Source organism: Heptranchias perlo, chromosome 2, assembly GCF_035084215.1.
Source record: "Heptranchias perlo isolate sHepPer1 chromosome 2, sHepPer1.hap1, whole genome shotgun sequence".
Lineage (NCBI taxonomy): Eukaryota > Metazoa > Chordata > Chondrichthyes > Hexanchiformes > Hexanchidae > Heptranchias > Heptranchias perlo.
The window spans coordinates 91,562,800-91,847,806 of record NC_090326.1 but is presented as its reverse complement, the minus strand read 5'-3'; the positions used below and the strand labels follow the sequence as shown (position 1 = coordinate 91,847,806).

The window sequence follows — 285,007 nt, the reverse complement described above, 5'->3', positions numbered from 1 at the left end:
TTTTAAAATTAATTTAGGTTACTTGACGTTTTGACTTGTTGCTTCAAAGCCTAAAGTGAACGAAGAAAAGGAGTGCAATCAGTTGGGCTGACATCACATTGATCCAAAAATTGATGCTGTTCTCTGTGTAAATGGGGCCAACAGTATAATTTTTGAAGGGGATTTTCATGGTTAAAAATACCCTTATGGGTGCTTTTTTTAAGCAATGTTCTAAGTAGCTTCAGCATGAAGTTACTTAGAACATTTAAACTTGTGGAAAATCCATTTACATATACATTGTTTCAAATGCAATTTTGTATGGTAGAATGCCATACTGTAACTTTTCAGTGTGCAGCATTTTTTCATTGGGCCCAAAATCCAGCTCCAATATGGTCTATCAGTACACATTATGGACATTTTTTAATGAAAACCGACCTCCATGATTTACTGTTTGTTTTACATTGGGCCCAAAGCCCAGGTGTGCAGTATATGCAGTACATGTGAAAAATTATTGTAGGTGAACAGGAAGATGCAGCTGTGATCAGAGATTGTATGCAGTGTGTGTGTGTGTGTGTGTGTCTGTCTGTTACCTTTTGTAATGAGTGTGCTTGATGTTTTGATCAAAGCCATTTTATGCATTTAAGAGTCTATTTTTGTGTGCTCTAAAATTTAGGACATTTTTATATATTAAACATGTATGGTGGAGGAGTCCATTTGTGGTGGAATTTCACTGGTTTCAGTGTTGATGTAATGAATTCCCTTTGTCAGCAATCAGCCTTTTCTCTTGCAGCTGATGGGTTATGCATCTAGCTTCACTGCCAGAGTGATGATCACTGATGCCTCTTTGTTATAGAACCGCTCCCAATATAGGACTCCATAATTGTGACAATTCCATCGGTGCCAAGTCTGCCCCATTTATATAGTGGAACACATTTAGCAGTTGTGGCCAGAATGATCTTTGAGATTTGGTGTAGATTCATGCATGCCATCCCTGGTGAAAGTATGGGTCAGCTGCTAACTTACTTTTGCTAGAGCCAAGTGCTGCAAGTGGGACCATTTAGATTTGCTGCAGGTGAGATTTTGCTGTCTGATACCCAGTGAAGTCCTTCTCAACCAGGTTTTGGTGCCTTCAACAGCACTACCAGAGGTATCCAAGTTTCAGGGTTGCTTTTGGCAACTGAAGCAAGCTTATAATTTAAACTTGACTTGATCTCTACAGATGCAGGTGATGCTGTTTAACAGCTAGTTTTCTGCTGGAATGAACAAGAACATAGTATACTCTGGAGCAATGTTCTAGATGGGTTTTTCTTTTTCAGGGCTTTACATGATTAATAAGTAGGGTCTATGGATTTTTTTTTAAGGTCCTGGAGGCATTAGTAAATGGGTTTGTTGTGGATGACCTAAATCAGTTTACTAAATTATGAAACCCCAACTTCCTACAAATTTAGAATATTGTTATGTGAACCCACATGTTTGATTTTGGTTCTTAGCAGAACGTAAGTAAAAATGTCATCTAAATGCATAAAATGCACTAGATCCCAATTGTGTTAGAATCAGTAATTTTAGCCCTTTTGGGTCTAGCATTCTTTGAAATTTATACGTCTTTTCAATCTTATTTTTAATACTCACATCTGTAACAATAAAAGATATATTGCTTTTGTCAGTCTCTTGTAAGTTGCTGATGAAATTGGTCATTGCCTTGAATTTGTTTTGCATTTATACAATCCCTTCAGTGATTATACATTCTTTATAATGAACCTTTCTGTGTATCACTTTAAATGTTTTGATTTGAATAAAATGAAGCGTTTCATGGAAATGTATCACTTAATGCTTTTACCCTTTTAAAAGAACCAAGTGAAAATAAAGATGCTTCTAAAATTTTTTCCACTTGCAGTGAACAACATAGTTTTCATTTTAAATAGCCTTTGGTATGTCTTGTTCCTGCTCTATTTCCAATGTTTTTAATATGGCTATGAAATACACTGTAATCTGGGCCACAGTCCTTCTGGTTGGTGGGGAGAGTTTGTAATTGACAAACTCTCGTTCAGCAAAAAATATTAGCCAATATGTTTTTCTGTGTGTTATTTACAGAAGTATTTCCCAAGTTTTGATTTTTGTTTTAGTAATATCTTGCTATTGACATCCATGGGGATGGGGAAGAATAGCAGAGGAAAAATTGTGCCATTTTAGATTTAGTAAATTGTAACATTCACAAAGTGTTCTCGACTGGTAAATTTATGTGGTCACAGCAGCTCCTGTTGAAAATAACAAGAGGGTGCTCCACCTACACATTTACTACTTGTATCAGATGGTTATCCAATGACCCGAGGCAGTTGCAATAAACTGGCAATTCCCAGTCCCTCCTCTGTTCTGTCCAATGCCAAGTACAAAGATCTCATGAATATTTTTGCCTCTAAGACTGAGACCATCTATATAACTGTCTCTGCCACTACTTCCTCTCTTACCCATTCAAGCCATCATCCTGTATCACTATGCAGTTTCTTTATTTTGCCATCTCCAAGCTCATCTCCTCCATGTGGTAAAGATAATTGTCCTGAGGGGTGGGGGCGAAATTGGTTTTGGACGGTAGTGCAAAACGAGCACTAGCGAATCGGCAGCTCATTTTACACACCGCCTGACTGACTTTTACATGCCACCCGCTTGCCTTCAATGGAAAACAGGCTACCGATTTCCTATCCTCTGTTTCGCGCTACTGCCCAAGACTCCTTTTAGCCTCCGCACCCCCTTTCAAGAAACCGTACTATCATTAGGAATGCAATACTTCTGAAAGAGGACTGGAAGTATGTCTCATGCAAAAAGGTCAGCTTGTGGGATACCTTTGCAACCATGGTTGATAACCTTGCTCTGGCAACCAAGAACAGCAGAGCAGAATATGTACAATGAAGCACTTGATACAAAAAGAATCTTAGTTGTTCTTATTCTTCCCTCACTCGTAAAAGTGTTTGCTTGATAGACCGTTTAGTAGTCTAGTTGAAATGACTGATTTAGTACCTACCGTAGGACCGATTCTTGTCTTCAGATACAAGTCCATTCTAATTTAGTTTGCATTGTTTGAAGACCTGCCTGAATATCAAGTCCTAGTAGCTGGCCTAGGCTCATTGGTATAATTATTCACAACTTGAGCTGCAAACTTAGATGGATCTAGGGCTGACAACACTGGTAGGACAGAAAAATTGTATGGAAGTCAAATTTAAAGGGAGTGTCATGAAGAAAAAAATTGAGAGCTTCTGGAGAACTTTAAAAGGTATCTCAACCCATCAGCAGCCTTTGTCAAGGCTTAATGGATGGAGAATTAAGAAGTGGATGGCCAAGATGAAGGTACAGAGTCTGTACATAAGTGATAAAGTTCTGGCACCCAATTTTTTTTTTTGTGGCTACTCAATTCAAAGTGGTACTGTATGGACTGCTTGTGAGGACAGTTGCCTCTTGCCTGCAAAAGGATGCAGCTAAGTTTCAGGCCACAGCTGACCAATACAGTCCATACGCACATGCAAGCCTTTTGCTTTATAGTAGCTGGAGGCGATAAGGCATCAAATACTCTTTATTTACATAAATACCTGGTTGCTCTTCGAGACGGTGTGGACACGATGGGCCAAATGGCCCCCTTTGGTGCTGTATCTTTTCTATGGTTCTAAATGACTCAACTCCGTGTCTGCCCCTTTGCTAATCCAGACCTTGAGAGGGCAGCTTCCCATGGTCATTCCCAGGTGGGTTTTCCAGGACCTGCAGAAATGGTTGGTGCATCTTGGCAGGTGCAGGCAACACTGGCTCCTGATCACTGTGACATGCCTTATTTCATGAAGTACCATGTAAAGTATTATATGCTGTGATTGGGATGCTTCAGAAGAACCATGCAGCAGTAGAGTAGCCTGGCATTCTCATCTCAGGGATGCCACTGGGTCTGGTGGAGCATTCTCCTTTGGCAAGATGAAGCTCCACAACACATCTGTTGAAGTGAGGTATGTTGCCTCCCTGCAGTTGCTTTTGCCGGCGGATGAACCCAGAGAACCTCTCTGGCAACCTAATCTATCTGACGTGCCTCCACAGCTCCTCCCCTTTCTTCAAACATGTCAGTGCCAAGGATAGCTATTGATCAACCCACTGGTGCCAATAAATGGAGTCCATGGCAATAAATAAATAATGACAACTGGCATAAAGACTCATAGAAACCCAAGTGCCAACAAATTAGAAGGACTTGTGTTTGAAAATCTGTGGACCTTTTTAAAGGCCCTCCTACTTGTAGGTCCAGTAGATGGCTCCATCCTGCCAGATTTCCAGGGACATGTCTATAGCATTCAGGAAATGGTGTGACGCCCTTCCCCCTACCCTTTTACTTAGGATAATGAGGCTCAAACATACTTCAAACAGGAGCTGTATCCACCTACCAAATCCTCTCTCCCTGCCCTGGAAAGTTGGGTAGCCCCAGAAACCGGCACAGTGGGTGGGACCAAATTCCGCTCCATTTCCTGATCATCACCATCTAGTGAGATGGTGGTGATCAGGAAATGGAGAAGACACTTGTTTTGAACTTCTAATCTGTTATCAACCGAACTTAATAACGAACACTACACCTCTCCTGAGACCAGAACAAAAAAACAGTAAGTACAAAAGGGTGACAGTGTGCAGTGCTCCATAGACCACTGTGACAGGTATTGTGCTAGTGATTTTCAACAGTTATTAATCTCAACTGTGCCATTGTCAGGGTGCTGAACAAAGACCAAGCATTTTTCCCACAAAGGAGAAAGGGAAAATCTGAGAGTTCCCGTTGTTTTTCTTACATACCTCCCAATAGCCAGTGTAGACAGATGCCTAGCAGCTTGTTGCCTCTGCCAGCAATGGTCAGGATGTGGGGAGACTACGAAGCAGGACTGGGGAAGAAAATAAGGCCCTGAAATTACGTTTTTTTTTATAAAGAAAATGATAGTTCCTGAGTCCTGCTGGTTTATAGTATACTTCAGGACCTTAAGAGTAGTATGATCAAATAGTTATAGCACAGAAGGAGGCCTTTCAGCCCATTGAGCCGGTGCCAGCTCTTTGTAAGAGTAGCTTTTAAGGAATTTGATAACCCAGCAGATTTTATTAAAGTAACTACCTTACCATATCCCTTTTTAAGTTGCTGCTGTTTGACAAATGGAAAGTAAGAAGTTAGGTTAATATGAGTAAAAGTTACTGAAAGGAACACAGTTAATTGCTGTTGACACTACTTAAACAAGAACATCACTCCAGTGTCGGAGGGAAGTGGAGTACTTTGTGTAAAGTGCCCCCACACATGTGTTTGCTCCTTCTCCCTTCAAACTCCTGGTTGTTTTAAATGAATCCCATATGAAATAAACAACTTCTTTATAGCAAATTAGCATTTTCTGAGAGCAGATGGTGTCAGAAGGTACCTCCTGGGGATGTTTAATATGAAGACGACGTGTTTAGAGAGGAAATTCCTATGTGGGAAACGTCCCAAGAGAATTCTGAACAACATGTGCTGAAAGTAATGCTAGTTTATATTTTTTTCTTCTACAGAAACATGGCGATTACTGCACCTACTTCCCACATCTTGCCTTTCAAATACTGTGGCCAAAATTGGGTTGAAATAAACCTTCACTGTGGTGTTGCATGCTGCTACAATGTGTTGCACTGTTGTGCCATTTAGACTTGTGCTTCTTTCATGCAGTAAACAAACTGATGTGATATCTTAACTTGGCATCCTCCTTTTTGTCTACTGCTGCTCAAATACAATACCTGATGCCAAAACATTATCTGAAACTAAGGAACAACTTGGAATGCTGTTCTAATAGGGATAGAATTGGTTAATAGTCTGATCGACAAGAATATGTAGGACTTTTATTTTTAAAGCCGCGGCTGGATAGGTACTTAGTCCACTGTTTCTAATCTCACCAGATCATTGCTGAGCATGAGGGTGGAGGCAACTAGTAAAAGTGAGACACTTTCAACAATGATGAATGGGTAATTCAACCCATAGCGCACTTGCTAGTTTCAGGGTGGTGTTAGCAGACACCTAGGCAGGCATGAACTGCCTGTCCTCAAGTACTGAAAAAGGGCGTGTGATGTGAGAAGCCTAAAGAGAATGAGGAGACAAAAAAATGGAGAGGAAGAAAGCAACTAATAGAGAACTTGGGATCAATCCAATACTCCTGGAGCTTTGGTCTCCCATTCTGTTGTAATGCACACTTTGAAAGATATTTGAATTAAGAAAGCAACAACAACCAGTTGTACTTACAAAATTTCCTTTAACCTAAAATGTTCCAACAGCTTAAAAGATGAAAATAATCAGACACTGAACGGTGGTGGGAGAAGGTTTAGAGTGGTACCTGAAGCTACAATTGAGAGGTAGGTTAAAGAAGGGAGAGAGATAGCAAGGTGAAGGAGGTTTAGGGAGAACATTCCAGACAGCTGAAGGATCTATGGCAAAAGCAGAGTGGAGGTGGGAGGAATACAAAGGAAGCTGGAGTCAGAAGAGTGGAGGAAACGTGCAGGAGCATTGGTCTGAAGAAGGTTGCAGAGGTCAGGTGGGATGAGGTCATTAGATATTTTTAGATGAGGACAAGGGTTTTGAAATTGATGCATTGGATTATACAGAACCAGTGAATGTTGACGAGGACAGGGATAATAGGGTATTCGGAATTAGTGCGGGTTATGATATGTGTGGTGGAGTTTTGGATAAGTTGCAATTTCTGAAGAGCAGATCTCAGGAGGCTGATGAGAGGAATGTTGGAGTAATCGAGTCTGGAGGTGACAAAGTATGGTTAAGTGTTTCAGCAGGGGTGGATGCAGGTAATGTTGGGGAGTTAGAATTAGTCGTGGTGGTGGCTATGATGTGTGGGTTGAAGCTCGGCTGGGGGTCAAATAGAACATTGAGGATGTGCACTCTCAGATTCAGCCTAAGCAAGCTGCATGGGAGAATGGTAGAGTTAGGGGATATGGTATGGAGTTTTTGATGGGAGCTGGACAGGAATGCAGTAGTGTCCCTATACATGTTTTGCTTTCTTTTATCCTTTTCCTGCTCCCTTGTGCTTAAATGAACAATACATATATTAAATAGCTTCTTTATAGCCACTGGCTAACCTGCATTTTCTGAGAGCAGATGGAGTCAGAAGGTTCCTATTGGGATGCTTAATATGAAGACTAAGTGATAAGCGAGGGGGTTCCTGTGAGAGAAGTGTCCACAGAGAATTCTGAACCAGTGCCACTCCCAAAATCCAAGCAATAGGCTTTTATCCAGAACAACACTGTTTTATATTTATTTCTTTGCTACAGAAACCATTTCAAAGCTGGCATATTTTCATGTTTTCTTTCTTAAAGAAAACCATTTTATAAATTATGAATTGAAAAGTCAAATGCACCTATCTCATTTTCCTTCAGTCTAAGCTTTCATGCTTGTTCATTTTCCACCTCAAATCTAATTTTAGTTTATAACAGTGTAAGAAAGCTGTAAAATCTCTAGATAAATAATGTTGTACTTTAAAGAATTATTAGAAAAATCTGTGCATATAGTTAATCAGCTGTCAATTATTTTTGCTTTAGAACATTGCATGGTTTTGTATTCTGCATTTTCTTGAAAACATGGAACAATAGAACAAAGGAGAGTGATACCTGCTCTGCCTGCAGAAAGCTGTTGCCACTTTAAGTTGTGCTTGCGTTCAAATACTGCACCAAAAAGTCTCCTCTCCCCACAAGCAAATTATTCCTGGTCTGCCATACAATATGTAAATGAGCTAAACTTGAGAATTCTGACAAGACAGTGGTAGTATTTTTGCCTCATAGTCATAAGGTTGTAGGTCTCAGCCCCACCCCAGGACTTCAGCACATACATTTAGTCTAACACTTCAGTGCCGCACTGAAGGAGTGCAGTTTTGTCAGAAGTGCTTTCTTTTCAATGCGATATTAAACTGAGGTGCCATCTGTCTGTTCAGATGGACATAAAAGTTCCCATGGCACAATTCAAAGAAGAGCAAGGAAGTTCCCTTGGTGTCTTGGCTAAGATTTATCTGAGAGACCATGCAGACACTGCGACAACGGATGAACGGACACCGCGCAACAATCGCCAGACAGGAGGGTTCCCTCCCAGTCGGGGAACACTTTAGCAGTCAAGAACATTCAGCCACCGATCTTCGGGTAAGCATTCTCCAAGGTGGCCTTCGAGACACGACAACGCAAAATCGTCGAGCAGAAATTGATAGCCAAGTTCCGCACCCATGAGGACGGCCTCAACCGGGATCTTGGGTTCATGTCACGCTACACGTAACCCCACCAGCAGGAAAAAAAAAGTTATCTGTTTTTAATGCAACTGGACATTCTCTCTCTCTCTCTCTCTATCTGCCTTTCGGGTCTCTCTCTCTCTTTGTCTGTGTAATTTGACCCATTGTGTATTCAGTATACTGGGACGTACTGTTTTCCATGGCTAACCTGTCTAAACACCAACGACACCTTTGATTCCCAGCCTAATATAAGATATGTGATTTGAGAACCTCTTATTCACTCGCTCACCTGACGAAGGAGATAATCTCCGAAAGTTTGTGATTTTCAAATAAAACTGTTGGACTATAACCTGGTGTTGTAAGATTCCTTACGTTTGTCCACCCCAGTCCATCACCGGCATCTCCACATCAAGATTTATCCTGCAACACCACCAAACGGATTATCTGGTCATTTACCTCATTACTGTTTGTGCGACTTTGCAGTGTGCAAATTAGTTGTCACGTTTGCCTACATAACAACCGTGAATACATGTCAAAAAAGTAATTCATTGGCTTTAAAGTAATTTAGGACATCTTGGTGATGTGAAAAGTTTTAAAATAAATTCAACCTCTTTTAGACATGAGGAAATAAAGGGATGATCATAGAAAGGTGCCGGCCAAAAAAGAGCTATCCAGATTAATCCCACTTTCCAGCACTTGGTCCATAGTCCTGTAGGTTACGGCACTTCAAGTGCATACCCAAGTACTTTTTGAATGAGTTGAGGTTTTCTGCCTCTACCACCCTTTCAGGCAGTGAGTTCCAGACCCCCAACACCCTCTGGGTGAAAAAAAATCTCCTCATCTCCCCTTTAATCCTTCTACTAATTATTTTAAATCTATGCCCCCTGGTCACTGACCCCTCTGCTAAGGGAAATAGGTCCTCCCTATCCACTCTATCTAGTCCTGTCATAATTTCATATATCTCAATTAAATCTCCCCTCAGCCTCCTTTGTTCCAAAAAAAACATCCCCAGTCTATCCAATCTTTTCTCATAGCTAAAATTCTCCAGCCCTGGCAACATCCTCGTAAATCTCCTCTGTACCCTCTCTAGTGCAATCACATCTTTCCTGTAATGTGGTGACCAGAACTGTGTGCAGTACTCAAACTGTGGCCTAACCAATGTTTTATACAGTTCTAGCATAATGTCCCTGCTCTTATATTCTATGCCTCGGCTAATAAAGGAAATTATCCCATATGCCTTTTTAACCACCTTGTCTACCTGTCCTGCTACTTTCAGGGATCTGTGGACATGCACTCCAAGGTCCCCTTGTTCCTCTACACCTCTCAGTATCCTCCCATTTATTGTGTATTCCCTTGCCTTGTTTGCCCTCCCCAAATGTATTACTTCATACTTCTCTGGATTGAATTCCATTTGCCACTTTTCTGCCCACCTGACCAGTCCATTGATATCTTCCTGCAGTCTACAGCTTTCCTCCTCACTATCAACCACATGGCCAATTCTTGTGTCATCTGCAAACTTCTTGATCAAGCCCCCCACATTCAAGTCCAAATCATTAATATATACCACAAAAAGCAAGGGACCTAGTACTGAGCCTTGCGGGACCCCACTGGAAACAGCTTTCCAGTCACAAAAACATGATCTGAATTAAGTTTTGTAATACAGTTCACTCCTCATAATTTGAACTTAATTTGAATTATCTGACAGTTTGAATTTTTTAGCATTAAATTACCATTTTGCTGTGTTATTTATGTTGCTTAACTCAAATTATTGAATAATCCTTGAATTTTTGTGCCCTTTGATGCTCTGACTCTGGCCTCATGCATTCCCTCCCTTTGCTTCATCATTGGTGGGAGAGTCTTCAGCTGCCTTAGCACTGCTCTTCAGAACTCCTTCCCTAAACCCTGTTTCTCTCTCTCTCTCTTTTCCCCCCCCCACTTGAAAATATGGCCTTTAATGGGTTTTTAATCATGTTTTCAGTCACCTCTCCTAATTGTCCCTTAATGGCTCCATTCCTTTACCTTTTCTTTCCACCCCGTTGTAAAATATTTTGGGACATTTTCCACGCTAAAAGTGCAGATTGTGAAGTTGTAGTAGAGAATATTGGTAAAATAAGGTGGCAATCTCACAAATTTTTTTTATCCATTCGTGGGATGTGGGCGTCGCTGGCAAGGCCAGCATTTATTACCCATCTCTAATTGCCCTTGAGAAGGTGGTGGTGAGCCACCTTCTTGAACTGCTGCAGTCCATGTGGTGATGGTTCTCCCACAGTGCTGTTAGGTAGGGAGTTCCAGGATTTTGACCCAGCGACGATGAAGGAACGGCGATATATTTCCAAGTCGGGATGGTTTGTGACTTGGAGGGGAACATGCAGGTGATGGTGTTCCCATGTGCCTGCTGCCCTTGTCTTTCTAGGTGGTAGAGGTCGCGGGTTTGGGAGGTGCTGTCGAAGAAGCCTTGGCGAGTTGCTGCAGTGCATCCTGTAGATGGTATACACTGCAGCCACAGTGCGCCGGTGGTGAAGGGAGTGAATGTTTAAGGTGGTGGATGGGGTGCCAATCAAGCGGGCTGTTTTGTCCTGGATGGTGTTGAACTTCTTGAGTGTTGTTGGAGCTGCACTCTTCCAGGCAAGTGGAGAGTATTCCATCACACTCCTGACTTGTGCCTTGTGCCTTGTAGATGGTGGAAAGGCTACGGGGAGTCAGGAGGTGAGTCACTTGCTGCAGAATACCCAGCCTCTGACCTGCACTTGTAGCCACAGTATTTATGTGGCTGTTCCAGTTTAGTTTCTAGTCAATGGTGACCCCCAGGATGTTGATGGTAGGGGATTCGGCAATGGTAATGCCGTTGAATGTTAAGGAGAGGTGGTTAGACTCTCTCTTGTTGGAGATGGTCATTGCCTGGCACTTGTCTGGCATGAATGTTACTTGCCACTTATGAGCCCAAGCCTGGATGTTGTCCAGGTCTTGCTGCACATGGGCACGGATTGCTTCATTATCTGAGGGGTTGCAAATGGAACTGAACACTGCAATCATCAGCGAACGTCCCCATTTCTGACCTTGTGAAGGCAGAAGGTTATTGATGAAGCAGCTGAAGATGGTCGGGCCTAGGACCCTGCCCTGACGAATTCCTGCAGCAATGTCCTGGGGCTGAGATGATTGGCCTCCAACGACCATTACTATCTTCCCTTGTGCTAAGTATGATTGTAGCCATTGGAGCATTTTCCCCCTGATTCCCATTGACTTCAATTTTACTCGGGCTCCTTGGTGCCACTCTCGATTAAATGCTGCCTTGATTTTAAGGGCAGTCACGCTCACCTCACCTCTGGAATTCAGCTCTTTTGTCCATGTTTGGACCAAGGCTGTAATGAGGTCTGGAGCCGAGTGATCCTGGAGGAACCCAAACTGATCATCGGTGATCAGGTTATTGGTGAGCAAGTGCCGCTTGATAGCACTGTCGACAACACCTTCCATCACTTTGCTGATGATTGAGAGTAGACTGGTGGGGCGGTAATTGGCCGGATTGGATTTGTCCTGCTTTTTGTGCACAGGATATACCTGGGCAATTTTCCACATTGTCGGGTAGATGCCAGTGTTGTAGCTGCACTGGAACAGCTTGGCTAGAGCCATAGCTAGTTCTGGAGTACAATTCTTCAGCACTACAGCCGGGATGTTGTTGGGACCCATAGCCTTTGCTGTATCCAGTGCACTCAGCCATTTCTTGATATCACGTGGAGTGAATCGAATTGGCTGAAGACTACTGGCTTCTGTGATGGTGGGGATCTCGGGAGGAGGCCGAGATGGATCATCCAATTGGCACTTCTGGCTGAAGATGGTTGGAAATGCATCAGCCTTGTCTTTTGCACTCACGTGCTGGGCTCTGGCATCCTTGTGGATTGGGATGTTCATGGAGCCTCCTCCTCCCGTTAGTTGTTTAATTGTCCACCACCATTCACGACTGGATGTGACAGGACTGCAGAGCTTTGATCTGATCCATTGAGGGTCACTTAACTATGTCAATAGCATGTTGTTTCCACTGTTTAGCATGCTTGCAGTCCTGCGTTGTAGCCTTGCCAGGTTGGCACTTCCATTTTTAGGTTTGCCTGGTGCTGCTCCTGGCATGCTCTTCTACACTCCTCATTGAACATGGGTTTAACAGAGCACAACCAAAAAATGTAATTTACAAATGAAAAAAAAAGTGTGAATAGATTGACTTCTTAACCCGAAGGGATTGCTACTGGTATGAATCAGCCAAATGTAGGCAAATGAAATAGTGCTGTTCCCTTAGTATGTGGTAGCAATGGGAGTTTGAAATGCAGAGCCAGAAGATAAGAAGGAAACAGGGGCCCAAAGTGAAACAACAAACACTCGCACCAGATATTAAGGGATTAGAAAGAAGAGGGAAGAAAGTCTTAAATAAGTCAGGAATTGACAATAACTGATGGCCAGCAAAGGGGAGGGGAGTTGAGAACAAGCACTTTTAATAACCAATTATAAATGCTTCCTATTGATCACCCAGGACAACATTTTTTTAAAAATTACTATGGAAGTTAGGCATTCAGTTTCTTTTCCTTTCTCCTTCAGTAGCCCAAGGCACTGTTTAAACTCTCCTGGCAATAACTTACCAACTCCCATTCCTTTGAAGTACTCCAAAATTATCCTACTTTTTCCCTTAAGGGCTTCAATTGTATCAAACATGTAAATCTATTTTCCACATTTACCATGTTCATTGCAAATAAGTCATTTTGAGCTTATTGCACCAGTTGTTAAAAAGGGAGGCAGAGTATATTAGATTAATTTCATGAACCTGGAGCCATTCTCCCAACAGGGGCACAGTCCTTAATCTGACATGACAGTCAGTGTGGAAATGGCTCTCACACGCACTCAAACAAAACAGGCAGTCAATGCGAGTGAATTACAGTCTTTGAATTCCCAAGAGCTAACTACCTTCTGGACAGCATACCATGTCACAGCAATTGTACATTTCATACCGTGTTCCAAGTAGATGTGAAGTAAGGTCTTTGCTTCAGAAGGAATCCTCCAGCAGCAGTCTCATCTGGTCTTAATCAAATCAATAAGGAAAAATTGCAAATCTGAAAGAAACCGCAAATGCTGAAAAAACACATCAGCTCCTGGAAAGAGAAAAGAAAAACTGCTTACTGGACAACCAGTCCATTCGCCTTCAGTCTGGTGAAGGATATATACCATTTTCTCTTTACAGATGCTGCCTAACCTGTTGTGTATTTCCAGCATTTTCTATTCTTTCATCAATCTATTGGTCTTTCTATTGAGCCGCTTGCAGGTCATTGAACCTATTAACTTCCTCTCTGTGACTTGTATATCTGTTGATTCTCTTTTCCCCCTCCCCATTTCTCTTTTTTCCCAACCTTTCAATAGTTCTTATCATTCACACATTAAACATGGGGATTTGGATGAAGTACTGGCGGTACTTTAACACCTGTACCGACTGTATCTCAGTGTGGACCATAGCCTTCAGAAGTTGAAGGGTTCTATTTTGAACTGAACCAAAGCTGAAGCTTGGGAAGGGGTAGGTCAGCAGAAATAATCAGTCACCAACTGATTTTACCACCTTCGTGGTAATTCTCTGTACTTGAGATAAATGCTGTATTTGTGTTGCAGCAACCAGTCTGAGACTGACAGCTGCAGTCTCGGTTCCAGCCAGGCAGTACCCAATTAACGTTACTTGGCTGTAAGTCCAATTCTTCTGTTCTGGCTAGGTGTCCAATTTTGTTTGATAATCGCTGCTGTGAAGTGCGTTTAACGTTTTACTATGTTAAAGGCTCTATATAAATGCAAGTTGTTGTCCTCTGCACCTGTGTGGTTGCATGTTCCTCACCCAATGGTTTAAATGTGAATGTTTGTAGAGCACGGGCAGTAGTGCCCATACTCTGTAAACATTTAAATTAACTACAGATTTGATATGAAAAAAGTACCCAAGAGGTCCAAGGGATCTCTGAGCACTTTTTAAACCAGATTTGACCTGTGCTGGAATTGCACTCCATGTCAAACTCAAATGGTGTGAGACTGCCTCCTCACAGTGAGTCTCACCACAATTCCCTCAAAACTCAAGTTGGGTCTTGACTCTAGATTTACACGGCAACCTTAGTGTCATTGTGAAGTGGAAATCACGACACTTTAAGTTACTGTGTACGTGCACCCAAGTCACCAGAAGCTCGTCTTGCCCCTGTCACAGTAAAGGATTTCAGCTCACAGGCACAATCAGATCCTGAACCAACAATTCTCAGTACGTACTCAGACAATAGATCCAGTAGTGCCTAACCTCAGTATTTAAATCCTCCTATTTTTTTTTTCCTCACCCATTTTCTCCCATCCTTTCAATCTCTCCTGCAGACGTTTACTCCTTGCTTTGTTATGGTTCCACTGGTCACTGCTTGGTACCTCACCGAAATGCCCGTTATTATGTGTGAGCTTTGATGGTGAGTATTGGTAGGCTCTTCAACCTAAAGGACAACAAAGCCCAGACTAAACATGTTCTCTCCTGATGTCCACACGTGTTCTCTTCCAGTATGGGTTGCTGGATAGTGATCAGGACTGGAAACTTGGCTGATTTTCCTATTACTATTCCATGGTTCTAAAAGCAATTCTAGCATTCACTGCAACTGCAGCTGGGGTTAGCTAACCAAGCATTGACTGGAAATTAATCGTGGGATCTTCCTGTTCTTTGTGACTAAGCTATTATTTAGATGAATTGGCTGAACTATCAGGGGAACTTTAAGCTCTCATTTTTTTGGAAAACAAATTGCAGACAAATGGTCAACAATGAGTTGAATGCAGTGAAATCTCAGAGATGACATTTTTGTTATGATTTTGTACTATCACTATCTTAAGTACTGTATATGAAACTTGACTCACATTCAGACATAATTATAACTTCTGGTGTATTGCATTTTCTTAATATGTAATCCAAGCAAAAACCAAATTTATGTAACATGACGTGGAGGAAGCGGTTAAACAAAGCCAGGTGTGCAGAGAGGATCAAACGAAATCTTTGATCCTACGTCTGCAGATGAAGTAGTCAGACTCTGCCCTTCTAACTTTGATAAGTATTCCAAGTTTCTTTATAGCTGTGATAAAGTTATTTTATTTTCTGCTTTAAACCTGTCTGAAAACCTGTTCCTTGTGTCATGCTTCACTTAGACTTAGTTCATGACTCTACAAAAGACTTTAGCTGAAACACACCTCTCAGGATTGCAGGGTGAAATTATTCTTTGTCAGTAGCGCGAGATGGGCAATAGTGAATCAGCAGCCCGTTTTACACCGGGCCCAGTTTTCCTCTCCATTGACTTCAATGTGCTTTTCATTTTTGTAACGAGTCCTTTTTAATGGCACCTTCTCAACTGCCTTCTGAAAATATCTACAACATCCACCACATTTCCTTCATCTATGCACTCTGTAATTTCATCAAGAAGTGCAATCAAATCTGTCAGGCAAATCCATGTTGGTGTTAGTCCATGTTCACTAATTTTATCCTATAATGTGGGCCCTAAAAGCTTATTCACAATAAGAATATGAGAAATCGGAGCAGGAGTAGGCCATATGTCCCTATTAGCCTGCTCCACCATTCAATCAGGTCATGGCTGATCTTCGCCTTCAACACCACTTTCCTGCCTGATCCCTATAATCCCCTGCTTTCCTAGAGTCCAAAAATCTATCTATCTCAGCCTTGAATATATTCAATGACTCAGCAGCCACAGACCTCTGGGGTAAAGAATTCCAAAGATTCACAACCACTGCGTGAAGAAATTCCTCCATCTCAGTCTTGAATGGCCGACCCCTTATCCTGCGACTATGCCCCCTAGTTCTAGACTCTCTAACCAGGGGAAATAATCTCTCAGCGTCTACCCTGTCGTGCCCCCTCAATCTTATATGTTTCAATGAGATCACCTCTCATTCTTCTAAACTCCAGAGAGTATAAACCCATTCTGCTCAACCCCTCTTCATAGGTCAACCCTCTCACCCCAGGAATTAATCTAGTGAACCTTTGTTGCACTGCCTCCAAGGCAAGTATATCCATCCTTAGATAATGAGACCAAAACTGTACGCAGTACTCCAGATAAGGTCTCACTAAAACCCTGTACAATTGTAGTAAGACTGCCTTACTCTTGCACTCCAACCCCCTTGCAATAAAGGCCAACATGCCATTTGCTCTCCTAATTGGCTGCTGTACCTGCATACTAACTTTTTGTGTTTCTTGTACGAGGACACCCAAGTCTCTCTGAACACCAATATTTAATAGTTTCTCACCATTTCCTGATTTCCCCATTATAATTTCCCCTGTCTCAGACTCTTACATCTGTTTTTATATTGTTTGCTAGTTTATTTTCATATTCTATTTTATTCCTTTTTATCAATTTTTTTTGGTCATCCTTTGTTGGTTTCTAAAACTCTCCCAATCCATAAGCTTAATCCTCTTCTTGGCAACATTATAGGCCTCTTCTTTCAATCTAATACTCCCCCTTAACTTGTTTAGTTAGCCACAGGTGGATCACTTTTCCTGTGGAGTTTTTATTTCTCAATGGAATATATACTTGTTGAGAATCTTGAAATATTTCTTTAAATGTCTCCCATTGCTTTTCAATTGTCAAACCCTTTAATTTAATTTCCCAATTTACCTTTGCTAACTCGCCCCTCATTTCTATGTAATTGGCTTTATTTGAGTTTAATACTCTAGTTTCTGACTTAAGTACGTTACTTTCAAACTCAACGTGAAATTCTATCATATTATAATCACTCTGCCCCAGAGGTTCTTTTACTGTGAGATTACTAATTAACCCTATCTCATTAAATAATACAAGATCTAAAATAGCCTGTTCCCTGGTTGATTACATAACGTATTGCTCTAGGAAACCATCTCGAATACATTCCATGAACTCTTCTTCCAAACTACCTTTGCCAATTTGATTTGCCCGGTCTATGTGCAGATTAAAGTCCCCCATGATGACTGCATTACCTTTGTTACAAGCTCCCATTAGTTCATGATTACTACTCTATCCAACGGTGTTGCTACTATTAGGGGCCACAATGGAGATACGACTAATTGTTCTATAATTGCCAGGCTTATGGTTCTTCAATTTTTTTGAAAAAGGCACATTTGCCACTCTCCAATGATTATTATGGTTGGTGCATCTGTTAGATTTTCTGCCCAAACTCCTTCTGGGAATTCTGGGCAGCATACTTGGTGACTATTCTATTTTTAGTAGAAATCAATCAAGATCTAAGGCTTGTGATGATACAGCGCTAGAGCAAATGATAGAATGTCAATCTGTACCTGGAATTACCTGCATAACCGTCATATTTTCACTGATACTATCGGTAGGAAATTTCAAACAGAGGTGGGGTGAGAGGTGAGTCATTCCAATCCACTGTGTGTACCTCTCAGTGCTGGCCAGTGATGTAGGAAGCTGCTGGGAGCAGGATAGGAAGTTATACTCCTGTCATGATGCAGCACACTGTGGACAGGATTTTACTTTTTGTAACTGCATCAGCATGGATGCCTGAGTCGCTGTTCTATTTATTGGCCAAAACCTAGAAAAAGTACACCAGCCCTCATTCCTGCTTATGACTCATTACTGTAAAGGGATCAGGGCATAGGGATTACATTCGGGTTACATTCAGGTAAGCTTCATGGAACCAGTAATGCTTGCGCTGCCCCATAGAATGAAAATGCTATTGCAGCACAAACATTTTAGAAGTCTTTGAATAGCATTTATCCTAATGCTGCTCTCTCGGTTTCTAACAAATACAATTTGATTGTTTTACAAAATTATCTGAAGTAAAGCTGGAGGACAGATTTCAAAGTTTTATTCAGGCAAAATTTATATAATAGTCATTTTTTAAACAGACAGGCACTGTGTGTGTTTGTGAGAGAGAGGAAAAGTGACTCTACTGGTGCACAGCTGTTAAAGCTTGTTGTTGGTTTCCAATTATAAATATAAATTTCAGAAAGCATATTAAGCTGAAATAAAAATATAGGAACAGGAGTAGGCCTTTCAGGCCCTTGAGCCCTTTCTGATATTCAATTAGATCATGGCTGATCAGTATCACAATTAGATCACCTCTCAAACTTCAACACTCATAGAACCAACAACAAGCTTTAACAGCTGTGCACCAGTAAAGTCACTTTTCCTCTCTCTCACAAACACACACAGTGCCTGTCTGTTTAAATACATAGAATCTTGCAGCACAGAAGAAGGCCAGTTGGCCCATCATGGCTGTGCCAGCTCTTTGAAAGAGCTATCCGATTAGTCCCATACTTTCCCTATAGACCTACAATTTTTTTTCTGTAATAACTGTATTCTTTCATCTCTGATGTCATCCTAGAAGGCTAAGAGATCCCCACTGAGATTCAGCAGCCAGCCTCTTCGCTTACTCCTGCTTTGGGAGAACACCAAGAAGTAACACTAGGTTAGGCTCTACAGCACACAAATCATACCAAGGGGAAGTCTGGAGTAAAAAACTTCTGTCACACGTACTACTCACTTTTAGAGAATTCAATCTAGTTGTCATTTATTTTAACTGCATCCTTGGGGTTTTCTCAGAATGGTATAGTAGAAGACTTTAGCAGATGAAAAGAATGGGAATGATGGTAGGTGATTTAGCACACTCAACTGATGGTAGTTGAGTTACCCAATGTTGGGTAAGGTGTGCTTGGTCACTAATATGGTGCAGAGATGCAGAGGATGAGTGATGCACTTTGGTAAAGGTCTCATCTACGAGAGCTTGCAATACCACTTTAGCTGCCTGCAGAGGTGGTTCATCAGGAATCTTTTAGCACCTCGTCCTCATCTTGCTTTACTCTTGAGTGTTGCCCTCATCCACCTGTTCCATGGCTACACCTCTTTGGATGGCAAAGTTGTGCAGCGTACAACACACAATAATGATCTTGGATACATTGGCAAGACATTCCTTGATCTGTCCAGGCACCTGATAGGCTGGTGTTGTTTGTTCCGTGATGATCCTTGTGGCTGTATGAGTCTTTTTGTATTTGCGTTGTGCTACTGTTTGTGGCTACCTCAGAGGAGCCAGGGCCCAAGAGGGTGAACTCGGTTTCCAGGAGCCAATCTTGCATTCTTCTTTGTGGTTCAAATAATCCTGGCATTGTGTACGGTATTAAAATGAAGGCATAATCACTGTTGCCCAGGCATTCACTTGCATAATCCTATTTTAATGGTCACAGATGACCTGCATATTGATCAAGTAGAAACTCTTGCAGTTCATAAAGGCAAAAGAATTGTATGGGCTACATGGGTGATACCCTGGATTTTTGAGAATCCTGCTGTCTGAAAATACAGTGCCCTCTTATTTTGTGTCTGGTTGTCCACAAGGAGAATAATGAAACTGTTCGCCACAATGAACATTGCATCAGTCACCTACTTAACACATCTGTGAATTACAGATAGAGTAATACTGTTGATGTGCCCTGTAGCAATTTGGAATGAACTAGGGGCATAAAACTTTAGGGCTGGGAGCTTGACAGTCACTGATAATGCTGTCACAACTTTGTTACTGCCTCTCGAATGCAGTGTATCCTACTAGGTAATTTTCTTCTAACTTGTCAAGGCAAATGTTCCTCTACCTGTAAATTGGGTCATATCTGAAGTATAATCTTACCTGCCTGGTATGCTTTCTTTCCTCCTCTTCTTCCTCCAAATGACATAAAAATAATGAGATTCCCATTAGAATGCCCATATTGTTAATTATAAATGGTACAACTAAACATTTCTACCAATATTCTTCTCTCAAAACCTAGAAAAATAACCTCGCACAAAAAGAGCATTGAGAATACCCTGTGCCATAAATCTGCACTTAAATTCCAATTTCAAATTACAGCACTTAGAAATCATGTACTATTAGTAAACCTGTGCACCTCTGTTCTGATTCAACACCAGGATTTTAAAAAAATAACTCACACAACCAGTTGGGTTCCCCTGCTTGGCTGCATCAGTGAGCTTATTTTGAGGCTGTTACCGCCCATTAACGCTGGGCGATGGAAGGGAAAATTGACACCAGTATCTTCAGGAGAAAAGGGAAGGAGAGAAAATTAACAAGAGAAAGTTGGGGAAAAAAAACACAAAACAAGCACAATTATTAGTATCAGTGTATGTGGCTTCTCTCTGGGAATATTTAGTGTACAGCTTAGAGATTCGGTAATGTCTGGATATTAGTTTGGAGTTTGATTTCCAAAAAAAGCAAATTTTTAAAAGCAGCTTGAGTTTTAAAATTTAGAGACTGCCCTTAACACTAGTAAGTGCTGCATCAATGCTGCAATTTAACAATTTATTTTTATTCGTTCATGGGATGTGGCGTCGCTGGCAAGGTCAGCATTTATTGCCCATCCCTAATTGCCCTTGAGAAGGTGGTGGTGAGCCGCCTTCTTGAACCGCTGCAGTCCGTGTGGTGAAGGTTCTCCCACAGTGCTGTTAGGAAGGGAGTTCCAGGATTTTGACCCAGTGACGATGAAGGAACGGCGATATATTTCCAAGTCGGGATGGTGTGTGACTTGGAGGGGAACGTGCAGGTGGTGTTGTTCCCATGTGCCTGCTGCCCTTGTCCTTCTAGGAGGTAGAGGTCGCAGGTTTGGGAGGTGCTGTCAAAGAAGCCTTGGCGAGTTGCTGCAGTGCATCCTGTGGATTGTCCACACTGCAGCCACGGTGCGCCGGTGGTGAAGGGAGTGAATGTTTAGGGTGGTGGATGGGGTGCCAATCAAGCAGGCTGCTTTGTCCTGGATGGTGTTGAGCTTTTTGAGTGTTATTGGAGCTGCACTCGTCCAGCCAAGTGGAGAGTATTCCATCACACTCCTGACTTGTGCCTTGTAGATGGTGGAAAGGCTTTGGGGAGTCAGGAGATGAGTCACTTGCCACGGAATACCCTGCCCCTGACCTGCTCTTGTAGTCACAGTAATTAATTGGTTAGGTCCAGGCTAGAAGAGTTAGAGACCTAGAAATTCAGGTTGCCGGTGGCGGGGGGTCATTAGCCGGGGGATGGGTGGCCCGGTCAAGGGGATCGATTGCTGGGTGGGGTGTAGATTGTTGGCAAGGGCGGTATCAGTAGCCAGGTTGAGGGGATTAGTAGCCTGGGGGGGGAGGGGCGCAATTGGTGGCCAGGTCATCGTCGGTAGCTGGATCGGGGGGATCGATAACCAGGGGGTGGGGGGTGATTGGTGTTCAGGGGGCTATCATCATAATGTGTATAATTGTAAAACACGAAAAACCATGAATGGTGAAAACCTGAAATAAAAGCAGAATACCTTGACTTACATAGCAGTCCACCAACAGCTGAGAAGGGAAAATACAGGTTAATATTTTGAGTTGGTTCCTGCATTAGAATTTTTAATTTTTGTTCCTCTAAAACTCTCAGGGACTAATGATCCCTCCAACCCCCCACAATCCCAGAATCTCACTCCAAATCAGTGCTTGGGCCTCAGCTATTTACAATCTATATTAATGGCAATGACTCCTGGGATGAGTGACTTTAGTTACATGGATGGACTGGAGAAACTGGGGTTGTTCTCCTTGGAACAGAGACGGTTGAGAGGAGATTTGATCGAGGTGTTCAAAATCATGAAGGGTCTAGACAGAGTAGATAGAGAGAAACTGTTTCCATTGGCGGAAGGATCAATAACCAGAGGGGATAGATTTAAGGTGATTGGCAAAAGAACCAAAGGTGACATGAGGAAAAAGTTTTTTACACAGTGAGTGATTAGGATCTGGAATGCACTGCCCGAGGGGATGGTGGAGGCAGATTCAATCATGACCTTCAAAAGGGAACTGGATAAGTACTTGAAAGGAATAATTTTGCAGGGCTACATGGAAAGGGCGAGGGAGTGGGACTAGCTGGATTGCTCTTGCATAGAGCCTGTGCGGACTCGACGGGCCGAATGGCCTCCTTCCTCGCTGTAACCTTTCTATAATTTTATGACTTAGATGAAGGGACCGAGTGTAACGTATCCAAGTTTGCTGACGATACAAAGCTAGGTGGGAAAATAAGCTGTGAGAGCGGAATTGATTAAAGTGGACTGGGAAAATAGATTAAAGGGTAAGACGGTACATGAGCAGTGGTGTTCATTTAGGGAGTTATTTTACAACTTTCAAAATAAATATATTCCACTGAGGAAAAAAGGGTGTAAAAGAAATGACAGCCATCCGTGGCTAAGTAAAGAAATCAAGGATAGTATCCGACTAAAAACAAGGACATATAAGGTAGCCAAACTTAGTGGGAGGATAGAAGATTGGGAATTCTTCAAAAGACAGCAAAAAGTAACTAAAGGATTGATTAAGAAAGGGAAGTTAGATTATGAAAAGAAATTAGCAAAAAATATAAAAACAGATAGCAAGAGTTTCTATAGTTATATAAAAAGAAAAAGGGTGGCTAAGGCAAACATAGGTCCCTTAGAGGATGAGACCGGGAAATTAATGGTGGGAAACATGGAGATGGCAAAAATGCTGAACAAATATTTTGTTTCAGTCTTTACAGTAGAGGACACTAAGAATATCCCAACACTGGACAAACAGGGGACTCTCGGGGGGGAGGAGCTAAATACGATTAAAATCACTCAGGAGATGGTACTCAGTAAAATAATGGGACTCAAGGCGGATAAATCCCCTGGACCTGATGGCTTCCATCCTAGGGTCTTGAGGGAAGTGACTCAGGAGAGGTCCCGGCAGATTGGAAAACTGCTAATGTAACACCGTTATTTAAAAAGGGTAGTAGGCAGAAGGCTGGAAATTATAGGCCAGTTAGCTTAACATCTGTGGTGGGTAAAATTTTGGAGTCTATTATTAAGGAGACAGTAACGGAACATTTAGATAAGCATAATTTAATAGGACAAAGTCAGCATGGCTTTATGAAGGGGAAGTCATGTCTGACAAATTTGCTTGAGTTCTTCGAGGATATAACGTATAGGGTGGATAAAGGGGAACCAGTGGACATAGTGTATTTAGACTTCCAGAAGGCATTCGACAAGGTGCCACATAAAAGATTATTACTTAAGATAAAAAATCACGGGATTGGGGGTAATATTCTGGCATGGGTGGAGGATTGGTTATCGAACAGGAAGCAGAGAGTTGGGATAAATGGTTCATTTTCGGACTGGCAACCAGTAACCAGTGGTGTTCCACAGGGGTCGGTGCTGGGTCCCCAACTCTTTACAATCTATATTAACGATTTGGAGGAGGGGACCGAGTGCAACATATCAAAATTTGCAGATGATACAAAGATGGGAGGGAAAGTAGAGAGTGAGGAGGACATAAAAAACCTGCAAGGGGATATAGACAGGCTGGGTGAGTGGGCGGAGATTTGGCAGATGCAATATAATATTGGAAAATGTGAGGTTATGCACTTTGGCAGGAAAAATCAGAGAGCAAGTTATTTTCTTAATGGCGAGAGACTGGAAAGTACTGCAGTACAAAGGGATCTGGGGGTCCTAGTGCAAGAAAATCAAAAAGTTGGTATGCAGGTGCAGCAGGTGATCAAGAAAGCCAACGGAATGTTGGCTTTTATTGCTAGGGGGATAGAATATAAAAACAGGGAGGTATTGCTGCAGTTATATAAGGTATTGGTGAGACCGCACCTGGAATACTGCATACAGTTTTGGTCTCCATACTTAAGAAAAGACATACTTGCTCTCGAGGCAGTACAAAGAAGGTTCACTCGGTTAATCCCGGGGATGAGGGGGTGGACATATGAGGAGAGGTTGAGTAGATTGGGACTCTACTCATTGGAGTTCAGAAGAATGAGAGGCGATCTTATTGAAACATATAAGATTGTGAAGGGTCTTGATCGGGTGGATGCAGTAAGGATGTTCCCAAAGATGGGTGAAACTAGAACTAGGGGGCATAATCTTAGAATAAGGGGCTGCTCTTTCAAAACTGAGATGAGGAGAAACTTCTTCACTCAGAGGGTGGTAGGTCTGTGGAATTTGCTGCCCCAGGAAGCTGTGGAAGCTACATCATTAGATAAATTTAAAACAGAAATAGACAGTTTCCTAGAAGTAAAGGGAATTAGGGGTTATGGGGAGCGGGCAGGAAATTGGACATGAAGCTGAGTTCGGATCGGTCAATGCCCTGTGGGTGGCGGAGAGGGCCCAGGGGCTATGTGGCCGGGTCCTGCTCCGACTTCTTGTGTTCTTTAGATTTGTGGTTGGGATCAGATCAGCCATGATCTTATTGAATGGCGGAGCAGGCTCGAGAGGCCGATTGGCCTACTCCTGCTCCAATTTCTTATGTTCTTATGTTCTTATGTTAAAGCGTCTGCAAAGGGATATCGACAGGTTAAGTGAGTGGGCAAAAAGGTGGCAGATGGATTATAAAGTGGGGAAATGTGAGGTTTATTTATTTTGGTAGGAAAATCAGAAAAATGCAAGTTTTTTAAGTGGTGAGAATCCATTAAATGTTGGTGTTCAGGGGCTTAGGTGTCCATGTACACGAAACACAGAATGTTAACATGCAGGTATAGCAAGCAATTAGGAAGGCTAATGGTATGTTGGCCTTTATTGCAAGGGGGTTGGAGTACAAGAGTAAGGGAGTCTTGCTGCAATTGTACAGGGCTTTGGTGAGACCTCACCTGGAGTACAGTGCAAAATTTTGGTCTCCTTAGGCTAGGGAAGGATATACTTGCCTTAGAGGCAGTGCAACAAAGGTTCACTAGATTGATTCCTGGGACGAGAGGGTTGTTCTATGAGGAAAGATTGGGTAAAATGGGTCTATACTCTCTGGAGTTTAGAAGAATGAGAGGTGATCTCAATGAAACATGTAAGATTCTAAGATGGCTTGACAGGGTAGGTGCTGAGTGGATGTTTTCTCTGGCTGGAGGGTCTAGAACTAGGGAACATAGTCTCAGGATAAGGGGTTGGACATTTAGGACTGAGATGAGGAGGAATTTCTTCACTCAAAGAGTAGTGAATATTTGGAATTCTCTACCCCAAAGGGCTGTGGATGCTGAATCATTGAGTATATTCCAGGCTGAGATCGATAGATTTTTGGCCTCTAGGGGAATCAAGAGATATGGGGATCAGGCAGGAAAATGAAGTTGAGGTTGAAAATTAGCCATGATCTGATTGAATGGTGGAGCAGGCTCGAGGGGCCATCTGGCCTACACCTGCTCCTATTTCTTATATACTTATGCACAAATAAGATGCTCGTTAGATCTGTTGACTATCAAGGGTATGAATTTCCATGGGGAGTTTTCGGGGTTCCCGAGGCATGTCAGTCGAAGTTACAGTGGACGAGTGGAAATTCACCCCCCCCCACCCCAAGTCTTGTGAACATAGATGCTTCCTCCTCCTCTTTGTGGCAGATGCTGCATGGATGATTTTATTGTGAATGTGTTTTTTTACAATCAGCACTTCTGTACTTAAGCATTAAGACTGCTGGAATTTGTCATGAAGACAGTAACTGCGTCCCCCCACCGCCCGCCCGTCATCCTACACTCTTGTTGCTTCATTTGGAATCTAGTAGAACTAGATTTTCTGCACAGTGAGTGGAAACATTTGGCTGCGTCTAGGGATATCTGTCAACCATTAATGACAGCTGGAAAATCACCATCGCCAATAGATTTACCTCCCTCCCCACCCCCAGAAATTTAATCTCTATTCAATTGATTGAATCAATAACATTGATAGGAAAATGTAAGCCCAGGTATGCCCATTAAATCATGATTGCTCTGTTCTAAAATTCTTATAACAATCTCAAGCCATCTGCAACACACTCATTGTAATTCAACTTTAATCAAAAGTATGCAATTAAAAAAACAAATCTGACAAGACCTAAATTATAGATGTCAGGAATCATGATCTAATGTGATCCATGAAAGCAGCCACACCCCATCTACATTGCTGTCATAGAATGAGACAACACAGGAGGCTATTTGGCCCATCTGTCAACTTTTTATTTATCACTAAGTACACCACTATATATTTAAAATGTCTGCAGACTGCATTGTGAGTTTCTCCTTATCTTAGTTTCTGAGGTTAGAATGTATCCTTCTCATTAGAGCAAAGGGCGAACACATGAAAGATTTTACTGAAACCTGCATACATAATGGAAGAATGCCAAACACATTAGTTTCTCACTAATTTATTAAAATAATGTATGTATAACATCATATTACACATGACCTAAAATCACACATTGGTAGAAGAAGATAAATTTCACCTTTTAATTAGCCGTACTTTTAAACTAACTATCCTAATTGTGTAAACATTTTAAAAATGGGCGAAGACTGAGGTGTTCTTAATATTGAGCGATTTAATCATTTATATTTTAATCATATTTTGGGGCTGCGATTGGACCTTCTGAATATTTAAAAAGTGTGACAAGCAAGATTTAGGAATCAATCAAGTGGGTTCAATTTCACCTCTATTAGTTTGTGCACCTCTGGGTTGGGCAGACTTAGCCATTTAGTTGGATTGATGACTAAAATTTGGACAACACTGTGCTATATTTTATTCCATCTGAAGGAGGGGCAGAGAGAAAGAAGATAAATATAGTGTAAACCTACACTTTGAAGCTTGCTTCTAGTTCCTTCTTAGCATTCGGTACAATGACATGCCTGATCTTGCAAACCAAATTCTGATCAACATGCATTTTTTTTATTCATTCATAGGATGTGGGCGTCACTGGCAAGGCCAGCGTTTGTTGTCCAGCCCTAATTGCCCTTGAGAGGGTGGTGAAGGCCTTCTTGAAGCACATTTGTAGTGGGATTGTACAACTGAGTGGCTTGCTAGGCCATTTCAGAGGGCAGTTAAGAATCAACCACATTGCTGTGGGTCTGGAGCCAGACCGGGTAAGGACGGCAGGTTTCCTTCCCTAAAGGGCATTAGTGAACCAGATGGGTTTTTATGACTGTCCAGTAGTTTCATGGTCACCATTAACTTTTTTATTCCAGATTTTATTTAATTAACTGAATTTAAATTCCCCAGCTGCTGTGGTAGGAACCTGAACTCATGTCTCCGGATTATTAGTCTAGGCCTTTGGATTACTAGTCCAGTAAAATAACCACTATGCCACCGTATCCACTTGAGATGGGTACGGTACCACCATTGGGACTAGCTTAGTGGTATAAACTGGGCGATATGGACATGTTGGGCCGAAGGGCCTGTTTCCATGTTGTAACTTCTATGATTCTATTTAGTTGGTCCTTGTGGGACTGTGTGGTGGTCATTCACACTGAGGACACCATCCAACGTATTGTGTGGCACTAACACCGTGCTAAATGGGATAGATTCAGAATAGATCTAGCAGCTCAAAACTGGGCATCCATGAGGCGCTGTGGACCATCAGCAGCGACAGAATTGTATTCCAGCACAATCTGTAACCTCATGGCCCGGCATATTCCTCACTCTACCATTACCAACAAGCCAGGGGATCAACCCTGGTTCAATAAGGAATGTAGAAGAGCATGCCAGGAGCAGCACCAGGCATACCTAAAAATGCCAACCTGGTGAAGCTACAACACAGGAATACATGCATGCTAAAAAGTGGAAGCAACATGCTATAGACAGAGCTAAGCGATTCCACAACCAACGGATCAGATCAAAGCTCTGCAGTCCTGCCACATCCAGTCGTGAATGGTGGTGGACAATTAAACAACTAACGGGAAGAGGAGGCTCTGTCAAACTCCCCATCCTTAATGATGGCAGGGTCCAGAATGTGAGTGCAAAAGACAAGGCAGAAGCGTTTGCAACCATCTTCAGAAGTGCTGAGTGGATGATCCATCTCCGCTTCCTCCCGATATCCCCCCCATCACAGAAGCCAGTCTTCAACCAATTCGATTCACTCCACGTGATATCAAGAAACGGCTGAGTGCACTGGATACAACAAAGGCTATGGGCCCCAACAACATCGTGGCTGCGGTGCTGAAGACTTGTGCTCCAGAACTAGTCGCACCTCCAGCTAAACTGTTCCAGTACAACTACAACACTGACATCTACCCGACAATGTGGAAAATTGCCCAGGTATGTCCTGTCCTCAAATCCAATCTGGCCAATTACCGCCCCATCAGTCTACTCTCAATCATCAGCAAAGTGATGGAAGGTGTCGTCGACAGTGCTATCAAGCGGCATTTACTCACCAATAACCTGTTCACCGATGCTCAGTTTGGGTTCCGCCAGGACCACTCGGCTCCAGACCTCATTACAGCCTTGGTTCAAACATGGACAAAGGAGCTGAATTCCAGAGGTAAGGTGAGAGTGACTGCCCTTGATATCAAGGCAGCATTTGACTGAGTGTGGCACCAAGGAGCCCTAATAAAATTGAAGTCAATGGGAATCAGGGGGAAACCTTTCCACTGGCTGGAGTCATACCTAGCACAAAGGAAGATGATAGTGGTTGTTGGAGGACCAATCATCTCAGCCCCAGGACATTGCTGCGGAAGTTCCTCGGGGCAGTGTCCGAGACCCAAACATCTTCAGCTGCTTCATCAATGACCTTCCCTCCATCATAAGGTCAGAAATGGGGATGTTCGCTGATGATTGCAGTGTTCAGTTCCATTCGCAACCCCTCAGATAATGAAGCAGTCCATGCCCGCATGCAGCAAGACCTGGACAACATCCAGACTTGGGCTCATAAGTGGCAAGTAACATTCGCGCCAGACAAGTGCCAGGCAATGACCATGTCCAACAAGAGAGAGTCTAACCACCTCCCCTTGACATTCAACGGCATTACCATCGCCGAATCCCCCACCATCAACATCCTGGGGGTCACCATTGACCAGCAACTTAACTGGACCAGCCATATAAATACTGTGGCTACAAGAGCAGGTCAGAGGCTGGGTATTCTGCGGCGAGTGACTCACCGCCTGACTCCCCAAAGCCTTTCCACCATCTACAAGGCACAAGTCAGGAGTGTGATGGAATACTCTCCACTTGCCTGGATGAGTGCAGCTCCAACAACACTCAAGAAGTTCGACACCATCCAGGACAAAGCAGCCGCTTGATTGGCACCCCATCCGCCACCCTAAACATTCACTCCCTTCACCACCGGCGCACTGTGGCTGCAGTGTGCACCATCCACAGGATGCACTGCAGCAACTCGCCAAGGCTTCTTTGACAGCACCTCCCAAACCCGCGACCTCTACCACCTAGAAGGACAAGAGCAGCAGGCACATGGGAACAACACCACCTGCACGTTCCCCTCCAAGTCACACACCATCCCGACTTGGAAATATATCGCCATTTGGAAATATATCATCGTCGCTGGGTCAAAATCCTGGAACACCCTACCTAACAGCACTGTGGGAGAACCTTCACCACATGGACTGCACTGGTTCAAGAAGGCGGCTCACCACCACCTTCTCAAGGGTAATTAGGGATGGGCAATAAATGTTGGCCTTGCCAGCGACGCCCACATCCCATGAACGAATAAAAAAAATGTTTTTTCATGTAGAATTCACCTCCTCTCTGAGAATTTAACTTAATGCACAAAGTTGTTTCTTTTCTCCAGTTACAAAGTAAGGTAAAATTGAAATTCAGGACCTATAGGATTCATTGATTTGAACAGCATAAAAGTGCATCCACCGTAATCAAATGGCCATGAAACAAATTGCATTCATATATGCCTTTCGAAAAAAAATTCTCAAGGTGATTCACTGAGGAAACAAGGAGTAGGCACTGGGGGGAGGGGCAAATTTTCTTTAGGGACGGAGTTCTGGACTTCCTCTCTACCTGGCCCAGCCCCGACTGATTTTCCTGGGTTCGGGCTAATTACTTACGATTGTCAGGTTCCTCGCAGGATTCCCAACGTCAAGAGGGAGCGTGCATGTGCAAAGGCGGATAGTCCTGGAGGTGCTGCAGTGTGGCTGATCTGGCGAGGGACCTTAAGGCGGAAGTGCCCCGAAGATAGAGGAGATGTTCCACTGGACGCTTCGGCTGAGCACAAGGCCTTCACCAGGTGAATGTTGAGACTGGAGGAAGAGGAGGCTGATACAAGACCCATTTCCTTCGTGGGAGCACCTTAGGGCTATTTCATTTTACACCTCTCCCAATTTTCTTTTCCATAGGGTTTATTGGATGCCGAGTCCAAAATGCTGTTGGTGCTCAGAGTCTACACACACATTTTGTAGATCAGACTCATTAAAGGCCCAGCATTTATTCAAATTGGGGGCAAGTCTCATGGAATACATGAGCTGTACTTAAATTGCTCAGCACCTGTTTGCAATGGGCACTTGAGAAAGCCCTGCAGTAAAGTTTACAGGGGGCAATCCCTTGTTGAAAAAGCTTCTGCCCAGTATCCTCCAATGCCCAATCAGCACATTGGGAATTTCTTGTGGAGGCTATTGTTGGGCCCAAAAACTAACTGCTGGCATCTGAAAACCCACCATATGATCTTGCCATTCTCCCATTGCACCCATATGTTAAAAGCTGATGTCACTTTGTTGGGACACAGGAGCTCACAGCATCTGAGGAGCATCTGGCTCTGCACCAAGATCACACCATCTGCACCAGGATCATATTATTTGCATCATGGCCTACATTTGAATTCAGTTTCTGTATTTACCAAGGAAGAAGATGCTGCCAAATCCACAGTAAAAGAGGAGATAGTTGAGATACTGGATGGCTAAAAATTGATAGAGGAGGTACTAGAAAGGCTGGCTGTACTTAAAGTAGATAAATCACCAGGTCCAGATGGGATGCATCCTAGGTTGCTGAGGGAAGGGTGGAAATTGCAGAGGTGCTGGCCATAATCTTCCAATCATCCTTAGATACGGGGGTGGTGCCAGAGGACTGGAGAATTGCAAATGTTGCACCTTTGTTCAAAAAACGGTGTAAGGATAAACCCAGCAACTACAGGCCAGTCAGTTTAACCTCGGTGGTGGGGAAACTTTTAGAAACGATAATCCAGGACAAAATTAACAGTCACTTGGACAAGTGTGGATTAATTAAGGAAAGCCAGCATGGATTTGTTAAAGGCAAATCGTGTTTAACTAACTTGATTGAGTTTTTTGATGAAGTAACAGAGAGGGTTGATGTGGTGTATATGGATTCCAAAAGATGTTTGATAAAGTGCCACATAATAGGCTTGTCAGCAAAGTTGAAGCCCATGGAATAAAAGGGGCAGGGGCAGCATGGATACAAAATTGGCTAAGTGACAGGAAACAGAGAGTAGTGGTGAACAGTTGTTTTTCGGACTGGAGGATGGTATACAGTGGTGTTCCCTAGGGGTCGGTGCTGGGACCACTGCTTTTCTTGATATATATTAATGACTTGGACTTGGGTGTACAGGGCACAATTTCAAAATTTGCAGATGACACAAAACTTGAAAAGACAGTGAATAGTGAGGAGGATAGTGATAGACTTCAAGAGGACATAGACAGGCTGATGGAATGGGCGGACACATGGCAGATGAAATTTAAAGCAGAGAATTGCGAAGTGATACATTTTGGTAGGAAGAACGAGGACAGGCAATATAAACTAAAGGGTACAATTCGAAAGGAGTTGCAGAAACAGAGAGACCTGGAAGTATAAATGCACATTGAAAGTGGCAGGACAGGTTGAGAAATCAGTTAAAAAAGCATACAGGATCCTGGGCTTTATAAATAGAGGCATAGAGTACAAAAGTAAGGAAGTTATGATGACCCTTTATAAAACACTGGTTCGGCCACAACTGGAATATTGTGTCCAATTCTGGGCACCACACTTTAGGAAGGATGTAAAGGCCTTAGAGAGGGTGCAGAAAAGATTTACTAGAATGGTTCCAGAGATAAAGGACTTCAGTTACGTGGACAGACTGGAGAAGCTGGGGTTGTTCTCCTTAAAGCAGAGAAGGTTGAGAGGAGATTTGATAGAGGTATTCAAAATCATGAGGGGTCTAGACAGAGCAGATAGAGAGAAACTGTTCCCATTGGCGGAAGGGTCAAGAACCAGAGGACACAGATTTAAGGTGATTGGCAAAAGAACCAAAGGCAACATGAGGAAAAACTTTTTTACACAGCGAGTGGTTATGATCTGGAATGTGCTGACTGAGAGGGTGGTGGGGGCAGATTCAATCGTGGCTTTCAAAAGGGAACTGGATAAATACTTGAAGAGAAAATATTTGTAGAGCTATGGGGAAAGGGCGGGGCAATGGGATTAGCTGGATTGCTCTTGCAGAATGGCCTCCTTCTGTGCTGTATCCATTCTACGATTCTAGGAGACATTAAATCATCACAGACCAAACTGGCAGGATAGGCCCGCCCCACTGAGTGAGATTGTCATTTTGGAGGTGACTTAAAAATCAACAGTGAAGATTTTTCTGGGTCTGCGTTCAGTCTCACTGAATCAACTGGCTGCAGGGAATATTGGAAAATCGGGTGCACTCATATTTCCCAATATTCACCACAACCAGGCAATCCACTGTGACTGGGTGCAGAGCCAGGAAAATCTCTATTTTGTGATGTGTGCCCACTCGTGACTATGTTGATACTGCCCAACCTTATTTCACTTAGGATCAGTGGAGAAGTGTTTCATCTCATCAATCAGGACTGGATTTAAACCCTGTGCTAGAGGTGAAAGGCCAAAGTCTAACCCACTGTACCATCCAGTCACATTTATAAATTACCTTGGGACGAGACAAATACATTTAGGCTTACTTTATTAGTAGTTTTTATTTATTACAAAAGAGTATCAGTGAGATTATAAATTCACATTTAACTGTTGTACTGGGAGGTAGTACAGCAACAAAAGTTAACCAACCATAAAAATATTGATAATGCTGCATTTTACACAGCACATGGTTTGTGTTTGACAAAATGTTGCCTTTGTCTGCATCTGGCACCTCACCCAGTTACTTCACAATATACAGCTGTAAAAGCAAACGTAACCTAGCAATCAGGAATGGAGCTAGGATAACATTAAACAATCATCGCAGAATAAAATACTTGTACACTGCAAATTGTTAAACAGAAATCATTTTCATCTATCGAGTATGCTTTAAAGAAGTTGGATCTGGTTGCTTAGCAATACTGAACATTCCAGCTTACTTTTATTCCCCACTATCACTTATTTTTGCTAGTATAGCAGTTCCTCACTGTTATCTAACAAAGACAACTTCAAGAGTCAAAAGTAACAAAAATAATGTTTCACAAAATCTGCTAGGTTTGTATGAAGTTTGTATAAAGACAGTTGAAATAAAAATCCAGTCTATCAGAATCTTTGTACTTGTACCTGGACCTAGACCTGAGTTCTAAACCAACATGAGGCTAAAGAAAATGAACGTCTCGAAGGGTTTGTGCGGAGCAGTGGTTGTGTTTCCTTTTGATGGCTAAAAGGATGAACGGCAGTGTATGTAATAAAAAAGATAAAACTCCAGGTTATGTTATGACACGTGGAAAAAAGTGTAAAAAATCAGTCTGGATTTAACTGTGGTGGACATAAGAATTGTGAAGCAGGATTTCAGTTGTGCATGCAAATTATCAGGGCAGCTTTTTGTGCTGAATGAAGGAAGAATTATGTAAAGCAGTTATCGGGCAGGTTTTGTCAGTCTGGCCACAAGAAGGGTTTATTAACAGACCCTGAGAATTAGCAAATAAACCATGATATCTGACCTTGTCATTACTCATTCTTCATTAACACAGAAGTTAAATGTAGCACCTTTTTTGGTGCACCACTTGAACTTGTATTCCTTCCATATGGCAGTGTTCAATTTTAATAGTTAAGTATTCTGGCACAACCAGGCTGTAGAAAAGATTGGACTGATTAGAATTTTCACATTTACTGCTACTGAAATGTTGGTCTGCAGTGTACCCATATTCAGGTTCAAAAGTCATAATCATAATTGTCACTTTAATGGTCTTTATTGGTAATTATTTATCACTTTCTTGAAATAAAGGGTCATATAAATTAATTCAGACTCAATAAAGTAAAATATTAATACTTTAAAATATATATTAACCTAGAATAATAATTTTTGATGTTACAATAACTTGCACACTGCTTTAAATTAAGATTCAGTCTCCAAAGGAGGAAAAAATAGGGGGGAAAAGGTACATAATACACAGACACTACAAATTCACTATCATTAACACAGATACTCAAACATCACACGGTTAGTGACACACATTATCCAATCTCACACAATCATTAACAAGGACACACAAACATCACACTGTTAGTAACACAGATGACTCCAATCTTACATTGTCATTAACCCAGGAGTTCTGACCTCATACCAACCTTAATACAGAAGGGTAGATTTTCCCAGTACTCGCTATCCACAATTTTCGGACCTGCACTGGACACATCGCTGGAGGCAAGGACTTGGAAAATCTACTTTAGACAATCCAATCAAACACAGATATTAGCACAGATATTCTAAGCTCACACAACCATAACACAGATACTTCAACATCACATCAGCATTATCACTGACACGCCAACCTCACACTATCATTAACAGGAACACTTGAACCTTGCACTGACACTAACACAGACATTCCAGCCTTACAATGACATCAACAGAGACAACAACCATTTACTGGACTTTTAAAAAATGGCACTTTAATCCAAGAGGGTACATTTTGGATTTTAAAGCCTGTACGTTTTGCTAAATTAATCTAGATGACTGGTTGGATCCATACATACTATTTTAAAGATTTCTGTTTAAAATTAGCACTTACAAACCACAACATAAACAGAATAGCAGACAATAATCTATTATTCTTTTTCTTGGCAGTGAAAATGTTGTAACAATGCGTTGAAATGCAGTAGTCCAAAATAAATATTTTGTTCAGAAAAAAGGTTTTCTGCAATTTATCATCAAATTTAACTTTTTTATATATAAAAAATCAAAGTGAGAGGTTTAAACGTTGGGTTTAATTATTGGCTTAGAATTTAAAAAAAACATTTTAAAAGTAGCAGACACCCATTGGTATAATGACGGTAATTTTGGCGGTGTATGTTGGCTGCATGCAGCTCGTGATTTTCCGACCCACTGGTCAGAAAATTGTGGGCAGCGTGTGCCCGCATTTCTGATACTCACTTCCGATGGACGAGGCCCCCAGCAGCAGTGTGGACTCATGAAATTACCCCATTATATGTGCAGCACAGTGATCAGAAAAGGATTTCAAGTTTTAAAATTATTTATAGTGAAAGGTGTTTGAATACCATAAAAGTCATTGTGTGTGGTTTTGCCCATTGGGAGCACAGATCGAGAGTTCAGGTGCAGAAATCAGACAGCTTCACAGGATTTTACATCCGTCCATTTTAATGGATATCAATTTCTGTGGGGCCCACTGACCTCCATGTCTGAATTCCCAATGAACGCTCCTGACGGGCAGAGCTCTGCGCCAGGAATGCAAATTTGCCTTTATACTCACCAATTTCCTGTGGCTTTGCTCCAGGTGAAGTGGAGTTAGAGGTCGGGCAATAATTGGATCAATGTGTGCTGACATAATTCAGTCCCCATTTTAAGGTCATACATTCTGTCCTTATTTTTATATTACCATTATAAATTCCAAGGACCACATTTGCAATGAAAACTGCCTATGTAAAGTTATTGTGTTGGGACCACAGCACCCCAGTCTGGGTTGGGGTGGGGGGTGGTGGTCTAATTGCAGCATAAATTTACGTAGGCAATTTCCATTATAAATGTGGATATAGGAACTTATAATGGAAAAAGTTGACAGGATGTGCACGCACATAACCTTTTTAATATCCAGATATATGCAAGCTGTAGGTGTGTGTGACATTTTATTAAAGTGCCTCTTCACACAAGTTTTAAAATGATTTTAATTGTACCTTTACATTTTTTTTTAACTGACCCATGGATCCAAGTAAGTGAGAAATTTTCTGTGACAGTTTTATAGAAAAGTTTTAAGATCTTGAATGAACGCAGCAGAATAGATGCAGATCCCACTGTTTACTTCATGGCATTTATGAACAGTTGATCCTTCCAAACCTTATGAATGATTAATGGATGATGTCTCTTGCAAGCCACTCTCTGTTTATAAGTCGAAATGGGAATGGTGCTGTTGGTAACATGATTACATCACATCTTCACTGATCACATGTGCCGTTATTAAGTTCTATTTATTTTAGGTTTAATGGAAACTGAGATAAAACAGTGAAAGCCATGTTGAAAGGGTTGGCATGCAGCAGATGTAGCGTCTTTTACAGTATGAATAAACCACAACTTCCAAAATAGTTATTCGACAGCAGATCTTTTGAAGCAGCCTGTTCCAGTAGCTGAGTCTGCCAGAAAACTCTCTTTTCCTCTCTACCCCGAAGGCAAAAACCCTCCCTACAAACTGTTTTTACCTTGAGCCTTGTCAATGTATTGTAAACCAGTTAGAGCACAGACTTGCAATACAGTTTGAAACTTTAATGATTCAATAGAGAATACAAAGAATTTAAGTTGATTTACCCAATATTACTACTGTCTAATGGTTAGTGAGTCACTCTTTGGCACTTTGAATGCATTTCAGATGGAAATCCTTGTTAGAAAGCAAATTTTTGTGTTAATTTCAGATCCTGCAAAGCATTGAACAAAAATTATATTGCAATTTTCAAGAAGATTGAAACAGCATTAAGTGCTAAGGTGTCCTTTTGTGTTAAGCTGAATATTAGTGTGCATTACTCAGCAGGATAATTGCACAGAATCTCATTTATTAAGAATGTTAAAACAGTACTGGAAACACATTATTCAGTTGCTGAATTATAACATTGATATACTCATGAAATGTGCTCACTGCAAATAGACTCTTTGGCACAAGCGCAACAAATCCAAGTATTGTGGCTGATTTCTAAAGCTGCCAAAACAGAATTGTTAAAAAAAAAACATGGAAAAATACAATAACTCTGGTAAAATGCATTTGCTGGAATGTTATTTCTTTGTCAGCTTACATTTGGATTGTATTTTACAGCAAAATCTTCTAAGGAATTTCTTCTTTTCACGAAGTTGCTTATGCACAATATTAACTGTACTCAGCGTTTGAAAGGAGCCACCAAGAGATGTGCCGGCTCCATTTCTAGTCCTGGACCACATTAATTACCTGGGCTAGAAAATAGCAGCACTCGTGGGTCTGAAGAGGTGCAGCATACGATACATCACTTTACCAACTAAGGCACCCGGGGAGCTGGATTGTTAATTTTAACCAGTCATAACTTTTGAATATCTGTAGCATTATTGGTCCATTGTTTTTGTTCAGTGTCAAACAGTGCAGCCCATGGAAACGACAGTCAGTGCAGAACTGGGAGTTCTCAGTGGCTTATAAATCTCTTTGGATTTATTTTGACAAGGTACTTTTTTGTATCCTGTCATTTCCAAAAATATAAATCTGTTAACTTTCCAATATGTCATTTGACTTCTCGTCTCCCAAACATTGGATCATTAGTTTATCATTAATCATTAGTTATAGTATTTGTCTTTTCAAACAGGATGGACGGGTTGCACCTCAACAGGGCTGGGACCAATGTCCTTGCGGGGAGGTTAACTAATGCTGTGAGGGAGGGCTTAAGCTATTTTGGCAGGGGGATGGGCAGCTTGACGAAGCATTAGAGAGGAGAAACAAGGTGCGCAGAGGACTGGGAGAGACAATCAACACTAGAATAAAGAGTAGTTCAGTAATAAGAGGGATCAGACAGGGGGGAAACACGAGGCAGACTAGGATGGGTTTGGAATGCATGTGCGTAAATGCACGGAGCATGGTGAATAAGGTTGGTGAGCTGCAGGCACAAATTGCCAAATAGGATTATGATATAGTGGCAATAACGGAGACCTGGCTCAAACAAGGGGAGGATTGGGAACTTAATATTCCTGGCTACAAGGTATTCAGGAAAGATAGGGAAGATTAAAAAAGGAGGGGGTTGGCAGTATTGATCAAATGTACTGTTACAGCACTGGAAAGGGATGATGTACTTGAGGGTTCAAAGACAGAATCTATTTGGTTGAATTAAGGAACAATAGAGGAGCTATTAAGCTGCTGGGTGTCTACTGTAGGCCACCAAATAGTGGGAAGGAGATAGAGCAGCAAATTAGCAGGCAAATTTAAGAAAGATGCAAGAACTATAGAGTCGTGATGATGGGAGATTTATATTACCCTAATATAGACTGGGAAAATAACAGTGTTAAGGGCAAAGAGGGGGAGGAAACTTCTTGATCAGTATGTTTCCAGCCCAACGACGAAGGAAGCAGTGCTGGATCTGGTTCTGGGGAATGAAGTGGGGCAAGTGGAGCATGTTTCAGTGGGGGAGCATTTGGGAAATAGTGATCACAATATCATTAGGTTTTGAGTAGTTCTGAAAAAGTGCAAGGAACAATCGAATGTGAAAATACGCAACTGGAGGAGGGCTAATTTCAGTGAGTTGAAAGGGGATCTGGCCCAGGTGGATTGGAATCAAAGATTGGCAGGTAAAACAGTAAATGAGCAATGGGAGGCTGTCAAAGAGGAGAAAGTTTGGGTACAGACTAGACACAAAGGAGAAAGGTAGGGTATCCAAAACTAGAGCTCCCTGGATGACTAACGATACAGAGATTAAAATAAAACAGAAAAAGGAGGCTTATGATAAATGTCAGGCTCATAATACAGTGGAGAACCAAGCTGAATACAGAAAGTACAGAGGAGAACTGATAAAGGAAATAAGAGGGGCAAAGAGAGTGTTTGAGAATAGATTAGTGGGTAACATAAAAGGGAACCCAAAAGTCTTTTATAAACATATAAATAGTAAAAGGGTAGTCAAAGGAAGGGTGGGGCTGATCAGGGTCCAAAAAGGCAATCTTCTTGTGGAAGCAAAAGGGCATGACTGAGATACTAAATGAGTACTTTGCATCTGTCTTCACTAAAGAAGAGGATGCTGCCAAAGTCACCATAAAGGAGGAGGTAGTAGAGAAATTGGACAGGATAAAAATAGATAAAGTGGAGGTATTTAAAAGATTGGCTGCGCTCAAAGTAAAAAATCATGTCTGACAAATTTATTAGAGTTCTTTGAGAAAGTAACGGGCAGCGTGGATAAAGGGGAACCAATGGATGCAGTATATTTGGATTTACAAAAGGCATTCGATAAGGTGCCACATAAAAGATTACTGCACAAGATAAGAGCTCATGGTGTTGGGGGTAATATACTGGCAGGGATAGAGGATTGGCTAACTAACAGAAAACAGTCAGGATAAAAGGGTCATTTTAAAAATGGCAATCTGTAACTAGTGGGGTGCTGCAGGGCTCAGTGCTTGGGCCTCAACTATTTACAATATATATAACAATGACTTGGATGAAGGAACAGAGTGTCTTGTGGCCAAATTTGCTGATAATACAAAGATAGGTGGAAAGGCAAGTTGCGATGAGGACACAAAGCGTCCGCAAAGGGATATTGACAGGTTAAGCGAATGGGCAAAAATTTGGCAGTTGGAATATAATGAGGGAAAATGTGAAGTCATCCACTTTGGGAGGAAAAATAAAAAAGCAAAATATTATTTGAATGGAGAAATACTACAAAATGCTGTGGTACAGTGGGATCTGGGTGTCCTCGTACATGAAACACATAAAGTCAACATACAGGTGCAGCAGGTCATCCGGAAGGCAAACAGAATATTGGCCTTTATTTCTAGGGAGATGGAGTATAAAAGCAGGGAAGTCATGCTACAACTGTACAGCGTGCTGGTGAGACCACACCTGGAGTACTGCATATAGTTCTAATGCCCTTATTTAAGGAAGGACATACTTGCATTGGAGACAGTTCAGAGAAGGTTCACCAGCTTGATTCCTAGGTAAAGAAGTGTTGTCCTATGAGGAAAGATTGAACAGGTTGGGTCTATACTCATTGGAGTTTTAGAAGAATGAGAAGAGATCTTATTGAAACATACAAGATTCTGAGGGGACTCGATAGAGTAGATGCTGAGAGGATGTTAACCCTCATGGTGGAATCTAAAACTAGGGGGCATAGTCTCAGAATAAGGGGTCGCCCGTTTAAGACGGAAATGAGAAGGAATTTCTTCTCCCAGAGGGTTGTGAATCTTTGGAATTCTTTACTCCAAAAAGCTGTGGAGGCTGAGTCATTGAATGCATTCAAGGCTGAGTTAGACAAATTTTTGATCAGCGAAGGAGTTAAAGGATATGGGGAAAGGGCGGGAAAGTGGAGTTGAGGTAAAAATCAGATCAGCCATGATCTCATTAAATGGCGGAGCAGGCTCGAGGGGCCGAATGGCCTACTCCTGCTCCTATCTCTTATGGTCTTATGGAAAAGTCACCTGATCCAGATGGGATGCATCCTAGGTTACTGAGGGAAGTAAGGGTAGAAATTGCAGAGGCTCTGGCCACAATCTTCCAATCCTCCTTAGATATGGTGGCAGTGTCAGGGGACTGAAGGATTGCAAATATTACACCCCTGTTCAAAAGAGGCGCGAGGGATAAACACGGCAACTGTAGGCCAGTCAGCATAACATCGGTGGTGGGGAAACTTTTAGAGACAATAATCTGGGACAAAATAAATTGGCACTTGGAAAAATATGGGCTAATTAATGATAGTCAGCATGGGCTTGTTGAAGACAAATCATGTTTGACTAACTTGATTGAGTTCTTTGATGAAGTAACAGAGAGGGTTGATAAAGGTAGTGCAGTTGATGTTTTATATTTGGACTTTCAAAAGGCATTCGATAAAGCACCACATAATAGACTTGTTAGCATAATTGAAGCCCATGTGATTAACGGGGCAGTGGCAGCATGGATATGAAATTGGCTAAGACAGAAAGCAGAGAGTAGTGGTGAGTGGTTGTTTTTCTGACTGGAGGGAGGTATACAGTTGTGTACCCCAGAGTTTGGTATTAGGACCACTGCTCTTTTTGATACATATTAATGATCTGGAATTGGGTATAAAGGGCATAATTTCAAATTTGCAAATGACACAAAACTTGGAAAAGTAGTAAACAGTGAGGAGGATAGTAACAGACTTCAGGAGGACAAGACAGACTGGTGAAATGGGTAGACACATGGCAGGTGAAATTTAACGCAGAGAAGTGTGAAGTGACGTATTTTGGTAGGAAGAATGAGGAGAGGCAATACAAAACTAAATGGTACAATCTTACAAGGGGTGCAGGAACAGAGAGACATGGGGGTGTACGTACACAAATCTTTGAAGGTGGCAGGACAAGTTGAAAAGGCTGTTAAAAAAGCATATGGGATCCTTGGCTTTATAAACAGAGGCATGGAAGTTACCCTAAACCTTTATAAATCACTGGTTAGGCCCCAGCTGGAGTATTGTGTTCACATCTGGGCACCACACTTTAGGAAGGATGTCAAGGCCTTAGAGAGGGTGCAGAAGAGATTTACTCGAATGGCACCAAGGATGTGGGACTTCAGTTATGTGGTGAGACAAGAGAAGCTGGGGTTGTTCTCCTTAGAGCAGAGAAGGTTAAGAGGAGATTTGTAGTGGTGTTCAAAATTATGAAAGGTTTTGATAGAATAAATAAGGAGAAACTGTTTCCAGTGGCAGAAGGGTCAGTAACCAGAGGACACAGATTTAAAGTAATTGGCAAAAGAACCAGAGGTGAGATGAGGAGAATCTTTTTTACACAGTGAGTTGTTATGATCTGGAATGCACTGCCTGAAAGGGTGGTGGAAGCAGATTCTATAATAACTTTCAAAAGGAAATTGGATAAATACTTCAAGAGGAAAAATTTGCAGGGCAATGGGAAAGGGCAGGGGAATGGGACTAATTGGATAGTTCTTTCAAAGAGCCGGCATAGGCATGATGGGCCGAATGGCCTCCTTCTGTGCTGTATCGTTCTATGATTCTGTTTGAAGATCCTGTTCACCCATAAGGTTAAAGGTTAACTATGTACTTCTGGAAGAAAAGAAATAATTTATATTTATATAGCACCTTATCATGTCTCTCAGAAATGTCCCAAAGTGCTTCACAAAGGATGAAATACATTATGCAGTTCCTGGTGTTATGTGGGTAAAAACAACAGCCATTTGCATGCAGCAATGCCCACAAGTAGCAATGACTGAACGGCCAGTTAAACATTTTTGGGGTGATGTAGGTTGAAGGAGGAATATTGGCCAGGACACTGGGAAAACTCCCTATTCGTCTTTGAATAATACCATAGGATCTTTAACATCCACCTGTACCAGCACTGTCTAATTTTTATCTGCATTCTCAGTACTGCACTGATGTGTAAAATTAATGCTCAATTATATGCTCAAACCCTGGTATTGGACATGTGTCCACCTGCTAACTTGGAGACAAGAATGCTACCAACTGAGTCAAGATGACAATTAGAAAAAGAACTGCAGTTCATTGTCAGGAAGATCTTCAGACAGAGTGATCAACACATAGAACAGGTCTCTGGGTAGGACAGTGAAGTTAAAAAACCTGGAGTGATTTAAGGAACATACAAAAATGATGGACAGGAAAAGACCCACTGGTCCATCTAACCTGTCCCATATAGTTATGGCACCCTGTGCATTACGATACAGATACTCCCTATCCACCTGCAGCTGAGTACTCTGATGGAAGGAGAAAGAACTGTTAGCAGGTGGACACATGTTCAACACCAGGGTTTGAGCATATAATTTAGATTGACACATCAGTGCAGTACTGAGAATGCGTTAGATAAAAATTAAACAGTGCTGGTACAGGTGGGTGTTAAAGATCCTATGGTATTATTCAAAGAAAAGTACAGAGTTTTCCCAGTGTCCTGGCCAATATTCCTCCTTCAGGAATTTCCTCAGTGTTTCCCCCGTTCGGCCTTTGTAACTTGCTGTGTATCCAGGGTTTCTGCTGAAGTGACAGTGGCTGATTGGGAAAAACCCTGAGGAAATTCCCAGCAAGTATTTTTTTCTGGATGGATTCGTTAGGATGGGTCGAATGGCCTCCCTCACCTATGTCTACCTTGTGAACTAATTATATTAGGGATGATTCCACAATCTGGCGGTCCCCATGGAGAGTAGTGCTCACAGGGAAACTTCAGGAACACAACCTGTGATTTTCTGCCCACTAAAATTAACGATCAGAAAATCATGGACTGCGCGCCTGTGATTTCTCAAGATGCTGCACACATGGAGGCACCAATCTCAGAATCACTCTGATTGTACTACTTTCAATTTCTTTATTAAAATATTTTATAGAATCATTGAATGTTGCAGTACAGAAGCAGGCCCATCAAGTCTACATGGTGTTTTCCTCCTCATTGGTCCAACCAGCCTAATTCCACTCTCCTGCTCACTCCTCATATCCCCTAACATTTCTCTTTTTAAAGCAACTATCTAATTCTCCTTTAATAGAATTTATGGACTCAATTTTAAGAACAGGCCACTTACTGGAAATTCAGATACATGCACGATTTTAATAGAAACAGGAGCAGACCATTCAGCTCCTGGAACCTGTTCTGCCATTCAATTAGGTCATGGCTGATCTGTATCTTAACTCCATTTACCCGCCTTCGTTCCATATCTCCTGACACCCTTACCTAATAAAAATTTATCGATCTCAGTCTTGAAAATTTTAATTAACCTAGCATCTACAGCCTTTTGGGAGAGCAAGCTCCAGATTTCCACTGCCCTTTGTGTGAAACAGTGCTTCCTGATTTCACTCCTAAATGGTCTAGATCTAATTTTAAGATTATGTCCTCTTGTTCTGGATTCCCCCACCAGAGGAAATAATTTCTCTGTATCTACCCTATTGAATCCCTTTATCATTTTAAACATCTTGATTAGATCACCCCCTCAACCCTCCAAACTCAAGGGAACACAAACCAAGTTTATGCAACCTGTCCTTATTGTTTAACCCTTTAAGCCTTCATGTCATTCTATTGAATCTGCACTGTACCCTTTCTAAGGTCAATATATCTTTCCTGTGCCCAAAAATGAACGCAGAACTCCAGATGGGATCTGTTCAAAGCTCTGTACAACTGAAGCATCACTTCCTCACTTTTGAATTCAACTATTAATTTCTATAATCAGGATGAAAAATTATAATTATGAAGAGAGACTTGAGATACTGGCACTATTTCCACTGGAACAGGCTAAGAGGAAATTTAATAGAGGTTTTTTAAAATTATGAAAGGTTTTGATAGGGTGAATAGGGAAAGACTATTTCCTCTGGTTGATGAGTCAGTGAGAAAAGGATATCAATTTAAATTGTCAGTAAGAAAGAGGGGCAAGTTTAGGAGAAATCTCTTTACGGAGCGGGTTGTTGGAGCATAGAATTGTTTGGTGCAGGGCGTGGTTGAGGTAAAAACCATTGCATTGTTAAGGGAAAAATTGAATAAATATTTGAAGCACAGGAAGATACAGAGCTATGGGAAGAGAACGGGGCAGTGGGATTAGTTACGGATTGCTCTGAAAAAGAGCTGGCACAGACATGATGGACTAAGTGACCTTCTTCTATGCTGTGAGCTTCAATGGTTCTAAATATTTGGAAAACGATGTGCAGTGCACACAAAATTTCCAACACACACTATTGGTGCGCAAGACTCCCCACCAGTAGCATTAAGTTGAAAAATTACTCCATGGTTTCATGTTTTAAAAATGTTGAGGAATATGGATAACCAGGTTATTTAACTTGGACAGAGTGAGGAATTAAAGGACATAAATATTAAATGAACAAGCCTCAAGGAAGAATTACAACCAGATAATTTTGCCATTTAGAGTTGTGGATAAATTCTGAGACAAAGCGATTAATGTTGTGTTCATTAAAACCTTTTAACAAGAACTGGGCAAATATTTGGCTAAGGATTTGACTGAAGGCCGAAGGTTAAAGGATAGAGAAAATCGATGCAGAACAGGATAGTTACTGAGCTACTAGGAGGATGGAAGTATCATGTTAAGGAAGGCAACTTGCCTGAGATATATATTGTAGGATGCAATATTAATTAAGCATTTTGGACTTTTGCTTGATTTGTCTTTCTTCAGGAGATTAAATGGGTTGGGTAGATTACATGATAGGATATATTGTACACTGTGGCTAAAGTGGGCCATTGTGGTATGGCATCCAACTCTTAACCACTTTGCCTGACTCTGTTCTACCTGAGTTTCTGATGTGCTGATTCTTTCTACATTCATCTACATCTTCGGCTTTTCTCCCTCCGTGTCCAGCTATATATTTGGTTTCTCTCTTAAGAGTCAGCTTTAGGTATCCATGAAATCTGCATTTATACTAGGTAATGAGCACCACCAGGTAATGGTATGAGGATGTGGCAGGTCTGTGGCAGGAAGGATTTTCAAAAGGACAAAATAATCAGTGTTAATTCAGACCAAATGAAAGGTTCATTCCTTGGAAATGAATTACTCCCTCAAATGTCGTTGATTCTAAAGGAACGCAAATAATTTTACTAGTAATAGTGACAGAAGTCATCTTCACAAACATATTAACAGCAACACTACTCATAACAACCAGAGGAACTCTTACCCCAGTTAGTAAGAATCAATAACTATTTACTAATTAGAAAATTAATCAGCATACATCGATCATTATTGACTTATTGATCTCCCACAATATGGGACTTGGCGGGAATACAAAAATTTATCAATTTCCTGGGTTAATACTGAATGAGAAACAAAAGGGGCAATTTTAACTCTGCAGAAACTGGGCAGGCGGACAGTTAAAGTCACCCATGGGACCTACCTGCTGAGGTCCAGCTCTCTTCCCGCAGGTTCTTATTTTAACCTGCTTTTCTGAATGCTTGGCAAAAGCACCCGCCGGAGACCGGTGAGGTCCTTCTTTAAATATGCAGATCAGGCTCTGATGATGTCATCAGGGCCTGACCACTATTTTCACTCAGGCCTGCGCGGGGAAGCCGATGTGCCCAACCTATTGGAAAAGAAAACGCTAAGTCTTCTTACATTTTTTTTACTTTCCTTGGGCCAGGAGGAGCAAGAATGCTCTGTCAAAACCATGATCACAAAGTCAGTAAAGACTGAGATTATTAGCAAAGTGTTAGAAACAAAGGGCCCTTATTTGCTATAACTTCTCTTGAAGCAGAATCATCACCAGATGTACCCTCCGGTGTGGGCCTGACAATACACTAAAAATCTACAAACTCAGGCTGGTTACTGGATCCTATAACTTGTCTTGCTGGAGACTCCCAAAATCCTAAGGCGGACACTGGGCTCAAGTTTAACTCTGGGTGGGCGGGCGGGAGGGGGGGCAAATGCAAAAGGCACTCGCTGGAGAACATTTGAGACCTGGTCTATTTTAAGTCCCGGACCTCATTGACTTACCACCAGTCCACCTCCTGCCACTTCCTGTCTGGAACATGTCCATCGCCGTCCACCAACATGAGGGTTGACGTGGGGAAGGGAGTTCCAGGATGGTCTCATGGGAGGGAAGGAGGCTGCGACTTTCTTTGTGGGGCTACTTCTACCCCACAAAGAAAGTTGGAAAACTTGCCTGTTTGGGCCGCTTCACCTTCCAGGCAGGTCCCAACTCTTTTTAGCCTGGCAGGAATGTCAGGGAGTTCCCTGCTCAGGCCTCAGCTAAAATTGCAGTGGGGCCTGATGATTTATCAGACCCTGATCTGCATATTTAAAGAAGGACCCAGTTGACTTTGGGCGGGTGGCTTTGTCGCCCATCCAGAAGCCTGAGTAAAAATCACTTTGGCAGGATCCGGGCGGCTTTCCGATGGGTAGGTAACCTGAGGCATTTTAACTGTCCACCCGCCTGATCTGCTGGGTGGGTAAGGTTAAAATTGCCCACTTTATCTCTCCCCACACCATGTGCTTTTCTCCCTGTTCACTCAATATGCAAGTGATGATGATCTAACAGGACTAGACAGACTAGATGCAGGGAGGATATTCCCAATGGCTGGGGAGTCCAGAACCAGGGGTCACAGTCTCAGGATACGGGGTCTGCCATTTAGAACCGAGATTAGGAGAAATTTCTTCACTCAGAGGGTGGTGAACCTGTGGAATTCTCTACCACAGAAGGCAGTGGAGGCCAAGTCATTAGATGTATTCAAGAAGGAGATAGATATATTTCTTAATGCTAAAGGGATCAAGGGATATGGGGAAAAAGCGGGAACTGAGTTAGACGATCAACCATGATCATTTTGAATGGCAGAGCAGGCCCGAAGGGCCGAATGGCCTACTCTTGATCCTATTTTCTATGTTTCTATGAATGGCTAATTACATCATTATATCACCTTGTGCATGTATTATGAAAAACTGTAAATGCTTTGACTAAAGTATTTTAAAACTGTTGAAAAAAAAGAATTGAACTGCAACACAAGATATGTCTGGTTTATCACAAACCTTCCTCAAGCGTCTGATGTGGCTCAGTATTGGACAAGTATGATCCAGGAACTGAACCTCCCCATAAAACCCATCACCCAGAACTGAGGGTACAACTATCAGGAAAGACTGAACAGACTGGGGCTCTTTTCTCTAGAAAAGAGAAGACTGAGCGGTGACCTAATAGAGGTCTTTAAAATTATGAAGGGGTTTGATAGGGTAGACGTAGAGAAGATGTTTCCACTTGTGGGGGGAGTCTAAAACTAGGGGTCTTAAATATTCGATAGTCTCGAATGAATCAATAATGAATTCAGAAGTGACTTCTTTACTCAGAGGGTGGTTAGAATGTGGAACTCGCTACCACATGGAGTGGTTGAGGCGACTAGCATAAATGCATTTGAGGGGAAGTTAGATAAGTACATGAGGGAGAAAGGAGTAGAAGGATATGCTGATAGGGTGAGAAGAAGTAAGGGGAGAAGAGGCTCGTGTGGAGCATAAACACCGGCATGGACCTGTTGGGCCAAACTGCTTGTTACTGTGCAGTAAAATTCTATGTAATTCTTTGTAACCTGGTGATAGTGCCCAATGGAAACTGCAAATTACCAGGAGATCTATGGAATAATGTGGGGCAATTTTACCCATTGGACTTTGGGTAGGAGGAAATTCCATTCACAATGTCTTCCCCCTCAAGTAAAGGTTGATCCTGCTGGGCTGGGAGGGCACAATAAATCATAATACTTATTTGTATGACCTTCATTGTATTTGGATGAAAGATTTATCAGATTTTTTTTACACCAATGGCATGAGGAATGGATTAGGTTGTGACAAATGGTTTTTACTAATTACTGTTCATTTTTGAATTCAATTTTCTTTCAGTTTTGAATTTCTCACTGACTGTAATCATTTCCCGAGGACACTGTTCTTTATAGTTCATTAAGATCTACTACACAGAACCACAAAACATGGATTCAGCTGCAATTCATGGGAATGTTTTGTAACCCGGGATAATGTTGACGTTTCTCCAGGAGACAAAGATTCTTCTCAGCGCACTCACAAATTAATCCTTTGTTCCTGTAAAATTGCTGCTCACTTCTGTAACAAAAAAGCAAAGAAAATTAATATTGGTATAGAAGCCAGAATCAATAGTCCGATCTGAAGGAACAGATACATGGAGTTAACTCTTCCTTTTTTCAGTGGGGGTTTGACCCAGGCCCAACCCTGATTGGATTTGTTTCTAAAACAGCAAAAAGCTGCAGATGCGGGATAACTTAAACAAAAACAGAGACCTGAATTTAAACTGGGGAGGGGCCACGTCCGGGATGGGAAGGGGTGTGGGCAGGAAAGAAACCCCCACACAGGGATCTCAGCGTGAGGCCTGGACCGTTTTAACTCCGCTTCATTTAATTAATCCAAGATAATCTTCCTACCGAAAGCAGCAGGAGTGACGTCAGGGAAGGAGCAGAAATCGGGTCCTTAGGATGCCGGGGACCCAAGGGAACAGTCCTCGGTACAAAGTTAGTGCTGGGCAAGGGCTTTGACAGCCAAGGCTGGCATCGAGAGGGAGATGCAAAGGCTGGGGCTGGGGAGGCCCAATGACTTCTTGCGGGGCCTGAGGAGTGCACTCCTGCTCCTCCTGGCCCACAAGGATTTCACAGAAAAGTGATTTTTTAAAACTTGCCTTGCTTGCTTCTGGCCAATCTGCTGCATCCTGCCAGATTTCTCTGGTGGGTTTGATACCAGGCAGGCCCCCCCCTGAAAATCACGTTGTGGCACCAAAGACGTCATCAGGCAGCGATTTAAAAATTTAAATTATGCCCTCGCTTGCCTGCAGCGGGAGCCTCGGCCCACTTCAAAGTCGGTGAAGATAAGGTGCTGCTGGGCAGGAACGGTCTGACCTCAGGCCTGATCTTAATCCTGCCCACACATCATTCTCGCTGGGTGAGGGGGCTCAAAATCAAGGCCAGAAAGTTCTGGAAACACTAATTGGGTCAGGCAGCACACGTACAATCATAGAATCGTACAGCACGAAGGAGGCCATTCGGCCCATCGTGTATGTGCCGGCTCTTTGAAAGAGCCGTTCAATTTAGTCCCACACCCCAGCTTTTTCTCCATAACCCTGCAAATTAGTCCTCTTCAAGTACATGTCCAATTGCCTTTTGAAAGTTCCTTTGGCATCTGCTTCCATCACCCTTTCAGGTAGTGCGTTCCAGATCTTAACAACACGCTGCATGAAAAAATTTCTCTTCATTACCCCTCTTGTTCTTTTGCCAATTATTTTAAATCTACGACCTCTGATTACTGACCCACTTGCCAGAGGAAACAGTTTCTCCCTACTTGCTTTATCAAAACCCCTCATAATTTTAAACACCTCTATTAAATCTCCCCTTAACCTTCTCTGCTGTAAGGAGAATCCCAGTTTCTCCAATCTCTTCACATAACTGAAGTCCCTCATCCCTGGTATCATCCTGGTAAACCTCCCCTGTCCTGACATTCTTCCTAAAATATGGTGCCCAGAATTGAACAAAACACTCCAGCTGAGGCCTCACCAGTGATTTGAACAGGTTTAGCATGACTTCCTTGTTTTTGTATTTGATGCTTCTATTTACAAATGTAAACAATTTTACAACACCAAGTTATAGTCCAACGATTTTATTTGAAATTTACAAGCTTTCGGAGGCTTCCTCCTTCCTCAGGTAAATGTCCTTTACCTGAGGAAGGAGGAAGCCTCCGAAAGCTTGTAAATTTCAAATAAAATCGTTGGACTATAACTTGGTGTTGTAAAATTGTTTACAATTGTCAACCCCAGTCCATCACCGGCATCTCCACACCTATTTACAAAGCCAAGTATCCCATGCGCTTTCTTAACCGCCTTATCAACTTGCCCTGCCACCTTCAAAGATTTGTGAATATGCACCCCAGGTCCCTCTGCTCTTGTACCCCCCTCAAAATAATATCTTTTAGATTTTACTGCCTCTCCATGTTGTTCCTCCCAATATGCATCACGTCACACTTATCCGCATTAAATTGTATCTGTCATGAGTCTGCCCATTTTACCAGGTGTAAACAATTTTACAACACCAAGTTATAGTCCAGCAATTTTATTTTAAATTCACAAGCTTTCGGAGGCTTCCTCCTTCGTCAGGTAAATGTTGACCTGACGAAGGAGGAAGCCTCCGAAAGCTTGTGAATTTAAAATAAAATTGCTGGACTATAACTTGGTGTTGTAAAAACATTTTACCAGGATAAGATAATACTATAAGAGAATAAAAGAATAAGAGAATAAGAGAATATAAGAGCTCCTGAACATTTACCTGAGGAAGGAGGAAGTCTCCGAAAGCTTGTGAATTTAAAATAAAATTGCTGGACTATAACTTGGTGTTGTAAAATTGTTTACAAGAATAAAAGTAGCTAGCTTATACTAAAAAGTGCCCAGCGTACAAAGGGTCAAATAGAAGAATGGAATTTTAAAAATACAAGAACTGTCAGTTCTGCCTGGTGATAAGAGATCTCTATTGATCAGTGAACAGATGTAATTCATTGAGACGGTCAGTCTGTATGAAGCAATTATCAGCAATAAGTGTCCTGTACAAAGTAATTGTCAAATCAAAGAAGTCAAAACATCTCCCTGCCTAGCCATTGACTTTCTATTGTATAGATGCAAATGTCACTCAAGACTATCTGTTTGTCTGGGAAAGTATAAGATAAGAAGTTTTGACCAGTTCTGTCTTATCAAACAAGGGAAACAAAGATAATCCCATTAATGGTTGAATTACTTTAAGAGCCTTTGACCTTGTTACTTGATAAATAACAAACAAAGATCAATCAAGTGTATGGGAGGATATTCACATCTAATTGGGGCAGACAAGGACACAGCAATCTTTGTAAGAAACAAGCTGTTTAAACCCAAATTGAGAAAAGACACTCAGTCTGTGCCTTTTAGATGAGTTTCAGCAAATGCAAGAGTGGGTGTATCCAACAAAAGTATAATGAAAAGTATAAATCAAAAATCACAAAAGATCTAAGCACAGCAAAGAACGAGATCTACCGTGCTGCGCTGTTGTCCAGACCGGATACTACCAACATTGTATTCTGTTATTATCGCTTAAGTACTGTGCGTATTGATGATTCTGCTGATATTATAAGAAAGCCTTGTTATACCCAATTGGGCCTGCCAAGCGAATTATTGGAACGGTAACCTGGGGCTGAGTGCCACAAAAAGGGGACCATATCTCAACACCAGTCTGTCTATGACCTCTTGAAGTCTGCTACTATCCTCCTCACTATTTACTACGCTGCCAAGTTTTGTATCATCTGTGAACTTCAAAATTGTACTCCCTATACCCAATTCCAGGTCATTTATATATAACAAGAAAAGCAATGGTCCGAATACCAACCCGTGGGAGACCCCACTGTGTACTTCTCTCCAGTCAGAAAAACATCCGTTCACCACTACTCTCTGCCTCCTATCCCTTAGCCAATTACGTACCCAAGTTACCACCATCCCTTTACTCCGATGCTATTTTCCGAATAAGGCTGGAACATTAACTTCATCCTCTTCTTTTGTGAAGGCAGATGTAAAGTATTCATTCAGTACCTCAGTCATGCCCTCTGCCTCCACAAGAAGGTTTCCTTTTTTTGTCCCTAATCGGTTCCATCATTCCTTTAACTATCCTTTTACTTTTTATATGTTTATAAAAGATTTTTGGGTTCCTTTTTATGTTACCTGCTAATCTTTTCTCATCTTCTCTCTTTGCTCTTATATCCTTTTTCAATTCCCCCTGCACTCTATTCTGCCTGGTTTTCTACTGTATTCTGCACCTGACATTTGTCATGAACCTCCTTTTTCTTTTTTATTTTAACCTCTATTTCATATGTCATCCGGGAAGCTCTAGCTTTGGATACTCTATCTTTCCTCCTTATGGGAATATGCTTGATTTGTACCCAAACTTCCTCTGCCTTGAAGACCTGCCATTGCTCATTTACTGTTTTCTTGGCCAATCTTTATTTCCAGTCCACCTGTGCTAGATCCCTTCTCAAATCACTGAAATTGACTCTCTTCCAGTTGGGCATTTTCACCTTTGATCTTTTTTTGTCCCTTTCCATAACTACTTTAAACCTAATTATATTATGATCACTATTACCCAGATGTTCTCCCTCCGAAACACCCTCCACTTGCCCTACTTCATTCCCCAGAACTAGATCCAACACTGCTTCCTTCCTTGTTGGGCTAGAAACATACTGATTAAGAAAGTTCTCCTGTACACATTTTAGGAATTCTTCACCCTCCTTGCTCTTTACATTGTTTTCTTCCCAGTCTATATTAGGATATTTGAAGTCCCCTACTATCACTGCTCTATTATTTTTACATTTCTCTGAAATTTGCCAACAGATTTGCTCCTCTATCTCCTTCTCATTGTGGGTCTATAGTAAACACCCAGCAATGTAACAGCTCCTTTTCTGTTCCTTAACTCTAATCATATAGATCCAGTCTTTGAGCCCTCTAGTATATGGTCCCTCTGTAGAGCCGTAATATTATCCTTGATCAATACCACCACCCCCCCACCCCTTGTTTTTCTCCTTCCCTATTCCTCCTGAATACATTGTAGCCGGGAATGTTTAGTTCCCATTCCTGCCCATGTTTAAGCCAAGTCTCTGTTATAGCCACTATATCATAACCCCATGTGGTAACTTGTGCCTGCAGCTCATTAACCTTATTTGTAACACTCCTCGCATTAACAGACATGCATTCCCACACCATGCTAGTCAGCTTTGCTCTTTTCTTCCATGTAATTCCTGTTCTTTCCACACTATTGTTTACTCAGCTGCTGTTTGCCCTCCTACTTTTCTATGCACCTTGCTCACCTCTCTGCTGTTACATCCTGGTTCGCCATCACCTGACAAATTATGGGGAGGGGAACCAGGATGTAGCTGAAATGTTTACCTGCCTGTTCTCTCCACAGATGTTGCCTAACCTACAGACTGCTTTCTTTGTTTTTCTGATTTGAATTCCTTTCTCAGTTGTAACAGGAATAAGCAAAGCCAGATTTAAATCTGTTGTTCACCGAAACCTGACTTTCAGGTTAAATAATTGTTGACACAGCTGCAGGTATTCATAGAATCATAGAAAAGTTACAGCACGGAAGGAGGCCATTTGGCCCATCGAGTCCACGCCGGCTCTATGCAAGAGCGATCCAGCTAGTCCCACTCCCCCGCCCTTTCCCCGTAGCCCTGCAAATTTTTTCCTTTCAAGTTCCCTTTTGAAGGCCATGATTGACTCTACCTCGACCACCAACCCTCGGGCAGTGCATTCCAGATCACAACCACTCGCTGTGTAAAACAGTTTTTCCTCATGTCATCTTTGGTTCTTTTGCCAATCACCTTAAATCTGTGTCCTCTGGTTCTTGACCCTTCCGCCAATGGGAACAGTTTCTCTCTATCGCAACCGTCTCTGTTCCAAGGAGAACAACCCCAGCTTCTCCAGTATATCCACGTAACTGAAATCCTTCATCCCTGGAATCATTCTAGTAAATCTCTTCTGCACCCTCTCTAAGGCCTTCACATCTTTCCTAAAGTGCGGTGCCCAGAACTGGACACAATACTCCAGTTCTGGCTGAACCAGTGTTTTATAAAGGTTCATCATGATTTCCATACTTTTGTACTCTATGCCTCTATTTATAAAGCCCAGGATCCTGTGTGCTTTTTTAACTGCTTTCTCAACCTGCCCTTCCACCTTCAACGATTTGTGCACATATACCCCCAGGTCTCTCTGTTCCTGTACCCGCTTTAGAATTGTGCCCTCTACTTTATATTGCCTCTCCTCGTTCTTCCTTCCGAAATGTATCACTTTGCATTTTTCTGCATTGAATTTCATCTGCCACGTGTCCACCCATGCCACCAGCCTGTCTATATCCTCTTGAAGTCTATCACTATCCTCCTCACTGTTTACTACCCTTCCATGTTTTGTGTCATCTGCAAATTTGGAAATTGTGGCCTGTACACCCAAGTCCAAGTCATTAATATATATCAAGAAAAGCCGTGGTCCCAACACTGACCCCTGGGGAACACCACTGTACACCTCCCTCCAGTCTGAAAAACAACCATTTACCACTACTCTGTTTCCTGTCCCTTAGCCAATTCTGTATCCATGTTGCTACTGCCCCCTTTATTCCATAGGCCGCAATCTTGATGATAAGCCTACCGTGTGGCACTTTATCAAACGCCTTTTGGAAGTCCATATACACATCAATTGCATTGCCCCCATCTACCCTCTCTGTTACTTCATCAAAAAACTCTATCAGGTTAGTTAAATACGATTTGCCTTTAACAAATCCGTGCTGGCTTTCCCTAATCAATCCACACTCATCCAAGTGACTGTTAATTCTGTCCTGGATTATCGTTTCTAAAAGTTTCCCCACCACTGAGGTTAAATTGACTGGCCTATAGTTGCTGGGTTTATCCTTACACCCTTTTTTGAACAACAGTGTAACATCTGCAATTCTCCAGTCCTCTGGAACCGCCCCCATATCTATGGTTGTTTGGAAGATTATGGCCAATTTCCACCCTTACTTCCCTCAGCAACCTAGGATGCATCCCTTCCGGACCAGGTGACTTACCTACTTTAAGTACAGCCAGCCTTTCAAGTACCTCAATGAATTTTTAGCCCATCCAGTATCTCAACTATATCTTCCTTTACTGAGACTCTGGCAGCATCTTCTTCCTTGGTAAATCCAGATGCAAAGTACTCATTTAGTACCTTGGCCATCCCCTCTGCTCCATGGGTAGATCTCCTTTATGGTCCCTAATCGGCCCCACCCCTCCTCTTACAACCCATTTACTGTTTACATGCCTGTAGAAGATTTTTGGATTCCCTTTTATGTTGGCCGCCAGTCTATTCTCATACTCTCTCTTTACCCCTCTTATTTCCTTTTTCATTTCCCCTCTGATTTTTCCATATTCTGCCTGGCTCTCACTTGTGTTATCAACCTGACATCTGTCATATGGCCCTTTTTTCCGTTTCATCTTACTCACTATCTCTTTTTTCATCCAGGAAGCTTTGGCTTTAGTTGCCCTACCTTTCTGCCCCTTGGGAATGTGCCAAGACTGTACCCAAACCATCTTCTCCTTCAAGGCCACCTACTGTTCAATTACAGTTTTGCCTGCCAATCTTTGATTCCAATTTACCCGGGCCAGATCTGTTTTCATCCCATTTTTTTTTATTCGTTCATGGGACGTGGGCGTCGCTGGCAATGCCAGCATTTATTGCCCATCCCTAATTGCCCTTGAGAAGGTGGTGGTGAGCTGCCTTCTTGAACCGCTGCAGTCCGTGCGGTGAAGGTTCTCCCACAGTGCTATTACGCAGTGAGTTCCAGGATTTTGATCCAGTGACGATGAAGGAACGGTGATATATTTCCAAGTCGGGATGGTGTGTGACTTGGAGGGGAACGTGCAGGTGGTGTTGTTCCCATGTGCCTGCTGCCCTTGTCCTTCTAGGTGATAGAGGTCGCGGGTTTGGGAGGTGCTGTCGAAAAAGCCTTGGTGAGTTGCTGCAGTGCATCCTGTGGATGGTGCACACTGCAGCCACGGTGCGTCAGTGGTGAAGGGAGTGAATGTTTAGGGTGGTGGATGGAGTGCCAATCAAGCGGGCTGCTTTGTCCTGGATGGTGTCGAACTTCTTGAGTGTTGTTGGAGCTGCACTCATCCAGGCAAGTGGAGAGTATTCCATCACACTCCTGACTTGTGCCTTGTAGATGGTGGAAAGGCTTTGGGGAGTCAGGAGGTGAGTCACTCGCCGTAGAATACCCAGCCTCTGACCTGCTCTTGTATCGGCAGTATTTATGTGGCTGGTCCAGTTAAGTTTCTGATCAACGGTGACCCCCAGGATGTTGATGGTGGGGGTTTCGGCGATGGTTATGCCGTTGAATGTCAAGGGGAGGCGGTTAGACTCTCTCTTGTTGGAGATGGTCATTGCCTGCCATTTTTCTGGCCCTCCTCCAATTGAGTATTTTTACTTTAGAGTGGTCCGTGTCCTTTTCCATAGCTATTCTAAACCTTTTGATACTATGATCGCTGTTCCCTAAATGCTCCCCCAGTGACACTTGTTCCACGTAACCCACCTCATTTCCTCGAACCAAGTCCAGCAATGCCGCTTTCCTCATTGGGCCAGAAACGTACTGGTTAAGAAAGTTATCTTGAACGCATTTCAAAAAATCCTCCCCCTCTTTGCCCCTTACTATTACTATCTCAGTCTATATTAGGATAGTTGAAGTTTCCAGTTATCACTACTCTATAGCTTTTGCACCTCTCTATAATTTCCCTGCAAATTTGCTCCTCTATAGCCTTCCCACCAGTTGGTGGCCTATAGAATACACCCAGTAGTGTAATGGCACCTCTTTTATTTCTTAACTCTAAAAAAATAGATTCTGTCCTTGACCTCTCCAGGACATCCTCTCTCTCCAGTACTGCAATATTGTCCTTAATCAATACTGCCACCCTCCCCTCCTTTCTTTCCTTCCCTATCTTTCATGAACACCTTGTATCCAGGAATATTTAGTACCCAATCCTGCCCTTTTTATATTCCCATGTGCCTATTTGCAGCGACAGCTCACCAACCTTGTTAACCACGCTTCGTGCGTTTACACACATGCACTGTAAACCAGTCTTAGACTTTCTTGTGCTCTCTCTTAGTCTGATCCCACCTAATACTGTATACTGTACTATTACTTGCTCTAGTGCTATCTTTCTCCCCCGATCCTATGTGCCCCTTGTTTCTCCTTTCCAATGCTACATCCTGGTGCCCAACCCCCTGCCAAATTAGTTTAACCCCCCCCACCCCAGCAGTAGCGAACCTTCCCGCGAGGACATTGGTCCCAGCTCCGTTGAGGTGAAACCCGTCCGGTCTGTACAGGTCACACCTTCCCCATAAATTGACCCAATACCCCAGGAATCTAAAGCCCTCCCTCCTGCACCATCTCTCCAGCCACACATTCATCTGCTCTATCCTCCTATTTCTATATTCACCAGTGCGTGGCACCGGGAGTAATCCGGAGATTACTACCTTTGAGGTCCTGCTTCTTAATCTCTTTCCTAACTCCTGAAAATCTGCCTGCAGGACCTCATCCCTCTTTCTACCTATGTCGTTGGTACTGATTTGGACACAACCTCTGGTTGTTCACCCTCCCCCCACAGAATGTTCAGCAGCCGCTCGGTGATATCCTTGACCCTGGCACCAGGGAGGCAGCACACCATCCTGGAATCACGTCTGCAGCCGCAGACATGCCTGTCTGTTCCCCTAACTATAGAATCCCCTGTCGCTATTGCTCTCCTGACCTTTCTCCTCCCGCTGCCCCCCCCCCCCCCCCCCCGTACAGCTGAGCCACCCATGGTGCTGTGGACTTAGATATTGTATGTATAGAAAGGGCAGGAACACAATTCCACCTCAGTTAGTTAATTGGCATTTCTTTTGGTGAGGGTTCGTTTGGGGTTTGCATAAAGAAATATTGTTTGCACAGTATTCATACACTGGGTAAACTGGCTGAAAGTGCACTCTGATGTATCTGTGATAAGTGCAAAAAAATGATTATGTGGTACAGTTTGCCTCGCACAGTCGATAGATTGATTCCCCTGACTATGCGTCACCCGCATCTGCCCCACCTCAGCTCATCTGCTGCTGACATCCTCATCTGCGCTTTTTGTCACCTCCAGGCTCAACTACTCCAATGTTTTCCAGGCCGGCCTCCCATCCTCCATTTTCTATATACTTTGGCTCATCCAAAACTCTGCTGCCCCTTGACCCTACTGAAGTTCGTGGGATCAGAGGGAGCAGCATTCAGCAATGGATTTTCAGCAGTGTGGGTTTGCACCTGCGCCGCTCACCTGCCAAGGACCTCAAAAACACCAGTGTCGTCTGGACCGGGGGACTGGGGAAATGTTGGATCTCCCCAGGAAAGCAATAGTTGGTGCCCCTATGTCAGGGGATGCTTAAACATTTTATATATAAAAAAATTCTGTCCTGATCTTTGGGGGATCCAGGTCGTCATCAGGGCCTGGGTCCCCCAAAGAGCAGGACTGAATTTTTTACCACCCCCCCCACCCCAGTGGCATCTACTTGCGTCCTTCTGGTGGCCAGTGTGCCACATGTTATTCAGTGTAGTGGCCTAAAAACATACTCTGGGTCCCCCTGAGACCGTGGAAGTGGGCATTCACAGCATAAGAGTCCTCACCATCAGTGGTCTTGGCTTCACACCCCCCAAAAGAAAGCTACTGAAAACAGACGTGTGAGGCATTGAACTGGAATATCTGGAACACTTGCAGAGTTTCCAGCCATTCCACTGAAGTTACAGCGACAATCCGCTAGAACAGTTTAATAAATTCGGGGCCTTTGTGTTTAAATCCTTTCCCTATCTTTGAAACCTCCTCCAGGTGCTATGACCCCTCCTGAATTCTCCGTTCCTCTGTTGTCCATTATTCTGTGAAAACTAAGTAACCGGCCTTTACTTTATATATTTATTCCTTTACCTCTGCCCGAATCCTATCCCAAACCTCTATCCTTTCACACTTTCCAGGCACCCAGTCCGCCAACTCCTCCAATTTAAAATTCTCATCCTTGTATTTAAATTCCTCCATAGCCTTGTCCCTCTCTATTTCTATAAACTCCACCAGCCCTACAGTATCCCCACCCCCAAAACTTTCTGTTTCATTGACTCCAGCCTCTTATGTATTTCCCCCTTCCTTTGCCCCATCATTGGCACATGTGCCTTCATTTGTCTAGGCCTCATGCTCTGGAATTTCCTTCCTAAACCTCTCTGCTTCTCCATCTTTCTCTCCTCCTTTAAGACCCTCCTTAAAACTCATCTCTTTGACGACCCTACCTGACCTCTCTTTCTTCAGCTCAGGATGTGTTTTTCCTTAAGCCTCTGTGAAGTGCCTTAGGATGTATTTCTACATTAATGGTGCAATATAAATGCAAGTTGTTGTTGTATTGAATGAAAACAGAATCAGGCGTGTACGCCCCATCAGATTAATCACCCGGCTACATTCACTTGGCATTGGTGAATATAAGAACATAAGAAATAGGAGCAGGAGTAGGCCTTACGGCCCCTCGAGCCTGCTCCGCCATTCAATCTGATCATGGATGATCTTCAACCTCAACTCCACTTTCCCGCCCGATCCCCATATCCCTTGATTCCCCTAGAGTCCAAAAATCTATCTATCTCAGCCTTGAATATATTCAATGACTCAGCATCCACAGCCCTCTGGGGTAGAGAATTCCAAAGATTCACAACCCTCTGAGTGAAGAAATTCCTCCTCATCTCAGTCTTAAATGGCCGACCCTTTATCCTGCGACTATGCCCTCTAGTTCTAGACTCTCCAGCCGGGGAAACAGCCTCTCAGCATTTACCCTGTCAAACCCCTTCAGAATCTTATTTGTTTCAATTAGATCACCTCTCATTCTTCTAAACTCCAGGGAGTATAGGCCCATTCTACTCAATCTCTCCTCATAGGAAAACCCTCTCATCCCAGGAATTAATCTAGCGAACCTTTGTTGCACCGCCTCTAAGATAAGCATATCCTTCCTTAGATAAGGAGTTAGATAAACTGTCTACAGTACTTCAGGTGAGGTCTCACCAAAGCCCTGTACAATTGTAGTAAGACTTCCTTATTCTTGTACTCCAACCCCCTTGCAATAAAGGCCAACATGCCATTTGCCTTCCTAATTGCTTGCTGTACCTGTATGCTAACTTTTTGTGTTTCTTGTACGAGGACACCCAAGTCTCTCTGAACACCAACATTTAATAGTTTCTCACCATTTAAAAAATATTCTGTTTTTCTATTCTTCCTACCAAAGTGAATAACCTCACATTTCCCCACATTATACTCCATCTGCCACCTTCTTGCCCACTCACTTAACTTGTCTATATCCCTTTGCAGACTCCTTGTGTCCTCCTCACAGCTTACTTTCCCACCTAGCTTTGTACTGTCAGCAAACTTGAAGTATTCCTAGCACAGTACTATTTTTTTCTAAACATCACTAGGGAAAGCGATGGTATTTGAGGTTCTGCCGTGAAGGGTGTTCCTATGTTAGGTTAGGACCACCCAAACATTAATTTTGCTATGGGCCTCCCCTGAAGCACTGGTTGCAAATGGCTGCAGAGTGCCTGGATTGCTGCTCATATCCTCAAGCCACATTATAGGGCTTGCCCCGAATTTAAAGAAATGCTGGGGCTTTACTCAGCCCTGTGCACAGACTTGAAATACCTACAGCTCTTGGGACCTGTACTGTGGGGTGTTGAGCACTTTGGCTGTTGAAGCATTGAAGTGATGTTGAATACGAAAGGCCTTGGACCAAAAAGATATGTTATTGGACTAGTAATCCAGAGGCCCAGACTAATATTCCGGAGTTATGAGTTCAAATCCTGCCATGGCAGCTGGGGAATTTAAATTCAAATAATTAAATAAAATCTGGAATTAAAATACTAATATCAGTAATGGTGGTCATAAAACTAAACTTCTGGATTGTTGTCAAAACCCATCTGGTTCATTAATGCCCTTTAGGGAAGGAAACCTGCTGTCCTTACCTAGTCTAGCCTATATATGACTCCAGACCCACAGCAATGTGGTTGATTCTTAATTGCCCTCTGAAATGGCCTAGCAAGCCACTCAGTTGTACAATCTTGCTAAAAAAAAGTCCTAAGAATAAAACCGGACGGACCACTAGGCACCGGACACGACAAAGGCAAACCAAGCCCAGTCAACCCTGTAAAGTCCTCCTCATGAACATCTGGGGACTTGTGCCAAAATTGGGAGAGCTGTCCCACAGGCAAGTCAAGCAACAGCCTGACATAGCCATACTTACAGAATCATACCTTTCAGCCAACATCCCAGACTCTTCCATCACCATCCCTGGGTATGTCCTGTCCCACTGGCAGGACAGATCCATCAGAGGTGGCGGTACAGTGGTATACAGTCAGGAGGGAGTGGCCCTGGGAGTCCTCAACATTGACTCCGGACCTCATGAAATCTCATGGCATCAGGTCAAACATGGGTAAGGAAACATCCTGCTGATTACCACCTACAACCCTCCATCAGCTGATGAATCAGTCCTCCTCCATGTTGAACACCACTTGGAGGAAGCACTAAGGGTAGCAAGGGCACAGAATGTACTCTGGGTGGGGGACTTCAATGTCCATCACCAAGAGTGGCTCGGTAGCACTACTACTGGCCGAGTCCTGAAGGACATAGCTGCCAGACTGGGCCTGTGGCAGCTGGTGAGCGAACCAACACGAGGGAAAAACTTACTTGACCTCGTCCTCACCAATCTACGTGTTGCAAATGCATCTGTCCATGACAGTATTGGTAGAAGTGACCACCACACAGTCCTCGTGGAGACGAAGTCCCATCTTCGCACTGAGGACACCATCCAACGTGTTGTGTGGCACTATCACCGTGCTAAATGGAATAGATTCAGAACAGATCTAGCAGCTCAAAACTGGGCATCCATGAGGCGCTGTGGGCCGTCAGCAGCAGCAGAATTGTATTCCAGCACAATCTGTAACCTCATGGCCCGGCATATTCCTCACTCTAGCATTACCAACAAGCCAGGGGATTAACCCTGGTTCAATGAGGAGTGTAGAAGAGCATGCCAGGAGCAGCACCAGGCGTACCTCAAAATGAGGTGCCAACCTGGTGAAGCTACAACTCAGGACGACATGCATGCTAAACAGTGGAAGCAACATGCTATAGACAGAGCTAAGCGATGCCACAACCAACGGATCAGTTCAAAGCTCAGCAGTCCTGCCACATCCAGTCGTGAATGGTGGGGGACAATTAAACAACTAACGGAAGGAGGTTGTTCTGTAAACATCTCCATCCTCGATGATGGCGGAGTCCAGCACGTGAGTGCAAAAGACAAGGCAGAAGCGTTTGCAACCATCTTCAGCCAGGAGTGCTGAGTGGATGATCCATCTCGGCCTCCTCCCGATATCCCCACCATCACAGAAGCCAGTCGACAGCCAATTCGATTCACTCCACGTGATATCAAGAAATGGCTGAGTGCACTGGATTCAGCAAAGGGAATGGGCCCCGACAACATCGCGGCTGTAGTGCTGAAGACTTGTGCTCCAGAACTAGCTGCGCCTCCAGCCAAGCTGTTCTAGTACAGCTACAACACTGGCATCTACCCGACAATGTGGAAAATTGCAGTGTGTACCATCCACAGGATGCACTGCAGCAACTCGCCAAGGCTTCTTCGACAGCACCTCCCAAACCCGCGACCTCTACCACCTAGAACGACAAGAGCAGCAGGTACATGGGAACAACACCACCTGCACATTCCCCTCCAAGTCACACACCATACCGACTTGGAAATATATCGCCGTTCCTTCATCATCGCTGGGTCAAAATCCTGGAACTCCCTTCCTAACAGCACTGTGGGAGAACCTTCACCACACGGACTGCAGCGGTTCAAGAAAGCGGCTCACCACCACCTTCTCAAGGGCAATTAGGGATGGGCAATAAATGCTGGTCTCGCCAGCGACGCCCACATCCCATGAACGAATAAAAGAAAGGTATGTCCTGTCCACAAAAAGCAGGACAAATCCAATCCGGCCAATTACCGTCCCATCAGTCTACTCTCAATCATCAGCAAAGTGATGGAAGGTGTCGTTGACAGTGCTATCAAACGGCACCTGCTCACCGATGCTCAGTTTGGGTTCCACCAGGACCACTCGGCTCCAGACCTCATTACAGCCTTGGTCCAAACATGGACAAAAGAGCTGAATTCCAGAGGTGAGGTGAGAGTGACTGCCCATGACATCAAGGCAGCATTTGACCGAGTGTGGCACCAAGGAGCCCTAGTAAAATTGAAGTCAATGGGAATCAGGGGGAAAACTGTCCAGTGGCTGGAGTCATACCTAGCAAAAAGGAAGATGGTAGTGGTTGTTGGAGGCCAATCATTTCAGCCCCAGGACATTGCTGCAGGAGTTCCTCAGGGCAGTGTCCTAGGCCCATCCATCTTCAGCTGCTTCATCAATGACCTTCCCTCCATCATAAGGTCAGAAATGGGGATGTTCGCTGATGATTGCACATTGTTCAGTTCCATTCGCAGCCCCTCAGATAATGAAGCAGTCAGAGCCCGCATGCAGCAAGACCTAGACAACATCCAGGTTTGGGCTGACAAGTGCCAAGCAATGACTATCTCCAACAAGAGAGTGTCTAACCACCTCCCCTTGACATTCAACGGCATTACCATCACCGAATCCCCCACCATCAACATCCTGGAGGTCACCATTAACCAGAAACTTAACTGGACCAGCCATATAAATACTGTGGCTACAAGAGCAGGTCAGAGGCTGGGTATTCAGCGGCGAGTGACTCACCTCCTGACTCCCCAAAGCCTTTCCACCATCTACAAGGCACAAGTCAGGAGTGTGATGGAATACTCTCCACTTGCCTGGATGAGTGCAACTCCAACAACACTCAAGAAGCTCGACACCATCCAGGACAAAGCAGCCCGCTTGATTGGCACCCCATCCACCACCCTAAATATTCACTCCTTTCACCAGCAGTGCACTGTGGCTGCAGTGTGTACCATCCACAGGATGCACTGCAGCAACTCGCCAAGGCTTCTTCCACAGCACCTCCCAAACCCGCGACTTCTACCACTTAGAAGGACAAGAGCAGCAGGTACATGGGAACAACACCACCTGCACGTTCCCTTCCAAGTCACACGCCATCCCGACTTGGAAATATATCGCCGTTCCTTCATCGTCGCTGGGTCAAAATCCTGGAACTCCCTTCCTAACAGCACTTTGGGAGAACCTTTACCACACGGACTGCAGAGGTTCAAGAAGGCGGCTCACCACCACCTTCTCAAGGGCAATTAGGGATGGGCAATAAATGCTGGTCTTGCCAGCGAGGCCCACATCCCATGCACGAATAAAATGAAAAGCAAAATCAGAATGCTGGGAAATTAGGCCATTGTCATGTCATGCAAAGGATCATGGACTTGTATAGCACTTACTGGCGGGATGTTGTTTCACTGAGACAGTAGGTTGGACTGTGATTTAAACCACATTTTCAGTTTATAATGGCCAAAGGCTAAGTTGACTAGATAATCACAATGGGATATGGTAAGGTATATAAACAGCACTAAGAAGAAGCACAGGAGTGTTCAGGGAAGAAGAAGAAGAACTCGGATGAACACGTCGACTACCAGGGAACGACTCTCAAGACCGGGCTTGATCAACCTGACGTCTTGAGCTCTACTCCCCAGATAAGGCTGTATGATCGCTTTGTCTGGTAAACTGTCAATGAAATTGTTAAGTAAAGTTTATTTTAAAATAATATCCTCTTTGTCTGTGGATGGTCACTAACCATCGAGTCAAATCCAAAAATCAAAATTCTTACATTGCTGAGTAGGTCTTGGGTCTCTGCGCCCAATAATTCAAGACATCTGCCTTGATTAAGGTACCGGACAGTGCCCAGTGCGCTTAGAACTATGCTGCAGTCCTCTCAAGACAGGAGGGGCAGAAAATTAGAGAGAATTTAAAAAAGAAATCTTTAACACCCACATTGTGTGCCAGAAGAAAAAATACTTTAAAAAAAACTTAAGCAACTCCATGACAATGGCTATTTCTTTAAATTGCTCCTCATATAGGCAGCTAGCAGTAAAGGGCTAAAATATATTGCAAAGCAGCACAGTAACATTAGGATCTAATGAAAGCTTCAGGCCTTTGCACTGTTACCAGCATATGGAAGTTGTAGGCGCTGAGGTTACGCAGTGGGACATTATTATTTTAAATGGATGAATGCCTTTGCTAAAATACAGGAGAGAAATTTCAGATGAATGTGTTAGCTAATGGCCACTGCGTAATTTCAGGGCCATAATGATCAATGTCACCTATAAATGCGACTCACCTTCTTAAACTGTAAGCATTTGACGTGGCATTCATCCTGATTCTGAAAGCGGTTCTTGTTCCCCTCACAGCCTCCATACCAAAACTGCGCACAGGAATTAGCTGCGCTATCATAGTACCATTTAATAACGTAATTCCTGCATGATCCCTGATCAAGTGGTTCGTCGCAGGCTGGATCTGGAATCCAAGATCAGAATATTGTTAGTAATGGGCAAAGCACACCTCAGTATTGTAGCACTGTGCCACATCATCTACACAAGATATGATCCTGTTCAAAGTTAATTTCTCTCCCCCCTTGTGGACTACCTGCAACAAGCAATCTCCAACCCCCCACCTTTAGTGGACTACCTGCAACAAGTAATCTCCAACCCCCCTCCCCCCGCTTTAGTGGACTACCTGCAACAAGCAATCTCCAACCACCCCCCCGCCTTTAGTGAACTACCTGCAACAAGCAATCTCCAACCACCCCCCCGCCTTTAGTGAACTACCTGCAACAAGCAATCTCCTACCACCCCCCCGCCTTTAGTGGACTACCTGCAACAAGCAATCTCCAACCACCCCCCCGCCTTTAGTGGACTACCTGCAACAAGCAATCTCCAACCACCCCCCCACCTTTAGTGAACTACCTGCAACAAGCAATCTCCAACCACCCCCCCGCCTTTAGTGAACTACCTGCAACAAGCAATCTCCAACACCCCCCCACCTTTAGTGGACTACCTGCAACAAGCAATCTCCAACCACCCCCCCCGCCTTTAGTGAACTACCTGCAACAAGCAATCTCCAACCACCCCCCCACCTTTAGTGAACTACCTGCAACAAGCAATCTCCAACCACCCCCCCACCTTTAGTGAACTACCTGCAACAAGCAATCTCCAACCACCCCCCCACCTTTAGTGAACTACCTGCAACAAGCAATCTCCAACCACCCCCCCACCTTTAGTGAACTACCTGCAACAAGCAATCTCCAACCACCCCCCCCGCCTTTAGTGAACTACCTGCAACAAGCAATCTCCAACCACCCCCCCACCTTTAGTGAACTACCTGCAACAAGCAATCTCCAACCACCCCCCCACCTTTAGTGAACTACCTGCAACAAGCAATCTCCAACCACCCCCCCACCTTTAGTGGACTACCTGCAACAAGCAATCTCCAACCACCCCCCCACCTTTAGTGAACTACCTGCAACAAGCAATCTCCAACACCCCCCCACCTTTAGTGGACTACCTGCAACAAGCAATCTCCAACCACCCCCCCACCTTTAGTGAACTACCTGCAACAAGCAATCTCCAACCACCCCCCCACCTTTAGTGAACTACCTGCAACAAGCAATCTCCAACCACCCCCCCACCTTTAGTGAACTACCTGCAACAAGCAATCTCCAACCACCCCCCCACCTTTAGTGAACTACCTGCAACAAGCAATCTCCAACCACCCCCCCACCTTTAGTGAACTACCTGCAACAAGCAATCTCCAACCACCCCCCCACCTTTAGTGAACTACCTGCAACAAGCAATCTCCAACCACCCCCCCACCTTTAGTGAACTACCTGCAACAAGCAATCTCCAACCACCCCCCCGCCTTTAGTGAACTACCTGCAACAAGCAATCTCCAACCCCCCCCCACCTTTAGTGAACTACCTGCAACAAGCAATCTCCAACCCCCCCCCACCCCCCTTTAGTGGACTACCTGCAATAAGCAATCTCCAACACCCCCCCCCTCTTTAGTGGACTACCCACAACAAGCAATCTCCAACCCCCCCCCCCCCCCCCCACTTAGTGGACTACCCACAACAAGCAATCTCCAACCCCCCCCCCCCCCACTTAGTGGACTACCCACAACAAGCAATCTCCAACCCCCCCCCACTTAGTGGACTACCCACAACAAGCAATCTCCAACCCCCTAGTGGACTACCTGGAAAAGGCTAGGGAATTCACCTAACAAACGCACATCACCCTGACACTGGAAAACCGGCTAGGGTTAGAGGAGCATCCCTGTAGCAGGTAGGAGTGTCACCTCACTGAGGAAGCGGCAGGATTTGGCTATAGCGGAAAATCCAGGCCCGAAAGTCGAACAGTTTTATTATCATGTCTGCAAACACTTTGTCAATTTTTTTTAAATCTTTAATTTTGTTTTTTAGGTTCTCTCATTAATATTCTGTGCAGGACTTGGAAGAAAAGAACTGATAAACCTGGTCATGGTAGGTTTTTATGAGACCAGAAAATAAAGGTCTATGTTTTGTGCCGTGAATCTGCTAAAGGCGATACCACTTGGCTGACATCATCCCGGTTTGTCTGCTCCATATAATAGAAGTTCACAGGTGTCCTAAATGCAAACACTAAGATGTAATTTGTTGTCAGAGAAAGCAGCCTGCTTTGCACCATGGTGCTCAGAAACTCTCACCAAGTCCCTAATTGCCTATTCTGAAGAGTGAGATGAGATTACGTAGGAGTACATGAACATAGGAACAGGAGTAGGCCATTCAGCCCCTCGAACCTATTCTGCCATTCAATTAGATCATGGCTGATCTGTATCTGAACTCCATCTCCCCGCCTTGGTTCCGTAACTCTTAATACCTTTGCCTAACAAAAATTCGTCAATCTTAAATCAATTAGATTCAGACTCCAATTAGAATTTACAGGTCTCAAGTAATTTCTAAACTTTTTTGTGATGTCTTGAGCTGCAATTTATTTTCAGTTCTTAACGTGCTGTTAAAATTAATACTGTACAACAAAAGCGAGTGCTTACAATTTATCTCTTCTCTCTACCGCCACCTGCTGCTGGGGAAAGGGTTGAGCCAATCTTCAAAATGGTATGTCTGCAGCACCAATGACCTGTCATTCTTACTTTTCCCTTTCAGTGGTGGGTGCTATCTCCAGCTAGGATACAGTCAGTTAGATATGTTGATATGTTAATAGATAAGTGTACTATGTGATGTGCTGCTAAGCCATTCAGACCAAGGTTCGATCCACGGTCTGTGTTTAATTAGCTGATCTCAGCTATAATTGGCCTGAATGCCCCAGAACGAGGAGCGAAAAACCAGCCACAGTATCTGCGACTGATCATGGCCATTGATTTACGGTTTTCATGTAAAAGCACAGAGGATTGCAGAATGTGATTCCCAAAACACCAGTAAGGATCCAGGAATCCATGCTTTTTCCAGATTTTGATGCGTTCAGTCAATGTAAATTGATGGCCCTGCTGATGAGCTGTGCTGACAATTGTAAACAATTTTACAACACCAAGTTATAGTCCAACAAATTTATTTTTAATTCCACAAGCTTTCGGAGGCTTCCTCCTTCGTCAGGTGAACGGTATCCATACCATTCACCTGACGAAGGAGGAAGCCTCCGAAAGCTTGTGGAATTAAAAATAAATTTGTTGGACTATAACTTGGTGTTGTAAAATTGTTTACAATTGTCAACCCCAGTCCATCACTGGCATCTCCACATCAGAGCTGTGCTGAGGCATTGGATGAGGACAAGATTGGCCTAAGCTGGGATGTTCAATGACTGAACAACCTGCTGACACTGTCTTAAGCTTACGTATGAAGAATGGCTCCTTGGACAAGGTATTGGAGGTACCTGAGGAAAGAAAACTAAAAGGAAGTTTTTAAAAAATAAATAATTGTATGTTAGAAATACATTTTACAAAGTACCAGATTTGTGTGGATAAACACATGAGAGGTGTGTCCTGCACAGTAAACACTTTACTGAAAGCTATATTTTGAGTACCTTTGTGAATTTCCTCTTTCAGTATCTGTGGTGGAGTGAATACAGGGATAAAGACTGTTGGCTGAACAGTGTCATCTTTGAAAACACTTGGCTTTCCCCATATTCTTTGGTCACCAGGTCCAGGTCTTACTTCAGGCCTTCCTACAGGTGTATGACCTGGTAGTCCTGGTAGGGGAGCTGATCCTTTTTGCCTTGTAAATACATCTTCACTGCCACCATTTGATTCTATTCTATTCCCATTTCTTCCCGGAGAACCGCGCTATAAAGGAGAAAAAAAGGATTCACATAAAATGTTATACAATTGAAGGGATTACTGACACTCTTCCAATGTGTGATGGCAACATTTAATCAATTGGAATTAGCACAGGTGATTCTGACAACTGAATATGCAGAAGGGATGGAGAGAGACCAGCTTTTAAACTTAATTTCTGGGAATAAAAGAAGTGGAAGATGTTGGAAAGAGTGAGTTTCACCAACACATTGGTTTTAAAACATTATACATCAGTATTTATAGTTTAAACATAAAAGGTCCAAAAGTCCAAGATTTTTTTTGATAAAAGTGGCGTAGTTCTGGCATAACAAACTGAAATTAGGGCCCCGATTTTTATGGGGGGGGTGTGGGGGGGGAGAGGTGATGGTGTGCGCGATTCCGGCAGTGATCGGCACACCTGGGAACAATGGAGACGTTGAGGCCTGGCCGATTTTAACAGTCGGGCCTCATTTCCAGAAATTTTGTCAGACTCCCGCCTGAACCTGACAAATCCACTATCTGGCTGGCGGGCAGGAGAGGGAATTTGGGCAGCAGGAGACCGCTGCATGGGACCCGTGGGAACGGTCCCTGGCAGTTAGGTAAGTTGTGGGGGAGGGAGGGGCAAGCCCAGATCAATTAAAGCCCAATGTTTCTTTGCAAGGCCTGGAGCAGCACTCCTGCTCCTCCGGGCCTCAAAGAAACCTAGATTTTTCTTAAAAGAACATACCTGCCTGGGTCTCTTCTGGCCCACGATCCAGCCCCCAACAGATCTGGCCTGATGAGGAGGCCGTCTCTGCCCCCAACAGATCTGGCCTGATGAGGAGACTGTCTCTGCTCCCGACAGGTCTGGCCTGATGAGGAGGCCGTCTCTGCTCCCGACAGGTCTGGCCTGATGTGGAGACCGTCACTGCTCCCGACAGGTCTGGCCTGATGAGGAGGCCGTCACTGCTCCCGACAGGTCTGGCCTGATGAGGAGGCCGTCTCTGCTCCCGACAGGTCTGGCCTGATGAGGAGACCGTCACTGCTCCCGACAGGTCTGGCCTGATGAGGAGACCGTCTCTGCTCCCGACAGGTCTGGCCTGATGTGGAGACCGTCACTGTTCCCCTGTTCAGGCCTCAGCCTAAAATTACAGTCGGGTCCTGATGATGTCATCGGGACCTGATCTGTATATTTAAAGCAGAATTCCGCTGCCTTCCTGCGGATGTCTTGCTTGATTGCTCAAATGAGCAGGTTAATACTGGGACCTGGCGGGAAGGCAGTGGGATCACAGGGGATAAGTATGCCCTTATGTTAACTGCCCCCCTCGTCCTAGTTTTTGCCAGGTGTGGTGGGGGGGGCGGGGGAGTTAAAATCGGGCCTTGGAGTGTAAGTCAGATATGTCAGAGTTGCACCTGCTCTAAAATATACAGTAAATACCAGTAAAACCAAGTGTTGACAGAGGATGTGTCTGCCCCCAAAGTGCTGCATGTTCACAAATGACAGGATGATGAGGGCAAAACCTGCTGTCCCAAAATTTCCATCACTTACGTCAGATTTGCACCTGACTTAAGTTAAACTTGTAGAAGAGGGGTGAGTTACCTGCATGAGCTTGTTAAACCAGGAAGTGGTTGAATTGATAGGCTTTGAATGACCACAGACTTTGTCTGAAATATCAATTTTGACTGACTTGATCAGTGAAAATCTTTTCTCAGCTGTGCTACTAAGAAAGGTTTCGAAATCTGCCTTTCCGTAGCTTCAGGCAAGGAAATCTTTTTGTTCCCCCCATTCTGTCATGGAGTCTCCATCATGTGGTTCACCATGGGCATTCCCATATATGTCCTTATAATGGAGACAGAGCAGGTGCAGGAGGAAGAGGAAATGAGAGAGGTACATATGACAAGGCTGCACCAAAGGAGAAGACCAACTAGGAGGTACTCTTCCACCAGAGCACGCCACTCCCTCAATAATGTCTCAGCAGGGGTCTAATTAAGGAAGCAATGGTTCATAGAAGGAACTCTGGGGGTGATTTTCAGCGTTCGCCTGTATCGAGCAGTGGGCAGTGGGCGGAGCAATTGCACTGCCTGCCTGAAACCAGTGGTGTGAGGCCCGAACCATTTTCAAGTTTGGGCCTCCTCTGCATTGGGTGGGCAAGCTGCTGAGTGCCCAAGGAGAACTGTCGGGCAGCTCGTTGATATGAGAGGCAGGAAATCCGGTGGCTCCATTGTGGAGCCGAGTTGGAAAAAAACTGCAGAAGGGGATGAGGGGGAGGCAGACCCGGTGGGCCCAGTGAGTGGCTGGCAGTGGGTCACGATACTTTTTATGGGGCCAGAAGGAGCATTCTCGTACCTCCTGCACCCACAAAAATACAGAGAAAAACTTTTAGTGGCCGTTTTGTGAGCAGCTTTCAGTGATCCTGAAAACTGTGCTTGAAAATCTCATTGGGAGGGCAATTTTGTTTTTAAATTTTCAATTCCCGGCCAATCCGTTTTTCAGCACAAATGGGGTAGGAGGCAGTTGAAAACAACCCCTTCGGTCTCCTGTTACAAACTGACCTCCAAACATCCTCTCAAACACAAAACCAAACAAAGAACAGATATACCTTGGAACACTGGACTTCATTTCACAAAGTGGTTTTACTGTGCACATACAGCACCTGCTTCGTATTACCACTGCTCCCCTCTGTTCTTAAACCTATCCTGGTCCTGTGCCCTTGTATCATAAGATGGCTCTTGTTGAGGGGCTTTTGAAGTCTGGGAGGACACTGCAGCTGTGTGGGCCGCCTGGTCCTGTATCCTGCCACCAAGATACAGGCAATCTGAGGGGGCTGGCAGGAAAGGTCATATGAGCTGTCACCAGCAGAGAGAGGACAGCATTATGACGGCTGATTCTAGCCACACCACTTGTGCTGGATCATGGATCTGAGTGCTGACTGATCAGTGGGAGGACAGACCTGATGGGATCAGTTTGATCCTGAAGACCCCGAGAGATAACATGCCAAATCTCTCAGACGCTGGTTGCCGTTGTTCTCTATAAACTGTCCCCTAAGATCTGAAATCCAATGGTCAAAGCAGCCACTTTGGATGCACTGACTGTTCTGGAGGCCTCTTTGTCAAGCAGACAGATGGCAGATGTTCCTGGTGCAGCCACTGACTCTAGATAGTGCTACATTTTGTTGAATCCTTCTTGGATATTGGCACTGAGGATGGCATTGGATTCTGCCATTTGTCTCAGGTCCTCCAGGACGGTCCTTACTGCCTCCGTGTGAGCATGATGCTATTCCAGCATCTTTCTTTTTAGTGCAGGATCCCAGAGATCTGAATCCGCAAGCTCTGGAGCCAGGGGCTGACTTGTGCAGAGCCTCCGCTCCCAACTGTCAGGTCCCACTTTGACCTCTGACCTCTCTGACACCCTTGTGTCAGCCTTGACTCAGTGGTCGCACTCTCGCCTTTGAGTCAGAAGGTCGTGGCTTCAAGTCCCACTCCAGAGACCTGAGCACATAATGCAGGCTGACACTCCAGTGCAGAATTGAGGGAGTTCTGCACACTCAGAGGTGCCGTCTTTCGGATGAGACTTTAAATCGAGGCCCCATCTGTAAATATCCACCTGATATCAAGAAATGGCTGAATGCACTGGATACAGCAAAGGCTATGGGTCCCGACAACATCCCGGCTGAAGCGATAATGATCTGTGCTCCAGAACTAGCTGTGCTTCCAGCCAAGCTGTTCCAGTACAGTTACAACACTGACATCTACCTGACAATGTGGAAAATTGCCTAGGTATGTCTGTCCACAAAAAGCAGGACAAATTCAAACCAGGCCAATTCCCGTCCTATCGGCCTACTCTCAATCATCAGCAAAGTGATGGAAGGAGTCGTCAACAGTGCTATCAAGCAGCACTTATTCACTAACAACCTGCTCACCGATGCTCAGTTTAGAATCCACCAGGGCAGTTCAGCTCCAGACCTCATTACAACCTTGATCCAAACATGGAAAGAGCTAAATTCCAGAGGTGAGGTGAGAGTGACGGCCCTTGACTTCAAGGCAGCATTTGACCGAGTGTGGCACCAAGGAGCCCTAGCAAAATTGAAGTCAATGGGAATCAAGGGGAAAACTCTCCAGCGGCTGGAGTCATACTTTCCACAAAGGAAGATGCTTGCAGTTGTTGGAGGTCAATCACCGCAGCCCCTGGACATCGCTGCATGAGTTGCTCAGGGTCAACTGTCTTCAGCTACTTCAATGACCTTCCCTCCATCATAAGGTCAGAAGTGGGGATGTTCGCTGATGATTGCACAGTGTTCAGCTCCATTCACAACCCCTCAGATAATGAAGCAGTCCGTGCCCACATGCAGCAAGACCTGGGCAACATCCAGGCTTGGGCTGATAAGTGACGAGTAACATTCGCGCCAGACAAGTGCTAGGCAATGACCATCTTCAACAAGAGAGAGTTTAACCACCTCCCCTTGACATTCAATGGCCTTACAATTGCCAAATCCCCCACCATCAACATGGTCACCATTGACCAGAAACTAAACAGGACCAGCCACATAAATACTGTGGCTACAAGAGCAGGTCAGAGGCTGGGTATTTTGCAAGAGTGATTAAATGGCAAAAGGGATGATGGTGCAAGGCAAAAGGAGGTGATAATGCGACAAGTAAAGAAACAAAAGATGGGTTACAACAGAGTAGCAGAGGGGGACGGAAGCATGGAAAATTTGGCAAACAGAAGATCCCGTGGCCCTGGAATGTTGCGGAAGAAAAGCAGGTAGACCCCAGGGGTGCGGACCACCCCGTCGGCCGTGTACCGATGGTGGATTCCCACCCTAAGCACCAGCCTGCACCTCCACCACTCCCAGTGACTCTACTGCAACCACCCTCCATTACCAGCACCTGCTGTCTGAGAGAGAATGGGAATGGTGGTTCATCTCTTTTGTTGTTTAATCACTCCTGCCCTCCACCCTATAACAGACCTCTCCCTTTTGTTCTTTTCCTGCCCCCTTTTCCCTGTCTCTGTACTTGCTTAAAAGCTGTTCATCTCTAGCATCGATTGTGCCGCTGATGTCCTTGCTCTCTCTCCCCAGCCCCCATCGTGGGACGGAGCCTTCAGCCTCTAGTGACTGCTGGGAACTGTGGCCACGGGTCCCTGGCTGCAGCATTCTACAGCTTGGTTGCGCTCCCACCCACCGGCCAGGCTGCCAATCTGGCCGGCTGTCGGGCGGGAGTCTGCAGAAGATTATTTAAATGAGGCCTTACTGTTAAGATCGGCAGGGCCTCCAAGTCCCCGATCTTGCTGGGTTCTTCCCACGCTCCCACGCTCCCCCGCACCCTCCCCGTGTCCCTGTTAATATCAGGGCCATCAACTCTGTTTCTCTCTCCGCAGATGCTGCCTGACCTGCTGAGTGCTTCCAGCATTTTCTGTTTGTGTTTCAGGTTTCCAGCATCCACGGTATTTTGCTTTTGTGTTCTTGTAAGATCATCACCATATAGAACAACCAACCAAATGCTAAAAAATATTTACCATTCCTTTTTACTCACCTTTACTGTTTCTAATTCATGTTCATCCACTGTGTTGATGTATATGGTGTCACGGTCTGGTGTCTGATGAACTGTATCAATAGCCGGTGGCACACCAGGGGGTAGTATGGAGCTAGGAATTGAACTGAACAGTGGATCGTTCTCAGGTTCACAGATTTTGCTGAACAATTTACTTTTAAGTGCTGAAATGGGACAATCACATATTAAAAAATCTTCCTGTAACATCAAAAGTTCAACTCTCTTAAATGCCAACATATTCTGACATGTCATCACACCTACTTCTAAACAAGGAAAAGAGTTTTCTAAGACATTCTCTATCCGATTTGGGAGCACAAACGTTTTATTTTTTAATGAGCTTTTTGTTTCTTCGTTTTTCATTTCTCTCTTGATATGCTACCCACTCTCTTGGCTCACAGTTAGGGTGGGAGATCTGTTCTTGGACCTTTGTCAAGATCCCGTGAAACCAGCTGCTAGGAAGTTTGTGAGCGCAGCCTGGGGTAACTCTCCCACCAGTTTTTCCACATTCACTATTGGAAGCATTTGGCTTTCAGACAACAGTAAGATTTGCAGAGTTACCATGACGATACAGCTTCTTCCATCACACTTGCATATGCATTACTTTCAGATGTGCTGATTTGGATGGCGTTAGTTGCCTTGTTGCTTTATCATAAACCTAATTGTAAGATCATTTTGGAGGCTACTGTTCATGTAACTATAATGGTGTAGAAATAATAGGCCCCATTTATGGCGAGGGACAAGTGTGCAGACGGTGGGGGGGTGGGGGAAACAAGCGCTAGGCTTCCCCTGGTTCGGCCATGTGAGGCCCGGGCCATTTTAATTCCCAGCCCTCATTTGAATACAAGAGGCCTGACTCCCGCCCGAACCTGGCGTCAATGATGTTAGGCCGGCCAGTGGGAGTCGAGCGAGAACAGCAGGTGGATGAGGTTGGGGACCCACAGGAACGGTCCCCGGCAATCAGGTAAGTGGTGTGCGGGGGTGGCGGGGGAAGGATAGGTGATTGCGGTCGGTGGGAAGGAGGCCTGGGGCTTAGGTTTCTGTGGGGCTCAGAGGAGCACTCCTGCTCCTCCTGGTCCACAAAAGAACCTTTTTAAAAAAATTACCTTTTCAGCCATCTTCTGGGTCTGCTGCTGCTTCGTGCCCAGTGTTCCTGGTGAGGCTGGCACCAGAATGATGTCATCAGTCCCTGACTTTTGAATTTCAATGAGGCCCTCGCCTGCCTTGCGCAAGGGCCTTGTTGGCCAGCCAGAATGCGCCTGTTAAAATGGCATGTGCTGTGAGGCCAGCGAGAAACGGGCGAGTTGGTTTAACCCCCTGCATGACCCATTCTTGTTTGGTGCAAATGGTAAAAATTAGAGCTAATATTATCATGGTCTCATTTACATGCTTTTTATTATTAAAAAGTTGGAAATTAAAATAAATTCCTTCACAAATGTCATTTTTATTTAAGAACTCCATTCCATATATACTTACTTGGAAGAGTCATAAAGTCATTAATCAGATAGACATGTTCCTCATCAGGGTCAGACGCAATCAAATTCATTTCCGTCTTGAAACTTGAGTAGAAAGGATCACTGATGTTAACTATCCCTATTACAAACACTTCTGTGTGTGCTGCATGGGCTTCCATCACCGCTGTATCCAGATGAGTCGGATCTCTCTTGTCAGTCTGTCCATCGGTTATCACTATTGCCACTTTGTGCACATCTTTTCTAGCCGACTTGAAAACCTGGTTTGCCATCTTCATGGCAGTGCCAGTGTAGGTGCCTTCTCCTAAGTATGGCATGTCTTGAATCGCTGTCTTGACCTTCTCCGGAGTTGCACCTTGCCATAAGTGAACGATTATGTGCGCTTCAAGGCTGTAAAGTATTACACCAATCCGGGTGTCTTCATTGCTACCACTAACTCGATCAATCAGGGCATTGACAAACTCTTTAACAATTTCAAAGTTTTCTGGCCCAACACTTTCAGAACTGTCAATCACAAATACCAGTTCAAGTGGCTTTTCTTTGCATTTCTTTCCACATCCTAAAATGAGAGAATTAAATATCAACTATTTAGACATACAGTGAAAAACATAAGAAGCAGCAAAAAAAACTATAGGCTACAATTGAAGGAGTAATTCCATGCTCCCATTGGGGACGTCTTGCTTACAGGAAGCGTAGGTCAGAGATAAGGATACAATTTTGTGGCCGTGATTCTTCTATCCACGCTCCCTGCTGGCACGGCTCCCTGCTGTGAACATGAGATCGCGAAATTACCCCTTTACTAATGGCGATATTATCAAATGAACACGTAATGCATTTGTATGACATTCTTCTGTTCAACAACAACAACAACATCTTGCATTTATGCAGCACCTTTAATGTAGTAAAACGTCACAAGACGCTTCACAGGAGTGTTATCAAACAAAATTTGACACCAAGTCACGTAAGGATATGTTAGGATAGATGACCAAAGGCTTGGTCAAAGAGGTCTTAAAGGAGGAGAAAGCAGTAGAGAGGATGAGAGGTTTAGGGAGGAAATTTCAGAGCTTAGGGCCTAGGCAGCTGAAGGCACAGCCGCCAATGGTGGAGCGATTAAAATCGGGGACGCGCAAGAGGCCAGAATTGGAGGAGCACAGAGATCTCAGTGGGTTGTAGGGCTGGAGAAGGTTACAGAGATAGGGAAGGGTAAGGCCATGGAAGGATTTGAAAGCAAGGTTGAGAACTTTAAAATCGAGGCATTGCCAGAGCGGGAGCCAATGTAGGTCAACAAGCATAGGGGTGATGGGTGAACGGGACTTGGTATGAGTTAGGATACGGGCAGCAGAGTTTTGCATCAACTTAAGTTTATGGAGGGTGCAAGGTGGGAGGCCGGCCAGGAGAGCATTGGAATAATTGAGTCTAGATGTAACAAAGGCATGGATGAGGGTTTCAGCAGCAGATGAGCTGAGGCAGGGGCGGAGACGGGCGACATTACGGAGGTGGCAGTAGCCAGTCTTGGTGAAAGATATGGGATCGGAAGCTCATCTCAGGATCAAATAGGACGCCAAGGTTGCAAACAGTCTGATTCAGTCGCAGATAGTAGCCAGGAAGAGGGATGGAGTCGGTGGCTAGGAAACGGAGTTTGTGGCAGGGAGACCAAAGCCAATGGTTTCGGTCTTCCCAATATTTAATTGGAGGAAATTTCTGCTCATCCAATACTGGATGTTGGACAAGCAGTGTGACAAGTCAGATGCAGTGGAGGGTCGATAGAGGTGGTTGTGAGGTAGAGCTGGGTATTGTCAGCATACATCTGGAACCTGATGTTTTTTCAAATGATGTCGCCGAGAGGCAGCATTTAGATGATAAATAGGAGGGGGCCAAGGGTAGATTCTTGGGGGACTCCAGAGGTAACGTTGCGAGAATGGGAATAGAAGCCACTAATTTAATGGAAGCATTAAGCTGTTTAGTCCAGTTTATCATTCATGTTAAATACACAGAGAAATAGGAGAGTTTAACATTTACTTTAGCAAAAGTAGAAAACACGGCCAGAAATAACACATGGAGTGGGAGTGCTTTAGATTTGGGGCTAAAGAAAAGTATCTAATCTATGAAATTATTGCATTAATCATTACAGACAGGGCTTTGATTTGCTGGAAAATCTACGTTTGGAACTGGTTCCAGGCTACCACTATCCACTTTTAAATAATGTGCGTTCTACTTTCAGAATGGACAGAAAGTAAAGTATTCAACTAAAAAGAATCATAAGAATTTAGAATCAGATATAATAGTTAGAAATAAAACCAAAGCCCTAATTTCCTGGAAATGCCAGTGATCTAACGTCCAAAAACATCTTTCTGTCTTAAAAAAATGTGCCACAGTATTGGATTTTGAATTACTAAATATGTTTACTGATGGTTCTTCTCCTAAATAAATAAGAAAAATGAATTAAGGACAAGAAAAGAACACTACATCAACTTGTAAACAATTCATCATTTTTGATTGTGAGTTCCAGCTTTCTGAACCCTTTTGGACCCTATTACAATGAGCTGTACTTACATGCTGTGCAAAAACATTTAATCAGAAAATATGTTGCTACATTCTGGTTGGCTGCCCTTTATGAAGGCAATAACTGATGTATGAAAGGGTGCATGGGTAATAGTGAAGGGTGATTGTAAGCTAACCAGCTGAAGGTCTAGTTCTACTGCATATTTTGCTTCAGTGAAGTTGGAGAACTGATGCCACACTGCATTTTGGAAAGTGGTGTGAAACTATCTTGAGGAGCTCTGTGCATACATTTAATCATGTGTGAACAGAACATTACTTGCCTGCCCAGGTAGCCAGCAGTATCACTCAAACTAACGTCAACATTGTAAACGGCCAATGACATAGCTTCTCAAACGTCCCAATTTAATCAGGATGCCCTAACATTGTAGATCAATTTCAATCCTATCCGACTTTCCAGACTTTGGATTGGTATTTCTGAATTTTAAAATGGCACACCTATGTTCTACCAAATGGCTTTATTTTGTGTTAGCCACATTTCATTGAGGCTTGGTGCTAAAATGGGAGAGTTAGGTCACCAGAGGAATGTATTTTTTTATGTCCGAAGGTGTTTGCCCTATAATGTAACCTTTATATTATGTGTCTGCCTTTGATGGTAAGAAGACAACTAGCGACAATTCTGCAGCATAAATGACTTAACCCTCTCAGTGAAATCCTTCTGAAATGAGGGTTCTACTCGCTGGCTCTGAGGATGCACATCCAGTTTAGAAGCAGCTCTACAGGTTTGAATGTCTCTTCTCAATCTCTTCTGAATGTGACATCACCTGGAGTCCAAGACACTAACAATTTTGAAGAATTTTGAAGGTCAGTTTAATTAAGTAGAAAATGAGAATAATTGTTTAAAAAGTACCTGTTGCATCATATTGTGTCAATTTACACATTTGAACTCACCACAGATCGTTCTGATCAACTTGATTATTTCCTCCCTCTAAAGACAAGATGGGAACAATGAAATTATCTTTATGCACTTTGAGGTCAAACAGTAGGTAAACTCTGTCTTCTAAACGAGACAAAATTAGCTCATGTCAGATGGTACAGTTGTTCAATCTTCGTGCAAACCCATAGAAATAAAATTGAGCACCACCTGTATCTGTCCACCAACAAATTGCTGCAGAAAACCCTCCGCTTTTCACAGACCGAAAATCTAATTTATTTTGAGCATGATGCATTGCGGGTATCAAGATGATTAAATAATTGCCAATAATGCCTTCAGCTCACTTGAGAAGATGTACTTTTAAAAATAAAATATTTTTTTGTGAATATAATCATTATGGGGAGGGGGGAGGGGGTGAAGTTCCACAGGGTTCTCCCGATCTTCCACCATAACTTTGGCGGAAATCCTGGAGAAAGGCATAAATGGCCATTTATGCCTTTTCTCCGGGTTTCTGTCGCTCTTCTGCTAAAGTTACAGTGGGAGATCGGGTGAACCCTGTGGAAATTTAGGGCCAATTAATATAATGGAAAGAGAACTAACTCCCTTAGCACTGTGTGTGCACTCACAACAAGGATCATAATTATGGTATTCCCCTAAATAAATCTGTGAGTAAAATAATTGTTTTGTTTCGATGGATACTTACAGTGAAACCGGGTTGACCTTTCTCTCCATGCTTTCCCTACAGTTTTAGAAAGTACAAGACATTAATTTCAGTAATATTAATATTATAATCTTTTTTGACTAAATCATATTAGACAATCATCATCATTTTGTATAAAAATAAATATCTTACTGGTTCGCCTTTAGCACCAGCGATTCCTTCATCACCTTTGTCTCCTTTCTTCCCGCGTTCACTTTTATATCCACGATCACCCTATATGAAGTAAAATATTAAAATCAAATAGAATTTCAACCCAAATGAGATGGAATCTTTTGATTAATATCTAATGCACAAATGCAATAATGAAAACTGGAATTCTGACAAAAAGTCCCACCTAATCTTTAACCTTATTCTTTCAGGTGCTGACTTACCTGTTGTACATTTCCAGGGTTTTCTATTTTATTACAGATTTGCAGCATTTGCATTTTATTTGATCTCTACAAACACAATATTTGAAGCTTTAAATTGCCCAACTAGTCATGGATTCTTAGGCATATTATATGGGCTAATTCCACAATCTGCGCTCCCAGCAAGGAACTGCGGCTATGCCAATGGCAGTAGAGGATCATGGAATTCACTTTATGCAGTACTCTTGAAGCTATCTCTCTTCCCAAAATAATTACAAAAACTACACAAGCTTTATAGAGCATTCAATAGGGCTAGGGCAAGCAAAAAGGCACTTCAGCAAGGATAAACTAGAAGATAAAGCTTTGGAAGATCTGGGCTGAGCAGCAGTCTGTTCTCTGCTTTGCCTTTGGTGGTTGTTCTGAATTTTCGAAGTGTTCTTGGAGCAAGAGTGGAGGCCCAAGGCTGAGGTTGGGAAAGCAGCACTGAGCAACACTTAAGCCAGGCAAGTGGAAGGCCCAGCATCAAGGCCAGGGAAACAGGTGGCCTGTTGGGTGTAGGTTTGATATAGAAAGGGCTGTGTATAGGGAGGTGGGTATGGGTGGAAGAAATAGGTCGGTGCCATCCAGGGAAGTCCATGGGTACTGGCGAAAACTGAGTCTGCTGAGCTGAGCAGGAAAAAAAACCACGGTGAGTGAAGAGGTCGGACATCGAGTGGGATAGTGAGCACTGAGTCACGGTAATCACGTAACTGATAACACTAATGTGGCACCCACAGACCAATCATATCACTGGAAGAATAATGGCAGTATGGTTCACGTGACTATCATGGCACAATGAGATCGCTAGAAGATGACTTGGATTAAATAGACCAAACAGATAGGAAGAAGAGGACTGGATGCAATGTTTTTAATTATATCACTGCGACATGAAATATTTTGCTACCACTATTATTGCTACAGTTGGTATCCATTATGTTATTTTTAAATGCTAACATTACTTTTAGATGATAGGTGCTTTCAATGTAATCCTTCCTCATCTATGTAAGTTAAAAGGTTGTTTCTGAAGTCCCTTCCTAATAGAAAATACTTTAACATTGTAATTTCTTCTTTTCTGTGGACATCCACACTTTTGAGGCTCCAGAGTCACCAGGTGACATCAGCTAAGAGTTCCTTCAATAAATAGCTCCACAGTGAATGGAAAGAATACAGGTCTTAATTCCTCCTAGTTCTATATCTTGCTTTGCCAACATTAAGCAAATAACTCCCTACATTTACTCAAAATTATAAACCTTCAGGGAGCATGAAGAAGTAATCTTTAAGAAGAGTTTTTTTTAAAACCTCCATAGATAAAGAGAGCACCTCATATTTAAAGTTGTCCCTCTGCATTTACTTTCTGCTTTAAAGGAATTTAAAAGTATATATTAGTAAAGAACGATATAGATTTAGATAATGTATTTTATGACCTCAGGATGTCTCAAAGCACTTTGCAGCCAATGAGGTACTTTTAAATTGTAGTTACTGTTGTAATGTAGGAAACAAGGCAGCCAATTTGCACACAGTAAGGTCACACAAACAAAAATGAGATAAATGACTTGATAATCTGTTTAAATGACGTTGGTTGAGGGATAAATATTGGCCAGGATACCAAGAGGACTCCACTGCTCTTCTTCAAATAGTGCCATGGGATCTTTCACATCCATCGATGGATGGGCAAGAAGGTGGCAGATGGAGTATAATGTGGGGAAATGTGAGGTTATTCACATAAGAACATAAGAACGTAAGAAAAAGGAGCAGGAGTAGGCTATCTGGCCCCTCGAGCCTGCTCTGCCATTCAACAAGATCATGATTGATCTTCTACCTCAACACCATTTTCCTGCACCATCCCCATATCCCTTGATGCCTTTAATATCTAGAAATCTATCGATCTCTGTTTTGAATGTACTCAATGACTGAGCCTCCACAGCCCTCTGGGGTAGAGAATTCCAAAGATTCACCACCCTCTGAGTGAAGAAATTTCTCCTCATCTCAGTCCTAAATGGCCCATTCCTTATTCTGAGACTGTGACCCCTGGTTCTGGACTCCCCAGCCAGGGGAAACATCCTCCCTGCATCTACCCTGTCGAACCCTGTAAGAATTTTGTATGTTTCAATGAGATCACCTCTCCTTCTTCTAAACTCTCGAGAATACAGGCCTTGTCTACGCAATCTCTCCTCATATGACAATCCCGCCATCCCAGGAATCAGTCTGGTGAACTTTCATTGCACTCCCTCTATGGCAAGTATATCCTTTAGAATCATAGAAGTTTACAACATGGAAACAGGCCCTTCGGCCCAACATGTCCATGTCGCCCAGTTTATACCACTAAGCTAGTCCCAGTTGCCTGCACTTGGCCCATATCCCTCTATACCCATCTTACCCATGTAAATGTCCAAATGCTTTTTAAAAGACAAAATTGTACCCGCCTCTACTACTGCCTCTGGCAGCTCGTTCCAGACACTCACCACCCTTTGAGTGAAAAAATTGCCCCTCTGGACCCTTTTGTATCTCTCCCCTCTCACCTTAAATCTATGCCCCCTCGTTATAGACTCCCCTACCTTTGGGAAAAGATTTTGACTATCTACCTTATCTATGCCCCTCATTATTTTATAGACTTCTATAAGATCACCCCTAAACCTCCTACTCTCCAGGGAAAAAAGTCTCAGTCTATCCAAACTCTCCCTATAAGTCAAACCATCAAGTCCCGGTAGCATCCTAGTAAATCTTCTCTGCACTCTTTCTAGTTTAATAATATCCTTTCTATAATAGGGTGACCAGAACTGTACACAGTATTCCAAGTGTGGCCTTACTAATGTCTAGTACAACTTCAACAAGACATCCCAACTCCTGTATTCAATGTTCTGACCAATGAAACCAAGCATGCTGAATGCCTTCTTCACCACCCTATCCACCTGTGACTCCACTTTCAAGGAGCTATGAACCTGTACTCTTAGATCTCTTTGTTCTATAACTCTCCCCAACGCCCTACCATTAACGGAGTAGGTCCTGGCCCGATTCGATCTCCCAAAATGCATCACCTCACATTTATCTAAATTAAACTCCATCTGCCATTCATCGGCCCACTGGCCCAATTTATCAAGATCCCGTTGCAATCCTAGATAACCTTCTTCGCTGTCCACAATGCCACCAATCTTGGTGTCATCTGCAAACTTACTAACCATGCCTCCTAAATTCTCATCCAAATCATTAATATAAATAACAAATAACAGCGGACCCAGCACCGATCCCTGAGGCACACCGCTGGTCACAGGCCTCCGGTTTGAAAAACAACCCTCTACAACCACCCTCTGTCTTCTGCCGTCAATCCAATTTTGTATCCAATTGGCTACCTCACCTTGGATCCCGTGAGATCTAACCTTATGTAACAACCTACCATGCGGTACCTTGTCAAAGGCTTTGCTAAAGTCCATGTAGACCACGTCTACTGCACAGCCCTCATCTATCTTCTTGGTTACCCCTTCAAAAAACTCAATCAAATTTGTGAGACATGATTTTCCTCTCACAAAACCATGCTGACTGTTCCTAATCAGTCCCTGCCTCTCCAAATCCCGTAGATCCTGTCTCTCAGAAAACCCTCAAACAACTTACCCACTACAGATGTCAGGCTCACCGGTCTGTAGTTCCCAGGCTTTTCCCTGCCAACCTTCTTAAACAAAGGCACAACATTTGCTACCCTCCAATCTTCAGGCACCTCACCTGTAGCTGTTGATGATTCAAATATCTCTGCTAGGGGACCCGCAATTTCCTCCCTAACCTCCCATAACGTCCTGGGATACATTTCATCAGGTCCTGGAGATTTATCTACCTTGATGCGTGTTAAGACTTCCAGCACCTCCCTCTCTGTAATATGTACACTCTTCAAGACATCACTATTTATTTCCTCAAGTTCCCTAACATCCATGCCTTTCTCAACCGTAAATACCGATGCGATACCTTTCTTAGGTAAGGTGACCAAAATTGTGCACAATACTCCAGGTGCGGTCTCACCAAGGTCCTATATAATTGTAGTAAGACATCTTTACTCCTGTACTCAAATCCTCTTGTAATAAAGGCCAACATACAATTTGCCTTCCTAATTGCTTGCTGTACCTGCATGTTAGCTTTCAGTGACTCATGTACAAGGTCATCCAGGTCCCTTTGAACATCAACATTTCCCAATCTCTCACCATTTAAAAAATACTCTGAATTTCTGTTTTTCCTACCAAAGTGGATAACTTCACATTTTTCCACATTATATTCCATCTGCCATGTTCTTGCCCACTCACTTAGCCTGTCTATATTCCCTTGAAGCCTCTTTGCATCCTCCTCACAACTCACATTACCACCTAGTTTTGTGTCATCAGCAAACTTGGAAATATTACATTTGGTCCCCTCATCCAAATCATTGATATAGATTGTGAATAGCGGGGGCCCACTAGTCACAGTCTGCCAACCTGAAAAAGACCCATTTATTCCTACTCTCTGTTTTCTGTCTGTTAACCAATTCTCAATCCATGCCAGTATATTACCCCAATTCCGTGTGCTCTAACTTTGTTCACCAACCTCCTGTGTGGGACCTTATCGAAAGCCTTCTGAAAATCCAAATATACCACATCCACTGGTTCCTCCTTATCTATTCTACTAGTTACATTCTCAAAGAACTCCAATAGGTTCATCAAACATGATTTCCCTTTCATAAATCCATGTTTACTCTGCCAAATCCTTTATTATTTTCTAAGTGTCCTGTTATCACTAGTATCTTCTGTGAGGACAGATACAAAGTATTTGTTTAATTTCTCTGCCATTTCCTTATTCCCCATTATATATTCTCCCGTCTCTGTCTGTAAGGGACCCATTTTGCCTTTGCCAGCCTTTTCCATTTTCCATACCTATAGAAACTTTTACAGTCCGTTTTTATGTTTCTCATTAGTTTACTCTCATAGTCTATTTTCCCTTTCTTTATCAATTTCTTGGTCCTCCTTTGCTGAATTCTAAAATGCTCCCAATACTCAGGCGAACTGCTTTTTCTGGCAACTTTACATGCCTCTTTCTTTGATTTAATACTATTTTTAATTTCTCTTGTTAGCCACGGTGGGACCACTTTTCCTGTTGGGTTTTTGTGCCTTAAAGGAATATATATTTGTTGCAAATTATGTATTAATTCTTTAAATGCTAGCCATTGCCAGTCTACTGTCATAACTTTTAATGTAATTCCCCAATCAACCACAGCCAACTTGCGCCTCATACCTTCGCAGTTTCCTTTGTTTAGATTTAAGACCCTAGTTTCAGATTGAACTTTCAAACTTAATGAAGAATTCTATCATATTATGGTCACTTTAATAGGAAGAATAGAAAAACAGAATATTTTTTAAATGATGAGAAACTATTAAATGTTGGTGTTCAGAGAGACCTGGGTGTCCTTGTACAATAAACACAAAAAGTTAGCATGCAGGTAGAGCAAGCAATTAGGAAAGCAAATGGAATGTTGGCCTTTACTGCAAGGGGGTTTGAGTACAAAAGTAACAAAGTCTTACTACAATTGTACAGGGCTTTGGTGAGACCTCATCTGGAGTACTGTGTACTGTTTTGGTCTCCTTATCTAAGGAAGGATATACTTGCCTTAGAGGCAGTGCAGTGAAGGGTCACTAGATTAATTGCTGGGATGAGAGGGTTGTCCTATGAGGCGAGGTTGAGTAGAATGGGCCTAAACTCTCTGGAGTTTAGAAGAATGAGAGGTGATCTCATTGAAACATATAAGATTATGAGGGGGCTTGACAGGGTAAATGCTAAGAGGTTTTTTCCTATGGCTGGAGAGTCTAGAACTAGGGGGCATAGTCGCGGGATAAGAGGTCGGCCATTTAAGACTGAGATGAGGAGGAATTTCTTCACTCAAAGGGTTGTGAATCTTTGGAATTCCCTACCCCAGAGGGCTGTGGATGCTGAGTCGTTGAATATATTTAACTGCACAGCCCTCTGGGGTAGAGAATTCCAAAGATTCACAACCCTCTGAGTGAAGAAATTCCTCCTCATCTCAGTCTTAAGGCTGTGATAGACAGATTTCTGGACTCTAGGGGAATCAAGGTTTATGGGGATCGGGCAGGAAAGTGGAGTTGAGGTCGATCAGCCATGATCTGATTGAATGGCGGAACAGGCTTGAGGGGCCGTGTGACCTACTCCTGCTCCTATTTCTTATGTTCTTATATTCTTATCAAAGAGGGCAGACAGTTTAACTGAAGTAACAGCCTAGATTATGTGATCAAAGTCACTGGAGTGGGGCTTGAAACCATAACCTTCTGACTCAGTGATGAGAGCATTACCACTGAGCCAAAGCTGACACCTAAGTATGTGGTAACAATGCTCGCTGAAATATTAGAGCGAGCACCAAGGACCATGGATGTTACAGTGTTACTTTTTCATTTGCTCATTTTGCAAACTGGCATAAGGTTTGTTTACATATTATAAATATTAGATCTTGAAAAGGCAAATAATTTATGACTCAGAAGCTATTAACATTTCAGATAATTCACATTCTGAGAGTGACAGTTAATTATTATATACCTTTTGTCCTGGTATACCTTCCCCTGCTGGCCCTCTGGGACCCATCAAGCCTGGAGATCCTGGTACTCCCTGCAGAAGAACCAATTAATTAATTATGGATTGTCAAAATGATGTTGAAATCCACCAATTTTTTATTTTTTAAATGAAACATGCCAATCTTTATATTTCATTGATTTGAAAACATCTTCTATTAAACTGGTCTACTCATGTAAAGGACCTCTAGTGTTTCTTCACACCGGAGAGTGCACTAAATAATCTTTTACATTGTAGTTTGATTATAAAATACACAGTCTCTCTAGTTATATCTTAACTCCTATAAAGATAGAAAAATAAGTTGAGTTAAGGTCACAATTCTCCTCATATAATAACACCCCTCCCCATTTTTCTAATACTACTTCCCCCCGCCCCACCCCATCACTGTATGAAGTTTGTAAAGCAGTCCCTTTAGATTGTTAGCTCTCAATATAAGTTTAGCCTCTCCATGCTGTAATCTAACTGAATAATCAATACCATAATATGTCAGTATGGAAGGAGATATATTGGGATTGGATGAGGGATCAGGAAGGAAAGTCATGTTGGTTACTTGCTCAGCTATATTACCTTTGGTCCTTGTATGCCAACTCCTTGCGATCCTTTTGGTCCAGGCATACCCATTCTTCCAACAGCACCCTTCATAAATTAGAAACAGACAGTACAGTCAATCAAATAATATAATTCCATGGCTTACATGAGATTTTCTGGTCACCTTTGATGTAGTACATCTTAAACTCTAGACCTATGAGTTGTTACATTGCTCTTTTAGCTATGAAGATAAAGGCTCTAATTCAGCAATTAATACGTTGCCTGTCTCTGCTCCTACTTAACCCTACTGCCACTGAAACCTTTATCCATGTTTTTGTCACCTTTACACCCAATTTCTCCAAAGTCCTTCTTGGTGACCTCTCATCTGCCGTCCTCCATAAATTTCAACTGGCTTAAAACTCAGCTGCCTATATTCTGTCCCTGAACTAAGTCCAGCTTGTCCATCACTCCTGTCCACATTGACTTCCATTGAGTCCCTGTCCTCCAGTGCATTGAATTAAAAATACTAATCCTTGTCTTCAAATCCCACCTAAGGCTTGCCCCTCCCTATCTCTGCAATTTTCTTCAGCCTTATTTCCCTTCCTACAACCTTCAATCCTCTGACTCTGGCCTTTTGTGCTTTGCGTGCTTCCTTTGCCCCACCATTAGTGGTAGAACCTTCATCTGCCTCAGTCCTACTCTCGGGAGCTCCCCCCACTAAACCCCTTCAGCTAAAACCTACTCAAAAATCATCTTTCCAATCAGACTTTTGGCAACCTCCTAACTCTCACACCATGCCTTGGCATTTGTTCCTTTATTCCTTTATCTACTATTTTATCTCCTTATCCCCTCCCTGTGACATTTTCTACATTAATGCAAGTATCTTACAATGAAAAAGTAGTATGCATTTGCATTTTTATTGTAAGATATGCAAGACCTTTATATTAACTGTATATTATACTATGAGCTGATTAATTATGTCCAATGCACATTACTGTAAACATTGTTTTAGGAATGCTCTAACCGAATAACAGAGTTATAACTGTTCAAATTTGTCGCTGGCATATTTTGGTAATCAGTACTAACCTTTGGACCTGAATATCCTATTCCTGAAGTACCAACTGGCCCTGGCGGTCCTGGAAGGCCAGAATCTCCCTGAGAAAGATGTTCAAACATTAATACTATTATGTAAGGACCAGTAATGCATCAGAAATATAGGCATGGATTTCAATGAATGTCTGTAACAGGTCAATCTTATCCATTTTTCTTCAGCTCAGTTAAATAAAACTTTCTGAAAGATGTGCAATACTTTTAAGCATTATTTCCATCTGGGCATTATGGCCTAGAAATTCCCCAGGGACGTGATCCTGACAGTTATGCCAGGATTGCACCAACCAGTGACTTCTGCAACTAACCCCACAAAAGATTGTGGGTTAAAGGAAGAGGAGCCACAAGGAGCAGGCCTTTGGTGGGGTGAGGGTTGCTTCTGTGACTCAGACCATCCATAGATGACAACAAAACTGCTGGCTGAATCTTGGTGGCCCAGCAGAGGTATCTGTTATTCCCACCCCCCGCCCCCATCATGAAAAGTAGAAGACCCTTCTCCCAGTGGAACCCTGTGTCAAGGGGCAGCTTGAAAAAAAAACTCTGCCTAATCTGCAGGGGTTCAGTCCCTGATCCCAGCCTGGACCCCAGATGGGCTCCACTTCTGTCAGGTGTCAAGAAGATACAACTGGTATGTCCAGGCCAGCTGAATCCCGTCTATGTGCTGCAGCGTGGAAACTCTTAATGTTGGGGTCCCTACCAGTGGCCCTGCTCTCTTACATCAATGACTTTGTAGGAGAGGGCAGAGACCCTATCCCATATGGCCAATCAGAAACTACATTGCAAGGCTAGGACCAGGCGTACTCGGGTCCTGGCAGAGTTTGCAGCCATTTCGGCAGGCTCCCACTGAAGTTAAGGAGTGATTCCGCTGGAGCATCCAAGAAATTTTGGCTCCTGTATACTTTGAAGAACTTCATACCTAGATAAGACAAATTACAAGAAACACTTTATAGCACACAAGGTGTTTGGGGAACGAAGAAGCAAGAAGTCCCAGCATCTCCGGGGATCAGACCTATATATTTATGTTTTGGCAAGCCATAGCATGGCTCCATAACGTATGTCCAAAAATAACCACCTCAGAGAAGGTTAGATTGTGAAGCTGTGAAATGTTTATCCCTGCTTGACTGCTGAAACTATTCATCCTGCAATATATGCTAGAGGGACTGTGGCCAAGTTGGGAGTCTTGTAAACATTTTCTGTTTGATTCACACCCTACTCGGTGGCCACTGCAAAGTGAATTCTCACCATAACACAGATGAATTCAACCCATTACACTGCCTTCTACATCTGCTAGTGGATATACCTTTGAATCCGGGTGGAAATTACTTGCTATTATATGCTGTACAGAGTTGTGTACCAACTGTGTGACTCCAGGTTGCATTGCCAATTAGATCTGATTGATTTTATAGGTGTGTACAATAGCCATATTGGAATAAAATACATATTCCTGCATCTTCATCGGGACAGATTTCTCCAGACTTGAGCCTCAGTGCCCAGTGAGAGTGAATTTGTGTCTCCCCTGTGAGTGCACTATGGGGGTAGTTTTGACTTTGGGTGATAGTGCAAAACGGGCGATATCAATTCAGCTGCCCGTTATAGATCAGGAGTGATGTATAACTGGCGACCGAATCAATATTGCCCGTTTTACACTATTGCACAAAGTCAAAATAACCCCCTGCAATAATGGCTCATCAGCCCCTCTCTGTATATATTTTCTCATCCTCCAGCCAGGGACTTTATTCACTGATGTATTTTTGATATGCCATTTTGTTTTAATTCTATCTTGACGTTAATACCCTTATGTTTAGTGTACCGAGTAAAGTGTGCATTTCTGCAAGTGTGCTAAAAAAAGTGAAAAAAACCTCTCATTTAACAAACAGTGACTGCATTCAGAGGAAATTAAATGCCAAAATCTCAAAAGGTTTTGACCGTTAAGGTTCTATGGGCAAGGCTAATCCTTTCACACCCATGTGCATTTCCAACAATGATCAGCTGGCTGTTTTTCTTCCCTAGCTCATTGATGCTGAGGCCATTTGTAGCACACCAAATACTATCCCAGTTTTGGTCAGCCAGCCTAGCTAGAAAGTTGGAAGCCTTCCTCATCTACATGGTCATTACCACATCACACAGTGCACCCACCCACTGAGGCATCTAAAGAACTGACTAACAGAAAAAATGATCAGTGGGTCTAAATATAAAAGCCATGCAAGTGCTAATAATATCACTTCAGGTTAAAGACTTTCAGAAATGGAACAATCGTCCACTCTCTTTCTTTTAAAGCAATAACAGCTTCTAAGAAAATTACAGTTCGCTAGTCTCAATCCAGTTTCTGATGTGCATGAAGTCCATGGCATGAAACTTTAATATCACTCATTTGAGAATCTTGCTTTAAAAGGCCACATGGAAAATGAGAAAATCACATAAATGTGCTCTTTTGATATTTCATCACATTACCTAGTCTACTAAAAGCAATCTAGTTACATCTTGTGATACCTGGCTGGGAAAGGAAAGTGTTTAACTGTTGTCACTTGGTGCGAACTGGAAAATGTTAAATGTTCATCTATCAACTTGATAAGCACAAATGTAGGATTACCTTTGATCCAGGAAATCCTTTGCCATCTTCCCCTGGGTCACCATGTGGGCCTGGCAGTCCTTGCATACCCTAAAATAACATTATAAAAATACTTTTGTACTCTAAGAGGGGTTAAAAGATTTTACATAAATAAATCATTATGTGACGATTATATGTGACAGCTGTAGAAATCTAGATTGTTAAAATATTGTCTAACTGGTAATTTAAGCAAGAGGCCCGGGAACAGTATCACACATTAAAGGTTGCTTTTAATCCAAATAGTAAACATTTCAGCATTTCCAACAGTTAACTGAGGATACTGCTGAAAACCATTCCTGGACTAGTGTATTAATATCTGTAGGTTAATAAGTGCCTTTTTATAGCACCACTTCGTCTTTCTCACTGCTGAGGAATAATAATAACATTTAGTAGGTTTTCTAAGCAACAACAATATTTTTCAGTCAGCAGTTTGCATTCCAACGGTGTGAAAGCACATGCTCAATGTAAATACTGTATCTACCAGTGGAGGCCCTTAGCTAATTTCCAATCAGAAATAGCTTGTCTGGGTATCTTCAATTTTGCAAATAGTTTTCTGTATGTCTAAGAGTAAGAATACAGCAAAACGTATGGAAACAATATTTACCCAGTTATATTATAATATTTGCAACTTCTTTCCTTAAGGTGCCCTGGTCCCACCTCCATTTACCACCCTTCCTCTCCTGCTAGGAGCATCTGAGCCACCCTCCATGGTCACTATCGATGCTTCTCTAGAGTTTGTAATCAACAAACAGGATACGGACTCTACCAGCTATTATTCCCTGTATTTCCTCCAGATTTGTTTCTCTCACTTTCTATCTTTTTTTTATTCGTTCATGGGATGTGGGTGTCGCTGGCAAGGTCAGCATTTATTGCCCATCCAGAATTGCCCTTGAGAAGGTGGTGGTGAGCCGCCACCTTGAACCACTGCAGTCCGTGTGGTAAAGGTTCTCCCACAGTGCTGTTAGGTAGGAAGTTCCAGGATTTTGACCCAGTGGCAGTGAAGGAACATGCAGGTGGTGTTGTTCCCATATGCCTGCTGTCCTTCTAGGTGGTAGAGGTCGCGGGTTTGGGATGTGCTGTCGAAGAAGCCTTGGCGGGTTGCTGCAGTGCATCCTGTGGATGGTACATACTGTAGTCACGGTGCGCCGTTGGTGAAGGGAGTGAATGTTTAAGGTGGTGGATGGGGTACCAATCAAGTGGGCTGCTTTGTCCTGGATGGTGTCGAGCTTCCTGAGTGTTGCTGTAGCTTATTGTCTCCTGTTTCTTTCTCCTTTTGATTGTTAGTATTTATTTTTCCAATTTTTTCTCTCCAAATTCATTTCTTCCCTTCTTGAAGGCATTGGCTCCCTCACTAGAGTATGCTGCAATGGCTGCCAGTATTCCTCTGATACCTCGCCCAGGGTGGGGGGGCATTATTTTTATGAACTGGCTTTCTAACAGGGGACGACATCACAGTCAAGCCCAATCCTGGTGTCACATTTCCAGTGGAGATCTCTGGTTATTGATCAGCAGCAGACATTCTGGCCAGTTTTATCCTCAGTAATGCAGGTGGCACTGAGGTCCATTGTAGCACTCCTACATCAACTTTGGTTGAGATCAGCTGACTCAGTATAGACCAGGATTGAACCATGCCAAGGTGGGACCATCCTGGATTTTATGGCTCTAAGCAATTGGGACAACTCCTGTTTCCTTTTCACTCTCCTTCTCTCATTGTTTCCCTTCTCATTCCTCGTATTTTTACTCTTTCATTGTTTCCCACTTCCTTCTGTTCTTTGTACAACATTTTCCTCATTCTGTCTTTCCATCTGCCTGGTCTCCTCTCTGGTAAGTCAACTGGCTGCACCCAAGAGTGTCAATAGCTACACTGTCTGCTACATGTAGGAGGAACCAATAGTTATTTTAAAATATCCATGATGTATTTACCATCATCATTGTAGGATTGTGCATCAGAGAATCCTGGAAGCACTAATAGAATTTCTTAACTTCTTTGATGTTCTTATTGGTTATTTTTATGGTGAGTGGGAAAGTGAGATGTAAATCTTATAGGTGAGTAAGGTTTGTCAGTTTTCTTTGCTAAAGGTATTGCGATAATTTCTTTTTTATATTTGGGATTTCTGTAAGAGGAAGCTTAGGCAACTTTCTTAAAGACTTATTCCAAAACTACTTAAGCAGATTTCCAAAAGGTGTATGTATGAAAGTAACATGGGCTAACTTTTCTCCCAAATTTTTCATCCCTTTGAAGAAATATCTTGCTTTCAGTCAGCACCATTTTCAAACCTATACATCCAACCCGTCCATCACTGGCGTACCATGACTGCAGTGCGTGCTATCTACAGGATGCACTGCAGCAACTCGCCAAGGCTTCTTCAGCAGCACCTCCCAAATTTGCGACTTCCACCACTCAGAAAGACAAGGGCAGCAGGTGCATGGGAACACCATCACCTCCACGTTCCCCTCCAAGTCACACACCATCCTGACTTGGATATCATAGTATCAAAGTAGTACCATAGTATGGTACACCACAGGAGGAGGCCATTTGGCCCATCACGCCTGTGCCTGCGCTTTGAAAGAGCTATCCAATTAGTCCCACTCCCCTGTTCTTTCCCCATAGTCCTGTTAATTTTTTCCCTTCAAGTATTTATCCAACCCCCTTTTGAAAGTTACCATTGAATCTGTTTCCACTACCCTTTCAGGCAGTGCATTCCAGATCATAACAACTTACTGTTTAAAAAAATGTTTCCTCATGTTGCCTCTTGCTATTTTGACAATCACCTTGGGCTCGATGTTACCAGGGCTGCGGGTTCGCGGCAGGGGGGCCACGTGCCAGGCAAAATCAGTCTGCCCCCCGCGCGATCGCAGCCTAATTGGATCCACTTACCTGTTTTCCGGGTTCCCCACTGCTGATCTGCGCGGCGGGCGGACTGCGCATGCGCAGTAAGATCTGTCAGCCGGAGGAGCTCTATTTAAATGGGCAGTCCTCCACTGACAGATGCTGCAACAAATAGCAAAAATTACAGCATGGAGCAGCCCAGGGGGAAGGCTGCTCCCAGTTTAATGATGCCTCAATCCAGGTATCATTAGATGGGGTGAGGCGGAGGGGGAGGACAGAGATCTTACCCCTGGCGGGCGGGAGGAAGCGGCCTGCCTCTGCCACCAGGAAGGCCTGGCTCAAGGTGGCAGAGGAGGTCACCTGCACCACCAACATATTGCGCACCTGCATACAATGCAGGAGGCGCTGCAATGACCTCAGTAGGTCAGCCAAAGTGAATACACTTACTCATTCCCCTACACTCCATCTGCCACATCACCGCCCCCACCCCACATCTCCGCCCCCAACCCCACATCTCTGCCCCCAACCCCACATCTCTGCCCCCAACCCCACATCTCCTTCTGCACTGCCAACACTACTCTGTCTCATCACCCCTCACACCCACTCAAAGCTCATCCTCATCTTACCTGCACTTACTCACCTCGCCAGTACTCATCCCGCCACTACCACTCAACCCAATCCTCATACAATCTCATGGCTCTATCTCATACTCACCCTCTCATGCATCTCTTTCACGGTCAGCCTCACTCAACCTGCCACTACCTGTGCTGCAGCCACAGGGCATGCATCACATATGTGCAGTAGGCAGCGTAAGGCAAATGTGTTGTGAGCATGAAGGGGTTGCACAAGGGTGTTTGAGGGTTTGTCATGGTTTTTACTTCTATTTAATTTCTGACCAACTCACATCACATATTATATTGGCACCACTACTGTCACGTTTTTGCAATAATGCCCGTTCCTGAGGATCACAATGAAGACCCACACCTGATGCCACCCATTGTGTCATTGTAAAGTGGGTGTATGTGTATTTGCAGGGCTCTTTTGTGCAGACGACTGAGAGACGTCGGCGATGTCCCCGGTGGCACCCTGGAAGGATGCGGAGGAGAAGTTGTTGAGGGCAGTGGTGATGTTGACAGTGACAGGTAAGAAGATGGTGCTCGGGCCAGCCGGGAGCAGCTCGGCGTGAAGGAGGCTGCAGATATCCCGACCACATGTCGAGTGACTCTGAGCCTCCGTGTGCACTGCTGCTCAGAGAGGTCCAGGAAGCTGAGCCTCGGTCTGTGGACCCTGTGGCGAGGGTAGTGCCCCCTGCGACGCATCTCTCTCTACAGTTGCCCTCCCTCCTGCTGTGCAGGTGGATGTGTCACAGCACTGTGTTGTGGAGCTCCACGTGTCAGAGGTGGACAGCGTGGCTGGTGAGGCTGGTGATGCTGTTCGCCCTCCGAGGAGGTCATGACTGCAGCTACGGCGGCCCCCATCTGGAAGATGTACATCTGAGGGGGTCCGCAAGGTAGGTAAATGTGTCTGGACACCGGGGTAAGTGTACAAGTTGGTGAATTTGATTGTCAGGAGGAGGGTGGTGGAGGCCAAACTTTGTCCCAAGTGACAGAGTGGCCTCCTGCAATGAGTGAGGGTCTCCCCCCCCCCCCACCTGTCAAATGGACCTTTGCAGCTGCCACAGGCTGATAGCTGCAACACGTCCATTTCAACTGGGACTGTTTCCCCCAGTATGGGAAACAGTCCCAGTTGTTTCTAAAATCCCACCCCTCCTGACATATTCCCTTAATCAGGTCTGTTAATGACCTGAAATACCTAGGTAAATAGTCTCAAGTGGCACCCCGCCGGCTTTAATTGCCTGCGGGAGTCCCACATGCGGGGGCTGCGTGCGCACGTCGGCGCGTCTGTGGGGAACCCGGAAGTGGGCGGGTTGGAGCCGGGCTCCCGACCCGCTCCGGGATTCCCTGATTTTCGGAGCCCCCCCGCCAGGAACGCACCCGATAGCGGGTGCTAAAATGGAGGCCCTTAAATCTGTGTCCTCTGGTTACCAACCCTTCTGCCACTGGAAACAGTTTTTCCTTATTTACTCTATCAAAAACGTTCATAATTTTGAAAACCTATATCAAATCTCCCCTTAACCTCCTCTGCACCCTCTCTAAGGCCTTGACATCCTTCCTAAAGTGTGGTGCCCAGAATTGAACACAATACTCCAGCTGGGACCTAGCCAGTGTTTTAGGTTTAGCGTAACTTCCTTGCTTTTGTACTCTATGCCTCTATTTATAAAGCCCAGGATCCCATATGCTTTTTTAATGGCCTTCTCGATGTTTGTTCTTCATCGCTGGATCAAAATCCTGGAATTCCCTATCTAACAACATCGTGGGAGCACCTTCACCACACAGAATGCAACGGTTCAAGAAGTAGGCCCACGACCACCACCTTCTCAATAGCAATTGGGGATGGGCAATAAATGCCAACTTTACCAGCGATGCCACATCCCAAGAATTATTTAAAAACCACTGCAGTCCTAAACTCAGCACAGGAACAACTTGCATTCTCTTCTTTTTTGGCATATTTGCAAACTTCCTTCATTTAATTACAGATTCACATCAAATATAGATACAAACAGGAAAACAGAAATGCCTATTAACCTACAGAGCTTTTCACTGCAATTTTCTTGTCCACTTTGGGTGGCCACCTAGAATTTTATTGAATTTGTGCATATTTCAAAATTGCTGCTAAAATTCTCTGAGAAAACACACAATCAGATTATTTCCCTTGAAAGCCTCAGTGGCCATTTTAATCGCAGTGTTGTTTCATTCCAGGTCTATCTACCCAATTTTCTTACTCATTGTCTGCTGTGCCGAACCTCCTCAGAACTGGAAGAGTGGCATGACCAGTGACATCAGCACCGGCTAACTGGGTGCATATATCGAAAAATCATGGTTTGCAATCCATTGAGCAGAAAGTTCATCTGCAATTTCCCAAAATGGATTCTTGATAGGCATGACCCAGCTGTGTTTTACAAGTTGTCTGTTTGTGACCACTCTGCAAAGGTTAAAGAAAATGTTACATTAAAGCCACTGCTTGCCTGAGGGCCAGGATAACCATCTCCTTTAGGTCCAACTGGTCCAGGTAATCCAGCAACTCCTTGACATCCCTAAAAAAGATTAAATGAATAGCAGGTATCATTCAAAAATTGCAAAATAATCATTCAGACAAACTTTCATGATTCATTCTGAAGACTATTAAGAAATCTAAAAACGAATGGCCACTAAAATCTTGCAAACATTTGCTTATATATTTATTGGAGGAAATGATACAGCCAACAAACACGACAATACAAAGGCTGTGGAACACCTCACGTTACAGTTGCTGAGCTCAGTCACCGAATGATTAGCCACGGGTCTTCCCTAACTTCCATGATAAGGGTCTTGCATTTATCCTCGGCTAAAAGGCCATCACATCATGTCCTGCATTTCGTGACCTTTACTCTTTGTTTTACATTAACATGCACCAGATCGGAATTGGGGCTACAACACTGAAACACTGATTCTCAGACCAGCTTTCGCTTCAAGCACAGCTTCCTGCTGGGAGTGTGGGTTCGGTAAATTTACCTTTATGTGTCACCAGTGATTTGCAAATATTATCTCTTCGTTCTTATAATTTACTATGGGGGGGGGATTTTAATTCCTCCCACTCAGCAGGAATGAACGGGCGAGCAGTTAATATTGGGCGGCTCCATTTCCCTCTCCGTTCCAGGCAATTTTGGATTTTAACGCTACTGCTTTGCCATGGATGAGGTGCCCGCCAGACTCAGGTGAGTGCCTCATGAATTAATACAAATCAGACTCCCATGACGTCAGTGGGAGCCCGATCGCATTTTAACCTGGGCCTGAGCGGGGAAGCCGCCGTGGCTTTCCCACCGTGGTAAAACCAGGCCAGCAGCTGTCGGGAGGACCAACAGGCTCTCCAAGATAAGTTAAAAACGTTCTTTTGTGGAATGAGGACGAGCAGGAATGCACCTCCAGGCCCCACAATGAATCTGCAGACTCCTCTGCCCTGAACTCCTCACCCTTCCCTCCCGTGAGACACTCCTGAAATCCCCTCCCTGTGATTTAATCTGCTTGATGGCGAGACTTCCTTTGGTGAAGGCCGAACTTCCATTCTCACCCGTCAGCCAGCTGCCGCTTTCTGCCCGTTTAGGGTGGGCAACTGACCGTGGCATGCAGATGAAGCCCGGGAGTTACAATACCCCTCAAACTAAGCTCTGTGAGTGTGTTTTGCACTTGCCCTGCTCTCTGCCCGCCCGAAACCTACTGGGGGTTAAAATCTACCCCTGTAATTCAAAATGTATCACCAGAGTTGGTTTTGAGAAGTAAAGCTTAAATCAAATATAAAGGATATGTAATTTTCAGGACCAATAATTAATGCGACTACTTCAATTACCTTGGGTCCTATTGTTCCAACTCCTGGGTCACCAATAGGACCTTGTGGCCCTGGTGGCCCTCGGTCACCCTGCAACGAAAACATTGTATATGATGTTAGTTTTGCAATAATTTTCAAATGAAGTAGCTTGCTACTGATCTGATGTCTTTATTTATATAATCAAAAGGCATATTTCTCTGGTTAGCTCCAATAGCCATGCATCAATGGGTAAATGTTTCAATTGCTGCAGGTGAGATTGGAAATCCTCAAACATCAAAAAAAACTGATTATGAAGTGTGGAAACAATATTGGCACATTTTCAAGAACACCATATCCAACAAGAATATATTATTAAATTCATTATATTCACACTTAAAATATTTCACTATATTTGCAAATTGTATTAGTCCCGCAAAATATTTTTAATCACTGTCATTATTTTAAATAGAATTACTTTAGCATTGCCAATGAACAGGCCGGCTTTATGGTGAGCTGCTTTTGCAATGATTGATCATGCCAGCAGCAACAATAAAAGTGACTGTGTCGCCACCAGTTGGCAGATTAACTGTTCAGTCAACTGCTTGTGTGAAACCTGATCTTGCCTGCTGAAACAATGGAGGAGACAAAAGGAATGCAGTGTGGATGATTCAATAAATCTGCAATGTTTTATTTTGATTCATTGAATCAATGCTCTGATGCATTATGTTATGGCAGCATGAAAATTTATTTGTGGGTTCAAGCCAAGGCTAAAGGCAGAACCTGCCTTCATTTGGCACCTTTCATATCCTCAGGATGGCCCAAAGAACTTCACAGTGAATTAATTACTTTTGAAGTAGAGTCACAATTTTTATGTAGGCAAACAAAGCAGCCAATTTGCGCACAGCAAGTTTCCATAAACAGTTAGCTCATTTGGTAGCACTCTTGCCTCTGCATCAGGAGGTTGTGAGGTCAAGCACTACTTATCAATCTGAGCACATAAATTAGTTTGACACTTCAGTGCAATATTGAGGATTCCTGCATTGTCAGAAGTGCCGTCTTTCAGATGATACGTCTGTCTGCTCGGGTGGATGTCAAAGAACTCATGGCACTTTTTCAAAGGTGAGCAGAGAATCTCCTGGTACAATGGTCAACATCCATCCTTCAGCCAACACCAATAAAACAGATTATCTGTCCATTCATCCCACTGCTGTTTGTGGGACCTTACAGTACACAAATTGGCTGCTGCATTTGCTTACATAACAATAGTGACTACTCTTCAAAAGTAATTTATTGGCTGTAAAGTGTTGTGTGAGGACATGAAAGGTGCTAGATAAATGCATGTTCTTTCTTTTTTTTACCTATTTAACGGTATTTGCTGCATCAAAAAGTATTGTCGGGTACCATGGAGATGAGTATGAAGTCAAAGTTCAAACCACATCCACAATTCACTTTTGAGTTGGATGATTTTTTCCAAACAAATTTAGCATCCACATGCCAAGGAATATAAGGACATATATTCCTCAGTTCATTAATTTTAGTAAAAAAGAAATGTCACTGTTGGGACAAGGGAAAGCCAGAAATCTCAATATTGTGGTGAGAAGCGATCTGGAAGTTTGAACGAGTGAATAAAAGAATCCCTTGCCGACAATTGTTGCTATACAGTTTGTGACATTATACATTGGTATGGATTTCTTTAATGTTTTAATGGTTTAACCTTGATCTGCAGTGGCAGAATAGCACATAGTATGATGATATGATACATAATACATATTAGTAGAATTGTATTCAGATTGTTGCTAGGTGACAAGAATATAATCATTTGCTGTGGAATTTTTACATAATACTCATGACACAATGTGACACAACATAATAATGTTTCTCCTACAGTTCACGCAACCTCCCTTTTTAAGACTTGGGTGACCTGATCACATTGTCATGTGGGAGGTGTCTCAACATGACCACTCTGACACTATATTGGGCCTGACTACAGACTCCTGGTGCTACAGTTAATTTTTTTCAGTGTCAGTTTTGAACAAAAAACCTCCAGTAATGTTTGACTCTTTTCCCTCAGCTGTTCATCTGTTGGTTTCTCTGCTTACTTTCTTAGTTTCAGTAACACTATTGTCCACCAGTTTTAGGTTGTTACTTCTTGATTATTCACAAAATAAACATTTTTTTTGTTTTTCACAAACTCTGAGGAATATTTATGTTTCCCACAATAAGTCTGCCATAACTTGCCAAAATAAGTTCAGGACTGTGCTCTCGAATTTCAAATATTATGAGCAATGTTCCTGACCCTTTTGCACATGCTAGAGATTAATACCACTCTTTCCAACATTTTACAGCAGGTCACAATGAGTGCCAAGTTCAACAATTCTTGTTATTACGCACACGCTGGGACTGTCTGAGATGGTTACAGTGGATGATCTAACAAAAAATGGACAAAAAGCTACAGTCACACCTAGGTCCAATCCGCACTGCCCTTTTAGTTACTCTGGTCTGGTACTGACTGGTACTAATGCGATTGGGGCCAGTAAGCCAAAGAAGCAGTTGAAACATAAAAGACACCAAAGTACTTCCGACTCACCTAGCAGGCACCCGCTAAATCTTGACGAGCACTGTAAAAAGGATAACGGGTATTTTCTATTCTTGATGCCTCTCCTGTCTCTGCACTGCTCCAGTTTTACAATCTCAGCACTGACCCTTTCACGATCTATGCAGCTTTCTCCTGTTATCACCACCTAGTTTTCAGCATCTGTACTAAGTGCTACCAATATTTTTTGTCCCATTAGTTTTCCCTTTGGGAATCTCGCTTTTGATAGAACCCTTGATAGAACACTTTGGTACTGTCAGGAGAAGCTTCAGTACTGGAGAAGCAACGTACATGAATTCAGAGAGACGGTATGTCATTTTCAGAGTCTGCCAGCAAGTCTATTATTTAATCAAGGTGGCCCCTATTGAACATACAGCAGTAAGCTGCTGTTCTTGTGGCAGTTCCTCTCCTTCCACCTCTTGGGCAAATAAAACTCAGATACAAGTTCCATCTTTCACTAATATTGTGCAGTGTCACATTATACCTGCCCTTGTGGATTCTCTGCAGTCAATATAAAATGTTCAGCTCTCATAGCTACTCTTATAAAGACTAGGAGATAACCCTTTGGAAGTCTACCTAAAAAGCAGCCTGAGTCGCTGGATTTAATTTTAAATAAAAGTAAATTTGTTGACTTCTTCAATAAAAAGATTGGTAATTCTCTTGCCTGTTTTTGTCCACACTAAACTTACCTTTGAGTAATTTTGACCCAATTGGTAATACTCTCACATCTGGATCATATTGTGGGTTCATGATCCACACCAGGACCTCAGTGCATGATCTTAGACTAGTGCTTCAGTGCTGCATTGTCAGAGGTGCTGTCCTTTGGGTGAGGCTTTAAACTGAGATGATGTCTAAAAAGCTGTAATGGGAATGTGTCAGGGGTGGTATTCTGGGAGGATGGGATCAAAATCGACTGAGGGGCCTTCTTCATCTGAACCTATCAAATCTCATCTTAATTCTTTCATGAAATGTCCGTCTGGCAGAAAAACAGAAAATGCTGAAAATATATAACTGGTTTGTCAGCATCATGAAAGAAGAGCTAAGTTAATGTTTCAGGTATACGTATTTGTTCTGACAGCCCTACTGTGTATTTCCAGCATTTTGTTTGCCTATTTCAGATTTCCAGTATTTGCAGTTTTGTTTTAATTTCTGCCTTAATCAGTCTAGTATTGGCCAAGGTCATCCAGTTACATAACCTTTCCAACCCTGTTATACTGAACCAGCCCAGAAAAATGCCTGAGTGGCACAGCGTGTGAACACAATAGCACCAGAAGCATCTGAGTCTGGAATTGAGCAATTGCCCCAAAAGGTCTTCCTTTGAGAAGCTCATCATGCTTCATTCCTTATGAGCCAATGCTCAAGGACTTATGGGAGGGGCAGGTTAGTGAGTTGTAGGAGGGAGCACTTGGTGAAGTAGCACATGAATGAAGAGGCGCAAGTGCAAGTGGAACTGGACGAGCCATAGCCTGGTGATCAGCGGGTCAGTTCGTGGGTTCCAGTAGCTGCTGAGGCCGGGATCAGACCTCACAGTTTGATAAGTAGGTATCAGCATTTCATGTGACCAATAGAGACTGTACTAAGTAGCACACATCTGTGCAGTGTTGCATGACAGCCTGACTGAGTTTGCCAACTACCCCCAAGAGTGTGGTTATTCCAGGGCTCTTGTAGCAGAGCCTCTCCTTGATCATGATCCTAAGCTCAGGCACAGTTTTGATCATGTATACTCTGACGTGGCTCCAGAGACGTTGGGCTCCAATCCACAGCAGTCCATCTCATCTGTTTTCAGTCAAGTACACAAAGCTCTCTGACTGGTTCTTCTGATTTGGAGGTATTTGTCTGATTGATAACTGTGTATACTTAATGAAAATGGCTGAGAACTAAAGAGCATGGGCTGGATTTTCCTTTTAGGGGTGGTGTAACAGTAGGGCAGGTATTCTCCAAACCCCTCAGACTCCACCCCAACCCCAACCCATTTTCCTGGGTTGTGGGTCATTTACAATGCATGGTGGGCCCCTGGTGGGATTCTCGCCACCAAGAAGGAGCCTGCTAGGGCAACAGAGAGAAATCAGCTGGTGCTGCAGTTGGATGAGAGGATGTAAATCAAGGTCAAAATGGGGAGGCAGTAGTAGGCCTCAGTACCCCATTTTCCCAATGTTTCCATTGCAATCCCACCTGATTTTGGGCAGGATCATATAGGAAAATCCCTCATCATGTGTTTTGAATCTCTGCTGACTTTAATAACAAAGGCTATATGGTGGTCAGAATTAGAAATAACTCACTCTCAACCCACCAAAATGTTTTATAAGGAGATTCAGACAAAAAAAGAGCACTAGAAACCAGAACAACCGGCTTCTTAGAGGGTTGTGTTCTTTTTAGTTAAGTACCCTAAATTTACTCTGAACTGATCAAATACTGATCCTATATTGTTTTGCTTTGACTATATCTTGCTCCATGTGACTATAACAGCCAAGAAGTCATTTAGAACTGAAAAATTATAATGTTAGACACCAGGAATGCAGCCATTGTACTGTACTGAAAATCTATTACTCAGTATGAACCATAGATGATGTTCTGCCTGAAGTAGTGAAAGTAAAACAGTTGTGGATGCAAAAGAATAGATTTTGGCAATTAGTATTCGATGAAGAGGTAAGTCTTCTGACTATCTTTTGAACATTATTTAGAAGATACAGATAGTTGCACATACCTGTCAAAATCTCTTCAAAAATGCATAAAAGAGATTGTGCACATCTGGGCAGGGTGTGAATCACAAGCTGCGAGTTCAGAATATGATGGGGCAGAAATTGCTTCAAAAAGAACAGTGAGCTCAACAGCGCCCTCCGTAATTAGTGGCGAAATCGAGGAGCAAGTTCCGCCGTTCACACATGCACAGTGAAACGCAGAAATCTGGAACTTGCTCCCCCTGGTTTGCTGGTGATATAACAGCTTCGAATTAAAGGGATGTTGTCAGCTGCAATCAGTGAAAAAGCACCAATTATTGAAAAAGCATCAACTTGCTCATCTGCCCAGCTAGAAAGTAACTAATTACGCCACAAAACAGGTACGCTTATAAATACCAGGTCTAAACTAAGTTTCAATAGTAAGTCTTAATGATTGTCAAACAACTAAAAACTAACATTTAAAAATATGGAATCTCATTAGTCTTTTTTTAAATCGTTTTTGGTCATTAACATTTTTTTTTAAATTAAATTTTTAAAAACTTTTCCCTTCTGTCTCTTTTATTTAATTCGATTTATTTCTTATCATTTTTTTTTTTGCTGTCTATACTGTTTTTACAATAATTTTAATGTTGTACATTTCACTGCCTGGATTTAACGTTCCAAGCCTGCAGAGAGAGTTTCTCAGCTTGTCAAAAATGCTGCAATCTGATTGGTCGAGGGGAGAGTGTGAGCACTGTTGGTTTGCTGCTCCGAGCAATTTCTGGGCCGATATGTTTAATTTAAAACTAAAGGACATTCTACCAAACATCACATCAACATTGGAGATTTTAACTATTCCCACCCCCCACCAGTGCTACCAGAGTCTGTACATCCCTCCCCAAACTATGGGAAAGTCCCAGAGGCCCTGGTGTGCTGCCAGACCCCAGATGGAAAAAATCATGGGCTAAGTGTGCATGATTTACTGATATGCACTCCAGATGGGTAAGGCTCCAAGCCAGGACCACACTAGCAGAAAATTTGCCTAAAATTTTTGTCCAAAAACAATATTGTGTACAGGCTTGTGTGGAGCATAAACACCAGCATTGACCAGTTGGGCCAAATGGCCTGTTTCTGTGCTGTAAATTCTATGTAATGTTATGTATTATCACAGGACTTCATTTTATAACACATTACACACTATTGGATATAACACACCAGTGTGCTACATGGTACAAGCTAGTTATAAAACAGAGTGTTCTCTAACTCACTGTGAGCAATGCCACGGAAGTTCCATATTATATAATATGTTGTATGTTGCATAATGAAATTCTCCTCTTATTATAAAACAATATATTCTTGGCTTTGTCTATAAATCCCTCCATGTCCACACTCCATTTAACCTCTGCAACCTTTTCCAGCTTTATGTCCGAACTCACATATCATGCTTTTTTGTATCTGCCCTACTAATCGTCCCCTCTCTCTGCTCCACCATCAGTAACAGATCCAACGCCTATCATGACCCTGCATGATCCAAAATCATTTCCCTACATTCCAACAGCGATTATATATCAAAAATACTTTATTGGCTGTAAAGCACTTTGGGACGTCCTGAGGTCATGGAAGGCACTATATAAATGAAAGCTCTTTCCTTCTTTCTTTAAATCCCTCCACCTTGCTACTGCTCTTCTCACCTTCAAAAGCCTCCTCAAAACCTACCTCTGATCCCTTCTTTGATTGCCTTCAGTCATCCCGCCCTAACTGTTAATTCCTGCTCAGTGGCCAATGTGCCCCTTTGTGAAGGGCAGTGGTATTTATAAATGGAGCCCGGGCCTCATGTTGCCAGCTTCACCCTTGCCGCTCGCCCCGAGCTATAATCAGGGCTAAAGCCTTGCGTTGATAATACATCAGTTTGATCCTTGATAGCCTAGTGAGGAGAATACGTGGTGATCTGCCTGTGCAGTATGCAATTATACTGCCACTTTTGTGTGAAGGTAAAATGTTTCGAGTCCACATCAACATGGAAGTGAGTTTGCACCAATTACTGTATGACTCCAATCCAGCGTAAAGCTCTATTTTAAAAGTGCCCAGGCAGTCCACTGAGTGAGTCTCCTGGGGACTTTATAAATATATTTTTCCATTTTTTAATGTTATGAGAAACACTGCTCCCAGGAAATGGAATTCTGAGCATAACCTGGGCATAATGTTAAGTTTAGATTTAGGCCATTTAGGGGTAAAATCAGGAAGCATTTTTTCACACAAAGGGTAGTGGAAATCTGGAACTAGCTCCCCCAAAAGGCTGTGGATGCTGGGTCAATTGAAATTTTCAAGACTGAGAGCGATATATTTTTAAGTTAGGGTATCAAGGGATATGGAACAATGGCAGATAAATGGAGTTGAGGTACAGATCAGCCATTACAAAGAATGTACAGCACAGAAATAGGCCATTTAGCCTAACAGGTCCATGCCGGTGTTTTTGCTCCTTGTGAGCCTCTTCTCACCCTTCTTCATCTAACCCTATCAACATATCCTTCTATTCCCTTCTCCCTCATGTACTTATCTAGCTTCCCCTTAAATGCATCTATGCTAGTCGCCTTAACTACTCCTTGTGATATCGAGTTCCACATTCTAACCACTCTCTGGTTGAAGAAGCCCATTTTGTAGGCACTACGTGGACACCGAAGTCCCGAAAATGGCGTCCGAAATGTGCGCACACACTTCCAACTTGAAGTGTGGAGTACGCCATCTTGGTAAAGGGGTTTGCGTGCGCGCACCTAACGACTGCCAGCAGCATGTAGAGTAGGGCGATTATGACACGAATCAGTGTGCAACGCTGATTTGACGCAACCGGTGAAATTTTAGAACTCCACACTCCAGCCAATGCCCTGTCTTAACCCCGCACAGCTGAACAGGACTTAAACAGCATGACCGAACCCCCCCACCAGCATTATTTAAAAGGATCATGAAGAAGTTACAGGTTAGTTGCTGGATTATTTATTCTGGCTGGTGCAATTGTATGTGTTTTTGGACATTTCCAATATTGGATAAAATTTCAATATTCTATAGAGAGTGGTCTGGCTGGTCTTGCAGTACTTTTAGTGGCATTTATGGGCAGCATTTTAGCACCCGCTATCGGGTGAGTTCCTGGCGGGGGGGGCCCCGAAAATCGTGAAATCCCGGAGTGGGACCGGAGCCTGCCTCGAACCCGCGCACTTCCGGGTTCCCCGCTGATGCGCCGGCGTGCGCGCGCAGCCCCCGCTGGTGGGAATCCCGCAGGCAATTAAAGCCAGCGGGATGCCACTTGAAAGTATTTATTTGGCTTGTTCAGGTCATTAACAGACCTGATTAAGGGAGTATATGAGGAGGGGTGGGATTTTAGAGCAAACTGGGACTGTTTCCCACACTGGGGGAAACACTCCCAGTTCAAATGGACCTGTTGCAGCCATCAGCCTGTGGCAGCTGCAAAGGTCCAAGCTGCAAAGGTCCATTTGACAGGTTGTGGGGGGGGGGGGGGGGGGGAAGACCCTCACTCATTGCAGGAGGCCACTCTGTCACTTGGGACAAAGTTTGGCCTCCACCACCCTCCTCCTGACAATCAAAGTCACCAACTTGCACACTTACCCCGGGGTCCGGAGACATGTACCTACCTTGCGGACCCTCTCAGATGTACATCTTCTGGATGGGGGCCGCCGTAGCTGCAGTCATGACCTCCTCGGAGGGCGAACAGCATCACCAGCCTCGCCATCCACGCCGTCCACCTCTGACACGTGGAGCTCCACAACAGAGTGCTGTGACACATCCACCTGTACAGCAGGAGGGAGGGCTACCGCAGAGAGAGATGCGTCGCAGAGGGCACTACCCTCGCCACAGGGTCCACAGACCGAGGCTCAGCTTCCTGGACCTCTCTGAGCAGCAGTGCACACGGAGGCTCAGAGTCACTCGACATGTAGTCGTGGACATCTGCAGCCTCCTTCACGCCGAGCTGCTCCTGGCTGGCCCGAGCACCATCTTCTTACCTGTCGCTGTCAAAGTCACCACTGACCTCAACAACCTCTCCTCCGCATCCTTCCAGGGTGCCACTGGGGACATCGCCGACGTCTCTCAGCCGTCTGCACAAAAGAGCCCTGCAAATACACCTACACCCACTCTGCAGTGACACAATGGGTGGCATCAGTTGTGGGTCTTCATAGTGATCCTCAGGAAAGGGCATTATTGCACAGACCAGACAAGATTCGCGAAGACGTGGCAGTAGTGGTGCCAATATAATATGTAATGTGAGTTGTTCTGAAATTCAATATAAGTAACAACCATAACAAACCCTCAAACACCCTTGTGCATCCCCTTCATGCTCACAACACGTTTGCCTCACGCTGCCTACTGCACATATCTGATGCATGCCCTGTGGCTGCAGCACAGGTAGTGGCAGGTTGAGTGCGGCTGACCGTGAAAGAGATGCATGAGAGGGTGAGTATGAGATAGAGCCATGAGATTGTATGAGGATTGGGTTGAGTGGTAGTGGCGGGATGAGTACTGGCGAGGTGAGTAGGTGCAGGTACGATCAGGATGAGGTTTGAGTGGGTGTGAGGGGTGATGTGACAGAGTTGTGTTGGCAGTGCAGATGGAGATGTGGGGTGGGGGCAGTGATGTGGCAGACGGAGTACAGGGGAAAGACTACGTGTACTCACTTTGGCTGACCTACTGAGGTCATTGGAGCGCCTCCTGCACTGTATGCAGGTGGGCGATATGTTGGTGGTGCAGGTGACCTCCTCTGCCACCTCGAGCCAGGCCTTCCTGGTGGCAGAGGCAGGCCGCTTCCTCCTGCCCGCCGGGAGGAAGATCTCTGTCCTCCCCCTCACCCTCACCCCATGTATTGATACCTGGAGTGAGGCATCATTAAACTGGGAGCAGCCTTCCCCCTGGGCTGCTCCATGCTGTGATTTTTTTCTGTTTGTTGCAGCATCTGTCAGTGGAGGACTGCCCCTTTAAATAGAGCTCCTCCAGCTGACAGATCGTACTGCGCATGCGCAGTCCGCCTGACGCGCAGATCAGCAGTGGGGAACCCGGAGGGGAAGGTAAGTGGATCCAATTAGTGGATTGGATGCTACGATCGCGCGGGAAGCTGACTAATTTCACCGGGCGCGGATAGCCCCCCCCCCCCGCCGAGAACCCGCAGCCCTGCTAACATCGGGCCCATAGTGCTGAAAAAAGTAGCTTCCGTGCATGGGTGGCCTGCTAGGGCTTCCACTGGGAATTGAATATAACTGGGAGAATGAAGAGAGGCCACGCAGAGCAGGACAAGCTGAAGAGAAGCGGGAGGAGGAGGAGCAGGGCACTCAGCAGGAGGCCATATCCAAGGAGGGGTCTTCAGGGACCAATTCTCTTACCTCAACTTCAGCAACGACCAGTGCATCCGATGTCTGCGGTTGACTAAAGAGGTCATCACAAGATTTGTCAATGCTGCAGCCACAACTGCAGCCTCAAAGCAGGGCAAGGACAGCATTACCTGTGACTGTCACGACGCTTAATTTTTACGGCTCTGATTCCTTTCAGGCTACTGCTGGAGGTATAAGCAACATTTCGCAGTTTGCAGTGCACTGCAGTATATGGGATGTTACTGAGGCTCAGTACGCACTGAGAAACAGATTCATCTCATTCCCTCTTGCCAGGGACAAGCAGGTGGAGTGAGCAAGAAGGCTTGCTCGCATTGCAGGCTTCCCCACGATGCAGGGAGCCATTGAGTGCATGCATGTTGCCTTGCGTGCTCCATATCTGAATTCTGCCTTGTTCATGAAAAGGGATTCCACTCCCTCAATGTGCAGCTGGTGTGTGACTACAGGCAGTGCATCATGCAGGTCAATGCCCGCTATCCTGGCAGCAGTCATGATTCCTTCATCTTGTGGCAGTCCTCTGTTCCACCTGTATTTCAACCAGCACGGCAAGTCAAAGGCTGGCTACTGGGTGACAAGGGTTATCCCCTCATGAAATGGCTCATGACTCCGGTCAGGAATGCACACACACATGCACAGCAGGCCTCCAACGAAAGCTATATGCTGCCACATGGAATATCATTGAGCACACCATAGGCATCCTCAAGCAACGCTTCCGCTGCCAGGACCACTCTGGAGGAGCCCTGCAGTACTCAGCTGAGCAGGTAACAAGATTTGTCGTTGCATGCTGCATAACCTCGCCATTATGAGGGAACAGCTCTAGCCACTGCTTATCAGGCGAGAACCTGAGCCAGAGGAAGAGGCAGAGGAGGAGGAGGAGGAAGAGGAAGAGATGGAGTAGGAAGTGGAGGAGGTGAAGGAGGAAGTGCAATAGGAAGTGGAGAAAGAGGCAGGGAGGTTACAAGGTAGACAGGCCCTGTCTGCCAAGGCATTGCATGATCAGATTATTAATGAGCGATACCAGTAACCTCCCCATTCACCAACATTCCCACATTCCTTACCTTTCCTCTCTCACATGACATCAAATTGTCCTCCTTATGATTACACCTTGCTTCCTCCCTCAGCTTAGAATCATAGAATCATCAAATGGTTACAGCACAGAGGAGGCCATTCAGCCCGTTGAGCCTGTGCCGGCTCTCTACAAGAGCAATCCAACTAGTTCCACTCCCCCACCCTTTCCCCATAACCCTGCAAATGTTTTCCCTTCAAGTACTTATCCAGTTCCCTTTTGAAAGCCATGATTGAATCTGCCTCCACCACCCCCTCGGGCAGTGCATTCCAGATCATAACCACTCACTGTGTAAAAAAGTTTTTCCTCATGTCACCTTTGGTTCTTTTGCCAATCACCTTAAATCTCTGGTTCTTGACCCTTCCGCCAATGGGAACAGTTTTTCTCTATCTACTCCATCTAGACCCTTCATGATTTTGAACACCTCTATCAAATCTCCTCTCAATCTTCTCTGCTCTAAGGAGAACAACCCTAGCTTCTCTAGTCTATCCATGTAACTGAAGTCCTCCATCCCTGGAACCATTCTAGTAAATCTTTTCTGCACCGTCTCTAAGTCTTCACATCCTTCCTAAAGTGCAGTGCCCAGAATTGGACACAATACTCCAGTTGTGGCCGAACCAGTGTTTTAAAAAGGGTTGAATCATTTTATAAAGGATAGAATCAGCTTATTGCGGAAATAAAAGCCACCACCAAATGCAAATTCAAATCCACATTTATAAATTAACACATGAAATTATGCAAACAAAATGAGACTATTCACCCTTGTGCATTCCCTTAGTGCCTGTCGTTCATGCGCCTTTACCTATCCTAGTGCTCCTATGAGGTGCATTCCCAGTGGCTGGAGCATAGGTGGTGGAAGGCTGCTGATCTTCAAATGAGGAGAGTGCAGATGGCCTTGGAGGGCGACCTCGAGCAGCTCTGGGCCGAGACGGCCCAGCTTCAGACTGCACCATCACAGCGTGGGCTGCAGCAGCCTGGTCTGGCTGGCTGACATGCAACAGCAAGGGCACTGGTGGAGTGGCAGGGGTGGGAGCAGGAATGCTGTCCTCCTGAGAGAGGACAGCAGGTCCGACTGCCATGGCACCACTGCCACTCTTCCGGGGCAGCGCCTCAGCATTCCTACTGTGATGCCCTGGAAACCCCTTTCAACAGTGGCACCCAGGGCCACGACAGCAGCAGTCTGAGCTTCTAAGATAGCAGTCAGACCTTTGATGGCAGATATTTGTGCTGCAATAGAAGCTGTGACATCGGTCATCAGACGCTGCATCACGGTGGGTTCCACGGGTGCGCTGATGGAGGTGACCACCCATTCCATGTGAAAAAGAATGGGCTCCAAGTTCTGCGCAAATCCCTGTGCCAAGTTAGAGCTGGACTCCTCCATGCTCCTTGACATTGGCGCAGGCTTTCTGGCAGGCTTTCCAGTGCACCACGCATTTGGTTATGTACGCCCATCAGCCGTCTTCTGTAGTCTGGCCCATCAAAGTCCTGATCTGACTCCTCTGCAGCAGAAATAATGTGCGACCTTGCCCTCTGGCGAGCTGACACCTGCGGTATACTTTCCCCCTACCCTGGCTCCTGTGCACTTGTGCCCAGTGTCTCACCACGTGCAGACCCCTCCTCTATCCTACCCTCTAAACTACGCGCAGTGTCAGTCTCTGAGCTGGTGGCTGCGAGTGTAGATTGAGTGACGGTGTGTCTTCATCATCACCATCATCTTCCTCTGCCTCCTGTGACTGGGCAGGTTCCAATTCTTGAGTACCTGAAATGACAAAGGGACAAGGTTTGAGTTGTAGTGAGGGGAGAGGAGAAAGTAAGAAGTGCGTGCTTACACCATCTGCAGCACACGAGTCAGAAAAGATTGTGGGATGAGGGATACGTGGGAAGTGAAAAGGAGGATTAGGTATGCAGTGACCCTCATCGTCGATACCTCCAGCACTGCCAGTGGCCACGGCCTCAGCGATGGCCCTTCCAATGATGGTGAACACTGTTTCCTCCATGGGAATTAGGATGTGTAAGTGTGCCTGTCCTCCTCCAGTTCTTTCCTGCTGCCTACTGTTATGCATCACCTTGACCTGCAAGAAAGAGGGAAGTGTGTCGGTGATGTAGCTGTCATTGTTGAATAGCTGCCAATGTGTGTGACCTGTGAATTGTGGGTGTGTGGCTTGCAACAGTGGTAATGTTTGAGGATGAGATAAAGCATCTGATTTGAAGGGTTGAGTACAGATTGAAAGAGATTGTTGCTAGGTGGGAGATGGGGGTGTAGTGCATTGAGCAGTGGATGAGGCTAGTGGTACAGCTGGTATGATATGCCACTTGAGACATGGACTCACTCACCTCGGCTACCCGTGTACAATCATTGAACTTCTTCCTGCATTGCATCCATGTTCGTGGTGTTATGCTTCTGGCATTGACCTCGTCCGTTACTTCCTCCCACTGCTTCTTGAGCATATGTCTGGAGGGCCTCTTGACCCCCTGTAGATATAGGACGGCCTGCCTTCTGTCCACCTCTTGCACCAAGGCCTCTAGTGCATCATCAGGGAACTGTGGCACAAGCTCTTTTGCAGGCGTAGCCATTCTTCCAAGTATCACAAACCAGGAATCAATTCTCACACGACTCCCACCACTTCCTGCAGCCACAATGCACCTCCCCTTTAAGAGCTTCAGGCTGCCTTTAAGTAGCGCTAGCCACTCGCGATATTTGAGCTGCTTGCTAATGTGTGCAGCCAATCAACAGTGCAGGTAGCACTGGCTGCACGCAGCTATCATTCAAATCAGCAAGCAGCACGAATGTTACATGCTGCCTTCAGCCCAACGAACAGGCGTGGGTTAATAGCAGACCGTGATCATAGCGCCCGTTTCTGGGGGTTATCCAATTTAACCTCCTTATTCTCCAAGGAGTATGTGGCCTCTTTATTATTCCTACCAAAATGTACCACCTTACACTTATCTATATTGAAATTCATTTGCCAATTACACGCCCGTTCTGCAAGTTTATTAATGTCTTCCTGTATTTTGTCGCAGTCCTCCTCAGTATCAACTAGACCCTCCATGATCTAATTGAATGGAGGAACTGACTCAAGGGGTTAAATGGCCTACTCCGATTCTTGTGTTCCTATGCAACCAAGCATATATATTCAGAGCGCCACTGTCGTTAAGCTCAGTGCAAGACAGTCAGCAGTATAACTCGAGTCTCCTGACTGAGAACCTCACTCTATTGGTACTAGTCTCAGATTGGCAGCCTTAGTACAACTGTACCCTGGGTTGAAGATTATTACCTACGTACCATATTATGGTTGAAATTGCTCCATAACTTTACAGAGGCTTGACTTAAATTAATTAATGGAAGAACTGCCACCATTTTGATTTGCCCATCACCGCCTTCATATTTGAACTTCGGATTTCAACTTAAGAAAACTTATATGGTAATTTTCCAAATACCCTCTTAGTACCACAGTCCTCAAAACTGAACTTGGAGTTTGAATTAATCACGATTAGATTAAAAGATATGCCGGTTGATAAGCAATAGCGAACATTTAAAGAAATATTTCATAATTCTCAACAAACATACATTCCATTGAGAAATAAAAACTCCATGGGAAAAGTGATCCATCTATGGCAAACGAAAGAAGTTAAGGATAGTATTAGATTAAAAGAAGGGGCTTATAATGTTGCCAAGAAGAGTAGTAAGCCTGAGGATTGGAAGAGTTTTAGAAACCAGCAAAGAATGACCAAAAAATTGATAAAGACGGAGAAAATAGAATATGAGAGTAAGCTAGCAAGAAATATAAGAACAGATTATAACAGCTTCTGCAAGTATTTAAAAAGGAAGAGAGTAGCGAAAGTAAATGTGGGTCCCTTAGAGGCTGAGACAGGAGAAATTATAATGGGAATAATGAAATGGCACAGACGTTAAACAAATATTTTGTATGTCTTCACAGTAGAAGACACAAAAAACATACCAGAAATAGTTAGGAGCTAAGGGTCTATTGAGAGTTAGGAACTTAAAGTAATTAATATTAGTAAAGAGAAAGTACTGAAGAAATTAATGGGACTAAAAGCCGACAAATCCCCTGGACCTGTTGGCCTGCATCCTAGGGTTCTAAAAGAGGCGGCTGCAGAGATAGTGGATGCATTGGTTGTGATCTTCCAAAATTCCCTAGGTTCGAGAATCGTCTCAGTGGATTGGAAGGTAGCAAATGTAACACCGCTATTCAAGAAAGGAGGGAGAGAGAAATCAGGAAACTACAGGCCAGTTAGCCTGACATCAGTTGTCGGTAAAATGCTGGAATCCATCATTAAGGAAGTGGTAACAGGGCACTTAGAAAATCATAATATGATTAGGCAGAGTCAACATGGTTTTATGAAAGGGAAATCGTGTTTGATAAATCTATTAGAGTTTTTTGAGGGTGTAACTAGCAGGGTAGATAAAGGGGAACCAGTGGATGTCGTATATTTGGATTTTCACAAGGTATTCAATAAGGTGCCATTCAAAAGGTTGTTACACAAGATAAGGGCTCATGGGGTTGGGGGTAATATATTAGCATGGATAGAGGATTGATTAACGGACAGAAAACAGAGAGTAGGGATAAACGGGTCATTTTCAGGTTGGCAGGCTGTAACGAGTGGGGTGCCGCAAGGATCAGTGCTTGGGCCTCAGCTATTTACAATCTATATTAATGATTTAGATGAAGGGACCGAGTGTAATGTATCCAAGTTTGCTGATGATACAAAGCTATGTGGGAAAGTAAGTTGTGTGGAGGACACAAAGAGTCTGCAAAGGGATATAGACAGGTTAAGTCATAGATTTTCTTTTACCTTTGGCCCTGGAAACCCAATTCCTGTTGGCCCTGGAAAACCAACTTCACCACGTATCCCAGGCTCCCCCTGAAATTAGAAAAAATAACTTAATTATAGTGTTCCTCAACATTTGCATTGGTTGATATTATAAGACAGATTCATAAACCTGCCACTGAATACTTCTCAACATTATATACTTGAAATATATTCATTTTCCAGCAATATATCAACATTTATTTTGAATTGCTCTGTCCCTGTCAAAATGTGACTTTGTGTAATGCACATTTTCTCCTCTTTCAATTAATCCAACACCAATGACAGAAGCTTAATAATTCTGATGCCCTGAAAAAACTAATTTGCCCCATTTATCAGATCATCTCAATGGTGCAGAATGCAACAGAACTGATATCAATAATATGGAAATAATTGCTGTCTGAAGAAAAGCCTTCTAATATATTTGTGCCTTTATTCCCCTTAAATTTTTTTCAGAGAATCTGTCTCCCTGTAATGCCCCCCACCCTCCTATTCCATGAGTTACCCAGCTCCAGTGGTCAAGAAGACAGATGGGTAATCTACTTCCAGACTTCAGTCTGCATTATCCTTGAGCTGGATACTAATCCAATAACACCTATACCTCTAATTTTCCTTCACCACCATGGGGATGTAGCTGGTTTCTCTTTCATGTGTCCCCCCACCCGGCTCCCCCCCACCCACCAAGCAAGCAGTTTGGGTCCCCTTATATTGTCGTAAGATCATTTACACCTAAACTGCGGGTTCTTATGTTTAAATGTACAGATTTTTCTGTAATTTTACATTTTGAAATATATCATGTCTATTTGAGTAACAGACAAATGGTCTACTAGGCTTTAGACGATACTGATTTTTCTGCAGCCTGAAAAATGGAGCTACAATACATCATTTCAGATATAGACTTTGATGAACACTGGTCTTCCATGTTTATTGTTTTTCAGTATTAACTGTTTCTTCACTTCCATAATAAACTATTGTGACTGTAACAAAGGGAAAGGTGACTCAGAATTTCCATGAGGGTTTTTCTGATCTCCTGGGGTAGATCAGCGGAACCCCAGAGCAATGGCTGAAAACCACAGTTTTAGCTGGTTCTCCTGCAGTTCTGCTAATCTCCAGCTGAAATTATGGCAGGAGATCAGGAGTACCTCCAAGGAAATGCAAGGCCCATATCTTGTAGATGCCGCAAAAAAAATAGCTGACCAGGAGTTGAATTAAATGCATATAGGAAATTAGGAATTGTTAAATAAGAAAAGAACAAGGTCCATCTAGTTCGCCTTCTACCATCCTGGTAGTTGCATAATACAATGATAATGGAGTTATTCACTAATCATAGCAATCAATCTCTATCAATTGAACTGTACAGAGTATTGTATGTGCGGTCGCATCAATGATTTATAAAGTGGCAGAATTACCCTGCTATTTCAGCTCAATGTTAACCTTTTAATACATCCCAACATCTGATTTGCTTTACTCAGTGCCACTGAGCATTGTTGTGATAGCTTCAATTTATTGTCAATCAGGACCCCCAGACCTCTTTCATTTTCCACGCACATTGTTTTCCTTCCATTGAAGTGATAGTCACTTCCTGGATTTTTTGTCCTCATGTGAAGAACTTTGCATTTCTCTACGTTGAATTTAATCTGCCACCTGTCTGCTCAATTCCCAAGTATATTCAAATCCTCCTGTAACTTATCCTGTTCAGCTTGGAGTCTATCACCTTCATTAGCATTAGCTTTGCATCAGCTGCAAATTTAGCCACTGTGCTTGTGACCCCTATCTCCAGATCATTTATAAAAATATTAATTAAAGAAATCTCAAAACCCCTGTGAGACCTCACTGGTAACATTCTCACAGGCTGATGACAAACACTGTACCAACAACCTCTGGGTTCCAACGGGCAACCAATCACTCACCCATTGTAAAATATTTCCACTGATTCCCACTTTCTTTATTTTCAGTACTAACCTTTCCAGAGGGACTGTATCAAAGACCTTACTGAAATCCTAGTACACCACATTAACTGCCTTACTTCTATCAAGCTCCTCTGTCACACGCTCAAAGAAAACCAGTAAGTTGGATTGACAAGACCTCCCCTTCTTGAACCCATATTGGCTATATTTTTGGAAATTTAATTTCTACCCAGCTGCTCCTTGATCTTATCTATAATAAGGGTCTCCATAACTTTACTCAAATGGATGTCAAATTCACACTGGTCTGTAGTTTCCTGAGTCACTTTTGCTACTTTAAAAAAAAATGAGTAACATCTGCCTTTTTTCCAGTCTCCAGTATTCACTGATTTATGGAAGTTTTGTGCCAGAGTTCCTGCAAGTTCTCCCTTATTTCCTTAAGAATCATCATATGCATCTCATCTGGCTGCTGAGATTTATTCACCTTAGGTTTGCAGAGCTGATTGGTAATCGTGCTAGTAGTAATGTGAATAGTATCACAGGTTTTTTTTTTATTCGTTCATGGGATGTGGGCGTCGCTGGCAACACCAGCATTTATTGCCCATCCCTAATTGCCCTTGAGAAGGTGGTGGTGAGTCGCCTTCTTGAACCGCTGCAGTCCATGTGGTGAAGGTTCTCCCACAGTGCTGTTAGGAAGGGAGTTCCAGGATTTTGGCCCAGCGACGATGAAGGAATGGCGATATATTTCCAAGTCAGGATGGTGTGTGACTTGGAGGGGAACGTGCAGGTGGTGTTGTTCCCATGTGCCTGCTGCCCTTGTCCTTCTAGGTAGTAGAAATTGTGGGTTTGGGAGGTGCTGCCAAAGAAGCCTTGGCGAGTTGCTGCAGTGCATCCTGTGGATGGTACACACTACAGCCACGGTGCGCCGGTGGTGGAGGGAGTGAATGTTTAAGATGGTGGATGGGGTGCCAATCAAGCGGGCTGCTTTGTCCTGGGTGGTGTCGAGCTTCTTGAGTGTTGTTGGAGCTGCACTCATCCAGGCAAGTGGAGAGTATTCCATCACGCTCCTGACTTGTGCCTTGTAGATGGTAGAAAGGTTTTGGGGAGTCAGGAGGTGAATCAGTCGCCGCAGAATACCCAGTCTCTGATCTGCTCTTGTAGCCATAGTATTTATGTGGCAGGTCCAGCTAAGTTTCTGGCTTACCTCTGCAACACCCTCTAGTTCCCTATCCAGAACAAATAAGTTACCTGTCTCCTTTGGTAAAAATTGGGGCAAAAAACTTATTTAGCACTTTGGCAGCCTGTGTAGCATCAGTTGAGATGCGCTCACCCAATCCCATTTTCAGTAGCCCCGCTCTATCCCTTGTTTTTCTTTTTCGCCTAACTGAAAAACCTTCTCCCTAAGTTTCCATAGTGAAATGCACCAATTCCTCTATGGAAGTTGCAGGCAAGATCCCTGCTTCTGCCAATACCATTCTTAAACTGTAAGGAGTCGCACAATACCAGGTTATAGTCCAACAGCTTTATTTGAAATCACAAGCTTTCGGAGCTTTGCTCCTTTGTCAGGTGAAGGAGCAAAGCTCCGAAAGCTAGTGATTTCAAATAAAGCTGTTGGACTATAACTGGTGTTGTGCGACTCCTTACATTTGTCCACCCCAGTCCATCACCGGCATCTCCACATCATTCTTAAACTGTTGCTAGAAGGTAAGCAAAGTTAAGTGTTCCTCGGATTTCTCCTCCCTGCCTTGTCTGAAGTGCCCAACCACCTCTCAGCAACTAATCAGCACTACAATGAACGCTGTAATCAAAGCATTAACAGGCAGCAGGAACTGCTAGGGAAGTGAGGCAAAATAAAGAAAGGGTATTTTTCTGCTTTTCCACTCCGGGGACAGGGTATTGTATGACCGTTATGTAATCAAACCGTTTTTTTGAATGCCTGGATGCAAAATGGGTTACTGGTGCGTACAATCCTCCACAACCAATATTCTGATATATTAGAGTTTTTTGAGGATGTAAGTAGAAGGGTAGATAAAGGGGGACCAGTGGATGTAGTATATTTGGACTTTCAAAAGGCATTTGATAAGGTGCCACACAAAAGGCTGTTACACAAGATAAGGGCTCATGGGGTTGGGGGTAATATATTAGCCTGGATTGAGGATTGGTCAACGCCAGAAAACAGAGAGTAGGAATAAACGGGTCATTTTCAGGTTGGTAGGCTGTAACTGGTGGGGTGCCACAAGGATCAGTGCTTGGACCTCAGCTATTTACAATCTATATTAAGGGACCGAGTGTAATGTATCCAAGTTTGCTGACCATACAAAGCTAGGTGGGAAAGAATGTGCAAGGCTACGGGGATAGGGCGGGGGAGTGGGACTAGCTGGATTGCTCATGCATAAAGCTGGCGCGGACTCGATGGGCCGAATGGCCTCCTTCTGTGCTGTAATATTCTATGATTCTATGCTCCGAGTGTTCTGCACTGGGAACAGAAAATGACCTCTTATGTTCTATGTCCAGTCTTGGAAATTATGCGAAAATAGTGGTCCTATAAAAATGTATTCTTACATAATTTTTGAAATTAGAGATGAACCTGTAATCATGCAATCGGGCTATTATCCAACTTTGCGCTCTCAGTGGGGAGCCTAGCCCACCGGGCCATATGTGGGAAATTCTGGCAAATTTTGCAAATGATTTTCCAGCTACTTAAATTAATGACTGGAATATTACTCCTAAAGGGGCTGTTTTAACATAAAGTTAAAATACTATTTAAAAATAGAATTTAACATGGTTAGTTTTATGATATGCTCCTGGCATCAGAATGTTATTTCATAGACACATAGAATCATTGAATGATACAGAACTGAAGGAGGCCATTTGGTCCATTTTGCCTGTGCTGGCTCTTTGAAAGAGCTATCCAATTAGTCCCATTCCCCTGCTCTTTCTCCATAGCCCTACATTTCTTTCTCTTTCAAGTATTTATCCAATTCTCTTTTGTAAGTTACTATTGAATCTGCTTCCACCACCCTTTCAGGCAGTGGATTCCAGATCATAACAACTCACTGCATAAAAAAATTCTTCTCATCGCGCCTCTGGTTCTTTTGCCAATTACCTTAAAAAATGTTTGTTTTTCAAAAAGTTAAGGATAAGGCCAATGTAAAGAAACTTACCTTAGGTCCGACTGGTCCAGTTGGTCCAGGATGTCCAAAAAACCCAGTGGCTCCCCTTTTACCAGGCTCACCCTGGAAAACAGCAAGAAAATCCCAGATTAATAAACTATTCCAGTTACAAACAAATACACTCACACACCACCTCACCTGAAAGCAGCAGAAGCAGTTCTTTACATTGTTGTCACCCCAAACTGAAATGTACTTTGGATAATCCTCTCACACTTTATCCCTCATGCGTTGTTTTTATATTAGTTTAGTAACGTGCGGGGATAATCCTGCTCTCACCCACATCCCTCATGCAGCTGGCTATAACCCCAAAGTGAACTTGCCAGATTCGCTAAAGCCAGCTGATAGGAAGACCCAAATCCAGGAAATGTACTTTGGGGATGCCACTGGCTGTGCAAGATGCATGAGACAGGAGCCGATAGCCTAAGCACCTTACTAAACCCAATATAAAAACAGTTCCAACACGTCTTGCAGTTCGTGCATGGGCTCTCAAATGTACCTGAAGAACTATCAAGTCCCAATCATTTGGAGTGAAACTCATTCATTTTGGTCTATAAATGTAACTATCAGTATATCTCACTCCATATAGTTAAATAGAGTTTGGAGTCTATTACTCTTTTCAATCACGAATCTCACTCCTAACATTTCCCTGATGCTGACTATTTTGTAGCGAGTAGAGAAAATTATATCTGATCAGTACATGGCTCAAGTTTTTGTAAATATTCCATTTATTTGATCTTGTTAGATACAAAACGAACACATTTGCAAGATTAGAACAATGAAGGGAAAAAATGAGAATGAATAAATGAATCCATATAGTAAAGGAGAGAAATTTAATAAAATAAATCTGTGATTATTCAGGCTGCAGCTCCCATATAGAATCATAGAATCATAGAAGTTACAACATGGAAACAGGCCCTTCGGCCCAACATGTCCATGTCGCCCAGTTTATACCACTAAGCTAGTCCCAATTGCCTGCACTTGGCCCATATCCCTCGATACCCATCTTCCCCATGTAACTGTCCAAATGCTTTTTAAAAGACAAAATTGTACCCGCCTCTACTACTGCCTCTGGCAGCTCGTTCCAGACACTCACCACCCTTTGAGTGAAAAAATTGCCCCTCTGGATCCTTTTGTATCTCTCCCCTCTCACCTTAAATCTATGTCCCCTCGTTATAGACTCCCCTACCTTTGGGAAAAGATTTTGACTATCGACCTTATCTATGCCCCTCATTATTTTATAGACTTCTATAAGATCACCCCTTAACCTCCTACTCTCCAGGGAATAAAGTCCCAGTCTGTCTAACCTCTCTATGTAAGTCAAACCATCAAGTCCCGGTAGCATCCTAGTAAATCTTTTCTGCACTCTTTCTAGTTTAATAATATCCTTTCTATAATAGGGTGACCAGAACTGTACACAGTACTCCAAGTGTGGCCTCACCAATGCCCTGTACAACTTCAACAAGACATCCCAACTCCTGCATTCAATGTTCTGACCAATGAAACCAAGCATGCTGAATGCCTTCTTCACCACCCTATCCACCTGTGACTCCACTTTCAAGGAGCTATGAATCTGTACTCCTAGATCTCTTTGTTCTATAACTCTCCCCAACGCCCTACCATTAACGGAGTAGGTCCTGGCCCGATTCGATCTACCAAAATGCATCACCTCACATTTATCTAAATTAAACTCCATCTGCCATTCATCGGCCCACTGGCCCAATTTATCAAGATCCCGTTGCAATCCTAGATAACCTTCTTCACTGTCCACAATGCCACCAATCTTGGTGTCATCTGCAAACTTACTAACCATGCCTCCTAAATTCTCATCCAAATCATTAATATAAATAACAAATAACAGCGGATGCTCAAACCAATCTATAGGACAGCTATCAAACTGTACATTATGGCCGTTCCACAACGAAGCATCAATTCAAATACTGAGAAAAAGCAAAAAAATGCTGACATTTTTCTCTTTTCGGGATTGGTGGACCTACAGCAGGTTTCATCACTTTATGTTTCCATTTCAGACTTCCTGCATCGACAAGTTTTTTTCCAACTAGTCCCTTTTTCCTTATGTGGGCCTCTCCCATGCCTTTTCACATTCTTAGCTATTTGCACTTCTGTCCTTTTAGTGTCTTTTCACTGCCTCACTGAAATGATCTTTTATATCATCTAACAGTTCCCTGCTTGTCTAATATGTAATTTGTAGGTCATTAAACCCTTGAATTTCCTCTCTGTGTCTAGGGTCTGTCCCTTGCCCGTCTTCCCTTTCCCCCCAAACCTACTAAATTGCTTGCTTATTTTTTAGTTTTCTGTTCTGTTGAAGGGTTATACCCAAAACATTAACCCATCCTTTCTCTTCACGGATGCTGATGGACCTGCTGTATATTTCTAGCATTTTCTGTTTATGTTTCAGATCTCCAGCATTTGCAGTTACTTTTTCTTTTTATTGGAGAGTGCAGCTAAGGAAATGAGGCAAAGTAAAGGGAACCGAGATTCAGCTGATGTAAAGAGATGGACCAGACCAAGTGATGTTTTTCTTGGGGAAGTAAACAATATCATCACCAGTCACTAGCTTCCAGAGCAGAAGGCAGCAGTAGGTGAACTTGACATCGAGTTTCAAAACAAGTGCTCCTTAACTGTGTGGTACAAAGATAATTGAGCAGTTATGTAATCATTGATTAACATATAAAGACAGTAGGGACAATTTTTCTCTGCTTCGCATGGGTGATATTATTTTCCTTTGTGTTGGCTTTGTACTTTGTGTTTCCAATCCTGGAAGTCAGGCAGAGTGCTTGTGCCTGCTTCAGGTGCACGCTGCCGTCCAGGTGGAGGGGAGGGAGGAAAATCAATCCAAATGTTTTAAATATTATCAAGACTGAATGTGCAACTGAAAATAGCTCATTTCATATTTTGCTTTAGTACTGATTTCTGCTGTAAGATCCTTTGTATGTAAAATAAATCAATTGTGCCTTACTTCTTAGAGTAAATGTTATGAATTTTATTCCTGGCGCAGAGTTTTACCTGCCTGGAGCATATATTGGGAAATTAGGCATGTGGCCAAATTCCCAATATGTGCTTCCAATAGGCAAAGCTTTGTACCAGGAATGCAAATTCCTAAAATTGACCCTCCAGTTACTGGCTTTAAAAGCAATGAAGAGTGGAGGATACTTAGCTAAAAAGTCATGTTCCATAGCAAATCTCAAAAATACATAGATCTTTTCCCGGTTGGGAGGCCAGCCATCATATGGCAAGTTTTTCAAAATAAAAAGATATGTATATGTGTGTATACATAGCCACTTTAGGCTATTGGAAATGTTCTTATACAAAAGCTATTTTAATGGAATGGTTAACCCATTTTAAACACAAGCACATAAAGTGTTCATCTGATTTCAATAATTTCTAGGCTATAGTTTCATTTAATTATATACAAAGCTATATTTTTGCATGAATATTCAAGTGCAAGGTTATTGTAGGGTCATATTCTGCAGTGTTCCTTAGATTATTTTAAATGGGGAGCAAGGGATGGCATTACTCAGCACTAAATGTTCTTGCCCATTTTTATCGGTGAAGTTTTGGTGTGTGATCTTACCAGAAATCACATCAACACACAATTTACATATATTACATCCAAAACTTTGCACTGCAGAGAAATGCATGAAATTTCAAAATTGTGCACCTGGAGAGTAGGAGGTTAAGGGGTGATCTTATAGAAGTCTATAAAATAATGAGGGGCATAGATAAGGTCGATAGTCAAAATCTTTTCCCAAAGGTAGAGGAGTCTATAACGAGGGGGCATAGATTTAAGGTGAGAGGGGAGAGATACAAAAGGGTCCAGAGGGGCAATTTTTTTCACTCAAAGGGTGGTGAGTGTCTGGAACGAGCTGCCAGAGGCAGTAGTAGAGGCGGGTACAATTTTGTCTTTTAAAAAGCATTTGGACAGTTACATGGGTAAGATGGGTATAGAGGGATATGGGCCAAGTGCAGGCAATTGGGACTAGCTTAGTGGTATAAACTGGGCGACATGGACATGTTGGGCCGAAGGGCCTGTTTCCATGTTGTAACTTCTATGATTCTATGATTCTATCACAATCCTTTGGTAAATAGCATCAGCATTATACCAGCACAAAGTCAAAATAATAAAGCCCAGCTATTACTGTTGCCAATATTAGCAGATTGATGCTCAATGTGTTCTTATGGCATTCATTTGTGTGCCATTTTAATGAAACACTTGCATTTAAATATCATCTTTCACAACCTCAAGACATCCCAAAGTGCTTCACAGCCAATGAATTACTTTTGAAGTGTAGTCACTGTTGTTATGCAGGCAAATGCAACAGCCAATTTGCACACAGCAAGATCCTGCTAATAGTGATGAGATAAATGACTAGTTAATCTGTTTTTGGTAGTGTTGGTTGAGGGATAAACGTTGGCCTGAACACCAGAAAAACCCTCTGCTCTCTTCCAAAAAGTGCCATGCGATCTTCCACATCCACCTTAACAAACAGACAAGGCTTGGTTTTAACATCTTCTGACAGTACAGCAGTGACGTATCAATCGAGGTTATATGCTCAAGTCCTAGACTGGGGCTGGATGCTGCCTAATTTTGGGTGGGGTAGCAGCAGAGAACGAAGGAGAATTTGGGCAGCGAAGCCTGCTGCCCAACCTGTACATCCCTCCCACCATCCTCTCCTGGAATGCCTCTGGCCTTTCCTTCGCCATCCGCTGCCATATGCAAAAGGTGGCAGGGGCACAGGGCCCTGTTCTCTAGTGGATTTCCCTCCCATTGCCTGTATAACTTCCTGGGGCTGCCATGGAAAAAGCAACAGTATGTCCCAGGAAGCGGTAGTAGTAGACCTGAGGTGACTCAGAGGTGTTATGGAGCAGTTCCTGCAGATTGGAGGGTGGCAAATGTAACCCCACTATTTAAAAAAGGACAGAGAGAGAAAACAGGGAACTACAGACCGGTTAGCCTAACATCAGTAGTAGGGAAAATGCTAGAGTCTATTATAAAGGACGTGATAACAGGACACTTAGAAAATATCAATGGGATTAGACAAAGTCAACACGGATTTATGAAAGGGAAATCATGTTTGACAAACCTACTGGAGTTTTTTGAGGATGTAACTGGTAGAATAGATAAGGGAGAACCAGTGGATGTGGTTTATTTGGATTTTCAGAAGGCCTTCAATAAAGTCCCACATAAGAGGTTAGTGTGCAAAATTAAAGCACGTGGGATTGGGGGTAATATACTGGCATGGATTGAAAATTGGTTAACAGACAGGAAACAGAGAGTAGGAATAAATGGGTCTTTTTCGGGGTGGCAGGCAGTGACTACTGGGGTACCGCAGGGATCAGTGCTTGGGCCCCAGCTATTCAGAATATATATCAATGATTTGGAAGAGGGAACCAAATGTAATATTTCCAAGTTTGCTGACTACACAAAACTAGGTGGGATCATGAGTTGTGAGGAGGATGCAAAGAGGCTTCAAGGTGATTTAGACAAGTTGAGTGAGTGGGCAAATACATGGCAGATGCAGTATAATGTGGATAAATGTGAAGTTATCCACTTCGGAAGGAAAAAATAAAGGCAGAGTATTATTTAAATGGTGATAGATTGGGAAATGTTGATGTACAAAGGGACCTGGATGTCCTTGTACACCAGTCACTGAAAGCAAATATGCAGTTGCAGCAAGCAGTTAGGAAGGCAAATGGTATGTTGGCCATCATTGCAAGAGGATTTGAGTACAGGAGATTCAGCGATGCCTCACTTCAGTTGCTACTGGCCGGGGTGAGGAGGAGGAGGGAACTATTTTACCTGGCCAACAGGAGGAAGTGCCCTGCCTCTGCGACCAAGAAGGCCTGGCTCGAGGTGGCAGAGGAGGTCACCAGCAGCAGCAACATCTCCTGCACCTGGATCCAGTGCAGGAAGCGTTTCAATGACCTAACTAGGTCAGCAAAAGTGAGTACACTTACTGATTCTCCTGCATTCCGTGTCGCACATCACCCCCCCTCCCCCAACTCATTCTGCACTGCCAAGACTACTTCATCACATCACTCCTCACACCCACTTAACGCTCATGCTCAACTTACCTTCCCTTCATGAGTACTTCCTCACCTCCCCATTCGTGACCCCACCACTACCACTCACCCCAATCCTCATCCAATGTTATGTCTCTATCTCATACTCACCCTCTGATGCACCTCTTTCATGGTCAGCCTCACCCAAACCAATGCATTCATCGGCCGACCACTTCACCATCACTCACTCACACATCTATACTTTGTCCCCTTCTAGAAGAGAGCACAAAATGCACGCGAGAGGGCGAGGAGGGCCTCCAAAAGTAGCGGTCCTCACAGACGCAGAGGAGGAGGCCCTGGAGATCAGCCGCACCCTTGAGAGCCTGTCCGTCGGGGACGCCGAGACTGGCACCCCACTAATGCCTGGTGACACAACTTTAACATTCATCACACACAACATGAACGGATGTTAACAATGATTGGCATGTTGAACACCTCAATATGCTCATCGCAACATGACACATCTGTGATGATGCTTAATATTGCCTTCTGTTCTCTTACTGGCCCTTCAAAGACCGCAGTGACGGCAGCGGACGATTCCTCAGGGGACCTGCCTCTGAGGGCACACTGTCACATCTTAGCGAGTCATCCACCACCGCAGAGACTCACACCTCGGTGGGTCCTAGTAGTCAGTTAGTTGGGTTGGCACCTGGTGAGTCACCACACACAAGTGAGCACGAGCAGACACTGGTGACAGGGACAGCTATGGAGAGTTTGCGTTGGTGGGCGCACTCCTCTCCAGGCTCTGCTCAGCTGGACACAGACGCTGAACCCTGAGGGCCATCCATTAAAAGGAGAATGATCGAGAAACGGCGGCACATTTGCGAGGTGCTAGAACTGGTGCCACACACACTCTCCACAATAGCGCAGAGGATAGAGGAGTCCAACTTCTGCATTAGTGGAATGGTGGCACAGGTACGGGAGGAAATCTCTGTCATATTGTCACAGGGACGTGAGCAACAGACTGAGATAGTGTCACATGTAACTGCTGAAATCTCTGAGACAGTGTCGCAGGTAACTGCGGAAATGTCTGAGATAGTGCAACAGGTAAGTGCGGCAATGTCTGCGATGGAGAGAAGGCTAACCTCCGTTGAGCTTCAAGCACGGCTCACAAATGAGTCCATTTAGGTCCTGGCAATGGCCATTCGGACTCAGGGTGAACAACATTCTGCCGCCTTAAACAGGAAGACAGAAACTTTACAACTGGGCTTCCAAAGCATCACACATGTCCTTGAAACTGTTCTCCAGCAGAGTAGTAGAAGTGACGTGGGCCTGGCCCAGGAGAGGGATGATGGTGAAAGGGGACGTGGAAGTGGGGACACCACTCAAAGTGCTCCCACGTCTCACCCATTCTCCCCTCTCAACCCGCAATGCTGCCTCCTCTCCAGATGGCCGAGTCAGCCCCTGCACAGGTGCAGGTGGAGCAATCTTTGGAGGGGCCCTCACAGGCTCCAAAACCCAGAGGGCGTAGGTCCAAAGCATCTAAGCAGTCCGGTCATGAACGTGAGCAACCTGCCACTACCTCTGCTGCAGCCACAGGGGATGCACTTCGTAGAAGCGGTAGGAAGAGAAAGGCTTGGTGATCACGAAGAGTATGTACAAGGATGTCTGACAGATGGTCACGTTTTTCATTTATATTTGGTTTCTGTTAAAGTCACATTAAATGTTATCATTCTCACCACTGCTGCCACGTCTTGCCCATTCTTGACTGGCTTTTGTGATAGTGCCCTTTCATGTGCTTCACCATGAACGGTGACACTTGATGCCACCCAGTGGGTCACTTTACAGTAAATGTATGTGTAGTTGCAGGACTGTTTTGTGCAGGGAGTGGGGGAAGGCTGGTGTTGGGTTCTGCTCTTTCCAGGTGGTGTGAGGACTGGACTCTTCTCACTTTCTGATCTTATGAAAAGCGTTCACATATGAGTGACTCCATGGCCTTGTGAGCATCCAGGTGGGCCGCTGCTCTGCCCATGGGTTCGGCCTCCTCCTCCTTCTGCTGCTCAATGTGGATGGCAGATGTGGATGGTGAATGAGGGGATGTTGCCTCCTCAAACGGTACCCCTCTCTGTTGCGCCATGACACAACACACTAGTATAATGCGACCCACTCTCACTGGTGTGTATTGAAGTGCTCCCCCAGAATGATCGAGGCACCAAAACCGCATCTTCAGCAGCCCTATCACATGTTCAATTATAGACCTGGTGGTGATGTGGCTGTCGTGGTATTGACGCTGTTGCTCGCTGATGGGGTTCCTCAGAAGTTATCATGTGTGCAGGGGGTAACCCTTGTCCCCAAGGAATCAGCCCTTAAGGGTGTTCAGTGCATGGAAGAGGACTGGGATGTTGGATTCCCTCAGAATGAACAAATCGTGGCAGCTGCCAGGGAATCTGGCGCACACGTGAAGAAATCTTTTGCGGTGGTCACAAACGAGCTGAGTGTTGATGGAGTGATGCCCCTTTCTGTTGATGAACAGTCCTGTCTTGTGTGGAGGTGTTCGGATTGCTATATGGGTGCAATCAATTGCAGCCTGTACACGTGGGAAGCCAGCCACAGATTGGAAACCCACTGCCCTCTCTGTCTGGTTAAGGTCGTCCATGGGGAAGTTGACGTATTGCGAGGATCTGTGAAACAAGCCTTATGCACTTGCGTGCAGACGACTGAGAGACCCCGGCGATGTCACCGGTGGCACCCTGGAATGATCCGGAGGCGAAGATGTTGAGGGCAGTGGTGACTTTAACAGCGACGGGTAATGAGATGCCGCCAGGCTCAGCCGGGAGCAGCTCGGCATGAATGAGGCTGCAGAGGTCTGCGACCAACTGGTGACTCATTCTCAGTCTCCATATGCGCTGCTCCTCAGAGAGGTCCAGGAAGCTGTACCTCAGTCTGTAGACCCTCTGACGAGGGTAGTGCTTCCTACGACATCTGTTGTTGTCCTCTCTACTCTTGTGCAGGTGCCTGTGGCACAGCACTGTGATGTGGAGTTCCAAGTGGCTTAAGTGCACGCCGTGCCTGGCAAGGATGGTGATGTTGCTCGTCCTCGGATATAGTGGTGAATGCAGGCATTACGCCCCCCCCCCATCCTGGTGGTGTCGGTTTGAGGGGGTCCAAAAAGTTGGTAAATATGTGTAAACAGAACAATTCTGAGAGGAAACCAAGAATTTTCAGTCTAAACTTGAAGATCTCCCAGCCAATAGTTTGTCTGAGAGAACTGAGTGCCCTGCTACAATAACTCACCTTTTATCCCCATCTGTCAAACAGGGATTTAAATGTCCAAATGGCTGCCGGCTGAAACACGACTCCTTCACCATGGCATGTTTCACAGAGCACGGGAAACACGCTGAGGCAGCGTTGAAATCGCTTGCCAGCATAATTAATTACATTCATGTACATTTCAAGTATTTTCAGTCCTTGAATTGTTAGTTCAAATATCGTCCAGCCTGCTTTAATTGCCGGCGGGACTTCCGGGTTTGGGAACGGCACACGCATTCAGATGACTCTGGGTCGTGCACATTCTTCAACGTGTTGGAACCGGGATTTCTGCCCACTCCAAAAAACCACGATTTTCTTTGCCCCCCAACCCCCAACGCACCCAGACTTTCATTTTAAAATTGAGAGAGAACGGAATCCTTTAATGCACAAATAGATATGAGGCTTACCTGTTTTCCTGGATCTCCTTTAATGCCAAACCCCGGTGGACCAGGTAGCCCTGGATCTCCCAGTTCACCCTAACAAAATAAAATAAAAATTTACCCTATTTAATAATCATGAAATAAGACACATCAGAACTAAAAGTAGCTTGGAGAAAAATTGTACTGCCCTTTAACAGTTGCAGTGAGAACAGCTTTACGTCTCGTACCGTGTGTGTATTTAGTCTAAGCTGCCTTGTATTAGGACATGGCAAAAGTCAATGCTATTTTGCAGGGTACTGATCACATTAAGCACTTTACTTTTGGGGAGTAATTTAATTTTGCTGACATATGAGTTTTGAGAAAAGTATTACAAGAGAAAGAGCATCAAGCAGCACACAATAATACATTTTCTGAAATGTGGCATTAAGATTGAACTAAACTGTTCAGCATTAAGCAATTAGTGTTTTGGGAGAGTTGGTGATGGAATTCCCCAGACATCTATCTTGTAATGGTTTTCTCCCTCTAAAATGTTGCTCAATATACAACAGCTTCTGCTTTCTGTTCTGTTCTTTCTTTCTTAATAAACAGATAATAAAAATCAAAGTACAGAAAAAGACACATAAAAAACATGGATATTTATATAATGAAATGTATATGCTGCATCTCATAGATAGAAATAAAAAGAAAAATGAAATAAATAAATTAATATATATGGAAATATAATGGAAAATTCAAATGGTGGTCATCATCCAAGAACAAATAATTCCCCCACCCAAGGGGTAACATACTATATCCCTTCAATAAGCACTCAAGCCACACCTGCTTTTTGCAAATCAAAATAAGTTCAAAAAATATATTAAATTTATAAAATCAATGAACTGTTTTGGGGTAAGTTACTTAACCTGGAGGGATAGCCTGGAACATATAATTAAACGACTACATAAATGAAGAATGATTTCCATTTTCAAATTAAACAATGAGCATTTTTTGGCTAATAAGAGACAAGGACAGATACAAATAGGGAGAGAGAGAGAGCGAGAGAAACTTATACACATGGACAGAGAGCAAGAGTGAGGGAAGAGAGTAACAGTTACACACAGGGACACAGTGAGAGAACCGCTGAGGCATGCAGTGCAAATCGGAGATTCAGGTGGATGCTGCCCACATTTTCTAAAGATGTAAGAGGGAGGAGGATCCCCACACTGGAATCTGATTGCCACAGAGCAGCACTAAGTATTTTCAGATCAGGTAAGATACAGATTAGATATAGTGAGGAGCTTTGTCTGTGATGTGGCCCCATTTCAACCTCAAAAGAGCCTTCCCCACCACAAGGAAACAATGTGTGCATTTCCATTTTCCACACTATGTGTCCTCTCCAAGGAGTATTTTATCAGATTGCTGCCAAATTAGAGGGCAGTGTAGTGCAATGAACCCATATCCACTAGAAAGAACGCTGAAGCTCATTTCCTTTAGAGGTCTTAACAGCTGAGAAAACTATCATTCACTTTTTCTGGGTTTGATTCAAACCCAAGTGTCATATGTGAAAGGACAATGTTCTCACGTATGGTGCTTCTTGGTCCCGCAAAAGTCAATTTAAGGAAAATGTACTACCACCAAACGTAAGGTTACTAAACAGAATTCACCTTTAATATTTAGTATGAAGAATTAATTTTACCATTTCATCTTGTCATTTAAGGCTTTCATTTTGCTTCTTTGAATAAGAGGGAATGTTAACCATGAGTCATACAAAACACTATGCCATACATAAAAAAAAACAAAGGTTTTATTCTTTCCACATGTATACTGCACCACAACAACTCCAATCCAAGCAACCTTCCTGTTGCTAAGTCTACAACTTTTTTGTGTGGGGTGGAGGAGTCTGGAAACATACATGCAGGATGTAGAAGAAAAGCCTTTAAAGACAAATCTATAAACATATGTTCTAAAGTAAACATCCGTAAGCCATGTGCACTAAAACTGAGAGTTAGATGATACTGAATGAAAGCTGTGTTCCAAATCCTGCTTAACAATAACAGTGGATAACGACACTGAGCCATACACAGCTGGTAAAGAGCCAACTTCGGTCCCTGGTCCTGCTAGAGCTTGGCAGTGGTGGCAGGTGTGGGAGGACTCATACAGACACTGCAATCACTTGGCTAAAAGGCTGCCAGCATCTATGGAACCCTACACCAGCATGAATCATTAGCTTCAGGAAAAGAGGGGAGAAAACAGAGAAAAAAGCAAAAGAAGCATAAATGTTTACGGTACCTTTGCTCCGTTTAATCCAGAATCACCAGGGATTCCAGGAGTTCCTGCTGTTCCTGACACTCCTGGATCACCCTGAAAAAAGCAATAGTGGTGCAACTTAAAATATGAGTTCAAGGTCACATATATTTTCTGCAATATACAGATTTAAAGACAGAAAAGACTATAGTCTAGAAATTCTGGGAGGGGGGGGGAAATTAGATAATACCTACTATTGGGCGCGGGTAGCGTGATCCGCTATTAACCCACACCCAATGGCCCCTGTGCAGGCAGGACAAGAAATTTGTCCGGCCTCAGTACTCACCTTCAAGCAGAATTGAAATCCAGGCCTTACACGTCAATTCAAGTAAATGTGCACTTTCCACCAGCAGGGGGAGCCCCAATCTCTTAAAGGGAGGATGTCACTTAAAATCTCTTAAAAAGTTGCCAGTACCTGTTATTTGCTAAAAATAACAGTCTGCTGTCTGCACAGAGTCTAACGGAGATCAGACATAGCACACATAAAACACAGATGTAGGTTCCGTCCCTATGTTTACAAACTGATGAGTTCTGTTAAAACATTGAATAAAGGTTGTGCACTACTAAATCCCACATCCTCCAATCCGAATGCCCAACCTCACCAATCTGCCGATCTGAGTTGGTACCATGCCTGCGAGAGTGCGTGCACCAAGGTTCTCTGCTGATGAACTAGAGGCCTTGGTGCAAGTGGTGGCCGGAAGGGGGGGCATCCTATATCCAGGGTGGGGGGGGGGGTGCAGGAGGCCCTCCAGGCATATGCCCAAAAGGCAGTGGGAGGCAACGGGGGACGAAGTCAATGCCAGGGGCACAGCACCACGAACATGGATGCAGTGCAGGAAGAAGTTCAATGCTTTGACATGAGTGGTCAAGGTGAGTGAGGTCAACCGTCAAGTGGTGTCTCCTACAACTGCACCACTAGCCGCATCCACTGCTCCATGCACTACACCCCCCATCCCCCACATACCAATAAACTCTTTCCATCAGTACTCAACTCTTCCAATCAGATGCTTCCTCTCACCCTTACACATTATCACTGTTGCAAGCCACCCACCCACAACTCACAGGCCACACATACTGGCAGCTATTCAACCATGACAGGCACATCACCCAGACATCTTGCAGGAGAAGGTGATGCATAACAGGAGGCAGCAAGTGGCAGTGGCATTTAGCCCCTCAAGCCTGTTCCGCCATTCAATTAGATCACGGTTGATCTGTGACCTAACTCCATATACCCGTCTTAGCCCCATATCCCTTAATGCCATTGGTTCACAGAAATCTATCAATCTCAGATTTAGAATTCAGTTGCCGTTTTGCAGAAGAACGTTCCAACTTCTACCACCCTTTGTGTCCCCGCTTCCTAGTATTCAAGTCTAGGAGAACTTCAAAAACAGTTACAAATGCATTAGCAGCCAGAAGCAATAATCCAGCCACTAACCTGTAAATCCTGCATGGTCCCTTTAAATAGGGCTGGTGGGGGATCCTCTCGACACTCTAAGACTTGTTCAGATGGTCATGGTTAAGACTGTGCATTGAGTTGAGCGTTAAGTCCCAAAGTGGAGTCATAGAGTCATAGAGTCATAGAGTTATACAGCACGGATAGAGGCCCTTCGGCCCATCGTGTCCGCGCCGGCCATCAGCCCTGTCTACTCTAATCCCATATTCCAGCATTTATAGAGTCTATCACTTTAAATCAGCATTGTACGCTGATTGTATCTATTTTCTCCTTACTGTACCTGCTGCTGACGTTCAGTACTTGCGCATGTATTAGTACCTATACCAAGATGGTGTCTGTGCACGTCACGCTGGAAACGTGCATGCGCAGCCAAGACGCCATCTTGGCACTTCGGGAGGCCGCGTAGCGCCGAAACAACAGGCGCTACGCAGACCAATTTCTTGCCCTCTGTGTGTGATATTAGCAGGTGAACAATTAACACATCCATATGACATTCCTCTAACCACTATCAGGCTAATAACTCATAGCTAAAATGCAGTCCTGTGGAAAGTCAGTCTTCCACATTAGATCCATCAATTTCTACTGTAAAGAGGTCACCTTCCCAGATGAAAAAAAATTCAAATTCTTGAAGACATTTGTCAGGGTAAGTGAATGCTGCACTTATCTTTTGACAGTGCACTGCAATGACAGGCCTGCAACACACTCAGGGGTTCCCCTCAACCAGCTGTGTACTCACATGGATGCTTCCTTATCTGTACACATTCCTTTGCTTTTCTACCAGTAGTACAATGTCAAACAGTTTCATCCTTGGCATATCATTCTTTTTCCTTGCAAACCTTTCACCACTGTCACTGATGGAGGATGGTATCAACATGTTCTTGCACTCATCTTCTGGGCGGCACGGTAGCTAATTGCCCAGCTATGGCCGAGCTCAAGAAACTGTCAGCATTCATCAATGTCCTATGCCGTCAAGTTAAAGAAGCCCATATTAGAGGTGAGAGGCTGAAAACTGGAGGATGGTGCCAAATCTGAAGACGTTAACTCGACTTGAGGAACTGACCCTTGGCATAGTGGGCACTGTGGTCCATGTTGGAGAGGGGCACGTAGAAGTGGAACCAGAATCTACAGATTAGTGCCCATTCTTCCATCTGTTTCTTTTTCTAAGGAATTAGGCCTTGACTCAGGTAGTTTGCTGAAAGGCAATTTACCTGCCATCACTACATCATATCAGTGGTGCATGAAATATGCTCCATGCAGTGTGCTGCCAGTTCAAAGATATGCTTTTTGTCCCATTGTATTTACATCGGACATCAAGAGAAGCAGCAGCTCACAGGGCCAAAGAAAGGGGAGGGTCCATTCACTTTGCACTACACTGCGTCTCTCACTCCATGTTTCGAAAACATTAGTCTAGGAATATCCACTCCAGAAGAGAGATAGAATTTGAGTAGGGAGCACCAGGTGAAACAAACGACACCAGTGAAGAGCGCTGAATGCAGGAGGCAGCAGAGGGGCAGCCGGAAGTATCTCCAATTGCTGCCATCCAGGACATAGGAACATAGGAACAGGAGTAGGCCATTCATCCCCTCGAGCCTGTTCCGCCATTCAATTAGATTATGGCTGATCTGCATCTTAACTCCATTTATCAGCCTTGGTTCTGTATCTCTTAATACCCTTTCCTAACAAAAATCTATTAATCTCAGTTTTGAAATTTTCAATTGATCTAGCCTAAACAACGTTTTAGGGAGTGAGTTCCAGATTTCCACTTCCTTTTGTGTGAAGAAGTGCTTTCTGACATCACCTCTGAACGCCCTAGCTCTAATTTTAAGGTTATGCCCCCTTATTCTGGACTCCCCCACCAGAGGAAATAGTTTCTCTTTATCTACCCTATCAAATCCTTTAATCATTTTAAACACCTCAATTAGATCACCCCTTAATCTGTTATAGTCGAGGGAATACAAGCCTAGTCTATGCAACCTTGCCTCATAATTTAACCAGGATCTGCATGTAAAAGAAAGCTGTTTTCTGAACACCACTGAGTGTGAGCAAAGAACCCTGGATAATAAAAGGTTTAACAAATACTTTGTTATGATAGTAACGCCCCTTTAAATGGAGAAGCCCATGTTGCAGTTGAAAGATTTGGTCAATTTCAGCTGTAAAATTAGAGCAACTCCCACAACAATCAGGCATATTTGCAGCAAAAATAACCAATTATCTCACACATTTCTTGATAACATTGGGTTTGTTCTTAAATATATCATAAAAATGTAAATGGCCACTAAGGTGTAAACAGATTAGAATATACTTACTTTCGGACCTGGAGATCCTCTTTCCCCTAATCCTCTTGGACCTCTTTCTCCAGGAAATCCTCGGTCTCCCTATCATTTAATATTTTTAAATTTTATAGTTACTGAATTGTAATGCAGTGCATTTTAAACTGTGACTCATTTTAACCCTTTAATGCACTTAGCTGAAAAGCTACCAGATAATAGAGAAAATTACAATTTTATAATCAGCTCTTTATAATTCCTGAAATTGTTAACTTCAAACAATAGAGCTAAATTACTCAGCAAAGTATTGCTGCTCTCAGCTACGACTCTCTGAATGGAAGTAGGCTCAGTGCTGTGGAGGAGCAGAGGGATTTGGGGGTACACGTTCACAGGACATTAAGGTTGTAAAAAAAGCTATTAGAATTCTAAGTTTTATCTCAAGAAGTATAAAATATAAAAGTCAAGAGGTAATAATGCGTCTATATAAAACATTAATAAGACCTCAGTTAGAGTACTGTGTGCAGTATTGGATTCCACACTATAGAATGGATATTGAGGGTTTGGAGAAGGGTACAATACAGATTCACTAGGAGTTGCCTGATATGAGGAAATATAAATACAAAGAAAGAGGTGAAGGCAATATGATGGAAATGATTAAAATGATGTAAAGATGGGATAGGGTAGATAGAAGCAGACTGTTTCCAATAGTTGAGGGGTTAAGATGAGGGGCCATGGATACAAGATTAAATGTAAGAGATTTAGAACAGAGGACAGGAGAAACCTCTTCACAAAGACAGTTGTGAGGATATGGAATTCACTTCCATAGTTAATGTTTGAGGCAGCAACTATGTCAACATTCAAGATTAGATTGAATAGGTGAATGAAGGAACAGGGGTTGAAGGGATATGGGTGGGTAAATGTGATCAGAACTATTTGCTCGTGTAAGAGCTAAATGGCGACATGGGCTGGTTGGGCCAAATGGTCTGATTCCGTGTTGTAACTTCCATGCATTTCTATGTATTACATCTCATTAATATATTACGTCTCATTAATGTAGGCTCTTGGAGATTTGCTAGCCTCAATATCTGATAGGTACAATTAGCTTTAACTTCATCTTTGCTAATCTGACAATTGTAATATGGGACAATAACAGTTAGGTTAACAGCGAACATAAAATCAGTTGTTGAGAGGTGCAAAAAAAACTTAACAGCATGCTAACACCACTGGAACTTTGGAACTTGACCTCTGTATAAATTAGAGTGGCTTCCAGTGATACTTGAGAGCCTCTGAACAGAGAAGATTTAGATAATTCGCAAGATGGTCACGCCAGAAATAGAACAGTAACTGACTGGCAATATCATAAATGTTCTGCTTCTGAGAATGACCCTTATTATATGCCCCTGCAGCACTTGAACTGGTGGGGTGGGGGGGTGGGATTGTGGTGGAGTTCACATTCTGCGCTATTCAAAAAGCACGCATCCATGCTTCTCATGTTGGGGATCGTCCCATCCATGTAAATAAAAGAATGTAATTTAACTTTGTACCTTTTCACCAGTTAAACCTTCTCCTGTTGGACCTCTTGGCCCAGGTGGTCCTAAAAGGCCTTGGTCACCCTATAAAAAAACAAAATGCAAAAATCTTTAGAATTTCAGTGCGTTGTTAATTATTGGGCTGGAAATTGATTTAAAAAGAATGGTGAGCTCAACAGCGCTCACCGTTGTTAGTGGCCAAATGAAAGAGCAAGTTCCGACGTTCGCACATGTGCAGACAAACGCAGAAATCAGGAACTTGCTCTTCCTGGTTCGCCGGCGATCTGACAGGCTCAGCATAAAGAGATATCACCGGCTGCAATCAGCAGGATCAATGGACCAGCACCAGCTTGCTCTTCTGCCCAGCTGGAAACTAACTAATATCGCTATAAAACAAGTATACTTAAATATACCAGGTCTAATCTAAGTTTTAACAGCACGATAAGTCTTAATGACTGACAAACAATTAAAAATTAACTTTTAAAAATGTGGAGTCTCATTACTCCTTATTTTAATAATTTTGGTCATTAAAATTTTTTTTAAATTTAGAAATAACAGTGAGATTTACTTACAAGTAGAGTAACACACAAAAGCAATACAACACAGCAAGTTACTGAAAGTACAATATTTAAATCAGTAAAGATAGAATCAATCTACAAGGGGTTGAAATATCCTTGTTAAAATTTATTTTGTGCATATTGAATAAACAACAGGGCCCTATAATTCTGATCAGGGCCCAGATGTAAGTGGGGTGGAAAGTGGAGCAGAATCTGGTTCTGCTGGGATTCCACCCAGTTTATGCCATTACTAGAAATTCTGGTGGAGGAGTGTGAGCAAATCTTTCACCTACACACCCCCCCACCCACCCCCACCACATCACGGGCATCCCCTCCTCTCCCCCCCCCTCCCCCCCTCTCCCCTCACTCCCCGGCCTGACCGACCGCCGCTATCTGCCTCTGGCTACCGCTACCTGCCTCCGGCCACTGCTACCTCCCCCACTCCCCAGCCCGAGGCATGAACGCCCATCTTTGCTTACTTACTTGAGGGCCGCTGCGATGGCAGCAGCGGCCCAATCTTCAATAATGATTCGCTGACAGCTCTGCGTAGCTCATCGGCTCTATGGAAATGAAGCCCGAGGCCCAATATCAGGGGTGCCTTGGGCCTCACCATTCAGGTGCAGGGATAGCACCATGTGCCCAGGCTATCCTGGGAATTCAACCCAGTATACCCTCAGCTGGCTTCAGCAGAAGTCACAACAGCTGAGGCCCCAGGAAAGGCCCCAAAACTCTTCCAGCAAAAGGGGATCGATTACCTTTAGAAAATACTCCCAATAGCTCCCTGATGAACTGAAGAGTTCAACAGATAAATTTTCATTGGCCCCTTACGGGCCTCCTGAACTCCACTGGAGTGCCGTGGTGCTGCTGTGATTTTGTTGTAAACGGATCTGGGCAGTCGCCGCTGATGCGCCCTTAATACCATGGTGCGCCCACCCCTAGTATGCAAATGACCCTGTCCTTGTTGTTTGGGGCAGGATCTGGGCACACCTCCTCTGGCACAGTGGGCCCCCAATTGGAACTTTGATCCCCAGGATTTTTGGATGAAACAGACTTCTTTTGCAGATATTCATGATGCAAAGATGTACATAGTTAATATGGATACCCAATCCTCAGAGTTCAGAGTATTGATTTTCATAACCTTTGCCCAGGAGTAACCACCCATCACCTGCACGCAAAGGTCAGGAATAAGGGATCAGAGATAAGATTCAACGGCCTAGAATAATTTATTTAAATTAGGGTCCTGCAGGATTTGTTTTCAATTTTCAAATGCCCCAGTGCTTAGCTTGCTATGTACTGAGCTCACACAACACAACGTGGCATGAACCAGCAGGAAGGTCCCATACTTACCTGAATGTAGAGTCAGGAGGAACAGGAGTGCCCGGCAACCAATCGCCTCTACCACCCCCCCATCTCCCCCCGGCCACCGATTCCCCCCTCTCTCCTCCCTTCCCCCCTCCCCCCTCAACCCTACTTTCCCATCTACTTACTATAACCTATGACTCCCTTGTTAATCAGGAATCTATCTAACTCAGCCTTAAAAATATTCAATGACCCTGCCTCCACCGCTCTCTGGGGAAGGGAGTTCCACAGACTCACAACCCTCAGAGAAAAAAATTCTCCTCATCTCCGTCTTAAATGGGAGACCCCTTATTTTTAAACTGTGGCCTCTAGTTCTAGTCTCTCCCACATGGGGAAACATCCTCTCAGCATCTACCCCTTCAAGTCCCCTCAGGATCTTATATGTTTCAATAAGATCACCTCTCATTCTTCTAAACTCCAATGTATACAGGCCCAACTTGTCCAACCTTTGCTCATAAGATAACCCCCTCATCCCAGGAATCAGTCGAGTGAACCTTCTCTAAACTGCCTCTAAAGCAATTATGTCCTTTCTTAAATAAGGAGACCAAAACTGCACACAGTATTCTAGATGTGGTCTCACCAATGCCCTGTACAACTGGAGCAAAACATCTCTACTTTTATATTCCATTCCCCTTGCAATAAATGACAACATTCCATTTGCCTTCCTAATCACTTGCTGTACCTGCATACTAACTTTTTTCTGATTCATGTACTAGGACACCCAGATCCCTCTGTACCTCAGAGTTCTGCAATCTCTCTCCATTTAAATAATATACTGCTTTTCTATTCCTCCTGCCAAAGTGGACAAGTTCACATTTTCCCAAATATTACTCCATCTGCCAAATTTTTGCCCACTCACTTAACCTATCAATATCCCTTTGCAGCCTCCTTATGTCCTCTTCACAACTTACTTTCCTATCTACCTTTGTGTCACCAGCAAATTTAACAACCATACATTCAGTCCCTTCATCCAAGTCATTGATATAGATTGTAAATAATTGAGGCCACAACACTGATCCCTGTGGCACTCCACTCGTTACATCTTGCCAACCTGAAAATTACTCCTGTTATGATCTCATACACTAAATGGCAAGTGATGTGAGAACTGCTTAGCTGGTGTTGCATTGCCCGTATTTGCCTGTCGGATAAGCTGCTTAATATAGCGACTGAATATCACTGATAATGTGTCCTCAGAATAAAATGACTCCCTAAGTGCTTTAAAATATAAACAGCCAGTAAACTGGCGAAGAGCACCACCAGGGGCGACCAAGGTGGGAGGCAGACTGCACGTGGCGAGTACAGGAGCCCAGGACTGAGGGAGCAGGCTGTACCAGGGAGCTTGGGGGGGATGAGGACGAAAACACACACGATCCAGAAGCGGGGAGCTTGGGGCGGAGAAGGTAGGCCCTGCCGGAAAAATTAGGAGAAATTAGGAAAAATGAGTTGTTTAACAAGTAAACAGCCAGTAAACCAATGAAAAACAGCCAGCAAGCCCAAGAGTGACTGAAGAGGCAAGCCATGCTGGTGAGGACAGGCAGCGTGGGGGAAATGGGCATCGAGAAATAGTTAGTAGGCCGACCTTTCTAGGAAGCGGAGGCATTCCCTAAATGGACCTGGGAAGGAGCAGCACCATCTAAAGTCGAGAAGAATGGACCTGAGAGACACAGTTTAGGCCACATCAGCACCACCTAGTGTCAGGAGGATTGAAAGGTAAGCATACATACCATACATTAAATAATACTCAGGCTTTGCACCAAGGCATGACCACAGGTGTGAACAATGCATGACCCCATGCATTACAAAATCATGACAAAGGAAGTAAATATGGCAAACAGGAAGTACACACTAGGTGCAAGACTTTTCACATATTATACATAAATAGTTGGTTAGTGTTACTTTACCTTTTCGCCTTGCAAACCAATTCCTGTGATGCCTATAGGTCCTGATGGTCCTGGAGGCCCAATATCACCCTGCCGAAATTGGAATGTAAAACTGTCTTCAAACAAGTTCAAAAATGGACAGATTTCCAAGTATTGCTTTTCAAAAAATAGATTGAGTGATGTCACCACAATAAAGACAAGCATGAACCATTAAGGGTCTGTTTGAACCTTTTCTGCAAGTTTTCCTTCTTTCATCCATCAGTGGGAAATTATTGCTTTATGTTTGGATTCTTCATTTTTTTTTATCAGTTAATTGTGTAACATAACTTGGAACCTCCACAGTTTCTCCCTCTTGATTTGCTGGATTTGAGATTTTACAGATAGGCTAAAGGATTATTTTTCTGAAAGTATGCCTTTGGTGAAGACCCTCATGCATATCAGGCAATCATGGGTAGATTCCCCATGATATTCCATCCATTAAAATTATCCTTTGAGAATGATGTTTATTGCTAATTTCAAGTCGATGTGAAATGATTTTGGATGTGCATTTACAGAAAAATGGCAGTATATCCCAGGATATTACCATGCACATTATACCCTCCAGGTATATCAGTGGTACTGACCCATAAAGCTGCCCTTTGAAAAGAGCAGGAGCAGGAGTGCTCCTCCAGGCCCCACAAGGGAAATTGTGGACTCCCCTGCCCTGGACGTCCCACTTCCCTCCTGCGAGAAACTTCTGAAACCTCCCTCCATGCAGCTTACCCGCTTGCCAGCAAGCATTCCTTTGGTGCCAGCCAGCAGACTCTGGCCTCCAAACTTTCGCTCCTACCTGCTGGCCAGCTGCCACTTTCCACCTGTTTTGGGTGGGCAACTGACTGGCAGCATGGAGATGAGGCCTGGGAATTAAAATACCCCGGGGCCTTAAACTTAGGCCCACAAGTGTGTTTTGCACTCACCCGCCCCCTGCCTGTCTGAAACCCGCTGGGGGTTAAAATATAAAATAGCAAACTATTTAAACATGAAAAGTGAGTCCTATTCTGTCCTCTCAAACTTCCAGCAGCTATTGCTGAATAGTGATATGGGCAGGGAGTCTTGGTCAAATATTTCCTTCCCTAGCACAACGGTGTTGAGACCAATCACAGTACTCCTTTTGCCCTGGCTGAGATTGAATAAGTAGTGGATTTGATTTGTGGCCTTCCTGATCCAAATGACTCAGTATGACACCCATGTTAATATATGACATGTTAACCCACTGAGCCACCTTGAGAACTCTTATTAGATTTGTAACAAAATTGAAAAGAAAAGATTGACAAATTATTTCTACCTTGACACCTTTAATTCCAGTTCCGGTAGGTCCTCGAGAACCTTTAAGTCCGATATAGCCTATGTCACCCTATAAAAGCAAAGTATGTGCAGAATCATTAAATATACCAATAAGATTTAGGCTCAAGCAGAAACTGTGCAATACTATCTCTTAAATGTTCATAAAGGTTTTATTCTTGCTTGACTATAGGGTTGCCAACCCTCCAGGGTTGTCCTGGACAACCAAGATTAATCTCCTGGACACTGCTGTGAGCAATCCAGGAGAAACATCATAGGGACATTAAAAAAATGTATTATTTTGATTTTCTTTGAATACTTTCATTTATTAGTTATGAAAATATTGGAAATGAGAAAAAAAGCCTGTTTGATTGGACAGGACAGTTGGAGGTAGGAGCTCATCTGATGAAACCTCCAGGAATATGCCCAACCAGTGATGGCAACCCTACCCAACTATGAGATAGTGCAAAATGCTGTGGTATAGAACAGATCACTCTGAATGTCCCTCACTATAATCCAGCAGATAAGCATAACCATCCCAGACTAGTTGGCGCCCAACTTTTCACACATTGTTGCCAATCCTGGAGAGTCACAGCAACTATGAGGTGGCATTATTGTCTGATTAGCCAGTCAATTTTAGATTCAGGTTGATCTAAAAGATCCCATGGTAATATTTTGAAGAAGAGCAAAGAATTCTCCTAGTGTCCTGGTCAACATTGCTCCCTCAACCCAACACTACCAAACAGATCAACCACTTACATATCTCATTGGTGTTTGACGGACCTTACATATGCAAACTGGCTGTTGCGTTTGCCGACATAACAACAGTGACTACACTGCAAAAGTCATTCACTGGCCCTAAAGCATTTTGGTACACTATGAAGATGTGAAAGGTGCTAGTGCAAATAGTGCCAATAAGTGCAGATTTGTTCTTTCTTTCTTTCTTTCTTTCGAAAAATACAGTTTTCCATAATCAGATAAGCAGAGGTCTGAATGTTTGATTGCTGTGTAATGACTTTAGAATATAACTTTAAACAAAGTTGCTCACAACTGGACTTTGATCGCGGTGCCTTTCCACACTGCCCCAAGATGTTTTCAGTAAATCTAAGCTAGTAACTAATGACCTGAAATATTCCAATTACATTGATTCCTACATACAGTAAACACTAACTGACTCTCAATGTCACATTGTTTAGGACACCAGGTTCAATTTCTTGTGTCTGACTAACCTAGCATTCATACACATTGCTGACAATTATTACATAATCCACAGTTCCTGAAATGTAAGAGGATGTAAAAGATTTTTCTTGCCAAATTGTACTTGCATTCTTAAATTCTTACTCCTGATTGTTAAACAATAATGAGGTTAAACAGTGCAACAATACTTTAATATTAAAGCCCTTAAAATAAAAAGAGAAATAGAATACATTGTAAAATCTCAGGCAAATCTATTATTGCATTTCAGTAGATTTTCCTGAGATCTTGGAAGTGACGGTAATCGGCCCCAGATCTGCCTAAAATTAAATAGATTCTCAGTGGAAGAGAAATGAAGGATCAATAATTACTAAGAAACAAAACAGGAAAGAGGAAAAATAATGGAGAAAGCAAACAGCTGCATGGAATGGTTGAAAATCCTGGATTGTATCCAATGAAAAGGAATTTGCTTTTCCAAGTAAACAAAGATTTATTATTTGGAACTTCTGTGTTTCCAATTAGGATCGCATATATGCCATTAATTTATTTTGCAGCTTCAGGAACATCCATTTATAAACATGATTTCCTGTCTTGTAGGCAAGATTTATTTTTGCCTTTACATGCATGAAACAACAGAGGTCAGCGAGTTTATTTTGTATGTTAGTTTTATCTCTCTACAAGTCCTCCCAAGCTTTACACTTCACCTGGTTAAAAGCACAGAGCCAATTACTACAGAGCACAAGAGAGTGATCAGCGAGATTCTAGAAGAATGTGATTACAATTTCACTAGAGATACCAAACAGAAAAAAAATCATAAATGCATTGATGATACACACAGCAAACAGAGGAATTCTTATCCACCCTTCCTCATCCAACTTTCCCTGTCCCATGGTGGAGGGTTACCTGGTCTTTTGCTGTTTTCCCTGCATTAAAGCAGCTGAGATCACAAATTCAGCAGATTGGGGTGTGGCAAAATGGATTTTTGCTAGTGCTGCATTTTTAACTTGTATTAATAAAGTCAGCATGTAAGGGGTTAAAACAGGATCTTACAGGGCATCTCTCAAAGGAAAACAAATTGGTTCAGTTCCAGACAAGCCGGCTGGGGATAATAGAAAGGGAGAGGAGGAGGTGTGGGCTGGTGCTTGGGGTGGGGATCCACCATTGATACATGGCCGGTGGGATGGTCTGCACCCCAGGGGTCTACCCACCTTTCTCCGCCACATTCCCGGGCCATGGGGGCCTTAAGCAAGCAGTTAGGGAGGCAAATGGTATGTTGTCCTTCATTGCAAGAGGATTTGAGTACAGGAGCAAGGATGTCTTACTACAGTTATACAGGGCCTTGGTGAGACCACACCTGGAGTATTGTATGCAATTTTGGTCTCCTTACCTAAGAAAGGATATTCTTGCCATAGAGGGAATGCAGCAAAGGTTCACCAGACTGATTCCTGGGATGGCAGGACTGTCGTATGAGGAGAGATTGGGTCGACTCAGCCTGTATTCACTCGAGTTTAGAAGAATGAGTGGGGATCTCATTCAAACATATAAAATTCTGACAGGGCTAGACAGACTGGATGCAGCGAGGATGTTTCCCCTGGCTGGGGGGTCCAGAACGAGGGGTCACAGTCTCAGGATACGAGGTAGGACATTTAGGACTGAGATGAGAGAAATTTATTCACTCAGAGGGTGGTGAACCTGTGGAATTCTCTACCACAGAAGGCTGTGGAGGCCTGAATACATTTAAGAAGGAGCTAGATAGATTTCTAGACACAAAAGGCATCAAGGGGTTTGGGGAGCGAGCAGGAATATGGTATTGAGATAGAGGATCAGCCATGATCATATTGAATGGCGGAGCAGGCTTGAAGGGCCGAATAGCCTACTCCTGCTCCTATTTTCTATATTTCTGCTCTTTGCCAGATTTTCCATGCTGCCCTCCCCCTCTGCTATTCTGCTGTAACCAATTACATCTCCTCTGGACCCATCTTTTAGTTGTTCCATTACTGTCCCCTTTTGCCTTGCACCATCATCCTTTTTGTCATTTAATCACTGCTGCCTTACAACTATCACAGACCTTCCCTTTTATTATTTCCTCCCCTCCCCCTCTTCTTTGCCTGGCTCCGAACTTGCTTAAAAATTGTTCAATCTCTAACTTCTTCCTGTTCTGACAAAAGATCATTGACCTGAAACATTAACTCTGTTTTTCTCTCCACAGATGCTGCCTGACCTGCTGAGTATTTCCAGCATTTTCTGTTGTCAATTGGGCAGAACAATTGCATTTAATGACAAGCATCTTAGGTCGCCATTCTCTGAGATTGGCTTTATTCAGTATTGAGGAATAGCTTTTTGTTTTAATTAAATCATGGGAGGTGTATCATTTGCTGCCTTTGTTTCAGGATCTGTGGGGGTGTTCACAAGCTCCCTGGCACAGACCAAAGGATAAACTCTAGCCTGGAGTAGTGACTTTGATCGATAGATGTTTCTGAAACCTTAAATTCCGTTCCTTAGCCACCGACTCCATCCCTCTTCCTGGCCACTGTCTGAGGCTGAACCAGACTGTTCGCAACCTTGGTGTCCTATTTGATCCTGAGAAGAGCTTCTGACCACATATCCGCTCCATCACCAGGACCACCTACTTTCATCTAAGTAACATTGCCTGTCTCCGCCCCTGCCTCAGCTCATCCATGCCTTTGTTACCTCTAGACTTGTCAATTCCAATGTTCTCCTGGCCGGCCTCCCATCTTCCACCCTCCATAAACTTGAGTTCATCCAAAACTCTGCTGCCCATATCCTAACTCGCACCGAGTCCCGTTCACCCATCACCCCTGTGCTCGCTGACCTACACTGGCTCCTGGTCCAGGAACGTCTCAATTTTAAAATTCTCATCCTTGTTTTCAAATCCCTCCATGGCCTCGCCCCTCCCTATCTCTGTGACCTCCTCCAGCCCTACAACCCTCCGAGATCTCTGCGCTCCTCCAATTATTGCCTCTTGCGCATCCCCGATTTTAATCGCTTCACCAATGGCGGCCGTGCCTTCAGCTGCCTAGACCCTAAGCTCTGGAATTCCCTCCCTAAACCTCTCCACCTCTCTACCTCTCACTCCTCCTTTCAAATTTTGTTTGAAAATTGTTCCTGTGAAATGCCTTGGGACGTTTTACTATGTTAAAGGTGCTATATAAATGCAAGTAGTTGTTATTGTCGTTGTTGATTGGCTGGAGCTCTCTGTGGTTGACAATTTGTGGTCAGAGACTCCCTTTTACAGGATTATATTGACAGGCCACAGGGAGTCTTCTGAAAGCAGACAATATTTGAAATTCACATCCACCACCTGTAAGGTTGAATTTAATAAGTTAGTATTGGCCTAGCCAGTGAGGTAGACTAGTGTGAGTTAGCAGTAACTGGGCTTCCGCTTAAAGGTCCATTTCTGGAAACAAAGCAAGATGCTTTATATATTGAGGAATGTAGGGAAATACCTACATCTCACTTTGTTAAACTGTGTACTTTTCATTGACCTATCTTATGTTACTAAAACCACTTATTGGTTCAAAGCCTGTGTTTCAATTTGGTAAGAGTGCATGAAAGAAATCTTCCCCTGGAGTGACCTATTTATGAAATTAAATTCTGAGCCTCAAGAAACATCTTCATTTCAAATTCATCATATTGAGTTTGCAATGTTCACAAACTAAATTCAGTGCATGCAACTAAAGGAGCAGTCTCACCAGAGCTATATCTTGTATTGGCGGCCTAACATGGTGGGTAAGGCACTTTTTGACTACATAAACATTATATTCCAGTTTAGAAATACAGGCAAATTGGGTTATTTTCATCCACTGTAACTATAAAGTGCCAAGATTTATTGGTGGGGGGGGGATGGAATTTCAAAGCCCTACGACAGCCGGGAGAGCGGCTGGTGGGGGGGGTGTTAATATTGCAAAAATCCAAAACCCGCCCCCAGCCTACCTCCAATGTACCCGCTTCCGGTTTTAACCGAGGCGGGTTGGGAGGCAGTCAACTAACCTGCTGTCCAGAGATGAGTCTGTGATTTAAATATTTTAATGAGGCTTTTAGATTTAATGCTTGTGGAGCAGATTTTCCAGGGCTCAGGAAACCCGGCAGCTGGAGGGAGGTTGGGAATGGCCAGGTCCAGCAGGTAAGTGCCATTCCAGCACTGCTTGTGGGCCAGGAAGAGCAGGAGTGCTTCCCCATGGCCAAATTCCCACCCCACGATCCGATCTCCCCCCCGATCCACGATCTCCCCTTGACATCCGATCTCCTCCTGACCCCCGATCTCCCCCTGACTTCGGATGTCCCTCCAACCCCCGATCTCCCCGAGACCTCTGGCCTCCCCGCCCAACTACCAGCCAGTCTCTCAATCTGGCTGACTGACGGACGGCCGGGAAATGGAGACAAAAAATTTAAATGAGGTCCTACTGTTAAATTTAACTTGACCTCCAGGTTACATGGTCTTCCGTGTTTCCCGGCCGCAATGACCCCCACCCCTCACTCCTTCCCCGCCTCCATGTAATTATCGGGAACATTGAATTCGTAAATAATTTGCATTTTTCTATCAGCTGTGAATGCCATGTTGTGTAAACACATTGGGAAAGATTTTCCGCTTTGTGCTTTGCGTAACAAAATCAGAAGCCAGTTCGTCATCAAGTGGTTTATGATTTAATTACACATATTGCACAGTGAAAATCTTCCCCATTGTTCTGTGTTTCTTCTTTGAGGTTGCGGGTAGGTGTTGTTTCTGTGTGGTTAGGCACCTGTACATCATTCACACTTTTCTGCATTAAATTTCATCTGCAATGTGTCTGCCCATTTCATCAGTCTGTCTATGTTCTCCTGAAGTCTATTAATATCCTCCTCACTGTTCACTACATTTCTGGGTTTTGTGTCATCTGCAAACATTGAAATTATACCCTGTATACCCAAGTCCAGGGTATTAATATCAATCAAAAAGAGCAGTGGTCCTAATGCCGACAATTGGGGGACACTACTGTATACTTCCCTCCAGTCTGAAAAACAAGTGTTCTTTTTTTATTATTCATTCATGGGATGTGGGCATTGTTGGCAAGGCCAGCATTTATTGCCCATCCCTAATTGCCCTCGAGAAGGTGGTGGTGAGCCACCTTCTTGAACCGCTGCAGTCCATGTGGTAAAGGTTCTCCCACAGTGCTGTTAAGGAGTTCCAGGATTTTGACCCAGTGATGATGAAGGAACGGTGATATATTTCCACGTGGGGATGGTGTGTGACTTGGAGGGGAACGTGCAGGTGGTGTTGTTCCCATTTGCCTGCTGCCCTTGTCCTTCTAGGTGGTAGAGGTCGCAGGTTTGGGAGGTGCTGTCGAAGAAGCCTTGGCGAGTTGCTGCAGTGCATCCTGTGGATGGTACACACTGCAGCCATGGTGCACCAGTGGTGAAGGGAGTGAATGTTTAGAATGGTGGATGGGGTGCCAAACAAACGGGCTGCTTTGTCCTGGATGGTGTCGAGCTTCTTGAGTGTTGCACTCATCCACTCATCCAAGTCAGGAGAGTATTCCATCACACTCCTGACTTGTGCCTTGTAGATGGTGGAAAGGCTTTGGGGAGTCAGGAGGTGAGTCACTTGCCGCAGAATACCCAGCCTCTGACCTGCTCTTGTAGCCACAGTATTTATGTGGCTGGTCCAGTTAAGTTTCTGGTCAATGATGACCCCCAGGATGTTGATGGTGGGGGATTCGGTGATGGTAATGCCGTTGAATGTCAAGGGGAGGTGGTTAGACTCTCTCTTGTTGGAGATGGTCATTGCTTGGCACTTGTCTGGAGCGAATGTAACTTGCCACTTATCAGCCCAAGCCTGGACGTTGTCCAGGTCTTGTTGCATGCGGGCACGGACTGCTTCATTATCTGAGGGGTTGCGAATGGAACTTAACACTGTGCAATCATCAGCAAACATCCCCATTTCTGACCTTATGAAGGAGGGAAGGTCATTGATGAAGCAGATGAAGATGGTTGGGCTGAGGACACTGCCCTGAGGAACTCCTGCAGCAATGTCCTGGGGCTGAGATGATTGGCCTCCAACAACCACTACCATCTTTCGTTGTGCTCGGTATGACTCCAGCCACTGGAGAGTTTTCCCCCTGACTCCCACTGACTTCAATTTTACTCGGGCTCCTTGGTGCCACACTCGGTCAAATGCTGCCTTGATGTCAAGTTAGCTGAGCAGTTACTCTCACCTCACCTCTGGAATTCATCTCTTTTGTCCATGTTTGGACCAAGACAGTAATGAGGTCTGGAGCCGTGTGGTCCTCGCGGAACCCAAACTGAGCATCGGTGAGCAGGTTATTGGCGAGTAAGTGCCACTTGATAGCACTGTCGACGACACCTTCCATCACTTTGCCGATGACAGTAATTGGCCGGATTGGATTTGTCCTGCTTTTTGTGGACAGGACATACCTGGGCAATTTTCCACATTGTCGGGTAGATCCTAGTGTTGTAGCTGTACTGGAACAGTTTGGCTAGAGGTGCGGCTAGTTCTGGAGCACAAGTCTTCAGCACTACAGCCAGGATGTTGGCGGGGCCCATAGCCTTTGTTGTATCCAGTGCACTCAGCCGTTCTTTGATTTTTTTTTAAATTCATTCATGGGATGTTGGCATCACTGGCGAGGCCAGCATTTATTGCCCATCCCTAATTGCCCTTGAGAAGGTGGTGGTGAGCCGCCTTCTTGAACCGCTGCAGTCCGTGTGGTGAAGGTTCTCCCACAGTGCTGTTAGGTAGGGAGTTCCAGGATTTTGACCCAGCGACGATGAAGGAACAGCGATATATTTTACCAAGTCGGGATGGTGTGTGACTTGGAGGGGAATGTGCAGGTGGTGTTGTTCCCATGTACCTGCTGCCCCTGTCCTTCTAGGTGGTTGACGTCGCGGGTTTGGGAGGTGCTGTCGAAGAAGGCTTGGTGAGTTGCTGCAGTGCATCCTGTGGATGGTACATACTGCAGCCACAGTGCGCCGGTGGTGAAGGGAGTGCATATTTAGGGTGGTGGATGGGGTGCCAATCAACCAATATCACGTGGAGTGAATCGAATTTGCTGAAAACTGGCTTCTGTGATGGTCGGGATATCGGGAGGATGCCAAGATGGATGATCTACTCGGCACTTCTGGCTGAAGATGGTTGCAATAGCTTCAGCCTTGTCTTTTGCACTCCCGTGTTGGACTCTGCCATCATTGAGGATGGGGATGTTTACAGAGCCTCCTCCTCCCGTTAGTTGTTTAACTGTCCACCACCATTCACGACTGGATATGGCAGGACTGCAAAGCTTTGATCTGATCCGTTGGTTGTGGAATCCCTTAGCTCTGTCTATAGCATGTTGCTTCCGCTGTTTAGCATGCATGTAGTCCTGTGTTGTAGCTTCACCAGGTTGATACCTCATTTTTAGGTATGCTTGGTGCTGCTCCTGGCATGCTCTTCTACACTCCTCATTGAACCAGGGTTGATCCCCTGGCTTGTTGGTAATGGTAGAGTGAGGAATATGCCGGGCCATGAGGTTACAGATTGTGCTGGAATACAATTCTGCTGCTGCTGATGGCCCACAGCGCCTCATGGATGCCCAGTTTTGAGTAGCTAGATCTGTTCTGAATCTATCCCATTTAGCATGGTGGTAGTGCCACACAACACGTTGGATGGTGTCCTCGGTGTGAAGATGGGACTTCGTCTCCACAAGGACTGTGCGGTGGTCACTCCTATCAATACTGTCATGGACAGATGCATTTGCGACAAGTAGATTGGTGAGGACAAGGTCAAGTAGGTTTTTCCCTCGTGTTGGTTCGCTCAACACCTGCTGCAGGCCCAGTCTGGCAGCTATGTCCTTAAGGACTCGGCCAGCTCGGTCAGCAGTGATGCTACCGAGCCACTCTTGATGATGGACATTGAAGTCCCCCACCCAGAGTACATTCTGTGCTCTTGCTACCCTCAGTGTTTCCTCCAAATGCTGCTCAACATGGAGGAGAACTGATTCATCACTATTCTCTACTTTCTGTCTCTTAGCCAATATTGTATCAATGCTGCCACTGCCCCTTTATGCTCCTTATGTAACTCAGGTCAAAATTCACTCAAAAAAAATCTCCTACCACCAAATCTTCCTCATATCGTCTCAAGGCATAAAAAGGGCTTCACTGATGGAACACCTCAAATACTTCCCAATAATACTTCATAAATTATCAGCTTTTCTTGTATATTATCACTTACCCAATAGAGAAAAATCCTCCTGTGACTGGAACGCCCACAAATGTGATAAAACCAGACCCCATAAATCACATCCAATTAACCTTTTAATTATTTCAACAGGTAGTTAAACTTTTTAGATTTTTGTTTGTTTTATTCATACTCAGGGTGTGGGCACCGCTGGCAAGGCCGCCATTTATTGCCCATCCCTCGTTGCCCTGATACAACTGAGTAACTTTTTGGGTCACTTCAGAGTCAACCACAGTGGGTAGGACTGGAATCACATATAGTCCAGACCAGGTAAGGAGAGCTGGCATTTCCCCTAAAGCACATTGGAAAACCAATTGGTCTTGTATGACAATCCAACAGCGTTATGGTTACTCTTACTGATACCAGCTTTGTCTTATAGTGACAGCTAACATGTTGGGTAAAGCGCTTTTTAACTACATTAACATTACATTCCAATTTAATAATACAGACAAATGGACTATTTTCATCCACTGTGACTAGTGTCCAGATTTATAATACATTGAGATTAGTAAATGTTTTTGCTCTTGTTAAACTTTAGTATTTTAATGTTTCGCATTCAATGCTGTGTAAAAGTTAACGTTCACTCTTTCTCAGTATCTAATATTTACTCACTATCTAACATTCATTTTAGGAAATTTCTGGTGATTTTTTTTCCAATTTTCTCATCTTCTTCTACTTGGAGTGTCTCCTCCTTGGGTACAATTCGAAGAGCACTGGCAATATCTCAACTAAATATCCATTCTTCACATGTGAGCCTAAACAATGAGTGTTGGTAGCCTATTTGACAATATAAGATATTACAGACAAGCTAAGTTCTGCTTTCAACTGACATCCACAAATAAGCACTTTCCTGTAACTGGATAATAAACAGGAACAGGAATAGGAAACCTGACCAACACCATTCCTCCTCAGCCCGCCTAAGTTTAATGCTCCAGCTGAGATTGATTAACTTAAGCTTTAAAGCCAGGCTCTTCCTGATCTACATGGCTCAATATAATGCCATTCAGTGTACCTGGTCACCAACCAGGGTACTTTAAGTGACTTTAAGAAAAATTAATTTCTTACCTTTGGACCCGGAGCACCTTGTCCTGTTTGGCCTTTTTCACCCTTTACTCCATGATCTCCTCTAGGACCCTATGATGTAGGGGAAAAGTTAAAAGAGATGTAACAAGTCCCGTGTTACCAGTTGCAGTAATATTGCCGCCATCTTTGTTCAATATTCTTCTCTCCGAAATTGAAAGAATTAAACAGACAATGTTGTTGCAACGGGAGTATTTTCATCCACATCTTGTGAAACATTTCACACTTACTGAGCTTTAACCACAGGATAACATTTTAATAAAGTTTAACATGCCAGAATTTGTGTCCATTTCTAATTTATAAAGTTCTGAGCTCCACGGAAGCCTAAAAACATCAAATTTAGGAACGAATAAAAATTTGGGATGTAGCTGGTCACTTTAAGGTGTTCATTGCCAATATTTACTTTTCTAGTGAAAGAAATTCAAAGCTATTTGGAACTGCATTCAAACAATGTTTTGACTTGCTTCAGCTGAAAATAATTAACATGTCCACCATTCATTCATTTAGAGATATTCACAAATGTGCATCTTGCTACTGGGCTAATACTAATATCTTCTGAATTATGTAACACTCTAGGAACAATTTTTAAAAATAATAATTATATAAGGCAGTCCATTGGAGAAGTTTATGTGGACATAATTTTAAATCTGCACTGTATTTGACTTGTCCAATAGTTGAATAGATCGCTTTACATAGATTGTGGTTTATTGCAGGATTATTTTTATATCTGAAATTCAGAAGGTACAGGCCATTTGCAAATTATTTCCCATTAGTGAAACGCTGCTCTGCTTATTCTACATGTAAAATAGATTTTTTTTGAGTAAATATCTACCCTAAGTGGTCATGGAGCCTTCTAAATTTTAACAATTAATACATTATTAACATTATGATATTAAAAGGTTTAAAATCTTAAATCAATCATTTCAAATATTTTTCAATAAGGTAAGTACAGATGAGGGAGGCCATTCGGCCCTTCTAGCTCATCCTTCCATAGAAACCTATGATCCCTCATCACAGAATCTAACTGCTTCTTGAATTATTCCAGAGTTTATGCCTCCAGTATCCCATCTAGAAGACCATTACAGGTCACTCCTTGCATGAAGAAGTGTCCTGAAATTGCCTTTTGCCAGTTTATACCTATGTCCCTTTGTCCTACATTTGTGGATTAACTTGAAATAATGCTACAGAGTAATTCTTTCTATTCTAATTAGATCTTATATACCTCTTTAAGGTTTACTCTCATTCGCCTCTTTCAAAGCTGAAGAGTCTAAATTTTTCTAACCTTCATAACTCAATCCTCTGATATCAGGGATCAGCTTCTGGCCCTTCTTTGCCTCGGTGCAGGGACATGGATGTTTCCCTTGTGCCTCAGTGATGAGAACTGAATGCAGTGGTCAAGTAGCAGGCTAATCAGAGCACTATACAACTTCAGCATGAGGTCCTCAGAACTAAATTCTGCTCATTCATAGCTATTGGGCAGAAAGTCTATTCCCTACTTTACTGATTTGTCAATAGCTCGTCTTTCTGTTTGCTTTGTTTATTCCTGATGTACAATGACAATGTACAACATGGTCAATGTTGAGCATACTGTCATTCCCAGAGCTCTTTCATCCTCTCGCAACTAGTTTGAGGTTAAGGGCAGATTTGATAGAGGTGTTCAAAATCATGAACAGTTTTGATAGAATAAATAAGGGGAAACCATTTCCAGTGGCAGAAGGGTCGGTAACCAGAGGACACAGATTTAAGGTGATCGGCAAAAGAGCCAGAGGTGACACAAGGAAACATTTTTTATGCAGCGAGTTGTAACGATCTGGAATGCACTGCCTGAAAGGGTGGGGGATGCAGATTCAATGGTAACTTTCAAAAGGAAGTTGGATAAATACTTGAAGAGAAAAAATTTACAGGGCTATGGAGAAAGAACAGGGGAATGGGACTGATCAGATACTTGTTCAAAGAGCCGGCACAGGCATGATGGGCCGAATGGCCTCCTCCTGTGCTGTACCTACTATGATACTATGAATGTCAGCCATTGTTTTTGCACCTTTTTAAGTCTACAACTTATGGCAGCATTTGGTGGAATAATTCATAGCTTTAGTTATATAATTTAAATTGTAGATTCAGGATTTTAATCTTCTTATCAATAAATTTAAAAATAGTTGAAGAAATATTGTTTAAAATCCCAATATCTCAGTGATTTCAAGTAAACAGGTTAACACTAATACAATTAGATAGCTTTAATTTCCAAGAAACAAAACATTAATTTACAAATGTGATGGATCATTCTATTTTAATTTCAATAAAATAATAGTTCACTAAGTGAAAATATTAATAGTAAAAACAGATTCCAGATACCAATCAAAGTTTCAAAAAAGAATTAAAATGAATTATAAAGCTGCTTGCCTCTGCAAGTATGAAGGAACTTCACAGACTAATCACAAATTTAATGGACCACATTTAGCATGCATAAGCATCTGTAGGATTAAGTACTGATGTATTCTAATACTCGCTGGAATTATAGAATGCATTAGGATGGTTTTTCTAACACGCCTATCATATCTCCTGACAAGGGTGCAGTGCCAGTTCCTGGCAACAAATCTGGGTATGCAGCTTCACTAACCAGGGGGTTACTTAAACTGTATCACCAAATTCACAGACGTAGGCACAGAATAAGTGAGCAGCAACTTTGTGACCGTAGCCAAGTCTCGAAGAACAGCTGTTCTGCCTGTTCGTTCATCATGATGAGATTTTGGCATTCTACACTTAATCTTATGCAATAGGATGCAACATTTTCTTTTATTAAATTAAATGTTACTGACTACTGTGAAGTACATGTTTTTGTAACACATACAGTAGAAGGTACTTTGTGGTGTGAGGCCCTATAGAGGATGTATTAAGATTTCTGGATATTATTTTAAATGAATTTTTTTTGGCACTGATTATGGAGTAATTTCTATTTCATTACTTCAGTCTTAAGCACAACCAACTCAAGATTAAATACAGAACAAAGGTCCTTTAAGTCTGCTTCAATCCCAAATGAACACCCTCTAAAGCATTTCTGTGGCACTTTACCATTTCCCACATCCACTATCTTGTGGTCTCTCTGAGTGAGATGCCAATGTATGCCAATTTGTATCGACGTGGTTTTAGACAGGGAAGATCCTGTCTGATCAATTTCATTGATTTCTTTGAGGAGATGACAACCTAAGTTAATGGTGGTAAACCCTATGACATTACGTACTTATACTTTCAAAAGGTATTTGACAAGGTTCCACGTGAAAGATTACTAGTTAAAATTCAAAGCTTGTGGCAGAGAATCCATATCCATTAACAGTATTAAGAATATTTTTCTAACCTCCCCTTCAATTCTTCTTGTTATCATTTTAAGTTTGTGCCCGCTCGTTACCATCGCGCTGACCAGTGTAAACAATCTATCACTATTTACCTTATCATAGCTTGAAGGCATAGATCAGATCTAGTGAAAAAAGTGCTAATCTCTCAAATTTCTTTGCATAACTATATCCCTTCAGCCCTGGTAAGCTTGCATTGAATCTACACTGCACCTTTTCTGTTGCTTATATATGTCAAAAACAGATTATTTGCAACAGATACATTTAGTGGATAAGTCAGGAGTATAAACCAGCACATAGTTTGTGAATGAACAAAACAATACACTATTACTAATACTTTTACCATTACATGGACCAGTAATAATGATTAGTATTGTTGACCATAATGAACCCAAACAAAATGATTCACAGCAAGGCACTAGGAATTTAAATATAGACAGATGTTCCCTATGATCGTGGGTTTTCAAACTTTTCTATGTGGGGGATTGCATAGAAATACAGACACAGCTAGACTCCTGTTCTAACTTCTAAAAAATAAGCAGAGATTTTCTCTCTGTCGGGACTGCCACCAGGAGTGTGGGGAAGGATTTCCATCTTGATCCTGGTAAATCTCCTGGGAAAAGCCTCATTTGAATATTTTTGGCAGACTTCAGCAGTACGGCTCCCTGAGCTCGGCATTCTCACAACTGAGGGGGAGACGTGGGGCGTGTGGGGTGAGAGGGGGGGTGTCAGGGGGAAATTGGCTGGTGCTTCAAGAATTGACTGCCTGCAGCAGTTTGAAGGGACAGGCTGCCTTTCCAACTGGGACCATGTTGTTTGCTCCACAGTTAGTTAATCAACAAATACAGAATAGTACAGGAAATAGAATTCTCAAGACACTATGCTCGCAGCACGTGATATACTCAGCGCCAAATGACAGAAGTGCGATGACCTTGTGGCCCCTCCTGGCATCCTTCACAGACTTGCGAGGAAATCAGTAGCCCCAGTTTGAAAATCTGTGCTCTTGGTTGAGAAAACACCACTCATATATTTGAATTCATAATGAAACCATTACAGCCTTTGGGTGTTTCTTTGACTATATAATTTAGTTTGAACTGCTGCCTAATAGGCCGGTTTCTTTTAATCCAATTATACAAATTTATGGCTGGTTTATTATTGCGCAAGAAAAAAAACAATACTTATTCCCTTGCAATATCCATTAAAAGCCTAAACCTTCTAAACCTTTCAATTTATTCACAGCTTTTATTCTTGCTTTGTATCTGCATTATCACAAGGAGGGAATTTGGTCAGTTCCAGGATTCCTACCCCTGTGATTACTTAGATTTCCTGTGCATCTCTGAGCACAGAAATATTTTCCGTATTTTGGAACATGGTATAATTCAAATTCTACTTTCTTCAAAATAAACTGAAGAATATAACAGTGCTAAGGCTTCAATTTACCTTTTTCAATAGTTATAAATACCAATGGAAAAATTATTTTGAGCTGCACAAAATTAGCATAGTTCCCATAATCTAGAGATTAAAAGAAATATTCCTAGCTACACAGGAGCAGATAATTGGACCAAACTCTCCTCAGTAGTAATTACTGTCATATCAATTAATTCCTTCAGAAAGGATTTGGACAAATAACTGGGTTAGGAAAAGGACTGAACATTCCAGTATAATTATAGACATAAATGATTAAATACTATTTAGAATACTGTGGTGTAGATTTTCAACTTGCTGCTCGGGCATAAAACTGGCATTCCAGATCGACTGAAATCAATAGAAATGAAAGCCAGGCCATTCTCTGTAACGGGCGACCAATCTGCAATGCCAGATTTATGCCTGGGAGGCAAGTTGAAAATCTACCCCAATGGTTCAAGTCATGTTGGGACCATTAGGGTATCATCTGTGGAACCAGTCATGGGGGGGGCGGTGGGAGATTTCCTTAGAGCTTCTTCTACTGCACCGAACTTTCACCAAAGTTACGACAGCACATCAGGAGAAGTTCCAAGGAAAGTCACCCCTGTGGTTAAGTATTGTAAATTATAATATTAAATTGATAACCTAGCATTTACATGTATTGCCTTTGAAGGCAAGAAAAAAATCATTTTATCTTCTTGGAGATTGTGGGGCAGAAATTCATCTAACAGTGGATGCCTCAATCAAGTGTCCTGTGGCCGGCCCAAAATTGGGCCTCATTAACATTTTATGTATGATCTGCTGGTGTCTGTCGGACCTCCACAGGCAGTTCACACATTTGAAAAGCACGAATATCAGGTCGCTTGCCTCACTGGCAGCGGGCCCGAAAGTAAATCCCAGGATGCAGATTGGACCGTAAGTGAGGTAAGTGAAGAAGATGTGCGACCAGGATGGAGAGTGGAACGGGGAAGAGGCTTGGAAATCGGGTTGTGAAGTGGCAGTGGCTGTCGGGGCGATAGTGGCGATCAGGGTTGGGGGGGCTGGAAATGGCTGCGATTGTTGGTGATTGGAGAGGGGGGATTGGCAGCAATTGGTGGCGATTGGAGGGACCAACGGCAATCGGTGGGGGGGTCGGTTTCGATCAGGGGAGGAGCAGAGGCAATTGGGAAGGGGAAGGGGAATCTGTGTTGATCATGATGATTGGTGGGGTGGGGGGAGGTGTCTGGCAGCAGCCCCCATTCTTTGAATGTGGGGTCATGAGGAGCTCTCCTGCTGCTCCCGGCTCCACATACAGGTAAGTATATTTTTAAAACTTCCTTGTAGGTTGTGGCCTTTAAGGCCCACCTGTTAGGCCGCATGTAAACCTGGGTTTCCTTAGTGCAGCCTACTCCAGAGTCGGCTTCCTCAGGGCAAACCAATCTTGCTGTGGGGATCTCAAACATGTATTAATTAGGCCCCTTATTCGCAAATGCAAAGTGCCTGACGCCTGTTTCAAGTGTGGGCACTGCACTCTGATTTTTTGGCCTGTACCAAAATGATGGGCGAGCACCTCCAGCTCATAATGAGCATGCGCATCCTGCCCGCCATATTGGAGGCTTTGAAGGCCAAATTTCTAAGCCGATGTTCTCACACACTATGCAGTTTCCAAGAAGGATGGACTAGAATCTTCATTTCAGAAAAACCTATTTTATTGCCAAGTGAGATGGAAAGTCTAAACCATTTTTACAGCTGTGAGAAATGTTAAAGTACTTCAGAGAATCTGATGATAGGAAGCATAAATGTTCTTAAACTTTGCAAGAGAAAACAGGAAAGTGTGGGAGACATTAAGTTTTTGTACACTTTGATGAGTCAATAGTGCCTGATAAAGGAAAATACATTTGGTAAAGTAAGTGCCCCTTTCATATTCCCTCTTCTTTCCATTCTTCCTGTTCTACTAAACTCTTGCAAAAGGCTTCAAATTTATTTTTGATAAAATGGAAAATGCATTACAAGTGACATTTGGCACCTTTTTAAATTTAGATTTCCTAATTTTTTCATTTCTTATTAAACTGTAGAAATAGGGGGTAGAAATCTGTTGGCACCTGGTTTCAGGCGTGAAGGCGGTGATGTGGTCACAACGCGCGCCCGAACCAGGAGGCCCAAGGCTGGCCCAAAATTGGGCATCAGGCTTTATCTAATTAATCTGAGCCAGCTGTCGGTGCCTGCCGCGGCTCGTAAGCAGCTTACTGATTGTAACCAGATGGATTGCGGGTCACTTGCGTAGGTTTTCATCTTCCTGGGCGGTGATCAGACGAAGCAGATCGTCTACCCGTTATAGAACCCGCCTGATTTTCATTTAATTGATTTCAACAGAGTAAAAATCAGGTGGGATCATTAATAAGGAGGGGGGGTGGGCGATCCGCTCTGGTGGATTACCGCCAGGCTGTGAGGACAAAAATCTATCCCAACATTCTTCATACCCACACTTGTTACCCCTGAACCTTTTCCAACTGCTTGGCAATTGGTGCCACCCTTTTACCAATTCCCTGCAAGGAAGTCTACAGAGGTGCCCGGACTGCTGCTTGGAATGCTGCCGCCATCCCGGCAATGATACAACACCACAAACTCATTCACAGGGGACAGAACCTTTAAAGTAATGTAAAGACCACTGATATGCAAATGACAGCTTCTGACAGGCATAAATTAAATTACAAACTTATCATAAGTCATCTGAAGGTGCTCAGATAAAAATCTTGACATATTTCCTGTAAAAAAATAAAGATCTGCCTCTCCCATGGGGCTTTAACTGTACAGGCTTCTCTAATGCTGCTCCTGCCTTTAAGGCTTGAATTGCTCCCGAGCTTCTTGTCCCTATGCACAACAGAATGCCTTCAGCAGTGTCTGATGCCCAATCTCTCCAAGTTAATGGCAGCCAGCAGGAAATCGTGAAGCTACAGTGCTTTTTGGGGCACGACACAGTTCTCGTGCACTGCACCCACATTGCTGTTGCACTGTTAAATAAAAATTAGCACCCGCTGGTGGTCAGGAGAGGTACTTACACGAGAGTTTCCTGGGTCAGCTCATTTGCATATCCATTGGAGTAGTCAATGGTGTAAATCCAATTTAAAGGGATGTGAGTTAACAGAGCACATGGAAACTGAAGTGCAGCCTTTAAAATGACCGTTCAGCCTGCACACTTCACCAAGGGACAATCAGGTAAGGAAGGGGCAATGCTCGTCTTACCCACTTGATTCTCAGATAACTTCACTGCATGTCTCATTAATCTTTTCATCATACTTTTCAAGAATGTCTACAGCAGGACCCTCTGGAGCAAGCAGTCAAACAAGGCAGTAGGGCACAGCACCAAGGCACAGAAAAAGGACACTGAATTTTTCTGACTCAGACCTCCAAAGCCTCCTTAAGAAAATTGAAGTCAGAAGACACATGCTCTTGTGTGTCTGTGCCAGCAAGCCAGCCAGAAATATCACTTGTGCCACCTGAAGAGAGGTGGCATTGGCACTGAGTGCCAATTCCCACAGCCCCAGGACAGCAGGCCAGTGTCAAAAAAATTCAGTGACCTCACCAGGGCAGGCAAGGTAACACGCTAGACACTCTTCCTTTTTTTCCTTGCCCACCCTAGACACTAGCACAATGTTCACCTTCTTAAAGGAACACTTGCACAACTAACCCACCACAATGCACTCTGGTAAAGGGGGCTTGAACTTGGGATCGTGCACTTGCTTCGTCACTCCCAGGCACCAGAAAAAAGGGAATGATTAGACAATGTTAGTGAGGATGTGGCACTGGGTGACGCACAGAGCACAAGGGAGACGGAGGACTGAGAAGTGGGTGAGGATGTGCCACCACCCCAGCGGAGGCTGAGGAGAAGGCTGTCTTTTGGCTTAGGAGTTGAGGGTCCCATAACTCATGGGTACTTGTCTGAAAAGAAGGATGTTTGAGGAACATTGTACCTACATGGAGGTTTTGAGGTCAATCTCGGAGGGTGTGCAGCAACTGACAGGTGTGATTCTCAAATCGACAGTTCCGCTTTGCAGTTACATCTCGAAAGCTTTGTCTTCATTGCAGGAACCAATGGAGTGAGTGACAGCCTCTTTGGAATTTTCGGTAGATCCCCAGCTAAGAAGCAGCCAAGGATCAGTCAGTGCCTCCACCTCCACAGAAGCACAGACTGCAGTTCTGGTGGCAATAGGGGAGAGAATGGATTGCAGCATGCATTGCTGCTCCCAGACTGTGGTGACGGCTGCCTCTCGGATAATTAATGAACTTTTTTCCATTTACAAATGTCTACATTTAACAGCACATCTCCAATCCAGCAAATAAAATGTTTAAAACATTTTTATTTAATGTCTGCAATCCTCAGCGGAAAAGTGTCTTTGTACTTCTCATGCCCCATCTTTCTATATCCATAAGACTTGAAGTTCATTATTTTCACCCAGTTAATAAATTTAATGATAAGTGAGAAAAGCTGAACAGTGACATAAAACAGGCTAAATTATTATGTGAAAGAAAACAAGAAAAGTTTCCTTGTTTTGGAGTTTGTAATAATAGGTAGGTTGTGATATAAAGTAGGTTGATGATTAGATGATTTCACTATGCTTTAAAAATAACAAAGTTGCTTACAGGTAATCCAGGTTCTCCAATCCCAGCAGGACCAGAGGGACCATGTCCGCCTTGTGAACCTTTTTCACCCTAAGGACATAAAGCCATTTCATTCAGTTAGTGTTATTTTTCGTCAGGTGTTGAAATACATTAGAAAAATTCATAGATACATTTACAAGAAATAAATGAGTTACTTGTCTGATGATTTCCCTAAATTCTTTAAAACACGGGCTAGAAATTGGGCAGTGTAGCTCCTGTTGTTTCAGCACTATGCGGCCTCCCGAAATTCCAAAATGGAGTCTGGGATGTGCACGCACGCTTCTAGCGCTACGTGTGCCGGACGCCATCTTGTTAAAGGGTTCCGCACATGCGCAGATAACAAACGCCAGCAGCATGTAAAGTAGGGAGAATAGGGAGAATATGTGTTAGATCAGTGTGCAAAGCTGATTTAAAGTGATAGACACCATTTTGGGACTTAACACTCCACTCAATGCAAAGTCTTAACCACGAGCACCTGAACATGTCTTAGACGGGCTGAAGGACCACCTCACCAGCGCTATTTAAAGGGAACATGAAGGATTTACAGGTTATTAGATGGATAATTTTGGCTGCTGATGCATTTGTACCTGTTTTTGGAGGTCTCCTATACTTGAATACTAGAATGAGGGGACATAACCTAACATGTAGAGCCAGGACTTGCAGGAGTGAAGTTAGAAAACGTTTCTAGAAGGCAAAGGTTGGTAGAAGTTTGGAACGCTCTTCTGCAAACGGCAGTTTATGCTAGCTCAATTGTTAATTTTAAATCTGAGATTGATGGATTTCTGTGAACCAAAGGTATTAAGGGATATGGGGCTAAGGCCTATGGAGTAGGTCACAGATCAACCATGGTTTCATTGAATGGAGGAACGGGCTCGAGGGGCTAAATACCACTGCCACTTGCTGCCTCCCGTTATGCGTCACCTTCTCCTGCAAGAAAGCGGGACACGTGTTGGTGAGTATCCTGCAGGATGTCTGGGTGATGTACCTGTCATGGTTGAATAGCTGCCAGTCTGTGTGACCAGTGAGTTGTGGGTGTGTGGCTTGCAACAGTGATAATGTGTGAGTGTGAGAGGAAGCATCTGATTGGAAGACTTAAGTGCTGATTGAAAGAGTTTGTTGGTAGGTGGGTGATTGGGGATGTAGCGCGTGGAACAGTGGATGCGGCTAGTGGTGCAGTTGGCAGGAGATGCCACTTAACAATTGGCCTCACTAATCGTGACCACTCGTGTCGAATCATTGAACCTCATCCATGTTCATGGTGCTATGCGCCTGGCATTGACTGGGTCCCCAACTGCCTCCCACTGCTTCTTAAGCATACGTCTGGAGGGCCTCTTGCACCGCTCCCCCCCCCCCCACTTGCGGATATAGGATGCCCCTGCTTCTGTCCACCTCTTGCACCAAGGCCTCCAGTGCATCAACAGAGAACCTTGGTGCACGCACTCTCACAGGCCTGGTACCAACTCGGACCGGCAGAGTGGTGAGGTCTGGCATGCAGATTGGAGGATGTGGGATTTAGTAGTGTGCAACCTTTATTCAATGTTTCAACATAACTCAACAGTTTGTAAACATAGGGATGGGAACTGCAGCTGTGTTTTATGTATGCGATGTCTAATCTTTGTTCAGACTCAGTGCGGATCCGTATTTTTTTTTTGCAAAAAAGAGGTGCAGCCTGCCTTTAAGAGATGCGAGCAAATCATGCGCTATATGGGCCCCCCTGGCTGGTGAGAAGTGCAAACCTGGTGCAAGGCCTGATTGCTGCGCTTCGATGAGGTAAGTGATCAGGCAGCACGAATGTCTCGTGCATTGGAACCACCGGGCGCAGGTTAATCGCACACCACGATGCCTGCTCTCGGATTTGGGCCACATTCAATTTAACCCCCTCCATGTTCAAAAGGTACACAAAGAAATTTGTTTTATTACATCTTTATCAACAGAAGAAAGTCTGTACTCAGTGGAAGATTAATGGAATGTGGTATCATCATCTAAACAATGGAGTAAATTTTCGTTTTCACCAAATGAGCAGTAATCTGAGCGGATGGCCCGCTCATTATAGAACCCGTCTGATTTTCATTCCACTGAAAAGGAACAGCCAGATATAAACAGTATAAGCACATGATGTATATATTTTCAATTATGTGTACAGTTTAGGCATTCTACTTTCAAAAGCACATTGATACGCTGGAGATGGTTCAGAGAAGAGTGACTGAGACCTAGGGTTCTATGTAATGAAGAAAGACCCACAGAGATGAACTTCACCTTTTTAGAATGATGAAAGCTAAAGATAATGAAGGTGTACGGGATGTATTTAATTTTTAACGAGAGGATGGAAAAAAGAATTCCTGTCCATCACTGAGACCTCTTAATCCTACTCCCACAACATCGCCTGCCCCTCTACCATGCTTTTGTGACCTCGAGACTCAATCTTTTTTTTTATTCGTTCATGGGATGTGGGCATCGCTGGCAAGGCCAGCATTTATTGCCCATCCCTAATTGCCCTTGAGAAGGTGGTGGTGAGCCGCCTTCTTGAACCGCTGCAGTCCGTGTGGTGAAGGTTCTCCCACAGTGCTGTTAGGAAGAGAGTTCCAGGATTTTGACCCAGCGACGATGAAGGAACGGCGATATATTTCCAAATCGGGATGGTGTATGACTTGGAGGGGAACGTGCAGGTGGTGTTGTTCCAATGTGCCTGCTGATCTTGTCCTTCTAGGTAGTAGAGGTCACGGGTTTGGGAGGTGCTGTCGAAGAAGCCTTGGCGAGTTGCTGCAGTGCATCCTGTAGATGGTACACACTGCAGCCACTGTGGGCCAGTAGTGAAGGGAGTGAATGTTTAGGGAGGTGGATGGGGTGCCAATCAAGCGGGCTGCTTTGTCCTGGATGGTGTCGAGCTTCTTGAGTGTTGATGGAGCTGCACTCATCCAAGCAAATAGAGAGTATTCCATCACACTCCTGACTTGTGCCTTGTAGATGGTGGAAAGGCTTTGGGGAGTCAGGAGGTGAGTCACTCGCCGCTGAATACCCAGCCTCTGACCTGCTCTTGTAGCCACAGTATTTATGTGGCTGGTCCAGTTAAGTTTCTGGTCAATGGTGACCCCCAGGATGTTGATGGTGGGGGATTCGGTGATGGTAATGCCGTTGAATGTCAAGGGGAGGTGGTTGGACTCTCTCTTGTTGGAGATGGTCATTGCCTGGCAATTGTCCGGCGTGAATGTTAATTACCATTTATCAGCCCAAGCCTGGATGTTGTCCAGGTCTTGCTGCATGCGGGCACGGACTGCTTCATTATTTGAGGGGTTGCGAATGGAACTAAATACTGTGCAATCACCAGTGAACATCTCCATTTCTGACCTTATGATGGAGGAAAGGTCATTGATGAAACAGCTGAAGATGGTTAGCCCTGGGACACTGCCCTGAGGAACTCCTGCAGCAATGTCCTGGGGCTGAGATGATTGGCCTCCAACAACCACTACCATCTTCCTTTGTGCTAGGTATGACTCCAGCCACTGGAGAGTTTTCCCCCTGATTCCCATTGACTTCAATTTTACTAGGGCTCCTTGGTGCCACACTCGGTCAAATGCTGCCTTGATATCAAGGGCAATGACTCTCACCTCACCTCTGGAATTCAGCTCTTTTGTCCATGTTTGGACCAAGGCTGTAATGAGGTCTGGAGCCGAGTGGTCCTGGCAGAACCCAAACTGAGCATCAGTGAGCAGGTTATTGGTGAGTAAGTGCCGCTTGATAGCACTGTCGACCACTTTGCTGATGATTGAGAGTAGACTGATGGGGCGGTAATTGGCCGGATTGGATTTGTCCTGCTTCTTGTGAACAGGACATACCTGGGCAATTTTCCACATTGTCGGGTAGATGCCAGTGTTGTAGCTGTACTGGAACAGTTTGGTTAGAGGCGTGGCTAGTTCTGGAGCTCAAGTCTTCAGCATTACAGCCGGGATGTTGTCAGGGTCCATAGCCTTTGCTTTATCCAGTGCACTCAGCCATTTCTTGATATCATGTGGAGTGAATCGAATTGGCTGAAGACTGGCTTCTGTGATGGTGGGGATATCGGAGGAGGCCGAGGTGGATCATCCACTCGGCACTTCTGGCTGAAGATGGTTGCAAACGCTTTAGCCTTGTCTTTTGCACTCACGTACTGGACTCTGCCATCGTTGAGGATGGGGATGTTTGCAGAGCCTCCTCCTCCCGTTAGTTGTTTAATTGTCCACCACCATTCACGACTAGATGTGGCAGAACTGCAGAGCTTTGATCTGATCCGTTGGATGTGGAATCGCTTAGCTCTGTCTATAGCATGTTGCTTCCACTGTTTAGCATGCATGTAGTCCTGAGTTGTAGCTTCACCAGGTTGGTACTTCCTTTTTAGGTACAGCCTGGTGCTGCTCCTGGCATGCTCTTCTCCACTCCTCATTTAACCAGGGTTGATCCCCTGGCTTGTTGGTAATGGTAGAGTGAGGAATATGCCAGGCCATAAGGTTACAGATTGTGCTGGAACACAATTCTGCTGCTGCTGATGGCCCACAGTGCCTCATGGATGCCCAGTTTTGAGCTGATAGATCTGTTCTCAATCTATCCCATTTAGCACGGTGATAGTGCCACACAACACGTTGGATGGTGTCCTCAGTGCGAAGACGGGACTTACATCTCCATGAGGACTGTGTGGTGGTCACTCCTACCAATACTGGCATGGACAGATTCATCTGCGACAGGTAGATTGGTGAGGTCGAGGCCAAATAGGTTTATTCCCTTGTATTGGTTCCCTCACCACCTGCCACAGGCCCAGTAGGACTCGGCCAGCTCGGTCAGTGGTGGTGCTACCAAGCCACTCTTGATGATGGACATTGAAGTCCCCCACCCAGAGTACATTCTGTGCCCTTGCTACCCTCAGTGCTTCCTCCAAGTGGCGCTCAACATGGAGGAGGACTGATTCATCAGCTGAGGGAGGACGGTGGTAATCAGCAGGAGGCTTCCTTCCCCATGTTTGATCTGAAGCCATGAGATTTCATGGGGTCCGGAATCAATGTTGAGGCCTCCCATGGGCCTCCCACTCCTGACTGTATATCACTGTACCGCCACCTCTGGTCAGTCTGTCCTGTCGGTGGGACAGGACATACCCAGGGATGGTGATGGAAGAATCTGGGACGTTGGCTGAAAGGTATGATTCTGTGAGTATGGCTATGTCTGGCTGTTGCTTGACTAGTCTGTGGGAACAGCTCTCCCAATTTTTGGCACAAGTCTCCAGATGTTAGTGAGGAGGACTTTGCAGGGTCGACTGGGCTTGGTTTCCCTTTGTCATGTCCGGTGCCTAGTGGTCCGTTCAGCTTTATTCTTATTATGACTTTTTTTTGGCGAGATTGTACAATGAGCGGCTTGCTTAGCCATTTTAGAGGGCAATTTAGAATCAACCACATTGCTGTTGGTCTGGAGTCGCATATAGGCCAGACCAGGTAAGGACGGCAGGTTTCCTTCCCTGAACCAGATGGGTTTTTAACGACAATCCGATAGTTTCATGGCCACCATTACTGATACTCGTTTTTTTAATTCCAGATTTTATTTAATTAATTGAATTTAAATTCCCCAGCTGCCGTGGCGGGATTTGAACTCATAACTCTGGATCATTAGTCCAGGTCTCTGGATTATTAGTCCAGTAACATAACCACTATGCTACCATACCCAGCAATTATATCATTGCTTTACTTGCCAGCCTTCCATTCTCCACCCTCCATAAACTCCAACTTGTCCAAAAACCAGTAGCCCAAATCCTGTCCCTCACTAAGTCGCACTTGTCAATTACTCCAGTTCTTGCTGACCTACATTGATACCCAGTCCCCTAACACATAAAATTTAACATTCTTGGTCCTCATCTTCAAATCCCTCCATAGCTTTGCTCCAACCTATCTCTGCAATCTCCTCCAGCCTTGTATCCCTCCCGTCCTCTGATTCTGGCCTTTTGTGTCGCTCCTTCCCTTTGCCACACCTCTAGTGGTAGAGCCTTCAGCCTCATTGATATTACTCTCTGGAACTCCTTCTCCTCCACCTCTCCACTTCTCTATCCACTTTTGAAAACCAGCTCAAAATCCAGCTTTTCAAAACCATGCTTTCAGCATCTGTTCCCCTATCAACCTCCATTGTGAAACATTTTGGGATTTTATTTTACATTAAAGGTGCTGTTGTTGTGCTAAGCGAGCACAACCAGATTTGGTTGGAAGAGAGTGGGCTTTCCACTGAAGTACCAGAGTCCCAATATTCCAAAAAGTAGACCAAGGGTAAGGTGGTTTTTTGGTATGGCACAATAGCCTATGAATTTCTATATTTGCCTCGTGTAGCACAAGTTTCTGATTATATGCTGAAATTTTGCACAAACAGGGAATGAAAATGCTGGATTTCTAAGTAAATCTGAGCAATAACAAATTACATGCCACATGCATTTTCACTTTAAGTAGAAACAAAATGCTGCTTATTACCTTTGGGCCAGGGTATCCAATCCCGGGGTCTCCTGTTGGACCATGTAAACCAGTAAGGCCACGTTCACCCTTCAGAAAAAAAATTGCAATTGATGAATAAAAGGATGTGACAATGTAATAGATCATGACTCTATCTTATAGGTAAAACTGATGACTAGAAATCTCTGCACATTTATCCCATGGGAAATCTCACAGTGCGGAGATAACTTTGCCTGTGGGATAAATTGAGCACAGGCAGGAATTTCTAGCCATAAACTGTTAACAGTCAGCTTGAATCACCAGCAAATGTCCTCTCTGCTGTCACAAGACTTGTGCTTGAGATGGGGTCCTGAACATCAGCAAGGTTGAAGTTTAAATATAAATATTTGAGATGATTTAAAACACAATAAAGAGGTGGAGGACATGAGGAAGGCTGCACATGAGCAATAATGTCATGAACGTTACACAACAGTCAGTCACTGGTTAGAGATATGAAGCCCAAATTGCTCAGGGATTCTCCTGCCGTAACTCTGGCAAGAACCCTCAAAGAACTACAGAGACCCAGATGCACTTGGTTGCTCCATTTCCAAGTGTTTCTGACTGGTCTCATAAAGGGAAAAATGACCACCCACCCTACAAAGGCAAATTTTTATCAGGGAGCAGCATCGGGGCAGCGACTCCCTATGCTGGGAGCTCCCACTGCGGCTCAGTCGGCACCCGGTATACTGAATGTGTTGAGGCATACTGACAACCAGATGGTTGAAAGTGGGACAACCAGTCGGGTCCATGCCAGGGAAGTGGCCAGGAACATGGAAGAAATGGCACAATTTTTTTTTTAAAAGCACATCAGCCCCCTTACACAGGGGCCAGGGCTGGAGGGGGCTACCTGGACAACCCCCTCCAATGGAGGGTAGGAGCTCTTGTTTCCGGTCGCATTGGAGAGCCGGGCACCAATGATGAACCAGTGGTGGCGGTTGCAGCTAATGGTATATTTTCCTCTGACAGCTAATGTGAGCAAAAAAATACAGTGCAAGTATAAAATTGGGCCCCTTGTTTTATACATGTCACCACCTTTTTGATCATATTATTGTCCATAGTTAAATATACCCAAAAGTCATACTTCATTCATTGCTGCTTGTGGGATATTGCTGGTGCAGGGTGGCTGCCATGTTTGCCTATGTAACAACAGTCACTGCACTGTAACAATAATGGCCCAGGATTTGCTGTAGCGGGGAAACCAACGGTGCCTGTCGTTAGTTAGACTTGCCCTTGCCCGTTTAATCTCGATGATATTTTGCACCACAAGTTGCTGGAAGTGCGAGATGGAAATGGCGTGGCACCCTCTACAGGGCATCTGGGACCTGTGTGAACAGGGCAAACAATCGTGTATCTCCTTAACCAATCAGGTTGAAGGATTGTGAAATTGACAGTGCAAGGACTGAGAAGGAAGTGTAAATTAGAGTGGGTGAATTCAATGTCAAATCAGGTGCAGAAAGAGAAATAAAGAGAGGGAAAGAAAGATTGGATTAAGAGAGAATGAAGAGACAGAAAGGAAAAGTAAAAAAAAATTATTTACATATTTAAAAAAATTTCCAACAACAATTAAAACCTGATGGAATGAGACTCCACACTTGTAATAGTTAATTTTCAGTGCCAGGGAGTTTGACTGGCAGCAATTAACACTTATCACGTCATGACTTAACTTTCTGTGGCGAGTTTATTTTGTTTCTACCACGCAAATACAGGAACATCATTCCGTTCAATGCATTTCAATGGTGAGTTGGACAACGAAATGCTGTTTTCGCAAAGCTAATGACGGAGCAGTGCATCTCGGACTGCAACTTTTGGATTTCCATGTTTGACCGTGTAACTGAACTTGCCTGAATTTGCTGCAGCTTTTGCGCATAAATAATAGCGAGCGTCATTAGCCTCACTGTTATTTTGACAGCAAATTATGGGCCATAAACTCCGTGTGAAGTGTTCTTAAATAGGTAAATGCCAGTAATTCCATTTCCTGCCTAATTATTCCATGAGAAGAAGCTCCAATCTCCAATTGTGGACCAAGGATTATCATACCCGTCCACTGAATGAAGATTCCACAGAATCAGCACTGCCTGCCCAAGTATGATCTACATTCAGAAGTAAAATCACACAAGGCAGACTATGTAGTACAACTGTACTTATCGCTGGAAAATGCAGCATAATCATGTAATTCTTTTTTGAAAATGCTGTGATTTTTTATTGCTGAGCTCTGACACTGCAGCTCTTATTCTGGTCTTAGATAATTTGGTATAGAACATTTTCCCCAGATTCTTATGCAGTCTGTTAGTTGCATTTATAGTCATTCATTACTCTGACTATAAATAGTTCAGTCAAGAAAAGCTGCATTCTCTATCCAAATGGTTGCTTGTCAGGATGCACAACTGAATAAGAGACAAACAGCAGTACAGAAGCCAACTCAGAAAATATGAGCCAGAGCAGGGGTGTATAAAACTCACTACCACCAGGCACATATTTGTATTCTGTACTGAGATAACTTCCAGAATTTGTGAAATCAGTTAGTTAGCTTCCATCAACAATGAAATGGGAAGAATTTTTCTTTCTCTTTGCCTCAAATGACAGATACATCTTTGACCTGAGGTTAATTTTTGCTGTTGTGTCAAAAGTTTCCTATGCCATTAAGTGATTTCTGTAGCCTGCAGTTCCATCACCTTATCGTTGAGCTGCTCTTTTCTGAACCTCTACTAATGTTTCTGACCTCTAAAACAGTGTGTACCATCCACAGGATGCACTGCAGCAACTTGCCAAGGCTTCTTCGACAGCACCTCCCAAACCCGTGACCTCTACCACCTAGAAGGACAAGGGCAGCAGGCACATGGGAACAACACCACCTGCATGTTCCCCTCCAAGTCACACACCATCCCGACTTGGAAATATATCGCCGTTCCTTCATTGTCGCTGGGTCAAAATCCTGGAACTCCTTACCTAATAGCACTATGGGAGAACCTTCACCACACGGACTGCAGCGGTCCAAGACGGCGGCTCACCACCACCTTCTCAAGGGCAATTAGGGATGGGCAATAAATGCTGGCCTTGCCAGCGACGCCCACATCCCATGAACAAATCTTTTAAAAATGAGTCCATGTAGGCCATGACAACAGTCATGTGGAATCTGGATGCCAACATGTCTGCTGCCTTAAACAGGCAGACAGATACTTTAGCCATGGTCTTACAACGCGTCACATCTGCTCACCAACCTGCTGGTCAGCAGAGTAGTGGGAGTGATGTTGTGCCAGCCTGGGAGAAGGATGATGTCGAAAAGGGACATGGAAGTGGGGACTCTGCAGGGCAGGGATCTGAGCAACCTGCCAATACCTCTGCTGAAGCCACAGGGGATGCACCATGTAGAAGCGGTAGGAAGACAAAGGCTAAGCAATCGTAATTCAGGGTGTTTGACGAGCTGTCATGTTAATTTATATTTTTTTTGTTATGGCACATTAAATTTAATCATCATCATCACCACTGCCAAGTCTTGGTCATTATTGAGTTCCTTTTGTGAATTCACCCTTTCATGTGTTTCATCATGAATGCTAAGACATTATGCCACCCATTGGGCCTGTGTGCAATGGGTATATGCATGGTTAAAGGACTGTTTTGTGCAAAGGTGGGGAGGGGGGTTGGTGATGGGGGTTGTTCCAGGCAGCCTGTGTATTTCAAAGTCTTCAATTTGCACATCTCATTATGAGAACCTGTAAGAGATGAGGGCATCCCTGGCATCACGGGCTGCTCTGGCGATGAGTTCCCATCTTCATTTTCCTCCTCCTCAGATGTACTGTGGAATAGATCCATTGCAGCCTCCATCCTGACCTTGTCAGTTTGAGGGACGCCAAATTGTCAGTAAATTTGTCTGAATGAGTCTCAGTCTCAACAAAGAAATCTCAATCTAAACACAAAGAACTCCCAGCCAAACATTTGTCTGAGAGAACTGAGTGCCCAGCTGCACTACCTCACCTTTTATTTAGATGTGTCAATCACAAGTTTAAAGGGCTAATGAGCTTCAGCTGCAACTCACCTCCATTTCAATGGCATATTGCAGAAGCCACGGGAAACACGTTCAGGAGTAGCTGACTCCGTTTCTGTTGCAGAATCCACAAAAGGTTGAGTACCTAAAGTGTTTCAACTACCTGAATTGGCCCCTTAAATATCAACCCGCCAGCTTTAAGTGGGGACGGGGTTCACAGGTTTCTGTTGTGCGAGCTCATCCTAACGTGCCTGGGTTAAACCCGGAAGTGGGCAAGTTGGAGCCGGGATGCTGCCCTGCACCAAAAAGCTGCTTATTTAGCCTCCCACTCACCCCCAACCCATCCATTCTTGGCGGTTAAAATTACCCCCCTGAGGTCTGTAGGGGGGCAATCTGCCAGTCATACCTTAGAATGAGGCACCAATCAAATGAAGCTACAGCACAGGAATGACTGCAGGTTAAACACCAAAAGCAGCAGGCTATAGACAGAGCAAAGCAGTCCCACAACCAACAAATGGCAGCTTCCAATATACTGGTGAGACTCATACACCATATGTTGCAACAGCAGAATGTGTTGCATCATCAATAAGAAACCACAGAAATGTTTATTTAGTGCCAATTTGTGCAGAGCAAGCTCCCACAAACAGCAATGTGATAATGACCAAATAATTTGGGGAGTATTATGGCAAGTTTTCTGCTCTGAATTTAAACCCAGTAGAAATTGAGTTATGATTCAAACTCAGGTCCCAGCGAAAGGAAGGTGAAAGGAAGGCCTACTATAATCCCATTCATCCAAAATCCACCCTCAATCCTTCCATTCTCTCCAATTACCATCCTATCTCCAACCTTTTTTAATCTCTAAAGTTCTCAAATGCATCACTGCCTGGTAACACTCCCACCTTTCCCTTTCCAAAACATTCCAAATTGGTTCCCTTCCAACCCACAGCACAGGCTGATCAACATCACAAGTGACATCCTGTGTGATTATGTGCATGATTTGCTGCTTCTCCTCGTCCTCCTCAACATCTCTGCTGCCTTCTACACCACTGACCACTGCATCCTGCTCGAACAGTGCACCTCCATGGTTAAATTGAGAGGTGTTAAACCTTGGTCTACTGCTTAACCCTAAGCTCCATTTCATTCCTTACATCAACCCATTATCAAGGCCACTTTCTTACACCTGCAAACATCACCCAGCTCTGTCTCTACCATCCCCCCGCCTCACCTCCAAATCTACCTCCCTCCCTCTGCTACCTCTTTTCCTCTGCTGCCGAATCACTAATTCCTACCTTTATCACTAGAGGTTTGACTTCTCCAATATTCCTCCCCATCTCCACCCTTTGCAAACTACAACTCATTCATTCCTTTCGCTCTTGGCCTCGTTCATGTCTACTGCCTTCCCGTGCCCAAGCAAATTGATTTTGAGATTCTTGTTTGCATCTTTAAATCCTTCCATGGCCTGGCCCCACCCTACCTCAGTGATCTCCTCCATCTATACATTATTGCTTACACACCACTTTTCTTTGACTCTGGCTTACTCCTCACTTCCCACTTCCTCCACAGTCACTATGTCCCTGCCCTCTGAACTTTCCTCCTGACTTTTGTCATGTCACCTCCTCCCTGCTTTCAAAAGCCCCTTAAAAACCCTTCTCTCATGCTTTCTCCCCCTGAACCTTTGTGTCCTCCTATTGATGCTGCTTGGTGTACATTTATGTCCTTTGCCCTGTAAAGTACTATAAGCCGTCTTTTTATAAGAGAAGATCACTACACAAATGTACGGTGGTGGTGTTATTATCTCCCTGGAACACAGAACTTTGATATACTCATATAAATACAACCACGGAGGTTCAGTGACAGGACTGAGGTATTGCAAAATTTAAGAAAAAAGTCCAGGTGCAGATTGTGAATTCCAAGAGTAAATTCCACGAATTACAATGAATTCCCAAAATGATACAGAAGTACTAGTTCCCTATAAATCCTCCTGATGTCCTGGCACTCAAATACTCCATCATGTGTGTTTAATTTTTTTCAATACATCACCAGCTCCTTTTGATAAATATACAACATAAAGGAAAATGAAGGTTTCCCCTCCTAAAACACCAGCTTCTTCGAAAAGCTCTGCATTGCTTAGTTTTTTTAATTGAGGGGGATTCTTGTTTGTTTTTTTAAGGTATTTCCCCTTTTTACTTGGGTATCTTTCTTCCCACAACATTCCAAGCTAAGAAGGTAGAAAGGTGACCGACTCTCAGGACCATGGATGTCAATCTGTCTCTTCTCATCCTGTGCTGCAGTGCATTAGGGCCACCAGCTCAGCCCATGGAAGCTGCACATCTTTTGCCAAGTACAATACTGAACAATACTGATCTATAGAATTTCCATACACCGTTGTTTTCTACTCTCACCCTGATCTAGAATATTTCATTAACTGCTTCAAATTTCCACCCATTCCTCACCTTTACATGATCCATCTCTGACTCTTCCCTTCCTTCTTGGATTTCTCTCTTGTTCCATCTCCAGGCAGGGGTTTGCCACCGAAATCTGTTACAAGCCCACTGACTCTAATTCTTCCTACCACACTTCCTGTAAGAACTCCATTCCTTTCTTTCCATCTCCATCGCATCTGCTCTGATAATGCTACCTTCCACACCAGATCTTCTGAAACATCTTCTTTTCCCTCAGCCAAGGATTTCCCTCCGCTGTAGTAGACAGGACCCTTGTCTGGATCCATGATGAATACATGGTCCCACCACCAAACAGATCTTCCCCGTCCCCTCGCCTTTCCTGTCTACTTTCTGAAAGGACTGTTCCCTCCACGATATCCTGGTTCCCTCTTCCACCGCCCTATCACCTGCTCTCCTTCTCCTGGCAATTTCCCATGCGAGTGCAGGAGATTCAACACCTGTCCATTCACCTCCTCCCATGCTACTGTCCAGGGTCCAAGCACTCCTTTTGTGTAGAAACATGGGGGGACTTTTACTTCACCCACGACTGGCAGGAGGGGTTTGGGAGGTGGGTTAAATCAGCAAATATGCAAAACCTGCCTTCAACCTGCCGCGAACGCGCCTCCTTCTGTTTTAACTGCAGCGAGTTTGGGGGCGTCTGAATAACCCGCTCTGGAGAGGTGGGTCCGTCATTATAATATGCTAATGATACTCCGTTCCTGAGATTTGGGAAGTCATTTGAATTTAGTACTGGTGGGCCGGGTTTCCCTGGACTCGAAAAACTCAGCAGCTAAAGGGAGGCGGGAGCAGCCGGATCCAGCAGGTAAGTGTTTTTCCAGCATTGCTTGTGGGCCAGGAGGAGCAGGAGTGCTTCCCCCGGCCTCTCAAGCAAATCTTCTGCTGCGATTGGCTGATCACCCCACCTAAAAACCTGTGATGTTTCCCTGGCCCCCCTACCTCCTGATTGTTAGTCCAGCCCCCCAACCCCTGACCCCCCATGAAGCCACTGGCTTTCCTTTCCGGCAACCGGCCAGTCTGTAAATCTGGCCAACTGCCAGGCGGGAAACGGAGTAAAAAAATGATAATGCGGTCCTGCTGTTAAATTTGGCAGGACTTCCGCGTTCCAGGGACTTCCAGGTGCCCTCCCCCTCCCCCCCCCACCCCCCCCCCCCCCGCAAACATGCTCCCCTGCGTCTTCCCCACCTCTCCATAAATTTCAGGGCCATAGAAACAAAGGAACAGGAGTCGGCCATTCAGCTCCTCGAATCTATTCCACCATTCAATTAGATCATGGTTGATCTGTACCTCAATTCCATTTACCCATCTCTGTTCCATAACCCTTGGTACCCATTACCTAACAAAAATCTATCTAATTGAGTCTTTAAAGCTGCAATTGACCCAGCATACACAGCCTTTTGGGGAAGCAAGTTCCAGATTTCCGCTACCATTTGCTAAATATTAACTGAAAATCTTAATAACTAACGACTCCACATCGAAAGATACATAACAAAAACAACAACTTGCATTGTCCTGAGGAACTTTACCCGGGGAATGGAAAATAAGATAAATAGATAAAGGAACAGATGCAAAGCAATGGAGGGAAAGTTAAGAGAAGTGACCAAAAGATTGGCCAAAAAGGTGGTTTTGAGAAGATTCCTAAAGGTGAAAGAGAATTGGAGAGGTAGAGAAGTTTAGAGAAGGCATTCCAGACAGTACAGCCAAGGTAGCTGAAGCCTTTGTCACAAATGGTGGGGCAAATGAACGGCAGGATGCACAAATGCTAGGATCGGAGAACCAAAGGATGAGGGAGGGGATATAAGGCTGAAGGGGCTGCAGAGATAGGGCGGGCTGAGGACATGAAGGGATACGAAGATGAGGATGAATTTGGGGGCAGGGAGCTAAGGTAGTTTAGTAAATGATGGGGTTGATGGACGATCGGGACTCAGTGTGAGAGCAGGAGAAGGGCAGGTGAGGTTTGGACAAGTTAAAGTTTATGGTGAGTAGAGGATGAGGGCCTACAAGGATAATGTTGGAGAAATTGAATCAAGCGGTGACAAAAATGTGGATTAGGGTTTCAGCAGCAGTGGGGATGAGGTAGGAGTGGAGGCGGGCAATGTTTCTGAAGTGGAAGTAAGCAATCCTGGTGACAGATAGGATGTGGAGTTTGAAGTTCAGCTCTGGATTAAATACGGCACAAGGTTTTACGTGTTCTTATTCAGCCTGAGTGAGTGCCTGGGGAGAGGGATGGCATCAGTGATAAGGAAGCGGAGATTATGTCGGGGCCGAAAATGCTAGTGTTCCCGGTGTTCAGTTGGAGGGAATTTTGATTCATCCATGACTTGATGTTGGACAGACTGTCTGACAGCACACGTGTGGTCATGGGGTCGAAGGAAGTGGTAGAGAAATAGAGTTGGGTGTTATCAGCATAGATATGGAAGTTGATCCCATGCCTGTGGATGATGTCACCAAGGGATAGCATGTAGATGAGGAAGAGGAGGGGACCTAGGATAGATCCTTGGAGGTCTTTGGATATAACAGTATTGGAGCGGAAAGTGAAGTCACTGTTGGAGATGCAGTAGCTGAATTCGGACTTCAGTGGAAAGTAAAATCGGGCGGGGTGTAAAGCAGACAGCTGATCCAATCCTGTCAGTGTCCCACTGGATAGGTTAGGTTAAAATTACCCCTGTGGTGAGTGGCTTACACTTTAGAAATTTCATAAAGCCCACACAAAAAAGAATACTGTCCAATTCAAAACTAGAAACATGGCAATCCTATCCCTTGGGAGAGATCTTTGTTACTATACATATATAGCAATCAGATGAAAATAAATCTTTGCACTGTTTTCATAAATACTTTTAGGAAGATTAGATTGTTCCTGTCCATTTCAAACTGAAGCTTTCATGTGAAACATGTTTCACCGTACTAATTGCCCCTTGGACTACATGGAAAACTGACATGGATAAAATTTGCTCTGTACTGTCAGCCATGGCTCAGTAGTAGCACTCTCACGTCTGAGTCAGAAGGTTGTGGGTTCAAGTCCCATTCCAGAGATTTAAGCACAAAATCTAGGCTGACACTGCAGTGCAGTACTAAGAGAGTGCTGCACTGTCAGGGGTGTCGTCTTTCGAATCATAGAATCATAGAAAGGTTACAGCAGGGAAGGAGGCCATTTGGCCCATCAAGTCCATGCCAGCTCTATGCAAGAGCAATCCAGCTAGTCCCAACTCCCCCGCCCTTTCCCTGTAGCCCTGCAAATTTTTTACTTTCAAGTACTTATCCAGTTCCCCTTTGAAGGCCATGATTGAATCTGCCTCCACCACCTCCTCAGGCAGTGCATTCCAGAGCACAACCACTCGCTGTGTAAAAAAGGTTTTTCCTCATGTCACCTTTGGTTCTTTTGCCAATCACCTTAAATCTATGTCCTCTAGTTCTTGACCCTTCCGCCAATGGGAATAGTTTCTCTCTATCTACTCTGTCTAGACCCTTCATGATTTTGAATACCTCTATCAAATCTCCTCTCAACCATCTCTGTTCCAAGGAGAACAACCCCACCTTCTCCATTCTATCCACGTTACTAAAGTCCCTCATCCCTGGAATCATTCCAGTAATTAAACTACGCTCTCAGGTGGACGTAAAAGATCCCATGGCACTATTTCGAAGAAGAGCAGGGGAGTTATCCCCAGTGTTCTGGCCAATATTTATTCCTCAACCAACACCACTAAAAAATTGATTCGTTGGTCATTATAACATTGCTGTTTGTGGGACCTTGCTGTGCGCAAAGTAAAGTGGAAAAAATATATTAGAGGAAGAAGAAATCAGACAAAAAGGAAGAAACAGAGATAAATAGAAATACTGAAAGAATTGAATGACTATCACCCACAGGCCTGCTTTGATCTGTATGTTGTTTACACAAAAGTCAACTGTCTTCTGTCAGTTAGTACATGTCCAATGAATTCAGCTGCTTGTTTAGAAGAAATCACAGTTGCTTTATCGATCAATAGCAATAAGAACTTTCCATCATGGCCCCCGGCCTAACTGCTGCAGTGACAGCATGGCTCCCAAGACAAGGTAAATATGGATCAGGAAGGCCATGCCATCCATTTTAGACTATCCATCCATAAAGGTCCTATAGCTCCCTCCATTGCAACATCCAAGTGTTTCTAAAATAATTCCAGGGTTTTCACCTCCACTACTCTATCAAAAGGTCCTTTCCAAACTGAGGGCAGACAGGAAGAAAGAGTCTTCAGTGAAGAAGGGTGGTAGACAAGAAGGATCATGTACCATGTGACTCTGCATCATCAGTGATTTCAACTTCCTCCCTCTCTCACCCTCTCTCAACCTTCATCTCAATCAATCCATCTCCATATCAACTTACACACACACACACACACACACACACACACCAACCTTCTCATCACACATGGTCTTCAGACCTCCAGGGTTTCTCCCCAATTAACAAAACAAAGACTTGAAAGACTTGCATTTTTATAGCGCATTTCATGACCTCAGGACGTCCCAAAGCGCTTTACAGTCAATGAAGTACTTCTAAAGTGTAGTCACTATTGTAATGTAGGAAACGCAGCAGTCTATTTGCACACAGCAAAGATCTCACAAACAGCAATGTGATAATGACCAGATAATCTGTTTTAGTGATGTTGGTCGAGGGATAAATATTGGCCAGGACACCGGAGAGAACTCCTCTGCTCTTCTTCAAACTCATAGAATCATGGAATGATACAGCACAGAAGGAGGCCATTCGGCCCATCATGCCTGTGCCGGATCTTTGAAAGAGCCATCCAATTAGTCCCACTCCCCTGCTCCCTCCCCATAGCCCTGCAAATTTTTCCTCTTCAAGTGTCATGGGATCTTTTACATCCACCCGAGAGGGCAGACGGGGCCTCGGTTTAACATCTCATCTGAAAGACAGCACCTCCAACAGTGCAGCACTCCCTCAGTACTGCACTGGATTGTCAGCCTAGGTTTTGTGCTCAAGTCTCTGGAGTGGGAATTGAACCTACAACCTTCTGACTCAAAGGCCAGAGTGCCACTACTGATTATGGCTTAGGCCAGAAATTCCTGGGGTGGAGGGGGCGGATCTTGGGTCTTGGCTGGAGTGAAACCTCTGTCTGCCAACTGCTGGTGTCCCTAACCCAGAGTAAATCCCAAAGTCAGTGCTGTTTAAATGTTAACCACAGATACCTGCACCACTTTTGTTGCACTGGGGCACCTGCCTATCAGGGGTGGGGTGGAGGAGGAATTTCACTATGACGTCTTGCTGTGGTGTCAGCCAGGGAGGGAGGAAGTTGAAATCACTGATGATGCATTTTCCTTATTTGCATGTCATCGTAATACACTATTTGTAGGCAGATTATCATGGACCTGCCTCTGAACCTATCAAGATTTCCAACAAGGTCAAAAAAGGGTAGAGCACTGGTGGATCTGGGTTCAACCCCAAAATCTGCCTCCCCCACAGGAAGCTCACCACTCAGCTGCCATTTCTATCCCCAGAATGCCTGAAAAAGAATTTCAGGCATTCTTTCTCCTGCATATTGTTCTGCTGCCCCAGACCCTTTCCATGCTACCTTTTGCCACTGGAAAAGGCTCCCGCCTGTTCCATCACGATTGCACATTCCAAACCCTCCCAACTCTGGTATTCTACCCACAATCACATTGACACCTCCATAGATCTCCCTTGCAGTGGTCTCATCATCACCTTTGACATCCTCCTCTCCATTAGATCCTGGATATACTTCCATTCCCACTTTTCTCCCTGACACCAGAGCAACCTCTACTGTTTCAAATATATGTGCTGCAAGTTTGAATACACATGGAGAGCAGCTGGCCTAATTACCCAATAGCAAATATGGTTCAACCACCTTAAGCTCTGTTATTGCTCCTTTTTCATGTTCGAATCTTCAAACTATTCCAAGATCAGCCTGGAACGCAACAAGAGCTTCAGATTCTTCTACAATCCAAACCATCTGCTGTGACATCTCTCCACTTCAACCTCCATCCTTACCTCACACACCAAATGCAAGGAGCTCATGGACTTCTTCATGCCCAAAATCAAGACTGTCCACTGCCTTTGCCTCATCCCTCCTCTTGCCTATGCTCTTGACTCCAAGCCCATCCCCAAGCTTTCTTTACAACCAAGCCCCTTGGTCCCGTATTCTAGTTTCTCCTCCATCCTATGCCAACCCTCATTAAACTCACCTTATCCATGAAGCCCAAGACCTGCTACCTGAATGTCCTCTGCCAGTGTCAGTTAAATAGTTAGAAAGTGTACTTTTTGTTAGCTGCTGAAAGAAAGAATGTATTTTGTTACAAAGGATTTGAAAATGAAGCCTGAGAAAATGGCAGCAAATATCATAAAAGAAAAATATAACATTACAGAGCAGCTGCAGATCTACCTTTGAATGCTTCACCAAAAGTAGACAAGGACTTGTTTTTAATTTTTTGCTTAGTTGCTTGCTGTGTTATTACAGCAACATATTGTTCCTGAAAAACACCAGAAGAATTCAAAGCATGCTGCAGGATGACAGCTATGTGAATTCTTCATGGTGGAGGCTATTTTAGAGGCAGTGGAGGCTGAGGTTGGCATAACATGCCAGAAATAATTGTGAATCAAGAGGTGAACGGGAGGGAGGAACTTAAAACATTTACAATCACCAGGGAAAGGGTTCTGAAAAAATTATTAGAACTAAAAGCTGACAAGTCCCCAGGTCCTGACGGATTTCATCCAAGGGTCTTAGAAGAAGTGACTGCAGAGATAGTGGATGCATTGGTATTAATTTTCCAAAATTCCCTAGATTCTGGAAGGGTCCCATCAGATTGGAAAACAGCAAATGTAACTCCTCTATTCAAGAAAGGAGGGAGACAGAAAGCAGGGAACTACAGGCCAGTTAGCTTAACATCTGTCATAGGGAAAATGATAGAATCTATTATTAAGGAGGTTATAGTAGGACACTTAGAAAATCTCAATGCAATCAGGCAGACTCAACACGGCTTTGTGAAAGGGAAATCGTATTTGATTAATTTATTAGAGTTCTTTGAGGAAGTAACAAGCAATGTGGATAAAGGGGATCCTGTGGATGTGGTCTACTTGGATCTCCAGAAGGCATTTAACAAGGTGCCACATCAAAGGCTACTACACAAAATAAGAGCTCATGGTATAGGGAGTAACATATTAGCATGGAAAAAGGATTGGTTAGCTAACAGGAAACAGAGAGTAGGCATAAATGGGTCATTTTCAGGTTGGCAAGATGTAACGAGTGGAGTGCCACAGGGATCAGTGCTGGGGCCTCAACTATTTACAATCATATCAATGACTTGGGTAAAGGGACTGAATGTATGGTTGTTAAATTTGCTGTTGACACAAAGGTTGGTAGGAAAGTAAATTGTGAAGAGGACATAAGGAGTCTGCAAAGGGATATAGATAGGTTAAGTGATTGGGCAAAAATTTGGCAGATGGAGTGTAATGTGGGAAAATGTGAACTTGACCACTTTGGCAGAAGGAACAGAAAAGCAGTATAATATTAAATAGAGAGAGATTGCAGAACTCTGAGGTACAAAGGGATCTGGTTGTCCTAGTACATGAATCACAAAAGGTTAGTATGCAGGTACAGCAAGTGATTAGGAAGGCAAATGGAATGTTGTCATTTATTGCAAGGGGAATGGAATATAAAAGTAGAGATGTTTTGCTATAGTTGTACAGGGCATTGGTGAGACCACATCTGGAATATTGTGTGCAGTTTTGGTCTCCTTATTTGAGAAAGGACACAATTGTTTTAGAGGCAGTTCAGAGAAGGTTCACTCGACTGATTCCTGGGATGAGAGGGTTATCTTATGAACAAAGGTTGGACAAGTTGGGCCTGTATACATTGGAGTTCAAAAGAATAAGAAGTGATCTTATTGAAACATATAAGATCCTGAGGGGACTTGAAGGGGTAGATAATGAGAGGATGTTTCCCCTTGTGGGAGAGACTAGAAAGAGGGGACACAGTTTAAAAATAAGGGGTCTCCAATTTAAGACGGAGATGAGGAGAATTTTTTTCTCTCAGAGGATCGTGAATCTGTGGAACTCCCTTCCCCAGAAAGCGGTGGAGGCAGGGTCATTGAATATTTTTAAGGCTGAGTTAGATAGATTCCTGATTAACAAAGGTTATAGAAGGTAGACGGGAAAGTAAGGTTGAGGTCACAATCAGATCAGCCATGATCCTATCAAATGGCAGAGCAGGCTCGAGGGGCCGAATGGCCTACTCCTGCTCTTAATTCGTATGTTCATATTTGCAACCACTTTGGAAGAACACATAGACTTCGGACAATTCTCTGATCACGGAGAGTGCTGTGATTCTGCAGTATAAGCAAGCCTAATGTAAATATGAGGAACAGGGATGAAAGATTGAACCTTTCCCTGACAGATTCTTAGCAAAGGCTGAAAGGAATGTGCAGCTGAAAACATATCCCAGGCAGATTTAGACAATTCAACTCTGGCCAAATATTCATAGGGCACGATTTGAATAAGATACAATGGGCCGGATTTTGCTGGAAAAATAACGGCATGTTAACGACTCACACCGTTATTAATGTGAAAATCTGCCAGAAAATTCAGGGGATTAAGAGATATGCCATGAATTGCGAATCTCCAAAAATTGCTGGTCGATTTACACCAATCCACCATTTGCTTCACACAAATGGCATCTCGCCCTTATCCTTCCCATTATTTTTAAGAATTTGCTCGATTTGCACATCAATTGCACATTAAATTCACCACAGAAAGTTAAGTCTTGTAATTAACAGCGTATCTTTTTAATGATGTGATGACTGTTAATGCAGTGCCAATCAACATCTCTGGCCCAGAAATTGAACAATTCACACTGTGGCGTATAATTCCTTCAGGTGGTAAATTCAATCTTTCTTCCCTCTTCTTTATTTTTCTTTCTGTGCCTGATTTGACTCTGATTCACCCTGCTCTCTGTCGTTCCTCTGTTTCTTTCTCAAGCCTTAAATCTCATTGATTAAGGAGATACGCAGTTGGTCCCGCCATTCACTAAGGTCCCAGATACTCCGTTACCCTTGCACCTTCAGCAAGTTGAGCCACAAAAAAATGTTGAGCTTCTGGAAGTGTCCGTGTGGAGTCATTTGCTATAATTTTAAGTGGGTGTCAGTAAACATGTGGGGGGAAATTTTCACATTCATTATTTGGGCGGTAATCTGCCAAAATAGATCGTCCACCCATTGTAGAACCCACCTGATTGTTATTCCGTTCATTTCAATTGGGCCAAATTATCATCCACGTGGTGAAGACAAAAATTTATTGAGTAGAGAAAGAATTTCCTCACTTGTTATACTGGTAGAATAATATGTCCACACAAATGATGCTCTAATGTCAAATGATGTATTCCTGTCATTGATGCCTAGCAACGCTGGGCTTGAGGAATGTTGGTATGGTCCTGACATCCAATAAACAAACTTGCATTTTTAAAGCACCTTTACATTAGAAAATTGTTCCAAGGCACTTCACAGAGGCCTTAATCAGGAATATACAGACGTCAAGCCAAAGAAGGAGATATTAGGAGGGTAGCTTGGACACAGAAATGGGTTTTAAGAAGAGTCTTAAAGGGGAAAAGGGAGTAGGATAGGTGGTGGAGCTAAGGCAGGATACAGATGTGGATTGAGGTCTTAAGATCAGGCCTAGCTGAATGTGGCTGAATATATGGATGACAATGGAGGAAGGATGCAGAAATGGCCAGAGTTGGAGGAACGGATAGTTTGCCGTGGGGGGAGGGGGATAGGTTGTAGGGCTGTAGGAGGTTACAGAGATGAGGAGGGGCAAGGCCATAAAGGGTTTAAAACACGAAGATAAGAATTTTAAATTGGAGGCGTTGGGGGATCGAGAATCAATGTAGGTCTACAAGGGCAGGAGAGATAGGCAAATGGGACATAATGCAGGATAGGATATGGGCAGCAGAGTTTTGGATGTGTTGAAGCTTACAGAGGGTGAAGGATGGAAGGCCGGCCAGCAGAGCATTAGTCGAGTCTGAAGATTTCGAAGGCATCAAGGTTTTCAGCAGTAGATAGGCTGAATGGAGAGAGTCAACCATGGAGTTGCAGAAAAGATGGGCATGAATTTGGGAGGTGATGAGGATTTTGGAAAGGAAAAGGAGGTTGGAAATGGGGCAGCAGTTTTCAAGAACAGAGTGGTTGAGGGTGGATTTTTCGAGGAGGCATGATGACAGCAGTTTTGAAAGGGAGAGAGACAGTATCTGAGGAGCGGGAACCAGAAAGGGTAATTCGGTAGTCAGCAGTTTAGTGAGAATGGTGTCAAGGTGTGCTCAGAGAGGGCATGGGGAGAGATAGGAGGGAAAGATGTGGGTCCAGGGCTATGGCAACTGAGAGCCTGGGGAGAGTTTTGGATTGGCAGGCAAGGGGAAGGTGGGAGCATCAGATGCAGCTAAATGGATGGTCTCAATCTTAGTAAGGAATCTTACAACACCAGATTATAGTCCAACTGTTTTATTTAAAAATCACAAGCTTTCGGAGGTTTTCTCCTTCGTCAGGTGAAGTGTGGGATTCTATGGAAGGTTACCGCATTTATAGTCAGAGAACAATACCTGGTGATTACAGATAATCTTTCCAACTGCCCGTTGTCAAGGCAATCAAAGTGTTCAGACAGAGAGGTGTTAGTGATCAATCTTAGTGACAAAGATGCCCATGAACTCCTCACACTTGTTATTGATTATGAAGCACAATCTCCAGGGTAGTAATCTCTGGATTACTCCCAGTGCCACGCACTGGACCAAACATGGAGAGAAAGATTAGGATTGTCAACATGTGGCTGGAAGGATGGTATAGAAGAGAGAGTTTCAGAATTCCTGAGACACTGGCACCACCTTTGGGGCCAGGGAACGCTGTACAGACAGGATGAGCTTCACCTAAACCCATGTCCTTGCCGAAAGGGTAAATAGGGCAGTGGTGATAGATTTAAACTAGTTGGCGGGGGGAGGGGAAAATCCACACGCCTTTTAACATGAAAATCGGGGTACAACGATGTAAATAGGACCTCAATTGCCAGTTTTGGTCAGAAGTGGTAGGAGCCTGCGTAGTGCAGGGCTTGCCAAAGGTAAATGTCAAATTATTTTTGTGGGGCCCACCCTCCGTGATCGTGACCCCCTCCCCCCCACACACAGCTTACCTTGCTTTCAGCCGGCTAGGCCTGATCTTAAGACCTCAATCCACATAATTGGATTTATTTGCAATGTCCATATATAAAAATGTACAGTTGACTACATCCAACATCTAGAAGCGAACAGTGACATAACATTGTTACCATCTCTCCAACAGTTTAGGAACATAGGAACATAGGAACAGGAGTAGGCCATTCAGCCCCTCGTGCCTGCTCCGCCATTTGATAAGATTATGGCTGATCTGTGATCTAACTCCAAATACCTGCCTTTGGCCCATATCCCTTAATACCTTTGGTTGCCATAAAGCTATCTATCTCAGATTTAAATTTAGCAATTGAGCTAGTATCAATTGCTGTTTGCGGAAGAGAGTTCCAAACTTCTACCACCCTTTGTGTGTAGAAATGTTTTCTAATCTTGCTCCTGAAAGGTCTGGCTCTAATTTTTAGACTGTGCCCCCTACTCCTAAAATCCCCAACCAGCGGAAATAGTTTCTCTCTATCCACCCTATCTGTTCGCCTTAATATCTTATAAACTTCGATCAGATCACCCCATAACCTTCGAAACTCTAGAGAATACAACCCCAATTTGTGTAATCTCTCCTCATAACTTAACCCTTAAAGTCCGGGTATCATTCTAGTAAACCTACGCTGCACTCCCTCCAAGGCCAATATGTCCTTCCGAAGGTGTTGTGCCCAGAACTGCTCCTGCGGAAATAGATGAATCGGCAAACCTTTTCGGTACAATGCATCAGTCACCTCTTCGATACAGATAGACACAGTCCCTTGCCCATTGCATGATAAATCTCTTTCTTGTTAAGGAAATAATTACGATTATTATATTTGCTGCCACTTTTCTGAGTGCAGCAGGGCACAGAGTGAGCATTTTGAGAGTTTGGTAAGTGTGGAAGTTTAAGGGTTAATGTCTTTTCAAATCTGGTATTAATTACTATTAACTTTTAAGTAAGATCAACTGTTTAAGTTCAATTTTAAACTTTGCATTTTTACATTTCTGTTAGGCTTAAGCAGAGACAAACAAGCAAGCTCTTCTATTGGAGAGCTGCTGTATTAGTTAATTGGTTAGCTAGATTAAACTGGTTCCTGAAACAGTAGCAGAGCAGGGCTGACTCATCTGAGTCACAAACAGTGGAAATACAGGGGCCTGTGAGTGCAACTGGTACTGGGTGCAGCGGGCACAGAGTGAGCAAGTTGAGAGTTTGGTAAGTGTGGGAGTTCAGTGAAGTGGGGGAAGGAGGTGCTGCTTTGCCTTGTTTTGCCTAACTTTTTCCACAGAGCGGCAGCGGACCTGAGCAGCAGAAGACTGAGAGCGGGAATAAAAGCAGCAGCAGACCTGCAACAAGAGAAAACTGCAGTGTGATGTCACAGGTGAGACAGGTAAGTGATTGTTAGTGACTGTGGGCTAAGTTTTAAGATAACATATAACTAAATATTAAAAACTTAATTTAATTAATCTAATAAATTAAGCAAGGTAAATAATTTGATTAACATTTAATTAAATAAATAAAATAATGAGAGAACAGGAGATGTGTTGGTGCTGCCATATGTGGGAGCTTTGTGGAGGTTTTTGTCCAGGGCGACTACATCAGCGGTAAGTGTCTGCGACTCAAGGAACTTCGCCTCTGAGTTGAAGAGCTCGAGTCCGAGCTACGGACATTGCGAGACAGCAGGGAGGGAGAAAGCTACCTGGACCTTTTGCTCCAGGAGGGAGCCACACCCCTTAGATTAAATACTTTACAATTGACACGTGGTCTGGGACAGGAGGGTGTGACTGCGAATGAGGCAGGTACAGGAATCCAGGAGGTAGTATTGCAGGAGCCTCAGTCCCTGCGCTTGTCGAATAGATTTGTTGTTCTTGCAACCCTTGTGGACAAGTGCAGGGACTGCGGGGAGGACAAGCAAACTGACCATGGCACTGTGGTACAGGAAGCTGTTCAAGTCAGGGGAGTAAAAAGGAAGGTGGTTATAGTAGGCGACAGTATAGTTAGGGGGATAGACACTGTTCTCTGCAGCCAGAAGCATGAGTCCCAAAGGCTATGTCGCCTACCTGGTGCCAGGGTTAAGGACATCTACTCCGGGCTGGAGAAGAACTGGGAGGGGTAGGATCCAGTTGTCGTGGTCCACGTAGGTACCAACGACATAGGCAGGACTAAGAAAAAGGTTCTGTTGAGAGTTTGAGCAGCTAGGGACTAAATTAAAAAGCAGAACCACAAAGGTAATAATCTCTGGATTATTACCTGAGTCATGAGCAAATTGGCATAGGGTAAATAAAATCAGAGAGATGAATGCATGGCTCAAAGATTGGAGTGGGAGAAGTGGGTTTTGCTTCGTGGGGCACTGGCACCAGTACTGGGGACAGAGAGAGTTCTTCCGTTGGGACGGACTACACCTGAACCATGCTGGGACCAGAGTTCTAGAGAACTGAATAACTAGGAAGGTAGATAGGGCTTTAAACTAAATAAGGGAGGGAGAGGGTCCCGGTGGAGAGAAATCTAGAATGCTAAAGAGAAAAGACAAAGAAGCAGTGCAGGAAAGTGAATGGGGTAAGGATAACCAGATTGTGTCAGGAAGGGACAGACCGTACAAACAAGAGTGCACTAACAAATAAGGTCCGGGTAAGAAAAAATGGTAATCAGACAAATAGGGCCATAGTACAAAAAAATGTTAAGATGTCTAAAAATGTTAAAAAGACAGATCTAAAGGCACTGTATCTGAATGCATGAAGCATTCGTAATAAGGTAGATGAATTAACAGCGCAAATAGATGTAAATGGATACGATATAATTGTGATTACGGAGACATGGCTGCAGGGTGACCAAGGCTGGGAGCTGAATATCCAAGGGTATTCGATATTTAGGAGAGACAGGTAAAAACGAAAAGGAGGTGGGGTGGCGTTGTTAATAAAGGATGAAATCAGAGCAATAGTGAGAAAGGATATTGGCTCAGAAAATCAAGATGTAGAATCAGTCTGGGTGGAGTTAAGAAGCACCAAGGAGCAGAAAACATTGATGGGAGTTGTCTATAGGCCTCCAAACAGTAATGGTAATGTAGTGGACGGCATCAAACAGGAAATTAGAGATACATGTAACAAGGGTACTAGAGTAATCGTGGGTGACTTTAATCTACATAGAGATTGGCCAAACCAAATTAGCAATAATACTGTGGAGGATGAATTCCTGGAGTGTGTACAAGATGGATTTTTAGACCAGTACATTGAGGAGCCAACCAGGGAACAGGCTAACCTAAATTGGGTATTGTGCAATGAGAAGGGGTTAATTAATAATCTTGTTGTGTGGGGTCCTTTAGGGAAGAGTGACCATAACATGAAAGAATTCATCATTAAGCTGGAAAGTGAAGTAGTCTAATCCAAAACTAGGGTCCTAAATCTAAACAAAGGAAACTACAAAGGTATGAGGGGTGAGTTGGCTATGATAGATTGGGAAGCTTCATTGAAAGGCATAATGGTGGATAGGCAATGGCTAACTTTTAAGGAACGAATTCATGAATTGCAACAATTATACATTCCTTTCTGACACAAAAACACAAAAGGAAAAGTGGCCCAACCATGGCTAACGAAAGAAATTAAGGACAGTATTGGATCCAAGAGGAGTCATAACAAGTTGCCAGGAAAAGTAACAAGCCTGAAGATTGGGAGCAGTTTAGAATTCAGCAAAAAAGGACCAAGAGATTGATTAAGAGGGGAAAAGTAGAGTATGAGAGTAAACTTGCAAGGAACGTAAAAGTGGACTGAAAAAGCTTCTAAAAGTATGTAAAAAGAAAAAAATTAGTGAAGACAAATGTAGGTCCCTTACAGTCAGAAACGAGAGAATTTATAATGGGGAACAAAGAAATGGCAGAGCAATTAAACAAATACTTTGGTTCTGTCTTCACGGAAGAGGACACAAATAACTTCCCAGAAATGCTAGGGAACCAAGGGACTAGTGAGAAGGAGTAATTAAAGGAAATTAGTATTAGTAAAAAAAAATAGTGCTGGAGAAATTAATGGGACTGAAAGCCAATAAATCCCCAGGGCCTGAGAATCTGCATCACAAAGTACTAAAAGAGGTAGCCATGGAAATAGTGGATGAATTAGTTGTCATCTTCCAAAATTCTATAGATTATGAAACAGTTCCTGCAGATTGGAGGGTGGCAAATATAACCTCACTATTTAAAAAAGGAGAGAGAGAGAGAGAGAGGGAGAAAACAGGGAACTACAGACCGGTTAGCCTAACATCAGTACTAGGGAAAATGCTAGAGTCTATTATAAAGGATGTGATAACAGTAAATATCAGCGGGATTAGACAAAGTCAACGTGGATTTATGAAAGGGAAATCATGTTTGACAAACCTACTGGAGTTTTTTGAGGATGTAACTGGTAGAATAGATAAGGGAGAACCAGTGGATGTGGGTTATTTGGATTTTCAGAAGGCCTTGGATAAAGTGCCACATAAGAGGTTAGTGTGCAAAATTAAAGCACATGGGATTGGGGGTAATATACTGGCATGGATTGAAAATTGGTTAACAGACAAGAAACAGAAGGAATAAATGGGTCTTTTTCGGGGTGGAAGGCAGTGATTAGTGGGGTTCCACAGGGATCAGTGCTTGGGCCACAGCTATTCACAATATATATCAATGATTTGGATGAGGGAACCAAATGTAATATTTCCAAGTTTGCTGACGACACAAAACTAGGTGGGATCATGAGTTGTGAGAAGGATGCAAAGAGGCTTCAAGGCGATTTAGACAAGTTGAGTGAGTGGGCAAATACATGGCGGATGCAGTATAATGTGGATAAATGTGAAGTTATCCACTTCAGAAGGAAAAACAAAAAGGTAGAGTATTATTTAAATGGTGATAGATTGGGAAATATTGATGTACAAAGGGACCTGGGTATCCTTGTACACCAGTCACTGAAAGCAAACAAGCAGGTGCAGCAAGCAGTTAGGAAGGCAAATGGTATGTTGGCCTTCAATGCAAGAGGATTTGAGTACAGGAGCAAGGATGTCTTACTGCAGTTATACAGGGCCTTCGTGAGACCACATCTGGAGTATTGTGTGCAGTTTTGGTCTCCTTACCTAAAAAAGGATATACTTGCCATAGAGGGAGTGCAGTGAAGGTTCACCAGACTGATCCCTGGGATGACAGGACTGTCGTACAAGGAGAGATTGGGTCGACTCGGCCTGTATTCACTCGAGTTTAGAAGAATGAGAGGGGATCTCATTGAAACATATAAAATTCTGACAGGGCTGGACAGACTGGATGCAAGGAGGATGTTTCCCCTGAACGAGGGGTCACAGTCTCAGGATGCAGGGTAGGACATTTCGAACTGAGATGAGGAGAAATTTCTTCACTTAGAGGGTGGTGAACCTGTGGAATTCTCTACTACAGAAGGCATTGGAGGCCAAGTGACTGAATATATTTAAGAAGGAGCTAGATAGATTTCTAGACACAAAAGGCATCAAGGGATATGGGGAGAGAGCGGGAATATGGTATTGAGATAGAGGATAGAGGTTCAGCCATGATCATATTGAATAGCGGAGAAGTCTCGAAGGAGCAGGAGTAGACTATTTGGCCCTATTTTCTATGTTTTACAGCCAGTCAACACTAGGACAACTCAAAGTCCCCAGCTGGCACCTTCGTCAATTGATTTCCCTGCCTCCTCCTAATATTTTAAATCACGCAGGAGTGGGATGTTTACAAATCTTGCAAGTTTCAAATCTCATGATGTCTCCATGTCTAAAGGGATGTTGTGCCCATGCTCTGCCTCTTTGGGCATCAGCCAGTGTACAGTACACAGTGAATGAACCAGCAATGCTTTCTATCTCTGCCATATTACTGTACTAACAATGAGCCCAATTAATATCGTTTTAACATCCAATAATCTGTAGAGGGATCCACACGATTCACAGGATTCTGGAAAGTCCCAGGTATTGTCATCACTCTCATTTTTTACAATTTAGTGTCATCCGGTTCTATTGTCTTCTCCACCTGGCTTCTGCTCCCCCAATGTCAGCAGATTCAGCATCAGGCACAGAGCTAATCAACTTCCAACTGCCTCTCCTCAAATATAAGTAATGGTATTCATTTATTTATGATTCAGGACTTTAAACATTGTTCAACACAGGGACAGGTGCTGCCTCTCAAGCTTCTTTCCTGCTTGTCTTCCCCTCCCAGAGTTGCTGGAACTTTAAAGGTCCGTGACTGTTCAGCTCCCAACCTCCTCTCCCTTTCCCCCACCCCCACCCCCCGCCAAAACAGTATTTTGGTTAGCAAGTTCACAGATTTCTTCATTTTTGCTCTACACAATTTTTATAATATGCACATACAAGTACTATTTTGGGAAGGAGATTGCCGTGCATACACGATCATGAATGGGATCTCTGTCTGCCCATGTGCATCAATGAATAAGAGCGCTGTGTGCCTTTGTGAGTGCATGGGAATAGTAGCACCATGTGTATAAGCATAGATGTGAGTGCTGTGTATGTGTGCACACGCGTGAATGGGAGCACTGTAGGTGCAAACATAAGTGAGTAGGAGTATCATGTGTGAATGGCTCAAAACCATTCAACTATCTGACCACCAACTAGTTAGTATCCTTCTTGGGGTGTAGTAAGTAGGATTTGTTTGAGGTCAAGGTGGCCACAAGATGACTCAGTAATCTGATACCTGACCCAGGCAGATCTGCAGCACTTCAGAGCACTGTTGATAATAAACTATGATGTGGAGATGCCGGTGATGGACTGGGGTGGACAAATGTAAGGAGTCTTACAACACCAGGTTATAGTCCAACAGCTTTATTTGAAATCACAAGCTTTCGGAGCTTTCCTCCTTCGTCAGGTGAGTCACCTGACGAAGGAGGAAAGCTCCGAAAGCTTGTGATTTCAAATAAAGCTGTTGGACTATAACCTGGTGTGATAATAAACTAAGCTGGCTGGTTAATCAATGAGACCTGCAGGGATAGATCAGTCACTGGGAGCTGGATTTTTTTCCACTCAGTAGCAGATAACTCTAGAAGCCAATGTTCTAACATGCTTCTAAGGTGTCAGATGCGACTCAGTTGATAATATTCTCGCACCTGAATCAGAAGGTCATGGGTTCAAGTCCCACTCCAGAGACTTAAGCACAAAATCTGGGCTGACATTCCAGTGCAGTACTGAGGGAGTTCTGCACTGTTGGAAGTGCTGTACTTTGGATGAGATGGTAAACTGAGGTCCCGTCTTACCTCTCTGGACTTGGGTAAGTGGGGTGTGTCCCTCCAGGGAGAGAGTGTGCACCCCAAAGCTACCTGTGTGGATTTCCAAGTTGTCTGGTTTGGAGATTCTTAGGCACAGTGATGAGCTGACATGCTGCCAAAACACCCGACTAGCCAAAAGTCGTTTCTTTTCATTTTACATTGGAACTGTACGGGACCTAAATTGAACATCAGTGCACCCGGTTTTGCAGTCAATGGAAAAGAAAATAGTGCAGAGTGCCTATTCATTACCATCCGGGACAAATCGCCCCCCACTTCTCTACGGTTTTGATTTCTCACAGCCTTCTTCCTGTGTGCCTGCAACTTTCTTCCCACTCATCTGACACCACTATTGTGGCACTAGCAACCGAAATGCTGGAGTTAATATAAAGAGTTTGCACTGCTGGGGGATAGGAGGTTGGAGGTTGGAGGTTGCAAATTGGCACTGTCCACCACGTTGTAAATAGTGCGCATTCAACTTTCCAATTCGTGACGCTGGCACGCAAGTGCAGGTTCATTAACTACACCCGCAGTGGCTTCTCTCCTCCTTTGTTGTATTGTTAGCCTTGTACAAATGTGACTTGTAGCTTGGCTGCAGTACATCACTTCAAAGTCAGAATATGCAGCATGGCTTCCACTAAACCGACCTGCCCCAATAACTGGTGCAATTGCCTTTATCAGTCACCTGCATCCAATAGTTACCATTTTAATCCTAAAATGGAATTTGTGAGCTGACATTAATATTATCTACAGCAACTTTATTGTCTGTACTTCTGTTTTATACAGGTTAGCACGTAGGTGGAATAATTACTTTATTTGTGATATAAGGGTGAATTTATTGATCCCATGCTAGCACAAAATCCAAGTTGACACTCTAGTGCAGGATTGAGGGAGCGCTGCAGTGTTGGAGGTGTCGTCTTTTGGATGAGACCCTAAACCAAGGCCCCGTCTGCCCTCTCAGGTGGGTGTAAGAGACCCCATGGCATAGTATTCAAAGACGAGCAGGGGAGTTCTCTCTGGTGTCTTGACCAATATTTATCCCTCAACCCAAATCACTAAAACAGATTATCTGGTCATTAACTCATTTCTGTTTGTGGGTCCTTGCTGTGTGTAATTTGGCTGCCGCGTTGCCCTACATTACAACAGTGATTACATTTCAAAAAGTACTTCATTAGCTGTAAAGTGCTTTGAGACAGTCTGAGGTCATGAAAGGCACTTTAGAAATGCAAATTCTTTCTTCTTTCTTTCCAGCGATGGCGTGGGTTGGAGATAAGTTTACAACTCTGCAGCCCCAGTTCTCCAACCTGCTCTCCCTTCAAGTGCAGCTGCTCACTGGGAGTGTGGGATTGGCTAATTTATCCTAAAGCCCCTTCCCACTATTGACATTCAACTTCAAGAAGTGACTCCCAGGCCAGGCTGAGTTAGCTGATCACAGCCTGCATGGGGATGGTGGGCCTGAGCACCTCTAGATTGGGAAGGTAAAAATCAGCCAGTGTTCATACTCCTGACTTCTAGCCATTGATATTTGCTTGAAATGTGTCAACAATAGGTGAAAACAGGATGGTTTGTGGCTGAGATGCTCTCCTCAGTCAAATAGCCTGTGTACACTCACTGCCAAGGCACCCACATGAATAATGACTGTTTGGATGGGGTTTTGGAGGGCGACTGGACCCGCTTGGAAATATGTTAAATTTTCCATTTCTGGCACACACCAGGAACGCACATCGGGACACTGAGCACTTCAGCTTGTGACCGTCCATCTATAACGCAGGTGCAGGGAATGGTCAACGTCCCGATACAAGCTCCTAGTGTGCGCCAGAAGCGTGGAAATGGAAACATTTCCCTAATACCTCAGCAAGAGCCAGCAAAGGGAATGGGAAAAAATGATGAAGAAAAAAATCACAGGTTCCTGATTTTTAACATTTATGAATTATTTTCGAGTCATGTCCTTGATTGGTTTCTTCGGGCCTAAGGACTTAGCCATTCATAAATATGAATTTATTGTCAAAGTCAATTCAACTATAGAACAGAAGCATCTATTATCTCTGGCTTTAATCAGAGAGTCAATTGACTCATTTACCCATTTTCAGTTCCATTTTTATATTAATTTTAAACCAGGCCAGGCCACTCCATAGGAAACGGGGAAGTCCTCCCACACATATCGGCGTGATTAATGGAAAGATTCTCCATAACACTGGAATGTATTAAACTTGAAAGAATAAAGTTCTTATTGCAAGTGTTTTACCAGCAGGAAAACAGCTCTATAAAATGTTATTTCAACGTTGTTTAGTCTCTTAGAAACATCAACAAAAGGAAACTAAAACTATTCAGAATAGAACTTTATAAACTCTCTTAGTACACTAACTCTACTGTCTCTCTCTAATAACTATTTCTACTATATCACTCTAATATTTACACTCTCAAATATCTACTTCTACATAGTTATGATGGCTCAATGGGTAAATACACTGCACAACGTGGCACTGAGGTGTGCAGAAAGGAAGTTCTCATGCTCAGTGGTTTAGAGTCAGAGTTGGTAATTGTAATGCATGACTGTGTCTCGACCACCGAAGTCACAAGAGGAAACACTCCTCTTGATTTGGTATTTAGAAAAGACTCAGAAAATGTACACAAAGCGGAAGACGTAGCACCTCTGAGGACAGTACCAGTAGATTGCAAAGCATATTCATAAAAAGGCGACAAAACAGAAACAAGTGACTAAAGTCCAATTAGTCTCTCATCCCATCCATGTAAAATAATGAAATCAATTATCAAGATTACATTTGAGGATTAGCTGTATAACAATAATCTAGTTAACAGTAGTCAGCATGTCTTCAGAAGAAGATTCGGCCTGAACACCGACTCAACTTCTTTGAGGAAGCCACATTTCAAATGGACTGTGGGAAAACCCTACAATGTAGTGTATCTAAATTTTCAAAAGGCTTTTGGTAAAGTTCCACACGAAAGGCTATTTGTTAAACACAAAGCTGTGGGGATTTGGGGTACATCTGAGAAATGGAGATGAAATTGGCTGAAGGGTAGAAAAACAGTGGGTACTTGTTAAAGGAGTTATGTAGGAGCTGGATTGGAAGGGGTTGGGGGAGTACTGATTAGAATGTTCCAGGGATCTGTTGGGACCATCAATGTTTCTAATTTCCATCAATGACTTGAATTCAGGAACTCAGTGTAAAGTGGTCAAATCTGCAGATGATACCAAATCAGGAGGGGCAGTGGAATCAGAGGAGGCAGCTCAGAGACTGCAGAATGAGTTGGACAAGATATGTATGTGGTCAGATGAAATTTAATGCAGACAAGTAAGTATTGCACACAAAGTGAAAATGGACAACACATGTACTCCATGAATGGTGTTGAAAGGATAAAGTTGTAAGAAACCTAGTAGTCTTAATAGACTCAACATGTCCAGTAAACGCAGAGCAGCAATCAACAAGCAGCAATAGAATATTGAACTGTATATCTAAAATAGTAGAATACAAGTTAGTGGAAAATGTGATCAAACAAAACAGGATAGATTACACTTTGAGTACAGTATCCAGTTCTGATCGCCAAGAAATATTCAAGTGCTGGAGGCAGTTCAGAGAAAAGCCACAGAGCTGATCCCTGGTGTAAAAAGTCTAAGTTATGAGGAAAGACTGGAGAAACTTTGGCTTTTCAGCCTGAATCTAAAAGGCTATACCTGGGGACCTCAGGAGGAGGCCAAGAAGGTTCATCCACTCAGCACTTCTGGCTGAAGATGGCTGCAAAGGCTTCAGTCTTGTCTTTTACAACTCACGTGCTGGGCTCCGCCCTTGTTGAGGATGAGGATGTTCATGGAGCCTCCACCTCCCTTTAATTACTTAATTGTCCACCACCATTCAAGACTGAAAGTGGCAGAACTGCAGATCTTTGACCTGATCTTTTGATTGTGGGATCGCTGAGCTCTGTCTATAGCATGCTGCTTTTGTTATTTAGCATGCATGTAGTACTGCATTGTAGCTTCACTATGTTGGCACCTAATTTTCGGGTATGCCTGTTGCTGCTCCTGGTATGCTTTTCTACACGCCTCTTTGAACCAGGGTTGATCACCTGCCTTGCTAGTGATGGAGGGGTGAAGTGTATGTCAGGCCATAAGGTTCCATATTGTGGTTGTATAAAATTCTGCTGCTGATGATGGTCCATAGCGTCTCATGGAAGCATAGTTGTGAGCTGATAGATGTTGCTCATTCTTTACGTAATTTCAGGGAAAACAACTTTAATGCTTTTAGCATTAGCACATTAACCACTCGGAGCATTTTTTTCCAAACTTATGTTCATAACTACTTAACTAGAGTAATATAACCAAAAATAACCGTATTTAAGGCTTAATTTGTTTTTGCTTGGTTTAAGTTAATCTAATAAATTAAGGCATGGCAGGGCAGCTCAGACCCGTGGAATGCATGTGCCATGTGGGAACTCCAGGACGCTTCCCAGGTCCTGGACAACCACATGTGCAGGAAGTGTCGTCAGCTGGTGGAGCTCGAGCTCCGGGTTTCGGAACTTGAGCAGCAGTTGGCATCACTGCATTGCATCCGCGAGGCTGAGAGTTTCATGGATAGCATATTTCAGGAGGTGGTCACCCCGCAGATTAAGAGTGCAGGCAGAGAGAGACTGGGTGACCGCCAGACAGACAAGGACGACCAGGCAGGTAGTGCAGGAGTCCCCTGAGGGAATCTCACTCTCCAACCAGTATTCAGTTCTGGGTACTGGTGGGGGAGAGGGTTCCTTTGGGGAGTGCAGCCAGAGACAAGACCCGAGCACCATGGGTGGCTCAGCTGTACAGAGGGGGAGGAGAAAGGTCGAGAGAGCAATAGTGAAAGGGGATTCTATAGTTAGGGGAGCAGACAGGCGTTTCTGCGGCTGCAAACATGATTCCAGGATGGTATGTTGCCTCCCTGGTGCCAGTGTCATGGATGTCACTGAGCGGCTGCAGGACATTCTGAAGGGGAAGGGTGAACAGCCAGAGGTCGTGGTACATATCGGTACCAACGACATAGGTAAAAAGAGGAATGAGGTCCTGCAAGCAGAATATAAGGAGTTAGGAAATAAGTTAAAAAGCAGGACCTCAAGGGTAATAATCTCAGGATTACTCCCGGTGCCACATGCTAGTGAGTTTGGGAATAGGAGAATAGATCAGATGAATGCGTGGCTGGAGAGTTGGTGCAGGAGGGAGAGATTTAGATTCCTGAGGAATTGGGACAGATTCTGGGGAAGGTGGGACCTGTACAAGCCAGATGGGTTGCACCTCAACAGATCCAGGACTAAAATCCTTGCAGGGGGGTTTGCTACTGCTATTGGGGAAGGTTTAAACTAGAGTGGCAGGGGGATGGGAACCTGAGTGGGGAGTCAAGAGAGTAGAGTTGAGAGAAGCAAGAGAGGGGAGGACCCAGGGGAAATTTACAATACAAATAGTACAGTAGTTGTTCAAGAACAAGTGAAAGGGAAAAGTGTAGAGCAGCAGAAAGAAAGTGTACTTTAGGCACTACAGATAAAGTGAAAACTAGAAGGTGTAAAGCAATTAACCCAACATCAAAGCTGAAGGTCAGGCTAGGGTGTGTGGCCCAACTAAGAGTTCTATATACAAACGCATGGAGTATAAGGAATAAATTAAATGAACTACAAGCACAAATTCAAATTGGAGGATATGGCATGATAGCGATTACTGAGATATGACTGCAGGATGGTCAGGATTGGGAACTAAATATACCAGGTTATGAGGTCGACAGGAGAGATAGGGAAAATGGAAGAGGGGAGGAGTAGCCTTAGTGATTAGAGATGAAATCAATTCAATGATATAGGAGGCTATAACGAGGGGTAAGCAGCCAACAGAGACCTTATGGGTTGAATTGAGAAACAGGAAAGGATCTAAGACTGGAGTGAGAGTTGTGTATAGGACCCCTGGCAGCAGCTCTGAAGTGCTAGATTGTATAAATGCAGAGATTAGACAAGCGTGTAACAAAGGCATAGTGGTTTTAATGGGGGACTTTAACCTTCACATAGATTGGGAAAAGCAGACGAGCAACTGTCAGAAAGGTAGTGAATTTCTTGAGTGTGTCCAGGATAGTTTTCTACAGCAGTATGACCTAGATGCAACAAGGAGGCAAGCCATTCTAGATTTAGTAATGAGTAATGAACCAGATTTAGTTAACTGCTTAACAGTGCGTGAACATCTATCCAATAGCGATCATAACATGATCGAGTTCAAGGTAGTGTTTGAAAGGGAAAAAAGTGAATCAGCTGCTAAGATTCCAGACTTGGATTAGGCCGACTTCAATGGGATGAGACAGAGACTGTCCAGAGTAAACTGGGCAAATCTGTTAATGGGTAAAACGACTGATGATCAGTGGGAAATGTTTAAAGAAACATTTAACGTGATACAGAATCGGTTTATACCCCTGAGGGGCAAGAAATCTACTTGCCAAAAAAAACAGCCATGGACAACTAAAGAGGTAAGGGACAATATAGGACATAAGGAAAGAGCATACAAAAAGACAAAAAATGGCAAAGATCATGGCGATTGGGAAAGATACAAAGATCAACAAAGGGTCACAAAACAGATAGTAAGAGCTACAAAAAGAGAGTATGAAAAGAAACTTGCAAGGGATATCAAAACCAATACGAAGAACTTTTATACTTATATTAGGAAAAAGAGGGTGGTCAGGAGCAGTGTTGGCCCCTTAAAAACTGAAAGTGGGGATATTGTCATTGACAATGAGGAAATGGCGGACATGTTGAACAATTACTTTGCGTCAGTATTTACTGTAGAAAAAGAGGATAGCATGCCGGAAATCCCAAGAAAACTAATATTGAATCGGGGACAGGGACTCAATAAAATTAACATAAGTAAAACAACAGTAAAGAAGAAAATAATAGCACTAAAGAGTGACAAATCCCCAGGACCAGATGGTTTCCATCCTAGGGTTTTAAAGGAAGTAGGTGAGCACATTGCAGATGCCCTAACTATAATCTTTCAAAGTTCTCTAGATTTAGGAACTGTCCCTCTAGATTGGAAAATTGCACATGTCACTCCGCTTTTTAAGAAAGGAGAGAGAGGGAAACCAGGGAATTATAGACCAGTTAGCCTAACATCTGTTGTGGGGAAAATGCTGGAGTCTATAATTAAGGATAGGGTGACTGAACACCTCGAATTTTCAGTTAATAAGAGAGAGCCAGCATGGATTTGTGAAAGGTAGGTCATTGCCTGACAAACCTGATTGAATTTTTTGAAGAGGTGACTAAAGTAGTGGACAGGGGAATGTCAATGGATGTTATTTATATGGACTTCCAGAAGGCATTTGATAAAGTCTCACATAAGAGACTGTTAACTAAGATAGAAGCCCATGGAATCGAGGGAAAAGTATGGACTTGGTTAGGAAGTTGGCTGAGCGAAAGGCAACAGAGAGTAGGGATAATGGGTAGGTACTCATATTGGCAGGGTGTGACTAGTGGAGTCCCGCAGGGATCTGTCTTGGGGCCTCAATTATTCACTATTTATTAACGACTTAGATGAAGGCATAGAAAGTCTCATATCTAAGTTTGCTGATGACACAAAGATTGGTGGCATTGTAAGCAGTGTAGATGAAAACATAAAATTACAAAGCGATATTGATAGATTAGGTGAATGGGCAAAACTGTGGCAAATGGAATTCAATGTAGGCAAATGTGAGGTCATCCACTTTGGATCAAAAAAGGATAGAACAGAGTACTTTCTAAAAAAAGTTAAAAACAGTGGATGTCCAAAGGGACTTAGGGGTTCAGGTACATAGATCATTGAAGTGTCATGAACAGGTGCAGAAAATAATCAATAAGGCTAATGGAATGCTGGCCTTTATATCTAGAGGGCCAGAGTACAAGGAGGCAGAAGTTATGCTGCAGCTATACAAAACCCTGGTTAGACTGCACCTGGAGTATTGTGAGCAGTTCTGGGCACCACACCTTCGGAAGGACATATTGGCCTTGGAGGGAGTGCAGCGTAGGTTTACTAGAATGATACCCAGACTTCAAGGGTTAAGTTACAGGGAGAGATTACACAAATTGGGGTTGTATTCTCTCGAGTTCCGAAGGTTAAGGGGTGATCTGATCGAAGTTTATAAGATATTAAGGGGAACAGATAGGGTAGATAGAAAGAAACTATTTCTGCTGGTTGGGGATTCTAGGAGTAGGGGGCACAGTCTAAAAATTAGAGCCAGACCTTTCAGGAGTGAGATTAGAAAACATTTCTACACACAAAGGGTTGTAGAAGGTTGGAAAACTCTTCCGCAAACGGCAAATGATGCTAGCTCAATTGCTAAATTTAAATCTGAGATAGATAGCTTTTTGGCAACCAAAGGTATTAAGAGGTATGGGCCAAAGGCAGGTATATGGAGTTAGATCACAGATCAGCCATGATCTTATCAAATGGCGGAGCAGGCTCAAGGGGCTGAATGGCCTACTTATGTTCCTATAAACTTTGCTTTAAGAACCAACATTTAAATGTAACTCTTTTCCCAAATGTTTTGTATGAAAAAATAGTCAAAAAAAACAGAAATATGACATAAGCCTTAGAAAGTTTACATTGTCGGCTGGCTATCAGGCCATTAGGGGCACAGTTAGAGACAGGACAATGGGCCATAGAGACAAGCTGGGACAGTGACCATCCTGTCTTATCTCTGTGTTCCAGGGCCTGGTACACTCACTGTCTTGACTTACCTCTGTGTCCTATGGACTGATTCACTTAGTCATTTCCCAAAGACTCTGATAACTCATCCCCCCAGTAGCTCTCACCCAACCCGTGTTTTCCTCCACCTCACTCCATTTATTGTTGATGCGCATTGACAACGTAGGCCAAATGGCACTCTCACATCAGGATTGGAGGATTACCGTTGACAATGTGTGTCATTTTAAAATGGAGGACAATGGTGGCTTAAATCACCCACAATCCCTCACATGCCAGAAACCACTCTGTCCATGACAGTCAGCCAAAAACAGAAAAGTTATTTTAGTTGAAGCCACAAAAGGAGGCGAAAAAGCTGGACATATGCTCAAAAATCAGATGTTTTGGAATATTGGGTATAGCTGCGGTTTAAGTCATAAGTCCTACTGCACCCCCATTATAACTACTTTTTTATGTCATATAAGGTGCCACTGTATTTCAGTTTTCACAAAAAAACAAACTGAATTGTGAAATATGATTTCAAAACATTAGTAAAAGTGCTGAAGTCCAATGTAATATAAAGGATTTTAAGCTATTTAGTTGTCTCGAAGCAGAGGCCTTAGTCATAGGCCTTTATTTAGGGCTGTTTCTCAGTTGCATATTGTTTTTTTTTGAGTTGTCAGCTTTTTGAAGCTTTTCATTGGCTTTTCTGAACTTTTTATGTTGGCATGTCACTTCACAACTACTCAGCTAGACAAGGTCAGTCTATGCAGAAAAGCAATAGCAGCCATTAGGAATACAGTGTAGTTTACAAGGATATTGACTTTTGACAGGGGAGATTGTCACCAGATAGAGAATAGCCCAGATTTTCCTGGGGACTTGCGTCATTGTTATGGCATCCACGATGTAGGGACACTTGAACAGTGCAAAAGAAAGAGAAAATTATGGAGTAAGAGTTCTGACGAAAGTTCATCGACCTGAAACATTAACTCTCTTCTTTTCCCCATGGATGCTGCCTGACCTGCTGAGTATTTCCAGCATTTTCTGTTTTTATTTAAGTATTTAGTTTATTGGTTAGTGTTTTTTAGTGGATAGTGTTTTTAGTGGTTAGTGTTTTTAGTGTTAGCTAAACAGTTAAATAGCCTTAAAGCTAAATGAACAATTTAAACTAACTGTTGGCTAACATGGCAGGACAGCTGGGGCCCGTAGCCTGCATATGCTGTGCCATGTGGGAACTCCATAACACTTTGTGTGTCCTGGAAAACCATATGTGCTGGAAGTGCCGCCAACCGTTCGAGCTCAAGGGTTTCTGAGCTTGAGGGGCGGTTGGCGTCACTACAGTGCATATTGAAAGCTGAGAGTTTCATGGATCGCAGGTTTCAGGAGGTGGTCACCCCGCAGCTACAGAGAGTTCAGGAAGAGAGGGGGTTGGTTACCACCAGACAGACTAGGAGGAACAGGCAGGCAGTGCAGGAGTCCCCTGGGAGTGTGGCACTCAAAAACCGATATTCAATGTTGAATACCAGTGAGGGTGATGACAGTTCGAGGGATTGCAGTCAGGAGCAAATCCACGGCACCCTGGGAGACTCGGCTGCAGAGAGGGGGCACAAGAAAGTGTAGAAATCCAGTTGTTATTGGGGATTCGATAGTCGGGGGATAGACAGGCGTTTCTGCAAATGCAGACCTGGGTCCCGAATGGTGTGTTGCCTCCCTGGTGCCAGGGTTAAGGATATCACTGAACAGGACATTTTGCGAGGGGAAGGGAAACAGCCAGAAGCCGAGGTCCATGTTGGAACCAATGACATAGGTAGGAAAAGGGTTGCGGTCCTTCAGACAGAGTTCAGGAGCTAGGAAAAAGGACTTAAGGTGGTAATCTCTGGATTACTCCCAGTGCCATGTGCCAGTGATACAGAAACAGGAAGATAGTGCAGGTGAATGCATGGCTGGAGAAGTGGTGCAGCAGTGGGGGGCTTCTGATTCCTGGGGCATTGGGACCAGTTGTGGGGCAGGAGGGACCTGTACAAGACAGATGGGTTGCACTTCAACAGAACTGGAACCAATGTCCTCACGGGGAGGTTAACTAGTGCTGTGGGGGAGGGTTTAAACTAATTTGGCAGGGGGAGGGGAACCAAGACGTAGCAGCAGCGAGGAAAGACAAGGTGCATAGAAAACTAGGAGGGACAAATAACAACAGAATAAGGAATAGTGTGGAAAGAGGAAACAGGAATTAGATGGAGGAAAAAAGCAAAGCAGACTAGCATGGTGTTGGAATGCATGTCTGTTAATGCGAGGAGTGTTACAAATAAGGTTGATGAGCTGCAGGCACAATTTACCACATGGGGTTATGATATAGTGGCTATGATGGAGACCTGGCTTAAACATGGGCAGGAATGGGAACTAAACATTCCTGGCTACAATGTATTCAGGAGGGATTGGGAAGGAAAAAAGAGAGGGGGGTGGTAGTATTGATCAAGGATAATATTACGGCTCTACAGAGGGACCGTATACTAGAGGGCTCAAAGACTGAATCTATTTGGTTAGAGGTAAGGAACAGAAAAGGAGCTGTTACATTGCTGGGTGTTTACTATAGACCCCCAAATAGTGAGAAGGAGACAGAGGAGCAAATCTGTTGGCAAATTTCAGAGAAATGTAAAAATAATAGAGCAGTGATAGTAGGGGACTTCAAATATCCTAATATAGACTGGGAAGAAAACAATGTAAAGAGCAAGGAGGGTGAAGAATTCCTAAAATGTGTACAGGAGAACTTTCTTAATCAGTATGTTTCTCGCCCAACGAGGAAGGAAGCAGTGTTGGATCTAGTTCTGGGGAATGAAGTAGGGCAAGTGGAGGGTGTTTCGGAGGGAGAACATCTGGGTAATAGTGATCATAATATAATTAGGTTTAAAGTAGTTATGGAAAGGGACAAAGAAAGATCAAAGGTGAAAATGCCCAACTGGAAGAGAGTCAATTTCAGTGATTTGAGAAGGGATCTAGCACAGGTGGACTGGAAATAAAGATTGGCCAAGAAAACAGTAAATGAGCAATGGCAGGTCTTCAAGGCAGAGGAAGTTTGGGTACAAATCAAGCATATTCCCATAAGGAGGAAAGTTTGAGTATCCAAAGCTAGAGCTTCCTGGATGACAAAGGAAATAGAGGTTAAAAGAAAAAAGAAAAAGGAGATTTATGACAAATGTCAGGTACAGAATACAGTAGAAAACCAGGCAGAATAGAGTGCAGGGGGAAATTGAATAAGGATAAAAGGGCAAATAGAGAATGAGAAAAGATTAGCGGGTAATATAAAAGGGAACCCAAAAATCTTTTATAAACATATAAAAAGTAAAAGAACGGTTAAAGGAATGGTGGGGCTGATTAGGGACAAAGAAGGAAATCTTCTTGTGAAGGCAGAGGGCATGACTGAGGTACTAAAGGAGTACTTTGCATCTGCCTTCACAAAAGAGGAGGATGAAGTTAATGTCGCAGTAGGGGAGGAGGGTGTAGAGAAATTGGATAGGATAAAAATAGATAGAAACTTGGAAACGTAATAAGATAAGGGATAGGAAGCAGAGAATAGTGGTGAATGGATGTTTTTCTGACTAGAGAGAAGTATACAGTGGGGTGCCCCAGGGGTCGGTATTAGGACCATGTCTTTTCTTGTTACATATAAATGGCCTGGACTTGGGTGTAGTAAGTACCGTATTGAAGTTTGTGGATGATACAAAACTTGGCACCGTAGTAAATTGTGGGGAGGATAGTAGCAGACTACAGGAAAACATAGACAGGCTGGTGAAATAGGCAGACACATGGCAGAAGCAATTTAATGTGGATAAGTGTTAAGTGATGCACTTTGGGAGGAACAACATGGAGAGGCAGTATGATATAAATGGTATTATTTTGAGGGGTGGGTGCAAGAGCAGAGAGACCTGGGGGTGCATATTCACAAATCTTTGAAGGTGGCAGGGCAAGTTGATAATTGGGTTAAGAAAGCGTATGGGATACTTGGCTTTGTAAATAGGGGCATTGAATACAAAAACAAGGAAGTCATGCTGAACCTTTACAAATCACAGGTTAGGTCTCAGTTGGAGTACTGTGTACAATTCTCAGCACCACACTTTATGAAGGATGTTGAGGCCTTGGTGAGGGTAGAGAGGAGGTTTACCAGGATGATACCAGGGAGGAGGGACTTCAGTTATGTGGAGATTGGAGAAGCTGAGATTGTTTTTCTTTAGAACAAAAAAGGTTAAGGGGGTACTTATTAGATCAAAATAATGAGTGGCTTTGACAGAGCAAATAGGGAGAAACTGTTTCCTCTGGCAAGTGGGTCGATAACCAGATGACATAGATTTAAAATAATTGGCAAAAGAACTCGAGCGGAAACGAGGAGAATTCTTTTCATACAGATGGTTAAGATCTGGAACACACTACCTGAAAGGGTAGTGGAAATAGATTCCATAGGAATTTTCAAAAGGAAATTGGATATGTACTTGAAGAAGACTAATTTACAGGGTTATGGGGAAAAAGCTGGGGAGTAGGACTAAATTGGACAGCACTTTCAAAGTCGGCACAGGCACGACGAGCCGAATGGCAGCCTCCTGTGCTGTAAGATTCTATGATGCTAAGTGAACTGTATAACTCCAAATTCTCCTGGTACTTTTGTGCTGGTCTGCCCTTACCCTCACCAAAACAGTTAGAAGATATTTATCATACCTTGCCCCTCCATTAGGGAAGGAGACAGAAAACGGGGAACTACAGACCGGTTAGCCTAACATCAGTAGTAGGGAAAATGCTAGAGTCTATTATAAAGGATGTGATAACAGGACACTTAGAAAATATCAACGGGATTAGACAAAGTAAACATGGATTTATAAAAGGGAAATCATGTTTGACAAACCTACTGGAGTTTTTTGAGGATGTAACTGGTAGAATAGATAAGGGAGAACCAGTGGATGTGGTTTATTTGGAATTTCAGAAGGCCTTTGATAAAGTCCCACATAAGACGTTAGTGTACAAAATTAAAGCACATGGGATTGGGGGTAATATACTGGCATGGATTGAAAATTGGTTAACAGACAGGAAAGAGAGTGTAGGAATAAATGGGTCTTTTTCGGGGTGGCAGGCAGTGACTAGTGGGGTACCGCAGGGATCAGTGCTTGGGCCCCAGCTATTCACAATATATATCAATGATTTGGATGAGGGAACCAAATGTAATATTTCCGAGTTTGCTGACGACACAAAACTAGGTGGGATCGTGAGTTGTGTGGAGGATGCAAAGAGGCTTCAAGGCGATTTAGACAAGTTGAGTGAGTGGGCAAATACATAGCAGATGCAGTATAATGTGGATAAATGTGAAGTTATCCACTTCGGAAGGAAAAACAGAAAGGCAGAGTATTACTTAAATGATGATAGATTGGGAAATGTTGATGTACAAAGGGACCTGGGTGTCCTTGTACACCAGTCACTGAAAGCAAACATGCAGGTGCAGCAAGCAGTTAGGAAGGTAAATAGTACGTTGGCCTTCATTGCAAGAGGGTTGGAGTACAGGAGCAAGGATGTCTTACTGCAGTTATACAGGGCCTTGGTGAGACCACACCTGGAGTATTGTGTGCAGTTTTGATCTCCTTACCTATGAAAAGATATACTTGCCATAGAGGGAGTGCAGTGAAGGTTCACCAGACTGATTCCTGGGATGGCAGGACTGTCGTGTGAGGAGAGATTGGGTCGACTCGGCCTGTATTCATTCGAGTTTAGAAGAATGAGAGATCTCAACGAAACATATAAAATTCTGACAGGGCCAGACAGACTGGATACATGGAGGATGTTTCCCCTAGCTGAGGGGTCCAGAACAAGGGGTCACAGTCTCAGGTTACTGGTAGGACATTTAGGACTGAGATGAGGAGAAATTTCTTCACTCAGAGGGTGGTGAACCTGTGGAATTCTCTACCACAGAAGGCTGTGGAGGCCAAGTCACTGAATATATTTAAGAAAGAGCTAGATAGATTTCTAGACACAAAGGCATCAGGGGATATGGGGAGAAAGCGGGAATATTATATTGAGATAGAGGATCAGCTATGATCATATTGAATGGCGGAGCAGGCTAGAAGGGCCAAATGGCCTACTCCTGCTCCTATTTTCTATGTTTCTATGAAATCAATGGCGATCATCATTTTCCTGCATTTAAGCCAGTCTTCATGCCGCATCACTGAGAATTAAAAATATTTGTGACCTGACAAAGCCGTGAGAGTGACTCTATATGATGCATTCACTGAATCAGACTTTTATTTTGAAATGACCTTTAAATGTCGCTGAAATTAATTTTGAGCTGCTAAAGAATTTGTTTCCTTACAGAGTTCAAGTAACAACGATTTATGGGCCAAAAACATAGCAAAGAAAGATGTTTCAGCAAAATACCTGAAGCTCAAGCATCGAAATTGTGTTGTTCCGATTTTCTTTTTAAATCCATAAAACACCAGAGGGTCAGTTTCATCAATTGGTGTACGTTTATCAGCCCTTTTAGAGTTCAAACTAAAACTAGTTTCAGAGAACATAATTTAATGGCTGTTCTGTATAAACTTGCTATTTTGTTAAAATTGAGATTTCAATAGACCTTACAGCTCAAATGAAACATGCAATTACTCAGTGAAAATAAAACCGACATTCCGACTTTTATATTTTTTTCTATAATTGTAAAATGTGAAGCAGCTTAATGAAAATTACAATCCAAAGTAGCTTCTTTTAAACCAAATTAACCTGGTGATCAATTTGTTCAACTTCCAATAGAAACCTGCAGATTCTAGTTCTGTTTCAACATAATTTTGCAAACATGATTTTTTTTTAAAAATCAAGTCCATATGAAGGAAAATGAAGATGGCCGTTATCAGTTCTCTTTTGTAAAACTAAAACCCATTATTGGCCATTGGCTGCAATGCTTCTGATTCGCCACTATCCTCGCTGTAGTGGATTCAAATCAGTTTATCAGTGAAATTTGGTGTCAATTCGCCACTGGAAGATCAGGGCGCACAACGATCTAACTTATAGGGCCAGAATTTTCTGTCAAAATAATGGTGAGGCTAATGGCGCTCGGCGTTATTTATGTGCAAATGGTCCAGCAACTTCAGGTTAGATGTGCGGATATCCAAAAGTTGCTGTCTGAGACGCTCTGCCGTTAGCTTCGCGAAAATGGCATCTCACTGTCTGCCTCACCATTGATATCCATTGAACGGCGTGAAGCTGCTGTATTTGCACGGTAGATACGAACTAAACTCACCACAGACAAAGTTAGGGATTGTCCATTTCAGTCTAAGTACCCTTTTAAAGATATGATAAGTGTTAATTACTGCCAATCGACCTCACTGGCTCTGAAAATTAACTACTACAAGTGTGGAGTCTCATTCTTTCAGGTTTTAAATGTTGTTGGAGATATTAAAAATGTTAAATTTTAATTTTTTTTTACTTTTCCTTTCTGTCCTTTTTTTTTCTCTCTTAATCCAACCCTTCTTTCCCTCTCTTTATTTCTCTTTCTGTACCTGATTTGACAATGAATTCACCCACTCTAATTTACACTTCCTTCTCAGTCCTTGTGCTGTTAATTTCTCAATCCTTCAATCTGTTGATTAAGGAGATACACAGTTGCTTGCCCTGTTCACTCAGGTCCCAGATGCCCTGGTTCCCTCGCTTCAACGTTACCACCTCGCACTTCCAGCAACTTGCCACCCAAAAAATTTAAAAACCTAAATGTGCAAGGGCAAGTCTAACTAACGGCAGACACTGGTAGATGCCCTGCTACAGCAAAATTATGGCCCATGGTGTTTGTCGTCAAATTCACCAATGCAGGAAAATCTCTAACAGTATCTTTGCTTTGACGCATTTACTAAATCTGGCCACTAGATTACATGTATCATCATCTGGTCGGGCTTCCCGATTTCCTGTTTCCCAAAAGGAGAAATCCAGAGGCCATTTTCCACTATGTAGGAACCACCAAGATGCGTCTTAAGCCATCACAGGAGACCACCAACACTCTCTTCTATTTTCCTACTTCATTTTATGCCAGTTTACTTTTTATCAAACCAGGCTATTTTGAGCCTCGATATCCTTGTCAAATCACATTCAATAACGGCTAGTACAAGGGATCACATTTATATTTCAAGGCACTCATGTAAAATGAATTATACATTTGGCAAGAAGTCACCAAAGCTGTACCAATCCTGATTTTTTTTTTGATCGCTACAACTTAATCCAATTTCCGTGGAATTCTTACAAATGTTGACTCCACAGTGTAGTTTGTAAATGAGGTTGCCACACAGCGACTTCTTCTAAGTAAGAGGTAATTCCTCTGTGCTACCATGGGAACTGGGTCTGTTTTCAAAATAATTGCATACCAATGGATTTTTTTCAAAGAGAGCAAATGGTAAATGGTACTTTCAATCTAATTATACAGAAAATTATTCTTACGCAATCCCTCGATCTTTCTATTCTGGTCGGTGAAATGTTTCAGACTGTTTCCCACTAAGTAACAGGGTTCTTTGTTTACAACCAGGATTGAGGATGAACTCACAGAGGAAAATTCTAATTTAGTCAGTTGCTGCTACAACCAACTGATCAATAGAAGAAACTTACAAAAGATCAAGAAAAATTCACTGAATCTCCCAATAATATTTCTTCATCCATCAGTAAGTTTTCCAAAGCACATGGATTTTTCTGATGGATTAGCTATAAAATAAGGAAACAAGGCCTTAAATTCCTGCGCTTCGCTGTGCCAGTGCAATTGTGACAGATATGAATCTCCACCTGCCTTAGACCCCATCCCAAACCCTGGGGGTGGGGTCATTCTACAATGCCAAATGGGCCACCTGCACCTGCAAGAGTGCATCAGTGGCGCCCATCCTGAACTACCAGTGGAATGTTGGAGCAGTGCCATGCAGCTCTGACAGTAGAGAGGAGGCCCAGCAAGGCCCCAAAGTAAAGTGTTCTCTTCAACTCTTCTGCTCTCAGTGGAGCAAACCATCCTCTTGGAGAAGGCTATCGATCCCCTCTGGAATCAATTACTTTTCTCTAGCAAAGGTGTGGAACCTTTTTACAGGCCTCAGCGGAACTTACACCAGTTCTCTGCTGGCATGAGTTCCACTGCCGTTAACAGAAGGAATAAAGGGACAAATTCCCATGGTAGCCTGCTCCCTGCTCTTCAAAGAGTACCATGGAATCTTTAACATCCAGCTGAACCACTGCAATAGACAGCTTAATGTCTCATCTGAAGGACAACACCTCAATCAATACAGTACTGCCACAGTATTGTACTGGAGTGTCAGTTTAGATTACATGGTCAAATCATAGATTGAATCCACATGCTTCTGACTTAGAGATAAAAGTGCTGCTAACTGAATCAATTCTGTTTGAACTCCTACCTGGTATTATGAGACACTTTTCTGTTAAGTTTTTTTTTCCTAATTAACCATACCGAAATGTTAATTGCAAGGTTAGAATAGTCTACTCCAGTTAATAATTGAAGACCTGGCTAGATGTTTAAGCACCACTGTGCAATGCCATGGAATACAATCTAACTGACTTAGATCCCACTGATTTCCCAATCTCAGCTGTGCTGCACAGGGATATGTCAAACAGGTGCCACGTATCTCTTCAGGGGAGGGGAAAAATTGTTTGTGGGCCACTCTCATGCACCTCCTAATGGCTGGCCAAAAGAACAGCATCAGTAGGAGCTGGTCACATCAATACTCCTAGGCTGTGGACAATAGGGTTGACATTGTCTGTGATAGCGCCCAGGGAATGCCTTTCTTCCAGGGGCTAAGGACTGGAAATAGAGGTGGAGACCCATGATGTTGGGTCTGCACACCTTCTACGTTGCTCCGGGATTTCCAGAGCTTCCCTTGGGACTGATCAGCCTGCAGCTGTAATAGGTGCAGGCCAGGGACCCTCATTCAAAGGAGCACGCACAGCCCTCCCACCTCACTTTCCTTTTCTTTCACATGTGAGTCCTCATTTTGATGGGTGCCCAGAAGAAGTGGACCTAAGACACTGCATACATCCAATTGGAGGATCAGAGAAGGGCAGACAGTGACCCTACAAATAAGTACATAACATCAGGCCTGCCTCCTCTAGGTGCTAGGCTCTGCCTGGTGGTGGTGAGGGGTTGGGGGTGAGGAAATAGCTGCATCAGAGGAGATTCAGGGCCATTTAAATAAATTGAGCCCACAATATAGGTGGATTTAGGTCACTACAGGTGGAAGATATTTTGGGTGTGCACAAGTCCCAGAGGAAAATTGGCTTTCGTATGCTCTCGGTGAGGGCAGCCTCTGCCGCTGAATATCCTGTTCCCACCAACCAGCAAGCTATCGCTTCCCACCGGCAACTGGAAAGAGAAAATTAGCTTAAAAATATAGAGGGATTGAGCTCTCCTGATGGCTCAATGAGTTTATCCAGCGAGCGGCTAAACCATATAGGCCAGGAAAGTTCCAGATTTGGTGTGCTGATTCAGCTGATCTCAGCTGGCCCAGCAGTGACAAAACATACCAAGTAATATAATAATCTTTTGCCATCTAACCTATCCTATCAAGCCATCTAACCTATCCTATCCTATCAAGCCATCTAACCTATCCTATCAAGCCTCTCATCAGATTCCTTACCGCGATTCTAGAACACGTGGTTCTGAATCCTATTTATAAACAGGAATTTACCTCGTCCATTTTTAATGCTAATGTTTTCTGTTTCACCACCCCAGCTGTTCATCCATTCCACATTTCCATCACTTCTTACTGAAAGCAAAAAAGACTGACTATGCAATTAAAATCTCCCAGGCCTCAGACTGCAGAGGTTCCGCAATCTCCCCCCCTCCTAAACACTGTGTCCTGAGTTCTCACCCGCGTTTTGGCAGCCAGTCCGGACCCAAGCCCATCACTTCTATTTTCCTTTTCCTTTTTTAACTTTTCTTTCTTCAATTTTCTTTTCCCTTCCTAGGCCCGCGTCTCCTGTCAAAATGCCTCCTTTCATTTCTCCCCTCTTGGGTACTCCGCGCACCCCTCCCCTCCAAATCCCTACCCCCAACTCTTCACCACTCCTTGACCTTCCTACTCTCCTGCTGCCATCCGAGGCTTAACTCTCTCTGTTAAATAAGCCTACAGCTTCCCTCTGCACCTCTCTTGGCATCCTCCGAAGGGCACAGTGAGGCACTCGTCGCTGCCTCCTCATGAGCGACACCAACTGCCCCATCCTACTCTCTCACCGACCTTTCCACCCAGCGCTACTGTTGGGGGCTAATCTTGCCAATCTCCTTCCCATCCCACTCACCCCTCCCAGTGCTGACACCGTGGACACTGCCAATGTATCAACTATCACCACCCCTCTCCGCATCTCCCTCCAGAATGTCCGTTCACTTGTAAACAACCTCTTTGCCTTCCATGAGCTTAGTGTGGATGATTGCTTCGATATCATGGCCTTGACAGAAACTTGGCAGACGGGTGATGACACTTTCCCCCTTAATGAAGCCTCCCCGCCTGACTATACCTTCCACCACTTGTCTAGCCCAGGTGGCAGTGTGGTCCTTATCACTAAATCACACTTGATCTGTCCCCCTACTATAGCACCTACTCCTCCTTTGAGCATCTCACCTTTTCCATTCCTCTCGCCCCTATTTCAAAATCCTCACTGCTTTCCTCCCTCAGCCTCTGCACCGAGCAACTTCTCATCCTCAGGTAGTGCATTTGATGTAGTCTACATGGAATTTAGCAAGGCTTTCGACAAGGTCCCACATGGCAGACTGATCAAAAAAGTACAAACCCATGGGATCCAAGGGAGAGTGGCAAGTTGGATCCAAAATTGGTTCAGTGGCAGGAAGAAAAGGGCAATGGTCGACGGGTGTTTTTGTGATTGAAAGGCTGCTTCCAGTGGGGTCCCGCAGGACTTAGTACTAGGTCCCTTGCTTTTTGTGATATATATTAATGATTAGGACTTAAATGCAGGGGGCATGATTGAAAAGTTTGCAGATGACTTGGCCTTGTGGTTGATATTGAGGAGGAAAGCTGTAGACTGCAGAGAGATATCAATGGATTGGTCAGGTGGGCAGAAAAGTGGCAAATGGAGTTCAATCCAGAGAAGTGTGAGGTAATGCATTTGGGGAGGGCAAACAAGGCAAGGGAGTACACAATAAATGAGAGGATACTGAAAAGTATATAGGAAGTGAGGGACCTTGGAGTGCATGTCCACAGATCCCTGAAAGTAGCAGGACAGGTAGATAAGGTGGTTAAGAAGGCATATGGAATACTTTCCTTTATTTGCCGAGGCATAGACTATAAGAGAAGGGAGGTTATGCTGGAACTTGTATAAAACACTGGTTAGGCCACAGCTTGAGTTCTGGTCACCACATTACAGGGAGGATGTAATTGCACTAGAGAGGGTACAGAGGGGATTTACGAGAATGTTGCCAGGGTTGGAGAATTTTAACTATGAGAAAAGATTGGATAGGCTGGGGTCGTTCTCTTTGGAACAGAGGAGGCTGAGGGGTGATTTAATTCAGGTGGACTAAATAGAGTGGATAGGAAGGACCTATTTCCCTTAGCAAAGAGGTCAATAACCAAGGGGGCATAAATTTAAAGTGATTGGCAGAAGGATTAGAGGGGAGCTGAGGAAAAGGGTGGTGGGGTCTGGAACTCACTGCCTAAAAGGGTGGTAGAGGCAGAAACCCTCAACTCATTTAAAAAGTACCTGGATGTGCACCTGGAGTGCTGTGACCTACAAGGCTACGGACCAAGTGCTGGAAAGTGGGATTAGGCTGGGTAGCTCATTTCCGGCTGGCGCGGATACGGTGGGCCGAATGGCCTCCTTCAGTGCCATAAATTTTCTAAGATTCTCTCTCCTCTGAGTGCACTGCTCTCCTATGCTCCCTTAATCTCTCCCTCCATATAAACTCCCTTACCATATTCACAGCCACCTCCTCGACCTTGCCACCTCAAGTGGCCTCTCTACTCCCATTGTGTCAATCACAGATAAGGCCATCCCTGAAAACTTCCTTGTATCCCTCTCGACTCGCATCCCCCTTCACCCTCCCAACCCCAATTCCTTCTGTGTCCGCCCTGGAAAAAACTTTTGCCCAAGTCACTTACAACGGCACTTTTAAGGATTCCATCCCTGCCACAGCACCAAAACGGCCCTTATCAAAGTCACAAGTGATATCTTGTGTGACTGTGACTGTGACCAAGGTAAACTCTCCTTCCCCATCCTTCTCAACCTGTCTACAGCTTTTGACACGGTTGACCACGCCTTCCTCCTACAAAGCCTCTCCTCCATCATCCAGCTGGGTGGGACTGCCCTCCCCTGGTTCTATTCTTATCTATCCAGTCGTAGCCAGAGAATCACCTGCAATGGCTTCTCTTCCTGCTCCCGATTTCTCTGGAGTCCCCCAGGGATCTATCTTTGGCCGCCTCCTATTTCTCATCTACATGCTGCCCCTCGGTGACATCATCTGGAAACACAACATTAAGTTCCACATGTACACTGACGACACCCAGCTCTACCTCACCACCACCTCTCTCGACCCCTCCACTGCCCCTCATGCTGCTTGTTCGACATCTAGTGCTGGATGAGCAGAAGTTTCTTCCAACTAAATATTGGGAAGACCAAAGCCATTGTCTTCGGTCCCCACCACAAACTCCATTTCCTAACCTCTGTCTCCACCCCTCTCCCTGGCCACTGACTGAGGCTAAACCTCAGTGTCCTATTTGACTCAGAGGTGATCTTCCAACCCCATATCCACTCCATCACCAAGACCACCTACTTCCACCTCTGTAACATCGCCCATCTCTGTCCCTGCCTCAGCTCATCTGCTGCTGAAACCCATCATCCATGTCTTTGTTACCTCTAGACTTGACTATTCCAATGATGTCCTGCTTAGCCTCCCATCTTCCACCCTCCGTAAACTCGAGCTCATCCAAAACTCTGCTGCCCATATCCTAACTCGCACGAAGTCCCGTTCACCTATCACCCCTGTGCTCGCTGACCTACACTGGCTTATGTTCCGGCAATGCGTCGATTTTAATATTCTCATCCTTGTTTTCAAATCCCTCCATGGCCTCGCCTCTCCCAGTCTCTGTAACCTCCTCCAGCCCTACATCCCTCCGAGATCTCTGAGCTCCTCCAATTCTGGCCTCTTATGCATCTCCGATTTTAATCGCCCCACCATTGGCGGCTGTGTCTTCAGCTGCCTAGGCCCTAAGTTCTGGAATTCCCTCCCTAAACCTCTGCGCCTTGCCACCTCTCTCTCCTCCTTTAAGGTGCTCCTTAAAACCTACCTTTTTGACCAAGCTTTTGGTCACCTGTCCTAATATCTCGTTATGTGGCTCGGTGTCAAATTTTGTTTCATAATTGCTCCTGTGAAGTGCCTTGGGACATTTTACTACGTTAAAGACTGGTCATGTACAAAGACAAATAAGATGTAAACAACAATGTTTCTACAATCTAAAGGCATCTAACACTCAACTAAACAGAGTTAAGTACAAAGAACAGCTAAAGAAAACAAAGGCTGCTATTAGATTAGCTAAAAGGATGATGGATAAGAGGATTGTAGACACATGTAGAAGTAAAGGGAAAAGCTTTTTCAGTTATGTGAAGAGTCAGAGAACTGTCAAAGACTGTCTTGGACCATTGAAGGATGCTCAAGGACAGGTTACAAAGGATTCGCAGGATATGGTAGAAATATTAAATGAGTACTTTGCATCAGTCTTCACTCTTGAAGACAATGCTTGACAGTTAGAATTTAATGATGATGGTAATAATTAAACTAGTAATATTAACATAGCTGAACATATTGTTTTAAATAGAATTAAGGACCTGAAAATATATAGAGCAGCCAGGCCGAATGATATCCACCCGATGGTCCTCAGGGAGATGGGATACATAGAATCTTACAGCACAGAAGCAGGCCATTCAGTCCATCATGCCTGTGCCGGCTCTTTGAAAGAGCTGTCCAATTTAGTCCCACACCCCAGCTTTTTCTCCATAAGCCTGCAAATTAGTCCTCTTCGAGTACATGTCCAATTGCCTTTTGAAAGTTCCTATGGAATCTGCTTCCACCACCCTTTCAGGTAGTGCGGTCCAGATCTTACCAACCCTTTGTGTGAAAAGATTTCTCCTCATTTCCCCTCTTGTTCTTTTGCCAATTATTTTAAATCTATGACCTCTGATTACTGACCCACTTGCCAGAGGAAACAGTTTCTCCCTATTTGCTCTATCAAAATCCCTCATAATTTTGAATCCCTCAATTAGGTCTCCCCTTAACCTTCTCTGCTCTAAGGAGAACAATCCCAGCTTCTCCAATCTCTTCTCATAACTGAAGTCCCTCATCCCTGGTATCATCCTAGTAAACCTCTTCTGTCTTGACATTCTTCCTAAAGTATGGTGCCCAGAATTGTACACAATACTCCAGCTGAGGCCTCACCAGTGATTTGTAATGTTTTAGCATGACTTCTTTGTTTTTGTATTCAATGCCCCTATTTACAAAGCCAAGTATCCCATACGCTTTCTTATCCGTCTGATCAACTTGCCGTGCCACCTTCAAAGATTTGTAAATATGCACCCCCAGTTCCCTCTGCTCTTACACACCCCTCAAAATAATATCATTTAGATTATACTGCCTGTCCATGTTGTTCCTCCCAAAATGCATCACTTCACACTTATTTGCATTAAATTGCAACTGCCATGCGACTGCTCATTTCATCAATCTGTCTACGTCCTCCTGAAGTCTGCTACTATCCTGCTCACTATTTACTACATTGCCAAGTTTTGTATTATCCGCAAACTGCGATATTGTAGTCCCTATACCAAAGTCCAGGTCATTTATATATAACAAGAAAAGCAATGGTCCTAATAGCATTGCATTCTTCTCTCCAGTCAGAAAAACATCCATTCACCACTACTCTCTGCCTCCTGTCCCTTAGCAATTACATACCCAAGTTATCACCATCCCTTTAATCCCATGTGCTTCTATTTTCCGAATATGTCTGTTATGTAGTACTTTTATCAAATGCCTTTTGAAAGTCCATATATACAATCTTTGGGTTATCAGATTAAATTTTGGCCACTTTACTTGCTCCTGGTGCTCCCTGAGCTGGTTTTCTTCAGCGGCAGCATGGCCTGGATATTAAGCAGTACCCTATCCTGTGCGATGGTCACCCATCCCAGCAGCTTGTTGAGCTCCTCGTCGTTGCGGATAGCCAGTTGCAGGTGTCTGGGTATGATGTGGGTCTTGTTGTCAGGGGCAGCTTGAGGATTTCAGCGGTCAGATACTCGAGCACAGCCGCCAGATAGACCGAGGCTCCGGTACCCACACTCTGGGCATAGTTCCCCTTTCGCAGGTGCCTGTGAACACGGCCCACAGGGAACTGCGGTCCAGCCCAGGATGAGCGCGACTTGGTCTTGGCCTTAGCTTTACTACTGGTTTTTCCTCTTCCAGACATTTTCACAGTCTTACAAACACTTTCACACATGCTGTGCGAACCCCTTGCCCGTATTTTTAATAGCTCACTGCACTGTGGTACAGTTCCCATAGACTGGAAGGGGGCGAATGTCGTCCCCATCTTTAAAAAAAAGGAGACAAGACGGACCTGGGTAACTACTGGCCCATTAGTTTGACATCAGTAATAGGAAAGATGCTTGAGGGAATCATTAGGGATGTAATATATGATTTCTTGGATAGAGAGCAACATATTAGGGACAACCAACATGGCTTCAAAATAAGGAGGTCAAATCTTACAAATTTGATTATATATTTTGAAGAAGTCACCAAGATAGTGGATGAAGGAAACCCAGCAGGCATTGTCTACTTAGAAGTCCAAAAAGCTTTTGACAAGGTACCGCACAAGAGACTTCTCTACGAGATCGAAGCCTCCGGTATTAGTGGTAATATATTGAGCTGGATTGAGAACTGGCTGGAAGGACACAAGTAGAAAGTAGTTATAGATGGATTTGGGTCTGTTTAGAGACCCAGTGATGTCCCACAGGGATCGGTGTTGGGACCGTTGCTCTTTACTATTTTTATTAATGATCTAGATGTAGGTGTTGGTGGCATGAACTGCAAATTTGCAGATGATACCAAGATCTGTGCGAGTGTTAGGACTGTAGACAATGCTCGACTGCTTCAGGCGGATCTTGATGTGTTGGGGGATTGGGCTCGTGATTGGCAAATGATGTTTAATTTTGAAAAGTGCAGTGTTACACTTGTGAGCAGGGCAAATGCTTAACATCCATACACCATTGAGGGAAAAGCATTAAAGCAGGTGGAGAAATAAAGAGATCTGGGTGCACTACTGCATAGATCTCTAAAGGTTCACGTGCAATGCCGTGAAGCGATAGCTTGAACGAATAGGGTATTGGGGTGCATTTATAGGACAATTGATACTATTTTGTCCTTGTACAAGACCTTGATCAGGCGTCAGTTGGAATATTGTGTCCAGTTTTGGTTTCCTAACATGATGGGCAATATTGAAGCTTTGGAAAGGGTGCAGAGAAGAGCCGCTAGGCTAATTCCCAGTTTAAAGCATCTTAGTTATCGAGACAGACTAAAAGAGTTGGGACTCTACACTTTAGAGAAGCACAGACTTAGGGGTGATCTGATCGAGGTTTATAAGATGATTAAGGGAATAGATTGTGTGCGAGTTGACAGTTTGTTGCAACTAAATACGTTAAGAGAGGACCAGGGGTCACAATTAAAGTTGTACAAGATCAGGTCTAGGTTGGCTGTCAGGAGGCAGTTCTTTTCCCAGAGAATAGTGGACCTCTGGAACAGGCTGCTGGCTCGTGCAGTGGACGCTGATTCGCTGAATTCCTTCAAGCGAGAGCTGGACTTGTTTCTGGCTGGGACCGAGATCACCTCTTACAAAAAGTAGGTAATACATAGAATTATCGAGGCCAGAGTGATTTCCAAGATTAGTTTCAATCGCCTAAGGGATCAGAGAGGAATTTCCAAGATTTTATCCGTCCCACAAATTGGCCTGGGTTTTTAATCTTTTTTTTGCCTCTCCCGGGAGATCAGATGATTTTGGGAGGGATGGAGAGTGTCTATATTGTGTGGGACAGGCTGGATGAACCAGAGAGTCTTTTCCTGTCCGCCATTGTTCGTAAGTTTGTATATAAATGCAAGTTGTTGTTGTTGTTGTCCTGTAGCCAACAAAAGAACTTTCACAGATGTAACTTTTACAGATCCCTAAAAATTTTAAAGACCCCTATCAAGTTCATCCTAGAGAATAAAGTTCCAGTGTAGACAATATTTCCTCAACTCAGTCCTCTAGTACAGGAATCAGCCTCATTGCTCTCCTCTTCGTGCAGGAATCAAGCCTGTCACCCTCCTCTGGACTCTCTCCAGTAATTTTACATTCTTTCTATAGTACGGAGACCAGAACTGAACATAGTATAAGAACATAAGAAATAGGAGCTGGAGTAGGCCATACGGCCCCTCGAGCCTGCTCCACCATTCAATCAGATCATGGCTGATCTTCGACCTCAACTCCACTTTCCTGCCCAATCCCCATATCCCTTGATTCTCCTAGAGTCCAACAATCTATCTATCTCAGCCTTGAATATAATCAGCCACTCAGCATCCATAGCCCTCTGGGGTAGAGAATTCCAAAGATTCACAACCCCTGTGAGTGAAGAAATTCCTCCTCATCTCAGTCTTAAATGGCCGACCCCAGAAGCAATATCACCAAGGCCAAATACCATTTCAAAATCACCTCTTTTAACTTATAAATTACAGTTCTAGCTACATATCACAACATTTTATTTACTTTCTCATTATCTGTGACCACTGAACCAATGGTTTCAACAAGCTATCCAGCAAATCTCTTTTCTGCTGTTACCTCAAGTGTATTACCATATAATGTGTACCCCACATTCGTGCTTCTTCTAACTAATCTCATGACTTTACATTCTGTATTGAACTCCATCTGCCACCTCTCTGCCCATTGACCCAGCCTGTCCAGAGTGCACATTGCTTAGCATAAAATGGCCTAGAAATTTGAGTGAGCCCAATTTTGGGCATGCGGGGAGTCCAGGGAACAATCCCCTTGTCTGTATGGATAGGTCCCAGGTGCACCCGATATTGGGCCTATAGCCGCATTATCATCGAGCTGGAGAGCTGTGGATACCTAATAGGCATCCCCAGGCAGCTCGCCAGCGAAGAGGAATCGAAGATTGGGCCACTGCGACACCAGCTACGGCCCTCAGGTTAAGCTGTTAAAGGGAGGATGGCTGGGTCGGGAGGGTAGCGGTGGCCGGGAGGGGGTGGGTAATGGTGATCGGAAAGGGTGGGTAGCATGCAGAGGCCGGGATTAGTCGGGGAGGAAAAAGGCCAGGATCGGGGGTGGGTAGCGGCAACAATTGAGGGTGAGGGGAGGTAGCAATGGTGATCGGTCGCGATAGGGAGGGGGTGGGCAGCTGTGGCCGGCAGCGGCCCAGACTGTTTGAATGTGGGGTCTTGAAGAGCAAGAGTGCTTCTCCTCCCAGCTCCACATTCAGGTAAGTGTATTTTAAATTATATTGGTTGTGGCCTTCAGCAGACTACCTGCTAGGCTGCATGTAGACTTGTTTTTCCAGACCATAGCCACCCTGGCGCCCACTGCGTTCAGGGCATCCCAATATTGCAGAGGGACTTCAAGCAGGCCTTACTTGAATATGCAAAGGGACTAATGCCTGTTTCAGGCAAGGGCCCTGAATGTCTATTTTGTTGCCTATACCAATATGGCAGGTGGAACACTCATAATGAGTATCCGCTTCCTGCCTATCATATTGGAGGCCATTTAAAGCCTGAAAGACGGCGCTGCGCTGTCAGATTTCTAGGCCTGAGAGTTAAAAACATTTATTTGAAAGGAAAAACAAAAACACACTATTGGTAAATTTAACAAAAAATCCACCTCATTAATTTCAATTGAAGTCTGACAAGGAAATCAATGAATAACAACTTTTGTTCCCTGCTGACTTGACAGTTTTTCTAAAACCTTCTTATATATTACCCACACTCAGAGCAACAATGGGCCAGAAATCTCTCCTGAAATAAGAGGAGCTCAACAGCGCTTTCCGTTTTTAATGGCGAATTGAAGGAGCAAGTTCCCGCGTTTGCACATACGCAGTGAAACGCAGAAATCCAGAACTTGCTCCTAGTGGTTCGCTGGTGATATGATAGCTTCGAATTAAAGGGCCATCGCACGCTGCAATCAGAGAAATCATTGAAAAAAGTGCAAACTTGCTTATCTGCCCAGCTGGAAAGTAACTAATATCACTACCAAACAGGTACGCTTAAAAATACCACGTCTAAACTAAGTTTTAACAGCGCAATTAGTCTTAATGACTGCCAAACAACTAAAAATTAACTTTTAAAAAAGTAGCGTCTCATATTACTCCTTAATTTAGTAGCTTTTGGTCATTACACTTTTTTTTTACCTTTCCCTTCCTCTTTAATTTAATTCAATTATTTCTTTGGCTTTTTACAAAAAAAATTAAATTTTTATTTACAATGACATACAGAATATAACTTTAAATGAATGAAATCTGCTTGCCTGCTGGAACAATGTAGTCTGAATCTCACAGAGAAGTGGGCGTGACTTCTCTTCCTGACAGATTTTGTGGACGTGTCTTCTCCTCACAGACTGGTCCAACCGCGCGGCAACTCACGCTGCTCAGAGGCCGGGTTGATAGCGCACATTATTTCATTCATTTCAAATTCAAGCAATTTGACACCACAGAGCCCGCAGTAAGTATTTTCGTTGATTTAATTCGCAGGAGCTGCGGTGAATCGTTGCCTCGATGCCCTGTGCGATTTCTGGCCCATAATTTTAGAGATAACCACAATAGACTTGCTAAAACAAAGATTTTTCTTTTCTGTTTGTTACACGAGGACAACCCCTAGTTGCTGCTGGGGTCCATCCGTTCCTGATATCCTGTCATCTCATTGAAACATACTAAATTCTTACAGGGCTCGACAGAGTAGATGCAGGGAGGATGTTTCCCCTGGCTGGGGAGTCTAGAACCAGGGGTCACAGTCTCAGAATAAAAGGTAGGCCATTTAGGACTGAGATGAGGAAAAATTTCTTCACTCAGAGGGTGGTGAATCTTTGGAATTCTCTGCCCCAGAGGGCTGTGGAGGCTCAGCCATTGAGTACATTCAAAACAGAGATCGATAGATTTCTAGACATTAAAGGCATCAAGGGATATGGAGAAGGTGCAGGAAAATGGCGTTGAGGTAGAAGATCAGCCATGATCTTGTTGAATGGCGGAGCAGGCTCGAGGGGTCGGATGGCCTACTCCTGCTCCTATTTCTTATGTTCTTATGTTCTTATGATATCCATATCATGATTGCAGCTTAGCCAAAGGATTATTTATCACTACAGTTAATTTTCTTTTTCTCTAGCTATGCAAAAATGCTGATGTCAGAAACTACAGATATCTCTCGGCTACTTGAAGCACTACGCTGCCATGTTTGCTTTCTTCTGCAGTGTAGAGCCTGAAAACTTACTTTGGCCATTATATTTAGCTTACATAAGTAAGTGAGTGTGCTTGGCGTTGCACAGTTCAGACACATTTTTGAAAAATGCACATCTGCCTCCTCCCAGTCCTGATTTGCTGTGATGTGTGGAGTTTCACTGCACTATCACGGAACTGGAAGAGTTCTAATGCGAAATCACACCCAAAATATTAATCAATCTTTCTCTTTCAGATGTTGACTGACCTGCTGTGCATTTCTAGCATTTTCTGTTTTCACTTCAGATTTCTATCATAAGTGACTTTTCTCTTTGTTGCTACTGGAAGCATTTCCACTAGCATCTCTGTTCTTTTTGAGGTGCCACACTTGCCACAACCACCTGCCCTTATAGCTCCATGAGTGACAGCACTGCTTTTTGTGGTACTGAGCCACACAGAGCAGGAAGGTCCCAAGTTCAATCCCTGGTTTGTGCATAATTAGCTGATCTCAACCAGAGAGGAGTTAGAGTAGGAGCACTATAATTGACTCTGGGATAAGCAGGTGGAAAAAATGACTGAGTTCTCACTCCTAAATGCTATCCTGTGACCTGTGCCAGAAAATGCACATGTAGAGATTGAGTAAAAAATGGATTACGTTCAGCAACAAGACAACCGCATAACTCCCTTTCCATCACACAGTCAGTAAATGGCCTTTACAATAAAAGATCTCAAGATGCACTGGGTGGTTTCAATGAGTATTGCACAGTAGCCATGTGCAATAAACCAATGCAAAGAGCGTTTGGTTTGTTACCACATTGTAGTGCACACCAAAAAAATATTAGTATTAGTACATGATGAATCAACAGATGATGTGCACACTCATTTTAACTGATACACTGAAGCAGGTACATTAAAAAATAACTATTGCGTGCATATTGAGGTTCCGCCACACTTCCAGCGAAGTTACGGCAGCAGAGTAGGAACAACTCAAAGGAAATTCAGGGCCTTTAACATTCCTCAGGCAACTGGTACTTGCTGTAGAAGAACAGCTACAATGCATCAATCTGTGCTTAATTTTTTTAAGAGAACGGCTAGGTCCTAGAGGTACTGTTGGATCTGGAATATGAAGAAGAAATTGTGTTATATGATGTGGAGCTCGTCAACCAGTTGCTGAAGGATATGATCTGCCTCTTGTGGAGAAATTTGTCCATCTCAGTAAAGTCCTTCTTGTGCCAAGATCTGAAGCCACTTGCAGCAAGTGCCTTTAAGGGATTTACTTCTCCACCATGGAGAGCAGAGGAGTGGCATCCCCAAAGGCATTTTCACCTGAGGCAGATCCCTCAAACCACTAATGGCGGTTGCCTTGGGGTTCTGGGAAGGTGAAAATATATAGAGGGAATGTGGAGGCATGCTCATATCCATGCCAAGCCAGAGAGGAAGAAATGGATCCAGGCAATGGTTCCCTGGAGATGTCCTGTCCAGTAATATTATTTGAAGTTTGGGAAACTTAGCTTAGCCTACCCACCCTCTTGGGGAACAGGTGCTGTTATAGGAACTGGCATTTGTGTGGCGCAAACGTTACTTGCCACTTGGATGTTGTCCAGGTCTTGCTGCATGCGGGCATGGACTGCTTCATTATCTGAGGAATTACGAATGGAGTTGAAAACTGTGAAATCATTAGTGAACAGCCCCACTTCTGATCTTATGATGGAGGGGAGGTCATTGATGAAGCAGCTGAAGATGGTTGGGCCGAGGACACTGACATGAGAATCTGCTACAACTGGAGTTGAGATGAATGGCTTCCAACAATCACAACCATTGTCCTATGTGCCAGGTATAATTCCAGCCATTGAATGCTTTTCCCCCTGATCCCCATTAACTTCAGTTTTACTAGGGCTCCTTGTGCCACACTCAATCGAATGTTGCCTTGATGTCAAAGGCAGTTACAATCATCTCACCTCTGAAATTCAACACTTGTGTCCATGTTTGGATCAAGGCTGTAATGAGGTCTGGAGTCAACTGGTTCTGGAGGAACCCAAACCGAGCATCGGTGAGCAGGTTATTGGTGAGCAAGTGCTGCCTGATATCACTGTCGACGACACCTTCCATCACTTTGCTGATGATTGGGGGTAGGCTGATACGACAGGGAATTGGCCGGATTGGATTTGTCCTGCTTTTTGTGGGTAATTTTCCACATTGGAGAGTAGATGCCAGTGTTGTAGCTGTACTGGAACAGCTTGGCTAGAGGCGCAGCTAGTTCTGGAGCACGTGTCTTCAGCGCTACAGCCGGGATGTTGTTGGGCCCCGTAGCCTTTGCTGTGTTCAGCGCACGCAACCATTTCTTGATGTCACTTGAAGTGAATCAAATTGGCTGAAGACTGACATCTGTGATGATGGGGATCTCAGGAGGAGGCCGAGAAGAATCATCCACTCAGGACTTCTGGTAGTTTTATAAAAATATATGTATGTAAATTAAAGAAAAATTTTAAAATAAAATCTTAATACCAAATACCTTCTTATCATGAGAGAAATAAATGGAAAAAATGGATATTTGGTGCCACATTCACATTTTTAAAATTTCCAGACAAGCTGTTCAAAATGCAAACTGTCCAGTCTAAAATCAGATAGATGGCAACACTAAGGTGTTCCATTCATCATTCATTGCAACAACAAAATAATAAAAACAGTTTACAGTATGCTACATCTGTACTGGCATTTATACTGAGTCATACATGAGCCACGCAATAATTGGTCTGAAATACATAATGGGCCAGATTTCAACATCAAACTAACGATGAGGCTAATGGCGCTCGCCATTATTTACACGCAAATGGTACAGTAACTTCAGGCAAGGAGCAGATGCGCAGTTAAACGCGGATATCCAAAAGTTGATGTCCGAGATGCGCCGCTCTGCCACTAGCTTCGCAAAAACGGCATCTCGCTGTCTGCCTCACCATTGAAATGCATTGAATGGCATGAAGTTCCTGTATTTTCGCGGTAGATACGAACTAAATTTGCCACAGAAAGTTAAGTCTTGTCCATTCCAGTCTAAGTACCCTTTTAACCATGTGATAAGTGTTAATTATTGCCAATCAACCTCTCTGGCACTGAAAATAATAACTATTACAGTGTAAAGTCTCATTCCTTCAGGTTTTAATTATTGTTGGAGATTTTAAAAATGTAAACTTTTAATTTTTTTAAAAACTTTTCCTTACTCTCTTTTTTCTCTCTCCCTTAATCCAATCTTTCTTTCCCTCTCTATTTCTCTTTCTGTACCTGATTTGACATTGAATTCACCCACTCTGATTTACACTTCCTTCTCAGTTCTTGCGCTGTTAATTTCTCAATCCTTCAATCTGTTGGTTAAGGAGATACACAGTTGCTTGCCCTGTTCACACAGGTCCCAGATGCCCTGGTTCCCTCGCTGCGCCGTTATCACCTCGCACTTTCAGCAACTTGCCATGCAAAAAATTTAAAAACCTAAACGTGCAAGGGCAAGTCTAACTAACGGCAGATGCCAATGGATGCCCTGCTACTGCAAAATGTGGCCCAATATAAATGTTAACTCCAACTTATTCATTGATGCCAACAGGGTAAACCAATTACCTTACTATAAATACAAGATCATTTGGCTGTCAGACTGATAATCACACTGCACTAATTCAGTTAATCAGTGAGTACATGAAAAAGAGAACAAGAATTTCCAATTCAAATCAAGTCAAGGATTGGAGCCAAAACTCAGACCGATCCAATGAAAATAAAGACTCTCCAGTCTAGTAATAATTATGCACAATAGAGTTGTGCATTTAAAAATTCTCGAACATGTTGAACAAAACTGCTGCCTCTTTTAAAGCCAGTTGAAGTAATACAGTCTTACCTCAACTTATCTACATATTTTGTTGCAAGTATTTATGCACACACTCCACATGCTAAACTCAAACAGCATGAATTTATTTTGTCACCGGAGAAAACTCTGTTTCCACTATAATTCCTGTGAAAGTACACTTATTAATAATAATTAGATCACTTAATTTCAGATATGGTCACTTTAATAACGTATTTAAAGTATTAGATGTATAATATACATATACCTCAACTTAGAATTTTACAGAATTATTAACAAACCACATTCACATGAAATAGAGGTCTCTACTCTCTCCAAAGGATAAATTCTCAATCTGTGCTTTGGCCAGACTAGCACTCTGCTCCTGTGTGAATTGTCTACCACACAAGTTCCTAGCATCTGCTACTGGAATTCTGACCTTAACCCTACTGCTACCACCACCAAAACTCCCATGTACACCTTTGTCACCTCCAAGCTCAACTATACAAAATGTTCTCTGTTGGGTTCCACTATGCATAAAATACAACTCATCCAAAACTACTTTGTCCATATCCTATACCACACAAAGTCCTGTTCCCCTATCATCCATCCCCCAGTCAACCTCTATTGCCCACCACCTCCCCCCCCCCACCCCCCACAACATCCCTCCAACGTACTGATTTCAAAACTCCTGGCCTCATCTACAAGTCTCTCCATTGCCTCAGGCCTCCCTACCTTTGCCACATCCTCCAGTTCTACATGCCGGCATGCACCCTCTGTTCTTCTATCTCTAGCCTCCTTTGCATCTCCCCACCCTCCTCCACTGCATCTTCAGTTGGAGTGTCTTCAGCCATCTTGACCTCACACTCTAAAATGGTCTACCTAAACCTAAACTGTCTTGCCACCTCTCTCCCCTTCTTGAAAAGCCTCCTCCAAACCTAATTCTTTGACCGTGTCTTCAGTCAACTTCCCTAACCCTTCTCCCTTCACTGCTCTGTGAAGCACTTCAAGAAGTTTTACTATATTGAGGGTACAATATAAATACAAGCTGTTGTTGTCCCTGAAATGCAGAAAACACTACAAATGTAGTATGGAATAAAGTTTGTCTTTCAAAAAATAACTGTAATAAAAAGAAAATTGGTAATGAATGCATACATAAAAACTTGGAAGCTAGTTTCCTCAAAGATCTAGCAGTTAAAGACAATTCCAGCTGCAGTAATAGGCCATACAGAGGATTGCAGGTTTGATCCATGGTCTGTATTGAGTTAGTGAGGGCAACAGCTGGGACCCACGATTGACCTCAGTGCCCCAGGTTAGAAATGAGAAAAGAAAAATCAGCCACAATTCCCACTCCGAGTGGCTACCCAGTGACCCCTGTGAACATTGGGTAAGAGTGAGATTAAATTCTATTGTAATGTCCTCACAGTCAAATAATCTGCCAACAATTGCAGTCAATGCTTACGCATGAAATGCAGGGCCCATGGAAGTGCACTTCAAAATCTGCTTTGTGGTAAAGCCTGTCTTATGAATCCCTTTGGGCCATTTCAATATGGCTATTCAAGAATTTTTTTATTGCATCTGAATCAGATGACATTACCCATTTTGTATACCAGCATAAAATCTCAGCATATTGCTGAATGTCACCCATTGAGGCATTAAAATATCTGAAATAAGCTCATAAATGTCTGGATGTTATACAGTTGAATACACTGTTCTTTTACACAAGTAAATTACTATCATTCCAGTTCCCACAAGAAAAAAAATCTAGTCATTTCCTTCAGTCACTCCATCTTGTCAAGCAGAAATATATTTTATTTAACATGTTTTTGGCAAGACAATCTACGCCTGGATGCTATAAATACCAATTTTTGTGAAATAATAATATTACTATTGTTTCAAATTCTTCTCCCCCGCCCCCCTCACTCTCCCACCTCCACCAGAGAAAGAAAAATTCTACTTATTTAACTGGTAACCCTATCATGTGAAACACAAGTTGTTTTCTTTTAAATGATTTTTGCTCTTCATTTGGATGAATAAAACTGTTAAAAATTGCAAATCTTTCTCAGACAGCGATTTACAGCAGTCTCCCAGGATCTGAGGTCTGATTTAGTTCTGGGACTGGCAATGCATATCACCTTTATCTCAGTAAATGAAGTTGCTGAGAGCTTTACTTAGTTCCTAGTCAAACAAGAGTCCAAGAGACAACTGCTCTCATTTCATTGTTCTGAGCTGAACTTATACCTTAAGACAATACAGGAAGGGTCCCCATCTCAGACAACATGTTAATAAGGTACTGACATACTTATAGAGATGGGTAAACACAGCAGTTTAAAGTTGATATTCACCTAGCAATACAAGGGCCCCAAAAATCTGCAGGTCGCCATCCTGGCACCGGGATTTCTGCCAGTGCCCACCAACATTGGCCCCACTGCATTTTGTGAGATCAGTGGGAAGGCAACTAATTTACATAGATCTGGCAGGCTCCTGTGTCACTACAGGTACATCTGCATGCCCCATGCTGCTGGAAACTCTGACGCCTGGCCCCCATCTGGAGGTTGCCCAGGCACCCCCAGAGACCCCATGCAGACACCCTCCTTGGCCCTGGTGTAAGGGGGACAACAATTTTTTTTTTTAAATCTTACCCTTCTTCAAGGTTACAGGCTGCTTCCTTGACCTGGACCTTCCTGTGGAGGCCATTTGCACACTTCTGGAGGCTGCTATACCTCATCTTACTGGGCATAGTGGCATCCAGTCTTACACCAGACCTCTGACGGGCCTGGGCCAAGCAAACCCCAGGCCTGGGAGTCTCTGCCTGCAACCCCACTCCAGCTCCAGCTTCATGGCATCCCTGGCTGTAAAGTACAAGGCTCAGTGGGAACTCCCAATATAGCCCTGGACTTGGCATATCTGTCTCCTGGCCAAAATCCAGGCCCCTCCACCACACTCCCACTGGAGTTTTGGCAGGTGTACCAGAAGGCCTGAACAATTTCAGCCTCAAGGTCTTTACTCATGGTCAAGTAATATTGATTAGAGTATATACAAGATATTATGATAAAACTGTGTATTTTTTACTAAAATTGTTCCTTATGGTGGACTGGGTAACAGAATAGTCCTTTCTCTTGTGGGACTGGGATTAAATCCAACTCATATTAATGGGTTGAAAGTATCTGCTGGCTGTAAAAGTCCTACTTGAAGTAAGTTTGGAGAGTTCCAACCCAGGTCCGAGTGAGCACAACTCCACAAAACTGCCCATGGTTTGGCACAGATTTCCATTAAATTGTCAGTCTCACTCAAAAAGGTCATAATGAAATGGAAAAATAAACAGCAATGGTCTCAGGAGTGAATGATTGGTGTCAGATTGTCTGAAATCCTCTGCGGGAACAGTCAAAGAAAAGATAGCTTCCTGCTTTGTGGCTTAATGTTAGTTTGTATTCACTATAGTTTGTCAACATGTTAAGTAGTTGGAGAATTAATGATGTTAACTTTTACTTGTAGCTAAAGCATTACAGTTACAAAGGCTGATGTTCTGTTGGAACCATTGTTAAAACTTCTGTTAAAATGAACTGTTATGTGTAATTTATATACATTTATGATATTTCAGAGCACTGCTGCAGTATTTGTCTGTTGAGGTTGACAACCTGGCAGCATTTCAGGAATCAGCCTAAAGGTGCCACATTTGGGTCCCAAAGCAGCTTATGAAACATCATGGGCTCAATTTTGAAATGGTGGCGGGTTGGCGCGTGGCAAACCCGAATAAAAAAGACTTACCTTTTCCGTCGCAATCGCCATGTACTTCATGGTGATTAAAGTTGTTTCCGGGTTTCGCACCCAGCAGCCAGCATGATTGACAGGCTGGCTGCGACAGGAGCCGCAACACCGGGCAGGGGGCGGGGAGAGAAAGAGAGAGCGACGTCATCTGGCACTGGAACAGAGAGTGGAGGGCGCTGAAGTTCGGGGGGGGAGAGAGGGGAAGATCGGGGGGGGGGGGTGAAGAGGGGAAGATGGAGAGGGAAGAGGGGACGATCGGGGGGGGGGGACACATCGGGGGCTGAGAGGAACATCGGAGAGGGAGACATCAGGGACTGTGAGGGACATCGGAGAGGGGGCATCGGACATCGGAGCAGCTGGGTGTAGGTGACATCGGTGGAAAGGTAGGTTTATTTTGTTTTTTAACTTTGTGCAATGGGTTTTTATTTAATTTATTTCATTTATTTTTGCCTGATCTGGCCCAGGCGGGAATCGGAAGCCATGGGAAAGCTGCCCAGGTAAGTTTAAAATCGTTATAACTATCTACTATGTCAGAAATAAAGTACCTTAAGTACTTTATCACCTTCCTCACCCGCTCGGGATTTTCCCGATTTTCGCAGCCCCCCCCCCCTCCACCCCCAAAATTTGATTTGAAAATCGGGGCCCATGTTTCCGTCGGGAACATTTTGCTGAATTCACAGACGTGCTCATGAAGTGCCACAAAGCAGGTCTTGAGAAATGAAAAGCTGACAGTCTCCTAGCTGCCATGTTCAAGTCATGGTTTTATTTGTCCTTTGACCTACACTGAGTTTCTCAATTTAAAAAAAACTAAGCTGTAAAACAGAAGGGAAGGCTACAGACCAAAGTTGCCTGGTCTTCCAACAAACAGCCCTCAAGCCGGTCAAACATACAGAAGAGGATCAGGTAAGTAAATACAAACATTGCAGAATAATTTTCTTAATTTCATTGACATATGAGTACATATTAAAGGCTGCTGACTGCCTTCATGACTGTATTGTGTACTACTTAAGTAGATAACTGATTTTCTGTAATTGGGCCCATATATATGATGGAGATGGAAGAAAGAGAGGGAGAGAAAGGAATCAGTTTTTCAAATCGGTCCATTCGTAGCCTTCTATTCACTTAGAGTTGTTCTCTGCAGGCTTACTACGACCCTACAGTTATTCCAAATAAGAATCATAGTGGGGGCATTGTGGTCAATTCCTAACATTTCCGTATTTGTAAACTCAACTCATTGAATGGTTCAAAATGATTGTGCAGACACACATCAACAATTTATTTTTTAGCCATATTATATGACTATTCCTTCCTAAAGGCTATATTAAGTAGTCATTTGCTAGTAAAACTCCAGCATATTTCAATAGTAACACTCTGAGGGAGTAATGTTGACTTTGTGCGATGGTGTAAAATGGAGGGTAGCGAATCGGCCGCCAATTTTACGTCTCTCCTGATTTTCATTTCCAAATAAATAACGAGAGATTTAAAATGGGCTGCCGACTCGCTATTGCCTGTTTCACATTATCGCACAAAATCAAAATTACCTCCTAGTGTGCGACATTTGTAAAAATCATTTAGACCAAAATCACAGAGCTCCTCACTTTTCATGGGCATTCCTGCCAATTTTAAACTTGACAGCATGGCAGCTCGCACAATATCACTGCATCTAATCAAGTACTGCTCCAGTCAGAACCAAAAATATGGTTTCAGCCAACATGTCGCTTCTGCTTTGTGTCAGGGAATGGGGAAACACTTACCCATTTAAGAAACAGAACTAGGTGCACACTGTACCAAACTTATTTTGCTGTTAGTGTTTTTGTTAAATACAGATCTTCATTGACGGGTTTTTGACTGAGCCTGTTAAATGTAGAATATTATGATGCATTTATATTTTTACGTTTTACATATTTTTAGTGAAAACAAAAATAAATACTTCTTAAAGAGAAAATCTCAACCAACCAACCCCACAGGCAATGAACATCTCCTACCTTTGAGCCTTGGATTCCATAAGGCCCTTGTTCGCCAGTCGGTCCAGATGGTCCCTGTTGAAAAAGAACAATTAAAATGTAATTTCAATTGTCCTTAATTCACTGCAATAATAAGGACAATTTATTTAAGATCTATCTTCTGTTCCAGTATTTGCTCAATGTTCTATGATAAATATTTAAAATACATGGATTCATTTTTATAGATTCAGGAATATTGAGATTTTTTTTTAAATGTTTTTGTTATGCTATTGCAAATAATCACTCATTGCTATTGGTAAAAGTTTTAAAATATAAAATATATTTGTATTTAGTAATATATTAGAGATAGTTAAGTGCTTTCATCATGTATTTTATTTTCTTACATGGCTATCGGTCTGTGACTGCAATAATGTACTTGAGTTCAACAGAATGGTACTAATTTCAAAGCTCTGAGTCAACCAAATCTGGGAGTTATTGACAATTCAATGATACACTGTTCTTCCTTAAACACCAGAACCTAAGTCAGCTTTAAACCTCATTCATAACCTCTATTCAGAAGCCTGACATATTTCTTGTTAATTCAACCACTTAGGTTGTGCTCAATTAAGATATAATCATACAAAACAGTAATATATTTGTGGATGGAATTGTGGTCATCACCAAGCCTGTGGTAGTTGTTATGCGGCCAAAAATCCGCAGGATGCGATCCCAACAGTTAAGCCAGGATCACACCTGCTGGTACACTTCAGGTCTGTCACATGCATAGGACAGGCATAGAATGATATAACACAGAAGGAGGCCATTTGGCCCTTCATGCCTCTGCCAGCTTTTTGAAAGAGCTATCCAATTAGTCCCACTCCTCTGCTCTTTCCCCATAGCCCTGCAAATTTTCCACCTTCAAGTATTTATCCAATTCCTTCTTGAAAGTTATTGTTGAATCTGCTTCCACCACCCTTTCAGGCAGTGCATTCCAGATCATAACAACTCGCTGCGTAATTTCTTTTTTCCTCATGTCGCCTCTGGTTATTTTGCCAATTACCTTAAATTTGTGACTCTGGTACTGATTCTTCTGCCACTGGAAATAGATTCTCCTTATTTACTCTATCAAAACCCTTCATGATTTTGAACACCTCGAACAAATCTTCCCTTAACCTTCTCTGCTCCAAGGAGACAACCCCAGTTTCTCCAGTCTCTCCACAAACCTGAAGTCTTTTACCCCTGGTATAATTCTAATAAATCTTCTCTGCGCCCTCTCTAAGGCCTTGACATCCTTCCTAAAGAATGGTGCCCAGAATTGGCCAAAATACTCCAGCTTGATCCTAACCAGCGTTTTATAAAGGTTTAGCACAACTTCCTTGCTTTTGTACTCTATACCTCTATTTGTAAAGCCAAGGTTCCCGAATGCCTTTTTAACAGCCTTCTCAATTTGTCCTGACACCTTCAAAGACTGGTTACATACATCCCCACCCAGGTCTCTTTGTTCCTGTAACCCCTTTAAAATTGTATATTTTAGTTTATATTGCCTCTCCTCATTCCTCCTACCTAAAGGTATTTTCCTGGCCTGGACCCCAATGATGGGGCTCATGGTGTCGTCCTGTAGGCCAGTACAATTCAACTCATTTGGCATTCCAACATCCACTGATACACTGAACCCTGACTGAGCCAAAAGAGCAGACACTCCCAACAAAGTGAATCGCCAACCTTGGCTCCGTCCCCTTGGCAAATAACAAAATTCCCAGAAACAGCAGAGATTTGGTGCAAGGAATTTTGGCCCCTATGTGTCTAAGGGAATTATACCACAATAGCACCATTCTACAAAAAAATAATACTGTTTTGTGTGATCTTTATTCTTGTTGAGACATTGATATTTTAACTACAATTGTGAAGAATCCCACAATCCTTATTCGATTGTGGACACTAACACTCAACAGAGGATACCATCATGAGCTGCTACGGTGCCTCATACCACAATATTACCAGTATGAGAAATAGTCAGTCTCATTTAAAGATTGTAAACAATTTTACAACACCAAGTTATAGTCCAGCAATTTTATTTTAAATTCACAAGCTTTCGGAGGCGTCCTCCTTCCTCAGGTGAACGTTGTTTTCCAACAACGTTCACCTGAGGAAGGAGGAAGCCTCCGAAAGCTTGTGAATTTAAAATAAAATTGCTGGACTATAACTTGGTGTTGTAAAATTGTTTACGATTGTCAACCCCAGTCCATCACCGGCATCTCCACATCATTTAAAAATGAAAAACATATTCACCTTTTTCATCAATGGACTCATTTTGAAGGTGTGATTTGATTGCAAAAAACTTACTTGTGCATGTCCTGTCATACTGAATTGAAGACATATTTATAAAGAATGTACAAAGAATACCACATTCCACCATGGTTTAAACTTGTAATAATTTCCTCTCCCCACCCCCACATTGTCAAACCTTAGGCTTAAAATATAAAATCCATGGCATTTGCTTTCCGAACTGTAGTCTTGTGGAGCTGAGATCTTTAAAATAAGTTTTGTTATCTAAACAATTTTAAAGAATTGAGGAATACACTCGACTTATTTGGTTTATAGGCGGCTCCATTTTAATCTATTTCCAATACTTAGCTAACAGTGCTGTGCTTGTGCCTATTCATGGTGATAATAAGGATGAGCTGCTTGTGTTAAATACAAGCAGCCGTCCTACCCCAGCATTTCAAGCATTATCATCCAACTCCTTTTAGTCTATACCTTCACAGAAACTGCAACCCAGACCAGTAAAAATACAAACAAGTGCTGAAAGGGTTCCTGTCCAAAGTGTTCTTTGCACCATCTCCCTCCCATATCGCAGTTTTTTTATATTCAGGTGGAGAATGATCACATGAGTCTGAATGTTAATTATCAAGATTCTCTACAGTCCTTCTGCCATTGCCTCGGGGATTTTGCTCAATGACAATCAAAGTAAAACAAGCCTTGCAGTCACACATTAATCCCAGCTACTGACTAAGAATAATGTACATGCAGGTTTTCATTCACTGCTATTTAGCACTCAAAGACACCCTTCCATTCTGACAGGATTAATAATAAGCCCAATTTCACATTCCATAAATGCAGATTTGGGATACTGCTCACACTGAATGTTCATAACAGCAAGCTCAACATATCTTGTAAACTCTATTCCAAGCCATTAATATATCTGATGATAATTACAATTAACGCTCTGTTTTCTGATCTTCAAGCCAGACAGCAATAACTATTTTCTGACATTTCAATCAAGTATTCTCCACAATCGCTATTGTTAGAAGCCATATTACATTAAAGCCATGCCATTACATTCAGTACTCATTCAAGCCATGCACACTCATTTCTATACCAATGCATTTTTACAGATGTCACCCGGCACAAATTCTCCATTAACATTCACACATACAAATTCTGAATCTAGATTTAACCCTCACACTGCTAACTGGTGATGACAGGCTACACACTATGGGGTAGAAATTCATTACGGCCCATTTTTGGGCGCTTAACTGACAGGGCGCCCAAACCTGGAGGCCTAAGGCTCATGCGAAATTGGCCCTCGGGCCTAATTGTAATAATTGGGGCGAGCTACCAGCACCTGCTGGACCTCCAGAGACTGCTCACCGATTACCAGTGCTCCAATTTGGGCCGTCTCTGTGCTCACTGACTTATATTGGTTTTGAGTCTGGCAAAGCCTCGATTTTAAAATTCTAATCCTTGTTTTCAAATCCCTCCATGGTCTCACCCCTCCCTGTCTCGGTAACCTCCTCCAGGCCTACAATGCTCAGAGGTCTCTGCGCTCCTCCAATTCTGGCCTCTTGTGCATCCCCAATTTTAATTGTTCCAGCATTGGCGGCTGTGCCTTCAGCTACCTAGGCCCTAAGCTCTGGAATTCCCTCCTTAAACCTCTCCGCCTCTCTACCTCTCTCTCCTCCTTAAAGATGCTCCTTAAAACCTACCTCTTTGACCAAGAGTTTGGACACCCATCCTAATATTTCCTTAAGTGGCTCAGTGTCAAATTTTGTTTGATAACACTCCTGTGAAGCACCTTGGGACGTTTTACTTCATTAAAGGATGTCACGGAGCGGCTGCAGGGCATTCTGGAGGGGGAGGGTGAACAGCCAGTAGTCGTGGTCCATATTGGTACCAACGACATAGGTAAAAAAAGGGATGAGGTCCTGCAAGGTGAATTTAAGGAGTTAGGAGATAAATTAAAAAGCAGGACTTCAAAGGTAGTGATCTCAGGATTACTACCGGTGCCACGTGCTAGTGAGTATAGGAACAGGAGAATAGACAGGATGAATGCGTGGCTGCAGGGTGTAGGAGGGAGGGATTTAGATTCCTGGGACATTGGGACCGGTTCTGGGGAAGGTTGGACCTGTTCAAGTGGGACGGGTTACACCCGAGCAGGACCGGGACAAACGTCCTCGCGGGGGTGTTTGCTAGTGCTGTTGGGGAAGGTTTAAACTAGAGTGGCAGGGAGATGGGAACCTGAGCGGGGACTCAGAAGGGAATAAAGTTGAGAGCAGCAAGAGAGGGGAAGACCCAGGGGAAACCTACAATACAAATAGTACAAACAGTTGTTCAAGAACAAGTGAAAGGGAAAAGCATAGAGCAGCGGAAAGAAAGTGTACTTTAGGCACTTTAGGTACTTTAGGCACGACAGATAAAATGAAAACTAGAAGGCGTAAGGCGATTAACCCAGCATCAAAGCTGTGGCAGGGGGTTGGGAACCTGAGCAGGGAGACAAAGGAAAGCGTATCAGGAAGGGACAGAAGGTATGGAGTAAAAGGTAAAGTGTTAAAAAAGGAAAAAGCAGGAACTAAGTGTCACAAAACATATTTGAAAGTTCTTTATCTGAATGCACGTAGCATTCATAACAAAATGGACAAGTTAACGGCACAAATAACTACGTATGGGTATGATCTTGTGGCCATTACAGAAACATGGCTGCAGGGTGACAACGACTGGGAATTAAATATGCCAGGGTATTTAACAATCAGGAAGGACAGGCAGGAAGGAAGGGGAGTTGGGGTGGCTATGTTAATAAGGTAAGGAATCACTGTAATACAGAGAAAAGATATTGGGACAAAGGATCAGGATAATGAAACAGTTTGGGTAGAGATAAGGAATAATAAGGGGCAAAAAACACTCGTGGGCGTAGTATATAGGCCTCCTAATAGTTGCAACTCTGCTGGAAGAAGTATTAATCAGGAAATAGTCGGGGCATGTAATAAGGGAACAGCTATAATTATGGGGGATTTTAACTATCATATTAACTGGACAAATCAAATTGGGCAGGGTAGCCTTGAGGAAGAGTTTATTGAGTGTATTAGGGATGGATTTCTTGAGCAGTATGTAACTGAACCTACAAGGGGGCAAGCAACCTTCGACCTGGTCCTGTGTAATGAGCCAGGATTAATTAATAATGTCCTAGTTAAGGATCCCCTTGGTATGAGTGACCATAACATGGTTACATTCCATATCCAATTAGAGGGTGAGAAGGTTGGTTCTCAAACAAGCATACTGAGCTTGAATAAAGGAGACTATGATGGTATGAGAGCGGAATTGATTAAAGTGGACTGGGAAAATAGATTAAAGGGTAAGACAGTACATGAGCAGTGCTGTACATTTAAGGAGTTATTTTACAACTTTCAAAAAATATATATACCACTGAGGAAAAAAGGGTGTAAAAGGAATGACAGCCATCCGTGGCTAAGTAAAGAAATTAAGGATAGTATCCGACTAAAAACAAGGACATATAAGGTAGCCAAACTTAGTGGGAGGATAGAAGATTGGGAAGTCTTCAAAAAACAGCAAAAAGTAACGAAAGGATTGATTAAGAAAGGGAAGATAGATTATGAAAAGAAATTAGCAAAAAATATAAAAACAGATAGCAAGAGTTTCTATAGTTATATAAAAAGAAAAAGGGTGGCTAAGGCAAACGTTGGTCCTTTAGAGGATGAGACCGGGAAATTAATGGTGGGAAACATGGAGATGGCAAAAATGCTGAACGAATATTTTGTTTCAGTCTTTACGGTAGAGGACACTAAGAATATCCCAACACTGGTCAAACAGGGGACTCTAGGGGGGGAGGAGCGAAATACGATTAAAATCACTAAGGAATTGGTACTCAGTAAATTAATGGGACTCAAGGCGGATAAATCCCCTGGACCTGATGGCTTACATCCAAGGGTCTTGAGGGAAGTGGCAGTAGGGATTGTGGATGCTTTGGTAATAATTTTCCAAAATTCTCTGGACTCGGCAAAGGTCCCGGCAGATTGGAAAACTGCCAATGTAACACCCTTATTTAAAAAGGGTAGTAGGCAGAAGGCTGGAAATTATAGACCAGTTAGCTTAACATCTGTGGTGGGTAAAATTTTGGAGTCTATTATTAAGGAGACAGTAGCAGAACATTTGGATAAACATAATTTAATAGGACAAAGTCAGCATGGCTTTACGAAGGGGAAGTCATGTCTGACAAATTTGCTTGAGTTCTTTGAGGATATAACGTACAGGGTGGATAAAGGGGAACCAGTGGACGTAGTGTATTTGGACTTCCAGTAGGCATTCGACAAGGTGCCACATAAAAGATTATTGCTCAAGATAAAGAATCACTGGATTGGGGGTAATATTCTGGCATGGGTGGAGGATTGGTTATCGAACAGGAAGCAAAGAGTTGGGATAAATGGTACATTCTCGGACTGGCAACCTGTAGCCAGTGGTGTTCTGCAGGGGTCGGTGCTGGGTCCCCAACTCTTTACAATCTATATTAACGATTTGGAGGAGGGGACCGAGTGTAACATATCAAAGTTTGCAGATGATACAAAGATGGGAGGGCAAGTAGAGAGTGAGGAGGACATAAAAAACCTACAAGGGGATATAGACAGGCTGGGTGAGTGGGCGGAGATTTGGCAGATGCAATACAATATTGGAAAATGTGAGGTTATGCACTATGGCAGGAAAAATCAGAGAGCAAGTTATTATCTTAATGGCGAGCAACTGGAAAGTACTGCAGTACAAAGGGATCTGGGGGTCCTAGTGCAAGAAAATCAAAAAGTTAGTTTGCAGGTGCAGCAGGTAATCAAGAAGGCCAATGGAATGTTGGCTTTTATTGCTCGGGGGATAGAATATAAAAACAGGGAGGTATTGCTGCAGTTATATAGTTGTAAACAATTTTACAACACCAAGTTATAGTCCAGCAATTTTATTTTAAATTCACAAGCTTTCGGAGGCTTCCTCCTTCGTCAGGTGAACGATGTGAAAATGAAATCCTCGAAATGAAATTGCATTTATAATTCACAGAACAATGCTTGGTGATAACAGACAGTTTTTTCAACTGCCCATTGCCAAGGCAATCAGTGTGCAGACAGACAGGTGTTACCTGCCAGGTCTCAGAATATACAAATCACCAAAAAAAACAACAAACAAAAAAAAACAGAGATAGAGAGGTAGAAACATAGAAAAGACAGCAACTGACCCGTTATATTAAAAACAGATAACATTTGTTCGCTGGTGGGGTAACGTGTAGCGTGTGCATGGTTCATACTCCTGTGACTCGGCCAACGTTGTCTACCTCATACGTTGCAGGAAAGGATGCCCCAGAGCATGGTACATTGGCGAGACCATGCAGACGCTGCGACAACGGATGAACGGACACCGCGCAACAATCGCCAAACAGGAGGGTTCCCTCCCAGTCGGGGAACACTTCAGCAGTCATGGACATTCATCCACCGACCTTCGGGTAAGCGTACTCCAAGGCGGCCTTCGAGACACACGACAACGCAAAATCGTCGAGCAGAAATTGATAGCCAAGTTCCGCACCCATGAGGACGGCCTCAACCGGGATCTTGGGTTCATGTTACGCTACACGTTACCCCACCAGCGAACAAATGTTATCTGCTTTTAATATAACGGGTCAGTTGCTGTCTTTTCTATGTTTCTACCTCTCTATCTCTGTTTTTTTTTGTTTGTTGTTTTTTTTGGTGATTTGTATATTCTGAGACCTGGCAGGTAACACCTGTCTGTCTGCACACTGATTGCCTTGGCAACGGGCAGTTGAAAAAACTGTCTGTAATCACCAAGCATTGTTCTGTGAATTATAAATGCGATTTCATTTCGAGGATTTCATTTTCACATCGTTCACCTGACGAAGGAGGAAGCCTCCGAAAGCTTGTGAATTTAAAATAAAATTGCTGGACTATAACTTGGTGTTGTAAAATTGTTTACAATTGTCAACCCCAGTCCATCACCGGCATCTCCACATCATCGCAGTTATATAGGGTATTGGTGAGACCGCACCTGGAATACTGCATCCAGTTTTGGTCTCCATACTTAAGAAAAGACATACTTGCTCTCGAGGCAGTACAAAGAAGGTTCACTCGGTTAATCCCAGGGATGAGGGGGTGGACATATGAGGACAGGTTGAGTAGATTGGGACTCTACTCATTGGAGTTCAGAAGAATGAGAGGCGATCTTACTGAAACATATAAGATTGTGAAGGGGCTTGATCGGGTGGATGCGGTAAGGATGTTCCCAAGGATGGGTGAAACTAGAACGAGGGGGCTTAATCTTAGAATAAGGGGCTGCTCTTTCAAAACTGAGATGAGGAGAAACTTCTTCACTCAGAGGGTAGTAGGTCTGTGGAATTTGCTGCCCCAGGAAGCTGTGGAAGCTACATCATTAAATAAATTTAAAACAGAAATAGACAGTTTCCTAGAAGTAAAGGGAATTAGGGGTTACGGGGAGCGGGCAGGAAATTGGACATGAATTTAGATTTGAGGTTAGGATCAGATCAGCCATGATCTTATTGAATGGCGGAGCAGGCTCGAGGGGCCGATTGGCCTACTCCTGCTCCTATTTCTTATGTTCTTATAAGTCCAAGTTGTTGTTGTCTGTCTTGCTGTCAGCAGGCTTCAGGTAAATCCTGGGGGTGGGGGGGGTGAAAGAAGAATGGAAGGAGAGGGGTGATCACAGGTCAGCAGTGGCCCGCAGGAGTGCTGTGGAGCTGGGAGGTGCACTCCTGCTGCTCCGAGCTCCACAGGAAAGTAAGTTAAAAAAATATACTTCAACATACTGTGAGATCCACTAGTATTTATGAAATAAGTGTACATCCCTCTAATTTAAAAAAGTTTTTTTCTTTATTTCAGCTTTTTAAAAATCTAGATTGAATATATGGGAGCTAATTTTTGTGTAATTTGCAACCTGTATATTGCAGTTCACATCACTTCACAACATGTAATGCCAGGTCTCTCTTCCTCTTGCATGAGGTGCACCAATAAGTAATCTGATTTTTTTTTGACAGTACTTCTTTGAAGCAAGAACTATTTCATGAACCCAGAATACGAAACATCAGCGTGCCTGCTCCCAGTACCTTATCAGCAACTCTGTAGTCAACAATAACAAAGATTCCTGACACCAATAGTTACCAATCGTTGAAATAAAGGCAGAATCACTTTTCTTCATCCCGTATGTCAAATTCCTTCCCTCCTCTCTCCTTTTAGTAATGTTACTATTGTCCTTTGCTGGGCTATGCATAATGGCTCATTTTCCTTTCAAGGCATTCACTGAGTGCCAGGCAGGTGCAGTGTACCAGAGGTGTGCTGCACCAGTGAGGGGAGTGGTCCACTCAACCTTCCTGGTCCAGGCCATTTACAAGGCACCTTTCAGCACTGATCCAACCCATGGCAGGGTTCTGGGATCAGTGGGTGGGAACAGCTACACTCCTGGTCACTGGCATCAGGACCTTCTGGCTGCTGCTGGAAAGTCCTGAGGCCTGAAGATCGTGCTGGGGTAGGGGTGGGGGTTAGGGGGGTAATAAATTAGTTACGTTCTGCCTCTTTGATCTTCGGCGTCCTGATACAAACCCTACCAGCAGTTTTTTGGCGCACCCCTCTGTTGGCTTTCATGGAAGTGAGGTGGGAGAGCCAGAAACTTTTCCTCCCACTGCACTGGCATCCTAACGCTAGGCCACCAATAGCACTTGTTGCTTCAATGCCTCCCTCTCTCCTTTAATAGTGGAAAGTTATCCATGTGGTGCAAGGCCACTCTAATGAGCTTGGATTTGAGATGAAGAATGTTTGATTTTAATTTGGTGGAACTGTCAGGCTGCTGCAGTAATGTCAGGAGGAAGGGTCAGAATACAGCCCCATGGCTCAATCTCTGGACTGACTGATCCACTCTACTACCTAAGTGACTCCAATTACACAAATTGGGGTTGTATTCTCTAGAGTTCCGAAGGTTAAGGGGTGATCTGATCGAAGTTTATAAGATATTAAGGGGAACGGATAGGGTGGATAGAGAGAAACTATTTCTGCTGGTTGGGGATTCTAGGAGTAGGGGGCACAGTCTAAAAATTAGGGCCAGACCTTTCAGGAGCGAGATTAGAAAACATTTCTACACACAAAGGGTGGTAGAAGTTTGGAACTCTCTTCCGCAAACTGCAATTGATACTAGCTCAATTGCTAAATTTAAATCTGAGATAGATAGCTTTTTGGCAACCAAAGGTATTAAGAGATATGGGCCAAAGGCGGGTATATGGAGTTAGATCACAGATCAGCCATGATCTTATCAAATGGCGGAGCAGGCACGAGGGGCAGAATGGCCTACTCCTGTTCCTATGCTCCTATGTTCCTCATACAAATTGGAGACTGGTTCCTCCCTTGTTGAATTTTGATTGTTATGTGTATTTACCCGAAACAATCTTTGAAGCCAGAGTAGACATCCATGCTAATGCAGATTAGGACCTCAAGGAAAAGACTTTGACTGCTGTCAAACTTAGTTCCTCTCCTCATAAGTGTTGCTTTTCTGATCTTCCTCTCTGGGAAACAGCATGGAAGAAGGAACTTGTGGACTAACAAACAATTTATTAAGAAAATATTAAAGTACAGAAAAGCCCAGTCTCCCGCCGAGCAATAGATTTATAGCAACTGACCCAACCATGATAAGAAGGTCAGACTGCAATGGGTTCACTGATCTCGAGCTAATGGGAGGCGAGAAGAAATCAAGGGTTGAAGAGTCACATAAATACTTCTCTCCTCTGTCAGCTATCTTATCCAGACTCCCAAACCCATAAATAAAACACAACCAGGTTTTATTATTTAAAATCTTATGCCTTCAAAACCAACCCAAATTTCTGAATTCTCTCAGGAACTAATAATATTTATGAGCATTCCTGAGAATTAAGAAGCTAAATCATGAGGGTAATCCATCTTGTAATCTTCATCAAATTTATGTAGTGCAGCCTGTTCATCCCCTCATTCCAAGACTGCAGGCAGTGCCAATGCCATGTCTCTCCAACACAGTACACTGTGATATAAACCTCTACTATTCTCAGTATGGTGTTTGGGATGGATCTCAATTACTAAAATCTTTATTATTACTTTCAGCAAGTAATGAAAATAAGAAAAAACAATACAAAAGTACATTTTAAAAATAGGAATTTAACTATTTCTCCAACTACAATGGTACATAGACACATACTAATATACTTTGATTTATAGTTTAATTTTTGGGTTGAAAACCGAAAGCTAACATAATAACAACGTCAATGTTCTCTTACCTGTGCTCCTCTTTTTCCATTCGGACCAGGTGGCCCTTCAGGACCCTAGAAAAACAATGAGAACATCAATAAGTTTTATAAATAAGTGCAAAATGTTCTAGCTGTAGCTTGTTAAGTTCATAATAAAACATTCATTTCAATTTTTTTTAATTAATTACTGATCCACAGTTGATGAAGTGAACCTGCAATACTTGAAGCAAAAGTGAACTGCTTGTGAAGAGATGTAAAAATTAAACAGTATTTTCTAAATTTGTTTTATCTGAGAAAATCATTTTAGTCTTATAAAAACAGAAGTAGATTACAGTTCATTGAAGTTTGTTAGTTATTAAACAATATTAAGCAATATTAATATGCAATTTTTAGCAATGCCAGACTCGATTACCTCCAGACTCGATTACTCCAATACTCTCCTAGCAAACTCTGACCCTTAACTTTCCATCAACTTCAGTAGTCCAAAACTCTGCTGCATGCATCCTATTCCACAAAAAGTCCTGTTCACCCATCATTCTGTCCTCGCTAATCTACATTAGCTCCCCATCCCCCCAACATCTCAGATTTAAAATCTATAAATTGCTCCACAGTCTTGCCCTTCTATAAACCTATAACCTCCTGAAGCCTTATATTCTTCCCCCCAAACTCTCCATTCCAGACTGTTGCCTATTGTGCATCCCCTTTCCTTCACTTCACCGTTGATGGTAAAACCTTCAGCTGCCTGGATCCCATTCTCAGGAATACCCTCCTTAAACTTTTCCACCTCTCCATCTCTCTCTCCTTCATTAAGAACCTTGTTAAAAGCCACCTCTTCAACCAAGTTTTTAGTCACCCTTCCTAATCTCTCCTTTTTTGTTTCAGTAACTGTTTTCCTCACATCTATCTGTGAAGTGCCTTGGGAAGTTTTGTTATGTTAAAGGCGCTACTTAAGTGTAAGTTGTTGCTAATGTATCATTACGTCTCAACAATTACAAACGTACAATTTTAAATAACATTTTTCTCACATTTTGTAGCAGCAAAAAAAAATGCCATCACTTTTTTATTCCATCAGAAACACATAAATATTAGCAATGATCCATTTAATTTATATCACTAAAATATTATTTCCTCAGCATATTATTGGACCAATCTCTGCTTCCCTTTAAGACTATCATCATGTTGAATGTCATTCACACAATTTAATTTCATCTGAAAAGGCACCTTAAGATGCATGTAACACCCTTCTTGCAGCCTAACATAACTAATCTTGAATTGAAGGGGAACTCTGTCTTACTTTTCTTTTATTTTACAATTACTCACACACAAAGACTGCCAATTTTTACAAACCATTTGCTAAAGTATTACTGAGAAAGGCAGCTTGAAACATTGTGAACATTCAGCACCAGAGGGCACCTCTCTCCTTCTGTGTGGAATGGAAAGTGGGAAGCATGGCCTCACGGTAGCCAGCTTGTGTTCTGTAACTGTACTGCAAATTTAATCGCTATAACCCTTTCAATTTAATTAGGGAACATGAAAAATTATAAATATAAGTTTTGTTTATGAGCCATAAAGTCTTTGAAATGTTTTATCCTTTAGTTATAAACAACAACAACTTGCATTTATATAGCGCCTTTAAGGTAGTAAAATGTCCCAAGGCGCTTCACAAGAACGTAATCAGACAAAAATTGACACTGAGCTAAAGAAGAAGATAGTAGGACAGGTGACTAAAACCTTGGACAAAGAGGTAGGTTTTAAGGAGAGCCTTAAAGGAGGAGAGGCGGAGAGGTGGAGCGGTTTAGGGAGGGAATTCCAGAGCTTAGAGTCTAGATAGCTGAAGGCATGGCTGCTAAAGGTGGGGCGAAGGAAGTGGGAGATACTCAAGAGGCAAGAATTGGAGGAACGCAGTGAAGAACAGGAGAGTTGTAGAGCTGGAGGAGGTTACAGCAATAGGGAGGGACGAGGCCACAAAGGGATTTAATACAAGGATGATAATTTTAAATTTGAGGCGTTGGTGCACCAGGAGCCAATGTAGGTCAGTGAGCACAGGGTGACGGGTGAACAGTGCGAGCTAAGGTTCGGGCAGCAAAGCTTTGGACAAATTCAAGTTTATGGAGGGTGGAAGATGGGAGGCAGGCCAGGGGAGCATTGGAATAATCAAGGGTGGAGGTAGCAAAAGCATGCATGTGGGTTTCAGCTGTAGAAATGCTGAGGCGGGGGCTGAGACGGGCGATGTTACGGAGGTGGAAGTAGGCGGTCTTTGTTATGGAGCAGATACGTGGTCAGAAGCTCAGCTTAGGGTCAAATAGGATGGCAAGGTTGCAAGCAGTCTGGTTCAACTTGTGACAGTGTCTAAGGAGGGGGATGGAATCGGCGACTAGGGAACGCAGTTTGTGGCAGGGACTGAAGATAATGGCTTCGGTTTTCCTCATGTTTAATTGGAGGAAATTTCGGCTCATCCAGGTCTGGATGTTGGACAAGCAGTCGGACAATATGGAAGCAGTGGAAGGGTTGAGAGAGGTGGTGGTGAGGTAGAGTTCGGTGTTGTTAGTTTACATGTGGAACCTGACATTGTGTCTTCGGATGATGTCACCGAGGGGTAGCATGTAGTTGAGAAATGGAAGGGGCCAAGTATAAATCCTTGGGACAAAAGCCATTGCAGGAGATTCTCTGGCTATGACCGGTTAGGTAAGAACGGAACCAGGTGAGGGAAGTCCCATTCAGCTGGACAACGGAGGAGAGGTGTTGAAGGAGGATGGTGTAGTCAACCAAGTCAACGGCTGCACACAGATCGAGAAGATTGAGGAGGGATAGTGCACTACGGTCACGGTCACAGAACATGTCATTTGTGACATGTCAGGGCTGTTTCAATGCTGTGGCAGGGACAGAAACCTGATTGGAGAGGTTCAAACATGGAGTTGCGAGAAAATGGGCATGGATTTGGGAGGCAACAACAAGGACTTTGGAGAGGAAAGGGAGGTTGTAGATGGGGCAGTAATCTGCAAGGCCAGAGGGGTCAAGGATGGGTTTTTTGAGGAGGAGGGGTGATGTTGGCAGATTTGAAATGGAGATGGACAGTGCCTGAGGAGAGAGAACTATTTGCAATATTAGCTAGTGTGGGGGCTAGGATGGGAAGTTGGGTGGTCAGCAGTTTAGTGGGAATAGAGCTATTAAATCTTTCACTTCTTCCAGTTCTGATGAAAGGTCATTGACCTGAAACATTAACTCTGTTTCTTGCTCCACAGATGCTGTCTGACTTGCTGAGTACTTCCAGCATTTTCTCTTTTTATTCTATGTAAACACAAGTTCTCTCACAAATTCTGAAAAAAATAGGGAGATGGGGGAGAACTCACCTGCTCCTTCAGTACTGCACTGAAGTGCTCATTAAGGCAATGGTTGTCAGCACTGGGACATGGAACATTTTCCCATTTTGGGTGCCCAGGGGCAGCATCAAACACTCACAGGTCAGTTGTAGAATTATTTAGATACAGAGTAAAACTCTCTGTTCCAACATTCTGCCTCCATCCCAACCTCAGAACAGTAATCCCTACATTTTTTTCATTTTCCACATTGGTCATCCTGTGGTCTTTTTGAGAGCAATGCTGAATATTGCCAAATTAGATGAGGCTTTGTGATGAGGGCCCGTGTTGACTGGAATAGGGTTACGACAGCATAAATTCAATTCACGTAGAACCCTTATAGCCAGCAAATAAAAAGACTTTTATCCCATCAGTCTGGGTAAGATCTGAACCCAGATGCCGGAAGCAAAAGGCTAGTGTGCTAACCCATTGTAACACCCAGACTCCAAAATATCTATGTTCTGAAACTAGTGGCGTACACAGACTACCTCACACTGGGCAGAACTTTTGAATTTGGCGGAGGTGTAAAACGGCCAGAAGCAGATCAGTGGCCTGTTATACAACGCCCCCAATCTTCCTCTCCATTGACTTGCAATAGAAAGGAAATTGGGCCGAGCGTATAACAGAAGGCTGATCCACTACCAGCCATTTTACACCCCGTCGAAGTTCAAAGTTCTGCCCACTATCCTCACATAAGAAATTCCCGTTCTCAGTCACCCCCTCATAGGAGGTGCTGATCAAAGGCTGAAAACTTGTTCACTGGGAGCTGGGAGCATATTGCCTGGAGAAGAAAGAAACAATAATTTTAAAAAGGAAATTAAAATAAAATTAATTTTATCGACAGTAATTAATCTTAGGTCAAAAATTGCTGAATCATAGAAAGTAAAGCGCAGAAGGAGACTATTCCAACCCTGCGCTTCTGCTACTGCTGTTAGCTTTTGAACTGGAGCTATTTACTCTAATCCCATTTCCCTGCCCTTTCCCAACGTTAATTTTTAAATATAGAAACTTAAACTAAATCACAGATATGTGGAAAATATACCTACTCTGTCGCCTTTTATTCCTGGAATTCCACATTCACCTTTTGAACCCTGCGGAGGGATTAATAATAAAACTGTCAGACAAGATGCAATTTTGACAGATCCTTTATTAGTCTACCAGCACCAAACAAAAATATGAGACCCTCTGACACATTATAGGTAATGTTTCAAAATATGAACATAATGTTAAACAAGTAAATATTTAGTCCTTTGAGCAGTTAAGTCACCCCTTGTTTCCATTCCTTTTCAATATTTTTAAAAGTTGCTAATGGTGAAACTTTATTTTTAATAAATATTCTGCATAACTAGAAATATACATAGAAATATATAGAAGTTGCAACACAGAAACATGCCATCCGGCCCATCCAGTCCCTATCAGAATTCACCTTCCACGCGAGCAAATAGTTCTAAATCACATTTACCTCCTCATATCCTTTGATCCCCTTTTCCTTTACACACCTATCCAATCTAATCTTGAATGTTGACATAGTTTCTACCTCAACCACTAATACTGGAGATGCCGAACACAGCCTCACATCTCTCTGTGTAAACAAGTTCCTCCTGTCCTCTGTTCTAAATCTCTTGAATTTAATCTTGCATCTATGCTCCCTTGTTCTAGACTCCTCAACTACAAGAAACAGTCTGCTTTTATTTACCCTGTCCCGTCCTTTCAGAATTTTAAACATTTCTATCATTTAGCCCCATAATTTGAGTAGTTATAATGAAAAAAGCCCCAGTTCTGCAAATCTTACTACATTGGCTAACTCTCCAGTCCTCCACATGAATCGAGCCCTGAAATACAATTTCTAGGGCCTCTGCAATTTTCTTCTTCATCTCCCTCAGGATCCTAGGATGTATCCTGCTGGGCGCTGACACATTGGGCTCAATTTTCAAATAGCGGCGGGATGGCAGCAGGGGTGGGATCAATGGGCACGTGGCAAACCCGGATAATAAAATCTTATCTTTCCCCACACAATTGCGAGGTAAGTGACGCTCATTAAGCTTGTTTCCGGGTTTTGCGCCTGGCAGCCAGCTTGATTGACAGGCTGCCGCCAAGAGGAGCTGCAACACTGGGGGGAGGGGGGGTGGAGAAAGACCTCATCCAGCGTTGGAACAGAGACTGGGGGGGAACAAAGATCGGGGGGGGGAAAGATCGGGGGAGGGACAAAGATCAGGGGGGACACCGGACATCGTCGGGGGGAGACATCAGAGGCGGGGGGGTGAGACATCGGAGAAGGAGACATCGGGGGATGAGACATCAGAGAAGAGACATCGGGTGATGAGACATCGGAGCAGGGGGGTGCAGGTGAGATCATTTGAAAGGTAGGTTTATTTATTTTTTTAACTTTGTGAAATGTTATTTTATTTAATTTACTTTGTTTATTTTTGCCTGATCCGGCCCTTCCCGCCTTGTTTCACCAGGTGTGAATCGGAAGCCATGGGAAAGCCGCCCTGGTAAGTTGAAAATCGTTTTAACTACCTACTATGTAACAAATAAAGTACCTTAAGTACCTCAATGAGGTACATTTGCTTCTTTAAATATTGTCCCGCCGACTTTAATTGCCGGAAGTCAGCGGGTTGGAGCCGGGTTCCTTATCCACTCGGGATTTTCCCGATTTTCCCAACCCCCTCCACCCCCAACACACCCGTACTTCGATTTGAAAATCGAGCCCATTGCCTTCCTTTAGGCTAACTGTCCGATGTAAAATTTTCCTTTTATCCATCATAATTTCATTCATCTCACTCTCAACCACTTTAAGGTTCATCTCCTCTCTGATATCCTTCTCTTTAGTAAAGACTGATGCAAAGTACTTTAAAATGCCACCGCTATTTTTCGATCATTATCTACAAAATAACAATCCTTTCCTTTCAGGGATCCCACCTCACTTTTAACGATTCTCTTTTTATTGATATACCTGTAAAATACTTTACTGTTCCTTTTGATGTTTTTTGAATAATCTTCCTCATATTCCCTTTTAGCCTTTCTTACCCCACTCTTAATCTTCTTTCTTATTTTCCCATATTCTCCTTTTTTCATCATTATTGAGTAATTATGGGCCCTCTTCTTCAATTTTAATTGGTTTCTAACTTCTTTATTTATCCATGGTGTACTGAAACTAATAGTGGTTTCCTTCTTTTTAATGGAATATACTTACCTTTGCAATCTCTTTTTAAACATCCCACTGTTGCTCTACAGTCCTGTGTATCAATTTCCCCTTCCATCTCACCTCAGCTACCTCACTGCTTATCTTTCTAAAATCTGCCCTAATCCAATCTTGTGTTCTCGTTTTGTACTGACTTTCTCCCATTCTAGTTGAATTTTAAACCATGTCATATTGTGGGCACTACTCCCAAGGTGCTCACTTATATTTAGTTCATGTATCTGATCTATTTCATGAGTTGAAGCTCATGGAATTGAAGGCAAATTGTTGACCTGGTTAGGAAATTGGTTGAACAGCAGGAGACAGAGAGTAGGGATAATGGGCAGGTACTCAAATTGGTAGGATGTGACTGGTGGTGTCCCACAGGGATCTGTGTTGGGGCCTCAACTATTCACTGTATTTATTAACGACTTAGATGATGGGATAGGGGGCCACATATCCAAGTTTGCTGATGACACAAAGATAGGCAGCATTGTAAGCAATGTAGATGGAAGCATAAAATTACAAAGAGATAGTAATAGATTAAATGAATGGGCAAAACTGTGGCAAATGGATTTCAATGTTGGCAAGTGTGAGGTCATCCACTTTGGACCTAAAAAGAATGGATCAGAGCACTTTCTAAATGGTGAAAAGCTCGAAACAGTGGAGGTTCAAAGAGACTTAGGGGTCCATGTATATAGATTATTAAAATGTCATGCACAGATGCAAGAAATAATCAAAAAGGCTAATGGAATGCTGGCTTTTATATCTAGAGGACTAGAATATAAGGGGGTACAATTAATGCTACAGCTATACAAAGCCCTGGTTAGACCACACTTGGAGTGCTGTGTTCAGTTCTGGGCACCGCACCTTAGGAAGGATATATTGGTCTTGGAGGGACTACAGCGTAGATTTACTAGAATGATACCTGGACTCCAAGGGTTAAATTACGAGGAGAGATTACACAAACTGGGGTTGTAGTCCCTGGAATTTAGAAAATTAAGGGGTGATTTTATCGAAGTTTTCAAGACATTAAGGCAAACTGATAGGGTAGATAGAGAGAAACCATTTCCGCTGGTTGGGGAGTCTAGGACTAGGGGATATAGCCTAAAAATTAGAGCCAGGACTTTCAGAAGTGAAGTTAGGAAACACTTCTACACGCAAAGGGTGGTAGAAGTTTGGAACTCTCTTCCGCAAATAGCAGTTGATACTAACTCAATTGTTAATTTTAAATCTGAGATTGATAGATTTTTGTTAACCAAAGGTATTAAGGGATATGGGGCTAAGGCGTTAGGTCACAGATCAGCCATGATCTCATTGAATGGTGGAACAGGCTCCTGTTCCTATGTTCCTATGTACTCATAACCAGATCTCGCACAGCCTTCACCCTTGTAGACCTACTAACATACTGCTTGAGGAAGGAGACCTGTTTATAAAGATTTATAATACAATGTAACAAGCCTTTTTTTAAATCACTGAATTTTTGTATTTGGAAGAACTTAGTTGATGTTTATCAGAATAAATAATAATACTGGGCTAGGCATTGCACTGAAAAGCATCCATCAACCTTCAAAATAACCCCTCCATGTATAGATAAAACAAGGCCACAGATTTCAAAATATCTCTTGTAGATTATCTTGAAGGAGGGATGGAGATATATTAGTTATCCTGTGGGCTGTTAAAGCTGCGATGCCCACAACAGTCCTGTAAAAAACTGCTTTTGATATCTAATTTGGAGCTCAGAAAGTCCACCTACTAAAATATTTCCTTACTAGCTCCACCTGTTATTAAGATATTCAGCTTCCTGTTACACAGATGAATTTCATGGAGCACACAGCCTGTGCGCTCGTGGTGCTGCCCCCTTCTCTTTCTCTAGAGGTTCTGTCTCTTTGATGATCAGAAGCCCATAATCTACCAATTCCTAAAGTTAGCCACTGCTGTGAAAACTTTAATATCTCCAAAATGGATGATGTTGGAAAGCATACTTTTTCCTGTCTGTACATAAAACATAGTTCCTTGGTAACATTGGAAGCAATGAAGGTTTAAGAAAACTAGTCAATAAAAGGGCCTTCAGAAAATTAAATTAATTGTAGTGGATGGTCACTTCATTAATAAAATTATTAAGCATAATTAGATTGATTGCCAATTTATGAATCAAGGGTGTTATGTAAATTAAAATACAAAATTGCTGCAATTGAAGGGCAAATGGTTCACTTTAGTATGAAATCATAGAACAAAGAGGATTTAAACTCTAAAAAGCTAATAAAATGAAGGGACTAGCAGATTGCACCCTCATAAAACCAGCTGAAAGACTTGATATTGTTCTATATCCTGGACCATCTTCTTTTAACAATTTAATTTTTTTTCAGTACACTTTAAGGTAAGATAAAACTTATATAACTCAGTTTCCCAACCATATGCAGCATTTTACAAGTTGTTCTTTGGCCTCATGACTCCATGCAACAATATATAAGAAAAAAGATTTATTTAACAATGAAATAAAGTAATCCTCGGTCTTGTGTCTTTCCAGGAAGTGTACAACAACATTGGAGAGGTCTTGCCAAGGCCTCGCCTAAGTATCAACTTCAAAGATGCCTAAATGTTCAACTGGGAGTTAATCTGTATTCTGACTTGAAGAAGCAAAATTAAAGGAACAGAAGGCCTCACCACAAACATATCAGATGTTGTTTAGGTGGCTCCAAATACAATACTCAGGTTGCTTCATGAGGAGGCCTTTTGGGGAAAGTTGGTTTTGTAGCCAGTGGTGATGTTCATTTATTTTATAAATTCACTTAAATGCGGAATCAAGAAGCAGTGCAGTCAAGAAGCAGTGGAGTGTGCTTCCTCAATGGATCAGCCAGCAAGTATACTGGGTAATATATGACTGAGCCACTATCTGTGCTGAGTTAAGCTGATTGCAATAGTAAAGCTCTACAATTGGCATCAGTATTCCAGAGCTAGGGAGGGAAAGACCAGGTAGAGTTTCTGATCATTGGAAAGTATACAATTGTGAACGGTGACCTCAGCTTTGATAATATCCCCCCCCCCGCAACAAAGTTGATCCCGTCAATGTTCACTACATAAGGTCACACATAACAAATAGCCACTTGGGTGAGGTGTTGGATGAATAGCTTTGCCTGGAGCATTAAACCCGAGTCAGTTACTTCAAGAGAGATGGGGAGAACATCAGTTCAAACAATGCAGCACTCTGCCCACCACACAATTAGGTGAAATGAAAGAACCCAGCTATTTCCTTCCCCCATCTCCCAGAAAACAAGGAGTTTGTCAGCATTGAACATTAATTACCTTAAAAAAATCAATTTACCTTAAAGCACTACATGTAAATAATTCAGAATTTTCTGAACTTCTGTCCGACACAGATACACAGTCAACAGTCAAAATATTAATTTAGCCAACAGCATTATACTTTACCTTACTTCCTTTGAACCCAGCTTTGCCCTATTGGAAATATAAAAAGTTTTAAAATTATTTGTGTCATAGAGCCACAGCTTTTCTTGTAAGATCAGGTCTAATATATACTCAGTATGAATCTGTGGACTGTGGTTAATTCACTGCATTGCTAATTCTCACTTTTCAGTGTGGGGACCAAAAGTTACTCAACCATGTGTTCTGACCAAAAGTACGTAAGTTATCTTTTCATCTTTCATAGATTTTAACAAAATGATGATCAGATTTGCTGTTGGCTACTAAAAAGCTGAAGACCTGGTTCTTTACTAAATAGATATGACTAAGTAGAAGTGACCAAAACAGTCTTGAGTAGCGTGAAACCAGAAGAGTGCAAGGAATCAGCACTGTGTGGAGTTTAACCCCCGAGGGAATAATTGGGCAAGAACTGAATTTTACTTATTTATTGTATTGTATTCTGATATTAATTTAGCTGTTCAATACTAGGAACTGTTTAACTCTTTTTATTTGGTCCTTTGACTTTGCTCTAGTTAGAGTCAGTAATAGGTTAATTAATTGATTAAGTAGGTGGTGTGATTAATAGAGTCCTTTGAAGAAATAATGAATGTATTGGTAAAGGAAATGCAGTAGATGCTGTGTATATGGATTTTCAAAAGGCTTTTGATAAGGTGCCACGTAGAAGACTTGTTGATAAAATTAAGGTATATGGTATTAAAGGGTATTTGGCAGCACTAATAGAAAGTTGGCTAAAGGTCAGAAAACAGAGACTGGTGGTTAATGAATGTTTGGACTAGAGAGTTGTATGCAGCAGAATCCCCAGGATTCAGTGTTAGGAGATATATAAGGGATATAATATCAAATTTGTAGATGACACAAACATACAGAGTGTAGTTAATTGTAAATAGGACTGTAGCAACTTCAGGAGGCCCTAGATAGCTTAACAGGCTGGACAGATAATGTGTAGAAATGGTAAAAGATAGATTTTAGGCGTAACAGCAAGGAGAGGAAATGTAAGCTAAATGGTAAAGTGTTAAAAAGAGTAAAAGAGAAGAAAGACTTAGGGGTTCAGATAAGTTGATCAAGCTGGAAAAAAAGATTTATTATACTTCATAAATAGGGGCATGGACAACAAAAGCAAAAAGCTAATGATCAATCTATATATAAATCATTGGTTAGGCTGCAGTTAAAATATTCTAGCTAGTTTTGGCCTCCATGCCTCAGGAAAGATGTTAGGCCATGAAACGGATACAAAAGAGATTCACTACGAGGATATGAGTGAATGACAGAGACTAGACAAATTGGATCTCTTCACTAGAACAAAGAAGATTAAGAGGAGATCTAACAGAGCTATTCAAGATTATGAAGGGGTTTAATAAGGAAAATTGGGAAAATCTATTTCTGCTGGTCGTTGAGATGGTAACGAGTGGGCATAAATTTAAGATCATCAGCAAAAGAACAAAAGGAGAGGTGAGAAGGATTCTCTTGTTATGCAGGGGATTGTTAGGACATGGAATGCCCTACCAGAAATAGTGATGGAAGTAAAATCCATAATGTCTTTTAAAAGGGAAGCGGGTCATGATCATATATAATATATGTAACAATAGACATTGAAATCTTTTGTTTAGTAACCTGTCTGTAATAAATGAGTCTCCTCAAATCTAATATTGCTACTAACAGAAGAAAAACGTCCTGGAATTTCACACGGTTCTCCAAGTCTCCCGCCATAACCCCAGAGGGAGACTGGCAGAACCCATCAAAAAGATGGTGAAGACTCAGTTCCACTGTTTTGTGGATTATGCGCATGGTGTCCAGAGTTAAAGCAGGAGGTCGTGAGGATCCTGCCTGTAATTTGAGGGCTACCTTGTCTGGTATCAGCCTGGAAATGTTTAGCACTTCCTGGTAGTTGGTTACAGTGGCCTTGGTAACCGGTTGCCAGCTGGAATATCAAGGCTTGATGGACCATAGGTTGGGAAAGACTTACCAGAAAGAAAATGACTAAAACAAGATTTATTGCAAACCAGTGGCTTGCTACTGCAGCTCTCAACTCTCAACTGCTTCAGACAGCTCGGGGCTGGCAGATCTGAGTTATACTGATAGCTTCACATCGTTCTACATTCAGGGAATGCAGATTAATTTTAATATCAGTGAAGAGCCAATGAAAAATTGACTCTGTGCTAATATTAAAAAGATTCAAAATGTTGTTTAAAGGGTTCTCAGGTGGCCTGACTAGGAAGTTTTTAAACTTATCTTTGCACCAGTTCTAGTTATACAGCACTGGTATGAAGCTTCTGGGAATGGTCTTACACCTATTGCCTAAACTTGTTTCGAGCAGCTTTGCACTGGACTTGTGCCACATTTTTTGCATTGACACAAAGCCAAACAACTTCAGATTGAAACAATATTTGTAGTATAACTGGCCTATAAACATATGATTAATAACTTGCATTTACAGAGTAGTACTAGAAATCAGAAGTGTACTCACCTTTTCACCAGGAATTCCAGACTCTCCTTTTAAAGCACGTTGCCCCTATCGACAAAGAATCAAAAATAATAGTTTAGGGTATTTACATAGCTTTCATCAGGTTTTGAATTTGAAATATTGTTTATTGCACAATAAAATAATATTTTGCCATCTGCCAAAAACAGAAGCAGATATCAAAAGAACTTCATTGATCTTGTCAGAAGGGCCAATGTACAATATTGGCAGGATATGCTTCTTACCAAGGAAAAGGTGATTGTTTAGTGCATCTCAATACATTCTGCCCCTCACAGACACTATTGTCTTCATTCTCCTTATTCTACTTTCACCACCACTCAATCTCGCAGCATGAACATGCCCGCTGCTAAAGTTCACAAACTTGAATTCCTACTCATCTGCATGAAACAATTTTCTCTCTTACTGGCCCCCCTTTTGACAAGATCTTCTTAAATCTCATTTCTCAGTATATATTAACCTGCACCTCTGCTGAGAGAAAGCAGTTCACAGTAGAAGGCAGCACTTGGCTACAGGAGAAGGGAAAGCCTCCACAAGGGACCTCACCCCCTTCAAGGAGTATAGTCCTCTCTATACAAAGAATCTAAATCCAGGAAGTTGCAGGAGATCTTGAAGCTGGAGGGCAAGTCCCAGAAAGTGATTTGTATCCCAAGACTACTTCCAGAACACTACAATATAACATCCTATCTGAAGGACTCTCACACGATCTTACCAGGAGCAATTAAATGCATGCCTATGCCACAATATTACTATCATTCAAATGGGTCCGGCAGACCAATTTGCTGTGGTCCTGCCACTAGCCTCTTTAGGTGCATTCAGTATGCACTGGACTTGGATTGTGCTTCACTTCGGGCGCGATCCAATTTCTAGGCCATTATCTTCTTAACTCAACTCAACACAGACTGGAGAAAGAAAACAAATGTAATGCCTTATCATTTTTCTCAGGATATCCCCAAGCCTTTCAAATATAATATGCAGCCACTTTTGATATGTAGGTGGGGAAAGTTCTTAGTTTCATCTAGTGTTTCACATGTACTTCATTCATATAGTGCCATGTTATTAATTGAACACAAATAAATTCAAGGTTAGCACCATAGTGCAGTGTGTTTATGTTCCAATTTGTGTATGAAAGTGGGAGCAATTATAACTTTTAGCAACATTGTAAAACAAGCGATATCGGATCAACCGTCCATTATACACCTCTCTCAATCAGGAAAATCGGGAGATGTGTACAACGAGTGGCCGGTCCAATATCATTTTACATTACCACCACAAGTTAAAAATTAACCCCCATGACAGTAGGTGTGCTTCTACCCACAATATCCACATATATAGAGCTTCTGATCTTGGCTGTGTCTTTGAGGGAAGTGGTGGTAAAGGTCAACAGCTTCCTCACAGGAAGGGAGATGGGAAAATGAAAGGGTCACCCTGGACTTCCCTTGTGCTCCTCTTATAGAACACTTATATTACAGCACTGGTTCTAAAGGCAGCTCCATAACATAAATGAGTCTGTTTACATGTCACCGACAGCAAAGATGAATGGCTGCCATCCAGACTGAAATTTTATTCTGGCAACGGGCAGGCTGAACTCTTTTAACATTCTGAAAGGTACAGACCTTCGCTGACATTGGGGAGAGTCAGCGGGCAGAATGATAAAGTCACAAAGGTGATTTTGTAGCAATTGTTCACATACAGTTGTTCCATGGTTTCTGGTCTCTAAATCCATCCTTCAGTGTATACAGGAATGTACAGGACCAGAAAAGATTATTATAGTCCATCAGGTTGGTCCCAAAGTCTGGAAAACGATCATATGCCCTCTTTCTCAAATACCTTTTACTGTTTCCCTCAGCAGTAATTTTATTCAACTACCTCTTGAATTTGCTGATACTATCCACTTCCAGTTCCTCCCCAGGAATCGTCCACACATTTGCCATCTTCTACGCAAAGTAACTAAATCTAAACTGTCTGATCATCTTTCCTCTTCTGAGTATGTATTCATACCACCCAGAGTTTGTGAGTATATAAATCATATTATTATTACTACAAGATGATTTTTAAAAGAACTTTCAAAAATTGTCCCTGTGGAGCCAGGAGGAGCAGACGTACTCCCCCTGACTCCAGAGTATTTTGATCGCCTCCCACCCCCTGTTGCCACTTCACCAACCGCCCCCCCCCCCTCCCCGCCAAGATGTTGAAATGGACATGCTGCTTATGGAGGCCAACAGGCGCTGGTAGCTCACCAAACTTATTGAAATGAAGCCCAAGGCCCTCTTAGATCTGTGACAGGTATCCAAGGGAAAATCAAGCTATAATATTCAAAAACAAACATCCAGTGCGTTTTTTTAAATATATGTTTGATTGTCAACTCTAGTAAAGAGACACATATTTAATTCCCTTTGCTCCAGTCAAATTTTGAAAGTACATCTCAGCCTGTTTTGTTCCAATGACGTAGTTTGTCTAAAGACATTTGATTGATAAAGATACTCTGGAAGGTCAGCAGTGAACCACCATACAAGGATATTATTCATGGACCTTGTGCCAGATCCAGCTCACAATGAAGTTTAGCATAGCAGACGTGACTGTTAGTTATTTCCATGCCCGAGAAGTGATAGTTAAGCTTGTGATAAATTGTAAATATACAGTATGTCACTGGTTCTGTTCACTTATCCATTTGCTGTTTAATGAGTTTATCTGACAGCTTATAGCCTAAGCCATGGTCTAGTGGAGTGCTTGTTCTATTGTCATTCAAAGTCGAGAAAGTTCACGTGAGGGTGCATGATATAACCAGCAAGCTGAAATACGGTAACAAGGGTTTTCTGTTCACACTCTGGGCTCCTTACAAATTTCCGAGATATTGGGCAAGTAAAGGCACATACCAGTTAATCAGGAATCAGTGGTCTGAGATGCTGAATGTGAGAAAAATATCTTGAATAAAAACTCTAAAATGTAACACTCCTGTTAGATTTTCCTTTTCTTTTAATGAAATTATTATAATTCAGCTGTTTTTATGGAGTACTTTTGGTTTCATGAAGATCCAAAATGCCAAACTTTACACAGAAAGTACTCTTACTAACCTTTACTTTACAATTAACGGAACATTGAAGGTGAAGTACATTAGGGGTGATCTCATAGAGGTCTTTAAAATAATGAAAGGGTTTGATAGGGTAGACGTAGAGAAAATGTTTCCACTTGTGTGGGAGCCCAAAACTAGAGGTCATAAATATAAAAGAGTCGCTAATAAATCCAATAGGGAATTCAGGAGAAACTTCTTTACCCAAAGTGTAAGAATGTGGAACACGCTACCACAAGGAGTAGTTGAGGCAAATAGCATTGATACATTTAAGGGAAAGCTAGATAAGCACATGAGGGAGAAAGGAATAGAAGGGCATCCTGATAGGGTTAGATTAAGTAGGGAGGCTTGTGTGGAGCATAAACGCCGGCATAGACCAGTCGGGCCGAATGGCCTGTTCCTGCGCTGTAGACTCGATGGAACTCGATGAAATACATTATAAATATGATAAAGTATTTTTTCAGTACCTGTACTCCTTTTGCACCAGGGCTGCCATCTTTACCTCGATCTCCTTTTTTCCCCTAAATTAATATTCAGATGTTAGTACAGTGTTTATTAAACAAAAGTATTACAATATCTATAGTATTTGAAATAGGACGTGCATGACATTAGCAGCTTATCTATAGGTGGATAAGTTACAAACTCATGCTAGAAAAAAGCATAATTCACAAGCATGTGGGTGTCTTCATTTACGCTTGTGACATATTACAACAAAGTGACATTCAGTCAAGACTTGGCAAATTTTTATTTGATGCATCTTGCAACATCCCAGTTTTAAAATCACACCTTCTGTGCTTTAAGGCAAGGGGCAAAAGAATACAGGTTCATTATTGTGAATGGCATTATTTAAGGCAAATGTCAGGAAATATCTCTCCGTACAGAGGGTGATCAATAACTGCAGTGGGTTAACAAGAAGGGTGGTTGATGCACTGGATTCATTTAAGAAACAGTTAGATGCTGTAATGAGAAGGAAGTAGAGTTGGTATTATGGAAGGATAAGATCAAATAGGCTGAAAGGCTTTCTTCACCCAAGCCAGTCTTGTGACCTTCTGATTTGGTGATCGTAATGTCCTAGAAAACATACATCTAACTTGTATGCTAGGTCAGATTTACTGCCAATTCAAACCACCCCATCGGCCATGGAAGGAGCGTTCAGATGGCGGCCTGTCACACTGTTAATCAGACTGCCAATCCTTCCACGACTTCACACTGTTCTCCAAGGGAAGAGTGTGAAGATACAAAAACAAAAACCTCCTTGTGGATGGTCAGAGTGTTGTAAATGGAGGTTGGTGTTAGTGTGTGGCCGGGGGAGGAAAGTAAAGGGAGTCTTACCCTCAAATAATTTTAGAAAATACAGGCAGAAAAATAAAAGATGGGGATTTACAAGGATGAGATCGCAAGTTTGAATGAAAGTCACACTTTTTTTTCATTCGTTCATGGGATGTGGGCATTGCTGGTGAGGCCAGCATTTATTGCCCATCCCTAATTGCCCTTGAGAAGGTGGTGGTGAGCCGCCTTCTTGAACCGCTGCAGTCCGTGTGGTGAAGGTTCTCCCACAGTGCTGTTAGGAAGGGAGTTCAAGGATTTTGACCCAGCGACGATGAAGGAACGGCGATATATTTCCAAGTCGGGATGGTGTGTGACTTGGAGGGGAACGTGCAGGTGGTGTTGTTCCCATGTGCCTGCTGCTCTTGTCCTTCTAGGTGGTAGAGGTCGCGGGTTTGGGAGGTGCTGTCGAAGAAGCCTTGGCGAGTTGCTGCAGTGCATCCTGTGGATGGTACACACTGCAGCCACGGTGCGCCTGTGGTGAAGGGAGTGACTGTTTAGGGTGGTGGATGGGGTGCCAATCAAGCAGGCTGCTTTGTCCTGGATGGTGTCGAGCTTCTTGACTGTTGTTGGAGCTGCAGTCATCCTGACAAGTGGAGAGTATTCCATCACACTCCTAACTTGTGCCTTGTAGATAGTGGAAAGGCTTTGGGGAGTCAGGAGGTGAGTCACTCGCCGCAGAATACCCAGCCTCTGACCTGCTCTTGTAGCCACAGTATTTATGTGGCTGGTCCAGTTAAGTTTCTGGTCAATGGTGACCTCCAGGATGTTGATGGTGGGGGATTCAGCGATGGTAATACCATTGAATATCAAGGGGAGGTGGTTAGATTCTCTCTTGTTGGAGATAGTCATTGCCTAGCACTTGTCTGGCATGAAAGTTACTTGCCACTTATCAGCCCAGGCCTGGATGTTGTCCAGGTCTTGCTGCATGCGGGCACGGACTGCTTCATTATTTGAGGGGTTGCGAATGCAACTGAATACTGTGCAATCATCAGCGAACATCCCCATTTCTGACCTTATGATGGAGAGAAGGTCATTGATGAAGCAGCTGAAGATGGTTGGGCCTAGGACACTGCCCTGAGGAACTCCTGCAGCAATGACCTAGGGCTGAGATGATTGGCCTCCAACAACCACTACCATCTTCCTTTGTGCTAGGTATGACTCCAGCCACTGGAGAGTTTTCCCCCTGATTCCCATTGACTTCAATTTTACTAGGGCTCCTTGGTGCCACACTCGGTCAAATGCTGCCTTGATGTCAAGGGCAGTCACTCTCACCTCACCTCTGGAATTCAGCTCTTTTGTCCATGTTTGGACCAAGGCTGTAATGAGGCCTGGAGCCGAGTGGTCCTGGCGGAATCCAAACTGAGCATCGATGAGCAGGTTATTGGTGAGTAAGTGCCGCTTGATAGCACTGTCGATGACACCTTCCATCACTTTGCTGATGATTGAGAGTAGACTGATGGGGCGGTAATTGGCCGGATTGGATTTATCCTGCTTTTTGTGAATAGGACATACCTGGGCAATTATCCACATTGTCGGGGAGATGCCAGTGTTGTCGCTGTACTGGAACAGTTTGGCTAAAGGCGCGGCTAGTTCTCGAGCACAAGACTTCAGCACTACAGTTGGGATGTTGTCGGGGCCCATAGCCTTTGCTGTATCCAGTGCACTCAGCCATTTCTTGATATCACGTGGAGTGAATCGAATTAGCTGAAAACAGGCTTCTGTGATGGTGGGGATATCGGAAGGAGGCTGAGATGGATCATCCACTCGGCACTTCTGGCTGAAGGTGGTTGCAAACACTTCAGCCTTGTCTTTTGCACGCACGTGCTGGACTCTGGCGTCATTGAGGATCGGGCTGTTTACAGAGCCTCCTCCTCCTGTTAGTTGTTTAATTGTCCACCACCACTCACGACTGGATGTGGCAGGACTGCAGAGCTTTGATCTGATCCGTTGGTTGTGGAATCCCTTAGCTCTGTCTAAAGCATGTTGTTTCCGCTGTTTAGCATGCATGTAGTCCTGAGTTGTAGCTTCACCAGGTTGGCACCTCATTTTTAGGTATGCCTGGTGCTGCTCCTGGCATGCTCTTCTACATTCCTCATTGAACCACGGTTGATCCCCTGGCTTGTTGGTAATGGTAGAGTGAGGAATATGCCGGGCCATGAGGATACAGATTGTGCTGGAATACAATTCTGCTGCTGCTGATGGCCCACAGCGCCTCATGGATGCCCAGTTTTGAGCTGTTAGATCTGTTCTAAATCTATCCCATTTAGCACGGTGATAGTGCCACACAACACGTTGGATGGTGTCCTCAGTGCGAAGACGGGACTTCATCTCCACAAGGACTGTGCGGTGGTCACTCCTACCAATATTGTCATGGACAGATGCATCTGTGACACGTAGATTGGTGAGGACGAGGTCAAGTAGGTTTTTCCCTCGTGTTGGTTTGCTCACCACCTGCCGCAGGCCCAGTCTGGCAGCTATGTCCTTCAGGACTCGGCCAGCTCGGTCAGTAGTGGTGTTACCGAGCCACTCTTGGTGATGGACATTGAATTCCCCCACCCAAAGTACATTCTGTGCCCTTGTTACCCTCAGTGCTTCCTCCAAGTGGTGCTCAACTTGGAGGAGGACTGATTCATCACTGAGGGAGGACGGTAGGTGGTAATCAGCAGGAGGTTTCCTTGCCCATGTTTGACCTGATGCCATGAGATTTCATGGGGTCCGGAGTCAATGTTGAGGACTCCCAGGGCCACTCCCTCCTGACGGTATATCACTGTACCGCCACCTCTGGTGGGTCTGTCCTGCCGATGGGACAGGACATACCCAGGGATGGTGAAGGAAGAGTCTGGGACGTTGGCTGAAAGGTATGATTCTGTGAGTATGGCTATGTCAGGCTGTTGCTTGACTAGTCTGTGGGACAGCTCTCCCAATTTTGGCACAAGTCCCCAGATGTTCATGAGGAGGACTTTGCAGGGTCGACTGGACTTGGTTTGCCTTATCCGGTACCTAGTGGTCCGATGCTGGGTGGTCCATCCGGTTTTATTCTTATTATAACTATTTTTAGCGAGATTTTACAACTGAGTGGCTTGCTAGGCCATTTCAGAGGGCAATTAAGAATCAACCACATTGCTGTGGGTCTGGAGTCACATATAGGCCAGACCAGGTAAGAACGGCAGGTTTGCTTCCCTAAAGGACATTCGTGAACCAGATGGGTTTTTTATGACAATCCTGTAGTTTCATGGCCACCATTACTGATACTAGTTTTTTTAATTCCAGATTTTATTTAATTTATTGAATTTAAATTCCCCAGCTGCCGAGGCGGGATTTGAACTCATGACTCCGGATTATTCGTCTCGGCCTCTGGATTACTAGTCCAGTAACATAACCACTATGCTGGGTCGCCCAATATTATGGTGGCTTGGAGCCAGTGGGTTGCCCTGGGTGCTTGATTTCCAACGGCAGCCCGATGCTAATTAGATCCAGTCCTTAGAATGGACCAGGCCTCCTGCAGGGACTATCAGTCGACCAGCCAGCGCTTTCCGGCAGCCAGCCGCTTGAAGCCCGCTTTGGGGGGGAATCCCCTTTTTAATTAACAGGTTTTCGCTGAACCATTCAGTCCCTTTAATAGTGAATGGAAAACATCTGTAAGCGATCCTGCCTTTCTTTTGTGCATATCAGTTTAACACAGGAATATTAGCAGATGTATGGAACAGAACACATACATCCTCCCTGGAGATGTAACCAGTGATCAAACAAGGAGATTTCTTTCCATCCTTTTAGTTTATATTCTTTGGCTGAAGGGGGTAATATCAGCGCTGAGTGTGAATTAAAGCATATTGCTGGTTCAGAGTCCAAGGAACTTTATTCTGGACATGGCCTGTGTTATTCTTTTTTGCTATTTGTTCTAGGGTGTGGGTAAGGCCTCATTTATTGCTCACCCCTAGTTTCCCTGAGAAGGTGGTGATGGGCCTTCTCCTTGAACCATTGCAGTCCCAGTGGTGATGCCTAATGGTTTGTACGAAGAGCCTTAAAAAACTAGAAGCAGAAGAACAATGCTAACAAACAATTCTCTCCCGTAACAAAAGGTGTTGATACAGAAGGTTATGGAGTGCTCTGAAGACCTGATGCTTTTTATACCCGATTTCACAGTTCTCTGGAGTTATTCTGTATCAAGCCCAAGTGGCAAGAGGCAACCTCCCCAAGTTGTTTCGTACTGCTTGGTTTTGCTACATTTTAGAATCAAGTGTGCAGCTGAAACCGCTTTGCATCAATGCAAGAGTGGTAGTATAACTGCACCTGTATGTTATCCAAGTTCACCCATTTGTTTGGCTTTCTGTTTTCAGTCACAAGGTTTGGATGCTATTTACAGCTAAATTGTCCTGACACCAAAATTTTAGGAACACTTTGCTTTTATGTAATCCCACATATTGAAAACAGCAAATTGAAATGTCAATTTGTGCAGCTGGAGTATCCGTTGGCTTTCTGCAGCTCCATTAGGTGTTGGCCAGAAAGGAGAATTAATACCAATTAATACAATCAGCATCTGTTCAATTAAGTGCAATCTGGCATCATGCATCAGAAGATAATAAATTCAGTAACAAAGGTTTTGACAATACTTACAGGAGCTCCATCTTCTCCTCTTTCCCCCTTTTCACAGGTACATGGCTTAGGTTTAGGACACTATATAGAAGTAAAAACAATATATGTGTTCATTGTATCTTAGTGTCTTAAAAATGGGAAAGTCTCAAATGTTAACACTTGAAGAATTAATTAATACTCAAGTTAACGTCATATGAACATACGCTATAGATGAGGCAAATGTAAAAGTGATAAAGGACTTACCGTTTGATTGGCAACTTTCAGCTAAAGGAAAAGAAAAGAAAATAGGATTTCAGTGGTTATTGTACACAATATATAATTCTCCAAAAAGTGTGACAGGCCGAGTGTTTCAAGTCTTTATACAACTACAAATTACAGATAATCTTTAAATTAACTATGTCAGCACTTAGATGTTCGGCAAATGGCAAAGATTTCAGTCTTTAAATTATGTTATGCATAAAATAAACAGGTTAACAGCTCCATTAAAATAGTGGACAAAGGAATTCATACAAAGAAGTAAAGCACTCATTTTCTAATATTTGAGCAAGATAATTTACGCTTTAGCAGTTATGAATTCATGCAGGTACATGGGCTAAACTTTTACTAATGCAATGGCATCAGTGTAAATATATTTTGGCTCCCATCACTTGAGGAAACAGAGAGTATGCACCAGCCACTGTTAAAGGTATCTCACCTAGTCAGAGCTGTTGGCACATTGAGAACTGGGCATCACAGCTGTGCAGACAGAATAACCTGTTTATTTTATGCATAAACATAATTTAAAGATCATTCATGTTCAGTACTTTGTGGGGGAAATATTGATGGTTACTGTAAGTTAAGGTGACAGTAAGTGGTAAAGGTAAAATCAAATGCTTTTGTAGCTGCTAAAGCACATTACTCTTAAAATAAATTCTAATTTACCAGAGGAAAAGAAACTTTTTAAATGGGATTTGAATTTTAACAGCTAGTTAATATGGTTTACAAAAAGAAAAAATGTCATGTACAAAACTGATCTCCAGAAGTAGCTATGGCTTTTAAGCACTAAATAGTATTTACAAAATGTGCTGTAAATACCCGGGGCGGGACTTTCCTCCAGTGTGCGTTCGCCGCTGGAGGAGAGTCAGAGCAGGACTTTCGTCCACCACACTGACCCTACCATCACTAACCTATTTTCCTGGGTCAGAGCTTGTTGATTATGCAGGGTGAGCTGGTGGCAAGATAACTACCATACAAAGAGCGCCTGCCGCTGCTGCTGAGGAAAGTTCAGTGGTGCTGCAGCGGGCATCCCACTGTAGCACTTCAAGGAGGCGAGGTCTGCTCTAAAAGGGGCAGAAGCACCCCGAGAAATTTTTAATTTTTTTGCAATTTTTCGGAAAGGGCTCCGGATGAGCATGACTGGAGTAAAAGACCCAAGGAGAGGGTGAGGTACCCACTCCAAGGCCCTCTCCCTCCAACAATGACCATAGTGGGAATCCCATCACTGCCCCAGGGTGTACCACCACTCCATCTACTGGCAGCCCCTGGAGCAGGTGGTGGCAACAGCAGTAATGATGGAAATTGTTTGGGTTACCAAACCCAGTCCCCCTCTGTCATTTACATCTGGCGGAGCAGACATGGGACCACCAGCCAAATCTCGGGGGCGGGTGGAGGATTCAGCCCCTACTAACAGCAATAGTATATTTCATCCACTCTTATCTGAGCAGAAGGCGATTAAATTTTAGAGAGGACATTTAACAAGACAGTGCAATGAGAAGGAGGGCAGAATGTAGTTAATTAAGTCAGGACTGAAATTATAGCTTGAAAAGATCCAACTTAAATGAGAAGTGATCTCATCAGTTGATCTTTAGAGGGTTCGTTAATATTAAGAACTGTATTTGTACTGCATTACAATATCCGTGTACATCTTTGTTTATATGTTTCATCGTAGTAATAAATTAAATAAGAATGTGGCTGATGGCAATTACATTTCACTTACATGTGTGAAATTGTGCATAAGACCACTTTTAATATATCTCACTAATAAATCAGATGCTTGTGCAATTTTGAGAACTTTTAAAAGTAGGTCTGGTCTTGAAACTGCTGTATCATATGTTTGCTAAATGTAGGTAGACATCCTATATAAATTACTACAGTGCTTAAACTCTGCCACAGCATGAGAAGCTACAGCGGCATTATGCAGGCCTCACTATCATTTGACAATTGTTAATTTATTGCATGGTTATGTCCAGCAGTTGGTCAATTCTTCCATGTAGAGGTGATTTGCTATGCAGTATACAAAGTTCATAGTTACAGCCGGCTGAAAATCTATTGAGAACAGTAAAGAAAAAACTGACAGTAAATCTATTTTAAGGTTTTTAAAAAGTGAACGATTCCTTAGCAACTTATTTCAGGCCAGTTCAGACTGGTCAAACTCAGACACCTTCATAATAAAAAGAAGCCATCAACGGACATCAGCTGGGGAATCTACAAAGTTCCATAACAAAGATAGTTGAAGAGAGGATAGAAATGTAAAGGAGAAATAAAAGCTCCGATTTTAATAGCAGAACGGGAATGGAGCGCATGATTGGCGCAGCGAACTGCGAACCCGGGGAGTTCAGGGACGTGGAGGCCCAGCCGATCTTAACGGCCAGGCCCCATTTCTCCCGAAGTCCCGCCCGAGTCCGGCCAGATCCACTATGTGTCCAACGGGCAGGAGCGGGAGTTCGGCGGTAGGAGGCCGCAGCCAGGGACCCGTGAGAACGGTCTCTGGCTGTCAGTTGAGGGTAGGGACGCTGGAGGCGATCGGAAGGAGGCGGTTTTAGCCACGATCAGGATGGGGAGAGGGGTCGTAGCCACGATCAGGGGGTGCTTTCTGGCCATGACCGGGGGAGGGGGAGAGTCCGGGGGGAGGGGGAGAGTCCGGGGGGAGGGAGGCCCACGGTTTCCTTGTGAGACCTGGAGGAGCATTCCAGCTCATCCTCACCCATAAGGAAACCGAAAATTAAAATTTTCAAACTTACCTTGTTCTTCTGGCCCACGATCCAGCTCCCAACAGGTCTGATGGGGAAGCCATCACTGCTCCCCCTCGCAGACCTCTGACTAATGTTATCGGGACTCTATCTGCATATTTAAAGATGGACCCTGTTTCCTTACTGCGGATGTCCCGCTCACCTGCTCAGAACAGCAGATTAGCATTGGGACATGGCGGGAAGGCAGCGTGATCAGAAGTGGTAAGTAACTGGCCAAATTTTAACTCCCCCCCCCCCCAACCCAGTTTCCTCTAGGCGCGGGGAGTTAAAATCGGGGCCAAAGAATCATACAAAAACAGCTGTAGAATCTAACTTTTATAAGAGGATTAAATTGGAATGATAATGATTTTCAGAAGGAATAAGACGTTGCAGTAGAGCAAATGCAGAATGGAGACATTCAGGTTTATGCAAAAGCACACACCAATGATGGCTGAATTACAAATTAAAGGGAATTTTCAGAAAGACTTGCAAGAGAACTAAAAGTTGCCTGAGGCTGCAATACTTAGCCAGCTGTGCTGCAGTGATCTCGAACAGGTATCCACCACAATATGACAGTGCACAATTCAATACCCAAAATGAGCAGGAGCAAGTATGTAAAGCAAATGAAGTGGTTGCATTTGGGAATTAAATGGTTCATGAGGTGGAAGGACAGCAAGTTGTGATAACATCAATATAACTGTGTATAGTTATTCAGGAAAAAGGGTAAGGGATACAACAACAAGAGATGATAAAGCAATGGGGGAGGAAAGAGAAATAAGCCAGTAATAAACTGTGAGGGACAATCTGTATGATGGAAAGAAGTACAGCAGAAATATAAAGACTTGCTGGCTAAGTTTAAGACAAAGGATAACATAGTGAAGGGATAGGATTTGCTTTGTGTTACCTGGTATGAAAAGAATAAGCAGGATAACTAACTTTATTGAGCAGGGGGGAATTGCCCTTCTGGGTGACTGAGGAGCTTTCTCAGGTAGAAAAAAAACTTATAGAAAAGATGGCCTGCATATAATAAGATGAGAAACCATGTTACTGGCATAAAACATAGAAACAAATATTGGAATTAATTTCAACTAGAAAGGAAATTAAAAACAGTGAATGCTGTAAAACTGAAATAAAAGCAGAAATTGTTTTAAACACTCAGCAGGTTAGTCAGCATCTGGAAACGAAAAGACAAGTTTATAATGTTGCAGGTGAAAACCTTCCAGCAGATCTGAAAAAGCAACAACTTGCACATATATAAGTCCTTCAACATAGCTTCCCAATGAAGGCAGGTAAAGCTAATGAGTACAGGAATGAGGCAGCTAAAGCTGCAAAGAGTTGCAAGAGGCTGTATGTATGCAGTTGTCATCTCAGTCAGGCTGTGAAAGGATATTAGGAAATCAAAAGTTGAGTAAAATAGCTCAGAAATGGAAGAGAATACGCTGGAATGAGAATGGGAGAAACCAGACCAACAGTACTTAGCATTTCTGGAGTTGTGGCCTTTGTCTGCTTTTTTTACTCCCCTGTTTGTTTCAATCAATTCTTTAAAGCATTCACCTGCTTTTCTTTTTCAGTTCTGATGAACAGTTCTTATCTGAAATGTTAACCTGTCTTTTTTTTTAAGATGCTGATGAACTTACTGTGTTTTCCCAGTATTGGTTTTTGTTTTTATCTTTAATTTAAACTAAATTAGAATACAAAATTAGCAAATGTTTTGGATGATTTAGGAGATAATGGGATATATTTTCCTCCATTTGCTATTGTTAGTGAAAAGGTCAGGAGTTTCTCCACTTTAAACTTCACAAACAGAGAAAAATGTGCTCTAGTGTACCTCAGGGTAAGGAAAACAATACAAATATAACAGTTTGAATAAGAATATGAATATATTGAAGGCTACGGTGAAATGTTTTTATATTAATACAAGGAATAGTAGGAATAAAGTTTTGGAGTTACAGAAGGAGAATTGGCTTGTGAAAATATTGTAATTATTGCCACTACAAAACCAATGCTGTGAGCAGAAGATGGGCAAGAGGTGAAGTTTCAAAAAAATAAATCTGTTGATATAGTGGAGGAGTGACATTATTGGTAAAAGATGATAATAACAGCTATTGAACAGGTGGATATAAGAAAAGGAGAAATGACAGAAGAAACATGAGTAGGAATTAGTATGAGAAAGCATGAGCGGTTTTGGGATCACATGCCCCAGAATATGGTGATCCAAGATGCAATGCTGGACAGTTTAGGACACAGGGATAGTGTAGAAAGAGAGAAGTGGATGACCATGTGCAGAAGCAGCAGAGGGGAGACAGGACTCACAGGTCCAGAGAATCCCTGAGTTACTGGAACTGTCTAATAGATACATAGTGTTAGATAAGTATGACGTTGACAGTGACAGTGACAGTGACACACAGAGAAGGGTGGTCCTCAGCATCATTGCAGCACTGTGGAGCAAAGGTCTACTCAAGGGGGTGAGAGGCAGCTAGACTGTAACAACAGGAGAGTGGTAGTAGTGGTAGATTCTGTAGTCAAGGGTATAGGCAGCATTTTTATAGTCATAGCAGGGAGTCCCAAATGGTATGTTAGCTCCTGGTGCCAGAGTGAAGGACATCATTGGACAGGTGGAAAACATCTAAGAAGGGAAGGAGAGCAGCCAAAAGTCATGGTCCATGTGAAACCGATACATAGATAGAAGTATGCTTGAGGTCTTCCGCAAAGAATTAGACACTAAACTGAATAACAAGTCCTCAAGGATGATAATCTCTGGATAGCTTCCTGTGACACTTCCTGAACAGGTTATGGAAAATAAGAATAGGAAGATCAATGTATGGCTGTAGGGATGGTGCAGGAGGGAATTGTTAACATTCTTGGGGCGTTGAAGTGAGTTCTAGAACAAAGGACGGCTATACTAAAGGGATGGGCTTCACCTGTATCAAAGTGGCCTCAACGCCCTTGGGAGAGGGTAATTGGGGAGGCTTTAAATTAATATGGCAGGGGGTAGGAAAATCTAGGTTCGATACTAAAGAGGGAAAGCAGGATTAATAAAGATAGCATACGTCTTAGTCAAAATAAACAGTGAGAAAATATTATCAATGGAGAAATAGAAAGAAAGAGGCTATAAGGTAGTGACAGATTAAAACATTGTTGTAGAAGGGGCAAAGGATATCAAAACAATTACATGATAAAATCAGAAAAAGGAATAAGGGTCAACATTCCAAAAACCTGAAATCAGGATTGAGTGGTATGTATGCACAAAACATTCAAAATAAAACTGGAGAATTAGAAGCATTAATATCCACAAAGGGATATGATGTAGTAGCTGTAATGGAGGCATCTCTTAGATTTGGACAGGACTGGGAACTTAATATTCCTGGTTCTAACATTTTCACAAGGGAAAAAAAAGAGCGGTGGAGTGGCAGTGTTAGTGAAGGATTTTATTGCAGCACTAGAACGTAAGGATATCCTAGGGGTTTGTATTAAGACAGAATCCACATGGATAGAATTAAGAAATAGGAAGGGAAAGGTACAATTCTTGGTGTGCATTACAGGCCACCAAAAAATAGAGATGTGACCTTTTGAAGAGAATATGTAAGAACAACAGGACAATGATACTGGGTGATTTTAATGATTCCAAGATAGGCTGCATTAACAGTAATACATGTGGTCAAAGTGGGGAACACTTTTAGAACTGCTTCCTAGATCGGTATCTTTCTAGTCCAACAAGGAAAGAAGTATTGTTTAATTAATTTCTGAGAAATAATGTCAGGCAAATAACTGATATGAGGATAGGGGAACAATTGGAAAATAATGACCAATGTAAGAATAAAAAGGGATACTGAAGACACAAAGATAAGAGTGCTGGATTGGAAAAAGGCAAAGTTCAGTGAGATAAGAAGGGATCTGGCCTAAATTAACTTGACAGGAAAGTTTGCGAACTGGTTGATGGATCAGCAGTGGGAAATCTTCAAATACGAGATATAGAGTTCAAAATAAATATATTCCTAGAAATTAAAAAGGCGATGCATCAAAGAATAAACTTCCATGCATAAAGAAAGAGATTAAAATAAGACAAACTTTAAAGGGAGGCATATGATAAAATTAGGGCTAACAACATTTTTAAAAATCAGGAGGAATATAGAAAGTGTAGTGGGGAGGTGAAAAGAGAGATTAGAAGGGCTAGATGGAAATATGAAAATAGACCAGCAGATAATATAAAAGGAAATATTCAGGTATATTATAAGCATATAAAATTATAAAACATAAAAGAATAGTTAAAAAGTGTGAAACTGCTCAGGGATGAAAAACGAGTCTAATGGAGGATGAAGCTTTGGCAGAAATATTAAATTAATATTTTGCATCGGTTTTTACAAATGAATGTTGGAAGTGAGAATGTAAGTATTCTAGAAGTGGATATGGAACAATTGTTAGAGGATATCTGTAGGAAAGGAATTAGTTCTAAAAATGAAATTAGGAAAACTCAAGGTGGATGACATGCACCCTAGGCTGTTGAGAAAAGGCAGAGAGGAGATAGCACAGGCTTTATCTACAATTGTTCATTCCTCCTTAAATATCCAAGCTGTGCTATGAACTGCAGAGTAACCAATGTAACACTTTTGTTCATGGAGGAAAGAAGGATAAATCAAGTGACTATGGACCAGTTTATTATCAGTGTGGGAAAACTCTTAGAATTCATAATTTGAGATCAAATTAGTGGTCATTTAGAAATGCAAAGGTTAATGAAGGACAGCCAGCATGGATTTGTTAAAGGCAAGTCAAGTTTAACAAGTTTAATAGAGTTTCTTGAAGAGATGACTGATTGGATAGATAAAAGGAATGCAGTAGACGTAGCATGTATGGATTGTCAGAAGGCAATCGAGTAACAAGAAAATTCAGATATATGGTATAAGAGGAAATGTAGCAGTATTAATATAACTCCCTCGCCAGAAGAAATAGTATTTCCCTATTCATTCTAAAGTTGGTTGATGGACTGGAAACAGAGTTAGGGTAAATGGGTGTTGTTTGGATTGCAGAAGGGTTGGAAGGGTTCAGTGCTGAGACCACTTTGTTCTTAATATACAAAGAAAAGATTAATCAGACTTGGGTATTGAGAGCATAATTCTGCAGATTGCTGCTGAGACAAGAATAGGGGAGTTTGGTAATCAGTAAGGAAGACTATAAAAGACTTCAAGAAGACAGACAGGTTAGCAGAATGGGGCAGACAGGTAAAAGATGTAATTTAATGTGAACAAGTGTCAGGTAATACATGTTGTGAGAACTACAAGGGATGGCAGTATACATTCAATTGAAAGACGCTAAAGGAGTGGGTGAATAGAGATTTAAAGATATAATTTCTTGAATGTGCAGATCAATAAAGTCATGGAAAGGCCAACAGCATTTTAGGTTTTATAAAATGGATCATAGAGTACAAGAGTAAAGAAGTAATGATAAATTTATATCAAATATTGGTTAGGTCACAGTGAGAATACTGTGCGTAATTTTGAGTGCCTCATTATAGAAAGGGCATTGAAGCCATAGGGAACATGTAGTACAGATACCCCAGGATGATGCCAGGGATGGAAAATTATAGTTGTGAGGAGAGACTTGAGACACTGGGACTATTTCCATGACACTAAGCTAAGCTGAGATATAATAGAGGTTTTTAAAATTTGAAGGGTTTTGATAGAATGAATAGGGAAATACTATTTCTTCTGGCTAGGGAGTGAGTGATGAGAGGTCATTAATTTAAAACTGTCACTAAGAGAATGAGTGAGGTTAGGAGAAATGTCTGTACGTAGTGTGTTGTTGCAGCATGAGTGGTTTTCCATAGGGAGTGATTGAGGCAGTGACCTTTGTATCTTTTAAGGGGTAATTGGATGAATATTTGAAGCAGATGAAGATACAAGGCTGTGAGGAAAGAGTGGGCAGTGAAATTAGTTTTGGATTGCTCTAGCAAACAGGTGTGACGAGCCAGGTGATGTTCATCTGTGCTGTAAACTTCTATGGTTCTATGAAATAATTCTATTGTAAATAGCTGAGATTAAATGCTACATAAATCCCTAGTCCCCTATCATTAAAGGCATCAGGCTACCAAACCAGCAGTGTATGGATTTGTATATCTAATAGACATTGGCATTAGGATTCATGCAATGTAATTCTTACAGTCCAATTCTAAATAAAAGTACAAATAACAGTATGAATTATAAGTAAGTCTGTTCAGTGTCCTACTTACCACTTCACGGAGTGTATTGTTTGTGAGATTGGGATCCGTTATGCTGTGGACAAATCGTGAAGATGGAATGCTTGCCACAGCTGACAGTTCTTTAGTAATGTGTGACGGCCCGATAGAAAACAGAAAAATGCCATACTCCTTAGCATGGGCTGCGACATCTAGAATGTTTGGGTTGCGGGGATGATTCACCCCATCTGTCATTAAAATGGCTATCTTCACACTGTTCTGCTTTGCCTCAGTCTGGAAGAGCTGAGTGGCATTTCCTATGGCATAGGAAGTGTATGTGCCATGGCCTATGTAATCCATGAATTGTACACGACTCTTGAATAGATCGAGCCCTTGCCAGTCTCGGAAAGTGTGGTCCATTTTGACAGAACTACTATACTGTAGAACAGCCATTCTCCAGACTAGCTCCTGTTTTTCTGTCTGCTCAGACTGCAAAGCTCTTTCAGTGAATTCAATTGCAAATTGCTTCTCTTTATCAAACAAGAAGTTTTTGGCACTTTCGGAGCTGTCCAAGATGAAAGCAACTTCTATGATGCAGTTGGGATCTGATAACAACAACATTTTTCTCATAAATGCATGTCATCATTTGTCCTTTCACCTGACTATTAGAATTAAAAATGTTATTGAATAAAATTTACCATCTGATTTTTTTCAGAATATACAATTGTTTAAGTGCCTCTGCTGTCGTTTTGGTCAGATTCCTACTTGCTCAATAGTTTAAAACTCATTTTTGTCCTATGGAAGTCCAGGTCACCAGGTTTGTACATTTTTACCGAACGGGGATTGAAAGAGTGATGTAATAAATATAAATACTGTGGTTGGGGGCTATGTTCTGACACATTATAAAAACATTGCACTATTATTTTGATGTAGTTATGATCGGAAGCATTCAAAACATAAATTGAATGTTTGCATCAAGTCAGTGAAATCAGAGTAGTTTTGTTATTTCATGTTACAACTTGATATTTAATCTCCATGAAAAAGAATCTCCAATTGAGGATGTCAATTGAGGATGGCATAGAAATCACAAGCTGTGGCAAAGACCAAAAATAAGATCGTAAGAATGTTATTTGGTGTCTCATAGGTCCTAACCTGAAACCAATTTGGTTTTCTGGTTCAGTCAGTTATGCAGAATGTAATGCTACCTCAGTTGAGTAGCTTTCACATCTTTTGGACCTTTTTCAAATATCCTGCCAGCTTTCACAATGTCATTTTACAATCAATTTTCAGAAAACAGCTACTATATTCAAACCACAGTCATCCCTTTTCTCAGCCTCCCAGTTTTCCCTCTCCTTGCTTATCAGCCATCTCTGGGCTATATAACTGCCCATGGAAAATGGAATTTCCAATCAGAATGGACTTATAGAAAATTAACCTGCACCCAGTTTTTGGCTACGCTGCAACATTGCTCACGACAATCAATTAGCAGTTTTTTCAATTCCCAGCTTTTGTTTTTTTATCCATTCCATTTGATTATCTGTCCAGATTCATATACACTTGCTGTTATAACCTAGAAATTACTGCGTATAATATTAGCATACAAATGCTTAACACATTTGTATGACATTACTCTGTCAACCATTTTGACAGAGGTAATTTAACATCTCAGATAAAATAGAAGACAAAATAGTGTAATTAAAGTACTTTAAGCATTCTTAAGCTAATGTAACATAAAGTCCCCTCAGGCTACATTAGTATAGCCCGCTTCAATGATTCCTGGCTAGTAGATTGAAAAGTATATGCTGACCAGTAAAAAAAATCTGTGGATATTGCTAGTCCTCCACTTATATTTCAAACTACACAAGCAAGAAGGCCACTGGTATGTTGGATACTCTATCAAAAATTTCACTTCACCATTTTAGTCTTCAGTGGTCTAATTTATGGACACCTATGATAAACAGTCCGGTGTACTGAATCATAAATCCTATAATTGAGGATAGATATTTCAAGTCTTTGGAATGAGCTAAATATATACCAAATTAACTATTTCAGGTGAACCACATCAAGCTCCTTTTAGTACTATTCCGAAACAAGAGGCAATCTATTTATAGATGGATAGGGCTGAACAGAAGTTCTGTCTATTATTTTGTTAAGAAAGAATACCAAAGGGGTTGACTGGACTTTTTGCACCAGATCTAAAGTCCCGATGGAGATTTATGCTTCTGAACAGCATAGGTTACCATATCCAAATGTGTTTGATTACTTTGGTGACTTTTTGTTCATATTTGATTTTACTTTTCCCACGCTAAGGTGTTCACTTTATCTCTTTCCTCCTTATTGTAAAGTGCTCTTCCTATACTTGAGGAGCAATATATAAATACAGGCTACTTGTTACATCAATTGTTGATATTATCTGTGGGGTCCTGGAATATACTGAGAGGAAAGTGCCCATCTAGTTTACACTTGTGGATCCATAAGGGAGTGTAAGTGACGTGTCCACAAATTCATACCGGTAGGGGAGTACCGCTATCCACTGCAGGGTTTGCTTTTGCTGGCTGTGCACCACATTCATTGGTTATACCCGTGGCTCCGTGTTTTAGTTAATATATGGTGTGTAAAACAGCAATAACACTCTTTCAAAATTGTGGTTTTAAAACACAAGTTTCATCACATCTGTAGGATTACATTGAACTAATAATTCCCACAAAATGAATCAAAGAAACTTTAATCCTTCCTTCTGGTCTCCTGACCATTTTATGTATTTTTAAAATTATTTTAATGTTTCAGGCTGTCATTTTAGACAGAAACTGCAGTGACAGCTGTAAATTCCCTTCCCACCAAACCTCTTGTTTCAGTGCAGCCCTTTCACTCGTCTTACCTCCACCAGTAATTGGTTAGCAGACCTGGCCTATAACGATCCACTGAATAACACAAAGTTTTTTTTAAAGATTCGGAGTAATTAACTTAACAGATGTGTGTCAACTATCCGTAGATTCAAGTTGATCTCTAATTTTAATCCGGTGATTTTTTTGATTGACTTTTTTTGCACTCTAGATTAATAAAGAACTCATAACACGTTTTGCTTATTAGAAATAATGTGTATTTATATATCGCCTCTCACGAGCCGAGGACGTCCCAAAGCATTTCAGAGTCAATTAAATGCTTTTGAAATGTAGGCACTGTTCTAATGTAAGAATCGCATACAATCCCAACTTCTCCTAACTGTTGTTCTAGGTGGAAACCCCGTTAATAATATCACAACTTTAATTTAGCAAACAAAAGAATAGAGAAAACACTCTCAAACCAACAAGAAAAAAAATACAAACTTGGGCAATGTTGCCATACCCGCAGCCTGGTCCAGTTGTTGGATAATTGACCCGGGTGGTTTTCTTCCCTTCTTTCTACCAACGTTACGGCTCCGACTTTCAGTTGTTGCCACAGCCACAAATACGAGAAGCAAAGCGATCACTCTCACCAATTCAGCTGCCATCTTCTCAGCCCCGTCACCTATCACCCCTCAAACAGAAAACCATGAGCACAATTGTGTCAAAAATTCCACCTCACACTCCGACCTGCAATACTTGACTCTAGCTGCGTCCCTTCGAACCGCGCAAAGGTAATGTCTTGGCATAAATATTAGTCAAAGCGATTAAGCTTCATTACTTGTACTACTGAGCAAGTGACATCCAATAGCGATGACCTCTTCTATCTCTAGCTACTAACCGTGACTTTCACTAAAAAAAAGTTGTTACATCAGCTAGTAATACTTTAATTCATGATTACAGAAAACAAGGAATCCAAATGGTCATAATAAACAACTTGCATCTTCTGTTAGATCAGAAATGACAATTATAACTATCGGTTGCTTTCCATGTAATGACAAAATAAGTCAGTGACAACGTATAAAATTGATGTTTATTATGCTACAAATCTTCGTTTTATACAGTTTTTAATCAAAGTAGGTGGTGGAAAACAAACTTACACGAGAGGATATTCTAATAATAATGTTTTTGAAACAAAAATTTGAAAATCAGAAGTGCATATGAAGACCGTCTTACCCTGATTGAGAACCCAAAGAGAAGTTCCGCGTCCTTTTCTAGGTGTATAGCTCCATTCCAGAGCCTCCCGCAGTAGTGAGCGCTCTGAGAGAACTCGAGCCGAGACGCCCTAAGCGTTCAACAAAAATTAAACCTCGTCATGAATATTAAGAACGACCACAAGGCGGAGGGAGGGAAATATTTTTAAAAGCCTTATCTTTCTTAAGTGACCATGCACATCACCAAATAATAGATTTGGAATTGTACTAATATATGTTAGGTTTATGGTTAGTTATCTGTATCAAGTGAGTATTTAAATATTATTTCGGAATATACTTTTGGTACTATATTCTGTTAGCATGAAAAAATACAGGGTCTGAGCAGATAGGATATTTATTCAACTAGTGGAATAATATAATTGGCGATTGGTTTCGAATCGCACTGTGTGCTATTAGCGAAGAGCTTGTTTGTTTGACATTCTTCCATCTGCTATTGTAACAAATACCTTTGTTAAAATAGTGAACTAAGAAATGTCATACAAACATATGGAGTACGTTATTAATATTTCAAATATCCAACGCGTACTAGTGTATAGTGCTTATGTTACTGGACTAGTAATCCAGAGACATGAGTTCAAGTCCCACCACAGCAGCTGGGGAATTTAAATTCAGTTAATTAAAGTAATATCTGGAATAAAAAGTTAGTATCAGATTGTGGTAAAAACCCATCTGGTTCACTAATGTCCTTTAGGAAAGGAAAACTTCGGCCCTTACCCAGTCTGGCCTATATGTGACTCCATATAGGTTGTTTCTTGACTGCCTTCTAAAATGGCCTAGCAAGCCACTCAGTTGTTCAATCCCGCTGCAAAAAAAATCATAAGAATAAAACCGGATGGACCACTAGGCACCGGATACGACAAAGGCAAACCAAGCCCAGTCGACTCTGCAAAGTCCTCCTCACTAACATCTGGGGACTTGTGCCAAAATTGGGAGATCTGTCCCACAGACTAGTCAAGCAACAGCCTGACATAGCCAAAATCACAGAATCATACCTTTCAGCCAACGTCCCAGACTCTTCCATCACCATCCCTGGGTATGTCCTGTCCCACCAGCAGGACTGACCTACCAAAGGTGGTGGCATAGTCAGGAGGGAATGGCCCTGGGAGTCCTCAACATTGACTCCAGACCCCACGAGGTCTCATGGCATCAGGTCAAACATGGGCAAGGAAGCCTCCTGCTAATTACCAACTACCACCCTCTCAGAATGGCAAGGGCACAGACTTCAATGTCCAGCACCAGTGGTGGCTCATTAGCACCACTACTGGCCAAGTCCTGAAGGACATAGCTGCTGGACTGAGCCTGCAGCAGGTGGTGAGAGAACCAACATAAGGGATAAACCTACCTGACCTCGTCCTCACCAATCTACCTGTCACAGATACATCTGTCCATGACAGTATTGGTAGGAGTGACCACCGCACAATCCTTGTGACGTGAAGTCCTGTCCTCACACTGGGGACACCGTCCATTGTGTTGTGTGGCACTACCTCTGTTCTATATGGAACAGATTCAGGACAGAACAGATCTAGCAGCTCAAGACTGGGCTTCCATGATGCGCTGTGGGCCATCAACAGCAGCTGAATTGTATTCCACCACAATCTGTAACCTCATGGCCTGGGATATACCTCATTCTACCATTACCAACAAGCCAGAGGATCAACCCTGGTTCAATGAGGAGTGTAGAAGAGTATGCCAGGAGCAGCACGAGGCGTACCTAAAGATGAGATGCCAATCTGCTGACGCTACAAAATAGGACTACATGCATGCTAAACAGTGGAAGCAACATGCTATAGACAGAGCTAAGTGACCCCACCAACAATGAATTAGATCAAAGCTCTGCAGTCCAGTCATGAATGGTGGTGGACAATTAAACAACTAACAGGAGGGGGACGCTCCGTGAACAGCCCCATCCTCAAAGAGCCCAGCACGTGAGAGCAAAAGACAAGGCTGAAGCGTTTGCAACCATCTTCAGCCAGAAGTGCCGAGAGGATGATCCATCTCGGCCTCCTCCCGAGATCCCCACCATTACAGAAGCAGTCTTCAGCCAATTTGATTCACTCCAAGTGATATCAAGAAATGACTGAGTGCACTGGATACAGCAAAGGCTATGGGCCCCGACAACATCCCGGCTGTGGTGCTGAAGACATGTGCTCCAGAACTAGCCGTGCCTGTAGCCAAGTTGTTGCTGTACAGCTGCAACACTGGCATCTACCCGACAAAGTGGAAAATTGCCCAGGTATGTCCTCTCCACAAAAAGCAGGACAAATCCAATCTGGCCAATTACCGCCCCATCAGTCTGCTCTCAATTATCAGCAAAGTGATGGAAGGTGTCGTTGATAGTGCTATCAAGCAGCACTTACTCACCAATAACCTGTTCACCGATGCTCAGTTTGGGTTCTGCCAAGACTATTCGGCCCCAGACCTCATTACAGCCTTGGTCCAAACATGGACAAAAGAGCTGAATTCCAGAGGTGAGGTGAGAGTGACTGCCCTTGACATCAAGGCAGCATTTGACCGAGTGTGGCATCAAGGAGCCCTAGTAAAATTGAAGTTAATGGGAATCGGGGAAAACTCTCCAGTGGCTGGAGTCATACCTAGCACAAAGGGAGATGGTAGTGGTTGTTGGAGAACAATCATCTCAGCCCCAGGACATTGCTGCATGAGTTCCTCAGGGTAGTATCCTGGGCCCAAAAATCTTCAACTGCTTCATCAATGACCTTTCCTCCAGAAGTGGGGATGTTCGCTGATGATTGCACAGTGTTCAGTTCCATTCGCAACCCCTCAGATAATGAAGCAGTCCATGCTCGCATGCAACAAGACCTGGACAACATTCAGGCTTGAGCTGATAAGTAGCAAGTAACATTCGTTTTTTTTATTTGTTCATGGGATGTGGGCATTGCTGGCATGGCCAGCATTTATTGCCCATCCCTAATTGCCCTTGAGAAGGTTTTGTGCCAGACAAGTGCCAGGCAATGACCATCTCCAACAAGAGAGAGTCTAACCACCTCCCCTTGACATTCAACGGCATTACCATCACCGAATCCCCCACCATCAACATCCTTGGGGTTACCATTGACCAGAAACTTAACTGGACCAGCTGCATAAATACTGTGGCTACAAGAGCAGGTCAGAAACTGGGTATTCTGCGGCAAGTGACATGCCTCTTGACTCCCCAAAGCCTTTCCACCATCTACAAGGCACAAGTCAGGACTGTGATGGAATATTCTCCACTTGCCTGGATGAGTGCAGCTCCAACAACACTAAAGGCACTCGACACCATCCAGGACAAAGCAGGTCAGAATGATTTGCACCCCATCCACCACCTTAAACATTCACTCCCTCCACCACCGGCGCACCATGATTGCAGTGTGTACCATCTGTAAGATGCACTGCAGCAACTCGCCAAAGCTTCTTCAACAGCACCTCCCAAACCCATGACCTCTACCACCTAGAAGGACAGGAGCAGCAGGCACATGGGAACAACACCACCTGCACGTTCCCCTCCAGGTCACACACCATCCCGACTTGGAAATATATCACCGTTCCTTCATTATCGCTGGATCAAAATCCTGGAACTCCCTACTTAACAGCACTGTGGGAGAACCTTCACCATACGGACTGCAGTGGTTCAAGAAGGCAGCTCACCACCACTTTCTAAAGGGCAATTAGGGATGGGCAATAAATGCTGGCCTTGCTAGCAATGCCCACATCCCATGAATGAATTTTTTATAATTCAATTTTAACCCCGAAGTATCAAGTAGATCATGATATCCTAGTGCACCCATTCGATAAAGACTGTTTCCAATGTGTTCCCATGTATTTTTTGCTTATGAACATAAGAACGTAAGAATTAGGAGAATAAGTAGGCCATACGACCCCTCGAGCCATTCAATAAGATCATGGCTGTTCTTCGACCTCAACACCACTTTCCCGCCCAATTCCCATATCCCCATAGAGTCCAAAAATCTATCAATCTCAGCCTGGAATATACTCAATGACTGAGCATCCACAGCCTTTTGGGGTAGAGAATTCCAAAGATTCACAACCTTCTGAGTGAAGAAATTCCTCCTCATCTCAGTCTTACATGGCTGGACCCTTATCCTGAGACTATGCCCCCTAGTTCTAGAGTCTCCACCTTATGCTACGGATTTAGCTCAAAAGAAATAAAAATAACACTTTCGAAGTATTAGAAAATGTTAACAAAGAAGGTAATATTTCAGCAAAAATAACAATGTCACTTCTGATGACATCCAACATTAGTGAAGATGAGAAACATAGTTGGGCAAAGGATGGTTAGCTGAAGGATGCTGACACACATGTTTCATTAAAATGAAAGCCTAGTTATCATGACTGAATTTGTGCATTCTCTGAGGAAACTGGGTATCCCTTTCATCAGCTCATCAGATAGGAACATAGGATCAGGAATAGGCCATTCATCCGTTGGAGCCTGATCCGCCATTCAATTAGATCAAGGCTGATCTGTACCTCAACTCCATTTAACCACCTTAGCTCCATGTCCCTTGATACCTTTACCTCACAAATATCTATCAATCTCAGTCTTGAAAGCTCCAATTGTCCCAGCATCCATACCCAATGGGGGAGAGAATTCCAGATTTCCACTGCCCTTTGTGTGAAAAAGTGCTTTCTGATTGCCCTAAATGGCCTAGCTCTAATTTTAAGATTATGTCCCCTTGTTCTTGAGTCCCCCAGATGAAATAGTTTCTCTGAAACTACCCTATTGAATCCTTTTAACATTTTAAACACTTTAATCAGATCACCCCTCAATCTTCCATTCTCAAGATAAGCCAGAAGAGGTTAGTATCTCAATAAGGTAAGGAAGTGGAAATACGTTCAGATGCGCATCAGGTGATGGCAGAACTGAACTCAGCTGTGATGTTCTTCATTGTCAAACAGCTTTGACAACGCTCACCATTGAGACACAGGCCTGAAGAATGCCCACTATGGTAAGTTGATGCAGGTTGATCAGTACCAATAAATCCATACTTCAGCCAAAGGGTCAATGCCTCCAGGAGGAGAG

At 43.2% G+C, this 285,007-nt stretch overlaps 1 protein-coding gene and 1 pseudogene across 1 annotated transcript; both read right to left on the bottom strand.

Moving 5' to 3' along the window:
- Window positions 1-45,452: 45,452 nt before the first annotated feature.
- Window positions 45,453-280,016, bottom strand: LOC137341166 (collagen alpha-1(XXVIII) chain-like). Its single transcript, XM_068004159.1, has 36 exons — window positions 279,935-280,016; window positions 279,222-279,383; window positions 275,931-276,481; window positions 266,964-266,984; window positions 266,742-266,801; window positions 261,266-261,319; window positions 257,717-257,761; window positions 255,241-255,267; window positions 249,674-249,718; window positions 245,302-245,346; window positions 233,757-233,810; window positions 169,200-169,268; window positions 162,712-162,780; window positions 153,326-153,394; window positions 142,844-142,912; window positions 141,541-141,609; window positions 137,739-137,807; window positions 136,234-136,302; window positions 132,460-132,531; window positions 130,219-130,287; window positions 120,473-120,544; window positions 115,390-115,458; window positions 98,914-98,982; window positions 97,556-97,624; window positions 91,623-91,691; window positions 89,012-89,080; window positions 87,965-88,033; window positions 87,365-87,433; window positions 80,556-80,636; window positions 80,406-80,441; window positions 79,720-79,756; window positions 76,274-76,828; window positions 74,783-74,964; window positions 69,022-69,280; window positions 65,292-65,467; window positions 45,453-48,470 (listed from the first exon to the last, which is right to left on the bottom strand). Exons 2-36 carry the CDS (start codon window positions 279,364-279,366, stop codon window positions 48,465-48,467), a joined length of 3,558 nt encoding a protein of 1,185 aa, XP_067860260.1. The 5' UTR covers window positions 279,367-279,383; window positions 279,935-280,016; the 3' UTR covers window positions 45,453-48,464.
- LOC137334069 (histone H2A.J-like) lies at window positions 218,814-219,217 on the bottom strand (annotated as a pseudogene).
- Window positions 280,017-285,007: the final 4,991 nt, after the last annotated feature.

Coding starts and splice junctions, on each gene's coding strand:
- LOC137341166 (XM_068004159.1), bottom strand. CDS start 279,366: ATGGCAGCTGAATTGGTGAGAGTGATCGCTTTGCTTCTCGTATTTGTG. Junction 74,965..76,273: donor TGACTTTATGACTCTTCCAA/GTAAGTATATAT, acceptor GTCCCATTTCAG/CACTTAAAAGTAAATTGTTC. Junction 69,281..74,782: donor ATGAATTAGAAACAGTAAAG/GTGAGTAAAAAG, acceptor TCTCCTTTATAG/CGCGGTTCTCCGGGAAGAAA.